Here is a 288,358-nt window from a genome sequence, read left to right on the forward strand (position 1 = left end):
CCACCATCCCTCTCTGTGCTGTTTATAACCTCAATAGTCCCACCATCCCTCTCTGCTGTTTATAACCTCAATGGTCCCACCATCCCTCTCTGTGCTGTTTATAACCTCAATTGTCCCAACATCCCTCTCTGTACTGTTTATAACCTCAATGGTCCTACCATCCCTCTGTGTGCTGTTCATAACCTCAATAGTCCCACCATCCCTCTCTGCTGTTTATAACCTCAATGGTCCCACCATCCCTCTCTGTGCTGTTTATAACCTCAATGGTCCCACCATCCCTCTCTGCTGTTTATAACCTCAATGGTCCCACCATCCCTCTCTGTGCTGTTCATAACCTCAATAGTCCCACCATCCCTCTCTGTGCTGTTTATAACCTCAATGGTCCCACCATCCCTCTCTGTGCTGTTTATAACCTCAATAGTCCCACCATCCCTCTCTGCTGTTTATAACCTCAATGGTCCCACCATCCCTCTCTGTGCTGTTTATAACCTCAATAGTCCCAACATCCCTCTCTGTACTGTTTATAACCTCAATGGTCCTACCATCCCTCTGTGTGCTGTTCATAACCTCAATAGTCCCACCATCCCTCTCTGCTGTTTATAACCTCAATGGTCCTACCATCCCTCTGTGTGCTGTTTATAACCTCAATGGTCCCACCATCCCTCTCTGTGCTGATTATAACCTCAATGGTCCTACCATCCCTCTGTGTGCTGTTTTAACCCCAGCCGTCCTACCATTGCTCTCTGTGCAGTTTATAAGCTCGACCATCCTGCCATCCCTCTTTCTTGGGTTTATAAGCCCACTGCTCTCGCCACTCGTACATGGACCTTGGTTTAAAACACGGCTGGTGTTAATTCAGGTATTTCAGTGAAGGGTTTTACACCAGTCTGAATCATAACAACACACATTGGAGTAAATTAATCTACATTGAATACTGCTCTCCATTTTGAATGCAAGCAATGGATAATCAAAAAATAAATCTAAATGCACAGGTGCAGTATGAATAAATCTTTGAAATAAATTCAGAAAGTCAGAATAAAAAGGAAAGTTCACTTGCTAGTCTACCCATGCCGTGCTTTTTAGCCACATTGCAGCAAATATAATTGGCAGGATTTGTGGTAGGTCCTGCTATTTTCTGTTTTGTTTATTGATGCTGTTGGCATCAGGGATATCACACACACTGAACTCCTGCAAACTATATGTGTTGGAACAGGTAGATCCTGAACAATGCAGCTCCAGTGCAATCAATCAAATCGAGCATGTTGTGGAACTTAACTGAAGTCTGCTATCACTGCAGTAACATATATCCTAGCACCAATAGCAACTATCTGCCACAGTATAACTCTTTGTTAGGTTCAGATTGGAAACATTATACACAGATTCAATGTACTATTAAAATTATATTCAATTTAAAAGACCTGCGTAATGATAGAATTCCAATAGAGAAAAATGTAGTTAATGTGTCATTCATTTACCTGTGAGAGAAACTGATTAGTTTGCTGCTAAAGCCATTGCAAGTCAACTCCCCACCTACATATCATTTTATTTTTTTATTCATTTATTTTTAAAAACATTTCAAGTATCCAAATTTTTTTTTTTCTAATTTAGGGGCAATTTAGCGAGGCCAATCCACCTACCCTGCACACCTTTTGGGTTGTCCGTGTGAGACCCACGCAGACACGGGGAGAATGTGCAAACTCCACATGGAGAGTGACCCGGGGCTGGGATTGAACGCTGGTCCTCGGTGCCATGAGGCAGCAGTGCTAACCAGTACGCCACCAATATTATTTTATTGATAATCATGTGAATCAAATCAAAAATTATATCCAGGAAGTCTCATGATATCAGGTTAAACATGGGCAAGGTAAGCGCCTGCTGATTTCCACAAACTGCACCCCCTCAGCTGATGAATTAGTCCTCCATGTTGAACATGACTTGGAGGAAGCACGAAGGGCAGCACAGCACAGAATGTACTCTGGGTGGGGGACTTCAATGTTTATCATGAAGAGTGGCTTGGTAGCCCCACCACAGACAGAGCTGGCCAAATCCTAAAGGATAAGGCTGCTAGACGGGCCTGCAGCAGGTGGTGAGGGAACCAACAAGAGGGAAAAACATACCTCACCCGTACCAACTTTCCTGCTTCAGATGCATCTGTCCGTGAGAGTATCAGTTGGAGTGATCACCACACAGACATTGTGGAAATAAAGTCCCATTTTCACATTGAGGATAAACTCCATTGTTTTGTATGGCGCTACCCCCATGCTAAATGGTATAGACTTCAGACAGATCTAGCAACTCAAGGCTGCGCATCCATGAGGTGCTGTGTGCCATCAGTAGCAGCAGAATTGTATTCAACCATAATCTGTAACCTCATGACCTGGCATATCCCCCACTCTACCAGAACTACCAAGGGGATCAACACTGGTTCAATAAGAGTGCAGGAGAGCATGCCAGGAACAACACCAGGCATACATAAAAATGAGGTGTCAACCTGGTGAAGCTACAACACAGGACTACTTGTGTACCAAACAGCATAAGCAGAAAACGATAGGCAGAGCTAAGCGATCCCACCACCAATGGATCAGATCTATGCTCTCCAAATCTGTCATATCCAGCTGTGAATGGTAGTGGATAATTAAACAACTCACTTGAAGAGGAGGCTCCACAAATATCCACATCCCCAATGATGGAGGAGCCCAGCACATCAATGCAAAAGATAAGGCTGAAGCTAAATCTAGAAGTGGCGAGTAAATGATCTCGGCCTCCTCCAGTGGACCCCATAATCACAGGTGTCAGTCTTCAGCCAATGTGATTCACTCTACGTGATATCAAGAAATAGCTGAAAGTACTGGAAAACGCAAAGGCTATGGGCCCTGACAATATTTTGGCATTAGTGTTGAAGACTTGTGCCCCTGAACTTGATGTGCCCTTAGCCAAGCTGTCCCAGTACAGCTACAACACTGACATCTATCCAGCAATGTGGAAAATTGCCCAGGTATGATTTACTCTCAATTATCATTAAAGTAATAGAAGGGGTTATCAACAGTGCAATCAAACAGCACTTGCTTAGCAATAACCCACTCACTAAAATTCAATTTGAGTTCCATAAGGGCTACTCAGCTCCTGACCTTATTACTGCCTTGGTTCAAACATGCACTAATGAGCTGAACTCCAGATGTGAGGTGAGAGTGATTGCCCTTGACATCAAGGCAGCATTTGATCGAGGGTGGCATCAAGTAACCCGAACAATACTGGAGTCAATGGGAATCAGAGGGAAAATTCTCTGCTGATTGGACTCATACCTAGCACAGAGGAAAATGGCTATGGCAGTTGGAGGTCAGTCATCTCAGCTCTAGGACGTCACTGTTGGAGAAATCCTCACAGGAGTGTCCTAGGCCCAACCATCTTCAGGTGCTTCATCGATGACCTTCTTTCCATCATAAGGTCAAAAATGGTATTTTTACAGACGATTGCACAATGTTCAGCACCATCTGTGACTCCTCTAATACTGAACCAGTCCATCTCCAAATGTAACAAGACCTGGACAATTCCAGGTTTGGACTGGCAAGTGACATGTAACATCCATGCCACACAAAGTGCCAAATAATGGCCCTCTCCATCAAGAGAGAATGTAACTATTGCTGCTTGACAATAAATGGCATTACCTTTGCTGAATTCTCAAAATCCTGGGGGGGTTACCATTGACCAGAAACTCAACTGGACTAGCCATATAATTGTGATGGCCACATAAGCAAGTCAAAGGTTAGGAATCCTGTGGTGAGGAACTCATATCCTGACCCCCTAAAGCCTGTCAATCGTCAACAAGGCACAAGTCAGGAGTGTGATGGAATACTCTCCCCTTATCTAGATGAACGTAGCTCCAACAACATTCAAGAAACTTGCCACCATCTATGACAAAGCAGGCTGCTTGATTGGCATCCCTTCCACCAACGTTCACACCCTCCACCATGATAACAGTGTGTAACATCTATAAAATGGACCATAAGAACTCATCAAGGCTCCTTAGGCAGCATCTTCCAAACCCATGGCACTACCATCTGAAAGGACAAGGGCAGCAGATACCTGGGAATACCATCATCTGGAAATTGCCCTCCAAGTCACTCACCATCCCGGTTTGGAAATATATCTCCGTTCCTTCACTGTAACTGGGTCAAAATCCTCGAGACCCCATCTAAAAGCACAGTGGTTCAGGAAGGCAGCTCACCACCACCTTCGCAAGGGCAATTAGGGATGGTCAATGGTTGCTGGCCTATCCAGTGAAGCCTACATCCCCTCAATGAAGAAAGAAAATGTAAATATCAAGATGTGATACTAAACATTATACACAGATAAAATTCAAACCATTGAACATCCAAAATAAACAATACATGTGTTTCTATTGAATGTAAATGTCAGTGTAGCAAAATATTGACTTGGAGATGCATTTGATAAGATGCATTTGTTGACATGTCAGCAAAATTGTACAGTAGCTAAGGTGCAGTGAAAATGCATGTGTGCTATTTAAACACACGCTTCATTCATTTTAATTGCCTGAGATGTGACACTTTTTGCAATTGTTCTTTTGATGATTTGATGATTTTTAACAGTTATTTTGTATTTCAGGATTCTGTTCTGCCATTGTTGACTGCAGCAGCATCTGGTATGAACATCAGCTGCTTCAGTGTTGCCAATGTGGGTGTCATTATATATATGACGGCTGTTGTAAACCTCTTGCAGACTCCCAACTTCGTTATATCCACCGCTCTCAATACTTCAAAACAATTCTACAGTTGTGTCACAAAAACAACACCACAAACAAGATGCATTGTGGTTGTATTGCCTGTGAATGGCATAGACCTGTTCAATATATGGTGAGACTGAGGAGGACATCGACCAGTGTTTACACCTTTTTGATTATATAAAACGCTTGGTGTTTGCCGCAAGTGCAATGGGTGGCAAGAGATAAGGAAAGAGATGGACAGAAAGAAAGGCAGCCAGTCAGGTCCTTTGTGTGTTTCATTCAAAGTTAAAAAGGTAATAAACAAAGTCAACAAGCTTGAGATAAAATGAAGCGATTGTATCTGAATGTGAAGGCTTGCAACTGAAAACCTGGGGAACGATTAATCGCTGTTGTGTTGGTTAGCTCAAATAACTAAAATAACAAGGGTGGGAAACCATCTGGAAACAAACAAGGTCCAGGGAAGGGAGGCTGCAGCCAGTAGTATAGGTACATCACTGTGCAAACTCCCATTGACAAAGGAGTGTGAAACAGAGAATAGACTTAACAATGATAAGAACACCTTCCAATGTACAGACACACTTCTATTGTTTCCAGTGGGAAGGGAAAGTACCACCACCAGCCACTTCTCTTCCCGATTGATGAAAAATATGAGCTCCAATCAAAATCCCCACTATATAGTTCACCCAGTTTAAAGTGGCACAGTGCTGCTTTAAAGTGATTGTGTGAAATTTACAATGATGATAGGTCACATCAATTCACCCAGTGTCTGCAAATACATATCACTTCCACTTTCAACTACAGTTAAAATAAGCAAGTATTCAGATAAAGCATTTTTATCAAACGTATTTGGGTAATTTTGAAGCCATTTATGTTACAGGCTCTATGATGTTGTGTCCTGTTTGCGTACAGGCGCACCCTTGGTAAGCACATGCAAAACACAAAAGTAAATTTTCTTCTACTGGTCTCGGATATGAGCCATTCATTCTGTTAAAGAAATTTCAACAAATGCTCCTAAGCACGATATCTAGGTGTGGCAATAGATTGTCTCCCAATTCAAATTGTCTGTCTTTTAATGTGCTCTCCTTACTTCAGTGATCAAATTGCAAAGACTGAAATTACCTCATGGTAACTGTTACGATTCTTAATTCTAAAACTGAAGTAGTTGCAAGAAGTCAATCACATTTCTGTGACTGAGGCATATAAAATGATATATTGGCACATTGACCATTTGTCACCAGTGCAACTAAATCTGGTGCAGTAGATTTTCTTTGTCTCAAATTGTCTTTGCATGTGAAAGGCATTTCATACAGTTCGGTCATCTGGTGGAGTTTATCTATTCGCAAAAGAGATTTTAACAATATGCTGCAAGAATGGTAATAATACAACAAAACAGACAATGTTTTGTGCTCCTTTCATATAGGTACCTCATTTTCTGTGCGTGTGGATGCGTTTTGATTAATGAAGGGTAATGCAGTAGGTTAAAACATTGTTGCACCTCTGGGCCAGAGTTCAAAAATATCTCAACCAGAGAGAATGAAAGTCTCCTGTCTGACAGCTGAGCGCTGAAATGAGCTTGGGAATCACTAATCCAGTTTGTAGTTGACATGAATCCATCTCTAACCAAAAACAAGTCTCCCAAAAGTACAGCATGTAGAGCAATCTCATTCATTGAGGTCAGGAAGACAGACAATGGAGAAGTCCCAGTACAGTATGGTTTAAAGTGCTGAAGTTTAGATAAAAACAGAATTCACTTCAGATCATGGAATATAATGTGTAATATACCTGGTGTGTTGGCAATGCCAATTTATTACTTGTATTCTTTGAGCACCATTTATGCATTAATTGATTCCGCAATAGATTTGTACTTACTAGTACAGAACTAATTCTCAATTTGAAAACAGTGGTTTTTTGCGTGTGCTGTTTTGATCATTGTGAAGCAGACATGTGTAGAGACCACAGCTGTTTGTAATGATGCACAGTGGTGGATACTGTATCATGAATTATTTAGTGAGGAAAAGCAATGGAAACATTAAAAAATTCAAGTAAATATTTCTTTGTGTGAATGGTTTTATCATTCTCGTGCTGCAACCCGACTGCGGCATTGACAATAGTTGAAGCAATATTAATGCATTATGAGCAGACGTGGTTCATTATTGAGCATAATTTGTGAAGAGAAAAGTAAAGCAACAATTTTTTTCTAAAGTGCATCATGCAAAAGCAAGTAAAAAAGAACAATTTCTTGTGCTTCTCAGTTGTGATTACACTTGCACTGAACCTATACACGGCAGCTATCTAATGCCAGCTTCATCAAAAGATTTGTGACTGAGTGTTGAATATGTATTAGGGGATAACCTGTCTAAAGGATCACCTGACGTCAATCCCAAAGGTGGTCATTATGGATAGTTTTCACTGCAGTCATTTTATAGAGTGTCTGATGTTGCCTCAGATCCAGATGTACTTTCAGTTATTATAACAAACGCTTTAATATATGTTGCTAACCATCCATTGGTTTGACTAAAATAGGAAGCTTTTTTCTAGTGAGGGCAAAGGTCTAACGTCTGTTGGGAAGTACTTTCAAATCAAAGTGACTTGTTTCAATGATCATCTGATTAGGCCCATGAAGCACATTACTGCAACAGGGAAAACAACTGAGAGCAAATGAGGTGACTACTTTGTCTCCTGTGCATCTTCCACCAGTCAGTCAGCTTTCCATTCTAATTTATACAAATTATTTCTGCTGTCTTTTACACATCATTTTCAGTAATTCCATCATGTCAAACTTGACATATTGTCTGAAGTTTTAGCATGCAATCACTATCTCTGACAGCTGTGAAATCTTTGTTTGCTTGTCGTATCACACAATATTCTCTCATGTTTGCGAATCCAAAATACAAAGTTGATTCAGAATTAAAGAGTTATTAAAACACGCTCAACGAAGGGCTTATTCATAATAAATTAGCATACATCTACATTTCTTCGTCTAGTTGAAGAAAGTAAGATCCTCATGTATTCTTTGACAACACTGAATAACATATTGGCCCTCCTGGCAAAATGTGTTGAAATTGGGGTTGGACAACCAACAGTTTTGACTTTTAGGGCAAAGCAAAATAAGTCAAATTAATCAAATCACCAAAAATAAAGTCTTTATTTCCTTATCTTTACTAATAGTCAACAGACTTCAATCCTGCCATTCAGAAACAGTCTTCCATTCTCTGGAACTCCCAGTAGAGTGCAATAGGCAGCACGGTAGCACAGTGGTTAGCACTCTGGGTTCAAAGCGCCAATGTCCCAGGTTTGATTCCCGGCTTGGGTCACTGTCTGTGCAGAGTCTGCGTGTTCTCCCCATGTCTGTGTGGGTTTCCTCTGGGTGCTCCGGTTTCCTCCCACACCCGAAAGACGTGCTATTAGGTAATTTTGACATTCTGAATTCTCCCTCTGTGTACTGTAGCTACCTGGGTTCGCCAACTCCCGACGTAAAATGGAGAACAGCAAAGGCTGCAGGGAAATTCAGCCAACAGAGGCAGAAACTAGCACGTGCAAGTTACTGTGTATTAAACTCTGCAAAAGCCCAGACAGCATCGATACAAGCAGCCATCTGCATAATAATGTAGCAGCCATCTACATACTAATGCGCGATCCCCAGGTACAATCGAAACATTTGGGAGAAACAAAGCCAAACCAGACTCCTTGGCGCCAGCAGGAGCCAACACAAAAGAGGTTAACGGACACCTCAAGACCGCCCATCGATCAGGAAACCGCTCCAGTATTGGAGAAATCGAACCAAGCGATTGGGACGAAGTCCAATCCCTTGGAACCAGGTACAGGGTTTGTCCCGAAAGGCGGGAAGCCCCTGGGGACTATAAAGTTAAACCCTCAAGTTCAAATCGTTCTTCTTGACAGGGTCACTCAACAACGCGAACCAACCCTCGAGAGTGAACTGTCCAATCTGCCGCATCACTGAAGTAAGTCTCAAGTCGATGCTCGCTACGAGATAGGCGCACCTAGCTACCAGTCCATACCGGCTTTGAATCCCGCAGTTTCAGAATCCGAACGAAAGGCCATTTGTTTCCCTGACCTGGTGGGCCAGTCTGAAGCTAAGTATAGGCCTGTTAGTTGTAGAAATAGCCTAGAAGTAGAATTTATGCATGAGTAGCGATTTACTGCGTATAATAAATGTGCTTTGATTTGAATCTTACTAACTGGTGTGTTGAGTTATTGACCATTACTTGAACTTGAACCTCGTGGCGGTATCATAAAGATACCTGGCGACTCGAGAGCAAAGGTTATAAAACAGAGCCAATTGAACCAACCAAAAGTTAGCAACAGTACTCGAACAGGTGCCTGAATGTGGTGACTAGAGGCTTTTCACAGTAACTTCATTGTAGTGTTAATGTAAGCCTACTTGTGACAATAAAGATGATTATTATCATTATTATTATTGATTTTTCTCTCAGCTTCTATTTGCTCTTTTATACTTTTGTAATCCACATATTTTCAACCAGTTTTTCAGCACCGAATTGTGTTTAAGTAAAATTGTTTCACGATCATATTTTGTTGGCATATAGTGTAACGTGGCTGCACTTGAATAACAAGTTTATTTATGGCCATAATTAACCCAAATTTATCACAGACTGTGTGTTACAACGGTTCTCTTTTTCTTTCTCGAAGTAACTCTCATATATATCATAAACCTACATACCCTTGTGATTAATATGCTTCAAGTGTCAGCTTGGCTCAACTGGTAAGATTCTTCTACCCGAGTGAGGTATTGTGGTCTTCAGCTCATTATTTAGGTTAAGCTCTTGGTGCAGTTCTGAGAGAGTGTTGTATTGCCGGAAGCACTGTCCTTCACATGAGATTTTAAACCAGTGCCACTATTCAGAGAAGGGAAATGAGTTTCTTGACCAACATTTATCCTTCAACCACCACCACATTTGGCTGTCACATTTGGCTAAGTGACAGCATCGAATGGGCCTTGTGGTCAGGTTGTCGTCCAATTCAGTGACCACATGCTTCAGACATCCTGAGGATGTGAAAGGTGCTTTAACCAAAACAGCACCACAATTTCTCTCTAATTGTATGTTTTTTTTTCTCTGTCATATATTCATGGTTCTGTTTTCCCCCATGTATCTCTTTGCCACTTTCTCTCAGTTCCTCAGTATTTGTGCTTCTCTTTTGTGATGTCCCCCTGCTGTACTTCATCCTGTCTATGTGAATGAACTTCTCATTCTCCTCCAGTCTGAGTTACTTTCTATCTCGCTTCCTCCTTGTCTACATTGTTTGACCATCTCTATTTCTGGTTCTATCCCTCTCCGTGTGTTGAAACATTCTCCTCTTCTTTCTCTCCATGTGTGTCTGAACTTGTATATGTGTCACTCTCCCTCTCTGTATCTCTCTCACACTTGTGGAATTCTGAGGGCAGGGCCAGTGGCTGAAATTCTCCTTTTTAAAAAGGATGACATTCTTCTGGAGGCACAGAAGACTCTGGCAGCTCACACAATAATGCTGATGAGGCCTGAGGTCCAATTTTGGGTCAGCCTAGTGACTTTCAGTTGAAGCTCAATGTATATCTCCCATTTCTGACTCAAACAATGGTCTGAATTCGTTTTCCAACAGTAGAATTTCCCCACAACTCATGTTACACCAGCTGGCTGGATTAACGCAATGATGCTATGGTCCATTCCTGTGGCCCTCCTTAAATAAAATGCTAAGCTTCCGAATCCTCCTCTGCTTTGCTTTTGCATATATTTTTATTCTCCCCGCCCAGTTCATTATGTAGCCAAGGAAGTTAAAGGAAGTGTAAAAACTGAAATGCTGTGTTGTTGATGATCAGTTATTTTTACTCCCTCTCTTCCAAGCCAGAAATGTCCAGATTTCCCTTTTAGACTTCACAACACATGAATTTTGTTTATAAATAGTTGTAAAGTTTTTATTTGTTAATAATAATAATAATAATAATAATCTTTTATTGTCACAAGTAGGCTGACATTAACACTGCAATGAAGTTACTGTGAAAAGCCCCGTGTCGCCATATTCTGGCACCTGTTCGGGAACACAGAGGGAGAATTCAGAAATCAGCACGTCATTCGGGACTTGTGGGAGGAAACCGGAGCACCCGAAGGAAACCCACACAGATACTGGGAGACCGTGCAGACTCTGCACAGACAGTGACCCAAGCCGGGAATCGAACCTGGGACCATGGCGCTGTGAAGCCACAGTGCTAATCACTGTGCTACTGTGCCGCCCTAGCATCAAACGGCTCATCTGGTAGCACTTGGGTTAACACATTGAGAAAAATCCTTTGTGTGCTGTACCCAGCACTCAGTAACCTGATCATTTTAAATTAGTTAAGAATTATGTTAATTTAACAAAGAAAGGAAGTTCATATGTACATACCAACCAAAAGAAATTAAACCACTGGCCTCACAGATTTTCTCTAATGTCATTCCAAGAGCCTCATCTGAGGATTATCTCCAATTCGGTCTCCAGTTGCATCTAATTGATCAAGAGCCCTATCCACGGTTTATCTCAAGTTAACTCTCCCGCTTTCATTAACAGTGAATTTTTGTCCCAAACCTGGGCAGCCAGTCACAGCTATCCAGGATCATAATAGTGGTGCAATATTCATGAAACCCTACCAGTATATTGTTTCTTATTTTATACACAAAAAAATGATATTGGCTGCATTTCCCATGGGCAGAGTAAATATTTTCAAAAAAATCTCAAATTATAAGAACTGGGGCTTTCAAAATATTGGAAGGATACAGCTTGCAATCTGGAGTGTTGCATAACCCAGTCCGAGGACGTTGTGGTCAAAATGGCTGCACACCTGTTATTTGAATCACAGACTGGTTTCAGCACAGAACGAGGCCATTGTATCCTTTGTGTCCATGCTGGCTCGCTGCATGACCAACTTTGCTCTACTCCCTTGTCCTTTATCCAGAGTGAATTTATGGGCGACACGGTAGGACAGTTGTTAGCATTGTTGCTTCACAGCTCCAGGGTCCCAGGTTCAATTCCCGCTTGGGTGACTGTCTGTGTGGAGTCTGCACGTTCTCCCTGTGTCTGCGTGGGTTTCCTCCGGGTGCTCCGGTTTCCTCCCACAAGTTCTGAAAGATGTGCTTGTTAGGTAAATTGGACATTCTAAATTCTCCCTCTGTGTATGCGAACAGGCGCCGGAGTGTGGCAACTCGGGATTTTCACAGTAACTTCATTGCAGTGTTGATGTAAGCCTACTTGTGACAATAATAAAGATGATTATTATTATTAGATTGTTTCACTTCAGGTAAATAACTATTTCCCCTTCGAAAGCCATGATTGAATCTGCCCCTTCCACACTCTTACACAGTGCATTCCACATATCTTAATCACTCGCTGCATGAAAAGCTTTCCTTCATCTCACCATTAGTTCTTGTGCCATTCACTTTATACTGATGTTTACTCGTTCTCGACTGTTCCCCAAACAGCTTTTGCCTAGCTTCTCTGTCCAGAACTCTGAACACCTCCATAAAATCTCCTCGCAACCTTCTCTAAGAAGATCAACCCCAACTTTTCCAAGCCATCTACATAACTGAAGGCCCTTATCCCTGGAACCATTCTCTTAAACCTTTTCTTCACTCTCTCTGAAGAGCCCACGTCCTTCCTTAGTGTCGTGCCACAGGATTGCTTATAATCCCTCATTTGAGGTGGAACCAGTTTTTTTTATATGAACGTTCAACATAATTCCTTTCTTTTGTATTTCACACCTCTATTTAATAAATCCCAGAAACCCATGTGACTTTTTTTTACCCGTTTCTCAGCTTACCCTGCCACATTCAATAATTTGTAGGCAATTGTCTGTCATTATCCTGCTCACAGTTAAAATGAAATGAAAATCGCTTATTGTCACAAGTAGGCTTCAAATGAAGTTACTGTGAAAAGCCCCTAGTCGCCACATTCCGGCGCCTGTTCGGGGAGGTTGTTACGGGAATTGGACGCTGCCTTGGTCTGCTTTCAAAGCCAGCGATTTAGCCCTGTGCTACACAATACTTCCAGGTTTTGTGTCATCTACAAATTTTGAAATTGTGTCCTGTCCACCTAGCCCTAGATCATTAATATATATCAGGAAAAACAGTGGTTCTAATACTGACCCCCGGGTGTCCCCCAGACTGAAAACCAACCATTCACCACAACTCTCTGTTTCCTGTCACTCAGCCAACTTTGAATCCATGATGCCACTGAGAATATGTGATTTGCATTGGACAATTGCTTTGATACTATACACAATAAAGAAAATAGAGGTATATAAAACTAGAAAAAAGACAAGATCTCCTAAGAAATATTAAATTTGCAGTTCCTTGGAACACTGGAATCAATACTGTTTTCTATCGTTGATGTATGAGGAGGGATTCTAGCTCAGTCCCCAGTGGTAATTGCATTGGAGAGGAGTTAAAATTCGAGCAGTGGATTTATCGATCTTTTTCGACCCACATCTGTTTTGTTGCTGCTCTTTTCTTGGTTGATTGAGGCATCTGCCTGGCTTCGCTGGGAGATTTAGGAATAAATTTAAATTGGGGTCTGAAGATGTCAATCGGACTGCAATGCAATTTTATCTGCCTATGGGGCACGGTATCAGCAGCGGATGCTGCTCTCATTAAATCTGGTGGAAGCTCTGTGGAGGCCCTTACAGCTAAGTTTAAGACTTACCTTTGTGGGGCCAGGGGCACAAGAGATCTAAATCTACCCACTACCCTCCACCCACCTCACCCTCTCCAAGGTCAGACATAAAAATCCTCCTAAGAACACTTGCCGTGACATGACTGACTAGCTGATCTTTGCAGGCCGAAACCAGCAGGTTGCCTCTTGATGCCCTTGGGCAGTCAGCAATGTTAATGAGCTTGAGCCATTAAAATGGCTTCCACTTCAGCTCCCAGCCCGGGCGCCCCCCCATCTCCCATTGGTTTTCCAGCTTTGAGAAACATTTTGTACCAAATGCCCTTATTTAAGTTGAATTATGATCTGAATTCCTCATTAAAAGAAAATTATGTCAAAAGTTAATAGTCAATAAGATGCAGTTAGGTTAGCAATAAGGCCATCAATGATAGCCAATGTTAACCAATGGTGACATTATAATGATTCGATTTAATTTGCAAATTAATATCCTACATTAGTGTTTTACTGCATTTCAGGCAAGATTAAGGTTTAACTCAACACTCAAGAAAATTATTGCATCAGATACTTTAAAAGCCTATTCTGCCCACATGTAGAAAGGCTGTAAATGAAAAAGAAAGGACAGATATATCGGGGTAATTTGCCCTTTCACTACTTTGGTGGAGATCCAAGAGAACAGATTGCCCATCCATTGCAGAATCTACTAAGTTTCAACCTACTGAAATCAATAGGATCAAAGTCCAAGAATATGCACAATGGGTTGGTGATGCATTGCACTGCATTACTATCCAGAGGGTGAATATTGCCATTCGTAGGAGCTTGCTGTCAAATTGGCTGCTCCGTTTCCTACATTACCACAGCGACTATATTCCAAAAGTACTTAATTTGCTGTAAAGTGCTTTGGGAAGTCCTGTGGTCATGAAAGGCTCTATATAAACACAAGTCTTTCTTTCATTAAAAAGTCAACGTGGACAAGTTAGGATACGAAGACAGTGTGCTTCGATAGGTCATACAAACCTACAAATTAGGAGTAGCAGTAAGTCACTCGGCCCTTCAAGCCTGCTATGCCATTCATTAAGATCATGGCTGATCTAATTTTAACATCAACTTCACATTCCTATCTACCACCAACAACCCCTTGTTATCAGAATCTATCTACTGCTGCCTTAAAGATTCAAAGACTCTGGCTCAATCACCTTTGAATGAAGAGAATGCCAAAGTCTCACAACCCGCTGCAGAAAGATATCTACTCATCCCTGTCTTAAAATTGATGACCCCTTTTTTTTTCATTCAGGGGATCTGTATGTCACTGGTTGGGCCAGCATTTATTGCTCATCCCTAATTGCCCTTGAACGGGGTGGTTTATTTGGCCATTTCAGTGGACATTGAAGAGTCACCCACAGTGCTGTGGATCTGGATCCACATATAGGCCAGACCAAGTAAGGATGGCAAATTTCCCTCAACTGGCAGATGTCCTGAAAGGACATTAGTGAACCAGATGGATTTTTACAACCATCGACAATGGTTTCATGGTCATCATTAAACTTTTAATTTCAGATTTGTTATTGAATTCAAATTCCACCATCTGCCGTGTTGGGATTTGAACCTGGGTCCCCAGAGCATTGCCCTGGGTCTCTGGATTGTAGTCCAGTGATATGCATTTACATCTTTCCTTAAATAAGGAGACCAATACTCTACACAGTAATCCAGAGTTGACTGTTTCTCATCCATGATTGTTCTCCCGACTTGTTAGTTAGGTTAACCATAGTGTCTTTTTTGTTCTCAGGATGCCCAAAAACACTTCACACCTAACTAATTATTTTTAAAGTGTAAAGGTAGTTGTTCTGTTGTTAAATTCATCAATCAATTTTGCAGAGCAAGATTCTACAGACAGGAAATGAAAGAAATGACCAGTTGGCTGAGGAATGAAAGTTGTCCAGAGCATCAACTGATGTCATTTGTCCAGATTGAATCCATCTACCATTTCTCTGCCCAACTCTCAAAATCTATCTGTATTCTGCTATATTCTTTGACAGTCCACTTCACTATTTGCAACTTCACGTATCTTAGTGTCATCTGCAAACTTGCTAATCAGACCATCTACGTTTTCCTCCAGATCATTTATATATATTACCAACAACAGTAGTCCCAGCACTGATCCCTGTGGGAAACCACTAGTTACAGATCTCCATTCTGAAAAACTCTCTTCCACTGTTACTCTCTGTCTTTTGTTGCCAAGTCAGTTCTTTATCCACCTAGCTAGCACACTCTGAATCTCATGTGACTTTACCTTTTGTACCAGTCTGCAATGAGGGACCTTGGCAAATACCTTACTAAAGCCCATGCAGACAACATCCACAGCCTTCCCTCATCAATTAGTTTTGGCACCTCCTCAAAAAACTCTATCAAGTTGATAAGACATGACCTTCCCTGCACAAAACCATGTTGCCTATCACAAACAAGTCCAATCGCTTCTAAATATGAATAAATCCTGTCCTTCAGCGCCTTCTCCAACAGCTTCCCTACCACTGACGTCAGGTTCACTGGTTTATAATTACCTGGATTATCCATGCTTCCCTTCTTAAACAAAGATACATGGGCTATTCTCCAGTCCTCTGGGACCTCGCCTGTAGTCAAAGATGATGCAAAGTTTTGTTAAGGCCCTAGCTATTTCCTCTCTTAGTAACCTGCGATATATCCCATCTGGCCTAGGGGACTTGTCTACCTTGATGCATTTTAAGTTATCAACACTTCCTCCTTCATTATGTTGGCATGTCCTAGCGTATTCACACACCTATCCCTAACCTCAACATCTGTCATGTCCCTCCCCTTGGTGAATACCGATGCAAAGTACTCATTAAGGATCTCACCCACTTGCTCTGACTCCACGCATAACTGCCCTCCTTTGTTCTTGAGTGGGCCTACTCTTTATCTAGCTACCCTCGTGCTCCTTATATATGGATAAAGGCCTTGGGATTTTCCTTGGCTCTGCTTGCCAATGACATTTCATGGCCTCTTTTAGCCCTCCTAACTACCTGTTTGAGTTTGTTCCTACTTTCCTTATATTCTTCAAAAGCTTTGCCTGTTTTTAGTTGCTTGTATGTATGCTTCGTTTTTCTTTTTGACTTGTCTCACAATTTTCCCTGTAATCCATGGTTCCCTAATCCTGCCCCCCACCCCAAGGTGATCCCCAGGGCCCTATGGGCACCAAGCGGGAAGAGGGAGCACCGGAGTCCTCCATACAGGGAGACAACGGCGGTTTCCAGCTCTTCCCAGTTCTCTTCACAACCTGACAATAGCGCATCTTGGGATCAGCGGACAGAGGAGGGTTGCATGTTGAGGCATGTGCCATCAGCAAGGTGGCCTGGGCTATCTGAGCCCAGTTTCCCAGACGACGTCTGCACAGAGCAGCACCAAAGGACACAGGGCGCGGAAAGCAGCAGGCTGCCTCCGTCTCCGCTGTGCATCCTGGGGACACACTGTAATAAGTTCACAGAGGCAGAAGTCCCTTCACTAGAATTTCTTTTATTTACAAAACCAACAGCCGAAGAACCAGGTGCATTCAGCTTGCTGTCTACACTGGGAGGTGCAGAGGATATGACACTCCCTGTTATATACAGAGAAAGGGGTTCACTGATTGGGCCACTAATCAGGGAACTTGTATTCTAATTGGCCTAAGTCATTATACCCTCCCCCTCCCCCCCCCAAGTCCGAGGACCTCCCGTGGTCCTCGTGACTCACGGGTCTCCTGCTTCGTTTCTGCGCTGGGTCCGGATCCTCCACTTCGGCCTCTGACGTAAGGGGGGTATAACGGCTAGGCACCCATCTTTCCGATGAGAGCGCCTGAGGGGCGGTTCACCCCTTTCCTCTGGCGGCAGGGGACAGCCGCGGCGTCATCCATGGTGTCCATATCCGAGTCCGGAGGAGGAAACAAATCTGAGGCCGGCACCTGGTCCAGGTACTTTTTTACTACGTGTTCTCCCACACGTATCTCAGACAACACAGGTCCTGTCCTGGCCTTGACCATTCCTGCTACTAATGTGGGGCCATTGGCATAATTTCTGACCCATACCTTTTCACCCACGTTGAACTGCGTTTCTCGGCGAGTGTTGTCATGGCTCCTGCATTGGGCCTCTTGGTGTTGTTCTACTCTTCCATCTAAATTTGGGAATAGTAGACTCAGCCTGGTTCGGAGTCGTCTGCCCATGAGTAGCTCTGCCGGTGCTATTCCCGTTGTGGCGTGTGGGTTGTCCTATAGTCGAACAGCCAGTGCGACAGTTTAGTCTCTACTGATGCTGTTGTTTTTTCAAACCAACTTTTAGGGTCTGGACGGCTCTCTCCGCCAACCCATTTGTTGCCGGGTAGTATGGTGCTGGCCTTATGTGCCGAATACCATTCGACTTCATGAATTTTGGAACTCCTGTCTGGTGAAAAACGATCCATTATCTGAAACTAACACCTCCGGGATACCGTGTGTTGTAAATGAGGTGCGATGATTTTCGATGGTTGCTGTTGTGTTTGCAGAGTTCATTTTGTAGACGTCCAGCCATTTGGAATGGGCATCTACTATTACAAAAAACATTTAACCCATAAACGGGCCTGCAAAATTGACATGAAGTCACGACCATGGTCTACCCGGCCATTCCCATGGATGCAGCGGGGCTGCCGGTGACACCTTCTGCCCTTGTTGACATTCTTGGCACCGACCTACCAATGCCGTTATGTCTGTGTCCAGACCCGGCCACCAGACATAGTACCTGCATTTTTGAGACTCCAGGGTGCCCATCATGTAGTTCAGCAAGAATGGCTCGACGGCCTTGACTTGGAACTATTACTCGATCTCCCCATTGCAGTATCCCGTCTTCGATAGTGGTCTGCCCTCTTCTACTCCAGTAGGGGTGGAATTCCGTCTGTATCGGTCTTTCCATCTCCCCCGTTAGCACCATGTGTTTTATTTTTGCTGAAAACAGGTCCCTTTGTATCCACAAACATGTTTTGTGCGGCCACTGGAAGGGTGTCCAGGAAATGTAGTGTCAAGTGCTGGTGACATTTCTTCACCGCGAAGGTCACAGCTAGTCCTTCTTTTTCAATTTTGGCGTCCTTTCGCTCTGCTGCTGATAACGTCCCGGAGGAAAACGCTATAGGCCGTTCCTGTCCGTTTTGGCCTCTGTGTGCCACAATTGCCATGACGCCATATGGAGACGTGTCGCAAGTGAGCACCAACTTTTTCCTGGTGTCGTAGAGTGCCAAGACATTTTCTGAGGAGAGCAGTTTTATCTTCTTGAAAGCCCGGTCTTGGTGGGAGGACCACTCCCAGGTTTGCCCCTTTTTTAGCAATTGGTGTCGGAGGTCCAGGATGGAAGCCCTGTTCTGTATGAACTTTCTGTAGTATGTCACCAGTCCTAAAAAAGATCTTAACTCCTGGATTGTGGTGGGGGCCGGGCCATCTTTAATCGCCCTCTCCCGATCCTCCAAAGGGTGTAGCCCTGATTTGTCAACCTTGTACCCCAGATAAGTTACTTGAGGTAACTCAAGAAACTAGAAAAACATATTTCTCCCTCTTTAGGTGCACGCCTGCTGCTGAAAACCTCTTATGAACTTCCTCCAGGTTTTGCAGGTGTTCTGCCCTTGTTTTTCCCATAATGAGGATGTCGTCTAGGTAAATGGCGACCTGTGGTAACCCTTGTAATATATTCTCCATTGTCCTCTGGAATATCGCACAAGCTGACGATACCCTGAAGGGTAATTTTGTCTACTGAAAAAGGCCATTCAGGGTGTTTATCATGGAGACTTTTTGCGACTCTTCGTCCAGCTTCAACTGTAGATGTGCATGGCTCATACCCAGCTTTGAGAATAGGAGTCCTCCAGCCAGCTTTGCATACAAATCCTCAATCCGGAGAATTGGGTATTTGTCCAGTTGTCTGTAGCAATTAATCGTTTGCTTGAAATCACCACAAAGGAGGACCGAGCCATCCGGCTTAAGGATAGGCACCATGGTTGCTGCCCATTCTGCAAACTGGACCGGTTTTATTATTCCTTCCTGCTCCAATCTTGTGATTTCCATATCAACTTTCTGCTTTAACGCGGAGGGTACTGGTCGGGCTTTGTAGAATTTTGGGACTGCCCTGGATCTATGTGTAATGTCGCCTTTTCTCCCTTTATGTTGATCCCTTCTCCGAAAACCTCAGGATATCTGCACAGGAGTTCATCAGGCATCCATTTTTCCGCTGGAAAATGTTTACCCAATCCAGCTGATTCTCTTTTAGCCAGTTTTCGTCCCCATAAGCTTGGTCCCGCACGTTTCACTACCATTAAAGGCAGCCTAACCAGTTGCTCTCCATAAGCCACAGGTACATGTGTTGTGCCCAACTCTCAGTGGTTCCCCTGTGTATGTTCTCAGTTTTGCCGAGGTCCTGGTTAGGGATAAGGGTTGGAGTCCAGTGTGAATTTTATTGAATACTGTTTCCCCTATCACTGATACGGCTGCTCCCATGTCGACTTCCATTAATGTGGGACGTCCATTCAACCTTATGATTGATTTAATGGGTTGCCACACAATTTAGTTGTTCCTAGTCGGAGATAGGTGGCGCTTCTAGGGTGCGCATTCCCCTGTATCCCGGCTTACGTGTCCTTCTCCAAGATGGTGGGCTTCTATTTCTCCTCTCTGGCTCCGATCTCTGGCAACAACTACAATATTTTGCCGGGCGAAAAGCTGCAGGGGCTGCTCTCTGTCTGGTTCTAATTTTCCCTTGCTTGGGAATGGTTCTGCCAATGGGCCTGGGTTCCTTCGTATCCGAGTTGTTCCTGAGGGTGGCTATGCAGTAGCCCCTTAACTCAGTTTCACTGGTGTGGGCGTCTACCTCCATCGGAGTACCCTGTAACTCATGTGCTCTGGTTGCCGCTTTTTCTAAGAACAAAGCCAGCTGCAATGTTTGTTGCAATCCAGCTTGGACTCAGCTCGAAGATGTTTGTGTATTGCTAACTTATTTATTCCACACACCAACTGGTCTCGGAGCATCTCATTTAGCATCAGGCCAAATTCGCAAGCCTCGGCTAATTACCTTAATCTTGTTAAAAAGTTAGTGACTGACTCTGCACCTCGGAATGCTGAGTAAAACCAGTACCTTCGCAAGATCAGAGGTGGCTTAGCGTCATAGTATTTTTTTACTCAGTCAATCAATTCCTGGAAAATTTTCATGTCCGGTGCCTCCGGAAAAGTGAGACTGCGCATAATGGATTGCCAGATCTTTGTCCATTCACTTAACCTATCTATGTATTATTGTAGCCTCCTTATGTCCACTTCACAACTTACTTTCCTACCTCGCATTGTTTCATCACAATTTTTAAACCATCCATTCAATCCCTTCATCCAAGTTATTATATAAATTGCAAATAGTTGAGGACCCAGCACTGTTCCCTATGGCTTCCATAATGTCTTGCGAACCTGAAAAAGTCCCATTTATGTCTACTCACTGCTTCCTGTTAGCCAGTCAATCTTCTTTCTATGCCAATATGTCGTCCCCAAAACCATAAGCTTTTATTTTCCAGAATAACCTTTGATGTGGGACTTTATCAAATGCCTTATGGAAGTCTAAGTACAGTACATTCATCAGTTCCCTTTTATTCACAGCATATGTTACTTCCTCAAAAAGCTTCAAAAAGTTAGATAAACGCGATTTCCATTGGGGTTATAGATGGTTTCTCATGCCCTCCCTTTGTCAGATTTCCTCTTTCAAACAAATGATCCACGTGACACTGATGGAATCGCTCTCCACTCTTCACTAGCATTGTGAATGCACCTAGTCTCTTTACAACAATTCCAATCGCATGTTTCTCCTTATCAGCTTGGTGGGTTTTTAACATGACCTTCTGACCAGCAATGAACTCTTTATTTTCGTGCTTTGTATATCCTGACACATCTCTTGCTTTTCTCTTACTTTGCTATTGATGTCAAGATCAAGCAAACTAAACAATGTCTTAGGAGTGTGTTTAACATGAACATACGAGGTGAGCAACCTGTTCTAGATCACAGGGTTATTCTCCCAGAGAACAGAAAATTGTGTTGAAGAGTAACATGGAAATTACCGGCCAGTTTGTCACCTAGAGAAATATTTCTACAAGCACCTGTTCACAATCAGTATACTTATATTCTGCACACGTTAGAGTGTGTTTAACTCCTTTCTTACTCAGCAGTATTTCAAACTCTTCTGACGTAAAATGTGAACCATAATCTGACACCAACACCTCTGAAACCAATTTCTCAAAACCTCGCTAGTTTTGGAACTTGTGGTATTGGACATAAATTCAACATTTATCCACTTGCTATGGCTATCGACCAAAACAAAGTTCTCTTTCCCCAACATGTACTCATTTTAATAGTCGACTAATTTTATCATTTGTTCCTTCTTGTTCTCTCTTCGCACTTCCTGATGTCAGATGTACTCTTATTGACCACTACTGTAAATAACTTGGCCCAATTTAACTGTGTTTTCTTAAACCAATTCCTTCCCATCTGGGAGACTTTATTCCTTCATTTTACTTCTAATGGCACGCACCATATTTCATTTGACAGTAACTTAACCGAACACTGGAATACAGTTATTGGAATAACAAGTTAGTGTCAAACTAGTTTTGCATAAGGGAATGTAACTTGGGGATTTCTAGCACTCTCCTTCTGAGATTACGGACTGCTCAAGCAGTATCAATGATAAAAGTAAGTTGTGAATCTCCGACTTTCATTTGTACTCTGGGAACTGGAATTTTACCTTTAGCCTTGTTCCTCTCATCTTCCAGATACTGTATTCTTTGCTCTCTGACTGAGTCCAACTCTTGACTGTGCTGCTCAATAACATCAGTTTCTGTTTCCACATTTATCATATGCGCGTTTGAGAATTTTCAGACAACAGAAATAGCTTTCGATCTACCAGGACCCCAACCTATAAATGGCTGTGACCTGTAGCTTGGCCATGACCTGCAATATTGCTGTTTTTTCTATCCCTGCATGATGTCTGGATACCACGTTGACTGGAAATGGGGGGGTATTTAAATGATTAGTGGTTACCATGGCAACAGTAGCATTTATATTTCTGACTCTGTGACTGTGAATTTGGCTGCTCAGGTCTGGATCTCACGGAAATCCAATGGACCTCTCCTGCCAGTTCAGGAAAAGAACACTCTTGCAATTTGCAACCACCCTTTGCTTCCAATTGTCTGGCTGTGACCTCATGACCTCATCAGGGGCCTCTTTCCACATCAGCCTCTTGCCTTTGCTCAATATTTTGGCCTGGATTTTATCATGTATCATGTCCTTTTTGAATCGGGGTGTCATATTAGCATGTTTCCAATCCATCGCAACCCTTCCAGAATCCAGGGAATTTTGACATATCATAACCAATGCATCCACTGCCTCTGCTGCCACCTCCTTTAATACCCTAGGGTGCAGGCCATTAGGTCTCAGCGACTTATCTGTTTTTAATCCCATTTGTTTATTCAATACCTTCTCCTAGTGATGGTTATTGCACCAAGTTCCTCTGCATTAACTGCAGTTTTTGGAAATTTTTTATTCTCCTCCACCGTGAAGACAGAGCCAAAATATTGGCTCAGTGCCTTCGCCATCTCTGCATTCCCCATTATTACCTCACCAGCATCATCCTCTGTGGGCCAACATTTACTTTGGCTATTCTCTTCCTCTTTATATACTGACAGAAGCTTTTAGTATTAGTGTTTATGTTTTCTGCTAGTTTCCTTTCGTAGTTCATCTTAGCTCCTTTGATGTTATTTTTAGTCGCCTTTTGCTGAACCTTAATGTTCTCCCAATCCTCCAGCTTAACATTAGCTTTTGCAGTATGGTATGCCCTAGCTTTTGCCTTCATGTCCTCTTTGACTGCCTTGCTTGCATTGGAATGTTTTTCTCTCTTGTACAATTCCTCTTCCTGTCAGGAATATACTTTCATTGAGTTGGACCCCAGCTCAAAACCCCATTTTACTTTATCCTCACCTGTTTTATTCATTTTCAGCCAAACGTGTAACCTCATTGTTCGTAATGACGCCAGTCTTCTTCGTAAGGACAACAATTCCCCCATTGTCCCCAAATATACCTTCAGTGTCATTTTTTTCAATTACATTCCATGTTAACTTATCATGTACCCTTGAATTGTGATGTGTACACACGGGGTAATTGTTCAAAAGACTCAAATTTCCTTAAAATCAACTTCATGAGTTCCAGAAAGTGGAATATTGTTCTTCAGTCCTTAATTTCTCAAATGAAGTGCAAAAAGGAATACCATTTCATCCTCATCTTTCTGTTGGGTGGAATTTTACGCCAACGGCATGTTTCCCCCACCTCCCACCCCGCCATGACAGGGCTGTGTATTGCTGAACTAACCTTATTCCCACCTCCCCAGCAGAGACGGTAGCAGAGAGGCAGCTGAAATATATCGCATTGGCAACTTGCTTTCAGTGAGAATCTTTGATTGCAGTTAAAATTTCATTAATTTGTTTCACCTCGAATACAGCACAACTGCAATGCGGTCTCTTTCAGACGAGTTGGAGTGGACCCACCTTCCTGTGCATATGGAGAGAAGGGGCAACCGGGAGAGCTATCCTTTGCATCCAATTAGTGATTTTTATAAATGTTATTTTTATAGAGAATATTTGTGTTCTCCAGAGTGAGGGATGGCAGCACTGAAGGTCTGCTGTACACTTTTCTATTTTGGCAGCTCAGTATTGGCATCGAGCACTCAAGGGTCAGGTATAGCACAGCTGGTGAGGTTGAAACCGATTTGAATCTGCTCCAAAAGTATAGCCCTGATTTTCTGAGTTCAGCAACTACCCTGGAAGGCTATCTAGGCTTAATTTCTTTGACAAGCTTCTCCCCACTTTCAGATTGGACTGCCAATGCTGGGGAAAGGTGGGCAGGAGTTGTGCCTGCAATCAAGTTGGTGCTTAGTCATAAACTGGGCTTAAAGGGAAGCAGGCTTCAACTGTTGTGCTGAAAGAGAGGGTAATAGAATGATCACATGTGTAGTGAAGGTGGTGCCAAGGCTGCACCCCGCAGCCTAAAGGCTAAGGCATGAAAATGTTGCAAAGGAGCTGTCATGATATTCAAACACACACATCATGATAGACACACCAACAGACAAATCAGAACTCACAACACCACAACCAATCACAGACAAGGACAGGGACAGTATAAAAGGACAAACACGACACCTGGTGGCCAGTATTAGCTGGAGACCAGGACAAGGACAGACCTGTTACACTACACACTCAGGGAGACACAACGTGCAGAGTATCCAGAACAAACTGTATATAGAAGTTAAAATAAAATAGAGTTGTACCAAATACAACTGTGTTGCTTCATCTGTGCATCAGAGCACCCAACACCACAGGAGCATGGCCCTTTTTGACGCTTTCTGTCAGATCTCAGTGTGAAATTTCCTATTTTGTGCACCACCGTCCTTGTAATTTGTGATCAATTTTCTGCTGTAGACTCATGACAAAGAGTGACAGCTCAGATGTATTTCACAAGGGACCATTGCACTGACTGAAAAGAAGAAGCTTTTATTTTATTCGTCTAGTTTGAATTCAAACTCAACTCTAAAAGATACTAGGATGTCATGCGTCATCCGGCTTTATTTATACTTAAGGATACAGCTCAAAACTTACACATGGAGCCCTATCTAAGGTGTCGATGTATTTTTGAAAAGTATCATAAAATGTTCAAACATTAAATGAGAATTTATCGGGGAGGCACGGTGGCGCAGTGGTTAGCACTGCTGCCTCACGGCTACGAGGACCTGGGTTCGATTCTGGCCCCAGGTCACTGTCCGTGTGGAGTTTACACATTATCCCCATGTCTGCTTGGGTCTCACCCCATCCACAACCCAAAGATGTGCAGAGTAGGTGGATTGGCCACGCTTAATTGGAAACATAACAATTGGGTGCTCTAAATTTATTTTCAAAATAGAATTTATCAAATATCTATTCGGCCTGCATGCTTTATGAATTCTGTTTGTTCTAAAATCTTGGACTGAATATTGCAGGTGGGAAGGAAGACAGCGGATTGCTGTTCTATCTTTGGGGGTGGGGGGGGGGGGGGAGGGGTCTTCCCCCAATCGGCAAAGGGCAATTCCCACCTCCGCACCATCCCTTCCTGCCCTTTGCAGAGATTACTTTAAAAATCGGGCTAGTCATGCCAAACATTTTATAGTGTGCGCAGCATGTTATCAGGCCCAATTGGCTAGCTAACAATGGCTAACAGGTGAGCTGGCGATCTTGGTATTCTGGGAGTGAGCTCGGGGTGGGATGGGCACCTGCCCAATTTTACATGACAACACTGCTAAAAACATGGCTGATGGGGCATGTAAAATGAAACCTCATATAGAATATTAAGTTTGTCTTTATATGAACTATGGACATATCCTGCCATCCACCATTAATCACTGGTGAAGGATTGAACCAATGTACAATTAAATTACACAACATGCTCTTGAAGTCAATTTTATTGATTTGTTTGAAAGCATTGGAACAGCGATATAGAAGTAATACCAGGGTCAGTGGTAAAAACCTCCAGAGTACTAACCACGTGACTGCATTTCTTAAAAATTGACAAATTTGATATAAATTCAATTTTTGTTAGTAGTGAAGGACAACAAAAGTCAAGCCAGGAGCTACTCACACAGAGAATAGGAACTTGTGCGAATGTGACATTTAGGACTGACCTCCGTCAGTGCATTCACATGAAGCACTCGAAAAAAAGTATTCACAGACTATTCTTTCATGTAATTTGACTGAATTTATTCATGAAACTAACTTAAGAGAAAGGAATTGACTGAAGATGTGAATTTGCGGCAGATGTGGAATACACAGGAATGCAGAGGTTGGAGGTTCTCTTGCGTCTAGTTGAAACAATTCTCCTCTCCCCACAAAAAAAACAATAAAACAATCCTTTAAAATTACACTTCAATTAATTTTCAGGCTGAGCAACTATAGTTTTATATTAATAAATGTAAAGCCCAACTGTGAAATACAACGGGTGTGATCGAACGGTCGCGTTGCGCCTGGCAATGATCTGAGTGAGCCGGTTAGATCGCGGGAGACACCGAAATCGGGATCCACACCGGGCGCCAATCGCTTTCCTACCTAACCGTCCCGCTCACGTTAGACGTGGGGTTAAACCAGTAATCACAAATTAAGGCCAATCTCCATATTGCTAACAGAACAGATCCCCTATCTAAAAGCCTCCCCTCACCTAACCGGCTTCTCAGCAAGCAGTCACAGGCGCCCTTTAGCACACCTATTTAAATACGCGAAGCTAGCACAATGGCTGCTGTGGGGATCGGAGAAGGTGAGTCGCCATTTTCAAAACCGGGCAATCAGCCGGGAATACTGGGGCTGCTGTACCAGTGCTTGAGGAGGTGGGATGGGGAGGGGGAAGCCACCGAGGGGGACAGGCTCGGTCAGGAGTTCAGCTCCCATCAGTGGAGGGTCGCCCCCTGGGCAGGCAGTTGTGAGGAGCTTGGCGCTGACAACCCACCCCCACACCTCGGATAGTGTATATCTGTACCAGGGGCAACTTCAGCTTCTGCCTGTCCTTGCCACTGAACACCCCCTGGACAGAGCCCTGTCCGTGATAATATGGTGTTGGTCACTTTAACTCCCTCTGATCGTGGTGGCTTCTGGCTGCACAACCGAACGGTGCTGCGAATAGGGAATTGGCACTGTTTGTTACACAAGCACTTCAGAGCTCTCCAGTGGATTTGCATGGGTAGACGTGCCATAAGAACATAAGAACTAAGGGCAAGAGTAGGCCATCTGGCCCCTCGAGCCTGCTCCGCCATTCAATGAGATCATGGCTGATCTTTTGTGGACTCAGCTCCACTTTCCGGCCCGAACACCATACCCCTTAATCCCTTTATTCTTCAAAAAACTATCTATCTTTATCTTAAAAACATTTAATGAAGGAGCCTCTACTGCTTCACTGGGCAAGGAATTCCATAGATTCACAACCCTTTGGGCGAAGAAGTTCCTCCTAAACTCAATCCTTAATCTACTTCCCCTTATTTTGAGGCTATGCCCCCTAGTTCTGCTTTCACCCACCAGTGGAAACAACCTGCCCGCATCTATCCTATCTATTCCCTTCATAATTTTATGTTTCTATAAGATCCCCCCGCATCCTTCTAAACTCCAACGAGTACACTCAACCACTCCTTGTAATCCAACCCTTTCAGCTCTGGGATTAACCTTGTGAATCTCCTCTGCACACCCTCCAGTGCCATATGTCCTTTCTCATGTAAGGAGGCCAAAACTGAACACAATACTCCAGGTGTGGCCTCACTAACACCTTATACAATTGCAGCATAACCTCCTTAGTCTTAAACTCCATCCCTCTAGCAATGAAGGACAAAACTCCATTTGCCTTCTTAATCACCTGTTGCACCTGTAAACCAGCTTTTTGCGACTCATGTACTAGCACACCCAGGTCTCTCTGCACAGCAGCATGTTTTAATATTTTATTATTTAAATAATAATCCCTTTTGCTGTTATTCCTACCAAAATGGATAACCTCACATTTGTCAACATTGTATTCCATCTGCCAGACTCAAGCCCATTCACTTAACCTATCCAAATCCCTCTGCAGACTTCCGGTATCCTCTGCACTTTTTGCTTTACCATTCATCTTAGTGTCGTCTGCAAACTTGGACACATTGCACTTGGTCCCCAACTCCAAATCATCTATGTAAATTGTGAACAATTGTGGGCCCAACACTGATCCGTGAGGGACACCACTAGCTACTGATTGCCAACCAGGGAAACACCCATTAATCCCCACTCTTTGCTTTCTATTAATTAACCAATCCTCTATCCATGCTACTAGTTTCCCCTTAATGCCATGCATCTTTATCTCATGCAGCAACCTTTTGTGTGGCACCTTGTCAAAAGCTTTCTGGAAATCCAGATATAACACATCCATTGGCTCCCCGTTATCTACTGCACTGGTAATGTCCTCAAGAAATTCCACTAAATTAGTTAGGCACGACCTGCCCTTTATGAACCCATGCTGCGTCTGTCCAATGGGACAATTTCCATCCAGATGTCTCACTATTTCTTCCTTGATGATAGATTCCAGCATCTTCCCGACTACTGAAGTTAAGCCAACTGGCCTATAATTACCCGCTTTCTGCCTACCTCCTTTTTTAAACAGTGGTGTCACGTTTTTGAATTTCCAATCCGCCGGGACCACCCCAGAGTCTAGTGAATTTTGGTCATGTCCGCCAAATGTCCTCCGCCATGTCACAGGCAACGTTACTGCCTGGAATCCCGATCAGACTCTGAGGCCTGGACACTTTACCTAAACACTGGAGGTGTCAACACCACAGAGGCAGCAGCCAACAATCAAAGACCCAAGAGCTGGGCTTCAGCACTGGGGACATCCCCACAACCAGAGGGTGCATGTGGGGACTGGGGAAGGAACCTGCGTCCGGTCCAAGTAATGTGCCCGGTGGTGGTCTGTGGTCCGGGGTCCACTGCGCAGGGGTCCCTTCTGTGGCCGGGGGTGCATGTGCAGGGCGGAGTCCCCCAGCACAACCTGCTCTTGGATAGTGTGCTGAGAGAAGGCGGGGAACATAAGAGTGGGGGAGGTTTGGGGGATTTGAGGGTGCTGAGGTGGCAGACATAATTGATTGTCAGCCTCTCACCCTCTCCAATTCCTCACAATTATCACATTCCAGCTGATATTGTGGACCCTGCAGCAGCTGCCCTTGTGGTGCTGCTGGCAGGCCAGGTGGACAGACATCAGAGAAGGCAACGACAGCAGTGTTGACAGAAGCTCGAGGCGGTGGCCCATGTGCAGAGCCCGCCCCACACCCCGAATACCCGGCTGCCCATCAAGCTTGGCAGGGACACAGAGGGGGAGGCCGGCGATGGCCAAGGTGCACAGGCATCGTTGGTCCTTTGACGAGATGCTGGACAGCATGTGCCACAGGAGACTCCACCACAACAAAGAAACGGTGCGGCACCTGTGCCATTTCCTTGCGGACTAGGCAACACGTGGAAGAGGATACCCCCTCCCGATGATAATCAATGTCACCGCAACCCTGAACTTTTGCGCCTCGGGTTCATTCCAGGGCTCGAGCGGAGACTTGCGTTGGCATATCCCAATGTGTGACAGGTTGTGAAGGACACAAGTGCATCCTTGAAGTCACGGACACCCGGTTTTCCCGGGTAGCTAACTATATAAATTTTGATCTGGACAAAGCCCATCAAGGTGCCCGGGTAGCAGGATTCTCCACCATCGCCAGGATGCCGCAGGTCCAAAGGGTAATAGATGGCACGCATGTCACCTTGGGCATAGCGGGAGGTCCAGGTGCTCCCTTCATTTACAGGAAGGGATTTCTCTCCCTGAATGTTCAACATGTGCGGCGATCACCACCTCAAGACCATGCTCGTGTGTGCTTCCCAAGGAATGCACAACAGATACATCCTGGGACACTCGGAGATCCCGCGTATCTTCGAGGGTCACCACAGGATGATGTGTGGACTCTTGGGGATACCTGCTGAGGTCCTGGCTAATAATGCCAGTACAGAGGCTGAAGACCGATGCAGAGATCTGAAATAACAGGGCCCATGTGGCCACCCGGGCTGTCATTCAGCAGTGCATCGAGCTGCCCAAAATGTGGTTCTTATGCCTCGACTGCTCTGGTGGTGCACTACAGTACACCCCCCTGGAGGATCGCCCGCTTTGTGATGGTCAGCTGTGCCCTTCAAAATCTGACACAGCAGTGGGGCGACGTGTTGTAGGTGGGGGAGGTGGCCTTGTCTGAGGATGAGGATGAGGAGCAATGAATGAGGAGGGGCTGTAGGACGAGCCCGGGGAGGAACCGCAGAGCTTCCAGAGGATGAAGGACAAGCGGCGGCGAGGGTCCAACATGCCTTCAAACTCACCCGTTTCTCATAGCACCTGGCTTAATCAGTCACCTCACCCCCTCCCAACTTACCGGCCCCCCCACCCATCCCCACTTACCGATCTGCCTCTCCTTAACCACCCTCAAACATTGCCCCACTCACCCACCCCCCTCCCTCCCAATCGTGCTGTTCCATCCTCCTGGGCCAGAGCCAGATCTAGGACCACCGTGCCCAGGGGCACGTGTTTTAAGGGTGTACAATCATAACCTTAACTGTCCCAAGCGACCGATGGTGCCATCCTCCCCTCCCCGCAGCCACCCCCATTGACAGTACCCAGTCAGTGATCCTCAAAGTGCTTAGCCCTCCATGCTCTGTGTTATGTCTAGGTGTGTGTAATGACTTAGGCCAGGCCTTTGAGATTGGCCAATTAGAATATGAGTTCCCTGATTAGTGGCCCAATCAAGGAACCCCTTTCTCAGTATATAACAGGGAGTGTCAGAGCCTCTGCACTCCCTGTGTAGACAGCAAGCTAAATGCACCTGGTTGTTCGGCTGTTGGTTTTGTAAATAAAAGGAATTCTGGTGAAGGGACTTCTGCCTCCGTGAACTTATTACAGTGGTGACGAAGAAAACGGAATGACCAGAAAGAACCTGCTCATTCGCAGCCACCAGATATTGAGGGCAAGCCACTGACAGTCTTTACTTGGGAAATGGGATTCTTTTGACCCTGCAGTGGAAGACTGGGCCCAATATGTAGAGCGGAACTGGGCCCAATATGTAGAGCGGATCAAGTACTTCTTTAGAGCAAATGATATAATTCCGGATTTTGCGAGGGGAATTGAGTACAAAAGTAGGGAGGGTATGCTTCAGTTGTACAGGGCACTAGCGAGACCACAGTATTAGTCACCTTATTAAAGGAAAGAAGTAAATGCATTGGAAGCAGTTGGATTGGATTGGATTTGTTTATTGTCACGTGTACCGAGGTACAGTGAAAAGGTTGACAGACTAATACCTGGAATGGACAGGTTGTCTTACGAGGAAAGGATGGACAGACTAGGCTTGTATCCGCTGAAATTTAGAAGAGTAAGAGACTTGACTGAAACATATAAGATCTTGAGGGATCTTGACAGGGTGGACGTGGAGTGGATGCTTCCTCCTGTCACGGAATCTAGATAGGGGGCGAAATTCTCCGTTATCGGCGGAAACTCCGCCGATCGGCGCAAAAAACGGCGCAAATCCCACTTGCGTCACGTCATAAAAATGGGCCGATAGTCTGCGGCCCGAAATGGGCTAGCAGCGACGTAACGGGATCCGCGCTTGCGCAGTGGTTCACGCCGTGCAGCGTCATACGCGCTGCACGGCGTGACGGCTCATAAGGCCGCGCAGCTCCCCCCCCCACCCGACCGGAACAGCCGACCGCAACACCCGACTTGATGGCTGGCCGTCGCTCAGCCCCGAGGTTCGAGTCACGCGATGTGGAGGCGCTCCTGGATGCGGTGGAGCAGAGGAGGGACGCCCTGTATCCCGGGCACGGCCGCAGAGTTACCCCACGCCACAGCCGGCGTCTGTGGAGGGAGGTGGCAGAGGCCGTCACCGCTGTGGCCCTAACACCACGGACAGGCACCCAGTGCCACAAGAAGGTGAACGACCTCGTCAGAGCAGGCAGGGTGAGCCTCCCCCATATCCCCCATATCCCCTCTCCCCCAAATCCCCCCTCCCCCATATCCCCCCCTCCCCCATATCCCCCATATCCCCCATATCCCCCCTCCCCCATATCCCCCATATCCCCCATATCCCCCCTCCCCCATATCCCCCATACTCCCCCCTCCCCCATATCCCCCCACCCCCATATCCCCCATATCCCCCCTCCCCCATATCCCCCATATTCCCCCCTCCCCCATATCCCCCCCTCCCCCATATCCCCCCTCCCCCATATCCCCCATATCCCCCCTCCTCCATATCCCCCCTACCCCATATCCCCCCTCCCCCATATCCCCCATATCCCCCCCTCCCCCATATCCCCCCTCCCCCATATCCCCCATATCCCCAAGTGAATCCAGCCCTAACCTTAACCTCTGCAATGCACGCGCAACCGATGGCGTGCATTCATATACCTGCCTAACACTGTTGCCTTTTACCCCTGCCACCCCCCCCCCCCACAGGAGAAGCGCGCACACAACACCAGGCAGCATGTGAGGACTGGAGGAGGGCCCGCTGATGAGAGGCCACTGACCGTACACGAGGAAAGGGCCCTGGAACTGGCTGGCGGACCTGAGGACCGGGAGGTTGCTGATGCAGAGGTCGGGGCCCCACGAGCAAGTGAGCCACCAACAGCCCGTCCCCATATCCCCCCTCCCCTATATCCCCCTCTCCCGTATCACCTGAACACTGCCTGATGTCTAACCATGCATGCTTCATTGTGTATCGCAGGACCAAACGTCCAGGCACCCATCCCCGCAGATGCAGACCGCCCGCAGGATGCCCCTCGGAGACCACGGGAGACGGAGAGACCCGCACCCTCCAGCATGCGACGCCCGCAGGATGCCCCTCGGAGACCACGGGAGACGGAGAGACCCGCACCCTCCAGCATGCGACGCCCGCAGGATGCCCCTCGGAGACCACGGGAGACGGAGAGACCCGCACCCTCCAGCATGCGACGCCTGCAGGATGCCCCTCGGAGACCACGGGAGACGGAGAGACCCGGACCCTCCAGCATGCGACGCCCGCAGGATGCCTCTCGCACACCACGGGAGACGGAGAGACCCGGACCCTCCAGCATGCGACGCCCGCAGGATGCCTCTCGCACACCACGGGAGACGGAGAGACCTGGAGCAACAGGGAGACGACACCCCCGTCACGTGCGGGAGCGACCACCCAGCGATGAGGGGGGCAGCCACAGGCCCCCGTCACATCCGAGCCAGGACACCACTACCCACGACACCACTATCCAGGACACCCCTACCCGGGACACCACTACCCAGGACACCCCTACCCGGGACACCACTACCCGGGACACCACTACCCGGGACAGCACTACCCGGGACAGCACTACCCGGGACAGCACTACCCGGGACAGCACTACCCGGGACAGCACTACCCAGGACACCCCTACCCGGGAAGACGAAATACCGGACAGTGACTCAGAGTGGATGGGTGGAGACGAACCCCCACCCCAAAGTGCCATGGACTCAGAGTGGGACGAAGAGCACGACACAACGCCACTGCTGTCACCAACACCCTCCACCATCGCAGAAACACTCACCACGGTTGGGCACTTTAGTGATGAGGCGTCTGGTACACTCACTGGTGCGCACAACACAGCCGTCCCGGTACAGCAGGTGGAGGTAGGAGCAGCAGAGGGACCGGGCGGTCGGAGGGCAGCCCAGGCCAAGCGAACATCTGCCGCCCAGATGGATCCCGGGTTCCTGCAGTTACCACACCCACACATAGATCCGATGCAACCACCGACACGGAGACGAGCGAATAGGGTGACGGGTGGCTTGCGGCGGCTGCGGTCGCAGGTGGAGGAGTCCACCCGCGTCCAGGAGCTGGGAGTGGTCCCGGTCATGCGTGCCACCCAGGCTGACACCGCACGGGTGGCGTCCGCGGTGGAGGCAATGGGTGCGACGGTGTCAGACATGGGGAACGGTTTGCGAGGCCTGGGGCCTTCCGTGCAGGCGGCGTCTGTGGCCCAGGAAATGGCTGCCCTCTCACAGGAGGCCATGAGCCAGTGCCAGCGCCAGATGGCAGAGGCGCTCAACGCCATAGCCCAGTCTCAGTAGGCCATGGCCCAGTCTCAGCAGGCCATGGCCCAGTCTCAGCAGGCCATAGCCCAGTCTCTGCAGGCCATGGCCCAGTCTCTGCAGGCCATGGCCCAGTCTCATCAGGCCATCGCTGAGGGCATCGGCGCCAGTGGCCATGTGCGAGCTGGCGTCGCACTGTCGCAGACAGGGTTCGACAACCCCCTGGGCTCCATGGCTGCAAACCTGCAGACCCCTGTCGATACCAGCACGGGCCTCCAGGACTGGCAGCGCCAGATGTCGGGGGCGCGTCGGATGGCCAGTCCGTTCGCATCCCCCACCCATGTAGAGGCCTGGGGGCCATCGGGCACCCCGAGGGAGGAGGAGGTGGTGTGGTCCGTCCCGGCTCCCTCTGTAGGGGAGGTCCCGGTACACCGCGACACCTCGGACTCCCCCCCTTCCGTCCCAGGTGCATCGGGTGGGCAACGGGCAGGACAGGCTGGCAGCTCGCCATCCCAGTCGCCCGGGCCGCAGCCTGGCCCATCTAGGCCAGGACGCCCCAGGAAACGGCCGCCAAAGGGATCCAGTGTCAGAGGGCAGGAATCACAGGAGTCCACCTCCAGTTCTGCTGTACCGTCTGGGGAACCACGTAGACGTAGTCAAAGGGCCCGTAAGGCCAAACAATTAGACACTGAGTAAGTTGGCACGGGTGCAGGGCACAGATGAGTTTTAGGCGCTAGGGCACGTGCATGAACTCCTTTGGTTATTAAAGTCAATGTTACACCTACCGAAGCTGCCTTTGTGCTCTGTCCAAAGTGTGCGGGCGTGTCATGTACGTTGAGCGCAAGTGTGTGTGTGACGGGTGGTCTTACCTCAGCCCCAGGTGAGTCTGCCCCCTTCCCCCTGGGCGCCATCAACATCCCCCGGGCAGAGGACGGGACCGTGCGCTGCAGTGTCACAGCCGCATGCAGGGATGGTCCGGGTGGATGGTGGTACTGTGGCCATGGGTCAGACATAGTCCAACGATGTAGAGCCAGGAGCTCATCCGAGGCGGGTTGTCATCATTCTCCATGGCCTGCGATAGACACGCGTCCACCCGCAACTGGGTGAGCCCGGCCCGTTGTGCCGCCGGTGGATCGGCAATTGGGGGTGGGGGGGTGGTGTGCATGCGGGTGGGGTGTGTGGGGTTGGGGAGGGGGGTGAGGGTGCTGGGTGGGTGGATGGGTGGGGGGTGTGGGTGGTCGGCTGTTGTCATGGTGTGCGGTCTGTGGCCATACTACCCGATTCCCACGCCCATCTAGTCAGTGAAGCGGGCGTCTATCAGTCTGTCCCGTGCCCGCTGGGCCAGCCGGTAACGGTGGACAGCCACCCGTCTGTGTCTACCCCGTCTGCCCTGACCATTGCCCCCATCCCCCTCATCTGGGGAGGACTGGGCCTCTTCCTGCTGCTCCTCCACTCCGCCCTCCTCTGCCTGCGGCACATCGCCCCTCTGCTGGGCTATGTTGTGCAGGACGCAGCACACCACAATGATGCGGCCGACCCTATCTGACCGATACTGGAGGGCGCCCCCAGAGAGGTCCAGGCACCTGAAACGCATCTTCAGCACGCCAAAGCACCTTTCGATCACTCCCCTTGTCACTACATGGGCATCATTGTAGCGGTTCTCCGCCTCATTGCGTGGCCTCCGTATAGGCGTCATCAGCCACGATCGCAATGGATAGCCCCTGTCGCCCAGCAACCAGCCCCTCAGCCGGGGATGGCGTCCCTCGTACATGCCGGGGATGGATGACCGCGACAACACGAATGAGTCGTGTACACTGCCTGGGTGACGGGCGCAGACGTGCAGGATCATCATGCGGTGGTCGCAGACCACCTGTACGTTCATCGAATAGGTCCCCTTCCTATTAGTGAACACGGCCCTGTTATCTGCAGGTGGCCGCACGGCGACGTGCATCCCATCGATCGCGCCCTGGACCATGGGGAACCCGGCAATGGCAGAGAAGCCCACGGCCCGGGCATCTTGGCTGGCCCGGTCCACGGGGAAGCGGATGTAGCGGTGCGCCATGGCATAAAGGGCATCTGTCACTGCCCGGATGCACCGATGCACCGATGTCTGCGATATGCCGGACAGGTCCCCACTCGGTGCCTGGAATGACCCCGTTGCATAAAAGTTCAGGGCCACCGTAACCTTGACGGACACGGGGAGAGGGTGTCCCCCGCCAGTGCCACGCGGTGACAGGTGTGCCAGCAGGTGGCAGATGTGTGCCACGGTTTCCCGGCTCATCCGGAGTCTCCTCCTGCATTCCCGGTCCGTGAGGTCCTGGTATGACTGCCGGGGCCGGTACACACGGGGCGCCCTCGGGTGCCTCCGTTGCCGTGGGGCCGCGACGTCCTCCTCCCCCTCCTCGTCCTGTCGGTCAGGTGTCCCTCCAGCCTGGGCGGCTGCCGCCTGCCCCTCTGCGGCAGCCTGCGCCGCCTCTCTGGCACGCTCCTCCTCCTCCTCCTCCTCCTCCTCCTCATCCAGGGCAACATAGACATGAGCGGCTGCCACCACGGCGGCCAACATCGCTGGATGGTCTGAAAACATGACTGCCTGGTGGGGGGGAGGGGAACGACGACATGTCATCATTGCCCATATCCCCTCCTCCCCCCAGCCAGGTGGCATGGACCGCATGGGTCCAACTGTTGGAGGCTGGCACCTGGCCAGGTGGACCAACTCATTTGCCCTCCCATCACCCACCCCGGCACGGCCCCCTCCCCAACCTCCACCCCAGCACGGACCCCCCCCCCCCAACCTCCACCCCGACACGGACCCCCTCCCCAACCTCCACCCCGGCACGGACCCCCTCCCCAACCTCCACCCCGACACGGACCCCCTCCCCAACCTCCACCCCGGCACGGACCCCCTCCACAACCCCCAACCTCCACCCCAGCACGGACCCCCCCCCAACCTCCACCCCGGCACGGACCCCCTCCACAACCCCCAACCTCCACCCCAGCACGGACCCCCCCAACCTCCACCCCAGCACGACCCCCCCCCAACCTCCACCCCGGCACGGACCCCCTCCCCAACACCCAACCTCCACCCCATCACGGACCCCCCCCAACCTCCACCCCGGCACGGACCCCCCCCCAACCTCCACCCCGGCACGGACCCCCTCCCCAACCTCCACCCCGGCACGGACCCCCTCCCCAACCTCCACACCGGCACGGACCCCCCCCCCAACCTCCACCCCGGCACGGACCCCCTCCACAACCCCCAACCTCCACCCCGGCACGGACCCCCTCCCGGCACTCCCCCGGAGCCCAGCCTACTCTAACCACCCCCCCCCCCCCCCCCCCCGCCGCACACACACACAAGCCGAGACACACCTCTCCTCAGGCAATCAGTCTGCGGCCACGCCATTTCCTGCCCAGAGCCAACCCCCCAGGCCGTCACTCACCTCCTCGCTGGTCGGCGTGAGCCTGGAGCACCGGGTCACGCCGATGAAAAGGAGGTTTGATTCACGTCGACGTGAACGGTCATCACGTCGACGGGACTTCGGCCCATCCGGAAGGGAGAATATCGGCAGGCCGAAAATCGGCTGCCTTGCGCAGACCCGTGACATTCTCCGCGGCAGCGGCGCCATTAACGCCCCGCCGACTTTTCTCCCTTCGGAGACTTCGGCGGGGGCGGGGGCGGGATTCACGGCGGCCAACGGCCATTCTCCGACCCGGCGGGGGGTCGGAGAATGACGCCCAGGGTCACTGTTTAAAAATAAGGAGTCGCTGATTTAAAACAGAGGTTAGGTGAAATTTGGAAGGCTTTGAAACTCTTTCTGAAAAGGAATTAGAGTCTTTGAATATTTTTCAGGCACAGGTGGATAGATTCTTGGTACGCAAAGGGGGTGATAGGTTATCGGGGGTCGGCGGGATGCAGGTTTGAGGTTACTATCAGATCAGCCACGATCTAATTAAATGGCGGAGCAGGCTCCTTGTTGGTGTGCTTGTATAGTCCACATTCCTCCTACAACACAAAGGGGACGTCAGAATGAAGTGAAAGTCAAAAAGAAGCTGCCAGTACTACCGTAGAGCGAAGTGAGTCAGGGTCTTTGATTAAGGCAAAACAATCAACTTCATAATCCAAACCATCGAGTGGATTTGATAGCCAAAGTCAAGGTTCAGTTTGATGTAGTCAGGTGTTGAGTGAGCAGAGCCAAGCTAAGGAAATGGAGGGAAACACCCAGACAAAGAGAAAGAAGCCAGGCAGGTTAATTTAAAGTATGTGGGGAGAAGACTAAAAGCAGTGTTCTCTCATTGTTTCTTGTCAATTATGGTATTTTTGTTAAACACATACTTGTGTTAAGGAAAAACATTTTTTTTAAGCGTGTAAAGTACTCTGGCAGTATGCTGTGGTTGTGATTACAGAACATACAGTACAAACAAATATGCAACCTGTTAATATTCAGGTATTATTCATAGAATCTCTATCAGTGCAGAAGGAGGCCATTCGGCCCATCAAGCCTGCACTGACACCCCAGCCCCGTAACCCCACCTAACCTTTGGACATTAGGAGCAACTTAGCATGACCGATCCACCGAACCTGCACATCTTTGTACTGTAGGAAGAAACCGGGATACCCAGAGGAAACCCATGCAGACACAGCAGACACAAGGAAAACGTGCAAACTCCACACAGTCACCCAAGGTGGGAATTGAACCCTTGTCCCTGGCGGTGTGAGGCAGCAGTGCCGCCCTGCATTACTGATAATAACCAACATTATTGATGTTGGTTTGGTCAGATTGTATCCTAGGTAATTAATTAAATGTGCCATTTTACATTTTAATGTATAAGCTGTTTTTTGAAGTGTAAAGTGAGTGTGGTGTAGTACAGCTGTCCCTCTGCTGCCCTCTGTTTAGGGGCTGTTTAGCACAGGGCTAAATCGCTGGCTTTGACAGCAGACCAAGGCAGGCCAGCAGCATGGTTCAATTCCTGTACCAGCCTCCCCGAACAGGCGCCGGAATGTGGCGACTAGGGGCTTTTCACAGTAACTTCATTTGAAGCCTACTTATGACAATAAGCGATTTTCATTTTTCATTTCTCTGTGGCGGAGGTGTAAATAAAGTTTGTTCAACAATGGCTGCCTGCAGTTGAGTATATGTTGGTCTTCTGCAGTGCAATACACAACAGAGATACTGAAACCAATTTGTGCTCTCTATCCCCATGCCAGGTTACCTTCCAACAATTGTCATTTTCCAGGGTAATTTAAAACAAGCTTTAACTGAAACTCGACATGTTCTGCAACTACCCTGTATATAAGTCCTAATCTGATGAACCAAACACATTAATAAAATCCTGATTATAATTGAACTAATACCACCTGCTTGCACCAGGATCACTGCAGGCAAAATTTCCGAATTCGTCTCCCAATAATTATTATAACAACTCCCTCAAAGCCGTCTACGTTTCTGAGACTAAGTGTTGACACCAACGCAGAATTTGTGGACTTCCACGACAATAAAACTAGCGCCACACCTGGATTCCGCTACTACTAACGGGCTAGCACCAGTGTCACGTGGAACACAATCGATTCTAATGAGGCACCCTCATCGTGGTCGCCCCAGAAGATGCCTGCTAACAGGGACCCAGAGCGCAGGGCGGGAAACACATCAGGCCACCTCCTCCCCTGCTGTACTGTCTGGGGAACCACCTAGGCATAGTGTTAGAGCCCGTAAGGCCAGGAGGTTAGACACTAGTTAAGTTGGCATGGGTGCAGGGCACAGATCTGTATATATCCATTCAAATTAAACACTTGTTGGGATGCAGTGTCCGTGCCCCTGGCCACTCCACCCCCCACCTTGTCGGTAAACCTGGAGGCAATCAGAGCACCCATGTGTGTTGGTCCAGGCACACAGGTCGTGCGGCTTCCCGTGCCTGCCTGGGCCCCATGACCTGCCCATCCGCCCCCTGTCACTCAGCCTCCTCGTCAGACGAAGCCTGGCGTTCCTCCTCCTCCTCCAACACATCGTCCCTCTGCTATGCGATGTTGTGGAGGATGCAGTAGGCCGCCACAATACCAGCGACCCTCTCAGCATCATACGGGAGGGCTCCTCCAGAGCCGCCCAGGCACCTGAACCACATCTTCGGGAGGCCGACACATCGCTCGATCACGCTCCTTGTTGCTGTATGGGCGTCATTGTCGCGGGTCTCTGCGTCGGTCTGTGACATCATCAGCCACGACCGCAGTGGATAACCCCTGTCAACCAGGAGCCAAACCCCCCCCCAGCTGTGGGGCATCTCGATCATGATAAGAATCATCGAGAGTGCCAGAAGACGCCCACTAACGGGGACCCAGATCGCAGGGCGGGAATCACATCAGGCCGGCTATCCATCCTGGGCAGCTGCCTCCTGTCCTCTGGGGCGTGCTCCTCTGCTGCCCACTCCCCTGCTGCAGCTTCCTCCTCCTCGAGCAGCTCCAGCTCCTATAGCCGCAGGGCATCCCCCAGATCTGCGGTGACTGGCAGGAAGGCCACCATAGCTGGTTGAATTCCAATATCCATTGTGTGCAGGGGGTGAAAGGCCAACATGATAGCATGGTGCGTACCCCCAAGCTCAACCAGGTCTACTGGGCCTCTGGCCCTGGTGCCATTTCTTGATGCCAGGGCAACCATTGGCTGGCACTGCTCCCGCCAGGGGTAGGCACCGTGGCCCCCATAGGGGTTACTATGGTTGTTGCCCTGGATGGGCGCCTATACCATCGGTGTCATTCTACAGGCCAGGAGCTAGGGTGGGTGGTCAGTAAGATGGACACCGCCCCATGTCTGGGCACGGCCCTTGTCCCATGGGGGGGGTCACCCCGGCCACTCGGCCTGTTCCCCCCCATCCCCCCTCCGGCCAGGCAGGGCCCTCCCCCACCCCAACCAGCACGGCCAGTATCTGGACTGGCAGCCTGCAGTCGCTCCTCGCCAGGTCCGACCCCCTCTCTCTCCTTTATCAGCCATGACGCCGGTTTCACGATTTTTAAATCACAAGCGAACCGCCCCGTCTGCCCATCGGAGATGGAGAATCGCGGAGGCCCCGCAGAATACCGGGTCGGACCCACTAATTGAATGCAAACGGTGATTACTGTGCATGCATTCCGGAACGCATTGACGCTGCTGTTGAGGTGACGGAGAATTGCGATTTGGCGTCAAATTGGCGCCCGCCGCAATTTTTTGGCATCGGAACTGATTCTCTGCCCATTTGTGTTTTGCGATTTCAGCGACGGCGAACGGAGAATCCCGCCCTATGTATCAGTTGATCGTTGATGCATTGCTGACAGTGCCATTTACTCACGACAGTACTACTGCTTCCAGTTAAGACTATGAAGTACTCTGAGACATTCTGACTTTATTGCAAAAAAGTGGCCACTGAAGAAAGATTCACTCCACGTTTTTGTGAAACCAAATCACAGTGATGATTGTAAATACTGTTGGATGCCACATTGCATGCTATCAAATGTATGGGTAAGTGGTCCAGCAGCAAGAGCACAAGGCCTACACAAGACACTCAGTGGAATTCTACATAGGTAGAATTCTGATTTTCTTTATCCTCCCTATGAAGTAATTAATGTTTAAGTCAGTTCCAATTTTGTTGTGCCTAAGCTATGAAATCAGCCACATAGAATAAAAACCCTCGGAAATTTTGTAATAAGACATGTGACTATGATTTTGAATAGCAATGTTCAAAAATTATGAGTCAACTATACTTATTAAACAAGCATAATTTCTCACCAGTAGAAAGAGCAAATAGAAAGAGCATACATGAGAGAAAGAGAGAGGGATTGAGATTGAGATTGATCCCCTTTTCACCAGACCGTTGATCTATTGAATTAACATAATATGGTTGTGTCTAAAAAAAACCCAAATATGATATGTTGTTTCTGATAGTTTTGATTTGCATCCCAAAGTTGGGAAGCTGGTAAAAGGCGCTTTTGATGCATGCCTGCCTACGGGAAACTTATATTTCAAATCAATTCAATTATGCATCTGGATACTAGTGACAGGAACACTGTACAACACCTCTAGGCTACAACATGATGTTTTACATTGCAAATACTGAGTTAGAAGTTTAGAGAACAAGAATTCATATCTACAGAGAGTCTGCAATTGTAAGGGCAGAATGTACAAAGTTTGCGTGTAAATATCCTGCAGAATGCTTATGAATATAATGCACATCTACATTTAAAACCACATCAGCAGCAAAGTGTGAATATTTCAGGTGATTTAGGTCTTGTCAGCGATGGGGGTAAAGTAACAAAATTACAAAAAAAGATTTTTTTATTAGTCATAGAGTTTTATGGCACAGAAAGAGACCCTTCAGCCCATTGAGTATGTGCTGGCCATCATACACCTATCTATTCTAATTCCATTTTCCAGCGCTTGGTCTAGAGCTTTGCATGCTATGGCATTTCAACTACTCATCTAAATGCTTCTTCAATGTTGTGAGGGTTCCCGCCTCTCCCGACCTTTCAGGCAGTGAGTTCCAGATTCTCACCTCCCTCTGGGTGCACCACTGAACACAGGCTTCCAGTCACAAAAACAACTTTTGACCATTACCCTCCGCCTCCTGCCGCTAGGCCAATTTTGGATCCAATTTACCAAATTGACCTGGGCTTTTTTTATCTTCTTGATCAGTCTCCCATGTGGGACCAAGTCAAAAGACTTACTGAAGTCCCTGTGGACATCAACTACACAGTCCTCATCTACACACCTGGTCACCCCCTCGAAAAATTCAATCAAATTTGTTGGACTTGATCTCCCCCTAACAAAGCCATGTTGACTATCCTTGATTAATCCTTGCCTCTCCAAGTGCCGATTAATTCTGTCCCTCAGAATTCTTTACAATAATTTCCCTATAATTGATGTTATATTCACTGGCCTATAATTACCTGTTTTTTCCCTACTATCCCTCTTGAATAATGATATCATATTAGCTGTTCTCCAGTACTCTGGCATCTCTCCTGTAACCAGAGAGGATTTGAAAATTAGCGTCAGAGCCCCTGCAATCTCCTCCCCGCCTCACACAAAAACCTCGGCGACATCTCATCTGGGCCTGGGGATTTATCCACTTTTAAGCCCGCCAAAACAGCTATCCCCTCCTCTCTCTCAATGCTAATCTGTTCAGTTCTATCACAGTCCCCCTCCATGCATTCTACACCTACATCGTCCTTCTCCATAGTGGACACAGATACAAAATATTCATTTAATGCCTCACCTACATCTTTCGGCTCCACACAGATGTTACCAAAAGTATTGCCTTGCAATATATATGATAGGGTACAACATGGCTGATATCAGCAAAATAGAGTTGCAGGTCAAATGTTGGGAGGCGGTGGCATAGTGGTATCATTACAGGACTAGTAATCCAGAGGCCCTGAGTAATGCTCTGGGAACCTGATGTCAAATCCCACGATGGCAGTTGGTAAAATTCAATTCAATAGAAATCAGGGACGGGATTCTGCGGGAATCGGCGGGGGTGGGCAACTCCGGCGCCGAGAAGTGGTGTGAACCACTCCAGCATCGGGCTGCCCCAAAGGTGTGGAATCCTCCGCACCTTCAGGTGCTAGGCTGGCACCGGAGTGGTTTGCGCCGCACCGGCCGGCAGGGAAGGGGCTTGACGCCACGCCAACCGGCGCCAAAGGGCCTCCGTCGGCCGGCGTGAGTTAACATATGCGCGGGAGCGCCAGCGTGTGCTGGCGTCATCCCAGCGCATGCGCAGGGGGCATCATCTCCGCTTCGGCCATGGCGGAGGACCACAGCGGCCGACGCGGAAGAATAGAGTGCCCCCATGGCACAGGTCTGCCCATGGATTGGTGGGCCCCGATCGCAGGACAGGCCACTGTGGGGGCACCTCCCGGTGCCAGATCCCTCCGCGTCCCCGAGGACCCTGGAGGCTGCTGGCAAATACCTGTAGTAATTTACGCCGGTGGGACGGGCTGAAAACAGGCGCCCACTCGGCTCATTGCGGGCTGGAGAATCGCCGTGGGGACCGCTGACAGCGGCCGCCGACTCGGCGCGGCGCGATTCCCGCCCCCGCCAAATCCCCGGCGCCAGAGAATTTGTCAGCCGGCGGGGCGGGATTCACGCCGCCCCCCGGCGATTCTCTGACCTGGCGGGGGGGGGGGTGGTCGGAGAATCCCGCCCCAGGAATTAAAAGTCAAATGATGCCCATGAAACCATTGTTGATTGTTATAAAAACCCATCTGGTTCACTAATGTCCTTGAGGGGAGGAAATCTGTTGCCCTTACCTGGTCTCTCATGCATGCGATTCCAGATCAACTGCAATATGATTGACTCTTCTCTGCCCTCTGAAATGGTCTCGCTAGCCACTCAGTTGGGGGCAGTTAGAAATTGCCCAGCCAATAACGTCCAGATTCCATGAATGAATTATATAAATTTAAGTAGGATTAAGAGCCACTGTAAATAAATGCCAAGGGCAAGTCTTCAAATAATTAACGTTGCTTTTCGCCAAAGTTTTTCCAACGTACCTTTCCAGCAACAATTTGTTTGCAATAAAATTTGAGAACCCAGTGAAGGTTCAGTAATGCAGGATCCCTCCCAAAGATAGCAAAGAGCAGAGGACAACAAAAATTAGAATGAAGACAACTCAGGAGAAGAGCAAAATCAAGAGAAGTAAAGTAAGTAAATATCAAAATGGGACCAGTGTCCTTGCAGGGAGGTTTGCTCGTGCTGCTGGGGAGGGTTTTATTTTCTTGGCAGGGCCCTGGTATCCTGACAGAAGATTCAGCAGGGATGGATGCACAGCCAAAATTAGAGGAGAACAACAAGTGAATCGGAAGGCATATATGGCGGGATTCTCCGACCCCCTGCCGGGTCGGAGAATCCCTAGTGCAAGGCGCGAATCCCGCTCCGCTGCCCTGATGCTGGCTGCTGTATTCTCCAGCGCCGTTTTTCGGGCGGGATGGCGCCACGCCAGTGGGAGGCCGTTGACAGGGCCCCCCCCCCCAGCGATTCTCCGGGCTCCGATGGGCCGAGCGGCTGTCCATTTCTGGCCAGTCACGCACCAGTGGGACCTGGCAGGTGAGTAGGCATGGGCGGTCCTCGGGGGGGGGGGGTGCTGGGGGATCCGACCCCGGGGGGGCGGGGGGGGGCACATAGTCCTGGACCGCGATCGGGGCCCACCGATCTACAGGTGGGCTTGTTCTGTGGGGGCACTTCTTCCTTCCGCGCCAGGCCCCTGTAGGGTTCCGCCATATTACCCGGGGGTCGGCGCGGAGAAGAGAACCCCCCCGCGCATGTGCAGAATCACGCCAGTGTTCCGCGCATGCACAAACTCGCGCTGTCCCTTTAGCATCAACCTAGCCCCCTAGAAAGGTGAGAATTCCTCACCTTGGGGGGCCATTGATACCGGAGTCGTTGGCGCCGGATTTCCTGCCAGCGTGGGGACTTAGTCCCCAGAAGGGAGGATCCCGGCCATAATGTCTAGACTGGTTAAGTCACAAGGGAGTTTGACAAGATTGGATGGCATTTATTTTAACACGAGGAGTCTGACAAGCAAGGCAGATGAATTGAGGGCACAACTTAAAACATGGGGATATGATGTCATTGCTATCATTGATACACGGTTGAGAGAGAGGCAGGATTGGTAGCTCAATATTGCAGGATACAGAATCTTTATGCGAGATAGGGAAGGAGGTAACAGAGGAGAGGGTGTTGCAATTTTGATCAGGTAATCAATTACAGCAGTATGCAGGAACAACATCTTTTAAGGTCCTTCAACTGAAACCATATGGGTAGAACTTAAAAACCAAAAAGGAGCAATCAGATTGCTGCGGGTGTTCTATAAGCCCCCTAACAGTCCGAGAGAAATAGAAGAGCAGATATGTAGGCAAATGTCAGAGAAGTATAAAAGTAATAGGATAGTGATAGTGGGGGACTTCAACTTCCCCAATATTAATTGAGGTAGTCATAGTGTGAAAGGTATCGAGGATGTGGAGTTCTTAATATGCATCCAGGATAACTTTTTAAACCAGTATGTAGAGGGACCTACAAAACAGGGGGTGGTCCTGGGCTTAATTTTCATAACGAAGCTGGGCAAGTTGTTGAAGTATCAATGGGGGAGCATTTTGTAGACAGTGATCATAACTCCATTAGATTCAAGATTGTTCTGGAAAAGGACAACGGTGGGCCTGAAATCAAAGTTCTAAACTGGGGGAAGGCTGATTTGAAAAAAATCTTTTTTGATTTGGCCAGAGTGGTTGCGGAGCAAATACTTTTAGGTAAATCCGTGACAGAACAGTGGGACGCATTCAAGATGGAAATATGGAGAGAGCAGGGCCAACATGTCCCAATCAAGAAAAAGGGTGGGACCAACAAATCCAGTGAACCCTGGATATCAAGGGATATACAACATTGGGTCAGGAGAAAAAGGAAGGCTTACAGCAGATATCAAGGGCTCAAAACAGCAGAAGTCCTCGAGGCATATAAAATGTGCAAGAGAGAACTTAGAAAGGAAATTAGGAGGGGGAAAAGGGGACATGAAAGAATACTGGCAGGTAAAATAAAGGAAGATCCTAAATTGTTTCACAAGTACATCAAGGTTGAAAGGACAACTAGGGAAAGAGTCACACCGTAATTTGTGTGTGGAGCCGGAGGATGTAGGTAGGGTTATAAATGAATACTTTATGTCAGTATTCACTCGTGAGAGGGACAGTATGGGTGGAGAAATCAGGGAGAAGGACTGTAATAGAATTAATGAGATTAACATAGACAGAGAGGAGGTTCTGAGTAGTCTAGCAGGCTTAAAAGGAGACAAATATCCAGGGCCAGATTAAATGTATGTGTTGAGTGAGACAAGGGAGGAAGCAGCAGAGTATTGTGTGCAGTTCTGGAATCCACATTATAGAAGGGATGCGATAGCACTGGAAAGGGTGCAGAGGAGATTTACCAGGATGCTGTCTGGGCTGGAAAGTTTTAGTTATGAAGAGAGATTGGATAGACTTGGATTGTTATCCTTGCAGCAAAGGAAACTGAGGGGGTCATGACAGATGTATAAAATTATGAGGGGCATAGATAGATAGAAACAAACTTTTCCCCTTGATGGATGGGTCAATGACCAGGGGGCATAGATTTAAGGTAAGGGGTAGGAGGTGAAGAGAGGATGTGAGAAAAAACATTTTTTACCCAGAGGATGGTGGGCGTTTGGAAATCGCTGCCTGAAAGGGTGGTGGCGGTAGAGACACTCATAACATTTAATAAGTATTTAGATGTGCACTTGCGATCCCAGGGCTATTGGCCAAGTGGTGGGAAATGGGATTAGAATGGTTAGGTGGTTGTTTTTGACTGGCACACACACCATGGGCCAAAGGGCCTTCTCTGTGCTGTATGATTCTATGACTCTCTGACTCTATGTTGCATTTCTTTGACAGATGTGTTTTGATTTTCTTTGCTAATAAATTGCTTTCCTCGATTGTGAACATGACGTTCTTGTCTACTTCCCGTGATGAAAGGTTCTGTTACTATTTATTACCAGATCTTGCAGTGACCTTTGAACAACCCCAACTTCAGTAATGAGGGACGGAGCCCTTCCCCCTCCATCAGGCAGCCTTTGGACAGTTGTAAACGAGATGTAGAAAGGAAACCAACTTTGGCCTGTACATCATTACGCATAAGGGGAGTAGGTTAATTATGTATAAATAATTGGAGCATGAAGTCTATCCTGAGAAAATATTTGTGCAAGTGTATTATTCCACATTGGGTGTGAACCAATTAATATTTTGCCAAATATTATTCAGTATCGTGAACATTTAGATCACTCTCCCAGTCTCTGTGTCCCACACCCAGGATCGTTTTCGACTGTGTGGCATGGTAGGCACATACATTTGATGCCAAATGTTTCCATAGAACTATAACATCTTTTTATATGGCTCCTAGAGAGAATGTTATAGTGGGGTTACTGTGTATTGGATCACATTCGGAAAAATAATGTGAGCACTGTACAAATGATTTTTCTAGTTATTGGGTCAGCATGCCAACAGGTGACAGCTAGTTAAAGCTAAAGAATATTTAGATATGTAAATGATAAAGGGAGAGGTTAGGTGGGTGAGAACCCTTTCCTTGTCTTGGACCAGATACCAATGCATTGGGTTGAATATTACAGATTATTATTAATTCTCACAAAACCCAGGATTCTGATGAAGTTCTACCTTGTAATTGAGAACGTTACTGAGCATTGTTTTCGCAGAAATTACTGTAGTTGCTTCTGAATGTATGTTTTGCATTGCTCAACCTCTGAAGACCTCTCCTGGTGAAGGTTGCGAGGATACTGGGTGGGCTGGCATGGAAGGTGTAAGGGCCAAAGGTTGTGGGTGGGGTCATTGGTTGGTATGAGCTGGCACTAAGTTAAGGATGATACAGGGCCATGGCAGTTGGGTAGAGGGGCATAAGTTGGCATGGAGAGTGTGAGGGGCCATGGGGGTCGGTAGAGAGAATGCGTTGGCATGGATGAGCATGGGGAGTCTATGGAGAGGTGAAGTGGGTGAAGAGGGCTGTTTTTTGTTTTAATATGTTTTTACACAGCTGGGATCTGGCAGCCCTTGTGGCTGCCTTCATACCTTTCTGGAGGAGGTGGGTCCAACTCCAGTTAACAGCCACCACCCAGATTAAAAATTGTAACATCCAGAACACTTTCTGAAGAGTCCAAGAAAATTCCCAACTCTGAAACGCTAATCCGGGAACAAAACTCCTCCTGTCTAGTTTTCCCAATCATAGGTTGTGAGAAGGGTATGATATCAAACGGACAAGGTGACTTGACACAGGAAACTAAATGAGAGAGCTGGGACTTTGGAGCTATGATCTACAAGAGGGGGTGGGGGTGGGGGGGGGGGGGGTGGGGGGGGTGTAGCTCACTTATCAAGATCTTATCTGTTTGCTGTTTTTAGAAGAATTGCTAATTCAATTACAAAAAATGTTCTGATGATTTTGTTGTAATAAAGGAACAGAGGAAATCTCCCTCTTAAGTCTCAATCTTCAACCCGATAAAAAAGATGCAACTGAAGATGCAAAACTCCTGAATATAACACTATATGAGCTGTTGCATTTAGCTCATTTGATTTACGCTTTCTCACACACATATTATATTCTTTCGTTGATGTGAAAGAGATGGCATCATGGTACTGCCACTGAACTCATAATCCAGAATCCTAGGCTCTGGGAACATGGGTTTGAATCTCACGACGGGAGTGTGACATTTTGATAAATGTACAGAACTTGAAGGGTTAATGTTATGTCCAAATTAGCCACTAGAGGGAGCTAGATGCAGAACTATATAAAGCATCAATGCTAAGCCTTCTGGGAGAGAGAGTTGAGGAGAAGGCTAGAAGACAGACTGTAGGAAAGATAGTGTGAGTGAGAGCAGATCATAGTTATTGTATTTGTGTAGCGAGTAGGTGAGTGTAGATTGAATGTTTATCAACTGTCTATTGTATAGGAGTAAGTGTCGAATCCAGTTAAGTAGTGTAAATAAATCTTTAGCTTTGTTTAATTTAAAAGTTGTGGTCTTTGTGAACACTAGACCAACCATCCTCAGATTAGAACCACAAAGAACACCACAGGGAGCTGGTGGAATTCAAATTCAATTAATGAATCTGAATAATCTCGTTATTATATCTTTTAAATCATTAAAAGCCATCTAGTTCATGAATGTCCTTTCAGGAAAGAAATCTGACATCCAGGTGTGGCCTACATGTGACTCCAGACCCACAGCATGGTTGACTCTTAACTGCCCTCTGAAATGGCCATTCAGCAAGCCACTCAGTCCAAGAGCAATTAGGGGTGGGTAACAGATGCTGGCCTTGCCAGTGGCACTCACATGCCATGAAAGAATGAAGAAAACAAAAATGTCTTCCTGTGTATGAGAAACAATGGATAAATTAACATTCTGCTTTACCCTGATCTCCAATAATTTTGGGTTACCTGTTCAAGAAGGATTTGTAGAAATAAAACATCTATTTAGGATTGCCTGATTCATTTTATTTAATTACAACAGCTGATTTTTATTTGTGACATAAATTGAAGTAGTGTATTATATTCAAAACCTTTTCATATTCCGTCTATATATACTGTTCTCTCTCACCCTGGCTGTACCCCTGAGATGGCCCTCAGGGTGACTTCATTATTGCCAAAGAACGCAGACTTGAATGAAAAAGGTGGACAATTATTTTAACCATTCACTGCTGGATCTGGTTGGACCACATGGAGCACTGTTGGGTCCAATCTTCATCTGCTAAAACATCTCACTATTCCAGGATCATCCTGGAATGCAAAGATGACTCCCAGTTTCTTTTCTCTATTGCAAGTCATCTCTTTAAATGCCTCATACCCTGTCTCCTCCACCCATCATCCAACAACAGGTTTGAGGATCTCATGAACTTCTTTGTCATGAAGATCTTCTGACCAGCTTCTCCTGCCAACTTCACCCCCTCGGTGCAGTCCAAAATGCTTCATTCCATTAAATGTCATAAACGCCTGGAATTCTGCACAGGTGAACTCCATACTTTTGTCCGAGGCAAGTACTTCTGGAACGCCGTGGGTGACAAAATATTGGTGCAGATTTTTAGTTGTTGGTGTATGAAGTTGTGGGATTTGTTTCAAATACCTCCATCGATTTTGAATGGGCATCCACTAGCAAAAGGAACATCACACTCATGAATGAGTCAACATAATCTATGTGAACTCTCACTTATGGTTGACCCAGCCATTCCCAGGGGTGCAAGGGAGATGCAGCTGGCAACATCTGGTACAACTGGCATTAGTCACGTTGTTTCACAACGCTTTCTATATCAGCATCAATGCCAGCCCACCAAACGTCGCTTTTCATATTGGACACATCTAATGGACGCTATGCAATTCTGCAAGCAGTGATTTTCTTCCTGATATTGGGACGACCACTCTCGTTCCCAAAAGGAAGACACCTTCCTCACAACTAAGCTCATCTCTAAGTGTATTGAGGCCAGGGAGAAAGCAGTAAGGACAAGTCCAGGATTAGTGAATGGTAGGTGTGCACGCCATAAATAGGGCAGCTTGAAGCTTCTGAGGGTGAGTAGAGCCAGGAAGGGGAATAGGAGACCTAGTCAGACTGACTGGCAGCACCCCTGGATTTGAGAAGACTTTTGGAGAAGAACAGTGTAGGACTGCAGCCTCAGGCGCTGGAGCAGCAAATCAAGCTTATTTAACTTATTGTTAAATAAGTTAAGAGCCCATGGTGTTCAGGCTAAGATCCTGGCATGGATAGAGGATTGGCTGACTGGCAGAAGGCAGAGAGTGGGGATAAAGGGGTCTTTTTCAGCATGGCAGCCGGTGACTAGTGGTGTATCTCAGGATCAGTGCTGGGACCACAACTTTTCACAATATACATTAATGATCTGGAGGCAGGAACTGAAGGCACTGTTGCTAAGTTTGCAGCTGATACAAAGATCTGTAGAGGGGCAGGTAGTATTGAGGAAGCAAGGCGGGCTGCAGAAGGATTTAGACCGGCTAGGAGAGTGGGTGAAGAAGTGGCAAATGGAATACAATGTGGAAAGGTGTGAGGTTATGCACTTTGGAAGGAGAAATGGAGGCATTGACTATTTACGAAATGGGAAGACGCTTATGAAATCAGAAGCACAAAGGGACTTGGGAGTCCTTGTTCACAATTCTCTTAAGGTTAACGTGCAGGTTCAGTCGGCAGTTAGGAAGGCAAATGCAATTTTAGCATTCATGTCGAGAGGGCTAGAATACAAGATCAGGGATGTACTCTGAGGCTACATAATGCTCTGGTCAGAGCCCATTTGAAGTATTGTGAGCAGTTTTGGGCCCCTAATCTAAGGAAGGAAGTGCTGGCCTTGGAAAGGGTCCATGGGAGGTTCACAAGAATGATCCCTGGAATGAAGAGCTTGTTGTATGAGGAACGGTTGAGGACTCTGGTTCTGTACTCGTTGGAGTTTAGAAGGATGAGGGGGGCTCTTACAGGATTCTGCATGGCCTGGATAGAGTGGACATGGAGAGGATGTTTCCACTTGTAGGAATAACTACAAGCAGAAGACACAATCTCAGACTAAAGGGACGATCCTTTAAAACAGAGATGAGGAGGAATTTCTTCAGCCAGAGGGTGGTGAATCTGTGGAACTTTTTGCCGCAGAAGGCTTTGGAGGCCAAATCACTGAGTGTCTTTAAGACAGAGATAGATAGGTTTTTGATCAATGAGGGAATCAGGGTTTATGGGGAGAAGGCAGGAGAATGGGATTGAGAAAAATATCAGCCATGATTGAATGGCTGAGCAGACTCGATGGGCCGAGTGGCCTAATTCTGTGCCTATGTTTTATGGTCTTATGGTTAAGCCTGGTGAGGCATTGCATTGAAATGCCAAGGCCCTAAATTTGACAGAGATCTGGAGCATCAGGAGTGATATTCTTTGTAAATAGTTTGTCTCTTGAAGTTATTATTTCCCTTCAGGGATGGTACTGTTTTGATACCGGTGGACATGGCTCTGCCCCTCAGCTTGTCATTGACACTGCTCTCGACAGCGAGGGACCCACAGGGGTTGACCAATTACCCCGCTCAGTGCTTTCCTCCACCATCGCCTCCTGCTGTTGGAGGCCCCACTACAACTGGATGAGCAGAAATTTCCTCCAATTAAATAATGTGATGAGTAAAGCTATTGGGCTGGATTCTCCATCAGCGGGATCCTCTATTTCACCGGCAGCGCACTCACGCCTGTGGATTTTCTGATGGCGTGTCAGTGCCCTCAATGGGAAACCCCATTGACCAACTGCCAGGATGGAGAATCCCATTGCCGGTGGGGGCGCATCGCACCAGAAAATGGGTGAAGTGGGACAGAGAATCCCGCCTACTGTCTTCAGTCAGTGTTGCAAATTATGTCCCTAGGCACTAACTCCATTTCTCTCCCTGGCAACTGTCTGAGCTTGACATGTCTGTTCATAATGTTGGTATCAGATTTGATCCTAAGATGCACTCCTGACCATATATCATAACCATCAATGAAACCAGCTATTTCCATCTCTGTAGCATCACCTGACTCCATTCCTACCTCAGCTTATCTGTTGCTGAAATCCTTATTCATGCTCTCGATAATTCCGGAATTGGCTATTCCAATACAATCCTGGCTGGCCTCATACATTCTACCTTCTGTAAATGTCAGGTCATCTAAAATTCTGCTGCCTGTGTCCTTACCTGCACCAAGTCCTATTCACTTATTACCTCCAATGCCTACTCAGGTGCATTTTCTCCCAGTCCAATAACACCTCAACTTTAAAACTATCATCCTTATTTTCAAATCCCTCCATGGTCTCACACCTGTCTATTTCTATAAATTCCTCCAGCCCTACAATCTGCCAAGATCCCTGTACTCCTCAAGTCTGATTCGTTGAGCATTCCTGATTTCCATTGCTCCAATAGTGGCAGCCATGCCTACAGCAGTCGAGGACCTTGACTCTGGAATTACCTACCTGACCGAAACCTATCTGTTTTTCTACCTGATTTTCTTCCATTAAGAAGCTCCCTAGAACCTTTTTTTGACCATCTGACCTAATGGCTGGGATTCTCCGAGCCTCCGCGCTGCAATCGTGCCCGGCGCGGGGACGGAGAATGGGGTGTCGGACCCGCGACGCCTTTGCGCGATTCTCCAGTGACCAGAGAATCGCCCACGCACTGTCGATGTGGCGCCAGTTGGGGGCCGTTCAAAGAGGCCCCCACGGTGATTCTCCGCGGACGACCGGCCGAGTTCCCGCCCGCGTGGTTCACGTATGGTTCCACCCGGCGGGAACTCGGAGTCGCGGCAGTGGCCGTCCTGGTGGGGGGCGGGGGGTTCCATCACTGGGGGGGCGGGGGGTAGGGTGGCTTCCACGATGGCCAGGCCCGCGATCGGAGGCCACCGATCAGCGGGCATGCGCGATCTGGGGGGAGTGGGGCTAGTTCTTCGGCGCTGGCCCGCTGTGTGGGTCCGCCATGTTGCGCGAGGCCAGCTCCACAGGAGGCCGCCGCGCGCATGCATGGACCCACGGCCAGAAGTGCAGGGCCATGCATCGGCAGCCTGAGCTGCGTGGCGCACTCCGGGGTCCTGCTAGCTTCCTTAAAACGGAGAATCACCCCGGACTTTCTAGATAAAAGTCCGGAGTGATTCGCACCCGTTTTCTCGTGGGGGTGTGGACATAGCCCCATTATTGAAGAATCTCGGTCCATATCGTCGATGTAAAAGTTTGCTTTATGACACTCCAGTGAAGCACCTTGTGATGTTTTATTCTGCTCTGGTGTTAAAAGGAGATTAAGGATTAAGTTTCATAAATTATAAACATATCCTCGGGTTTTTTTTGTGTCCGAGCGGAAAACGAAAACATTTTAATTTACAGGAATTAGTAACAATTCAGAAAATACTCTCTTACTGTTAAACAGGCACAAAACAATTATCCTTTAACAATTCAAAATCCTTCCACAAGTTTAATATAAGCAAATCATGAATTATTTTAAAGTATTCATTGAGTTCACACCATTAGATGAATTGACATATCCTAAATCTTTTGTTCATGTACAATGAAGTTCTCGTAAAAAATCCTTGAAAATTGGTGCCATATAACAAGCAGAAGTGAATTCTTATCAGTTATTATATGTACTTTTTGCTTGTCTTTGAAAAATAGAGTAAATTGGCTAAAGGTAGGAAGGTGGCTGTTGTCTGCTGCTTCCCTACCTGAAGTCAGTGGCATCCACACTTTAGTGTACTGCACACTTGCTGTGTAGCCATTAGATGAAAGAATCCGTACCTGTCAAACAAACTGCTAGAACTGTGATAAATTAATGATCAAAATCCTACGTTCTGATGTACAGTAGCTGTGCTGTGGCTAGTTACAGCTAGACCTAGCGTTCCTGAAATGTAAAAAAAAAGAATTCACCATGAATACATTGGAAACAGTGGGATTTTTTTTAAACCAAGGAAGACAAAAAGGGCAAAGAAATACATATAGTTATTCCCTTGGCTTCTGTTTGCAGTGTGAATACTTTAGTAACCTCAGCGTATTTTTGGTTTTTTTTAGAAAGTAATTTATTATTAACCACTGCATATGGGTTTTATAGCTAAAATATGTTTATTCATACTCCTCATGGCAGGGATTAAACTTCAATAGGCGTATGGGAAAGAAATGTTACAAAATAGAAATCTATTTAAAAATTAGACGGTGCTGGTTTTGGTTAGGTGGTTGAAATTTTCGGTGCAGAAATCCTTTTTATCAACCCTTTATTATAACACATCAGGCTTCAATACAGGCGTCTCTTTTTTATCAACCCTAACTACAACATATCATCCAACCATTTATTTTTTATTAAGTTCATTAAAACCACATGCAAAATTTATCACAGAGAGTCGGGAATTATAAGACCATAAGACCATAAGACATAGGAGTGGAAGTAAGGCCATTCGGCCCATCGAGTCCACTCCACCATTCAATCATGGCTGATTTCAACTCCATTTACCCGCTCTCTCTCCATAGCCCTTAATTCCTCGAGAAATCAAGAATTTATCAACTTCTGTCTTAAAGACACTCAATGTCCCGGCCTCCACCGCCCTCTGTGGCAATGAATTCCACAGACCCACCACTCTCTGGCTGAAGAAATTTCTCCTCATCTCTGTTCTAAAGTGACTCCCTTTTATTCTAAGGCTGTGCCCCCGGGTCCTAGTCTCCCCTGCTAATGGAAACAACTTCCCTACATCCACCCCACCTAAGCCATTCATTATCTTGTAAGTTTCTATTAGATCTCCCCTCAACCTCCTAAACTCCAATGAATATAATCCCAGGATCCTCAGACGTTCATCGTATGTTAGTCCTACCATTCCTGGGATCATCCGTGTGAATCTCCGCTGTACCCGCTCCAGTGCCAGTATGTCCTTCCTCAGGTGTGGGGCCCAAAATTGCTCACAGTATTCTAAATGGGGCCTAACTAATGCTTTATAAAGCTTCAGAAGTACATCCCTGCTTTTATATTCCAAGCCTCTTGAGATGAATGACAACATTGCATTTGCTTTCTTAATTACGGACTCAACCTGCAAGTTTACCTTTAGAGAATGCTGGACTAGGACTCCCAAGTCCCTTTGCACTTCAGCATTATGAATTTTGTCACCGTTTAGAAAATAGTCCATGCCTCTATTCTTTTTTCCAAAGTGCAAGACCTCGCAAGACCCACGTTGAATTTCATCAGCCATTTCTTGGACCACTCTCCTAAACTGTCTAAATCTTTCTGCAGCCTCCCCACCTCCTCCATACTACCTGCCCCTCCACCTATCTTTGTATCATCGGCAAACTTAGCCAGAATGCCCCCAGTCCCGTCATCTAGATCGTTAATATATAAAGAGAACAGCTGTGGCCCCAACACTGAACCCTGCGGGACACCACTCGTCACCGGTTGCCATTCCGAAAAAGAACCTTTTATCCCAACTCTCTGCCTTCTGCCTGACAGCCAATCGTCAATCCATGTTAGTACCTTGCCTCGAATACCATGGGTCCTTATTTTACTCAGCAGTCTCCCGTGAGGCACCTTATCAAAGGCCTTTTGGAAGTCAAGATAGATAACATCCATTGGCTCTCCTTGGTCTAACCTATTTGTTATCTCTTCAAAGAACTCTAACAGGTTTGTCAGGCACGACCTCCCCTTACTAAATCCATGCTGACTTGTCCTAATCTGACCCTGCACTTCCAAGAATTTAGAAATCTCATCCTTAACAATGGATTCTAGAATCTTGCCAACAACCGAGGTTAGGCTAATTGGCCTATAATTTTCCATCTTTTTCCTTGTTCCCTTCTTGAACAGGGGGGTTACAACAGCGATTTTCCAATCCTCTGGGACTTTCCCTGACTCCAGTGACTTTTGAAAGATCATAACTAACGCCTCCACTATTTCTTCAGCTATCTCCTTTAGAACACTAGGATGTAGTCCATCTGGGCCCGGAGATTTATCAATTTTTAGACCTCTTAGTTTCTCTAGCACTTTCTCCTTTGTGATGGCTACCATATTCAACTCTGCCCCCTGACTCTCCGGAATTGTTGGGATATTACTCATGTCTTCTACTGTGAAGACTGACGCAAAGTACTTATTTAGTTCCTCAGCTATTTCCTTGTCTCCCATCACAAAATTACCAACGTCATTTTGGAGCGGCCCAATGTCAGCTTTTGCCTCCCGTTTGTTTTTAATGTATTTAAAGAAACTTTTACTATCATTCCTAATGTTACTGGCTAGCCTACCTTCATATTTGATCCTCTCTTTCCTTATTTCTCTCTTTGTTATCCTTTGTTTGTTTTTGTAGCCTTCCCAATCTTCTGACTTCCCACTACTCTTTGCCACATTATAGGCTTTCTCTTTTGATTTGATGCATTCCCTAACGTCCTTTGTCAGCCATGGCTGCCTAATCCCCCCTCTGATAACCTTTCTTTTCTTTGGGATGAACCTCTGTGCTGTGTCCTCAATTACTCCCAGAAACTCCTGCCATTGCTGTTCTACTGTCTTTCCCACTAGGCTCTGCTCCCAGTCGATTTTCGTCAGTTCCTCCCTCATGCCCCTGTAGTTACCTTTATTTAACTGTAACACCTTTACATCTGATTCTACCTTCTTTCTTTCAAATTGGAGATTGAATTCTACCATATTATGATCACTGCCTCCTAAGTGCTCCCTTACTTTAAGATCTTTAATCAAGTCTGGCTCATTACATAACATTAAGTCCAGAATGGCCTGTTCCCTTGTGGGCTCCATCACAAGCTGTTCCAAAAAGCCCTCCTGTAAACATTCAATGAATTCCCTTTCCTTGGGTCCACTGGCAGCATTATTTACCCAGTCCACCTGCATATTGAAGTCCCCCATGATCACTGTGACCTTGCCTTTCTGACATGCACTTTCTATTTTGTGGTGCATTTTGTGCCCCGGTCCTGACCACTGTTAGGAGGCCTGTACATAACTCCCATTATGGTTTTTTTGCCTTTGTGGTTCCTCAACTCTACCCACACACCATCTGACCCTATGTCATTTAGTGCTATTGATTTAATTTCATTCCTAATTAACAAGGCAACCCCGCCCCCTCTGCCCACCTCCCTGTCTTTTCGATAGGTTGTGAATCCGTGGATGTTTAAATGCCAGTCCTGAACCCCCTGCAACCATGTCTCTGTGATGCCTACCACATCATACCTGCCAGTCACAATCTGGGCCACAAGCTCATCTACCTTGTTCCGTACACTGCGCGCATTTAAATATAGCACCTTTAATTCTCTATTGACCGTCCCTTTTTGTTTTCTTAGTGTGGTGGACCTTGGTTTACTGAGCCTTTCCATACACTGTGTCATATTTTGTGAGATGGGGACTATCGTAACCTCTCCTGAGTTTTGTCTTTTCGTGCTTTTTTGTATTCCTAAGCAGCTACGCTTCCCACTGATTACTTCACCTCTTGGTTCCCTGACTTTCCCTTCCCCCCCAATCTTTAGTTTAAAGCCCTGTATTATTACCTGTTGTTTCCAATAATTCCATTTTCAAGAGTAGTGTTGAGTGTTTCTGAGTGTCACCTAAGACACTCAGAAGGTAAGAAGGTAAGTAAGTGATTTTTACTCATTTTTACTTTTATACCTTTTTCAAATTGTGTGTGTCGGGGGGAAACTGAAGTGACATCACAGAAAAGCTGTGACCTGAGTAGCTGGTTGGGAATCTACACTAAATTTAAAAAATTAAGCATTGGTAACTAATTAAACATAGTTACTTAATTATAATTTAGAGGGGTATCTAAGCCAGAGATCGGAGAGTACTATATTTAGCTTTCGCATTTATATTAGAAATCTAGTGCTAGGAAACAGATAGTTAACAGTAACTTTTTAAAAAAAAAATTTAAATAAAATTTTTTTTAAAAATAAGTTTTAATTTTAATTAATTGATGCAATGTCAGTTAGAGGGGTGCAGTGCTCTGACTGTGAGATGTGGCAGGTCCGGGAGACTTCCAGCATCCCGGGTGGCTTCATCTACAGAAAGTGCACCCAACTGGAGCTCCTCACAGACCGCATGGTTTGGTTGGAGCAGCAATTGGATGCACTTAGGAGAATGCAGGTGACGGAAAGCATCATAGATCGCAGTTATATAAATGTGGTCACACCCAAGGTGCAGGCAGAGAAATGGGTGACCACCAGAAAGGGCAGGCAGTTAGTGCAGGAATCCCCTGTGGTTGTCCCCCTCTCGAACAGGTATACCCCTTTGGATACAGTCGGGGGGGATAGACTATCAGGGGAAAACAGCAGCAGCCAGAGCAGTGGCACCATGGCTGGCTCTGATGTTCAGAAGGGAGGGTCAAAGTGCAGAAGAGCAATAGTAATAGGGGACTCTATAGTCAGGGGCACAGAAAGGCGCTTCTGTGGACGTGAAAGAGACTCCAGGATGGTATGTTGCCTCCCTGGTGCTAGGGTCCAGGATCTCTCCGAACGGGTAGAGGGCATCCTGAAGGGGGAGGGCAAACAGGCAGAGGTCGTTGTACATATTGGTACTAACGACATAGGCAGGAAGGGGCATGAGGTCCTGCAGCAGGAGTTCAGGGAGCTCGGCAGAAAGTTAAAAGACAGGACCTCGAGGGTTGTAATCTCGGGATTACTCCCTGTGCCATGTGCCAGTGAGGCTAGAAATAGGAAGATAGAGCAGCTAAACACGTGGCTAAAAAGCTGGTGTAGGAGGGAGGGTTTCCGTTATCTGGACCACTGGGAGCTCTTCCGGGGCAGGTGTGACCTATATAAGAAGGACGGGTTGCATCTAAACTGGAGAGGCATAAATATCCTGGTCGCAAGGTTTGCTAGTGTCACACGGGAGGGTTTAAACTAGTATGGCAGGGGGGTGGGCATGGGAGCAAAAGGTCAGAAGGTGAGAGCATTGAGGGAGAACTAGGGAATAGGGACAGTGGGGCTCTGAGGCAGAGCAGACAGGAAGAAGTTGCTGAACACAGCGGGTCTGGTGGCCTGAAGTGCATATGTTTTAATGCAAGAAGTATTACGGCTAAGGGAGATGAACTTAGAGCTTGGATTAGTACTTGGAACTATTATGTTGTTGCCATTACAGAGACCTGGTTGAGGGAAGGGCAGGATTGGCAGCTAAACATTCCAGGATTTAGATGTTTCAGGCGGGATAGAGGGGGATGTAAAAGGGGTGGCGGAGTTGCGCTACTGGTTCGGGAGAATATCACAGCTGTACTGCGGGAGGACACCTCAGAGGGCAGTGAGGCTATATGGGTAGAGATCAGGAATAAGAAGGGTGCAGTCACAATGTTGGGGGTTTACTACAGGCCTCCCAACAGCCAGCGGGAGATAGAGGAGCAGATAGGTAGACAGATTTTGGAAAAGAGTAAAAACAACAGGGTTGTGGTGATGGGAGACTTCAACTTCCCCAATATTGACTGGGACTCACTTAGTGCCAGGGGCTTAGACAGGGCGGACTTTGTAAGGAGCATCCAGGAGGGCAGTCCAACTAGGGAAGGGGCGGTACTGTACCTGGTATTGGGGAATGAACCCGGCCAGGTGGTAGATGTTTCAGTAGGGGAGCATTTCGGTAACAGTGACCACAATTCAGTAAGTTTTAAAGTGCTGGTGGACAAGGATAAGAGTGGTCCTAGGATGAATGTGCTAAATTGGGGGAAGGCTAATTATAACAATATTAGGCGGGAACTGAAGAACATAGATTGGGGGCGGATGTTTGAGGGCAAATCAACATCTGACATGTGGGAGGCTTTCAAGTGTCAGTTGAAAGGAATTCAGGACCGGCATGTTCCTGTGAGGAAGAAGGATAAATACAGCAATTTTCGGGGAACTTGGGTAACGAGAGATATTGTAGGCCTCGTCAAAAAGAAAAAGGAGGCATTTGTCAGGGCTAAAAGGCTGGGAACAGACAAAGCCTGTGTGGAATATAAGGAAAGTATGAAGAAACTTAAGCAAGGAGTCAGGAGGGCTAGAAGGGGTCACGAAAAGTCATTGGCAAATAGGGTTAAGGAAAATCCCAAGGCTTTTTACACGTACATAAAAAGCAAGAGGGTAGCCAGGGAAAGGGTTGGCCCACTGAAGGATAGGCAAGTGAATCTATGTGTGGAGCCAGAGGAAGTGGGCGAGGTACTAAATGAATACTTTGCATCAGTATTCACCAAAGAGAAGAAATTGGTAGATGTTGAGTCTGGAGAAGGGTGTGTAGATAGCCTGGGTCACATTGAGATCCAAAAAGACGAGGTGTTGGGTGTCTTAAAAAATATTCAGGTAGATAAGAGTCCAGGGCCTGATGGGATCTACCCCAGAATACTGAAGGAGGCTGGAGAAGAAATTGCTGAGGCCTTGACAGAAATCTTTGGATCCTCACTGTCTTCAGGTGATGTCCCGGAGGACTGGAGAATAGCCAATGTTGTTCCTCTGTTTAAGAAGGGTAGCAAGGATAATCCAGGGAACCACAGGACGGTGAGCCTTACTTCAGTGGTAGGGAAATTACTGGAGCGAATTCTTCGAGACAGGATCTACTCCCATTTGGAAGCAAATGGACGTATTAGTGAGAAGCAGCATGGTTTTGTGAAGGGGAGGTCGTGTCTCACTAACTTGATAGAGTTTTTCGAGGAGGTCACTAAGATGATTGATGCAGGTAGGGCAGTGGATGTTGTCTATATGGACTTCAATAAGGCCTTTGATAAGGTCCCTCATGGTAGACTAGTACAAAAGGTGAAGTCACACGGGATCAGGGGTGAGCTGGCAAGGTTGATACAGAACTGGCTAGGTCATAGAAGGCAGAGAGTAGCAATGGAAGGATGCTTTTCTAATTGGAGGGCTGTGACCAGTGGTGTTCCACAGGGATCAGTGCTGGGACCTTTGCTGTTTGTAGTATATATAAATGATTTGGAGGAAAATGTAACTGGTCTGATTAGTAAGTTTTCAGACGACACAAAGGTTGGTGGAATTGCAGATACCGATGAGGACTGTCAGAGGATACAGCAGGATTTAGATTGTTTGGAGACTTGGGCAGAGAGATGGCAGATGGAGTTTAATCCAGACAAATGTGAGGTAATGCATTTTGGAAGGTCTAATGCAGGTATGGAATATACAGTGAATGGTAGAACCCTCAAGAGTATTGAAAGTCAAAGTGATCTAGGAGTACAGGTCCACAGGTCTCTGAAAGGGGCAACACAGGTGGAGAAGGTAGTCAAGAAGGCATACGGCATGCTTGCCTTCATTGGCCGGGGCATTGAGTATAAGAATTGGCAAGTCATGTTGCAGCTGTCTTGAACCTTAGTTAGGCCACACTTGGGAGTATAGTGTTCAATTCTGGTCGCCACACTACCAGAAGGATGTGGAGGCTTTAGAGAGGGTGCAGAAGAGATTTACCAGAATGTTGCCTGGTATGGAGGGCATTAGCTATGAGGAGCGGTTGAATAAACTCGGTCTGTTCTCACTGGAACGAAGGAGGTTGAGGGGCGACCTGATAGAGGTCTACAAAATTATGAGGGGCATAGACAGAGTGGATAGTCAGAGGCTTTTCCCCGGGGTAGAGGGGGTCAATTACTAGGGGGCATAGGTTTACGGTGAGAGGGGCAAGGTTTAGAGTAGATGTACGAGGCAAGTTTTTTACGCAGAGGGTAGTGCGTGCCTGGAACTCGCTACCGGAGCAGGTGGTGGAAGCAGGGACGATAGTGACATTTAAGGGGCATCTTGACAAATACATGAATAGGATGGGAATAGAGGGATACGGACCCAGGAAGTGTAGAAGATTGTAGTTTAGTCGGGCAGCATGGTCGGCACGGGCTTGGAGGGCCGAAGGGCCTGTTCCTGTGCTGTACATTTCTTTGTTCTTTGTTCTTTGTTCTTGTTTATGCCAGGTTATTATAGCTTGGTAATTTCACGGCCTAGTTTATGTTACTGAAACGTTAATAATGCACCGTAATGTGCAGATATAGGTTTAACTAAGAGTACATCTGGTTTATTAATTAATACTGTAAAACATTAATGAGCAATTGCTGCAGTTTACAATTTCAGTGGTACGATTGATCTATTGCCAGATGTTTTTTGTTGTAAAATATAGTTCAAGCATTTCCTTTTTAATCTTTTTCCCCCTATTTGTTCCTCATATTCATATTTTATGAATATTGTTACTATTTATCTTTAGTCTGCCCTCTTCAGGTTCTTAGGCAATACAATGAGGTGAACCATTCTCTTTTTGTTCATGAAATGGGAAGCATTTCAGATACGGTTAATCAACGCACCAGTTGCAAAGTTCAGTCCATCATAATGTTGTTCTGCCAACCGGGCCCATCCGCAACTGGCCTCAAATTCATTGCGACTTCTTATAAAGTGGCCAATTTCTGCATTTACCAAGAAATCAAATCATCCTGACAAAATCTGAGTTCAACATCATTGAGATGTGTTGCTGAGTCAGGCCCAAGCCAAACACCTGAACCGAGAGTGGAGCTGCACAAAGTGACTCTTCTGCTTCTAGGTGCCGACAGTCGCTCAGTGTTTGAAGCTTTATGTGGTTTAGCATTTCAATTTGCATATCAATTTGATTGTGCTGCGCAGTTTAAAATTATATTGAATATAAACCTTTGATATATCAATAGAAGGTGACACAGGTTTTTTACAAGTGGATTCAATCATTTGGATCTTGGATCAATAATAGGCTAGTTTTGGTCATAAAATTTGTTTTACATAGATACATAGATACAGAGAAGATAGGAGCAGAAGGTAGCCTTTTGGCCCTTCGAGCCTGCTCCGCCATTCATCACGATCATGGCTGATCATCCAACCCAATAGCCTAATCCTGCTTTCTCCCCATAGCCTTTGATCCCAGCCCCCTCTTGAATATTTTTCAAAGTTTTAGCATCAACTACTTCCTGTGGTAATGAATTCCACAGGCTCACCACTCTTTGTGTGAAGAAATGTCTCCTTATCTCTGTCCGAAATGGTTTACTCTGAATCCTCAGAATGTGACCCCTGGTTCTGGACACACCCATCATTGGTAACATCTTCCCTGCATCTACCCTGTCTAGTCCTGTTAGAATTTTATAAGTCTCTATGAGATCCCCCCCTCATTCTTCTGAACTCCAGCGAGAACAGTCCCAACCAAGTCAATCTCTCCTCATATGACAGTCCCACCATCCCTGGAATCAGTCTGGTAAACCTTCGCTACACTCCCTCGAGAGCAAGAACGTCCTTCCTCAGAGATAGAGACCAAAACTTCACACCTCACCAAGGCCCTGTACAATTGCAGCAACACATCCCTGCTTCTATACTCGAAACCTCTCGCAATGAAGGCCAACATACCATTCGCCTTCTTTACCGCCTGCTGCACCTGCATGCTTATCTTCAGTGAATGGTGCACAAGGATACTCAGGTCCCGCTGCACACTCCCTTCTCCAAATTTACAATCATTCAGGCAGTAATCTGTCTTCCTGTTTTTGCTTCCAAAGTGAATAACCTCACACTTATCTAAATTATACTGCATCTGCCATTGATTTGTCCATTCGCCCAACCTGTCCAGATCTTGCTGCAGGATCCCTGCATTCTCGTCACAATTCACCCTCCCACCTAATTTGGTATCATCTGCAAACTTTGAGATGTTACATTTTGTTCCCTCATCCAAATCATTAATATATATTGTGAATAGCTGGGGTCCCAGCAGGGATCACTGTGGTACCCCACTAGTTACTGCCTGCCAATTTGAAAAGGACCCATTAATCCCTACTCTTTGTTTCCTCTCTGCCAATCAGTTTTCTATCCACCTCAATACATTTCCCCCAATCCCATGCGCTTTAATTTTGCACAATAATCTCTTATGTGGGACTTTGTCAAACGCCTTCTGAAAGTCCAAATATACCACATCGGCTGGCTCGCCTTTGTCAACTGTACTGGTTACCTCTTCAAAGAATTCCAACAGATTTGTCAAGCATGATTTTTCCTTCATAAATCCATGCTGACTCTGACTGATCCTGCCACTGCTTTCTAAATGTTCCGCTATAAAGTCCTTGATAATGGATTCAAGCATTTTCCCCACTACCGATGTTAGGCTTACTGGTCTACAATTCTCTGCTTTCTCTCTACCTCCCTTATTGAATATTGGAGTGATGTGAGCTACCCTCCAATCTGCAGGGACAGTTCCAGAGTCTATAGAATCCCGGAAGGTGACCACCAATGCATCCACTATTTCCAGAGCCACCTCCTTCAGCACTCTGGGATGCAGATTCTCAGGCCCTGGGGATTTATCCGCCTTCAATCCCATCAATTTTACCAGCACCACTTCTCTTCTAATGTTGATCTCCCTCAGTTCTTCCCTCTCACTAAACCTTTCGTTCTCCAACATTTCTGGGATCTGGGGCGAAATTCTCCGTAATCGGCGCGATGTCCGCTGACCGGCGCCAAAAACGGCGAAAATCAGTCTGGCGTCACGCCACCCCAAAGGTGCGGAATCCTCCGCATCTTGAGCGGCCGAGCCCTAACCTTGAGGGGCTAGGCCTGCGCCGGACTGATTTCCGCCCCGCCAGGTGGCGGGAAAGGCCTTTGGTGCCCCGCCAGCTGGCGCGGAAATGACATTGCCGGGCGGCGCATGCGTGGGAGCGTCAGCGGCTGCTCACGGCATCCCCGCGCATGTGCAGTGGAGGGGGTCTCTTCCGCCTCCGCCATGGTGGAGACCATGGCGAAGGCGGAAGGAAAAGAATGCCCCCATGGCACAGGCTCGCCCGCGGATCGGTGGGCCCCGATCACGGGCCAGATCACCCCGCGCCCCCCCCCCCAAGACCCCGGAGCCTGCCCGTGCCGCCTTGTCCCGCCGGTAAGAGATGTGGTTTAATCCACGCCGGTGGGACAGGCATTCCAGCAGTGGGCCGGAGAATCGCCGGGGGGGGGGGGGGGGGGGGGGGGGGGGGGGGGGGGGCAACCGGCGCGGCGCGATTCCCGCCCCGCTGAATCTCCGGTGCTGGAGAATTTGGCAACCGGCAGGGGCGGGATTCACGCCAGCCCCCGGCGATTCTTCGACTCGGCGGGGGGTCGGAGAATCCTGCCCCTGATTTGTGTCATTTATGAAGACAGAACCAAAGTATGTATTCAATTGCTCAGCCATTTCTTTGTCCCTTATTATTCTTTCCCCTGTTTCTGTCTGTAGGTGGCCTACATTTCTCTTTACCAGTCTCTTTGTCTTCACATATCTACAGAAACTCTTAGTATCAGTCTTTATGTTGCCTGCAAGCTTCCTTTCATACTGTAATTTCCCTTTCTTAATCAATCCCTTCACCCTACTTTGCTGAATTCTAAAACTGCTCCCAATCCTCAGACTTATTATTTTTCTCGGCCAATCGGTACGTTTCTTCCTTGTTTCGGATACTATTTCTAATTTCGTTTGTTAGCCATGGGTTGGCCCTCTTACCCCCTTTGCTTTTGTGCCAGACAGGAATGAACAGTTGCTGTAGTTCTGCCATGCGTTCCTTGAACGGGCAGCACAGTAACACAAGTGGATAGCACTGTGGCTTCACAGCGCCAGGGTCCCAGGTTCGATTCCCCACTGGGTCACTGTCTGTGCAGAGTCTGCATGTTCTCCCTGTGTCTGCGTGGCTTTCCTCCGGGTGCTCCGGTTTCCTCCCACAGTCCAAAGACGTGCAGGTTAGGTGGATTGGCCATGATAAATTGCCCTTAGTGACCAAAAAGGTTAGGAGGGGTTATTGGGTTCCGGGGATATGGTGGAAGTGAGGGCTTAAGTGGGTCGGTGCAGACTGGATGGGCCGAATGGCCTCCTTCTGCACTGTATGTTCTATGTTCGCCATTGTCTGTCCACTGTTATCCCTTTAAATAACTCTCCCCAATCTATCAAGGCCAACTCATGCCTCACAGCCTCATAGTTCCCTTTATTAAGATTCAGCACCCGAGTCTCCGAATCAACTACTTTACTCTCCATCTTGATAAAACATTTTATCATGTTAGGGTCACTCATCCCCAAGGGGTCTCGTACAGCCAGATAGGCAATGATTCCGTTCTCATTACACATTGTGTTGTAGAATTAGTTTCTTATCTCGGCTGGACTATTTATCGGCTGTAGTGTCCAGATGGCTAGTTTTGACCCTCAGGTGAAATTATCTAAAGTTGTAGTATCTCCAGTGGGTGAATATAGAGTCCTTTAATTACTTTCTTTCTTTTTTCATGGAATGTGTGCTTTGTTGGCAAGGCCAGGTTTGTTTTGCCTCCCCTATTGCCCTTGAGAAAGTGGTGGTGAGTTGATGTCTTGAACTGTCCAAACCTGCAACCTCTCCCACATGAAAGGACAAGGACGGTAGATGCATAGGAACACCAGCACATGTAGGCTCCCCCTTTTTGTGTGCAAAAATATACTTTGTTTATAAAATATCTGAAAGAACATTACAAACATTTCAAAATAACCATCACATAAAGTGCAATAATATTCTGGTTCTCGACATATATCATGTTGCACTCTGAGGTGAGTCGAAGAAATGTTACAGACATTTCAAAATGGTCATTCCAAATGGTGCAAAGTTACTAAAGTTGCCGACATAGATCAAGTTGCACCCTGAGGTGCTTCAATACAATTGGGATACATGTAATATTCAAGAAGGCCGCTCTCAGCCATCCTCTCGAGGACAATAATGGATGGGCAGCAAATGCTGGACTAGCTAGTGACATCCACATTCCATGAAAAGGTCATTAAAGGACTCTATATTTACCCACTGGAATTACTACAGTTTTAGTGAACTCTATTTGAGTATTACAGGTAGCCATTTGGATATTATATTCTTAATAAAAATAATGCAAATGGTTATGGGGATAGTGTGTGTAAAAGGCGTTGAAGACCCCATCAGCCATGAAAATGAAAATGAAATGAAAATCGCTTATTGTCACAAGTAGGCTTCAATGAAGTTACTGTGAAAAGCCCCTAGTCGCCACATTCCGGTGCCTGTTCGGGGAGGCTGGAACGGGAATTGAACCGTGCTGCTGGCCTGCTTTAAAAGCCAGCGATTTAGCCCAGTGTGCTAAACCAGCCCCTCATATGAAAATCGCTTATTGTCACAAGTAGGCTTCAAATGAAGTTACTGTGAAAAGCCCCTAGTCGCCACATTCCGGCGCCTGTTCGGGGAGGCTGGTACGGGAATTGAACCGTGCTGCTGGCCTGCCTTGGTCTGCTTTCAAAGCCAGCTATTTAGCCCTGTGCTAAACCAGCGTATTCATTGTATTGAATGTATTGATTGTATTGAATGAACAAGCTCGATGGGCTGAATGGGCCACTCCTGTTTCAATGTTCCTCCAGCCAATAAATAGTCCGGAAGAGATAAGAAACTGATTTTATAACACAAGCCAATTCTATTAGGCAGGTAAAAAAGTCCACTCCAAACTGGTTACTTAATTACCTACGTAATTAAATATTTACTTGTGAAACACTTTGTGCTTTGGCACCATTTAGGACGTTCTGGGCAATTTACTGAGAACTCACGTTAAATTTGGTGATGATCAACTCAGCAGTTCCATGTGAATAATAATGGAGCGTTTCCAACCTTGAAACTCATGATCATCAATATGGGAAGCCAGCACTGCACCACTAAGCTATAGTGGCGACTTTATTTGAGCCCCTTGTTGTGCTCATCAAATCATGAAACTGACATATGTTCATGTTGGGAAATGGAACTTTTCCAACTCAGGCACCCTGTGTCAGCAAAAAGCACAAGTCAAGTGTAGCAGTCAGGCGATAAGTAAAACTCTCCTTCCTCGTCTCTCACAATTCCTTTATATCTAACTTCAGATGAGCACATTTCACCGCGGCAGTATGACCTTGGTTTTTCATTGCAGCCTGTGGCCTCTCTTAAGTGAAATTGTCTTTTTTGTGCTGAATCAATGTTGTGCTGAGGGTCCACACATGCAGGAACTGATGTCAGACTGCCCAAAACTTATTTCAGATAAAACTCACACACCAACCGACAATTCTCATCCCATCAATCTAATCCCAGAAGTGAAAGGTGAAAGACCAGTGTGTTAATCACCACCTTTGCGTGCCTTCAAAGGTCTAACATCTTCCGCATTCCAATGCTCCTGATCTCGGAGATTAGTTCATCCTTTCAAAACATTACAGCAGTGGCAGTTGTGTGGCACTGAATTATTTTATCCGACATTGCAAAAACAGGCTTCTGCTGATTGGAAACAGTTGCAGCATTTGTAGGTATGTCAGCATCCAGTCAAAAGATTTTGGAGCTGGCAATGAATTCATTCCTATAATTATATGACTGACCCAAAAGGACAATGTTAGAATATGAAATCACTATTATTTAAGCAGCACATGCTCATTATATTTTTCCTGCTTACCATTCAAGAGATAATTGTGATTGTGCTGATTTGCAGGTTATCCTTTTAGCAATATCCTCCAAAATTCCCCCAGCTACAGTCTGGCAGAAGCAGCCAATCACCATTTATCCTGCTGTTCTACCCTCTCCCGTCCCCTCATCATTTCCCTATCTTCACAGTTAGAATTTTGCAACTTTGCTATATCTTCACTCTCTTAAATTATCAATTTGACTTGATGTATATTTTGTAATTTGATGCACATTGTGACTGGAAGGGTTGTATCGATGTGTCAACGTCAGTAAAAATGAGCGCACAGTCCAAATTACATTGTAGTTTTACATTCTTGGCATTCTTTTTATTAGTATTGGATCTCCTGAGTGTGTGGCTCTCGGTGAGTGAGAGGGTGTGTTTTTTGACAACAATAGGCGTGTTATTGGGAAAACTCAACAGGGAAAGTGTGACACTTAACAGAACATCACACTAAATACAGACTTTTAACACATTATTGAGTGGACTTCCAGGGGAATGGCCCGCAAGAAGAGATTCCTGAACTCTGGATGATGTATTCCCTGTTTTATGTACCAGTCCGTTACTGAACAATCAGATCCAATGAACCAAAATCATGGGAGTGAAATTGGTCTTCCCCAGCTTTATATTATGCCAGGTGTTCTTTTCCCATTGACTCCAGCTGAGTGCTGTGTAAAATGGGCTGCCGATTTTCTATGAGCGGGGCTGGTAAAAATTTCACCTCAAAGCAATTTGCTTCCCTTGTAACATGCAACTGGTAGTGGGAGTACCTCATGCCTACTGCACACATTCAGTATAAAAGCAGCTTGTAACTATAAAGTGAGCACACCTCACAAATGCAACGTAAAGCAGCACCCAGCAACATCACCATTAGGACCTGAAAGACAAGCCCTGAATTCATGAGGTTGATTGACAGGTGGGAGAATGCAGATAGTGAAATTCAATGTGCAGTCTATTGCACTCAATGAAATGTGGACTGCAAGTTATGAGGTGAGATTACACAAATTACACCTGGTTTCGCTCGAATTTTGAAAGTTAAGTGGTGATCTGATTGATCAAAGTATTTGAGATGTTAACAGGCAAAGACAGGGTAGATAAACATAAGTTATTTCCACTGGTTGGAGATTCTAAAACTAGCGGGCATAGTCTAAAGATTAGGGCAAGACCATTCAGGAGAGATGTTAGTGAAGTACTTCTTCACTCAAAGAGTGCTAGAGATTTGGAACTCACTCCCACAAACAGCAGTTGAAGCGAGAACAGTTGATAATTTTAAATCTGAGTTTGATAAATTTTTGTTAAGCAAAGATATTCAAGGATATGGGCCAAAGGAAGGTATATGTGACGCAATTCTCAGGCCTCGTTAAACGCTTTCGCTCAAGTGAAACAAGGCCGGTGAATAGCGGGAAGGCCAAAAACGAGATCCGCACCAGGTGCCAAACCGGCCCGCTCCCATAGGCAAAATCGGGATCTCGATGTAGCGTGGCAAGAAACCAATCATCACCGCTTAAGCCCTATTTCCACACAATAAATGAGAGCCACCCCTTATCCAATGGCCCCCTGGCATTCAGCGGCCTCCCCAGCACGTAGTCATGCTGGCGCCGATCAGTACGCCTTCTGAAAAATGTGAACCTGGCGGAAGGGCTTCTGTGGGGAGCTGAGGAGGTGAGTAGCCATCTTTGCTCACAGGTAAAGAGTCCGGGGGTGCTGGCTTGCCACCACAGTGGCGGGTGTGGGGGACATTCGGTTGAGGGTGGAGGACGCTCCACATGGGTGGGCCACTATGGGAGGGCTCACTGTGAGGGGTAATTGGGTGACAACCACTCGCGGCACCACCATCCCAACCCCTGTATACTCATTCTGGGGGCAGCTCTTGTCCCTGCCCGTCTGCCACACTGACCACCCGCTGTCTGCCAATGCCGCTGGCTGTGCAGCTGAAGGCTATCGCTGATAGGAAATTGGCAATTGTGGTTAAGTAAACTTTTTCCGAGGAGACACAGAGAGGGCATCATTAGCCATACATGTGGTTCATAGTTGTGGGAGGGGATGTGAAGGGAAGGTTTGGTTGGAAGATGGGTTGAAGGAGTGGGTGTGGGGAAGGTTGAAGGGTGAGGGGGTGGGGGGAGTGTTGGGGGTTGCCATGGTAATTGAGGGGGGTGGATGCTCCCTTGTGGGGGGCGTTGGTGTCTACTCACTCGTGCTGCCCAATTCCGGGATTCCCAATCCAATTCCCAGAGCTCATGATTTTTAGGAATGCCTTTTAAGAACGAGGGTTGGTTGAGTTGTGGGACCGCACCTGCACTCCTGACCTAGTTGGCTATATTGCGGGAACAGGCATGACCTAGTCTTTCAATTTCATGGAGTTGGGCCAGTTTTCAAAGAGTCATGGTTCACAGCATCAGAGGTGTTGTGATCTATAGTCTGCTTGAGGGAACCTTTTGAAAGGTAAGTTCAAAAGGCCCTCCTCATGTCTCCATGCCAACGTATCCCCGCTTCCCACCACCATGGACCATTATATTCCTGTGTGAAGATATACCCTACACACCACCCCCCCACCCTCCCCCTCCACCATGGTCCTCATGGCCCCTATGCCAAGGTATGTTCCCCATCCACCCCCAATGGTCCCTTATTCCCCCCATTCCAAACTATGGCACTTGCATGTCCATTTACCCATTACACACTGTACAGAATCAATGAACACTATAGCGACAATAGGATGTGTAAAAACAAGTTTTAAAAAATATCATTCATTCATGACTTTTCACTTCCTGAAAAAGCAGTCCTTTTTATTTCAGCCTGATAAAAGTGTGAATCAGCCAAACCAGTTCAAGTATCAAAAGCTGAAACTGCAAGCAGTTGCAATTTATTTATCGTTGTGCAGTTGACATAAGAAATTAAATCTAGACTACCAGTTAAACAATGCTTTCCCTGGGCTCAAGTGTTCAACAAGCCAATGGATTTCTGAGCTTTCAGCAAAGTGTCATTATATATTCTTAGCTGAGAGTTCAGCCATCCATTAGATCACCAAAACAGCTGAGTCACAAAGAAAACTTTGCTTGATTAACAGCTCTGGCTGTCTGATAGATGTGGGTTCTTTCTCCCAAGGTGAGAGGGCGGAGCTGGGAATTTTCCTGACTCCAACACTTCCCTTTCCCTCCTTGACTTTTCTGTTTCCATTTCTGGGGATAGGCTATCAACAAATATTAATTAGAAGCCCACAGCTAGCTAAACTATACTTCCACATACTTCTGTTTGTTCAGATTTGTTTTGATGATGCTACCTTCCTCACCAGTGCTTATGACATGTCTTATTTTCTCTTAAACCAAGGGCTTACCCACCCCCATCATGATTGATAAGGCCCTCAAACATGTCTCATCCATGTTGCGTACTTCTGCTTTCACTCTTTCCCCTCCCTCCCAAAATGTTTGATGATTATGTTCCCATCATCCTCACCTTCCATCCCATCAGCCTTCATATTCAATGGATCAGCATCTGCCATTCCCGCCACTTCTAATATGATGTCACCACCCAACCCATCTCCCCTTCCTCTTTCAGAATTCTGAAGGAACTGTGGAACCCTGGTCCACTCTTCTATCCACCCAAGATCCTGACCCTCCCCATGGCACCTTTCCATGCAAGTGCATGAAATTGTACACATTCCCCTTTACTCCTACTTTCCTCATCCTTTAAGGTCCAAACACTCCTTTATGGTGAAACAACAATTTAAATAGAATACATTCAACTTAATATACCGCTATGCCCAGTAAAAGGATATTTTCCTTTAATTCTTCAAATTTGTTCACAGGATGTTTGCATCATGGGCTATGCCAGCATTTCCCCCCAACCTAACTGCCCTTGAGAAGGTGGTAGTATCTTCCTTCTTGAACTGATATGGTCCATGACATGTAGGTGCATCCACAGTACTGTTACAATGGGAGTTTCAGGAGTTTGATCCAGTGATAGTGAAGGATGTTCCAAGTCAGGATAGTGCATAGCTTGGAGGGGAACCTGCAGGTAGTGGTTTCCATCCATCTGCTGCCCTTGTCCTTCGAGGTGGCAGAGGACATAGATTTGGAAGGTGTTTTCGAAAGTGCTGTGGTGAGTCCCTGCAGTGCATCTTTCTATGGTTGTCATTGCTGCCACTGTGCATCGGTGGTGGAGGGAGTGAATGTTTGTGGGTGGGGTGCCAATCAAGGGCGCTGTTTTGTCCTGGATGGTGTCCAGCTTCTTGGATGTTGTTGGAGCTGCACTCATCCAGACAAGTGCAGAGTAAACCTCTGGAATTGCATGTATTTATTTAAAAAGGGAAACTGACGTACTGCTAAGATGGTTGTCAAAGGGGTAAAGTGATCTTTGCAACTTTATTCCAGATTATCAAGATTAGGAGCGGCACTGTGGCATAGTGGTTGGCACTGCTGTCACACAGAGTCAGAGTCAGAGCGGGTTCGATTTCAGCTTTGGTGACTGCCTGTGTGGAGATTGCACATTCTCCCCCCATGTCTGCCAGGGTTTCTTCCAAGTGCTCCGGCTTCCTCCCACAGTCCAAAGATGTGCAGGTTAGGTGGGGGTACAGAGTTACAGGGATAGGGTACATAGGAAAGGTGCTCTTTCGGAGGGTTGGTGCAGACTCCATGGGCCTAATGGCATTTTTTTGCACTATAGGGATTCTATGGATTATATTATCAGGTGCCTGGAAAGTTGTGAATTGAATCATTTTAGATGGTGGACTCTCCTTGAATGGGCATACCATGAGAGCAGTATTTTGTGGAATTTACACTTGCCATTGTTCGAAACTTTCTCCAAAACACAAAGTCAATGAACTCCTAGACTTCATGTCCCCAGTTTTGCAATGCAACAAAGAAAAGCTGACAAGATCAGTCAACCAAAAGTTAAATGTGAAAGATGCCATCTACCTTCTATTGTATATCAATGGCCATTGACCATGTGAATGAAAATGTTCCTCTGATATTTGAATGTCTTTGTCCCAAAGCTCAGAGGAGAACTGGGCAGTCCGAAAAATAACACCAGCAAAGCAACAGCTGCACAGAAAAGCTGTGCCACCTTTGCATTTTAAAAACAGAGGGTTAAAAGTCTTTTAAAAAAAGGCCTCCCTGCCTGAATGAAAGCTGCGATTTTATCTGTAAAGAAATTGGATCTCCTGATAACATAGCCATCAGTACCTGACTTTACGATGTATCGACCATCATTCTCATTGCAGGAATCCTGCAGCAATCTTCATATTTGATCTCCAGCCACTCGAACCTCCCTGAACGTCAATTCAGGAGTGGGAAAGCCTCCTTCTTCTCTGGACCCACAAAGGCAAGTGAACAATAATGATTATTCTGGTTTATACTTGTAGGAGTGCATTATCTTATTCAATTGTATTGTTCTTGAGTCAGTGGTGCGTTATTAATGTGGTCAAGATTTTTGAGGTAAGTGTGTGGATAAATAATCCTTTTTATTTAAACTCACAAAAGTCTGCTGCTGGTACTTTTAAAATTGATGATACTCTAACGGGGTTTAGAAACACACACATCAACATTTTCAAAATAAAACTATACTGATTATGAGCAGAAGGGAATGGAATTGGGAGTTTCAATTTAATGCTCTTCCTCTGTCTGTAACAATGCTGTGTTCTCTGTTCACAATTTGATCTGCTCTACTTTGGAGAGATGCAGAATGGGTGATCTACTTTGTGGGACACCTTGGGCGGGGCTCTCCAGCTGTTCACGGCAGTGGGATTCTCCAGCCCCGCTGCAGTGAATGGGAGATTTGGATGAGTGCCAAATTCTCCGTCCTCGTTGGCAGTGGTAGCGGGGCAGACTCGCAGCGGACAATCCCAGCCCTTCATTCAGTCCGCAAGCATGAGTCCAAACTTCCCGTGGCCTAGCATTTTAATTCTCTACCTTTCTCTCACACTGACCTCTCTTGTCCTCGTCCTCCTGCAGTGTTCCAATGAAGCTTAACATGAGCTCGAGGGACATATTTCCATTTCCATTCGGTACTTTACTCAACATGGAGTTCAACAATTTCAATCCCTCACCTCTGCTTCCATTTAGGTTCCTTTACTTTGCACGTTTTGGTTTCATCGTTGTTTTTCTCTTGGTTTCGTTTTTGGATGGCAGTTGTTCATCAAACTGACATTTACACTACCGTTAGGCAAATCTATTGTTTCTTTACTTCGCAATCACCAACCCTTTTGGTTCTGCACCAGACACCCATGTCATTTAATATTTCCCATTTTCTGCCCTATCACAGACCCGCTTTTTTTCTACGTTCCGCTGTTTCGCTTTCTTAAAGCCTTTTATAGTTTTGGTGCACTGTTAGTGACCTGAAGCATTGGGCTGGATTTTGGCTGCTGAGACGAGTAGCTCGAGTTGGACCGACATGAACAGCCTCCATAAGAAGTGCTACAATATACACAATTTTTGTTCCAGGGATGGTGGGTACTGGATGGAGTTGGACCAGCAGACACCAAAAGCAGATAGTTGGTAGCCACAGAAGTGGGCAAGTGCCAAGGTGGGCTGGTTAGAAAGCCTGTCTTGGTTCTGTGAAACTTTAACCCAGTTGTGTTAGCCCATCTCGCACTTACCCATACATCCCTGTAATGATCTCTGTATTTAATAATACATGATCAGACTATGTTAAGCACGTACAGGCAAATGAACACTAAATAGCCACACTATCAGGACCTAAGTAAATGTTTTCCCGCTATTTCTTAGAGGAGTGTGTGTCAGGATTGCAGAGAGAACAGAAGTGAGAAAGCTCAAGAGACAAAGTTATTAGTTATCCGAGTTTAATGTAAACTTACTTAATAGTTAATATTCTACAGTTGTTTATTTGTTTTACTAGTTTAGTATTAAGTAAAAAGAACTCACAAGATTATTTTATATTACTCAATAAATTACTTAATCATTGCTGGAAGATTATGGCTATCATTTAACAACTTGGCTTGATTAAGAGAGTAATAAATATATTACATATCGTAACAACCTCGTCACCCGCATTCAACCTCCCTCTCCAGACCAACTCCCCATGGCCCGAACACCTTCCCTGCTAATTCATGACTACTCAGTGCCAATGCATGTCCCCCAACAAGGGCCCATGGCCCTATACTCCATGCCAACTCAATTCCAGCCTATCATAGAATCATAGAATTTACAGTGCAGAAGGAGGCCATTCGGCCCATCGAGTCTGCACCGGCCCTTAGAAAGAGCACCCCGCACTTCAAACCTATCCCCGTTACCTAGTACCCCACCTAACCTTTTTGGACACTAAGGGGCAATTTAGCATGGTCAATTCATCAAACCTGCACATCTTTGGACTGTGGGAGGAAACCGGAACACTGAGGAAACCCAAGCAGACACGGGGAGAATGTGCAGACTCCGCACAGACAGTGACCCAAGCTGGGAATCGAACCTGGGACCCTGGAGATGTGAAGCAACTGTGCTAACCACTATGCTACCATGCCCCGCCCCCCTCAAAATTGCCAGCAGTCACATTTTCATGTTTTATGTTCAATGCTTTCCGGACTTTAGTATAAAAGCCTTTCCAGTAAGCAGACCTTCCATGTGTTCAACTCTGTGGGCGAGTCAGTTGCACAGTGGTTAGCACTGCTGACTCACAGCACCAGGGGCACGGGTTCAATTCCGGCCTCAGGTGACTGTCTGTGTGGAGTTTGCACTTTCTTCCTGTGTCAGTGTGGGTTTCCTCCCGGTGCTCCGGTTTCCTCCCACAGTCCAAAGATGCGCAGGTTAGGCGGATTGGCCATCCTCAATTGCCCTTAGTATCCGAGAAAGGTTAGGTGGGGTTACTGGGTTACGGGAATAGGGTGGGGCTCGTTCAGAGGGTCGGTGAAGACTCGATGGGCTGAATGGCCTCCTTTCGCATTGTAGGGAGCCTATGAGTCTTTCTGTCCAATAGCAAATGCTCTCTATATTGACGTCTGAGATGAATCACCTGGCATCACATGATTCCTATCAGTTTGAAAGATTTGGGCAAAATGATGCCAAGGGTCTGACTTTAACTATTTACGTTTCTGTTGAAAGTCGGTGATAATCACCTCATGCACATTTTTAAAACTGCTAAGTCCCAGCAGAACAAGACATTTTGTTCGAGCAGTGTGACTGGGAGCCAATGTTACTCTGGCCAGAAACAAGTGTGCTGATTGCATGTAATTTTCTGTGGTCAGCTCAACGCCATAATTATTCTGCAGGTTTGTATAGGAGCCATCCTAATTGGAGGGTGGAGAGAAGAAATGCAGAAAATTGCTGTGTGGGTAAAAGTTAAAAAGATGTGTCCATTTAAAGAAAACCGGGGCAAGCGGAACAAAAAAATCTTCCAGCTTTTTTTTAATAGAAATACCAAAGATCACTTCAACCCGTTCTGCGGTTTTGTTGGGAAAGGCTGAAGGTGGAGAGTCAAAAAGTTCCACGTAAATATAAAGTGAAACGGAATTGAAAAAAAAGTCAAGGTCATGGGAGGATCCAAGTTCTGGACCAATGGGGTTGCCTAGCCTGGATACGCCATTCCAGTGTGGTAAAATAGGTGCTGCATGAAGTGGATGTCAGGAACATCTTTTCCTTGACACCGTAACATACTTCTTTGTAGGATGGTGGTGTAACTTGCCTGCACTGAACCTGACATTAAAGATAAATACTTAAAGGAGAGATGGTGGTGTAGTGGCTAACGCTCTTGGAACATGGCAGCACGGTAGCATTGTGGATAGCACAATTGCTTCACAGCTCCAGGGTCCCAGGTTCGATTCTGGCTTGGGTCACTGTCTGTGCGGAGTCTGCACATCCTCCCCGTGTGCGCGTGGGTTTCCTCCGGGTGCTCCGGTTTCCTCCCACAGTCCAAAGATGTGCAGGTTAGGTGGATTGGCCATGATAAATTGCCCTTAGTGTCCAAAATTGCCCTTAGTGTTGGGTGGGGTTACTGGGTTATGGGGATAGGGTGGAGGTGTTGACCTTGGGTAGGGTGCTCTTTCCAAGAGCCGGTGCAGACTCGATGGGCCGAATGGCCTCCTTCTGCACTGTAAATTCTATGGGTTCAAATCCCACCACGGCAGTTGGTGGAATTTAAATTCAATTAATAAATCTGCAACTAAGCACTAGTCTCGGTAACGGCGACCGTGACAACTATTGTTTATTGTTGTGAAAACCCACCTGGTTGATTAATGTTCTTTCAGGAAGGAAATCTGCCATGCTTATCTGGCCTGGCCTCCAGACCCACAATAGAGTGGTTGACTTTTAACTGCCCTCTGAAATGGCCACTCAGCTCAAGGGCAATCAGGGCTGGGCAGCAAATGCTGGTGGTGCGAGTGATGCCCACATCCCACAAAAGAATAAAATAGGAAGTCTTTTACGTACCTTGTCCATGGTGGAGTTTGGCTCTAGGTCCGATTGCAACATGTGCAGAGCTTTTCCACTGACTGCATGGTAATCTGTTAAGATGTTCCTCTGTTTTCTTGCGGGTGGGAGAGCAATTCTATTGGGAACAGTCCTCCTATTGTAGTCAATGAGGAGTTCTGAAAAGGTGAGTCAAAAGTAGTTATTTTCCTACTCACAGCTAGCAAATATAGCATCTAAACCCAAGTCCCAGCCAGGACCAGCCTGTTCCTTCCTGAGCCTGCTGTTATCTCGGGGAATTAATGATCCCCGCTATTGGGCTTCCACCTCAGTGGGGAGCTCATACTCTATGAGCCACACGGGGAGATCAATCAGGTCCTCCCCGTGGGTCTTGTGGGGTTTATAACACCTTCATAGGTGTAACTTCACTCACCTGGCATCCATCCATTTCTTTTCCTTGATTCCCATTTCCTAGTTTCCTGTCTGGCTTAACATATTATACTAAGATATAGTAAAGTACCATAGTATCAAAAAAATGTTACACAAGATCTTCTAAGTTACCAAACAGACACATAAAGGGGAAAAAGCACAATAATTCCTTTACACCATCTTTTCACAGCAGCGGTTTAATTTTTCCAGGCGATTTGTAACTTCACTTCTGTACAGCTGCTAACCAGTCACTCAGGTTTGTTGTACACTGATCTATGGAAGATTGGCGTAAATGATGAAAAAATAAGGGATATCACAGATGTTTGCTGTTGCCCATGTGAGGTATTTTGCAACACTTTGGGCTGGATTCTCCGGTCGCTGACGCCGAAATAGTGGTCAGCGATCGGCCAGAGAATCCAAGTTTCCGCCCAAATTGCGGCGGTGCTGCCTTCGCGATGCTCTGCCCCTCCAAAGCAGCGTACTCGAGGAGTACGCCATGCCATGCATCGACAGCCTCAGGACATTGCCTGAGGTCCTCCCCCCAATGTTCCACCCCTGACCGGCCTAGTTCCCGAAAGTGTGGGTCGCATGTGGTCCCATCCATCGGGAACTCGGCGTGGTGGCTGCGGACTCAGTCCAGCGCCACCACAGTCAGGGGAGGGCCGATCAGCGGGCAGGGGGGGGGGACTGTATAAGGAGCTGTGGGCACTGTGGGCCGGGGGTGGGGTGGGTGGTCCGGGACATGCAAGCTGGCCAAACGGGAGGCACTATTTCGTGGACCAGGTCCGCGAGCTGCCTCCGCCATGTAGCACGGCGCAACCGCTGCAGGCTGCCGCCATGCGCATACGTGGCCATGTACCCGGAAATTCGCCGGGGCGCATTGGCAGCTAGAGCCCGGTGCTCTATGCTGCCGTCCTGCTAGCCCCCAGCAAAACGGGGAATCAGTGGTCGTTTTGCGCTGTGCCACCGTTGCCACACCGGCGTGGGGACATAGCCCCAGAATTGCAGAATCCAGCCCTTTATATGAATTTATTACAGAAAAGTAAGTTGGTTCTGATCAATTAGTAGTCTGTGAGTGATCTGTTATCATGTTCGTCACCTTTACATATTTTGTTTATTGGGAGTAATCTGTCTTTGCAAGCCTTCTTCATTGCATGAGGATGTTCTTACTTATGATTTGGCCATTTTAGCAAATAATGAACTTTGTGCTTGGATTAATGAACTTTGAGATGTTTACCAGTTAACTGGCTTGTAGCTGTTTGAATAACATTCAAGGATTATTATCACAGCCGTGCCATGATTGGCTACTGTTATTTTGTTGCTGCTCGTGAAATTCACTTCACAGGAATGACATGTTTCAAAACCACACATTCCTATGATGTTGTGAGCAGCTGGCCATCACAAGAAGAATGGGCAGCTTGCCCATATTTCATTAAAAGAGGAATATCAATCATGAGGAGTTGATGTGCTGGGGCCAGGATCGGAGGCAAGCTGGCGCTTAAAATAGCGCCATGCCTTCGTGCCAGTTTCCATTCTCCCCTTTGAGCCATTTTCAAGAAGGTGGGATGGGGGCGTGGCTGGACTGCCCTCCTGAATATAGCACATAGCTTGTGAAGGGTCTATTAAGGCAGCCTGACTGGGACGGAGAGACAGTGGGGGCCAGTTTAATTGCCTGGAGGCAAACTCATGACTGCAGATTGGAGGCGAGTGGGAGGGTGCCCAGCACAGAGAGGTTTAGATGCTGCCCCTGCCTGGTGGGTACTATAGCAACCACATGCTGCTCTGTGGAGCTCCTGCCACAGAGTGATCTAACTGGAAAAAACATTTTTGAATTTAATTTTTTAAAAAAAAAGTTTCAGTGAGAGTGTCTCTATTTTGAAGTGTCCTCTCCCTTACTTACCTTCCTTTGCAGCCTGCTGCTGATTTCAAGGTGGGCTCTTTCTGATTGGCCCTCCAGCTTCAGGAGCTCACCCGTCATCCTTCGTTGATTGGTGAGCCCACCCTTTGACCATTAATTGACTTGGAGAAAATCTGAAAGGATTACTTTACCACACGGTGGTGGTTTCCGACCTATGTTACGGCCTGGACAGTGGGATTCAGAAGCCCATGAGGGCAAGTCCAGCCCTAGGATTTTGCCTGATATCCAAAAGCTTTGCCTGAGGCGTTAGTTGAAAGCAGAAATATAATTATTTCTGGGTGTGTTAGTGTGCAGGATGAAATCGTAATTTCTTCTGAGAAACACTCTTCTTAATTTTAAAGCTAACAGGCCCCATATCATAGAAGCCCTACAGTGCAGAAGGAGACCATTTGGCCCATCAAGTCTGCACCTATCCTCTGAAGGAGCACCCCACCAAGGCTCACGACCCGCCCTATCCCTGTAACCCCACCTAACCTTTTGGGGCACTAAGGGGCAGTTTAGCATGGCCAATCCACCTTACCTGCACATCTTGAAAAAATGAAATGAAAATTGCTTCTTGTCACAAGTAGGCTTCAAATGAAGTTACTTCAAATGAAGCCCCTAGTCGCCACATTCCGGCGCCTGTTCGGGGAGGCTGGTACGAGACTTTGGACTGTGGGAAGAAACCCACGCAGACAAGAGGAAAATGTGTAAACGCCACACAGACAGTGACCTGAGACTGTAATTGAACCTGGGTCCCTGGCGCTGTGAGGCAGTAGTGCTAACTACTGTGCCACCGTGCCCACTGAGATGGTAATATTCAAAGCTTAAACATCCATAATGAATCAGTGCTACTCCCATCGTCATGTGGACACCTGTAACCTGCGATGCCATGAACTGAACACATTATTGAAGGGAGAACAGCTGGCTGCTAATAACAATTGCGAGTAAGGGAAATAGAAAGGAGATTACAGTACAATGGAGATATCCTTGGACAAGCAACTCAAGTAAGTGACAAAACATATTGCAACCTTCAGGAATCGTGATTTTCTCTTTTAAAAGCCCAACTGTGACTGTTGCTGTTTATCATCAGATCAGCAGGGAAACCAAAAATGAGAATCCCACCATGGATACTGCAATGGTTTAGGGAGCTATTGTATCCAAAGCTTATCAACAAAATTATCTGCGTTAATGTGAACACCATGGAAACTCATGATGGTTTGGAGCCAACACTCGGGTGGAAAACACTGAGCATATGGTACATCCATCTGTGTTATGATGGAAATGGGTTGGCCTGAAGCTGGCAGCAAGTGTATGAATGAATGGCAAATTATATACTCAAGGGACATAAACTGTAAACAGAAATATAGGGTTGAATTATTTCTGTCAGCTGAAACTCAAACGCTCTAGAGACCTGGAAATCCATTAGTAATCAATATTTAATTGCCTATTTCACAACAAGATGTATAACCATTGTTGCTGTCTATGCTTGCATATATAACTGCAGTTTCCTGCCCTCTCACAGTTCATCCTGTTCATGAGGCTCAGCCCCTGCCCTTGTGATGTTGTTCCTCTTAAACTGCTGACTACCCATCTGCCCTCCCCATCCTACAAGCTGGCTGACAGTGTAATCGGTTTCCTCCTCCACAGTCAACACCGTTTCAATATTTCCATTATCCCGCCCACCCAGAAACCCACCCGCCATCTCTTCTTTCTGCTCATAAACAATGGCTTTAGATCCAACTTTCCTTTGTTCTCCAAAGTCTTCGTACAGTTTGTCATCTTCCAAATCTTTTCCACAACACAAAACACACCAGCGAAAGCTCTGAATTTGCCCTAATTATAAATCCCAAAAGAAATCTTCTGTGACTGAAACGCTCTACCTCTCCTCATCCTTCTGAATCTGCTAGCAACTTTTGACATTGAGTGAAGCATCCTCCTCCTCAGGTGTCCAGCTCAACAGGACAACCCTCACGTAGTTCCCTGTTTACGTATCCAGTTGGAGCTAGAGTATATCGAGCAATGACTTTTCTTCCTGCCCTTGCAGAATTAAATCTGGCGTCCCCCAAGGATTTATTATTGGTCCCTTCCGATTCCTTATCTTTATACTGCCCTACAGCCATAACACCTGAAGATATGGCATCAGGTTTTACGTGTTCACTAATATCATTCAGAACCGATGCTCCATCGTCTCTTTTGACCTGTCCACCATCGCTTTCCCAGCCCTTTTATTGGCACTGTCTCCAATTGCAGCCAACTATTTGCATCCTTGGCTTCATACTTGACCCGGTTAAGCTTTGGACCGTATATCCATCCAAAAATGTGGTTTGCTTTAGACTCCATAATAACTGCTGCATTGCTTCTGCCTAATCCCATCTGTTACCAAAAGAATTATCTGCACTTTTGATACTGTTATGTATCTGGGAATACATTCCGGCTGGTTCTGTATCACGTAATGTGCAGTGACATCAGCAGAGTGTTTACACAAGCTTTGGGCAGATCACCATCTTGATTCTGTGAACAACACCCTTAATAAACCTCTCATTGTGTTTTACAAGAATCTGGAGTGTGGGCACCTCCATACCTTTTCGCTTTGCGGCAACAAATAAATATGACAGTTACCCACAGTCTTGACGACATACTCTCCTGGCTGACTTCCTATAGCCTCAGCGAACTTCACCCTGTCCAAAATTCTACTACTGTTTCTTAACTTTTTTCAAGCCCTATTCGTTCACCGACCATGTTCTCACTGACCCATATTGCCGATGCCACCAATTTAAAATTCTTATCCTTGTGTGCAAAACGCTTTATGGCTTTCGTATTTGTGTTACCTCCTCCAGCATTATAACCTTCTGAGAACTCTGCACTCCTCCAAGTTTTAGTTATTCTAATTATTTCCTTTTTTGGTTTTGCAAAAGGTTTTGTCTGATAATGATTCTGTGAAGTGCCTTCGAATATTTTTCTTTGTTAAAGGCGCTCGCTCTATTGATGCAAGTCATGAGGTCACCCAAAAAATCCAGAAGGCATACAAAATTTGAGGAAAGAAGAGTCTTAAGGAAAGGGACAGATTGAGAAGAATGAATTCGGGAAGACACTTGACAATATTTAAATGTGCAAAGAAAAACAGGCACCAATGCAGGGGCAAAAGGGATGCAAAAGTGTGACAGACTGGAGTCTGCAGAACGGCAGGATGAGTTGAAGTGCTGGTGGCGTTTACAGAGATAGGGAGGGTGAGACCATGGAAAGATTTAAACACATTGATGGGAACTTTAAATTTGAGGTGTTAGGGGCTCAGGAGTCAATACAAGTCAACAAGACCAGGGTAGCAAGCAGGAAGTGGCGCAGTTTATGATACAGGTAGCAGCATTTTGGATGATCTGGAGAGGTGTATGGAGAATGGAGAGTTAGTGTGAAGTCCACAACTTCCATCTCAGTGACCCATGATCAACCAACCCCATCACACTCCTCTTTCATCACTGATTCCCTGCCAAGAACATCACTTGCCAGTGGGCTGAACGTTCACCACTAACTTCCTTGGGATCCTCCTGCAGTGCTGTTACTTTGTGAATGAGGCCTAGGGCCCCAAAACTGGAGTTGTTTGGACCGTAATTTAAGTATTCTGTGCAGCTCCTGAATTTCTAAGTCGCTGAATCTGGCGTAGATACAACTTTGGCTGAGGATTTTAGCAGAAAATAGGCCGATGTTTTGGGAGCAGGTAAAGGACGTTAGGGAGGGGGAAGGAAGTGGCTCTTGTCACACAGAGGATATAGCGTGAGAATTGCAATTTAAGATTAAATGAGGGTACTAACAGTCTGATTCAGCATGGGGGTGGGGGAATGTGCGGGGAGGAGCTGGTGAGATTATGGAACTTACTGTAGTGGCCAATGACTATGGCTTTGATTTTCCTAGTGTTTCGCTGGAGGAATTTGTAACTCATCCAAGACTGCATGTTGGACAAGCAGTCTGACAACACAAGAGGTACTGGAGGGATTCAGAGAGGTAGAGTAATTAATTAGTGGAGAGGAAAGCAGAAACACATGCAAGAATAATGGACAAGGGTATGACAAAGATAAAGGAAAATATAGCCAAAGAGAAAGATTTTAGAAATTACATTGAAAACAGATTACGGAAAATAAAACATAATTTAATTGAGAAACGGAACAATGAAGACCTCATTTACAAAGAAATAAAGAGAAATATTTAAGTGAAGGATAGTTGGATAAATCAGGGATTAAAGTATCCATGTCAAGATTTTTGTTGGGAAATAGTACAACATTTTGAGTCAATCAAGTGAAAACACTAGGGAACTGGATACTCGCACTGAGCTGCCTCTTCTGTATTTCTGAAGGTTTGCCAATTTTCAATGTTTGATGGACTGCCAGTAGCTGGAGAACTGTGAAAGCTGTCCTAAAAATCCTACTGTATCTTGTTTGTGTTTGCATCTGGGAATGAGCAGTAATTAACAACTGACTGATCTGAATTCCTCGGATTGGAAAATAACCTAGCTTTACGATGGACATGGTTCTCATGAATATTGCTTTGAAGCAACCAGGAAACTTTTCCAAAAACCTGAAAAGGGTGGACCATCTATATGGGGAGTAAAGGCATGCCTGACTAAAAGGCAACTTCAATGTGCTGATAGAAAAATCTTGCATTATGGCACAAACGCGCCATAAATTCCAGAAAGTGTCTTGGTTAATCACTCCAGAAATTGCTGATGCCAGTATTAATAAAAGAATGCCCAACTCATTGGCCTTTGTCCCGTATCACAGCCATTAACCCATTCAAAACAAATAAGTTGATGATTATGTTAAAATAGCTGACAAATAAATATGGTCAAAAACATTAAGGCTTCTTCTGAATACAATAATTTCAAGTTTAAATAACAATTAACAATTTTACCAACTTTTGGCAGCTATTTTTACTTTGTACTTAGGCCATAAATTGATCAAAATCAACCATTTATTTTTATTTTATGAAAGGAATTTCCTGAATACACCCCATGATCTTATTCTCCAGTGAGATCAAATGAACTATAAATGTTCCACGAATTGAGAGTGCCATCCATGCATAACTACATCGTCACACTGCCCTAAAAATGCCACATAGGTGGAACAAAATGATTCATTAGAGTTTGACTGCAAAGCATGGGTGTAAGTGTCAACTTGGCTCTGCTCATAATAAGTACTCCTGTCTTTAAATCTGGACCTTGTGGATATGAGCCTGACTCTCAGGACTGGAACACATAATCAACACTGACATTTCCTTTCAATGCGAAATGAATTGCTACGTTGTTGGAGATACCTTCCTTTAGGTAAAATGTTAAGTTGCCCGTCTCTTTTGAAGATTCAGATGGACTAAGATCCAGCTTTTGAGATATTTCTGAGACAATATAAATGTCAGGTTTTTTTACAATATTGTCTGAAAGACATTCGATCTCGATGGCAGTCAAAAGAGAATTTATAGTTGTGGAATTATCTTAATTTTGAATTTGGTGTTGCCTATATTGAGTTCTAAATTGTAAAACAATATCTGTAGCAATGTTTGATAGAGTAGATGGGGACAAACTATTTTAACAAACAAAAGTGCAGTAATGAGAAGATGCACATTTACGATAATTGGCAAATAAGCCAGAGGAGAATTTATGTCACACAACGAATTATGATCTGAAATTGCCTGAAAGGATGGCAGACGCAAATTCAATTATAACTTCCAATTATAACTTTCAACGGGAAGTGGATGTATGCATTTCAAAGGAAAGACTTGCTGTTCCATGGGAAAAGAGCAGGGAAGTGTAGTCCTTTCAAAGATAAAGGCATAGGCACGATGGACCAAATGGTCTTCTTCTGTACTATATGGTTCCATGATTCTATGAATGATGTTGGTCAGTAATTGCAAGGCACTTTACATTCTCTCACTCAACAACATTATGTCTCACATTATAAAACCCTTTGCCTTAAAGTTCAATAACTACCTCCTCTTCACCACCTGTGGGAACAGCCGTAAATCCCCTTTCCAATTCCTAAGGATTGTTGTAGACTTTCTTTATTTCAGTAATTATCTCCAAATTGTACAATATTTGAATATCAATGCTATTTGATTGTTTATAGATGCAAACATTTTGCAGAGGTCATAAAATGATGAACATGATGGTGTTACGATGGAGTGGATTTTTCAGTGTAGGAGTGAAAGGTTTTCACTGACTGGCCCATTGATCATACAGCGAGCCAAGGTCGACCACAGAGATCTGAGGCTTGAATCTGGTGTGAGTATATGACGGGGTGGTTGCAGAAATTCAAGAAGCATCGTGTTATCAAGTTTTTTTGTAAGTTTATGTTGATAATGCATTTGCAGGCCATGGCACACCTGAAAAATGTATTGATGATTTTCTATGCTAATTTCAGACGAAAATAGCTGAGGAGAGTGCACCAATGAATGTTAAGGATGGTCTGGCGATCGTTGGCTATGCCAATGCAGCTGGTATACACGAATGTAAATTGGCTGTAATTGGGAAGAGCAAATGTCACAGGTGATTCAATGGTCTTTGGGCATTACCTGTTCACTACCATGTCAATGTAAGTGTCTCCACAGTCCCAGAAGTCCATAGACATCTCTCCCCTTTGAGAACTTACTTGTGGGGCGCGATCGATCGAAAAAGAAACAGAGTCCCATCTGGGCAGGATTAGCGGAGTTGTACTCAATGATTGAACACCACTCTTATTTTTCGGACTTCAGCGGGGGACGCCCCGCTGAGGCGGCACTCAGTCACATTTCCTGCACTGAGGAACTCTGCTCGTCAGTGCAGGAAGGGATCCGAAACTATTTTTAGATGGTGCCTCTAGACCCCCCCGACGCAACCCTTGGACCCCCCAATGCCCCAATCCACTTGTTGGGGGGGGGGGGGGGTCTTTGTGCTCTCCTGCTCCCCACCTCATACGGGCAGAGCAACCCCGGGCCTGATCCCTGACGCGAGTAAAATGCACCTGGGCATCTTGGCACTGCCAGCCTGGCACCCTGCAGTTCCAGTGTGACACCAGGGTAGCACAGCCAGGTTGCCAGGATGGCAGTGCCACAGTATCTAGCTGGCATAAGCAGTGCCAAGGTACCACCCTGCCCAGAGGTCAACCACCCGAGGGCCTCCAATGATCTGGGAGACGCACCCACCCTCCCAAGTGCTATTCCGCCTGTTCTCCACTTGTGGTGACAAGTGCTAAATGGTGCCCGGCTGGGGTCTCCTCAGCCAGGCCGGTAGATCTCAGGGGCTGGTTAGATCTGGTGTCGGAATAGTTAAGCGAGCAGTTCAGCTCACTTAACTATGCATGTCTGGATCTTGCCCATTGTCTCGAGAGATCTCACTAGATCTCATGGTGCGCAATGACCATCGGGAATCCTGGAGTAAGCCTCTTGCGAGATCTACTGGCCGTGCCCCATCTTGATTCCAGCGGGACGCAGCCGGTAAATCGCTGCCGTAGTGATTTAACCTGAGGGTTACCACCTCTCAGGTGAGGGACCAGGTTGAGAAGGTGGAGCCTTCATGAATAACCTCAACCAGTACGGGAATTGAATTTGCACTGTTGGCATTGCTCTGCATCACAAACCAGCCGTCCTGCCAACTGAGCTAACAGATCCTCGGTCAGCTCTCAAAGGGGAGAGCAACCGCTGGGATTGTGGCGTCATTTACCTTTACCATGTCAGTAAGAGAGCATGGGTAATCAGGGACATGTTTTCTGATTAATTTCTCAACCACTTTGTACCAAAGGCATGAGCAGCTGGACTTGAAGAAAACTACAAAATCATGTTGCTCCCGGAAGATTGTTTCGTACATGCCGCTGCTGAACTTTCTCCTCAACGTAATGGCATTAATTTAGCTAATGGACCGAGACATTCTTCGGTCCATGAAATGTAATTATAAAGACTTCTTCTTGAATAATATGCTTGGTGCTGTGAACAGAGGCCTGGGGATGGAAGGCTTCCAAAAGGTGTTTAAAGTTAAGGACAACATCTATGCATCCGCTAATGCCTGGTCCCTTGTTGATAAAGACACCTTGACCAACGACTGGCACAACCTTTGGCCTTCAACAATTGAAGATAATAATATTGACAAAGACTTTGAAGGTTTTCGTGTGAACAGGAATAACAGTCTGGTAAGCTAGCTCCTTGAGTATGCAAAAGCTTTATGACTAGAATGTGTAAATACACTGGAGACTGAGGATATCGAGGAAGAGTTTAATATTGCTAACAACGCTCTTGTCATGCATTTTTTGACTGATAGGAAGAATACAGAAGTGGTGTTACATCAGGACCAACTAGCTAGGAATAGTGATGACAAGAGTCACAAAGTGAATCCAGTAGACAAAGTGGCCATTGACGATATTATTAAGATGTGTGGTGGGTTGATAGATGCACTCGCACAGTGTACATTTGTAAGTGAGCAAGAAATAATGCCAATCTATAAGACAAACTTATGAAACAAAAATGAATGTTGACAACACAGATGAAGCTGGAAGAACTATTCAAGAATGCTCCCAGCAGAGCACATTGGTACTCAAATCCTACAAGTAGGATCACAGATGGCGCTAGGGGTGGGAACGTTTGACAGGTATCCGGGGCTGGATTCTCCGCTGTCGGGATTCCCCGTTGTGCCAGCAGCGCACCCACACCCGGGGTTTCCCGACAGTGTAGGGTTGTCCACAATGGGAAATCTCACTGGCGGGCTGGCGGGACAGAGAATCCCACTGCTGCCGAGGACGCGCCGCACCAGGAAACCTGTACAGCGGGACGGAGAATCCCGCCCCCTGTATTTATTATTCAGTGATACATCTTACCTTTCTATCTATTTCATTTGCTTTAGACAATACCTAGCCTAGGCGTAGGCTATTGTAATGTAAGTAGGCCTCGTCCTATATGCGGTATCGGAAATCCAAAATGTGATTTGCCCTGAGGATTTTGGATAAAGCATATTGGATGTGCAAGTTAAAATAATGGGATGAATGACACTGAAACGGAACATGATAGGCTTTACCTGCTATAATCTGACATCATAAAATGAAAATTATTTTGGTTCTAAATTAAGTAGGGAAATACTCACTATGATGTATCTAGTCTGAGATAATTCAGCACCTTAATTTTAGCATAACTCAGAGGATTTAACTGGTGTATATTACTTAATGGTTTTTAGAAAGACCTACTTCTTTGAAATATTGTACATTAGCATCAGGGACACTCAAGAGTGTACTTAGGAATCTCAATTTAAAAAAGAATATATCTCCTGTTTATGATTAAAAGGGGAATTATTTGGATAAGAATGAAACTCAATTTCGCACTTCCATGCCAGAAAAGACATTTAAGATAATTTTTAAAAGTCGGACCCCATGTTTCAAAATGACAAATACCTATTTGTTTTCAGCAGGTTTGGGAACCAGGGTCCTATTCCTCTTACAGATGGACAGAAAAGATCCCATGGGACTATTTGAAAAAGAGCACAAGAGTTCTCCTGGTTGTTTTGACTGCCATTTATCTCACAGCCAACATCTAAAGCAGATGATCAGGTTGTTTATTTCATTACGGTTTGTGGTAGCTTGCTGTGCACAGATTCGCTGCTGTGTTCCCTACATTACAGCAATGACTAAACTACAAAAGTTGACATTAGTTGGCAAGTGCTTTGAAATCTGCTGAGGTCATCAAAGATGCTAAAAGAACGCAAGCTTATTTGTTTATATGGAAATGGGTGGTGGGGAAATTTTGCTTTGATTGTCAAAACTGGTTGTTCACATTCTTTTGGACCATTTTCAGGCCTTGAATCTCCTAGAGTACATGATTCTGGGATAATAGGAGTCATACTGTCTCAGTACTGGCCATTGCACACGTGCGAAACGTCCTTTGAACCCAATTTGATCTTTTTGGTGGTAAAGTTGCCTTGTTTTAAGGTACAGTCATTCTCAGAGTAAAGGAGCATAATTGGGATTTACTTTCATGAGAAACTATTTGGTTTGGGTGAATTGGGTTCGACTTTACCAACCCCAATAGAAATGGATTGGGAGGCAGGAAATATTGTAAATGGTGGTAGTTGGCATCGGGAGGGCACATCGACATCTTCCCATTGCCATCTGATATTACCAGTGACGAGAACCTCAATATCATGGCCGTCCTCCAACTGGAGGCAGGTATCCAAGAGAACCGATTATTGGCCACTGAGCTGCCCGCTCTGGGAGGCCAATTGAATACAGCGAGCTGCTGTATTCAATTGGTCATTGACAGTAAAATGCCACCCATGTGCGATTTGGGTCCCATCTTTGGTCCCAGTAGTGGCAACATCCTGCCTTGTGATAAGATTCCAGCTGCTGTTTTGCAAACCACTGTTGCACTAAAGATTGGCATAAAGCTGAATGTCAAGACTTCAGTTTGGTGTAAATAAAGCAGTAATGCCAGAAGAATAAGGTGAAATAAAACATGCCTATTTTTACTGCCCTGTGGCCATAGTAATCCCTCACCAAGCCCTAACACTGAGCTTCGAAAGTGCTCCTGTGTCAAGCAATTGTCCCATTTAAAATGAAATTGGACTCTTATGAGACACATATAAATAGAATTATGAGGGATTTTGACAGAGGAGATTAGGTGAAGCAGGGTGGTTGGTAACCAGAGTCCATTGTGTTAAGGGTAAGTTCCTGGCATGGATAGAGAATTGGCTGACTGGCAGAAGGCAGAGAGTGGGGATAAAGCGATCAGAATGACCAAGGAACTGATCAGCGACTTCAGGAAGCGTAGCACAACTCACTCCCGTCTGCATCAATGGCTCCGAAGTGGAGATGGTCGATAGCTTTAAGTTTCTGGAGGTCACCATCACCAACAGTCTGTCCTGGTGGACTCACGTTGATGCAACAGTCAAGAAAGCTCAACAACGTCTCTACTTCCTACGGAAGCTAAAGAAATTCGGCATGTCTGCATCAACTCTCCCAAACTTCTACAGATGTGCGATAGAGAGCATCCTATCCAGCTGCATCACAGCTTGGTATGGCAACTGCTCGGTCCAAGATCGCAGGAAACTGCAGAGTGTGGTGAACTCAGCCCAATGCATCACACAAGCTTGCCACCCTCACATTGATTTTTCATAGAATTTACAGTGCAGAAGGAGGCCATTCGGCCCATCGAGTCTGCACCGGCTCTTGGAAAGAGCACCCTACCCAAGCCCACACCACCCTATCCCCATAACCCAGTAACCCCACTCAACCAACACTAAGGGCAATTTTGGACACTAAGGGCAATTTAGCATGGCCAATCCACCTAACCTGCACATCTTTGGACTGTGGGAGGAAACCGGAGCACCCGGAGGAAACCCACGCACACACGGGGAGAACGTGCAGACTCCGCACAGACAGTGACCCAGCCGGGAATCGAACCTGGGACCCTGGAGCTGTGAAGCAGATTTTGTATACACCTCCCGCTGCCTCAGGAAGGCAGACAGCATTATCAGAGACCCCTCCCACCCAGCCATTGCCTTCTTCCAGACCCTTCCATCAGGCAGAAGGTACAGAAGTCTGAAGACCCGCATATCCATACATAGGAACAGGTTCTTCCCCACAGCTACAAGACTCCTCAGTAACTCCCCCCCCAGATTGATCCGTTACCTGCAAGAACACTATTCACCACACCCTCTGCTGCTCTTGCTCATGTATTTGCTTTGTTGGGCCTCTTGTTCCGCACTGTAACCAATCACTGTTTGTCGAAGTACCATTTGTCAATGTACTCTGCTGATTATTCTTTTTGTCTACTATGTACGTACTGTGACGGCAGAAAAATACTTTTCGCTGTACTTCGGTACATGTGACAATAAATCAAATCAAATCAAAATCAAATCAAATTAAATCAAATCTTTTTCAGAATGGCAGCCGATGACTAGTGGCATGATTCAGGGTTGGTGCTGGGACCACAACATTTCACAATATACATTAACGATTTGGAAGAAGGAACTGAAGGCACTGTTGCTAAGTTTGCAGATGATACAAAGATATGTAGAGGGACAAGTAGTATGGAGGAAGGAGGGAGGCTGCAGAAGGACTTGGACAGACGAGGAGAGTGGGCAAAGAAATGGCAGATGGAATACAATATGGAAAAATGTGAGGTTATGCACTTTGGAAGGAGGAATGGAGGCATAGACTATTTTCTAAATGGGGAAATGCTTAGGAATCAAAAGCACAAAGTGATTTGGGAGTCCTTGTTCACGATTCTCTGAAGGTTAACTTGCAGGTTCAGTTGGCAGTTAGGAAGGCAAATGCAATATTAGCATTCATGTCGAAAGGGCTAGAGTACAAGACCAGGGATGTACTTCTGAGGCTGTATAAGGCTCTGGTCAGACCCCATTTGGAGTATCGTGAGCAGTTTTGGGCCCCATATCTAAGGAAGGATGTGCTGGCCTCGGAAAGGGTCCAGAGGAGATTCACATGAATGATCCCTGGAATGAAGAGCTTGTCGTATGAGGAACGGTTGAGGACTCTGGGTTTGTACTTGTTGGAGTTTAGAAGGATGAGGGTGGATCTTATTGAATCTTGCAGGATACTGCGAGGCCTGGATAAAGTGGATGTGGAGAGAATATTTCCACTTGTAGGAAAAACTAGAAGCAGAGGACACAATCTCAGACTAAAGGGACAATCCTTTAAAACAGAGTTGAGGAGGAATTTCTTCAGCCAGAGGGTGGTGAATGTGTGGAACTCTTTGCCACAGAAGGTTGTGGAGGCCAATTCACGGAGTGTCTTTAAGACAGAGATAGATAGGTTCTGGATTAATACGGGGATCACGGGTTGTGGGGAGAAGGCAGGAGAATGGGGGTGAAAAAATATCAGCCACGATTGAATCACGATGGGCCGAGTGGCCTAATTCTGCTCCTATGTCTTATGGTCAGATTTAAGATAATGACCAAAAAAATCGAGGTAGGAAATCAGAACTTTTTTTTAATATCACGCGTTGTGATGATCTGGAAACCATTACATGCAAGAATAGGAGGAAGTAAATTCATAAGGGAGTTGGATATATTTTTATAATGGAAAATTTGCAGGGTTATGGAGAAAGAGCAGGGAATGAGAATAATTGGATAGCTCTTTGAAATACATGGGGTGGGATTCTCCGCAATCGGCGCGATTTCCGCCGACCGGCGGCAAAAATGGCGCAAATCAGCCCGGCATCGCGCCGCCCCAAAGGTGCGGAATTCTCCGCATCTTGGGGGGGCCGAGCCCTCACCTTGAGGGGCTAGGCCCGCGCCGGACTGATTTACGCCCCGCCAGCTGGCGGGAAAGGCCTTTGGTGCCCCGCCAGCTGACGTGGAAATGACTTTGCCGTGCAGCGCATGCGCGGGAGCGTCAGCGGCTGCTCACGGCATCCCCGCGCATGCGCAGTGGAGGGGGTCTCTTCCGCCTCTGCCATAGTGGAGACCATGGCGAAGGCGGAAGGAAAAGAGTGCCCCCACGGCACAGGCCCGCCCGTGGATTGGTGGGCCCCGATCGCGGGCCAGGCCACCGTGGGGGCACCCCCTAGGGCCAGATCGCCCCGCGCCCCCCCCAGGACCCCGGAGCCTGCCCACGCCGACTTGTCCCGCCGTTCGAAAGGTGGTTCACTCCATGCCGGCTGGCGTGGGTTGAAAGCGGCGGGACTTCGGCCCATCGTGGACCGGAGAATCGGCGGGGGATTTCCGCCGACCGGCGCGGTGCGATTCCCGCCCCCGCCGAATCTCTGGTGGCAGAGAATTCGGGACACGGCGGGGGCGGGATTCATGCCGGCCCCCGGTGATTCTCCGACCCGGTGGGGGGGTCGGAGAATCACGCCCATGGCATAGACACAATGGGTTGAATAGTCTCCTTCTGTGCTGTGCAATTCTGTGGTTTCCTACATTACAACAGTGACTAAACTACAAAACTTGAGCATTAGTTGTAAAGTGCTTTGAGATCTGCGGAGGTAATCAAAGATGCTATATGAATGCAAGTTTATTTATTTATTCCTCCCTGGGCCCCAAGAAAATAGTGAAGCTTACAACTGAGTAAGGCTCATCTCCCTTGGCCTTTCTCCCACACAGGATTGCTTGCAGCTTCCACAGTCAGAAAATATTCCTATGTCCTGACAACTAGTCTATTGCTGCCTCAGGAACCTCACCTGGCACCTGCATGTCACAGGTCAGATTCATGAGGCCAGGGACTCAAAATGGCAGCAGTCTGTACATTCGCTGGGAACCACCTCCTGAATGCACCGACGGATGTCCCAAAAGATGAATTCACCCCATCCTGTCTCAATGCATCGTCAATGCGACAGTGATCCAAAAAGTATATTTTCTTACGGGTTCTGAGTATAACATAATTTGACACAACTGAAACCATGTCAAAAGGTTATCAGATGAAGCATACACATTTTAAGGGGTTGACTGCAGAAGCTTACACACAAAATGAAAAGAACTTTCACCAAGTCCACAAATGCCACTACTTCTACCAAAGAAGTTGAAATGTAAAGGATCACCCTTCTACACTTTTCTAGATTTGATGGCATGCACGGAGGCCATTGCAAGCTTCATTCATTTAGCTACCTGCATCTTTGCAGTGCTGCGTCTGCAGGGCAGAAATCTAAAATTAAGTTTGTGTCTTAATTTGTACTTCCACTGATGTTGATCAGGCAAGTACATACACTCTCAAACTTAGCAACAAAGCATTTTTAAGCCCTCCCTAAATAAGGTACAATTTTTGTAAGGTGGAGAAGAAATCATTTTCACTCTTCTAGACAACAAAGTTTCTATCCAATCCCGCATAAAAGACAAAATTGTACATAAGAAAGAGAGATGTGTGTCATCGCACATGCAGGCACCTCTCATTGGCCCCTTATATTTACCAGTGACAATAAGCATCACTGTTATGACTGGCCGTGCCTCATTCCATTGTCAAGCAACAAAAAATAATTACCACAGAAGTCACCAGGGACTCAATTTGCAAACATTTTAACAACTGGCACTATTCTCCTGAGGTACTTGGGAAAGGATATTCTTGAAGTAAATATTATTGTGACTTCTCTAAATTATTAAAATAGCAGTGATGGCTCCGGTTGAAAATAGGAAGTAGCAACAATGCAAGATTTTATATTCATTCAAAAGGCCATAGATCATTGAGAAGATGTTCATCAAGCAGGCTTGCTGCGAAATATATCTAGACAGAACCTGGAGAGTAACTACAGCCCTGCTGGAACAAACAAAAAAGGAACAGAAGTAGGAAAATGTAAGGCATAATTATTGTTTGTGTGAATTTAGTCATTGCACATAAAATAGTGAAATGACACAAATTTAATTCCAAACTTTATTTGTTCATGGTATATTTATGATTTATTTCCCCATTTTAATTGTAATAGAGATCTCGGTACAATATACATACTTATGCTGTGCACTAAAGAAGCACCACCATTACAGGTTGTTATCCCTATAGGTTAGATGACAAATGCCTGAGGCAAAATTACCATCAAAGCATGCAACAGTGTCAGCATATCTCCTGAGAGCTTCCTCTGGATAATGGACATTGCTTTCGAAAGAGCATCGTCAATGAGAGAAAATTTAAGCAAATAATTTAACATAAGGACAATGCTCTTCCCATCATCGTGTCACCTGCATCCATGTTCTTCACTTGAGCTATTCATCTGCATGCAGCATCAGTGTTAATGCCATGTTTATGACTGCTGAAGGCTCCAAGTTGGTTCTTTGTGATAGATCAATAGTGCACAGCAGAACCAAAGCACAAGTAGTCGGGAGATGTCTCATTACATATGAGGTTCTGCTCCATGGGACATTGACTGTTCGCAAAATGTGGAAGATGTACACAGCGGCTTACAATAGAATCATATATACAAAATAAACTTTCCAGAACAACACAATGCATTTAAGATTTTGATTTGTTCTTTCATAGGATGTAGACATTGATGACAAGGCCAGCATTTGTTGCCCATCGCGAATCGCCTTTGAGCTGAGTGACTTGCCAGGCCATTTCAGAGGGCAGTTAAGAGTCAGCCACAATGTTGTGGGTCTGGAGTCACATATAGGTCAGACCAGGCAAGGATGGCTGATTTCTTTCCCGAAAATACACCAATGAACCAGATGAGTTTTTACAACAATCAATTGTAGTTCATGGTCACCATTATGAGACTAGCTTTCAGTTCCATATTTTATTAATTAAATTTTAAATTGCACCAGCTACTAGGGTGGGATTTGAACCCATGTCCCCAGAGCATTAATTTGGACCACTGGATTACTAGTCAATCATCTTTCCCCAGAAAGCAAATTGTCAATAAAGTAATAATCTGATATTATTAGACACAATAAAATACACCACACTATATCACAATAATAATTATACTACCTAGGAGGTTCACTAGGTGACGACATGCATATATTAATACAGTGCTTACTGCAGCTACTAAGATTGAATATAAATACATAACACTCTTTCCTCCTTTAAATAGAACCTCCCTAACAATTTCAAACTAGTGTAACATAAACAATAATCAAATAACAATAATTAATAAGTCAGGCAGTTTGGAGGTTGTCACTCTTGTAACGGTCGCGAGTGAATCTCAGTCATCTACTTCTTTACACAAGTTATAACGTTTTTGAAAATGATGTTTTCATCTTTGTACGAATGTCATCAGTGGTTGTTTCGATCAGTGTCGACTTTGTAACTGGAGGGTGACTGTGCTTGATCTGAAGATGAAGTGTTGTTTTCCTCAACAGTGTCTGTCGGTGTCAAAGTTGTATGGAGGTTCAGGTCAGGACTTTGTACAGTTGATTTCGAATTTTCAGCAGGTTCCATTTCAGGTGAATCGGTTCTCCCCACCAACAGCTGGTCCATATGTTTTGTCCAGATGACAACTTCTCTAGTCTGGATAGCACACGAGACTGGTCTAGTCTGTGCAAGGATCACGGCATGAACCCAGTTTTCATCTGTGGAGCAAATCCTAACCAACACACCTTGTTCTCGGCGGAAGTAATGGGGCGGATTTCCGTCCCGCTGAACCATATTTCTGGTGCGGTGCACCCCCGGGATTCTCCGTCTCGCCAAACAGCCAATGGGGTTTCCCATTGTTGGCAGCCCCACGCCGTCTGGAAATCACCCGGGCTGCCGGCAAAATGGAGAATCCTGACAGCGGAGAATCCAGCCCATAATGTTTTTCTTCACTTTCCCGCCTTTTGTTAAAATGGCAAGCAACAGGAAGGTCAGGGTCCTGAATGCGCACAGACCGAAGATGCTCAGCAAAGCGATCACCCAGTCTGCGTTTGGTCTCTCCGATATAGAGGAGACCACATTGGGAGCAGCGAATGTAGTAGACCAAATTGGAAGAGATGCAAGTGAAACGCTGCTCAGGTTAACAAAAGGCCCTGCTCCCATGCCCACATGTCTGTTCTTGGCCTGCTGCAACGTTCCAGTGAAGCGCAACGCAAACTGGAGGAACAACAACTCATTTTCCGGTTAGGCACGCTACAGCCTTCCGGCCTGAACATCGAATTCAACAACTTCAGATGATCAGCTCTACCCCACCTCGATCCATTTGTTTTCATTTCATTTTAACTGTCTTTTACCATTTCTTTCTTTCTTAATATACATTTAAATCCCCCCTCCAATCTTATCCACTTTTCCTTCACCTGTCTCCTCTTTGCTCCCCTTCCCCTCCCCCACATCTACAGTTCATCCTCTGATGTTAGTTTCCCTGCTGTTTGACCTTTCACATCTTTTGTCCTCTCTGGGGACTGCCATTAGCACTCTTTCCCCTTGGTTTCTGTAGCCATTAGCACCCGGTGTCCCTGGGTTTCTGTGGCTATGACTCATCTTTCATTCTCACTCCACAGTATAAATATTTCCCACTTTCTCTGTCTGGTAGCTTTGACAAAGAGTCATCGGACTCGAAACGTTAGCTCTTTCCTCTCCCTACAGATGCTGCCAGACTTGCTGAGACTTGCTGGCAGCACGGTAGCATTGTGGATAGCACAATTGCTTCACAGCTCCCCGGTCCCATGTTCGATTCCCGGCTTGGGTCACTGTCTGTGCGGAGTCTGCACGTTCTCCCTGTGTGTGCGTGGGTTTCCTCCGGGTGCTCCGGTTTCCTCCCACAGTCCAAAGATGTGCTGGGTAGGTGGATTGGCCATGCTAAATTGTCCTTAGTGTCCAAAATTGCCCTTAGTGTTGGGTGGGGTTACTGGGTAATGGGGATAGTGTGGAGGTGTGGGCTTGGGTGGGGTGCTCTTTCCAAGAGCCGGTGCAGACTCAATGGGCCGAATGGCCTCCTCTACACTGTAAATTCTATGATTTTCCAGGATTTTCTCTTTCGTTTCAGATTCCAGCATCCAATTTGCTTTTATCCAGCAGTGGACTGACCCAGTATCTATTCACAGCACCAGCAATGGCCAGCACATTGTGACTATTTGTCTGCAGACTGCAAGTCACCTTGTTTCTCTCTACCCTTTTGCACAGCATGAACACTTCTTGTTTTGCTCTGTTTACATGTTGTTTTGGTTTGCTCTTGCTTCTTCTTATTTTTTGCTTGTAGCTCACTTTCCTTCTTTCAGGCATGCTCCACATGATTTTTTTCCCCCACAGCTTCTGCATATTATATCCTTCCACCAGCAATCCACAGCTGAATGCCCTGGCTTCACGAATCACTGACACATATGTGTTTCAAAACTCTTAAGTGTCAATTCAGCCAACATTTTGTGTATCCGAGTATTCAACCTCGGTTGCTGAACTTCTGCAGCCTGGTCCATTGAAATAGCAATTTTCATGGCCTTTTTCAGAATAAGGTTGCGCTTGGTTAGCAACCGTTTCTGTATTGCCTCACTTCGCAGACCACAGACTAGTCTGTCCCGAGTTGTATCATTCAGCACATCACTGAACTCACAGTACTCTGCAAGTCTTGTTAATACAGCCACAAATTGTGCAATTGATTCTCTTTCTTCTTGATGTCTCCTGTGGAATCTGAAGCGCTCTGTAATCACCAAGGCTTCAGCGAATTGTTTGCTTGCACAATCTTTACTATTTGTTTATATGTTCTAGTGTCTGACATCTCTGGATGCATGAAATTTCTGATGAGATAGAATGATTTCCTCCCCCCCCCCCACCATTACATTCAGGAACCTGGGAACCCAAATATCTTCTGCTATTTTGTTTGCCTGCGCATAATAGGCAGAACACTCAGTATAGGAGCACCATTTCTTTACATTTTCATCGAAGGGCCCTATGGCGCTGAAAACTCCCAACAGTTTCTTCATAATGTCATAATGGAGGTCCCCTGTATGCACACTTTGCAACACATCTTCAGCAGCTATCTCGTTTAAACAAGGCAACAACCCGAGCTTCAGTCTCTTTTTAAAACACCCCCAGTTCTACAATTGCTCTGCAGAGGATCGCTGCGCAGGTGCATTTTGCCTGTTATGTCCAGAGCACATGCAAAAACTCTTCTTCTAAGTCTTCTTTCTCGACTTTCATCCATTTCTTTTCCCCTGGTTGTCTAGCAAACACCGTTCAAAGTCTTCATGGGTCGTTTTTGTGATGTGTATTGTGTAGAACTAATGCTAGGAAGCTCGGATGGTGGAGCTTTATTTACAGGGTTTGTGCACTGTAGGCTACTTCTTCACTTTGCAGTTTCCCACACCAGCGACCTGGGACGTCATTTCCAGCGACGACATTTTATATATTAATACACAGTGATTACTGCAGCTACTAAACCTCTATAAATGCATAACAAAGGGAAATTAGGGATGGGCAATAAAATTGCTGGCTGAGCCAGTGATGCCTACATCCCCTTAAAGAATTAAAAACTGCATTTGTTAGTGTGGCTTTCTCATTGACCATTTGCCATAAACTAGTGATACTTATGATGGACTATACCAACTAGTCCAGAACAACACAAACACAAAGTAGCATTTTGTACCTTTCTGGTACAAATTTTATGCATTAAAGGACAGATCACTCAAATAACATTGTGTAATATTTTAATCAGGTTGCACCAGGTGAAAATGGAAAAGAGCTGCAATTCAGAAAGAGGCTTTTACACAAGTCTTACAAATAATAACTATATGTAATAAATAATAACATACGCAATGAAGCATATGTAAAAAATTGCAGCCCATTTTATAATTATGGTAATAGACAAACTAGAGTAAGGTCCAGAGCAATTGTGCATCAAAGCTTCCAATGGGAAAGAAGCTCGAATGCAACATATCATCTTGATTTGAAATTGATGTCTTCTCAAGGATGTGAGGCTCTGCCATGCATGATGACCTTTTGCATCAACTATTTAAAGTTAAATTATCTTTCAATTTGAAGGATAATTTTCCTGTCAATTCATGTTCAATTTACATTTGTGCAGATTCATGTTTAAGTAAAAGTTACAAAAAGTGAAACCTTGTTAACTTTTTCATCTGCAGGGCATTTGGTAAATTTGATTATTTTGATTTTCGGTTTCCACATGGGTCAGGGAGAAAATTAAATTTGCCATATGGGGGTCGGAAGAAGGCTTGCACAAAACATGGGAGCCATTCACCTAGTTGTTCCAAGACCTGTTTGTAGCCAACAGCCAATAACCCAAAGGAAGGGAAAGTGTAGGTATGGTACAACAAGGAGAAGGGGGGGGGGGGGCAGGGGGGAGAAGAGAGGTGAAAAGGAGGCATGGGACCCAACAATGCCCAGCAAATTGCAAAATACATGGCACCACACCAACGCAACTGGATCAGGACATGAGCAGACGGGAGAAGGCGGCATGACCAATGGCTTGAGGGGAAGGAGGGGTCATGAAGAAAAGTGGGAGAGGGGAGTAGGGGACCCAGCCAGAAGCAAATGCCTACTGGAAAATGAATAACAGGGAGCTGTAACCATTGTAAATAATGTAAGACAATTGATGTAAATAACAGAAGCCGACCGATGTGTGTATATTTCTCTTTATTTTTCTTTTGTTTTCAAATGTATGTCCATGATTAACTTTGTTCTGTATAATTACAAAATCAGTCAGCTCTTCCAGGGAAGCCAGTCAGCCTAGTGTGAAAGCTGGAACAGAGAAATTAGCTGAGGTATTTAGCCATGTTGGAATATTCCAATGAATGACTTGCTGCCTGGGGGTGGGTTATTCACTTACACTTGTCATTCTGCCTCCATTAACACTATGTGAATAAGGTTGAAGTGGCATGGGTTCATGTTCGTGATGTTATATTTCCTTTCTGACTCAGTAAGGTTTGGGGTTAGAATTTCACCCCAAGGTGAGAGGTGGATGTACAGTTAGTGGGATCTTGCGCTCACCTTAATTTCTGTCCTCCCCCATCCACCCACCTTTGCCCCATAGAACAGAAAGGCGGAAGCCACAAAAATACACAAATTAATCACCGCTTATTCACTTACAAAAACACACCTGTATGAAAAATCACTGAAATCCAAGCTTACCTCTTGTCAGAATAATGGGAAAGATGGTCAATATTGCGATTTTGAGGCGAGCAAACATGGAACTTGCTGGTGAGCAACGAGATGTAAAAACCAACCAATGGTGTCACTGCAGCGCGGGACAGAATGAGCCAGTCCAGTGCAGGAGGTAATGCTGCAATCAACAATTTGTACACGCTGCCATTCTGTGTATTTCAGAGTCTCATTCAGTCTTGGAAATAAAAGTTAACTTCCTCTCACCAAATCATGCAAGTTATTCACATGAACGGAGTCCAGTGAGTCCAAGTCCAATATCCATAGAATCCCTACAATGCAGGTGGAGGCCATTCGGCTTTTCATATCTGCACCTGAACTCCGAAAGAGCACCCTATCTAGGCCCACTCTCCACTCGATTCCTGTAACAGCATAACCCCACCTAACCTGCACATATTTGGACAGTGGGAGGAAACAGGAGCACACGGAGGAAACGCACACAGACCAATGTGAACGTGCAAACTCCACAGTCACCCAAAGTGGGAATTGAACCCGAGTCTTTGGCACTATGAGGCAGCAGTTTTCGCCACTGCGCTGCTGTGGTTTTTTTCTGGCAGGCTTCCATTCTTTGTCTGAGAGACTTTCTGAAGGCCAGTCTTGAGGGCAATGGTGGTTAGAACTACCAGCATGTGACCATTTGCAGTCATTATATCAGACCAGCAATGGTCCGCTTTGAAAAACAGAATTTAAACAAGAGAATATGGGAGAGGAACAGACTTTTAAGATTTTCTTGCTTCTTCCCTTGTTGGCATGGCAATTTATATAGCTTTTTTCTACACTTTTTCTTTACAAAATATCAACTGCATCATTGTAGGTAAAATCTTGGAAAGGCAAACTTTCAATCGACAATATTGCTGAACTTGTTAAATGTTCCACACTCATGTACTTCACAAATGAGTTTTAACTCTTTTCAATACGGAAAAAGAACGTTCACCGGAAGCATTTGTGACAGGTATTATTAAAAATATTTTCAGAATGGTTTTTCAAATTTGGAAAGGTTGGCTGCAAACTATCACGTACAATTCAGTTAGTGATCTTGAAGCACATAGCTCATCACTATCAATGAAATTAATGAATCGTATCATTTCACCTTCAGAAATATTTGTGTCTCATCCAATGGTAGAATTCACTTAATTTCTTACTGCAGTGGCGTTCAGCATTTTCATCCAATCATCTGTCAAAAAGAGCACAAAATAAATCAACAGTTTTCTGCAGAGATTCACTTCTACTCTGCAATTGTACCATTATTGTGTCACAAATAACATTGACAGTCTTAATGATGATCTTCTCTTTCCCTTTTAAACTGATTTCATTGTTCCAATTTCATCAAAAATAATTTCCTGCATCTTGTACGCTTCTCATCAGCTATATCAGAGGGACCAATATTTTTCCACTGAGCAACAGTCATTTTGAACTTCCATGACACAACTTTTAACTAAGGATAACAATTGTGCAGCAGTCAATAAATTTGGATCAATATTTTGCAGTGATTTGTTGATGGCATTAATTCTTTGAAATAAAAGAGTAAAGACAGCAATAATGTACTTTTCAATCTTTGTTAATGATTTTGCTTCGGTTTTCACATGGGATTTTTCTGAAGTTGATGTGCTGATATTGAATAAGGTTTCTTGGATATCAGCAAAGTTCAGTCTCAAAGCCAAAACAGCATTTGTACGAGCAGACCACCTGGTGTTACAATTTCTTTTAACTGTCAAATGTTCTTCATTTGTCTGCTCTAAGCATGATTGCAACATATTCCGACAATGGAAACTGAAAAAAAGGCAAATTCATTTTGAACAAAGTCAAAAAAATGTACAGCCCGCTCACAGGATTCAGCTGCAGCATTACAGATTAAATTCAAGCGTGACTGGAATGAATAATACACAGGAACTTTATTTTCCTGCCATATTTGTGGCATTATCGAAGATCTGTCCACAACAATTTTTCATGTCCAAACCAAAATTTGCAATAATTTGCAACAATTTCCAAAACAGGTGCTCCAGATATTCAGGGATGAGGGATTTTAGCTGAGCAAAACAACAAAATAGCTCTGCAACTTTACCATTACTGATCACATATTTAAAATCAATGTTAATTAGTCCACATGACTCGCATCTGGTGTTGAATCAACTATTATGGAATAGTATTTGACATCTTTAACTTCATTATTGAATTGGTTTCTGAGCCGCTCTGTCATTATAGTGATGAAGTCATCGTAGGTTTGGAGTGTTAAGATGTTGGTCTTCCCTGAGCCACAATATTGATAACTTTTCAAATGCTCTGAGATATTCAAGTCAGGCGAAACAATCACCTCTTTGATTTGGCAATGATGACTGATCATGTTCTCTTGGAGGTAGCCCCAAAGAAGACAGCAGTTTGACTGTGGCAGCAATACGTCCCAGCACTTTCCTCCAATAAGAACACTCCTTTTGAAACTGAACTGATAACGCAGATTCAATTATTCCGGATGATGTACATCTTTGAACGAACGCATACATAGCCTCAATATAAGCTTTGGAAGTTTCATGCTCAGCAATATCTCTTCCACCATTTCTCCAGTTAGAGGACCCGTTGACAAATGTTTGTTTCTCTTCACTAGGGTCAGGGAATAATTTGCACGCATAACAGTAAACTGCCTTAGAGGTTTCCAAAAAAAGTCAACCAATTTCTCCTTTCTGTCATGCCATTTCTGCTAGCCAGTGGAACGTATTTTGGCCACAAGGCAATGTCTTCCCTCACTTCAGAATCAGTAATACCTCTTAGTTCTTTTGTCATTCCAGAGTCCATACATAGAAACATACGTAGAAAATAGAAGCAGGCAAAGGCCATTTGTCCCTTCTAGTTGAATCACCCAGTTCAATACTCTGATCCTGCCACCCCCCCACCCCCAATATCCCTTGAGTCCTTTAGCCCCAAGAGCTATATCTAATTCCTTGTTGAAATTACACAATGTTTTGATCTCAACTACTTTCTGTGGTACTTAATTCCACAGATTCACCACTCTCTGGGTGAAGAGATTTCTCCTCACCTCAGGCCTAAAAGATTACCCTTTTCCTCTAACTATGATCCCTAGTTCTGGACTTCCCCAACATTCTTTTTGAATCTACCATGTTTAATCCTATTAGAATTTTATAAGTTTCTATGCGATCCACTCTCACAATTGACACCCATTCAAATAATCATATGCCTTCCTATTTTTGCTACCGAAGCAGATACCCTCACATTTATTCACATTTATTCACATTATACTACATCTACCATTCATGTGCCCACTCACTCAGCCTGTCCAAATCCCTCTGAAGTATCCCTGCATCCTCCTCACAACTCACCCTCCCACCTAACTTTGTATCATCTGCAAATTTGGAGATAATACATTTAGTTCCCTCGTCCAAATCATTCATATATAATGTGAACAGCTGGGTTCCTAGCACAGATCCCGGAGTTACACCACTAGTCACTGCCTGCCAATAAGAAAAATACCCATTTGTTCCAACTTTTTGCTTCCAGTCTGCTAACCAGCTTTCTATCCATCTCAAGACACTACCCACAATCCAATGCATTTTGATTTAGATGGTATCTTGATGAAAGCCTTCTGATCGTCTAAATAAACCACATCCACGGGTTCACCCTGTTCAACTCTACGAGTTACATCTTCAAAGAATTTTAGTAGATTTGCCAAGCATGATTTCCCTTTCGTAAATCCATGCTGACTTTGTCTGATTATACCTCTGCATTCCAAAGGCTGTGCTATGAAATCCTCGATAATTATCATAGAATTATCATAGAATTTACAGTGCAGGATGAGGCCATTCGGCCCATCGAGTCTGCACCGGCTCTTGGAAAGAGCACCCTACCCAAGGTCAACACCTCCACCCTATCCCCATAACCCAGTAACCCCACCCAACACCAAGGGCAATTTTGGACACTAAGGGCAATTTATCATGGCCAATCCACCTAACCTGCACATCTTTGGACTGTGGGAGGAAACCGGAGCACCCGGAGGAAACCCACGCACACATGGGGAGGATGTGCAGACTCCGCACAGACTGTGACCCAAGCCGGAATCGAACCTTGGACCCTGGAGCTGTGAAGCAATTGTGCTATCCACAAGGCTACCGTGCTGCCCCTTTTCCTCTGATAATGGACCCCAGGTACTTCCCGACTACGAATGTTAGGCTCACTGGTCTATACTTCCCTGTTTTCTCTCTACCTCCCTTTTTGAATATTAGCTACCTTCAATCTGTAGGAACCTTTCCAGAGTCCAAAGAATTTGGGAAAATGACCACCAATGGATCTATTATTTTGATGGCCACTTAAGTACTCTGGGATGAAGATTATCAGGTACTGGAGACTTATCCGCCTTCAATCCCATTAATTTCCCTCAAACCGTTTCTTTACTAATACTAATTTCCTCAGCGCCTTGCTGAAACTTGTATTTCTCAGAACATCCGATACATTATATAATGTCTTCCTTCGTGAAGACAGAAGCAAATAAGAATTTCGTTTCTCAGCCATTTCTTTTATTCCCCGTTATGAATTCAACCGTTTCTGACTGTAAGGGGCTACATTAGTTTTTATCAATCTTGTTCAACTTTTCAGATGATGTGGTTTCTCCCAATATAGGCAAGTATAAGTCATCAGCTAATTCACCCATACATTTGGATGAAGTTTAATACTTCAAACTTTTGGGCAGCATATTGGTGCAGTGGTTAGCACTGTTGCCTCACGGTGCCGAGGTCCCAGGTTCGATCACGGCTCTGGGCCACTGTCCATGTGGAGTTTGCACAGTCTCCCCGTGTTTGCGTGGGTTTTGCCCCCACAACCTAAAGATGTGCAGGGTAGGTGGATTTCTAAATTGCCCCTTCATTGGAAAAAAATGAATTGGGTACTCTAAATCTGTAAAAAAAAACTTCTAACTTTTCAAAGTAAAATGATAACTGGCTTTTTGCCTAGATTTGTCCTCTTGCCTCACCTTCAATTTTCTGTGTTTTTGACAGCCAGATTGACAGTGTCACTTCATTTGTTGAAGAAACGGATCTTGATTTTAGGCAGCTAATAAAGCATCTGAAGGAGCAGGCGCTTACACAATCAATCCCACGTTTTTATCAGGTTCAAGCTCTGCGAAAATGGGATTAATCTTTTAACTATGATTCTGATCATGGATTTCAAACAACACTCGCTCTACTCTCCCCCTGCCCATTCCCTCCCTCACAAACTCTCCCTCCCTTTGGGCCCCGCAACTCCATCATGAACTCTCCCTCCATGCAACCCAGCCCTCACACATTGCTTCCCTACAAGTCTGCAACCCAACCCGCTCACATACACTCTCCCATTCTCAATCACCTCACTCAACTGGGGTCTTCAAGAGAGCCTGCCTCACCCATGCTATGTCTTTGTTGTGGCTCTTGTGCCTCTCCCTGCCTTGGGGCATTGTTGCAAACCTGTTGCTGGTCTGGGGGGTCCCTCTACTGTTGGTGTAAACCAGTGCTTGGCTCCTTGTGGCCTTTTGGCGTGTCATTACGCACCTGTTGCTGGTTTGGTGGGGTCCGCTCTGCTGACAGTGCGAACCTGCTTGGCTCCTATGGCTTGTTTTTGGGGCGTTAACTTGTACCTGTTGCTAGCCTGGGGGAAGCGTTTCTGCTCTGCTTTGCCAATGCAAACCTGTGATCTTGTGCATGCACCTACTGCCAACAAACGTAACTTTTCCCGCTCTTGGAGACTCACCCAATCAGAGAGTCTGATTTTGCTCTGCATTTGGTACTGTTAGGCTTATATCAGCAACAAATGAAGAATAATCAGCCTCTGATTGGATGTCCTGCTAACTGTCAGCTCTGGCCATGTCGGGCTGATACTTACCAGGCACAGCACGGAGCCCACCACTTTAGTCGGGGCCCTGTGCCTAGGCACAGTGTGTCTCATTGTAAATCCGCCTCTGCCCAAGTGTCTAATATAAAAACGGGGAAACCTTAAATTATTCAAAAAAATTCTTCACCCCTTCAATTAAATTGTTCAGCTCCTATGAAAATATATTGTGTAAATTTTACTCTGGTTCCTAGATAGTTCACTTGTACTACTGACTTAAAGGGTTAACATTATGTTTCTACACCAGGAGAGCTCTCTTGAGCCTTATCCCTCTGCTGCTGCTCCAGGCAGACCTAGCCTGAGCCCAGTGGTCTCTTTTCTCATTCATACCACCTTTATATCTAGCTCTCGCACTTGATCCTTGGTTAACTCCCAATGTGGCTCAGTTGGTCACTCTTGGCTCCGTGTTGGAAGGTTGTGGGTTCATCTCTGTGTTAGAAGGTTGTGGGTTCATGTCCCAGTTCTGTTTTTGAAGAAACTAAGTCAAGCTGTCTTTTGGATGATGCATCCAACATCGCATCCACCCACTCAGGTGGATGGCAAAGATCCCATGACACTGTTTTCAATAAAAGCAGGGGAGTTTTCCCTGGTATCTTAGATAATATTTATCCCTCAATCAAAAAAGACTATCTGGTCATTATCACATTGCTATTTATGGGAGCTTATTGTATCACATTTAGCTGACACATTTTCTACATTATAACTGTGAATCCATTTCAAACGCACCTTATTAGCTATAAAGTGTTTTGAGATATCCTGAGGTCATGAACGGCGCTATACAAATGTAAGACTTTCTTTTTTTATTGGTGTAAGGAATAGAATAACGTATCAGTCTTCGACCTGCAGAAATGATTTTAAGGATTCCATGGAAAGGTAACAATTGTTTAAATCACGGAATGTAATCTTATTATTTGCAACACACAAATACCACGTAAAAGAACCTAACCACCTCCATACAACATTCAACGGCATTATCATTGCTACTACATCTCACACCAGGAACATTCTGGGGCCACCATTAACGGAATGTAACTGGACCAGATACATAAATACTGTGGGCTGGATTCTCCGGTCGCTGACGCCGAAATCGTGTTCGGCGAATGGCTGGAGAATCCAATTTCCTGACAAAATCGGGGGCGGCGCCGCTTTCGCGATGCTCTGCCCCCTCCAAAACGGCGTACTCTAGGAGAACACTGCACCATGTATCGACGGCCTCAGGCCATTTCCTGAGGCCCGTCCCCTGATTCTCCGGCCCGCAACCGGCCGAGTTCCCAACGGTTTGGGACACGTGTGGTCTCACCCATCGGGAACTCGGCGTGGCGGCTGCGGACTCAGTCCAGCGCCGCCACAGTCGGGGGAGTGCAGATCTGTGGGCAGGGGGGGCTTTAATAGGGGCTGGGGACACGACAGGGGGGTGGTCCGGGGATCGCGAGCCGGCCGAAGGGGCGGACTATTTCGCGGGCCGGGTCCGCGTGCGGCCTCCGCCATGAAGTACGGTGTGGCCGCTGCAGGCCACTGCCATGCGCATGTGCGGCCACGGACCAAGCAATCCTCTGGGGCATATCGGCAGCTAGAGCCGGGTGCTCTACGCTGCTATCCTGCTAGCCCCCAGCAAAAAGGGGAATCGGTCGCCATTTTGTGCCAGTTTTCCCATCGTTCCCATGCTGGCGTGGGGACATAGCCCCAGAATTGGAGAATCCAGCCCTGTTTGATCCCAGCTAATGTTACTACAGTACAAGAAGGTCCCAGAATGGGGGCGGCACTGTGGCGCAGTGGTTAACAGTGCTGCCACATGGGGCCGAGGACACAGGTTCGATCATGCCTCTGGGTCACTGTCTGTGTGGAGTTTGTGCATTCTGCCTGTGTCTGTGTGGGTCTCACCCCCACAACCCAAAAGATGTGCAGGGTAGGTGGATTGGCCACGCTAAATTGCTCCTTAATTTGGAAAGAAATAATTGGGTACTCCAGTTTTTAAAAAAAGAAGGTCCCAGAGTGGAACCCGGACTGTAACGGTTACATTTTGTTTGAGAAACATGGTGAATAGAGTCACAGGACTGCCAACTAGCTTTTTACAAAATAATAAAACATTTATCAAACATGAAAATATTGACTAAGGCACACTATTCCTCTATCCCAACTATATCTTCACAGATTTTAAAGGATAACACCAGTTACAAAATGAATCTGATACTGTAATGTTCTCAGCAACTACACAGTCTATGTAAACCAACAGGCCAACTGTGGTCAGGCACACTTCGCTGTGTCTGATCAATCAAACTTGTGTGCATTTCTCACCATAAATCTCCCCAGATAGAATCATAGAATCCCTACAGTGCAATGGAGTCTGCACCGACCCTTTGAATGAGCATTCCACCCATGTCCACTCCCCCGTACACCCTGTCCTATCCCTGTGCCTCATAACTTAATCTGCACATCACTGGTCACTAAGGCACGATTTATCATGGCCAGTCCACCTATTCTGTACATCTTTGGACGAAAGCACCCAAAGGAAACCCACGCAGACACGGAGAGTGTACAAACTCCACACAGTCACCCAAGGCCGGAATTAAACCGGGTCCCTGGCACTGTGAGGCAACTGTTCCACCGTGCCACCCCAACCTTATTATTACTCTGTGCATGACATGGTATCACTGGAACACTGATTTCCACACAAGTGTTTCCAAATTCCGCTCTTGACGAAACATGCCTTCCAACCTTCGCCCAAACAATGCTTTCTCTCATGGATCCACTTCCAGGATTTCAGTCTCAGCTTTCAGTATCCATAGAATCCTACAGTGCAAAAGGATGCCATTCTGCCCATCGAGTCCACACTGCCCCTCTGACTGAGGACCCTGCCTAGGCCCACTCCTCCACCCTATCCCCATAACCCAGGAACCCCACCTAACCTTTGGACACTAAGGAGCAATTGAGCGTGGCCAATCCACCTAACCTGCATATCTTTGGACTGTGGGAGGAAACTGGAACACCCAGAGAAACCTATGCATATACGGGGAGAACGTGCATCCTCCACACAGACAGTCACCCAAGGCCGGAATTGAACCTGGGTACCTGGCGCTGTGAGGCAGCAGTGCTAACCACTATGCCGTCCATCTGCCTCGAATTATCATGTTCATTCACACTTCCACACAATCCCTTAGGTACCCAGCAATTGAAACAGAACACCACTGTTTCAGAGGCTGCCCTTAGGTCACCAACCTTAGGATTACTTCAGATGTCTGGCTTCACACTCACCAACTTTAGCAGGTCAGCACTTTTCAACTGCATCTTTAACTGGGAGCCTCTCTCTCTGCTCCTTTCTTCAACTTCAATGAACAGTACTTTGCTCAAATTCCTGTTCTCTTTAATCCCTTTGATTGGAGTCTTCTTTTCATTCCCTGTTTTCTAGCACTACCTGTTCTTTAGCTTTGGGACTTACTTTCTTGCCCTTACTCCATTGTTCTGCCTCTCTTTTGGCAGTATCTGTGAGAGCTGCTTCCTTTCCAGTTACCTGGTTTCAACTGCTACTGGGTATGGCTTAAAACTAAACTCAAAAGGCCTTTCTAACTCAAAGTGGCCCCTGATTGCTGAGCAACACCCCAATATTTCTTTACACTTGTTTGTTTTCACGTCGTGAACTCCCTAATCACAATGCAGGCACAGTTTGAAATTAAACCCCAAAATCCGTACTGCAAGCACCTTTGTTTAACATTAATCTAACAAAAATTTTAACCCCTTGTTACACACTGATTAACCTTCGCAACACATGCCGACTGACGTTCGCGACGCACGCCACTGACATTCACGACACACGCTGACCGACCTTCGCGACACACGCCGACCGACCTTCGCGACACACGCCGACCGACCTTCGCGACACACGCCGACCGACCTTCGCGACACACGCCGACCGACCTTCGCGACACACGCCGACCGACCTTCGCGACATACCGACAACCATCGCGACACACGCCACCGACTTTCACGAAACCACATGTCGACCGACCTTCGAGACACACGCTGACTGACCTTCGGGTCACACGGACCAACCTTCGCGACACACGCCACCGACCTTCACGACACATGCAAACCGACCTTTGCGATACACGCTGACCGACCTTCGCGATACACGCCGACCGACCTTCGCGACACACGGTGACTGACCTTCGCGACACACGCCGACCGATCTTTCAGACACATGCCAACCGACTATGATGATACACACCTTGTTCGCTTACCTTTCAATGTAAAAGGGGAGCCACCTTTGTCCTCATGATCTCATTTGAATCAAGTTCAAAGTGGGAGTGGCCAATGTCCATATCAGGTGCAGACTTCAGCCAGTCCCTTTGTGCTGTCTTCATCTTTATGAAAACAGAAAATCCAACCTCGCACATGTAGGTTATCATGAAGGGCAATAGCAATGAAATGCATGTTTTACTCAGCACGGAGTCCTGCTGTGAGATGCGACATGAGAATGCTGACTGCTTAGTGGGCTTTTGGCATGTTTTTAATGTGGTGTTACAAGTAAGCTGTAGCAGCATAGTCTTTTCATTTGGGCTCAGCCCTAAGTTAATAGCTCAGTTAATAACTGACTCAGGGGTCTCAATTGGAAAGGAATTTTTCCCCCACTACTTCTCTTTCAAATTTTGAAACTTCTCTCTCATTTGCCAGTACTTCCCTGCATATAACACACATGGGCTTTGCCTCCTTATTTGCATTGTCACAATTGACAAAACCATACCTCAAGAAATCATCTTTATACTTCTTTGTTCCAAGTTTCTTTTTTCAGGGCTGTTAACCAGGGGCCCTGGAGCTCTTAACACTAGCCCTGCTCTGTTCTCCCCTGGACTCTCCTGTGCCGCTCTCTCCAGCAGATTCTATTGCGAGATACTGCCTATTTGAGTCTCTGACCATCTATTACTTTTTAAAAAATCATTGATCTTCACCGTTCACTTACCTTGCTTGCCAGGAGCTGCAAAATTGAACATAGAACATAGAACATACAGTGCAGAAGGAGGCCATTCAGCTCATCGAGTCTGCACTGACCCACTTAAGCCCTCACCTCCACCCTATCCCTGAACCCAATAGCCCCTCCTAACCTTTTTGGTCACTAAGGGCAATTTATCATGGCCAATACACCTAACCTGCACGTCTTTGGACTGTGGGAGGGAACCGGAGCACCCGGAGGAAACCCACGCAGACACGAGGAGAACGTGCAGACTCCACACAGACAGTGAGCCAGTGGGGAATCGAACCTGGGACTCTGGCGCTGTGAAGCCACAGTGCTATCCACTTGTGCTACCGTGCTGCCCATGAAGCAACACTGCTCCCTACTTTGGTGCCAAAAGCACATCCCTGGATGGCGCTTCATGTGAATTCAACATGCAGCGCACATGACCTACTCTATACTGCCATTTCTGCCACAGGACTCCACGCAGTTTAATCTCCACGATCCTCCAGACACCCACGTGTTACCGACCCGCGGGTCGTGACCCTGACATTGAAAAACCCTGATCTAGAAAAACAAGAGTAACAGGCACATGAGAATAGCACTGCCTGCAAGTTTTATTCCAAGTCATAGATCATCTTGACTTGGAAATATATTGCCGTTCCTCCATTATTTTGTAAATTATTGATTCATGGGATGTGACCATTGGATGGCGAGGCTGACATTTATGGCCCAACCCTAATTGCCCTTGACGCTGAGCCACCATTTTGAATCACTGCAGTCCATGTTGTGTAGGTACACCCACGGTGCTGCTAGGGTGGGAGTTCCAGGAGTTTGGCCCAGTTGCACTGAAGGAACGGTGATATAGTTCCAAGTCAGGATGGTGTGTGGCTTGGAGGGGAATTTGCAGGTGATGGTGTTCCCATGCATCTACTGCCCTTGTCCACCTAGGTGGTAGAGGTTGTAGGTTTGGAAGGTGTTTTCTAAGGAGCCTTGGTGAGTTGCTATAGTGCATCATGTAGATGGTACACACTGCTGCTACTGTGATCAGTGCTCTAGAGTCAGAGTCATAGATGTTAACAGCATGGAAACAGGCCCTTCGGCCCAGCTTGTCCATGCCGCCCGATTTATATCACTAAGCTAGACTACATTTTGGCCCATATCCCTTGATACCCATCCTGCCCATTTAACTGTCTAAAATCATACCCACCTTTACCACTGCCTTTGGCAGCCCATTCCAGATGCTCACCACCCTCTGTGTGAAGAAACTTCCCCTCTGGTCTCTTTTGTATCTCTCCCCTCTCACCTTAAACATATGCCCACTAGTTCTGGACTCCTTTACCTTTGGGAAAAGATGTCGACTATCTACCTTATCTATGCCCCTCATTATTTTATAGACCTCTATAAGATCACGCCAAAGACTCCTACGCTCGAGGGAAAAAAGTCCCAGCCTATCCAGCCTCTCCTTATAACTCAGATCACCAAGTCCTGGTAGCATCCTCGTAAATTTCTTTTGCACTCTTTCTAGTTTAATAATATCCTTCGATAATAGGGTGACCAGAACTGAACACAGTATTCCATGTGTGGTCTTACCAAAGTGTTGTACAACTTCAACAAGACGTCTCAACTCCTGTATTCAATATTCTGACCAATAAAACCTAGCATGCTGAATACCTTCTTCACCACCCTGTCCACCTGCGACTCCAGTTCAAGGAGCTATGACCATGTACTCCTAGATCTCTTTGTTCTGTAACTGTCCCCAACTCCCTACCATTAACTGAGTAGGTCCTGCCCTGATTTGATCGACCAAAATGCATCACCTCAAATTTATCCAAATTAAACTCCATCTGCCATTCATCGGCCCACTGGCCCAATTGGTCAAGATCCTGTTGCAATCTTATATAACCTTCTTCACTATACAATCTTGGTGTCATCTGCAAATATACTAACCATTGCTCCTACATTCTTATCCAAATCATTTTTATATATATAACAAATAACAGTGGACCCAGCACCGATCCCTGAAGCACACCGCTGGTCACAGGCCTCCGGTTTGAAAAACAACCCACCACAACCACCCTTTGGCTTCGGTTGCCAAGCCAATTTTGTATCCAATTGGATAACTCGCCCTGGATTCCATGAGATTTAACCTTTTGCAATAACCTACCATGCGGTACCTTGCTAAAGTCCATATAGACAAACGTCGACCGCTGTGCCCTCATTTACCTTCTTGGTTACCCTTTCAAAAAACTCAAAAAGATCACATTTATGAGACATGACTTCCCCCTTGCAGATTGTGTTGGAGGGGGTAAATGTTTTAGGTGGTGGCTGGGGTGCCTATCAAGTGGGCTGCTTTGTCCTAGATGGTGTTGAGTTTCTTGTGTTGTTGGAGCTGCATTCATCCAGGAAAGTAAAAAGTGCTCCTGACTTGTTCTTTGTAGATGCTGGACAGGCTTTGGGAATCAGGAGGTGAGTTAATCGCTGCAGTGTTTCCAGCCTCTGACCTGCTTTTGTGGCCACAGTATTTATCTAGCCAGCCTGTTCAGTTTGTGTTCAGGATGTTGATAGTGGTGTGGTTCACTCATAATGCCATTGAATGAGGTGGCACAGTGGTTAGCACTGCTGCCTCACAGCACCAGTGACCTAGGTTAAATTCCATCCTCAGGTGACTGTGTGGAGTGTGCACATTCTCCCCTTGCCTGCGTGGGTTTCCTCCGGGTGCTCTGGTTTCCTCCCACAGTCCAAAAATGTACAGGTTAGGTGGATTGGCCATGCTAAATTGCCCCTTAGTGTCCAGGAATGTGTAGGTTAGGTTAAGGGCTTATTGCGATAGTGTGGAAAAATGGGCTCGGGTGGAGTTCTCTGTCAAAGGGTCGGTGCAGACTCGATGGGCCTAGTAGCATCCTTCTGCGTTGTAGGGATTCTATGAATGTCAAGGGGAAATGGTTAGGTCCTCTTTTGTTGGAGATTGGCATTGACTGTCACTGGTGTAGTTCGAATGTTACTTTCTACTTATCAGTCCTCGCCTGAATGTTGTCTGGGCCTTTCTGCACATTGGAGCAGACTGCTTCATTATATAAGATGGCGTGAATGTGCTGAACATTGTGCAATCATCAGCGAACATCTTTCTGTTGGCCTTTATAATGGAGGGGGGATAATCGATAAAAAGCTGGAGATAGTTGAGCCAAGGACACTACCCTGAAAACTCTTGTAGTGATGTCCTAGGCAAGATCTGGGAGACTTAAACATTCTCAAAATATGGGCAGATTTGTGGACTGCAGTTATGCCATTTAATGAAACCATATTTTATCGACCATAAATTCTTATGATGCTGATGATCATCGTCTAATTTCAGGACCATATTTTCTATAAACTACTGACACAGTTAGTTTGGCTGTGTCTTTTAATTTAATCATCGTTGTGAATTTACCTACAACCTAAAGTTAAAATAGAAACGGATTGATTTGGGTGGGATTTAACAATGCCGATGGTTATGAAGCCACCGACCCTCCACACTGCTTTCCCTTAGATAGGGTGAAGGGGGATGGTTTGTTTATTTGGATGGGCATTAGTCAAACACTGTTGGCTGCAGTCCACGGTTATATTTTTTGCTACTGTTAGTTTTTGCAGGATCTGCATGTTTCCCCTTAGAATTTCTGTCAGGTTTTTCCATGCTTAGCACAGATTTCATTTGCTCTGCCTTGTTTTTGGAATAAATTACTTCTTTATAACAGTCCCGGTTGCATGGCCCATGGCTGTTTCTCTGTGGGTCAGGAGCTGCGGGCAAAGGCGTACTGAGCCAGACTGGTGTCACTTTCTTTCTCAGAGGCACCAGTGAAAAGGGTAATCGTTGCACACTCAACAAAAATCGGCTCACTTCTCTTGCCCAGGCAGGAGCCTGGTAAATAAGGGACATGGCAAAAATTAACCCTCTTTAACCTAGAACAGATTTAATATTTCACAGAGAAGTGAACAGATTATTAACTGGGGGAGAATTTGATTGAGTGTTTTGATTCCAAGGTCTGAAAAGAGCAACAGCAACTCGGCCACTTATTAAATGCGCACAGATTGTGAACTTGTATTTTCACTCAACGAGGTTGTAATATTGGGTTCTATTCCCAATGTCACTCGCTCAGTCACAAAGGGCCAAATTCCTCTGCATTGTAAACATCTGCGATTCCATAATTTCTTCCCTTGCATCAGTTGAAAACAAAATTTGTCCACTGGATATCAATCATTGCTGCATTGTCATTTGCTTGGCACCGAATTCATTTTCACTTAAGCCAAATGTTTGCAAAATTGAGTGTACATGCTGCACAATATTTCTAGCCATTAGTTGTCAGATTTGGCCTGTTTCACAACGTGCTGCACCCTCCTCCGAGAAAATCATTGCCTGCTCCACAATCATCTTGGAAGACGAGCACAACTTCTGGCTTCCTCTTTCCCCAGCCAATGACATCCTTGTGGGGAAGCTGCTGGAATCTGTCATTGGAGACACAGCAACCGACCGTTTGGATAAGTCTCACTTGATCAAAGGGAGTCAGTGTGATTTTGTGATGGGTACATCATGTCTGACGGATCCAGTTGAAATTTCTGAGGAGGTCACTAGCATAATTAATAAGGGGCGGGGGGGGGGGGGGGGGGGTGGTGTCATTGGATTTTGTGTCTCTGGATTTCCAGAAGACATTTGATGAAGTTCGGCACAAGGGATAATTAACAAAAAATGGAGGGTTGGATTCTCCGGTCCCCCAGCCGCGTGTTTCTTGGCAGTGTAACATTCGCTGGCAGAGGGATTCTCTACTCCCGTCGCTTGTCAATGGGATTTCCCATTGAAGCCACCCCACGCTGCCGGGAAACCCACGAGCGGGGGGTGCGCTGCTGACAGAACAGGGAATCCCAATGGCCGGAATTGGAGGTAACCTTGTGACGTGGATTGATAATTGGTGTGTTGGTGCTCGAGAGTAGGGTTAACCGGAATGTTAATAAAAGCAAAATACTGCGGAATACTGGAAGTGAAGCAAAAAACGAGAATGCTGGAAAAACAGAACACGTCCGGCAGCATCTGTGGAGAGGCAAAAAGAGGGTGGTATTCACCCCCCCCCCCCCCCCCCCCCCCCCCGGGCTGGGAGAATCGCTGGGGCACCGCTCGAATTGTGCCACGCTGCCCCACCCCCCCGAAACTAGCGCCACGCGAATCACGCCGGGCTGCTCGGAGAATCGCCACAAACGGCGAGCGGTGATTCTCCAGGCCGAGCGGCCGGCGAAGAAAGTGACAGTCCCGCCGCCGCCGTTCTAACCCGCTCTCGGGCCGGCGGGACCTGGGGCTTCAAGGGCCGGGAGCAGCCTCTGGGGGGGGGGTTCCAACCCTGGGGAGGCCCTCCGGAATGGCACCGAACGGCTGGCCTCCTTTCTTCCGCAGGCAAACCTGCATCGATGGGCCATTCTTGTGCGTGGTGACCTGGGGGAGGACGGCCACAAAGCATGCGATAGTTGGCGCCGGCCCAACTGCGCATGTGCGGGACCCAAGGTGCCGTGTCTTCTACGCGATGCTGGGTCTCTGATGCCGCTTCGAGGCCCCGCCCCCATAAATCATGCGACGTCCAAGCTAGCCCCACGGAGGGCGGAGAATAAGGGTCTGGGAACGGGCGCCGACGCCGGAGTGAAACTCTCCGATTTTTACTTCGGCATCGGCACTTAGACTCCCATTGGGAGAATCCCGCCCAGAGTACCTTTCGAGTCGGTGTGATTTCTTCAGAGCTGGAGTGTTTTCTATTTTGGAATGGAATGTTTTCAGTATGGCAGGCCTTGACAAGAGGCATTTCCTAAAGATCTGCGTTTGCTTTTCACTATATATTTAAACGACTTGGGTGAAGGAATAAAGAGCTGTATCTACAAGATTATACATGATACCAAGTTAAGAGGCAACATTAAGTTGTGTAGGTGGGGGCAAGAAGTTTCAAAGGGGCATAAACAGATAATGTAACTGGAAAGTTATGGCAGATAGTGTTCAACTTGGGAAATTGAGAAGCCGTTCACTTTTGACTGAAGAAAGCGGAATCAGAATATTATCTTAATGACAGTAACTAGGAGCTATGGAGGAACAAAGTGATTTGATTGTCCATGTGCAAGAGATAATTTAAAGCTGGTGCACACATTGAGAAAGTAATCAAAAAGCCTAGTGGATTGCTGCAGGGACTCAACTCTATGTAAGTGAAGGTGTTTTAAAAATTAGGCCCCTGACTTGTGTCTCAAGGAAGTTGGAATATAATTCTGGAGTACTGTGTTAATTTTGGAAAACAAATGTCAGAGAAAATATATTACCTTGGAGAGGGGACAACACAGAATGATACAGTGATTAAATGTTTAAATAGTGAGGCCAGGATGTATAAGGTTGCCTTCTTGGATTTCGAAGGTTGAGGAGTGCTTTAACTGGATTTGATAGGGTAAATGCAAAGAAATGATTTTCCCAGATGAAGGAGACAAGATCTTAAAATTAAACCCGACCATTTAAGAGTAAATTATAGGTGCATTTTTCACAACCAAAAGTTAGTGGAAAGCACAAAATGTCTCACCCCAAAAGCTGTGGATGCTGGATCAACTTCAAATCATTGAGAGCAATAGTTTTTGGTAGGTAAGGGTATCAAGAGATTTGGAGCAAAGTCAGATAAATGAAATTGTTGTAACCCACAAGTATCTTACAGGGTGGGAACAATTAACTTCTCCGTGAAGAACGGTAGCATTGTAGATAGCACAATTGCTTCACAGCTCCAGGATCCCAGTAGGATCCTTTTTCTAAGGGCTGGTTCAGACTCGATGGGCCGAATGGCCTCCTTCTGCGCTGTAAATTCTATGAATTCTATGAACTTTGCAAAATATGAGCTCCCCCTTTAAGGGGGTATGTAAAGCCGGCCAGTCAGGCACTGGCAAGGCAGACTCAATTGGGACCTACTGTGTGATCCACATAACAGTTGTTGGAAATAAACTAAGATTCTTTGAACTACTCAGTGTGGACTCCTTCATGGTGTTATAAAAGTAATTTATCCACAGAAAAGTTAATGACCCTCAATTTTTCCAATACTCTCTCCAAGCTCAAGTTGTCCATGGTACCATGTCCTGCTTGCTCAATCACCTTCCTATTCAATTCCTGGCCATTCAATTCATAGAATCATAGAAGTTACAGTACAGAAGGAGGCCATTCGGCCCATCGAGTCTGAACCAGCCCTTAGAAAGAGGATCCTACTTAAGCCCATGCCTCCACCCTATCCCCGTAACCCAGTGACATCACCTAACCTTTTTTGGACACGGAAGGGGCAATTTAGCATGGCCAATCCACCTAACCTGCACATCTTTCGACTGTGGGAGGAAACCGGAGCACCCGGAGGAAACCCACGCAGGCACGGGGAACATCCACACAGATGGTCACCCGAGCTGGAATTGAACCCAGGTCCCCGGAACTGTGAGGCAGCAGTGCTAACCACTGTGCCACCGTGCCGCCCATAATTGCTGGTTCCATGGTAGTGGAATTTTCAATCATTCACTATCCTCAGGCACCCTCTTGCTTTATTTCTAAACTATCATTTTCAAACATTTGCACAAACAACTCACCCTGGACCCATTTACTGTTTCAACTATCACCTATCTCCACCCTTTCCTTCCTTACAAATGTGCCATTGTTTTCAACTCTGCGTTTACCCATTTCAAAATGAATTGTTCAAATCCCTTCAACTAGCTTTGAGCCTTGCTAAAGTATCAAGACAGACCTAGCTGAGGTCAGGAAGTGCATTCTCTCTATGTGCATTGTCCTTTCTTGAGCTTTCTGCAGCATTGTGCCATCAACTCCATCACCATTCCTTCAACAACTAGGTCCATGGGGCGGTCTGCATAATGTTCTATTCCTCCCTAATCAATGCACCCAGTACATCTCCAGAAATAGAACGCATGGCAAAGCAAGGGGGAGGGGTGTCCAGCTAAGGAGGAGAAAAGGATGCTGGGTAATGGGGGGCCAGAGGAAGGGAGGGGAAGTGAGCCAATTAGTATGTATGGCCAGGTCAGGAGGGGTACAGGATGACCTATGGGAATCATGTATGTGAAACTTGATGCCATTTGAATGTATTTGCAGAAATCCCTTTATCTCCTTCTTCATTTGTTTTCCAGGGGTATAGGAGACTGGTTCTGTGTCTGTGAGAAACGAATCAGACTTGCAAGTCAAAATAAAATAACTAATGCTATACCTGCAAATCCATCTCGACTTTTATTGAGGCCAGACTGACGGGTAAAGAAATTTATATTTGTCATTTGGTGCAGAAACCCGGGATTTCTCAAGATGGTCATTGGCCAGCTGCAAACTCAGAATTAGACTGATTATGGACAAAAGGAGAGTGGAAAAAGGGGCCCACAATGTATTGCTGGAAAATGACCGCTCATTGATTTTTCCCCTCTTCTTATGGTCTGATTGGTCTGGTCACTCGCGGTTGGTACGGAAAGATCATCTCGACGAAATCAAAGGTCAGTCTGGGGATTAGAAAATTAAACTGATGGGATATCATAATTGATAGTTCAGTTTTGGGTTAATTGTGGAACTGATGGGACATCGGGAAGATGGTTTAGTTGCACGAGCGTTGTTGATGAACTGATGGGACATCGGAAGATGGTTCAGTTCCACGAGTGTTTTTAAAACTATAGTTAATTAAGCTAAAATTGTATCCTTGGACTGAAGTGGCGAGAAACGATAAATGTTAAAACAAACTGGATGCTGCATGTTAGTTAAAGCAGAAGTCTCTCAAAGGGTTAACAGCAGCTTGAGTTAGCAGGCAGCTTGTGGCGTAATTGGATACCTTTCCTTCGAGTCAGTGAACTCCAGTAAAGTTACGTTTTGAATTAATTAAAGGAAACCAGTGGGTTTCTCCACCTCTTTGATACAAGTTATTATTTTCGAAAGCAATTGTTTGAAATTTCCAGAATCTTAAGTTTACTTACTTGAAATAATGTTTATTTCATTTTATTTGTGAATTAATAGAAACTTTAAGAAACTCACTGACACCATTTTAAAAAGTGTAAATCTGGAGATGACAGTTGACTTTGCTCCGGTATACATCACCGCACTGCTCCCTCATTGATAGCAGCCAACATTTTTGTGAATGTAAGAAAAACTTGTTAAAAGAAAAATTGTTAAGATAAAGAATTAATTAAGTTGTAAAAGTTATACAAGTTTCTGTTAAGCAAATCGTAAATTTAGTTCGGAGTTGAGATCAGAGCTCAGCTTGCAGGTTGCAGTTATTCAATTTGAATTTTCAAACATTTTAAGTTTTAAAAGAACATGTTAGAACCTTTTCAATAATTTTGCCAAGGAGCAAAAATTGCCATTGGTTATAAATAGGCAAATTTTAAAAAAATATATACTAATAATAAAAAAGAAAGAGCCAAAGTATGAAAGCTAAAGAGTTAATTAGATTATGGAGACAATATTGTTAACATGAGAGGGATAAGATCATGTTATTAAGTTGGCAAGAAAATGCCCTTAAAATGGGGATTCCAATTAGTGAAGAGGAAAAAAATCCAATGGGCTACGTAGTTCAATGGCTGGCCTTGCATTGACAGAGACAGAAGATGACGAATTGGACAATTGACCAGGTCGGCTAGGATTCCGACTGCACCTGTAGCATTGTCTGCACTAATTCCAGAACCACCAGAGTATCATAATTTATATCCAGTCACTGCTCCCCAGATTCAAATCATGCCAGCCCCTCCAGCCCCTTCGGTACCATCTTCACTGTCTGAGAGAGAACTTCTCTGTTCCACAAGCCCAATTAGCTCTAGGACCTGATCTCAGACAGTGAGAGAAGGGCCTGATCCTATCCAAACAATCAAGCATACCACCTAAATCCCTTCAGACCAATAAGGAGGGTGTAGGCCAGGAAGGAGGCTCAGTTGTAAAGATTAAGACTGAGTATGTAATGAAAAAGGATGACCTGAGACCCCAACCAGCGGCAGAAACGGTGGCTTACCAGCTGGAACCCCAATATTGTGACTTTGAGTGGGTGGATCAGCGAGGGGGAGGATATCAAACCCACCCAAATGGACCCTCAGCTCCTCTTCATGGCCCACCGTACGTGCCAACAGCTTTACAACTGCCGCCCCCTCTAAGGGGCCATTGGTCTACTGGGAGAAAAGGACGGGGCAGATATAGAGGGAGCAATGCCTGTTTTAATTGCGGCCATGCAGATCACTGGCATCAGGAATGCCCCTTTAAAAGACAGGCAGCAGAAGGAGACTACCCGACCCAAAGGAGGAGGTACCCACCAAGGGGAGGACAGACGAGATACACGGACTTCTCCCAGGCAAACCCTTTCACACCACAGGATTGACTAGCTAATTTAGTCATAAGGACTCTCCAATCAGACAGGGAACCTATTATCTCTCTGCAGATAGGAGATCAACATCACCCATTTGTAATCAACACTGGAGCAGCCATGTCTGCAGTGCAATCAGAACTTCGACTACCACTATCTGACCACACGCAGCATTTGTCGGGGTTCCACGGACAGGTGTGTGAGTATCCTGTCTCTGAACCTGTGACAGTCACTTACGAGAATAAGTCTGCAGATCATCAGTTTGTAATGACTACTGGATTGGACTGTAACTTGTTGGCCCGAGATTTACTGTGTATCTTCCAGCTACAGCTAGAGTGCGGAGACCAAGGGGTAACGGTTCAATCATGGAGGATGAGACAACAGTGCTATATTTCTATCACTCCCCAGTGGTGGACGTTAGACATTGAACATTCACCTCATCACATTACCCTGGCCTATGACAGAACCGGACTAAACAGGGTGTTGGAGGACAAATACCGCCTGTTAATTGGGACCGAATGGCCAGTCAAAGTTACAGCCATAGTCACGGGAAAAGAAGGTATGGCCGATTTTGTTACAATACCATCACATTTATGGCTACAGTCAGCTTCGGTAAGCCCTCATATTACACGTCAGGTCCACGACCAGTACCATGCCAAGGATCTGGGGCCTATGGTAAGGAAGGCAGTGGATCTTTCAGATCCAACAGAGAACGCACTTCAAGTCATGCCAGACGACACTGCCATAAAATATTTTGAGGTCCCTGAAACGATTAACACTCAACTGCAGCATCACCGGGAACGTGATGTTTTGGAATATGTCAATCCACAGGTCTGGGCGGAATACCCATCACAAGTGGGAAAGACAAATGTTACACCTAGTAAGGTAACGATTAAGGACCGTGTAAAGCTGCCTTCCATTCGGCAATACCCCCCGAAACCCCAAGCTGCCCCGTCTATAGACAAATTAATCCGAGAGCTGTTGCAAAAGGGTATTTTGGTCCCTTGCCAATCAGAATGTAACACCCCCATACTTGCTGTGCCTAAACCAGCCCAGCATCGATTAGTACAGGATTTACATTCAATCAATGCCATCGCACAGCCGGTACATGCTCTCACTCTCCAACAGGATATTACGGTGTATAGCTCCCACTCGGTTATCGCACTACTGAGGCAACTGCAGACTCAGCATCTTACCGCAGCTCGTCAGAATAGGTATGAGATATACCTTTTGAACAATCCACATCTGACATTTAAACACTGTACCACTATCAATCCAGCCTGTTTTCTTAGCAGTCCCCCTGTCCATGAGGACGCACCGGGTCACGACTGTTTAGCCTTGATTCAGGAAACTACCACAATAAGGGACGATCTGAGTGATATTCCGTTAGAACAACCTGACATGATTATGTATGTTGATGGCAGTGCATTAGTAAGCCCCACTGGCCGGAGACTGTCCGGTTATGCAATCGTGGATCAGGATGGTCTGATTCTAGAAGCGACAGCTTTCCAGACCCCTTATTCAGCCCAACAAGCCGAACTTTTTGCCCTTACCCGTGCATGTATACATGGGGTAGATAGTCGGGTAAATATTTACACTGACTCCCGATACTCTTTCGAGGTAGTTCATGACTTCGGACAACTCTGGAAGAATAGGGGATTCCTTACCTCGGCAGGCACGGAAATATCCCACCGGGGTTTAGTTAATGACTTACTGCAGGCCCTCCTTATGCCCGCGCAGATTTCCGTTATTAAATGCGCTGCCCACACAAACGGTAAGACCCCAGTTGACGTTGGTAATGAACAAGCAGATTGTGCAGCGCGGACAGCCGCACAAATTCAGCAAGCGATGGTGCCTAAAATGTTAGGTCAGACTAAACGTTCTGCAATAAATAGGTCTGCCTCTGACAAGCCAATGCCAACCATCCAAGACGTCATAAGGTTACAGGAGGACCCTCCTGAGAGTGATAAACAAATGTGGAAACAGTTAGGTTGTACTTATGATTCTGTTTCCTCTTTATGGACCACGCCAGCACATCAGACTTGTATGTCACTGAATGTGTACACTTTGCAACTCATTGTGGGGCTCAGGGGACTAGTGATTTGTTGCTGGACACTTGGTGGCACCCTAAAATGCAGGGGTTGGCTCAGAGTATCAGCACTCGGTGTTTGATTTGTCAGCAATATAACACCGACAAAGGTATCCCTTGTGGTACGAGGCAAACCCCGTTGCCCACTGGTCCCTTTGAGGCGCTCCAGGTGGATTACATTGAGTTGGAAAGGTGTCAATGTTGTCAATATTATAAATATGTTTTGGTTATTGTGGATGTGTTCAGTAGATGGGTCAAGGTGTATCCGACTATCGATAATAAAGCTGCTACTGTGGTTAAAGTTCTGATGCGGGAAATCATTCCCCGGAACAGTATACCAGCTCAGTTGAGTTCTGATAACGGGTCTCATTTTCTTGGACAGATTAACCTGCCTCCCTACCTCAGTGCTATTTTACAGGTGTGGAGCATGTTGGGGTGGCCGCGCACCCACTGTGTGACCACGGCCTCACCTCGCTTGGAGTGACATCGGGGACGGACATGGAACCGCTGCGGGGTTCGGGTAGCAGACAACCTGTCCCTGGCCATGCAAGCGGTGGTAAATCTGGTAAAAGAGATTCATACTACCCGGGTTTTCCTCAGTTAATCAGTTAGCACAACGGTCAGTCTCAGCTGAATTCGGCGAGAACTGGAAAAAACCTCAGGTTCTCGCACCCAACCGGGGCCACTCAGCCGGGTGGGGAATTCTGCGCGTCTTGTAGCTGCGGTTGTTTGCAGTGCAAAACTGGTATGCTCTTGACTATCTTCTGGTCCGTGAGGGTGGGGTATGCGTCATAGTACAGGGCAAGTGTATCATGGGAGTTCAAGACTTAACCGCTAACATCACTAAATTTATGGATCGCATACGGGATCACGTGGACGGAATGCAGGATCCTGGCTCTTGGGGTAACTGGGGATTTGGAGGTTGGAAGGACTGGTTGATAAATATGGCCATGTATTTAGCAGTGGCTATTGCCTGCATCTTTGTGGGCCCAGCCATCCTTAAATGCGTGATGGGTAGAATGCGGGGTGCACTGGAACAGATAGACGCCCCAAGAATCGTGGCTGTTAGGATCCACGAGAGTGCAGCGGATGAAGGGGGCTACTACAGGAATTGGAAATGCAGCGACAAATCTTTTTAGATGAGGGACCGTAGCTATGGATTGAATAGCTCGGTTATCATGAAATGATAAAAGGAGGGAATGATGAATGTGATATAAAATAGTTACTTTAGAGATATTAGTTATTGTAATGTAAATATAGGCCGGTCTGATTCTGTTAGTTCACAGACAAAGGATTTCAGAACGCATGGCAAAGCAAGGGGGAGGGGTGTCCAACTAAGGAGGAGAAAAGGATGCTGGGTAATAGGGGGCCAGAGGAAGGGAGGGGAAGTGAGCCAATTAGGATGCATGGCCAGGTCAGGAGGGGTATAGGATGACCTATGGGAATCGTGTATGTGAAACTTGATGCCATTTGAATGTATTTGCAGAAATCCCTTTGTCTCCTTCATCATTCATTTTCCAGGGGTATAGGAGACTGGTTCTGTGTCCTGTGTCTGTGAGAAACGAATCAGACTTGCAAGTCAAAATAAAATAACTAATGCTATACCTGCAAATCCATCTCAACATTTATTGAGGCCAGGCTGATGGGTAAAGAAATTTATATTTGTCACCTACATTGCTTGAGGATCTGTCCTCCACTCCTCCTCTTAAATAATTGCTGCCTTTATGCCACATTAACATCCCACTCCAACACCATCTGAGCTTGAATGGGATCATGCACAGACATGGCATCCTGATCTAGCTCGAGTTGAGCTTTAAACTCTGCATCCCAAGATCACTTACTTCCACTCCTGCAGTATTGCGTCTGCAACACTGTTTCCTGTATCTCTCCTTCACCACTACTTTACAGGTAGAATCCTTATACATTGCTTGGCCACTTTCAGACTTGACGACTTTAATTTTTCCTTACTAATCTCCCATCCTCTCTGATGCACGATCAATTACTGCAAAGACGAGGTTAAAGCATAACTGAAGGCGTTAGACTAGAACGGTTCCCCAGCTGTTCAGGTACAGAATGAGGGCTGCTGGGACAGCACCGACTCTTATACCCTGCCTATCTGGGTGGAGCTACATACTATACAGCCAATGGTAAACCCCCAGGTTTGACCAATGGAACTTCAGCCTCTCGGGTGCTGCAATACCTGATAATACCACATTCACCCCCTGTTAAAAAAAAGAGTCCGGCGGGGGTGGTGGCCAGCGGCTACAGCTGTATTCAACATGGTATGATCAGATATGGAGGTACCGCGATACCTCCTTCCAGTGTTTAGAGGATATTTACAGACATGGCAGATATATACAGTCAGTGTTTATTATTTGCAGTTACAGATCGGTTAAGATGAAGCAATCAGTCGGTCGGGTGCCCTGGTCGTCCTCTGGGATCGCCTGGGCCTCGGTGGTGATTCCGGTGGGGGTCCAGGCGTCTGTGACTCCGGGAGCATGGCTTTGGCCTCCATGGCAGCTTTGTCACCCCTAGACAGCGCTGGTGGGGAGAGCGGTTGACCTGGGAGGGGGGCGGCATCGGTGGGTGGGAGGGCCCAGGCAGGAGCGGCGGGAGGACTGACCCTCCTGTGAGGTGCTGCGGAGGGGGGGGGGGGTGGTTGGGGTGCGCGTGGGGTTCCGGCGGGCGGCAGGTCCCGTAGGGAGACCGCATCTTGTCGGCTGTCAGGGAACGCCACATAGGCGTACTGGGGGTTAGCGTGCAGCAGATGGACCCTCTCGACCAACGGGTCTGACTTGTGCGCCCGCACGTGTTTTTGGAGCACGATGGGTCCGAGTGTTGCTAGCCAGTTCGGGAGCGCAGTCCCGGAGGAGGATTTCCTGGGGAAGACAAGGAGACGTTCATGAGGTGTCTGATTGGTGGTCATACAGAGCAATGACCGGATGGAGTGGAGGGCCTCCTGGAGGACTTCTTGCCAGCGGGAGACTCGGAGGTTCCTGGACCTTAGGGCCAGTAGGACGATCTTCCAAACCATTCCGTTCTCCCTCTCTACCTGCCCGATTCCCCTGGGGTTGTAACTGGTCGTCCTGCTTGAGGCGATGCCCTTGCGGAGCAGGAATTGACGCAGTTCGTCACTCATAAAGGAGGACCCCCTATCATTGTGTATGTAAGCGGGGAAACCGAACAGTGCAAAGATACCATGGAGGGCCTTGATGACGGTGGCTGCGGTCATGTCAGGGCAGGGGATGGCGAAGGGGAACCGGGAGTACTCGTCAATCACGTTCAGGAAATACGTGTTGCGGTCGGTGGAGAGGAGGGGGCCTTTTAAGTCCATGCTGAGGCGTTCAAAGGGACGGGAAGCCTTTATCAGGTGCGCCCTCTCTGGCCGGTAAAAGTGCGGTTTGCACTCCGCGCAGATTTGGTGGTCCCTGGTGGCTGTACTGACCTCCTCGATGGAGTAGGGAAGGTTGCGGGTCTTAACAAAGTGGAAAAAGCGAGTGACCCCGGGGTGGCAGAGGTCCTCGTGGAGGGCTCGGAGGCGGTCCGCTTGTGCGGTGGCACATGTGCCACGGGACAAGGCGTCAGGAGGCTCGTTTAGCTTCCCGGGACGATACAAGATCTCATAGTTGTAGGTGGAGAGTTCTATCCTCCACCGCAAGATCTTGTCGTTTTTTATCTTGCCCCGCTGTGCATTATCGAACATGAAGGCGACCGACCGTTGGTCAGTGACGAGAGTGAATCTCCTGCTGGCCAGGTAATGCCTCCAATGTCGCACAGCTTCCATTATGGCTTGGGCCTCCTTTTCGACTGAGGAGTGGCGGATTTCGGAAGCATGGAGGGTACGGGAGAAGAAGGCCACGAGTCTGCCCGCTTGGTTGAGGGTGGCCGCCAGAGCTACGTTGGACGCATCGCTCTCGACCTGGAAGGGGAGGGACTCGCCGATGGCATGCATCGTGGCCTTTGCAATGTCTGTTTTGATGCAGCTGAAGGCCTGGCGGGCCTCCATCGACAGGGGGAAGGTTGTGGACTGGATCAGGGGACGGGTTTTGTCTGCGTATTTAGGGACCCACTGGGCGTAGTAACTAAAAAACCTGAGGCAGCGCTTCAGGGCCTTGGGGCAGTGAGGGAGGGGCAACTCCATGAGGGTGCACATGCGTTCAGGGTCGGGGCCTATAACTCTGTTTCGCAGTACGTAGCCGAGAATGGCTACACGATCGGTGCTAAATACGCATTTATCCTTATTGTACGTTAAGTTAAGGATTTTAGCGGTCTGGAGGAATTTTCGGAGGTTGGTGTCGTGGTCCTGCTGGTCATGGCCGCAGATGGTGACGTTATCAAGATACGGAAACGTTGCATGCAAGCCGTACCGGTCAACCATTCGGTCCATTTCGCGTTGGAAGACCGAGACCCCATTCGTGACAGCGAAGGGAACCCTTAAAAAATGATAGAGCCGCCCATCTGCCTCGAAGGCAGTGTATTTGCGGTCGCTCGTGTGGAGGGGTAGCTGGTGGTAGGCAGACTTGAGATCCACCGTGGAGAAGACCTTATAATGCGCGATCCTGTTTACCAGGTCGGATATGCGGGGGAGAGGGTATGTGTCCAGCTGCGTAAACCTGTTGATGGTCTTATTGACAATGACCATCCTACGTTTCTCCCTGGTCTTTACCACCACTACTTGAGCTCTCCAGGGACTGTTGCTAGCTTCAATGACTCCTTCCCTCAGGAGCCTTTGGACCTCTGACCTGATGAAGGTCCGGTCCTGGGCACTGTACCGTCTGCTCCTGGTGGCGACGGGTTTGCAATCCGGGGTGAGGTTCGCAAACAGGGAAGGCGGGTCGACCTCAAGGGTTGCGAGGCCACAGACAATAAGGAGGGGTATAGGGCCACCGGGTTTGAAGGTCAGACTTTGCAGGTTACACTGGAAGTCCAACCCCAGGAGTGTAGTCGCGCAGAGGTGCGGAAGGACATAAAGGCGGAAATTGTTGAATTTCCTTCCTTGGACTGTGAGGTTTGCTAGGCAGAACCCCTTTATCTCCACTGAGTGGGAACCGGAGGCCAGGGAGATTCTTTGATTTACAGGGTGGGTAAAAAGTGAACAGCGCCTTACCGCGTTGGTTTGTATAAAGCTCTCGGTGCTCCCAGAGTCGATCAGGCAGGACGTCTCGTGGTCGTTGATGAAGATCGTCGTCGTTGCTGTTGAGACTGTTCGATGTCAAGTTTGGTCCAGAGTCACCAAGGCCAGACGCAATGGGCGAAATTCTCCCGAAACGGCGCGATGTCCGCCGACTGGGGCCCAAAGCGGTGCCAATCAGACGGGCATCGCGCCACCCCAAAGGGGGGGTCCGGCAACCGGCGCGGCCCGATTCCCGCCCCCGCTGAATATGCGGTGCTGGAGACTTTGGCAACCGGCGGGGGCGGGATTCACGGCAGCCCCCGGCGATTCTCCAACCCAGCGGGGGGTCGGAGAATGACGCCCAATAGCTGTGACTTTTGATTGGGCAGTGTATAGTCGGCCGGGCTGGGGTCCTGGAGCCCCATCCAAGATGGCGTCTCCCATGGGTCGCATATGGTGGTCGGAGATGGACAAAATGGCGGCGGTGTCCGGGGAACAAGATGGCGGCGCCCGTGGCCCTAGGATACGGGGGTGGCAGTGACTGCTGGTCCCCTGGGGCCCGAGGGGAAGTTCGCTGTGGCAGCCCGGAGTCGCCGCTGGAGACCGCAGCCACCGCTCGTGCCTGGCAGACCGCCACAAAATGGCCCTTCTTGCTACACCCTTTGCAGGTGGATGAGCGGGCCGGGCAGCGCTGGCGAGGTGCTTTTCTTGCCCGCAGAAGAAACAGCGGGGCCCATCAGAGTTGGCGGGCCGCCTTACAGCGCAGGCCTGCGGGGACCAGGGGAAGGTCTGTGGGGCTGCCGTTGCGGGATTCCACGCTGCCCAGGGGGCCGCCATGTGGTCGGGCACGTAGGACTGTGCGTTCCTGGAGGCAACATCCATGGACCGTGCCAGGGCCCGTGCCTCCCTAAGTCCCAGGGTGTCTTTCTCTAAAAGATGCTGGCGGATTTCTGAGGAGTTCATACCTGCTATGAAGGCATCCCGGATTAGGAATTCCGTGTGGTTGCTCGCCGAAACTTGCGGGCAGGCACAGCTTCTGCCCAGCACCAGTAGCGCGCGGTAGAACTCGTCCAACGATTCCCCAGGGCTTTGTCGTCTCGCTGCAAGCAGGTGGCGTGCGTAGACCTGGTTTACTGGGCGGATATAATGTCCTTTTAAAAGTTCGATTGCTGCATCAAAGTCTTCCGCCTCCTCGATGAGGGTGTAAATCTCAGGGCTTACCCTTGAGTGTAGGAAATGCAGTTTCTGCTCCCTCGTGGGTGTGCCTCCAGCCGTCTCAAGGTAGCGTTTGAAACACGCCAGCCAGTGTTTGAAAATCGCCGCTGAGTTCGCCGGGTGGGAACTGAGTTGCAGACACTCTGGCTTGATTCGGAGATCCACCTTCTCTGCTTAAGTGTAGTCTATTAAATTGATGCACGATCAATTACTGCAAAGACAAGGTTAAAGCATAACTGAAGGCTTTAATAGACTAGAACTGTTCCCCAGCAGCTCAGGTAAAGAATGAGGGCAGCTGGGACGGCACCGACTCCTATACACCGCCTATCTGGGCGGAGCTACATACTATACAGCCAATGGTAAACCCCCAGGTTTGACCAATGGAACTTCAGCCTCTCGGATGCTGCAATACCTGATAATACCACACTCTCCAACCTCCATCAACTCCTGCTTGTCAAAACTCTGTTATATTCTGCACCACCTGGTTTTGTTTATCATTTTCAATGACCTACATTGTCTCTCTGAATCACAATGTGGGAATTTTAAATTGATTTCTTTGACGTTAAGTTCCTCTGTGGCTTTTTTCCATCCTATCTCTGCCAACATCTCTAGCCTTATATTCATTGCCAAATCCTCTCTTTCTTGATCTATGGTTTACAGTGTACACCCCCTCAACTTTGCCCTGTGACATCATTTAAAAAACTTCGAAACTCACCTCTCCCGCTCAACTATCAGTCTTCCTTCTAAAGCAGAGTTTTCAAACTCAGGGTCGCGACCTGTGGTTGGGTCGCAGGTGGGTGTCGGGAGGGTCAACGAGTGATTTGTCGCGGCATTCCCGATCGCAGAAGGAGCACGCAATGGCCAAAATTGCCATGCGTGCCCCCTCAAGTGGATCCTGCAGTGCGCAGGCCTGGAGCCCAGCGGGGCAGACCGTCTCCTCCTGATGTCAGTACACTGTCCCAGGAGCAAATTTATTTTTTAAAAACCGATATCATCTTCCCACCAGAAGCGGTGGCAGAGAGCAGGTCACGTGCCTGGCACATACACTGATGTCATGCATTCTGTACGTCTGTGCTTAGGGCACTAAATAACGGAGGAGAGATTCCTCCATTTTGTAGCTGCTTGCAAACAAACTCCGTGAAGAACTGAAGGTGGGTCATTTAGTAATAAGGAAGAGAAGGCCAGAGACACAAACAGACCAGGATCTCACTACTGAATCTGCAGAAGAGAGCTTCTCAGGAGAGTCTGGGGCAAAGCAGTGCTGGTGTGAGATGCATGCAAAACTCCAGGGCCTCTGGAGAATAGCCAACAAGAAAAAACTGAAAACAGGAACAAAGAAGTACAAAAATGATTTATTGAATGTGGCTTTGCTAATTGTGTCAATGCAAATCAAAATGCAAAGCCCATGAGCGGGATTCTCCCAGCCCTCGGCCGGGCAGGAGAATCCCCGCGAATAGGCGGCGCTCCGACACCGGCATGTAATTCTCCGCAGAACGGAGAATCGGCGCCATTGGCGCCGGCGTGGTTGGAGCAGCGGCGGTCGCTGGCCGCTCTACCCGGCTGGCCGATTCTCCGAGCGGCCATAAAAAAAGAGCCGAGATCCGCCGGCGCCGTTCTAACCTGCTCTGGGCCGGCAGGAACTCGGCATGCAAGGGTTGCGTGCCGGCCTTTGGGGGGGGGGGGGGGCACCGATGTGGCCTGGCCCTCGATCGGGGCCCATTGATCGGCGGGCCTGCCTCTGTGGCTGGGGGCCTCCTTTCCTATGCGCCGGCCCCTGTAGTCCTGCGCCATGTTGCGTCGGGGCAGGCGTGTTGAAGGAGACCACTGCGCATGTCCTCGTTGGCACCGGCGCAACACATGCGCGAATCCCACGGTGCACAGTTCATGCCTGTAGGGGCCAGAATTAGTTTTGGGAGCGGCCTGTTCACGCCGTCGTAAAACGCGACGGTGTTTACGACGGCGTGGACACTCTGCCGCGGGATTGGAGAATCCCGCCCCATGTGTGTCATATGCAGTGAAGTACTGGTAAATGAAAGTTAAAACCCTCAAAATTAAAAAGCACTTGAAGACTAAGCCTGGTGAGTATTAAAGGTAAGAAATAATGGTGGGTCACAAAAGTCGGCCGGCATGTGTCTCGAAGGTTGGCCAGTTGGTAAAAGTAGGTCCCACGGGAAAACAGTTTGAAAAAACACTGTTCTAAAGTATTCCCTGGGTTCCTTAGCATCTATTTCCTTATGAAATATCCTGAGATATTCTTTCTGTTAAAGTCACTGTATCACTAATATGTTGTTTTTGTTGATAGATCCCTTCCCCATCTCATCTTTTTCTTCCTCTCACAAGCATAAAGCTTAAGTTTCGTATCATCCCATCCTATTTTCTGATTTCATGGGTGGGATTCTCCGATTTTGGGACTAAGTTCTGTAGTGATCTCTTACGTGTGCATGTACACAAGGGGTTAATGTGTAATCAGTAGCACCACGTGATCACTAGAGGGCCGGACCAACAGGGGTATAAAAGGCAGCCACATTGGGTCTCTCTCTCTCTTGGGTGCACTGTGATCAAAGCAACAGCAGACTAGTTTAGATGGCCAGTGGAGTTACGTATAGTTACCATAGTTAGATCTTGTTAATCTTATCACTAGTATCGAAGTTAAAGTAAAGAACTCATGTAAATATTGTTGCAGTTACTCAATAAACATTTTCTTACTACTGGACGAGTTTGAATCTTCTTCAACGAGATTCAGAATACTTCATCACTAACCAAGGTTTGAGTAGCACATGTTACCTACCACACAGGTAATAAAACAAGTGCTGATGCTGGCGTGTGAACAGTGACCCACGCCATCGGGAAATCGGCCCATCGGGGGAGGGCCTCAGGTGATGTGCTGAGGTCGTCCATACGGCGTACTCGGAGTTTGGAGGGGGCGGAGCATCGCAAAAGCAGCACTGCCCCCGATTTCGGCTCAAACGGGTATTCTCCGTGTGTTTCTCGGCGGCGTGCTGTACGCTGGCAGCGGGATTCTCTCTTCCTACTGCTTGTTAATGGATTTCCCAATGAAGCCACCCCATGCCACCTGGAAACCCATGTGCGGGTTATGGTGCCAGCAGAAAAGTGAATCCCAACCGCCGGAGAATTCTGGCCAATATTTTTTCCTGTACCCTTTAAAAATCCTGATGGTATCCTGCATTTTAGATCTTAACCTCTCAACATTCTATTTTTGTACAGAACATATTAATGACCTTCCATCTCATTTCTTCACTAATCTTGTCAATTCTTGTTGCAACATTGTTTGACAGTTTAAACTGAACTATTGTGGTTATTCTGGTCTTACATCTTAGTACTTCAGTTACACTAACATTCAAAGTCTTTAAGATTATTTTTTATTAAGGAGTGGGACAGATTACTTTTAACTGTAGCATTTTGTTCCAGGTCATTTTTCCTAAAGCTCTCCAGGTTAACCTCTTTCGCACACAGGAATATGAGTTACAGCTCTGGAGAATTTGCCCTAATCTCTTCAGCTGCTCTATAGATTCTGTTCAGCTACTTTGTTGAATATTACATAGTGTTAAAATGAGTCCTGCTGTTCACACTCAACCCTTATTGGAAAACTCTGATTGTGTATTAGTAGAGGATTTAAGTCTCCCTATACCTGAAGCTGTTGCATAAGTTTACTGAAGACTTGCAGAAAAGATGAGCTTTCTTTCCAAAATGGCAGCGAGGAGGATGCTGAAAGTGATAAAGTGAAAAAATAATATGTAGTATAGAAGAACAGCTTACTATGAATTTATAACTAAGTTCTGCAAGTAGTCTCAGACCCTTCCATGTTCCATAAAGATGCATTTTACTGAGGCTATAATTATGTTTGGTCTTTGTCATCACTAAGTCTGTTACTTGGAATTTTTTAACTAATAGTTCAACCCGAAGCTTCCAAGGCAGAAAATTTTACATCCTGAAATTCAAAGCACTGAATGCGTTACCTTTAGGAAAAATAAGATTGGTGTACAATGTGTTGACATGTATGAACATGAATATTTTTACGCTACAGCATATATCTGGGGCGATCACCTACAGTTTAAAATAATATTGCGGTTAAATGAGATTCTTTCGAGAAATTGGTTTAACTGAACAAGCTTTCATTGTAAACCTTTTAATTCAAATGCCTCCACAGATTTCAAATCAAGCAGAGGTGATATTTTGCATTGTTTGTGTTCTTGAACAAAAGGCTGATCCAAATGATTCAAACTCTATCAACATACTTGTGTACATTTGGTAAATAAAAACACTGCTGAATTGAGGGATTGATTTATCAATAGATATTAATGTTAATTTTAAAAAGCATGTTTCAAAGAATTCTACATTTGCTCAAGGTTGTATAATACAAACACATTGCGAGAATAATGAATGTATTTGTATTTTACACATTTTCATCATTTTTATCATGTTAATTGTTGTCTCTCAGGTTTTCTTTTGCGCCTGTCATTTTTTAAAAAATACACATGTTCTTTGGTTATAACCTTTGCCTTAATGAGGCACTGGGATGGTCTGAGAATATGTAAACAGGCCAAATAAAGAATGCATGCAAATTGTAGCCAGGTGCAGAAAAATGACGTGATGCCAATTAATCAAAGCAAGGAGGCAAGCTTGTCACATCCAATGTAGTTCACATCGTTTTCAGACGTATCTATGCTTATTAAAACCTGAGGCATTCCAAACAGCTCTGCCTTGAAAACATTTGCCAGAGGCATCGCTGCTCATGTCCTGTCGACAGGTTTTACAACTTTAGACCTGCCATCTCGAGTGTGACCCTTATCCACTCTGGCACTGTATTCAATCAATGAACAGCACAAGATCACAGCAAGGAAGAACACAAGATTTTAATAAGGTCGATGCTAGTGATGTGGTGCACAACATGGTTATCAGTGGATTGGAGGATATTTTGTGGTCTGCTACTTTCAAAGTGAGGTGCAAGGCCCAGCGAGAAAACAAAAGTTCAAAGTCTTAACTGACATTCAGATTCACGTTCTTTCATTGGTAAAATTGCACCAGTTGTTGTCCAAGCAAATTCATTCCAGTATACTTCTAAACAATAAAAGGACTTCACTCACGAACTCAGTTTTGTTCTGAGTACCAGGATTTACCCTATGGTCATTCGGAACATGGTTTTGGTTCATAAGCCTGACACACATACAAAGTCACAGTGCATTGCATGTGAAGTAAATCACTCTTGTTTGCTCACTCTGCTTTCTATTTTGTATGTTGGGCAGCAGAACAGAATGCCTCTGGAAATAACTGTAAACGGGGCAGATCACAAGGTGGATGGATGGTGAGAGCACAGAAACGTTCGCAAGAATTCTGCTGTCCACACACAACAAGCTTTTCACAAACCAATGTATGGTCCTGCAGTCCTGGAACGATTGTCATTTTATGTGCTGAGAATATTTTACATATAAAGGCTCGTGTTGCAGGCAGTGACCTCCTGGGAGATTACATACAGCCGCAAGGTTGTGTGAACTGCTGCAATTCTCTGGTTTCTTGGATTAATACCAAATACGAGGATGAAATTGCATGAACGTTGCCTGCTTCTGAGCTGGTTTAAGCACTGCTGACTCTTGCATCGTTCCTTTCATCACATTTTGATCACACCACTGAGGTTGGAAATGCTGAACTCTTGCATTGACAGAGCTGTAGTCATCATGTTCAATCGTCCCTCTGGCTTTAGATTAAACTTTGTGTGGGAGAGCCAGGGATTTTTTTTTCCCAGCCTGCCAAACCAGTTACAAATATTCTATCAGAGGGAAGATATATACAGTGAACACCATTGTTTCTGACAATGGCAAGACAAATTGATCTGCCTTGAGCATGTGATTCTTCTACCTGCATTTTTAGTCAATGAGTTCATATCTCAATAGAATTGGAGCTCGTACCGAATAGGAAAAGGTGACCTATATCATACCCCACATTTCAATCATGGGAAATCCTCATTTAATATGTCTAATTGGTGGGTAAAAATTGGGCACTTCTCATCAGAAAAAATGGTTAGAAATGTAGTAAATTAGATTTCCGCCATTTAGTTGCAAGTCGTTGGATAGCTTTTGCATTGCTTTTCAGTTTGTAGTTAAGTATATTAAACATAGAGCGACAATGCAATTTTCTAGTACCTATGCCCCTATAGCACCTACCCATCCAGGTAATAGAGATGCCCAGGGACACTCTTCCCAGACATGCTGCAAAGCTATCCAATAAAAGTGATACTCTGGAATGGCAAGCAAAGCCATCTTTCATCACCATCACATTCTGCAGGACCTTCGCTCCTCCACTTATCAAACAAGCGTCAGACTGCAGCTTCTTTTTTTTTTTTAAACTGTATTTTATTACAAACATGTCTCAAAACAGGTTACAGCAAATAAACACCCCGGGAAACATACTTCCCAGCAATCAACTAAACAGCCCCCCACCCCCCGCAACAAACAGCTCCTCAAACATGGTCACAAATATTCTCAACCTTTTCTCAAACACCCCTGCAGAGCCCCTTAACTCATACTTTATCTTCTCCAACCACAGGAAGTCGTACACGTCACCAAACCAAGCCGCTACCCCCGGTGGCGCTGCCAACCGCCACCCCAGTAAAATCCGCCGCCGTGCAATCAGAGAGGCGAAGGCCACGACATCAGCCTTCCTCTTCTCCATGAGCTCTGGCTTCTCTGAAACCCCAAATATCGCCACCAAAGGGTCCGGGTCCACCTCCTTCTCCACTATTCTGGCTAAGACCACAACTCCTGCCCAGAATCTTCCCAATTTTTCGCAACCCCAAAACATGTGCGCGTGATTCGCTGGCCCCTGCCCACACCTCTCACACTCATCTGCTATCCCCTGAAAGAACCCCCCTCATTCTCGCTCAAGTCATATGCACCCTGTGCACCACCTTAAACTGTATCAGGCTCATCCTTGCACAAGAGGAGGCCCCGTTTACCCTACGCAGTGCCTCACTCCGTACTCCCCAATTAATCTCCCCTCCCAGCTCTGCCTCCCATTTCTCCTTTATCTTCACCACCCGCTCACCTCCCTGCTCCCAGCCACTTGTATATTTCCCCAATTCTTCCCTCCCCTTCCACATCTGGATGCTGTTTAGCACAGGGCTAAATCGCTGGCTTTGAAAGCAGACCAACGCAGGCCAGCAGCACGGTTCAATTCCCGTACCAGCCTCCCTGAACAGGCGCCGGAATGTGGCGACTAGGGACTTTTCACAGTAACTTCATTTGTAGCCTACTTGTGACAATAAGCGATTTCCATTTTTCATTTCATTTCAGTGTCAGACTGCAGCTTCACTCACCATTTGGTTCTCTCTGATGTTGAATGCTGCACAAAGGGGATTTCGGCTTGAAGGTTGAATCTGGGATCCAACAGACCGCGACAAGTTGGGCCCAAAATTGGATTAGCGTCTGGAAGCAAAAGGTAGTGGCCAATGTTTGTTTGTGACTGGAAGGCTATTTCTGATGTTCCACAGGGCTCAGTACTATCACTTGCTGTTCACATGAATGGTTTAGATTTCTATGTGCAGGGCATAATTAAGAAGTTTCCTGATATCAGAATTGGCCCGGTGTATGATGGTGAGGAAGAAACCTGTAGACTGTATCAATTCATTGGTTAGGTGGCCAGAAACGTGACAAATAGAATCCAACCAGGAAAAATGTGAAGCAATGCATCTGGGGTATTGGAATGCACAATGAACAGGAGGACATGGGAGAAGCACAAGGAGCAGAGGAGCCCTGAAGATCCCCGAAGATAGCTTTGTCTTCTTCGGCGATCACTTGTTAATTAGTATGATTGTCCACCCAAGAAACTCCGTGTTACTGGTCATGGATTCTGTGGGTTCTTGCGTGGCTAATGAGCTGGATCATAGAGCCGCATCTCTGACCACATACTTGGCAGGTGTTTCTGGGAGATGGGATCGGTGCTTGGACGCTAGATCGCTGGTAATCCTTTCTCAAGCACCTTTTCCAGGCCTCCTCTTGCCGTCGGGTGTTCTCGAAGAATTGTGTCCCTCCAACCAGGAGGTTTCTCCAAGTAGGTCTCTTCTGATCAAGGGCTTCCCAGACATTGACATTTATGTTGAACTTCTTGAGGTAAGCCTTCTGGGTATCTTTGACGCACTTCCTTTGTCCTCCTCTTGTTTGGGAGCCTTTGTTGAACTGGGCGAGGAAGATTTGCTTTAGCAATTGGGATTCTGACACCCTAAGCACATGGCCGTCCAACAAAGTTGGTTTTGGATGATCATGACCTCAATGCTGGTTCTCTTGGCTCCTTCAAGGACACTGATGTTAGTACCACTGATGTTCGTACATCTGTCCTCCCAGCTGATGGAGAAAATCTGTCCTTAATGCTACCTCTCCAGGGCCTGGAGGTGGCCAAAGTTTCTGAGCCGTACAGAAGAGTTGGAAGGACGACTGCATTATACATGGTAATCTTGGTGTCAGCAAAGATGTTGAGGCCATCAAAGATGCTCGCCCTTCAGCGTCCGAAGGAGGCGCTCGTGGATTGAATAAGATGTTGGATCTCCGCATCAATGTCACTCTTATTTGCGGCACAGTAGCACAGTGGTTAGCACTGGTGCTTCACAGTGCTAGGCACCTGAGTTCGATTCCCAGTTTGATTCACTGTCTGTGCGGTGTCTGCATGTTCTCCCCGTGTCTGCTTGGGTTTCCTCCGGGTGCTCCGGTTTCCTCCCACAAGTTCCAAAAGACGAGCTGTTAGGTGAATTGGACACTCTAAATTCTCCCTCTGTGTACCCAAACAGGCGCCGGAGTGTGATGACTAGGGGATTTTCACAGTAACTTCATTGCAGTGTTAATGTAAGCCTACTTGTGACACAAATTATTAGAGGAGAGCTGGCTCCACGGGTATGAGTCAATAACTCTGGTCAGATTGGTGAAAGCCATGTAGAGTGGTTGATGTTGCTCCTGGCATTTCTCTTGAAGTTGCCGAGTGGTCCGGTTTGGTTGGAAATTGCACTGGTTTTCCGGAAGGAATTCTTCAGTGACTGGGAGAAAGTGGCTAGCGAGGATCAGGGAGACGATCTCCCCAGTGATGGAGAATAGTTCCTACTTTGGTCTCCTTTCTTGAAGAAGGTGGCAATGACGGTATCACTGAAGTCAGCAGGAATCTCTTCTCTGTCCCAGATTGTCAGCAATGGCTGATAGAGATGACGGGTGCTCTCTTCTCCTCCAAGTTTGAAAATTTCCACTGGGATCCCGTCCCACTCCTGTGGCTTTTCAATTCTTCATGCATTTAATGGCGGCTTCAACTTCGTACATGCTTGTTGGGAGTCCAAGATCAACTTTGATGGGGAGTTGGGGGTTTTCCTCAAACGCGTTTCATCTATGGTTGTATTACGGTTTAGGAATTTGAAGTGTTTTCTCGATCGAAGGCTGATATACCATCATTACTCCATGCCGGTTTGAGGCCTAGGGTATACGGTCCATAATTGCCTTGCTGTTACGCAGTGATGAAGGCCCACGTGTCATGTTTGTCAGCGAGGAGTTGCACCTCCTTAGCTTTTTCAGTCCACCATTGCTTCTTGATTTTCCTAGTTCTTCTTTGTACCTCTGCCTTTGCTGTTTAAGGAGTTCTCCTCTTTGTCCTGCTGGTTATGTTGGTTTGCCAGGCACGCAAAGCTTTCCTCTTCTTGTCAATGAGGTCCTGGATGGTGTGGCCATTCTCGCTGAACAGCTCGAGAATGATGGCTGTCTTCAGCTCTTCCAGTTTTCATCCACTCCATTAGAATCGACACTTCGGAAATTTTGGAAAAGACATTGTTAGAAGTTCAATAGCATGCTTGGCTCTTGAAGTCGCTCAACTTTGATGTTTTTTCTGAGCTGTTTCTTCAAGTTCCACTGCTTCTGGTGGAATTTGATGGACTCGGAGGAACAGATAAGCCAGTGGTCTGTCCAGCAGTCATCTGCACTGGTCATCGCTCTGGTGATGAGGGCATCATTTTGACTCTGATTCCAGGAGTGATTGCATAAGAAATAGAGCTTGGTTACTTTTACAAACCAAACTTTATTAAAACAAAAGAAAAACAATATTTCAACTTTTAAACTTCAAACTTAACAAGAACAGCTTACATGTATCTTTTAACCCTAACACACAATTTCTCATTAAACAGCACAAAAAATAAACATGCAGCTCTCAACTCTACTTGTGCAGGCAGGCAAAAATGATATTTGCATTTACAGAACATATTCCTCCTGTTAATGAACCTCCTTCAGACTCATTTTTGAAAGCCTGGGCGGGATTCTCCCCTTCCCGGCGGGGCGGGGGGTTCCGGCATAATGGAGTGGCGGGAACCACTCCGGCGTCGGGCCGCCCCAAAAGGTGCAGAATTCTCCGCATCTTTAGGGGCCAAGCCCTCACCTTGAGGGGCTAGGCCCGCGCCGGAGTGGTTTCCGCTCCGCCGGCTGGCGGGATAGGCCTTTGGCGCCACGCCAGCCGGCACCAAAAGGTCTTCGCCGGGCGACGCATGCGCAGGAGCGTCAGTGACCGCTGACGTCATCCCCGTGTATACGCAGGGGAGGGAGTCTCTTCCGCCTCCGCCATAGTGAAGACCATAGCGAAGGCAGAAGAAAAAGAGTGCCCCCACGGCACAGGCCCGCCCGCGGATCGGTGGGGCCCGATCACGAGCCAGGCCACAGTGAGGGCATCCCCCGGGGCCAGATTGCCCTGCGACCCCCCCCAGGACACCGGAGCCTGCCCGCGCCGCCTTGTCCCGCCGTTCAAAAGGAGGTTTAATCCATGCCGGCGGGCGAGGGTTGACAACGGTGGGACTATGGCCCATCGTGGGCCGGAGAATCGGTGGGGGTGGGCCCGCCAACCGGTGCGATTCCCACCGACTGGCGCGGCGCGATTTCCGCCCCTGCCGAATCTCTGGTGGCAGAGAATTTGGGACACGGCGGGGGCGGGATTCACGCCAGCCCCCGGCGATTCTTCGACCCACTGGGGGGGGTCGGAGAATCGCGCCACCTGTCTCTGTGGCAGCTATTAATGACCTCTACCGCTGGTTTTCCAAAACCTTTTGCCCCACCTGTTCGAACAGGATTCTTTTCTCTCTCTGAGCTCTACCCAGCCCCTCAAAGATGGTTCTGTCCAGGCATGTGCAGACTTGAAATCATTGGTATCTGAGCTTTTGATTGCCCACTCCCATTTACACAAAACAACAGGGCCATGCTAGGATATGCAATTAACCCCCCAATTTATGCACAAAAAAAGCCATCAGACTCTGTAATGGGCTAATAGCTGGTCAGATCAGAGTGTTCCGGAGGACAATAGATCTTGAGTGAATCACCCCAGGATCTAATTCCGATTAATGAGTTTAAGTCGGAATGGGACAATGTAACTCAGGTCAGGTGTGAGTATATATCTCTGTCTCAGTTCTAGGAGTTTCATCCTCAGTCTGTTAATCCCTAAATTGCCTACTACATCTTCAATCCCATTTCCAGATCCAATTTCCAAACATCGTAACACTTCCTTTCCAATGGTTCCTTTCCAATTTTGGGGGTCCTTTCCAACCCTGGCATTGAAGTCTCCAAGGAGGATGATCTCATCTTCCTTATGAATGTTGGGGAGTATGGTGTCCAGTGTGGATTAGAAGCTTTCTTTGGACTCATCATTGGCATCAAGGTTTGGGGTGTAGGCACTCACAACCGTTGCCTGCTGGTCCTTGGTGAGCTGTAGAGGGACGGTCTAGAAGTGCTCGTTGACGCCAACAGGGAGCTCTGAGAGTCGGTTGATGAGTTTGTTGTTGATGGCGAAACCAATTCCGTGCACCCTGGGCTGTTCCTCAGGTTTTCCTCTCCTTAAGAAGATGTAACCATCTTCCCTTAGCTGCCCTTCACCTGCTCTTCAGGTCTTTTGCAGGGCAGGGGCATTAATGTTGAAGTGCCTGAGTTTACAGGCAACAAGGACAGTTCTCCACTCCAGTCAACTGTTCTGCTCATTATCCAAGAGGGTCTGTACATTCCAGGTTCCGAAATTCAGCTGAATTTTAATTTTCTGACCACAGGAAGATGAGCCTGCTGGATGCGGGTTTCCAACCAGGTTGGAGCTGGATTATTTTTCGGGCACCCTTTCCCCATGCGGGGTGAGCATAGTGGATCCTGAAGAGAGCTGCTCAGTCATGAAGCAAGATGCTGAAACGCTCTCCTGTTCGTATTCCAAGAGCGTGACAACTGAATCAAACTGCACTGCCTACATGCCGGTCCAAAGCTTCCAGATCTCCCAGACCTGTCCCCGTCACCTCTCGCCAATTGATGCAGGGATTGTCTCTGTGGGGGGGTGGGGGGGAGGGGGGGAGGGAGGTTGTGCTGGTTTCCTCCAGGTAGATGCCTGGAGCGGGATATTTTTTAATGTGGGTATGCCACAGTCCTTGACGGAAGGTAGGTCTAGTTCCAGTGGCAATGGAATTTCAACGACTGGGGATCTCCCTACTGCTGCAGCCTTTGTCCGCCATTACAGCCGTTGATACCATACGGATATCCTCAAAGCGAAGAGGGCATAGCCCATGGCAAGAACATGCACGTAGAGCCTTTTATGTGGGGAGGCAGTTGTGCTGCAGGTACCACATAGTTCTGGCTGACCAGGAGATGTTCTGCTCCTACCACCTGCCATAGGTGTAATAGAAACATGTACATGTTTGGTCATGTCATAAAACACCTTCCATATCGTGTCTGGGAGTGAGAATTTAACCCGGGCCTTCAGGCTCTGAGGTAGCGACGCAATCCACTGTGCGACAAGACGGTGTCTTGTCACAGTGTTGTCTACTGTGTTGTCATTCATCTCAAGAGGCTTGGAATATAAAAGCAGGGATGTACTTCTGAAGCTTTATAAAGCATTAGTTAGGCCCCATTTAGAATACTGTGAGCAATTTTGGGCCCCACACCTCAGGAAGGACATACTGGCACTGGAGCGGGTCCAGCGGAGATTCACACGGATGATCCCAGGAATGGTAGGCCTAACATACGATGAACGTCTGAGGATCCTGGGATTATATTCATTGGAGTTTAGGAGGTTGAGGGGAGATCTAATAGAAACTTACAAGATAATGAATGGCTTAGATAGGGTGGATGTAGGGAAGTTGTTTCCATTAGCAGGGGAGACTAGGACCCGGGGACACAGCCTTAGAATAAAAGGGAGTCACTTTAGAACAGAGATGAGGAGAAATTTCTTCAGCCAGAGAGTGGTGGGTCTGTGGAATTCATTGCCACAGAGGGCGGTGGAGGCCGGGACGTTGAGTGTCTTTAAGACAGAAGTTGATAAATTCTTGATTTCTCGAGGAATTAAGGGCTATGGAGAGAGAGCGGGTAAATGGAGTTGAAATCAGCCATGATTGAATGGTGGAGTGGACTCGATGGGCCGAATGGCCTTACTTCCACTCCTATGTCTTATGGTCTTATGGTCTAAGACTGGGGAGATTTAATTGAGGTGTGGAATTGTAGGGGGCAGAGGTAAAATGGACAGAAAGGGCCTGTTTCTGTTAGCAGAGAGATCAATAACATGCAGGATGAGACTCAATATAATTGGCAGAATGATTAGAGGGGAGTTAAGGAGAATTGAGTAATCTATTTCATCCAAAGGTGGTGGGGGCATGGAACTCACTGCCTGAAAGGTTGGTCGAGGCAGAAATCCTCATTGCATTGAAAAGTATACTTGTCTATATGCTTGAAGTGCGATAAGCTACAGGCTACGGACCAGACCGGGAGAGTGAAATAAAGCTGGACAACACATTTTCAGCTGGTACAGGCAACGATGATCTGAATGGCTTCCTGCCATGCTGTATATATGGCTGCGATTTTCCGCCCTCTGCGGCAGCTTTTCCCGCAGTGGGGTGGAGCGAGCTTTGGCCGCTGGTGGGACCTTCCAGTCCCAGCGAAGTCAATGCCTGTCTGCATGGCTCATTGGCCCCGCAAAGGCCAGAAATGTCCTCTTCATGTTTAAAGGATTTTGTAATTGAAAAACTTTATTGATGGAGTGCGTTATCACGTAGATCCTAAATTGATTGATGCTGTGACTGGTCCATTTCTGACTTCCTTGATTTAGAAGATTAAAAATATTGAAAATAAACTTATTTGCAATGGAGATTGAGTAAATGTTACAATAATATGACAAACACAAATTTATTCTGTAACATAATACATGCGTTCCTCAAGGAACTACTGAAAATGCAATAAATACCAATGGCGCACCTAAAACATTGAAGAACATATAATTATTATAACGCCTAATTACTTCTTCAATGGGTTTCCTTGGTTCATTTAAACTCTCCTTTAATCAACATGGCTTAATTTTAATGTTGTGATGTGCCTTTACACACGACCATGATCTTACAATATTTTTGAAAGACACGTACAACCTTCACACCAAGTGCAAATACAGCATACATGGTCCGACCTCTAAAAAGATCCACGTGATAAACGTGGCATGGTTTCAACCCTGCAAATTAGGAATTTCTTACATAATTTGAAGCTGCTTTCATCTCCTCACCATTAAGGCAGCCGAAATATTATTACTCCATCAATTAACATAATGAGTAAATGCTCTAACAAGTTTACATTACAAAAATGAGACCTACTTAAATGTTCATAAAATGACAAAATATTTGCCATAGAGCAGCTGTTTCCAAAGGGCCTTTTAAAGAGAGAGGCAGAAATTATGATGCCGAGCCTTGTCAATGTAATATTCCTCTGATTAATTAACAATCTGAAACTGTGTAAAACTCCTGTTCATTATCTGTTAAAAGGATCTTTAACTGAGGAACAGCGGCATGGAGAAACATTGCTCCAACGTAACATGCAACACTTATTCATAATTTTCTGTTTCATACTTCTCAATTACACTCTCGAATGGCCCAGTGGCCTTTAAATGTTAAATATTTTTAGTGTTCAGGAAAATATTAAAAGCATTCAGTAAAATGTCCCTCACTGTGCCAGGGACCTGGGTTCATTCCGACCTCGGGGGAATGTCTGTGTGGAGTTTGCACTTTCTCCCCGTGTCTGCGTGGGTTTCCTCCGGGTGCTCCGGTTTCGACCCACAGTCCAAAGATGTGCGGGTTAGATGGATTGACCATGCTAAATTGCTCCTTAGTGGCCAAAAGGTTAGATGGGCTTAAGAGGACAGGGTGGGGAACTAGGTAGAGTACTCTTTCAAAGAGTCAGTGCAGACTCAATGGGCCGAATGGCCTCCTTCTGCACTGTAGGGATTCTGTGATTGGAACAAAACAGTGAGGAGAAAATGTCACTCTATTGACAGAATAAAATGGTATTAAAAATGTACTTTTATAAAGCGTTTACGGAAGAAAGCTTGATCTTCATAGAATGTTAGAAGCTGTAGCTATGAACAGAAAGAAAAACGCTTAAATTATCCTAAATTCTAGCCTGCGAATTGTCAGCTTGACTGATGTTTCTCAAGACTTAAAGAAATGTAAAAAAATTTAAAGGATTTTTAATGTGAAGTAAACATCTATCCAGCGAACATTTATAAAGCATCTCTGAAATAGCAAAACACTCTTTCGGATGAGCGAGATAAGAAGAGTGAGACTTAAGCAGAACAGAAAATTAAACAAGGCGGTTGATGTCAAAGTCAAATAAGGTAGGCTTTTAAGGTAGCTTTTAAAAGTGGGGCAGATGTTAGGGCAGCACAGTGGTACAGTGGTTAGCACTGCTGCCTCACGGCACGGAGGACACCGTTCGAGGGGAGTTTCCACATTCTCCCCGTGTTTGCATGGGTTTCGCCCCCACAACCCAACGATGTGCAGGGTAGGTGAATTGACCATGCTAAATTGCCCCTTAATTGGGAAAAGAAGAATTGGGTATTCTAAATTTATTTTTAAAAAGTGGGGCAGATATGATAAAAGCAGGGGTTAGGCAGGTGGTTCCAGAATATTAGTAAACGTTTTAGCTGGTTTGAAGGTCAATAAAAGTGTGAGTACTGCTCCTTTTATGGACGTGCCAGTCAGAACAATCAAAACTGAAATGATTTAATTAACGTCGCAGTTCTCCGTTTGCTACATTAATGCAGGAGTTAACCAATGCAGGAGTTAACCAATTCATTTTAAATAGGTTAAAACATTCATTAGGATATTGGTCAGAAGATTGGACCCAAACTTGTAAAGAATTCACGTGATAATATTGTCACGGTCAATATTTGTTGATGAACCAACACTAAGTATAAATTATCTGGTCATTATCCCACTGTCGTCAGTGGGGTCTTGCTGTATGTAAATTAGCTGCTACATTTTCTACATTACAAAAGCGACTACACTTTTAAAAAACACTTTGTTGCCTCTAAAGTACTTTGAGAGGTTCTGCTGTTGTGAAAGGCACTAGATAAGTCCTTCCTTTTCTTTCTATTGCACAGTGTCATTTCCAGATTCATCTTCCTCAGGGAAATAAAGAGTTTGCCATATAGCTGGTGGATCAAAACCGAACAATGCTCTGATGAGAGTGGTCTCTGGAGTGGTCCAAGCAGCGATGGTGTTATCTCAGATGACCAATGTTTTGCTCTTATCATATTTCAAGTTGCAGCAGGGTTTTCATTCTACACATGCTGCTCATATAAACGTAGGTTGCGCACCAAAGATATAAGCCATGCCATCAGTAGATAGCTCTCATTGCCCAGAATCTATCCAATGTTTTGTTATAGTTGCTCAAATGCAGGTGGCACAGTGGCCTGCAGCAGGACGAACCAATGTTAATGCTGCCAGGATACGGCGGTATTGAGAAGAAAAAAATGTTGTTAGATCTCATTGAGCAGAGAAGCTGATGAACTCCCTTAATCAACCGTGGACAGCAAACTACGAGATATTACTACATACCTCCAGCTCCAGGCTGGAAGGAGCTTCATACATAAAAATATCGTTGCTTTCACTGCCCCTGGCTATGCGGTCCTTGCTGTGTTCTGAGGTTGCAGTTGTAGCTGCAGGAGCGACCAGATTTCACTGCACAACTCTTTACTGACAGACACGTGTCAAATGCATTATTCCTCACGGAGGTTCAGCTGGGACATTCGCCTCTGAACAGGCTGGGCAGAGATGGCCTCCTGCTGAGAGCTCTTCTTCCCTTCCTCTTCTGCATGCATCCGTTCATTCTCCAGGTTATTCTGTATCCCGGGGGGAATGCCCACTGATGCATACATGATTTTATCAACTGGTTTACGCAGGTACCCGCCACACCATTCAAAATGTTAAACACCAATAGAAAGTTTAATAACGGAGGCCACACCAAGTAAAATAAAGAACTTTAATTTATTTATAATAACGATATGATATAGATGCTTTCCGGTAGATCCCTACCGGGTCTCTCTCTCTCTGGTCGATGCCTTACTGGCCGAGCTTTTGTACAATGTCTAATGGAGTTTCTCCATGCCTCAACAGGGGAGCTCGTACTCCGCGAGAATCACGGGGAAGACAATCATTCCAACCCGTAGGTCCCATGCAGAATATTACAGAAAGCAGCAAACACTCATAGAATTGAAGCAACAGTTTGAAGGGATCAGCCAATAACTAACCTTCAAATAGGATTGGGGGGCGGTGGGGTTTGGGTGTGGTGCTTCCAGCTGCTGAATACATGTTGACTGTGCAAGGCTCAGAGCGAGCCGGAGCCAAAATGACACCAATTTTATTAAATCAACATTGTACGCTGATTGACACCATCTGCCTGATCTGCATATTTCAGGTGGGCATTCACTCAGCATCGTTACCATCCTCACTAATATGTCTCTGGCGCGATTCACCCTGTACACCATTTTGGTGCTCTAATGGCATGCCTAGCTCCTAAAACAGGTGCAAAGGATTTCAATTTCTTGTCCATCTTTTATATTTTTAAGAACAGAATATGTGTGGTGGTTTGAGGCAATACCAGTTCGACACAGAATCTCTGCAGGTGTTAACACTCTGGCTCCTGGGTTCACTCTGACCAGAACCCTGGGCGAGATTCTCCGACCCCCCGCCGGGTCGGAGAATCGCCGGGGGCTGGCGTGAATCCCGCCCCCGCCGGTTGCCGAAGTCTCCGGCACCCGATATTCGGCGGGGGCGGGAATTGTGCCGCGCCGGTTGGCGGGCCCCCCCGCTCGATTCTCCGGCCCGGATGGGCTGAAGTCCAGCCGCTAAAATGCCTGTCCCGCCGGCGTAAATTAAACCACCTACCCTACCGGCAGGACAAGGCGGTGCGGGCGGGCTCCGGGGTCCTGGGGGGGGGGGGGGGGGGCGCGGGGCGATCTGGCCCTGGGGGGTGCCCCCACGGTGGCCTGGCCCGCGATTGGGGCCCACCGATCCGCGGGCGACCTTGTGCCGTGGGGGCATTCTTTCCCTTCCGCCTCCGCCACAGTCTCCATCATGGCAGAGGCGGAAGAGACTCCCTCCACTGCGCATGCGCGGGTATGCCGTCAGCGGCCGCTGACGCTCCTGCGCATGCGCCGCCCGGAGATGTCATTTCCGCGCCAGCTGGCGGGGCACCAAAGGCCTTTTTCTGCCAGCTGGCGGGGCGGATATTCGTCCGCCGCCGACCTAGCCCCTCAAGGTTGGGGCTCGGCCCCCAAACGTGCGGAGCATTCCGCACCTTTGGGGCGGCACAATGCCCATCTGATTTGCGCCGTTTTGGGCGCCAGTCGGCAGACATCGCGCCGTTTCCGGAGAATTTTGCCCCCTGTTCCTCGGGTCCTGTGCTTTTCCCTCATTGGTTGGGACTCCCGCTTGGTGGTCCCCGAGCCAGTCACATGGATCACGAGGGTAAGCCCCTTAAAGGGGCCACGCTACCACAATATGAATCCACCCAAAGATATATGAGGAAACTCCTTTATGTCTGGCACCTGCTGAGGATCCTAGGTGAGCTGAGCAGGTGATCAAAAAGGCTCGAATCCAAAGCTAAAAGTTGCCCTAAAACGGAGTAGGATGGCATGCATGCAACAATTGCGCCATTAAGGAAAGTCTGTGGAGACTTAAATGTTTTACTAATGCGAGGAGGCTTAATCTTCTGAAAATGGGTGGGGTTCTAATTACATTGTTAGGACAATTGGAGCAGTGACATTATTCATGTTTTATCAGTCCTGGCAGCAATTGGTATTCACATGTGTTGGTATAAAATAGGAACCAATCCCATTCTCCAACACCATCATTCTTTACTTTGAGATTTTCTTTTTGTCGCAAAGTGCCATCCAGATGAGATATCTAAAAAGAAATATCTGACCGTGAATAGATTTAACTGTTTGCCCACACCTGAAAGCCTTCCAATTCAAATCATTGGGTTTTGGTTAGAAGGCTGTCTTTTGGAAGAATGCCTAAAAACCAACTTCGGCAGACTTGACATGAGGAGTACATGGGGCGGGATTCTCCCAACCATGCAGCCCCGACGGCGGCACGCGATTCTCCGCAGAGCCGGCGCCGGCATGGTTGGTGTGGCGCCGGTCGCAGGACACTGTACACGGCTGGCCCGCCGATTCTCCAGCCCGGATGGGCCGAGCGGCCGTAAGAAAAGAGCAGAGTCCCGGCGCCACCGTTCTAACCTGCTTTGGGCCGGTGGGACCTCGGCATGGAAGGGTTGGGTGGCAGCCTGGGGGGGGGGGGGGGGGGGGGGGGGGGGGGGGGGGGGGGTCCAACCCCGGGGGGGGGGGGGGGGGGGGGGCCTCCGATGTGGCCTGGCCTGCGATCGGGGCCCACCGATCGAGGGTCGGCCTCTGTGGCTGGGGGCCTCCTTTCCTACGCGCCGGCCCCTGTAGTCCTGCGCCATGTTGAGTCGGGGCCGGCGCTTTGAAGGAGGCCACTGCGAATGTGCGAGTTGACAACAGCGCCACTGCACATGTCCTCGTTGGCGTCGGCGCCACTGCGCATGCGCGGATCCCGCGACGCACAGTTCGTGCCGGGATCGGCAGCAGGAGTGGCGTGAACCGCTCCAGCGCCATGCTGGCCCCCTGTAGGGGCATTGTAAAACGCGACGCTGTTTACGACGGTGTGGACACTCTGCCACGGGATTGGAGAATCCTGCCCATGGTTTCCTTACAATTGTGGATTCTCTGCTTACATGCTTTCTACCCTCTATTGGTTTTATGATCTGAAATATTTTGACAGCAACTCCAACTTTACTCCCAAATATCAATCTGAAATTTATGAAAAGAAATCTGCAAAATATGAAACATGTGTTCTTTTTTGCTTGTTCTGTCAAATATTAAAAAGCTGCAACAGGAAAATATAAGTCATTTCTAACCAGCTTTGCTGGAAAAGGAAAAATATCACTGAGAGAGTCATTCCTGATTTAGTTACAATGCCTCATCATGAGCATAGCATCTAAAAATCTGTTTTCCACTCACTTGGACCCAATAGCTATTGACAAAATGACTTAAAGTGGTTCAACATATATTTTTGCGGTACTTGTACATAGTAATGTCATGTGGCTGGCAATAAGTGTACATGTTACTGCTTAAAACAAACTTTACACTCAGTTGAACTCCGTGTCTTCACCAGATGCTCTTAGCTAAATAACAATCCTTTGGTTAAAATAGGCTTGTTCGAGGAACACAAGTAGCACTTTTCTCCAAACCAGTATAAACTGGAACTTTTAATGATTAAATTGCAGTGGCTAAACTCCACCCAGAGAGTTGACTGTCTGTAACTGTACATAATAACAGCTATGCAATGACCACACTGATCACATGCTCATGAATCAGTGATCCTAATTTTGGGCTGTTTTCTTTGCATAGCCACATTAACATCGAACTGTAATGTAATACCATCGTACTAATTGCAGTTAATTTAAGCTAGTTTACTCTTTTATCCTCTGCCACAGGTGAGGCCTATGGGCTGGATTCTCCACACCCTGACGGCAAAATTGCATCCGGCGCCGGGGTGGAGAATCCATTTCCAGGCATGGAATTGGGACCGGCGGCGGTTCCACGATTCTCCAGCCCCCGAAAAGTGGCTCACCACGTTTCCCCGACCTGCGACCATTGCCAGAGGCCTGCCCCGCTATTCTCCGTCCCTGAACGGCTGAAGTCCCGACGGCGTGGATCTAATGTGGTGCTGCCGTTTGGGATACTCATGTGGCGGCTGCGGACTCAATTCTTCGATCGCCATGGTCGGGGTGGACCGATTGGAGGGCGGGGGGGGGGGCCCTCATAATGGATCGGCCTATTTTTGGGCGGGTGGTCCGGGCGGCTGATCGGGGGCACTATTTAGGAGGTCCAGTTCCGCCATGGAGCACAGCGTGGCCACAGGAGGCGGAACCCGTGCGCATGCGCGGCCTCTGACCTGGAAGTGCAGGGGCCCGTATCTGCAGCTAAAGCTGCTAGATTCACGACGGGTCCCTGCTAACCCCCTGCAGGACTATGAATATGTAGCCTTTTCCCACCAGATTTTCTGGTGGGGAAGACCACAGTTGGTGGGGATATAGTCCCTTAAACGGAGAAACCAGCCCTATATCTTTTCAACAATCTCAACAGTGACAGATGACCACACTTCTCACTGCACCCCGGGGGCCTGATATTTAAGGGCAATTACTTCATTGCTTTTAAAAAAAAAAAATCATTTTAACATTTAAAGTACCCAATTCATATTTTTTCCCAATTAAGGGGCAATTTAGTGTGGCTAATCCACCTACCCTGCACATCTTTAAGTTGTAGAGGTGAGACCCACGCAGGCATGGGGAGAATGTGTAAACTCCAAACAGACAGTCACCCGGGGCGGGATGGATCCCAGGTCCTTGGTGCCGTTAGGTAGAAAGTGCTAACCAGTATGCCGCCATGCTGCCCAGTTACTCCATTGCTGTCCTTTGCATCTGACCAAAACTCACTTTCACCATTCATATTCCACAAGATGAATTCGTAGCTCAAAGGCTAAGATTTTACATATGTGGAGATCGGGATTGTTGTCTCCTGTGCATGTCTAAAGTCCAGCTTGATGATGTTGGGTCATGAACCAGATATGAACATGCCAATTTCCCATAATATAATGGCTGGCCGAAATCAGCAGCCTAGGCATCATGATCAACTCAGGAATGGGCAATTGAGCTTCTAAACGAGCCAATTGACCTGGATATTACCCTGCCTATGCCATATTGCAGGTGGCGGGGAAGATAAGAGTGGATAAGCTGGCTGGGGCTATCTCGTTTTGGGGGTGCTCCGTGCACATTGGAGACATCCCCCCACCACCCAAAAGATGGTACCTTCCCAATCCATCCCCTTCCTCAGGTATCCAGTCCCTCCCTGCCCCAAAGTCCAGGATCCATATTGTCCTTCTCATGGGACTGCTTGCAGCACCTATGACTGAGTTCTGCTGCTGCTGTGACTCTTAGAGCTCTTGGCCAATTTGATTGGCAGGCAGCTCTCAAGGAAGGGATTTCCATTCACTGAGGGCCAGACTTTGTTATCTGAAACCTAATTTCACTATGGGGCAACCTTTTAACCAAATACTCCCAATGCCCCCCCCCCCGAATAACCAGCCATGGGCTGGTTTAGCACACTGGGCTAAATAGCTGGCTTTTAAAGCAGACCAAGGCAGACCAGCAGCACGCTTCAATTCCCGTACAGGCCTCCCCGAACAGGCGCCGGAATGTGGTGACTAGGGGCTTTTCACAGTAACTTCATTTGAAGCTGACTTGTGACAATAAGCGATTTTCATTTCATTTCATAAGGTGAAAGACTCTCTATTTCAGCTCTGGTATAATGTCATACTCCTCCAAACCTACTGCAATTAGGCCCTCATCCTAATTTTCTTACATCTGCATAAATTAACCACTAACCACTAAGATACACAACCATGCATATAAAATTAAAGTTAGAAAGCAGCTTATAGTAGAAAGTTTATTGTTCTCAATGCTTTTGTTATGTCTCAGTCTTACGTTATTTTGTGAAAGTTGTGAATTTGTGAAAGTTGCAAATATCTTGACATATAATACAAAGCAGACACATTCTGTCAACTTCCGGTGACCTGCTTTATGGGCTGATGCTGTGCTAAATAATGGAGAATCATTTGAAGTATCCAAGATTGATGGCCATGCTGTAATCGGAGATGACACGTCTCTGTAACCCAAGTCAAGAAGGCTAAAGAAATCTAAACAGGCGAAATACAACAGCATTCATCATCAACCAAGAAATTAGCTCTTAACCATCATCTGACTGCCTTCAGATGAATAAAACCAGAGAAATAAAGTGCTTTCAATGACAACCTGTCAGTAAAATGCAGAGGAATCTGTACAAATAGGTGTTTATTTCATGGACACAGTAGACGTTGAATCTTTCAGCATAATTTCTACCTGGAAACATTTTGCGAAGCAGGTGATGCAGCCAATTATCTTTGCAAACTTGTGTTGATTTATTATTTGTTGCCAAGTTAGGATGAAGCTTCAGGTTACTGAAATCTGAACATGAGGGATCTGGAACAAGTATGGAAAACAGGCTTTTCATTTTATAACTTAACATTGAGCTAAATATGTGAACATTTGATTTAGTACACATGTCAGAAAATAGAGATTGAAGTGTAATTATAAAAAAATCTACCTTAAAAGTTCACTTTCAAAGCAACCAAAATAGAATGATATCTCAGCTAAATAGTGTCTATTCAAATAAACCAGCTTGTTTTTTTACAAGGCGCCATAATAATATGTTGAAAAATAACTTCCAAAGTTCAGCTAGTGTTTACATTTATTACAAATAAATTAAATTATGAACATCATTTTTATAAATAAATTGAACAATGTTTATTATCATAATATCAAAACAGTGACACTATTAGGAAATGAGGCAAGAGTGGGCCACTGCCAATATTAGAGAAACAAGTTAGTTATTCATAAAGTTAAGACTTGCATTTTGGGATAGATTTCTCACCCAGTTACATTCAACAAATGGGACCCCCACGCCCCCCCCCCCCCCCCCCAACTCCCAAGTTGTCAGTTTTTAGTTTTGTCCTGTTATCACTGAGGATTCCATACATATTTGTGCTCTAAACTGAACACTTGGAATGATTCAGGATGTACAATACCCAGCAACCGCCCACCACCCCCCACCCCCTGCCTCCGCTTGAAGTTTGTCAGTGTTTGCTGAGAAGTAGTTTGACTCACTGCACATCAGGTAGCTGAGTTCAAGTGTTTAAACATTACCGGGTCACAAACTCATAACCTCAAGAGAGCAGGGTAACTCTTTTATATCAGGCACCACGGCAACATCAAAATAATTTGTTTTAAAGACCATAGGCACTGAACACGAGCAATAAATTTGATAAATCAATTGAAGGAAAATTGATATGTGCTAAATATTTTTCCCCAGCTAATGATTATTTTCTCCCCTATATTTTCTCATCTGGACTGCTGTTTCCACTTTCTTGGTTAAAATGATGGACGCCACATACAGACAGTTTTAGAGCTGCTCATTAGTGCTTCTGTTAGCATATAATAACTATAATGAGCAGGTCATAAAGATCCTAAGTTAGCTGAAGGTCTTTCACCCCCTTAAATACAGATCAATTTCCTATCTCCATTTAAATTTAATGACTGTCACAAAGGAGAAAAGAGCTGCACAGACCTCACATTTGTATTACAACATGAATGCCAACTCTGCATTAGTTAAAACTTCTGGGCTATTGGCCAGTAGACAGGTAGAAAGAAAAACGTCCCCAATGATAGCTTCAAATGCCACTTCAAAGCCTCAGGCCTTGGAGTATAATTTACACTTAATGAAATCTAATGTCAGACAGAATCGTTTAGCCAAACATTATCAATTCAGTAGAGTAGAATACACTGTTGTAAGTGATAGCTGATAGCTGGGGAAAAAAAGGCAGTGTTAGATATGGTAGAGTTTGCTCTTGGTGCCTTAGAAACTTACATGCATTTATCAATGCCTGATTCTTCTTCTTTTCAATACTCAAATGTTAACGCTTTGTGAAAGAATAGCAAGGGCAAGGATTTAACAAGTCTTTCTTTCGCAAAGTAGTACTGCTGTGCCAAGGAAGCTCAAAAGGTGGCAAAACAATTTGGAATTTGACCAACTCCAACTGCAAGATGTAAAAGTTTGCTTAGACACAAATTCATTTGCGACTGTTAACTCTGACATGGCAGGTTTATTGATGATCATTGGCACTAACAGGGATAATTCATTGCCTTGCCAAATATTATGCTTTTCAATATTTACCTGTAATAAAACCCTGAGATGGCAATCTACCATTTTGAAACACTTACGGTTCCTTTTTAAGATGTGAATGATCGCTGCATTATTTCAAAGGCCTTATTCTATTTTTGGGCGAGGGGATACTCTGATCACTAAGCATGCCCACTTATTGTAGAGCAGTATGATTATGCTGTTAGGGTAGCAATGCAGAAGACCCAAGCTCAAATTGAACTCAAGAATTGGACGTGACTGGACATTCCTGCAACAAGTTAATGGATGCTTTACTGGCTCGCCAAATGTTTTGTCACAGGTGGGACCAGAAAATCCTGGCCTATGAAAGAGTGACCATGAAAGCTGCTGGATTGGTGTTGAAAATCTGATTAGATCATTAATGTCCTTCAGGGAAAGGAATCTGTCACCTTTACCTGCTCCAGGCTATGCAGGACCACAATTACAGACTATATAGTTGACGTTTAATGTAATTTGCTGTGTTCCAGACTCCCATTTAATTGCAAAAACAACCTTTCAAGAATATGTCCCATCATTGCCTTCTCAGGACAAGTGGGAGATAGGCAGTAAATATATCCACACCACAAAAACAAATAAAAACACTCAAAGTACATTAGATGCAGGTTGATTGCATCCACAACTGTACAGCAGTATTTTACTTTGTATCTCTGTACGAATTTTGTCTTTCTTTTCTCCTTGTTAATTATCTCTCTCCCTTTCCCAAGATATATTTTCATGGGTTTGAACCATCTGCAGTCAAGTACTCAAATAGCCAATGCACAATGCATGGGCGGCAACAGTGAGTGTTGACAGGTTATTTGATCCGCAGAAGGAATAGGAACTCGCTCAAATGGAAGTGGTTGGTGGGGGTCGTGGACAAATTACAACAGAAGCTGACCTGGTCTTCACCTGATACCCACGAGGGCACATTCAGCAGGGGTCCAGAACAGTGATCAGGAGCAGGAAGTCTGGCAATTTTCCCCTCTTCAACTGCATTTGAGGTCAATGATGGTGCCCCTGCCACTGCCCCAGCTGAGATTAGCTAACTCAGCACAGACTGTAGATCAAACCTTGGGACATTGCTGGCCTGCATGTCTCGGCTGCTCAGTGGCAAACATTGCAGAACCATTAGCAGAGCTGTGAATGAATGATTTCAATCAACTGTGAATTATCTTCACCCCAAGACTTAAAACAAAATGCGGGGAAAAAAAGCAAAGTATTCTAATATACCATCTGGAAACTGTGTCCAAGTGCAGGATAGACTTTAAAAGTAACAATCCCCGTTCAACAACAATATTAATACAAACAATAATAAACTAAATTACAAAGTGACTTTGTCATTCCCAGATTTCCTGGTTAATCTTAAATTAAAAGTGAAAGTTTTGAGCAATACATTGCTGCAAATGAGAGTAGTGAAGATGATTCCAAAAGGTTAGAATTTCACCGCTGAATTAACAAAGCCAGGACTTCTTTGAATCTATTTGAAGGCTGTTTAGAAATGAAATATAAAGGATATTTGACCTATACACTTGCAACCACATATATTTTATCATTGAGCTTTATTTTCAAATGGTAATGTCCTAGATGACTTGAGCGTTTCTGAATGCTAGTTCATTTTATCTTTAATTTGGGATTGTAAATGTTGGTGCACAACTGACATTAAAGGAAGTGTTCAATAGTTACATACTTTATAATTGTCTTCCTTCTTGAACAGATTCGTTTTGGCACTGTGGCAGCGTGGCCACTTTCAGGACGAGGCCCCTTTCAGGTTTTGCAGTCCACGTGAGTGGCTCAGGACGAATCATGTGGGAGCATGCTAACCCCAACCAATCGAGAGAAAGCGTGGGGCCCTGGAGCAGGGGCCTAGCAGTGTGGACCCTGGAGCTGGAGAATCAAGACCTAACTGGTGTTGCTCTGTGGGAATATATAGCTGCCTCTTCCTATTGTCAATATACTCCCATTGTTTTACTGGAAGCCTCCAGTGTGTCGTCTCGAGTCACCACATTGACGATGAGGTAAATGGTTTGATCGTTAGTCTGAAGCAGTTTGGGATTTGAGAGGGGAAGGAAGAAACCTCTAAAGACAGATGAGAATCGGGAATCATCAACGGTAGCACCCAAAAAGTGAATGAAAATTCCAATGATCGTAAAGTTAGAACTATTTGACCAAGATAGCCAAGGACCCGAGCCAGTTAATTGAATGGCTTTGCTATTTCTTTACAGCAAATTAAATAGTAAGGGAAGACAGACAGAAGATGATACCTTTAACATTTTGAGGGTCTCAAACCTACACCTACAAACCTTCGAGCAGTTAGTCAGGAAGATATAAACAAATTACTGCAGACTCTGGAATCTGAAACAAAAACAGAAAATATTGGACAATCTCAGCAGGTCTGACAGCATCTGCAGTGAGTGAAGGAAGCTAATGTTTCCATCCAGACTCGAAACTCCAGATGCTGAGATTGTCCAGTATTTTCTGTTTTTGGACCAGTTAGTCACATTGGTCAATGAACATTTTAACCTCAATAATCCCACAATAGTACAAATTCAGCTCTGCTGTTAGGGATCCAAAAGATCCCTAACAGCAGACTAACTGCCTTAGTAGCCAGGCTCCGCCAAATGGCCGAGCATGTGAGTCTGGTCCAGCGCTCAGTGATATGCTGCATGACTGTCTAGTGTGCGGAATTAACAACATCAGCATCCAGAAAAAAACTCCTGGCTGAAACTAAAATCACATTAGACAAAGCGATTGAGATATCTCAGGCAATGGAGTGCACCAATAATGGGGCACCTGAGGTCCAAAGCAAGCCGGAAGGCGAACTGAATCAGTCGTGGGGCGATTTGGCTACGAGGTGTGCGGTGAGATCAACTGGCATAGTGGAAACCAGACACGGTCCTCGGGACCGGATCAAAATCAGAGAAGCAGGAAAAGATTGGATCGTCAGCCCAAGACAGAGATTGCTTGCTACCAATGTGGGGGAGATCACCCGCAGGAATCTTGCCACTGTTGCGAGTTTGTCTAGTTTGATTGCAACCAAAGAGGCCATATCCAAGCACGTTGCCGCAAGAGGCAGAGTGCGCCAATGCAAAAGAAAAACCAGCAGCAGCAATCCACGATACCACTGAACAAAGTGGAGAAGAGCTCGGAGGAGGAACAAGAAATGTACCGTCTGCTGTTACATAGATTTACATAGAACATACAGTGCAGAAGGAGGCCATTCGGCCCATCGAGTCTGCACCGACCCACATTAATCCCTCACTTCCACCCCATCCCCGCAACCCAATAACCCCTCCCAACCCCCACGGACACTACGGGCAATTTTTAGCATGGCCAATCCACCTAACCTGCACGTCTTTGGACTGTGGGAGGAAACCGGAGCACCCGGAGGAAACCCACGCAGACACGGGGAGAACGTGCAGACTCCGCACAGACAGTGACCCAGCGGGGAATCGAACCTGGGACCCTGGCGCTGTGAAGCCACAGTGCTATCCACTTGTGCTACCGTGCTGCCCACGAAGTAAATAAATAATTGTCGAAGTAAATAAGACAGCTCATCAAAATAATTCTGCAAGTGACTGGAAAACCTTTGAAAATGGAGGTCAATACTGGGGCTTGGGTACGGTTGTGGGGAAGCAGCCATTTGATTGCATTGCAGAAGGAGTTCAGACCCTGAATTTAGATAGCACAATGGCCAAGCTGTCAACCTGTACGTCCTGCATCAAAAGGTCGAAGCTGAGCTAAAATGATTAGAGGAACTGGGAATTATTAAACCTGTACAATTTTCAGAGTGGGCAGCCCCCATTGTCCCTGTGCTGAAGCCATACCGATCAATAAGAAAATGTGAGGACGATAAAGCTCACAATCAACCAGGCTGCCCGATTGATTCCCCAAATCGAGGACCTCTATGCCAAGTTGGTGGGAGCTCTCACCTACTCCAAGCTGGACCTCAGCCACGTGTACCCTTTACAGTTAGGATTAGATGAAGAGTCCCAAACATTTGCCATTTTCAGTACACATAAAGGCCTTTTTCCATTCCGGAGGCTCTCTTTCGGCATTTCCTCGACCTGCGCTATTTTCCAGCCATTTCCATGGAAAACGTCTTTCAGGGTATCCCAAAAGTGGAGGTCTACCTAGACAATGTGTTAGTCACTGAAATCACAGGCGAAGAGCATGTTAAATTTGGAAGAGGTATTAAAAAGATTCAAAGATGCAGGGTCCACCTTAAACATGAGAAATGTATTTTTCTGCCGACAGAAGCCACATACTTGAGGTTCCAAGTGGATGTCACAGGCTTCCATCCACTCAGAGAAAACGTCAAAACCAGGAATGATGAACTGTTGCGGCAGGTTCATTCCAAACCTGGCACTATATTGGAGCTGCTGCACTAGTTGCTAAGGAAACAACAATGTTGGCAATGGAAGGAGAAGCAAAAGGAAGCTTTCCACTTGGTAAAACAAGCTCTGCAATCTTCTAACCTTTATGCGCTCACCGCCTTACAGGATAGGGGTAGTTGTGTCCCATAAGATGGAGGACAGATCAGAATGGCCAATTGCCTTTGCCTTAAGGGTTCTCTCAGAAGATGAGCAAAATTACACATAAATCGAAAAGGAGGAACTACCCATCATCTATGGTGTTAAAAAGTTCCACAAATACATTTACGGACAGCGATTCATATGGCCATGAGCTGCTGTATGGTCTTTAAGAGAGGACAAGCCAATACCCCCAATTGTCCCAGCCAGGATGCAATGTCAGGCCTTGCTGCTAGCGGCTGACAACTACAACTTCCAGGACAGGCCTGGCACCCAAATCTCCAATGCGCACACATTGTGTCCACTCTCCTTGCCCAAAGACCTTGACACCACCACCAGTAGCCCAAGAAATCATCTTGCCACTGAACTTTTTGGACACTTTGCCAGTGTTGTCTGAACACCCCCCCCCCCCATTAGTGGGCAGCAACCCCCCCCCCCCCCCCATTAGTGGGCAGCACGGTAGCACAGTGGATAGCATTGTGGCTTCACAGCGCCAGGGTCCCAGGTTCGATTCCCCGCTGGGTCACTGTCTGTGCGGAGTTTGCACGTTCTCCCAGTGTCTGCGTGGGTTTCCTCCGGGTGCTCCGGTTTCCTCCAACTGTCCAAAGACGTGCAGGTTAGGTGGATTGGCCATGCTAAATTGCCTTTAGTATCCAAAACGTTTAGGAGGGATTATTGGGTTATGGGGATAGGGTGGAAGTGAAGGCTGAAGTGGGTCGGTGCAGACTCGATGGGCCAAATGGCCTCCTTCTGCACTGTATGTTCTATGAATTCTATGAATTCTATGAACGGAATTGTACCCAGTGAGATCTGGTATTATCGAAGATGAAACGGTTGATACAAACAGATTGGCACCACAAGAATTCAAAACAATCGAGGCCCTACTTAACTTACAGGGATGAACCAACCAATGAGGATGGAGTCATCATTCCATACCCAACAAGGGGTCCCTGAGGGATGAGAATTACACAGAGCCCATCTGGGACAAACAAATATGAAGATGCTGACTTGCAGCTATACCTGGTGGCCTGGAATCGATAAAGCTATTGAGGAAGTGGTACGGCAATGAGTTTCCTGCCAGGCTCAACAATTGTTACTTTTTTGGTCAATCACCGCCCTGGGAATGACCAGATTGTCGATGGACCAGAGTGCATGTCAACTATGCAGGCCCTTTCTTGGGTAGAATTTTCCTTGCCTTGATGCAAGAGATGGGAGCTATAACCTCGGTGGTTATTGTGGACACCTTATGCCGGGTATTCATCGAATGGAATTCGACACACTAGGATGGGCACAATTCACCCTCCATCCAATGGGTTGGTGGAAAAGGCCGTACATAGTTTAGAAAATGCTGTCGCCTCAGAACCTGTTTGGACTAGATATTCCCAAATCTGGAGGGGAGGATGAAGGCACCTCTGGCCTCCCAGGATAACCTTGTTCTAATTTAAAGTACCCTCCGTCATGGGCCCACTCTTGTTAGCTGATTGGATCGTGTCCCAATCTGGACCCATATCATATGTGGTAAATGTCAATGGCAGGACTGTGCAGAAGCATGTTGACCATGTGAGGAGCTGGGGGATGCTAACTCCCATTCCGAAATAGATAGATCCAACTCATTCTGCTGGTGCCCCTGAGCCTGTTTCAGAGCGGAGGGAGCCGGGAATCTCAGAGTCAGCCTGCCAGCAGTCCAAGTGGGAGCTGGGGAGATGAGTAGTCCTACAGAATGGGTGGAGTCACCTGAACTGTCATGTTCTGCAGACCACCTTGGAGACGGTGGAGCCAGCTGATGGACTTGAATGTCCCCAGACAGACTGACTCGGGCATGAATCCTTAATCCTTATCTACATAGCACTTGTATTTAGCTTACTTTGCAAAATGTAGTGAGGAACTTAAGGGGGGGGTGGGGTGGTAGCATGGCCCCTTTAAAGAGGTGAATTTTGCAGTCCACATGACCAGCCCTGGTCCAATTGCGCAGGAACACAGTGAACGCCGACCAATAAAGAGAAAGCCTGGGCCCGGGGAGCGGGGGCCCGGGTAATGTGGACTCTGGAGCTGGAGAGTCCAGACCTAACCGGCATTGTTCTGTGCCTGTGTATAATTGCTTTTTACCTATTGTTAATGACTCCTTTGTTGTTGCTGGAAGCCTCCAAAGTGTTATCTCAAGCCACCACAGGCACCAAAAGAAAGGTTCAGCCACTGCCCGCCACCAGGTCACCACTACCTCCCCCAACTTTCAGCTTGCAAGAAAGCTTTCTGTCTGGTCTCTTTTGTATCTCTCTCCTCTCACCTTAAACCTATGCCCTCTAGTTCCACCTTTGGGAAAAGATGTTGACTATCTAGCTTTGCGATGTTCCTCATTTTATAGACCTCTATAAATTCACCCCTAAACGTCCTATGCTCCAGGGAAAAAAGTCCCAGCCTATCCAGCCTCTCCTTATAACTCAGACCATTAAGTCCTGGAAGCATCCTTGTAAATATCTTCTGTACTCTTTCTAGTTTAGCAATATCCTTGCTATAATAGGGTGACCAGAACTGAACACAGTATTCCATGTGTGGTCTTACCAAAGTGTTGTACAACTTCAACAAGACGTCTCAACTCCTGTATTCAATATTCTGACCAATAAAACCGGGCATGCTGAAAGCCTTCTTCACCACCCTGTCCACCTGACTCCACCTTCAAGGAGCTATGAACCTGTATTCCAAGATTTCTTTGTTCTGTAACTCTCCCCAACTCCCTGCCATTGACTGAATAGGTCCTGCCCTATTTGATCTACCAAAATGCATCACCTCACATTTATCCAAATTGAACTCCATCTGCCATTCATTGACCCACTGGCCCAATTGGTCAAGATCCTGTTGTAATCTTATATAGCTCACTATCCACTATTCCATCAATTTTGGTGTCATCTGCAAACTAACCATGCCTCCTACAAGCTCATCCAAATCATTTATATATATCACAAATAACAGTGGACCCAGCACCAATACCTGAGGCACAGGCCTCCAGTTTGAAAAATAACCCTTGGCTTTTGTCGCCAAGCCAATTTTGTATCAGGGCTACCTCGCCCTGGATTCCGTGAGATTTAACCTTTTGCAACAACCTACCATGCGGTACCTTGTCAATGGCCTTGCTAAAGTCCATGTAGACAACGTCTACCGCATTGCCCTCATCTACCTTCTTGGTTACCCCTTCAAAAAACTCAAATCAAATTCGAGAGACATGACTTTCCCCTTACAAAGCCATGCTGACTTTCCCTAATTAGCCCTTGCCAGTCTAAATGCCTCTAGATCCTGTCCCTCAGAATACCTTCCATCAATTTACCCACTACAGAAATATGGTGGTTCCCTACAGCCCTTCTTAAACAAAGGCACAATATTTGCTACCCTCCAATCTTCAGACACCTCTCCTGTGGCTGTTGATGATTTAAATATCTCAGCTAGGGGGCTGGATATTTCCTCCCTAGCCTCCCACAACGTCCTGGGACACATTTCATCAGGTCCCGGGGATTTGCCTATCTTGATGTGCTTTAATACCTCCAGCACCTCCTTCTCTGTAATATGTACACTCCTCAAGACATCACTTTTTATTTCCCTAATTTCCCTAACATTCGTGCCTTTCTCAACAGTAAATACTGACGATAAATATTTATTTAGGATCTCTCCCATCCCTTGTGGATTCGCATATGTTTTAGATCACTATAGGCTGCTGTGAAAAACAATTCTGCACCCCTCTATTCAAGCTCTGAGCTTTCAGTTCTGGTTAAATAGCTCTCTTTACATCCATCACTTATGACTTTAATAAATCTAAATGATTCAAATGTCAATCTACTGACTGTGCTGGCTGACATTCAATCATCCTCTTCCATACATTTAAGGCAGATGAATGGTCACAATTCAGGCCATTTTTCTTGCATAAACAGTTAGACATTCATTTCTGTAGAATATTGAAACAATATCCTTAGCTGTACGAGATCAATGTAACCAACTCAATTAAATCCAATCATGCTTAATGGAGAAATATGCAGGATTTTTAAATTAAAATTCAATCATAGGGTGTGGCATTTATTTCCCTCAAACTGATTTCAGAGGGTATTGAAGAGTCAACCACATTGCTGTGGATTTGGAGTCACACGTAGGATGGCAGATTTCCTTTCGTGAGCCAGATAAGGAACAGGCAAGGGAAACAAAATCAAAAGATGAGTGTAGCAATCACAATGGTGAGAGAGAAAATTTAAAACCCCAACATCATCCAGTGGCAAGGGAGTTTGTATAGCATAGCCAAGGGAGAGAAAGAGGGATAAATGTTGAATGGAAGCAAGAAAATACAGATAGCAGAAGGATCAAGATTAGGAAAAGAAACATCTATGAAGCCACTCAGAAGATAATAAGGATGAATCAGACACTGTTACCGAATGCAGAAGAAAGCCCAGTCATAGATGGAAATAGCCGGTCACCCAGAGATGATAGCTGTGTGCAAAAATGCAGACTTAAACGCATTAATGCTTTATATATTAACAGGCAACTCTTTGCTTCAGACAGTGGATATTTGTTGTAAGGAAATTATGGCCTGGGGTTTTGCTCCTGAAATGGGTAGTGGGTGTCAGGAAATCTTCATCTCAGGAGATAGGGCAACTCATGGCAGTTCATGTCAACTCACCCACCACTCTCTGCCCTACACCCTCCATGCCAACTCACTTAGCATCCACTATGGGCATACCTCAGGAGTCGGACTGAGATGAAACAAAATAAAGGCTGAAATATCTATTACAGCTTCAACTATGGTTTAAAAATAAACTCACATTCATGAAAGCCCATTCAAAACATATAAACTGCCTCCAGTACGTAATCCCTTATAAAAATAAAGACTTATATTCATAACCCCACAATAATGACAGCTAATCATTTCATAACCTCTTTCAGCTATCAAACTGTAACCTTAGGACACCTGACTGAGACAATTATAGGTTGAGGAAAGAAGCTTAGCATTAATAATGACATAATGAAAGTCCTTGAGGTAATATCAACAAACTATTGTAATGACTAGAAAAGTTTGTTTTTCCAACATCTTACTGACACCCGCGGCCTTTAATTTTAAAAGGCTTGGGATTTAAATAGATTGCACTTGAATGTTTTATTACCTCTCAACGTGATAGGCAGGCTGATTTTTTAATTTTTATAGGGCTGGAGATTTAAATAACTTCACATCACGATAATTCTACAGACCTTATTCAACCTTCAAGAGTGCTTACAACTACTCTTAAAAATTTGTAAGGTCCATGTTGCTGGTTGATGCCTTGCTACAGTGAAAATTGTATCTGTTTGAACTCAGCACTGAGTTCAAACAGCCCTACTGAGTTTGGGATTCCCTCATGTGGGAGTCATGCCCCGACCCCATTTCCCCACCTGTAAAAATGGGGCAAGACTTCAGGATTCGGGTGCCACCCACCATTTGGAAGCTCTGTGTAGTCTCCACAACTCTGCAAAAATATGGATCTACTTGTATGATATTGTTAAGTTGTTTAATTATGGCAGTAACACCATTTTCTCAACACCAATTTTCCAGTCACCTTAATTTTTTTGTGAATTTTCCTCCTTTAACAAACAAGAAAAATATCTGAGATAATGATATTTTCTCACCCTTGATTTCTGAGGTGATTATGTAATAGTTTGCTTTAGAAGCTCTGATAAGAATGTTCGTTGTGAACACAATTTAGAAAAATGCAAGAACTTTGGGCTGAATTCTCCGTTGCCCGACACCAATATTGGAATCGGCGATCGGGCGGAGAATGGGCTCTGACGCCCAAATCGTGGCCGGTGCAGTTTGACGCTGGTCAGCCATGCTCCGCCGCCTCCGAAATGGTGTCACCCCGTCGCGCGCCACATGTCGTTGCAACGCCATTGGTGCATCATCGGCAGGCCCTCCCGCAATGCTCCGCCCCCGATGGTCTGAGTTCCCGACTGTGCGGGACACGTGTGGTCTCAGAGGTCGGAAACCCGGCATGGCAGCTGCGGACTGTGTCCAGCGCCGCCACACTCAGCTGGGATCTGTGCCGGTGGTCGGAGATGCTTCCGTGAGGGTGGGGGGGACTGGTGAGGGTGTGGCCATGTGGTGGCCTGGGGTGTCGGGATGGTGGGTCGGGTCCACGCACGGCCGCACCATGTTGTACAGCACGACCGCTGCATGTCGTCACCGTGCGCATGCACGGCCAGGGACCCATCCATTCTCCAGCTGTTTTCAGCGCGGGCGCCGGGAATTTCACCCGGTGCCGTTGCTAGTTCCTCACCACTCACGGAATCTGAGTGTTCTGCGCCGATTTTCTGGTCATAAAACGCCCGCAAATTCTCCATTTGAGCCGACACTTAGCCGCTGAAATGGAGAATCCAGCCCCTTGTGTTTTTCCAGAAACAGGTGGACACCAGAGGCCAAAGGAAGAAGCAAATCTACAATGCAGTGTATATGCATGAGCACTAGTGGCATTAGGATTAAGAAGGTGGAGTGTCTAATGATCATAGCCAATGGGATGTGAGCAAAATGGACAATCAGTGTTGGAAAATCATTTTTGCTGGATGTTGGCCCACCATACAGTGTCAGTATGACTCAGTTGGTGGCGCTGTTATCTTTAACCCACAGGATTGTGGGATAAAGTCCCATGCCAGAACTTGAGTACAACAGTCAAAGCTGACACAACAGTGCTCAGGGGATGATACAGAGTTGGAAGTGTGGTTTGGATGAGACGTTAAACTGAGACTCTCTCAGGTGAATGTAAAATGTCCCCTGTCACTATATTGAAGCAAAGCAAAAGGAGTTATCCTGGCCAATTTCTATCGCTCAGTCAACTGAACAGAAGGAAATTATCTAGTTATTATCACATACTGTTTGGGGGAGTTTTCGGTGTACTAAATGGCTGCCGCATTTCCTACATTAGACTAGACATGCAGTTCACAGAATCAAAGAATTATTACAGCATAGGAGACCATCATGTCTGACCAAGTCTCTATATGAGCAAATTATGCCACTCCCCTGCCTTCTCCCTATAATCCTGCCTTTTTCGATAACAGTCCAATTATCTTTTGAATGCTTCGATTGAACCTGCCTTCACCACCCTCTCAGCCTGTGCATTTCAGACCTTAACCACTTGCTTTCTGAAAAACTTTTTCCTAATGTCGCTTTTGCTTCTCTTGTTAATTACTTAATGTCTGTGCCCTCTCGCGCTCAATCCTTGCATGCGGACGAACAATCTCCCCCTATGTACTCTGTCCAGACCCCTTGCTATTTTGAATATTGCTATCAAATCTCTTCTCCGCCTTCTTTCCTCCAAAGAAAACAGTCCCAACTTCGTCAATCTATCTCCCTACCCGAAATTCCTCAATTCTAGAAACATTCTCATGATTTTTTTCTGCACTCTCTGCAATGCATTCACATCCTTTTCAATGATGCAGTGTACAGAACTGGATATAACATCCAGCTGAGACTGAACTTGTGTCTTATGTAAATTCAACATTATCTCCTTGCTTTTGTCCTCCATGCCCTTATTAATAAAACCCAGAATGCTGTATGCTTTATTTATGGCTCTCTCAACTGGTCCTGCACGTTCTCCCGTATCGGCGTGGGTTTCCTCCGGGTGCTCTGGTTTCCTCCCATAAGTCCTGAAAGAAGTTCTTGTTAGGTGAATTGGACATTCTGAATTCTCCCTCCGGGAGTGTGGCGACTAGGGGATTTTCACAGTGTTAATGGAAGCCTACTTGTGACACTAATAAAGATTATTATTATTACAGCTTTCTGGGTCCTCTCCAAGGGCAATCCCTTCCATTTCAAATTCAGGAACTCTGAATCTTTAGATAAATAGTAAGTTTGATCAACATTGAGATTTTGCTGAGACAGCAAAGAGATAAAGACTTTGCCATTTCCCTTTTATCAATCCAGACCAATGTTCCCAGAAAACTGTGCAGTCATGTTCAACCACAGGCCTTGAGCAAGTCAGTTCCTTAGATTCACTGCACGTTCACACCTGTACAAAACAATTTTAAAGGGACCATGCACTTAAATAAATCACCCATGTACTCGAAAAAAAAGGAACATTTTTTTCTTCATTCATCAGATGCAGGCATTGCATTATTTATTGCCCATCCCTAATTGCCCCTGAACTGAGGACTTCAGAGAGCAGTTAAGAATCAAACATATTGCTGCAGATCTTGAGTCACATATAGGTCAGAGCAGGTAAAGATGGCAGATTTCCTTCCCGAAAGGACATTTGTTTTTAATGACAATGATTAACAGTTTCATGGTCACCATTGCTGAGACAAGCTATATATTCCAGTTTTATTAAATGAATTCAATATTCACCAACCTTCCTACTGGAATACAACCCATATCCCCAGACCCTTAGCGTAGATCACTCATCCAGCCACATTACCACAATGCTGCCAACTCCCCTTAAAGAGCAGCCTAAGCACAGATTAAAACTGGCCGCCCCTCATGTGAATCACCAATAACAGAGGCTCCAGAGTGTTAACTATTTCAAATGTTTGCTTAAGCATTACACCTTAAACACTCACTGCTCCCTCCACAGATACTGACTGACCCAATTTTCCAGCATTTGCCGTTACTTGCTTTTTCGCTTCCTTCAAATACACGTGTCTAAAATAGTCTCCATCACTCCTTTCTCCTTAAATGTGGAAAAGATGTGCAGTTTAGTTTAGTGAGATCCATTACCTAAATAATTGTCTTAATTGGTGTTTAGTTATCATTAGCCAATCCATTACAGCTGAGTTAAATTACAAGTAGAAAATGCAGATTTGTGGTAATTACCTTAAGTGTTGCATTACCTTCAGTGATAAAATGCCACTGTAGGTAGTACGTGTTCAGTAAATTTAATGCACTTTGGATGATTCTGCATTGAATGCTTAATGTAAGTCCCTGTTCTAATGAAAATGCCTATTTGAAACATTAACCTGCCTTCTCAGATAGTCAGTGGACCACTTGCACATTTCTTATGTTTTTCAAATTTGGCGTAAGCTTTCCAGTGCTGGCAATTTTCAAACTGTAATAAATATCTCAAAATGACTGTGTCATTCTTTGATCGTTATTGCTTTACTATTTGTAGAAATTAGCAGAGCTCCAGTGTCATTGCTTGCAGTAAAGCAGATGATACATTGTTTTATAGGGACAGGATCATTATGCAATGTAACGTCTGATGCATTAATGCACTGCAAAGATGAAGCTGTGACTAGGCTAATCTGTCCTTTTAAGGTCAAGAAGGCTAATTGCAGTAAATCCTAAGGTTAACTAGAGGTTAATCGCTGTTGATGGGGAAAGTTTGCAGACTGACAGGTGCTTGTAAATTTTCTACTCCAGCTCAGAGATTAATGTAACATCACTGCTGCTCTTTAAAATATACATACATGTATGTGTGTTATTTCAAGTGGGTCAATTTCAATGCATACGAGGGGGGAAATTGCACAAGGCGTGAAAACAGGGGCATGAATTTCAACAAGCAATCAACCCACATGCATTCCTGCCGACGCAAGCAACTCATACACTTCCTGCTGCATTTGGTTACCCAAAAGAAGCACACTTCCTGCTAGCTATGTTAAAACTGCTGTTGAATGGCTGCAAACTTCAGCAGGGAGCCCAAGTTAGTGTGAGGTTAGGACCACCTTATAGCTTGCATCTCTTAAAAGAAAGATTAATTCTTGCTGCAGCAGGGGCTGGAGGGAGTCAGGAAACCTATTGTGAGCAGGAAAAACCCTTCCAAATGGCACAACAGAGCAGATAGCAGCTCCAAGGTTTTCAAGTGCAGAACTTGCTATGGTGCTGGAGGCCTGAACAGGTCATTCAAAGCCTTGAGAGCAGAAAGCGTGGAGGCCAATGCCAACCAACGAGCTCCTTGCCAGTCACAGAGCCCCATGCCAGCTGTGGAGGCCAATGTCAACCATGCAGCCCTATGCCAGCTGCGGAAGCCAATTCCAGCAACTCTGACCCATGTCAGCCATGTCAGCCACGCAGTCCCAAGGAAGGGTATGCGGTGATGAAAGAAATCAGTTGGTTTCACATTATTGGTCCAGGCCAGTGAATGCATTTTCATATGCAATATCCTTGCAACTGAACCACAGGTCTCCCCCACTGCTTAATTCACTACACACGCTCCTTCACTCTTGTCTTGTGAGAAAGGTTATAGCTCATGAAATTCAAAGGACAGTAGCAACATGGATACAAAATTGGCTGAATAATAAGCAGAGAATAGTCATCAATGGATATTTCAGGCTGGAGGAAGGTTTGTAGTGGAGTTCCCCAGGGGTCGGTATTGGGACTCTTGCTTTTCATGATGTGTACTAATGATCTAGATACTGGTATGTACGGGACAATTTCAAAGTTTGCAGATGTCACAAAACATAGAAGTATTGTAAACTGTGAGGAGGACAATGTAGAACTTCAAAAGGGCATAGACAAGTTGGTGGAGTGGGTAGATAGGTGGCAGATGAAGTTCAATGTGGAGAAATGTGAGGTGATGAATTTTAGCAGGAAGAATGAGGAGAGACAATATAACAGAAGGGAGAAAATTCTTAAGTGGGCACAAGATCAGAGGGAGCTGGGTGTATATGTGCGAAGATCATTGAAGGTGGCAGGACAGATGGAGAGAGCTGTTAATAAAGCATATAGTATTTTGGGATTTATTTAAAGGGACATAGAGAACAAGAGCAATGAGGTTATGCTGAACTTACATAAGACACTAGTTAGACCTCAGCAGGAATATTGTGTACAGGTCTGGGTGCCACACTATAGGAAGGGTGGTACAGTGGTTAGCACTGCTGTCTCACAGCGCCAGGGACCCAGGTTCAATTCCGACCCTGGGTGATTGTGTGGAATTTGAACATTCTCCCCGTGTCTGCCTGGGTTTCCTCCGGGTGCCCCGACTTCTTCCCACAGTCCAAAGATGTACAGGTTATGTGGATTGGCCAGACAGTGGTGAATCTGTGGAACTCTTTGCCCGCAGAAGGCTGAGGAGGCCAAATCACTGAGTGTCTTAAAGACAGAGATAGATAGGTTCTTGATTAATAAGGGGATCAAGGGTTATGGGGGGGGGGAAAGGCAGGAGAAGGCAGTCACTTTATTGGGAGTTTTCTATAGACCCCCTAATAGCAGCAGAGAGATAGAGGAACAGATTGGGCGGCAGATCTTGGAAAAGTGCAGAAATAACAGAGTTGTCGTCATGGGTGACTTCAACTTCCCTAATATTGACTGGAACCTCCTTAGTGCAAATGGTTTGGATGGAGCAGGTTCTCTCAGGTGTGTACGGAAGGATTCTTGACTCAATATGTAGATAGGCTGACTAGGGGGGAGGCCATATTGGACTTGGTGCTCGGCAACGAACCAGGCCAGGTGTCAGATGTATTGGTGGGAGAGCATTTCGGTGACAATGATCACAACTCCTTGACCTTTACCATAGTTATGAAGAGGGATAGGAACACAGTATGGGAAGGTATTTAATTGGGGGAGGGGAAATTATACTGCTATTAGACAGGTAGACAGGAGCTGAGGCGCATAAAGTGGGAACAATTGTTCTTGGGGAAATGCACAACAGTAATGTGGGGATTGTTTAAGGAGCACTTGCTGTGAGTGCAGAATTGTTTTGTCCCACTGAGATGAGGAAGTAATGGTAAGGTGAAGGAGCCTTGGATGACAAGAGAAGTGGAGCTTCTATTCAAGAGGAAGAAGGAAGCTTACGTAAGGTTAAGGAAGCAAGAATCTGACTCGGCTCTAGAGGGTTACAAGGTAGCTAGGAAGGAACTCAAAAATGGACTGAGGAGAGCTAGAAGGGGACATGAAAAAGCCCTGCCGAGAAGGATTAGGGAAAACCCCAAGGCGTTCTACACTTATGTGAGAAATAAGAGGATGATCAGAATGAGAGTAGGGTCGATCAGGGATAGTGGAGGGAACATGTGCCTAGGGTCTGAAGAGATGGGTGAGGCCCTAAATGAATACTTTGCTTCAGTATTCACTGGAGAGAGGGATCTTGTTGCTCATGAGGACAGTGTGAACCAGGTTAATAGACTCGAACAGGTTGATATTAAGAAGAAGGAGATAAGTCCGCTGGGCCTGATGGGATATACCCAAGGTTACTACGGGAAGCGAGGGAGGAGATTGCTGCACCGTTGGTGATGATCTTTGCGTCTTCACTCTCCACTGGAGTAGTACTGGATGATTGGAGGGAGGCGAATGTTGTTCCCCTATTCAAGAAAGGAAATAGGGAAATCCCTGGGAATTACAGACCCATCAGTCTTACGTCTGTGGTGAGCAAAATATTGGAAAGCATTCTGAGAGATAGGATTTATGATTAGTTAGAAAAACATAGTTTGATTAAAGATAGTCAGCATGGCTTTGTGAGGGGCAGGTCATGCCTCACAAGTCTCATTGAATTCTTTGAGGATGTGATGAGACACATTGATGAAGGTCGGGCAGTGGATGTGGTGTATATGGATTTCAATAAGGCATTTGATAAGGTTCCCCATAGTAGGCTCATTCAGAAAGTTAGGGGGCATGGGATACAAGGAAATTTGGCTGTTTGGATACAGAATTAGCTGACCGAAAGAAGACAGCGAGTGGTAGTGGATGGAAAGTATTCCGCCTGGAGGTGGGTGACCAGTGGTGTCCCGCAAGGATCTGTTCTGGGACTTCTGGTCTTTGTGATTTTTATAAATGACTTGGATGAGGAAGTGGAAGGGTGGGTTAGTAAGTTTGCCGATGACATGATGGTTGGTGGAGTTGTAGATAGTGTTGAGGGTTGTTGCAGGTTACAACAGGACATTGACAGGATGCAGAGCTGGGCTGAGAAGTGGCAGATGGAGTTCAACCTTTATAAATGTGAAGTGATTCATTTTGGAAGGTCGAATTTGAATGCTGAATACGGGGTTAAAGGCAGGATTCTTGGAAGTGTGGAGGAACAGAGGGATCTTGGGGTCCACATACATAGATCCCTCAAGGTTGCCACCCAGGTTGGTAGCGTTGTTAAGAAGGCATATGGTATGTTGGCTTTCATGAACTGGGGGATTGAGTTTCAGAGCTGCGAGGTTTTGCTGCAGCTTTATAAAACTCTAGTTAGACCACACTTGGAATATTGTGTTATGTTCTAGGAAGGATGTGGATGCTTTGGAGAGGGTACAGAGGAGATTTACCAGGATGCTGCCTGGACTGGAGGGCATGTCTTATGAAGAACGGTTGAGGAAGCGACGGCTTTTCGCACTGCAGCGAAGAAAGCAGAGAGGTGACTTGATAGAGGTGTACAAGGTGATGAGAGGCATGGATAGAGTGGATAGCCAGAGACTTTTCCCCAGGGTGGAAATGGCTGTCACGAGGGGACATAATTTTGTGTAGTCATCTGGGATGGTCACTTCCAACTAAGTACAGAGCAACTCGCAAAGACTGATGGGCAAAATGGACAAGCCAAGAGTCAGGCAGGCTCAGAGCCTGAAATGCATATTTGTCAGCAAAGTCCAGACGGCATCAAAACTCCATCCCATTAGCATGTTCATCAGGCCGATTAGCAGGTGATGGCCCTTCTCCCCCAACACAAAGGACTGGTACTCCAGCAACCGGGACAGTCCCAGACATTTCGGCGCCACTCCCTGTCCAAGGGAAACGCAAACAATGGGGTCAATGACCGCTGGAGACACGCCCAGTCATCCAGATCCCCGCCTACTTATTGGCTAAGGAATCGAACGGAGTGATCAGGAATCACCCAATTAGTAAGGCCCAAATCGAAGGACCGCCCAAAAGAGCGCGAAAGCCCCCCGAGTATAAAGGAATAGTTTGCCATATGTTCACTCTCTTTTGGCCTTGGTAGCCCCGGTCACGGCCATCGACAACTGTAGCAACACCAGAAGCAAGTTCAAGTTCAACGCCCGCTACCAGACGGATGAGCCCAGCTGAGCAGCAGTTACCCCTTCGAACCCAAGAGATCTAGAATTGAACAGCGGACACTATTTCCTGACCTAAACCGGGTGCCCAAAGTTAAGTACAGGTTGTCTTAGTGATAGGTGTAGTTAACTAGTAGTGTTTATGTTGCATGACTAATTGGGTGTAAATAAAGTACCCTTGACCTTGAACTAACTAACTGGTGTTTGGCTCTTTGATCGATAGCCGGTTGAAACTTGTGGTGGTATCATTCGATACCTGGCGACTCTAAGCATTCGGACATAGACAATAGAAAGAAGGCAAATCCACTGAATGCCCTAATTGGAACAGAGCCACAGAAAAGACCAAGTAGTAGAGACAAATCGACAACATAAGGTGATTGGAGGAAGGTACAGGGGAGATGTCAGAGGTAGGTTCTTTACACAGAGAGTGGTGGGTGTGTGGAATGCACTGCCAGCAGAGGTGGTGGAGTCAGAGTCATTAGGGACATTTAAGCGACTCTTAGGCAGGCACATGGACAGCAATAAATTGAAGGGATGTAGGTTAGGTTGATCTTAGATTAGGATAAATGGTCAGCACAACATCATGGGCTGAAGGGCCTGTACTGTGCTGTACTGTTTTATGTTCTCTGTTCTAATGGAGATGAGAAAATATCAGCCATGACTGAATGGCGGAGCAGACTCGATGGGCTGAGTGACCTAATTCTGCTCCTTTGTCTTATGGTCTATGCTAAATTAGTATCCAAAGATGTGCAGATTAGGTGGGTATGGGGATAAAGCAGGGGGAGTGGTCAGTTAGGGTGCTCTTTCATGGGTCGGTGCAGACCCAATGGGCTGAATGGCCTCATTCTGCCCTGTAGGGATTCTATAGAGTCTTTGATTGTGAACACACTGGAGATAGTGCAGAAGAGGTTTCCAAGGATCGTTTCAGGGATGAGAAACTTCAGTTATGAGGATAGGTTGGGACTGTTCTCCTTGGAGAGAAGGTGGCTAAGAGGAGATTTGGCAGAGATGTTCAAAATCATGAGACGCTGGACAGAATAGATAGGGAGAAACAGTTCCCCCTCCTTAAAGGATCGCAAACGAGAGGGTACAGGTTTAAGGCGATTTGCAAAAGAAGCAAGTGAGAGAAAAAGCGTTTTCGCACAACGACTGGTTTCAGTCTGGAATGCATTGCCTGAAAGTGTGGCGGAGACAGGTTCAATTGAGACATTCAAAAGGTCATCAGATGCAGGTATAAAAGGCAGGGCAATAGGACTAAGTCATGATGCTTGTTTGGGGTGCTGGTGCAGACTTGAATTTAAGTTACTCTGTGATCTACACGTAATTTCTATCAACCACTACTCGGACATCCCACTCATAGCTTCATCTCACCCTCACACTCTAACGCTTCTGCAAGCCTCATGATAACAACTCACAGTTCACACACACTGCCAACTATTCAACCATGACAGGCACACCGTCTAAAGGGATGTCACCACACTCACTGACACATTTCCCTTTCCCTTGCAGGACAGCATGGTGTGGTCAGCAGTGGAGTTGAAACCATTGAAGGTGATGGCATGCTCAAGCCGAATCCAGCTTTTTACAGTTCATTGGCCTCTCATCCCACAATCCCTTCTGATTCATAAGTTATAAATGGTGTAAAATGGACCTCTTTGTTCTCCCTCTCCCCTCATGGCAACCCTATTCCTGTGTCATTCAACTTGCCAGACGTTGGGCAGGAGTATGAAGTGGAAGAGTCACAAGAGAATTATGATTTGAAAGAAGCATTTTATCTCACGCTCACAGCCACCAGTTCAGATACAGATGGTGTGAGTGCATTGAGGGTGGTAAAGAGATGGGATCTGCATGGGGTGAGTCACTGGGCACATGTGGCCTATAGCCAGGGCAATGGAAAAGGATAGTACAGGTGCCAGCTACCCTGGGGGTAAGGCCACTTATGAATTCTGTTGCAGAGGACTCAGGTGAGGAGTTTGATGTGATGTCATCCAGGAGGAGTCTAATGAGCATGTACATTGAAAGGCTTGGTGCATTATAGGAAGCCTGTGGTGAATATCAAAGAGCATGCAGGTGTCTGCATTGGCACGTGGCTTTGTGCAGAAATTTCCACCAGGAAAATAGTGGCTAAATCCACAAGAATTCTTACAAACTCAACTGTGATGCAGTGTCTTGTGGCCGACCCCCTAGTTCCATTGCAGGAGAAATAGAAGCCACACAAATGCGTGAGTGCTGCAGTGGAAGCTCAAAATGAAGGTGTGCAATCCCACAAGACGATAAGACGTAGAAACAGGAGTAGGCCATTCAATCCTTTGAACCTGCTCCGCCATTTAATAAGGTCACGGCTGATCTAACATTCTACTTTCTAAATGTCTACTTTCCTGCCAGATCTCCATACCCTTAACCTGCCCTACTGATTAAAAACTTACCAATCTCAGCCTGGAAGATGTTCGAGGACTCGGCCTCCCCAACTTCCTGGAGCAACGAATTCCAAAGATTCCACCACTCTTTGAGAGAAGAAAGTCTTCCTCAACTCAGCCTTAAATAAGCACCCTCTTATTCTCTGACTGTGCCCTCTGGTCCTACACTCTCCCATGAGTGGAAACATCCTCCCAACATTTATCCTCTCTAACCTCCTAAGAATCTTGTATGTTTCAATCATATCACCTCTCATTCTTCTGAACTCCAAGGAGTACACACCCAACCTGATTAATCTTTCCTCAGATGTCAGTTCCTCCATATCCAGGATCATCCTGGTAAGCTTCCTCTGTATTGCCTCTGATAATAACGTATATTTCGGTAAATAAAGGGACCAAAATTGTACACAGTATTCTAAATGTGGCCTCACTAGTACCTTGCACAGTTGCCGCAACACCTCTTTCCTTTATACACCAGGCCCCTTGAAATAAAGGACAGCGTTCCATTTGCCTTCCCTATTACTTTCCATACCTGTGTGCCAGCTTTCTGGATTTCATGAACAAAGACTCCCAAATTCTTTTGTGCAAAAGCTTTCTGCTGTCTCTCTCCATTTAAATAATAATCTGTCTTCACATTCTTTCTTCCAAAATGAACCAGCGCACATTTTCCCACATTGAGTTCCATTAGCCAATTTTCTGCCCACTTACTTAACCTGTCGATACCTCTCTGTAGACTATTTATATCCTCCTTCCAACCTGCCTTCCCTCCCACCTTTGTATCATCCACACATTTGGCCACAGTACACTCTGTTCCTTCCTCTAAATCATTAATATATATTGTGAAGAGCTGCAGACACAGCACTGATCCCTATGGCACTCTATTGGTTACTGTCCCCTAACCTGAGAAAGACTTCCTTACCGCTACTCGCTGCTTCCTGTTAGTTATCCAAACCTCCATTCATGCCAGAACATTCCCTCCAACACCATGAGCTCCTATCTTGTATAGTTGCCTTTTGTGTGCACCTTATCCCAATTTCTTGCCATGGAAGTGCAGATTGCTGCCATCATGGCTGCAGGTACTAATGTTGAAAGGGGTTAGTAAGGTCTCACGGTAAACTAGCAATCAGTTTCCCAGCAGAGATGACTAAGATTCCTGAACAGCCACCCTGTTCAGCAGAGCATGAACCTGCTGTCCTCTCAGAATGGCAGCATTTCCCCCACCACTGCCACTCCGCTGTCAGCTTGCGGGTCCAGACTGCTGCTGCTGATGTTGAGATGGTGCAGATCGAGGCTGGGCAGCCTATGGCCAGAAATACAGGAGTGTATCCTACAGGATCATTTGCAATCTCCCCCGCTGAATGTCAACAGCCTGCCACCAGCCATGTTGGAGCCGCTGCTGTAGCACTGTGGTGGAACGTTAGGCCAGGCAAAGGCACATGTAAGACGGGCACGAAGGGAATGCACAAGGTGCATGGAATATTGGATGTGTGAGATGTGGGTTTATTATTCAGTGGGAAACTGGCCTTGTGTTCCGTAGTACCGGATTCAGATGATCATGGACAATCTAGCCGGAAAAGGGATATGTAATTTGTCGTCGCCTCCTCCTTCTCCCCCTCCACCTCAGCTGCTCACTTATTACCTGCTCGTAAGGCCTGTGCCTTCATGCTGACCACGCTCTGCAGGATGAATCAAACCATGATGAATCATAACACATAATCTGACAAGTCCTGCAGTGCTCCTCTAGTGTGATCCAGGCAATAGAGACATTTATTGAGCACCCCCATTATCCTCCATATAGCAGCATGAGTCTCAATATCTGCGAGCTGCCTACATGTGGTCGGGCAATGGATAATTCTATTTTGCCTGCTAGTCGCTCTTTGAGGGAAAGCAGATTGGTGCAGATCCTGACTGCTGCCAAGTTAGTGGACATTCAGCTGCATGGTTCACTGAGCATTGTCACTCCCCTACTGCACATTCATGAAGTGGAACACTTTGTAGTTGTGATGCACCTCAAAATATATGTAGTCAATGGCACTGTACACCTTGGGGGAACCACTACCCTGACAAAAATGTACAAGATATGCTTTCCTCCCTGGCCATAGAGAACACAATCTTAATATGGAGGACATCAATCCACTTCCATATAGAGCAGTGGACTGCAAACTGGAAGATTTTAAAAGTACCACCTGTTCCACTCTGGAAGGACGCTGACATGAAGATATACATGGCAATGGTAAACTTAACAGCTACTGACAATGCTGTAAATGCTGTATGTGCCCTGCTCAGATGCTGCGGGTCTATCTGCTCAGGGGCGGGGTGGGGGGGGACGACAGATTTCAATGAGCACCTCCTTTGTAAAATAGAGCCAGTGCACACATTGTTCCTTGGTGGGTTTGAGAGAAGAGAAATGCTCCCTGGGTAGATGTGGCCTCCTGGGTGGATGTGGCCTCCTGCTGTGAGCCCTTCTCCCTCTCCTCCTCCCTCTTCCTCTTCAAGCAGCTTTTCCTCCTCTGGTGTTGTCTCTGCTTGTCGCAAGCCGAAGGGGTCTGTAAGTGCAACATCCATAACTGGAAACAAATGGCCTGACCATAAGCCTTGAAATCAGAACCGAGTCCTTCACCAAATGCAACACCCATTCCCAGTCAACCTCACCGACTTGGAATGTAGCAGTAGAACACTCATAGCACCAACAAACTCAGCCAGAGTCGGTATAAATCAATCAGCAGCTAACCTGAAAATAGTTGATGATCCCTTTAAGTGGCTCTAGTGGGGATCAGCTCTGCTGCTGAATGCATATTCAGTCGTGAAATTTTAAGAAGGGTGGTGAGGGCGAAATTGGTAGGCTGGCCGGTAACAAATCAGTGTTACACACTGACTGACATCATGCTCAATTTACCCTGCATTTTTCTGACATATTCAGCAAAGACCACACCATAAATGTACAGCCCAATGTTATTTTGCATCCAAAATGCCATCTATAGCATCTACAATACAGGAACTGTGCAGCTATAGTTTGTGGCCATGATATTTTATATGTACGATGTGTATATTTTTGCGACTGTTTTTAATAAGAAGATAGATGGACCCTATGTGCAACTTTATTCAAAGAATCCATTCAAGATACCAGCAATTTTATTTCTAACCACTCATCAAGTTTTACATTACTTGCAATACTTTGTTGTCTGCTATACCATTCTCAGTATATTATACTCTGTGTATAACTCTTGCTTTTCAGAGATTTGTGTCAACTGTTTCTGATATTATGATAATACTGCCAAAGAGTCAGGTTGCTGAGATGCGCACAAACCTCTTCAAAGGCTAAATTGTCATTGTTGTCTAATCCTATTACTGGGTAGGAGAAAATTAAATAATTTTTAAAATATTGATACACTTTAGTTAAGTGGGATCTCTATAAACTAAAATACCATGATAGAGTCACATGTCACAGCAAATGTCTATTTCTCTTTCGGCCGTGAATTTGGATTTTTTTTACACATTTGACAGCCTTCTCTCTGTCGGCTGCTTTGAGGCTTCTGAGCAAAATGAGTTTTCCAAATTAGCACATGACTTGAGCACAGGAGTTCTTACAACAGTGAATACACTTCAAAAAGTACTTTGTTGGGTGTAAATTGTTTTGAGATGCTCAAAGATCATGAAAAGCAAGTTTCTCTTTTTTATAAATAGCGATACTTGAACAAATGTGGTAAACTCACTCATTCCGTAAAGATATGTGAGAAATGAAAATGCCACATTAATGGGCAGCATTGAAGAAACTAGATCTGTGTTGTATGGAACTTGGTAGTGTTTGAACCTGACACTGGACACCAAAAATGGAACTGTGGCCCTTCCCAAGTGCAAATATGTACAATAACTGCTGAGGACATTAAGACCGTTTCTCCTTACATTATCAATGATTGGAACTTTGCTTTCTTCGCTGATTCCTATGAGGATGCATAAGCCACATGTCATTCACAAGAACATTTCCTATTTGCAACACCTTTGAGACCGCACAATCCCTTCCAAAGTTTTTCTTTATTCCTGATAGCCTGACATGTTTTTTAAACATTAACCTTTTTATTTGCTAAGGTGAGGTAGAGTACATCAGCATTTGAACGTATTGAATGCTAATAGAGACCAACAGCATGCCACCGATTACTTACAGGCCTTTTGACTGTCTTAAAATCAAACATATCCGTGGGCATGAAAGTCTGCAATACTCATTTAATGACAAACAGCGTTTAATTAATGAAGTGACAAGATGTACCAATGTTTTTGAAATTTAATCATGCCAGCTTTTTATTCCTCAGTCATCCGTTTGATGTATAAAATGTTCCCTTATGTCAATATTGCTTTGATACCTAAATACTTTTTTAATGCCAAGGATTCTTTATCAAAGACTAAACAAGGTCAGGTGTCCAAAAAGAAAACTCAGACTGATCTAAACATAAAGGATGTAATTTTATATAATTCCTCACTGAAGTGAACTTAAAATCAGTGGAAATACATTTGCAAGTAATGAAAGATCCAGCTTCAGATGATATTCCCAGTGAAGTTTTCCTCACATGGCAATTTGCTGATTTTGGTTAGGTTGATATGAATAGGACCTGTGCAGGCAACGTATCTGGCTGTTGGAAGGAAAGAAGAATCAGCATGGGTGGGTAATAGTGGGGGTGGGGGGTTCTATGTTGGGCTGTGCTTCAGTGCCATCTACTGACTGGCAACAGACGATCATTAAGAACATAAAAAGCACAATAAATTGTTGAAGCTTCTGCACACAGCGGTTATAAGCGGATCCAGATTTGATGAAGCATGCAATAGGTACAGCAGAGCTCCAAGCTTGCCAACTGGTACCCATTCTGTTAGCTTTTCAGACTCAATACCATAGGACATCTATCCGTATTACCGTTGCCTCTGGGCGCATCATGTTCTTGTGTCAACGCAGACAAAAAAAAAAAAAAAACAGGGAGACCTTGGAAGATGAAGGATCGTTGAGCTTACTCATTGCTATGGAAGTTTGAAACATTCTCTAATTTAATTTTCTGACTGAAGTGAATTGTTACTGATGAACATTTTTGAAGAGGAAACATAAGAATTCTTCTTGAATTCCCATGGACAGTTATGAAAGTTCCAGTTAACAATCCAATGAACCTGCCCACCCTTGCCCTCACCACAATCAATGGAAATTTTGGACCTGTTCCTGCCCTGCTGCAATTTTTCCCACAGCAGTGGAAGAGGGGGGACAGGCTTGAAGCGCGGCAAGTCTTACTCCTCGGGCTATTGACGAGAAAGGAAGGGGGAGGGTGACGGGCGGTGGTGGTTCCACCGTTACAGGCTTGCTAGGCCCATCGGAGAAGCTCCACTCGCCGCCGCCCCCCCCCCCCCCCCCCCACCCCCCCCCCCCCCCCCGCCCGCAAAAAAACAAAAAACAGTTTGGCCCTCACAAGTTTCCTCTCACCTAGTGGCTTGCACACAGCAACCACCACACCTCATCCCTCTTGCCAGGCCCTTAAAGCCTGACCCTGCTGAACAGGGAAAAGTAGGTTGAGATAAATTGGGAACAACATTAAAAATGATGGCAGACATGCAATGGCTAGCATTTAAAGAATTAATACATGGTTTGCAGCTGTTCATTTAAGTTACAACAAGCCAGCAGGAAAAGTGATCCAACCATGGCTCGCAAGAGAAGTTAAGGATTTTATCAGACCAAAGGAAGAGGCTTAGCAAGTTACCAAAAAATCTTGAGGGTAGGGACCATTTTACAATTCAGCAAAGGAGAGCCAAGAAATTGATAAAGAAAGAGAAAATGGAATATGAAATTAAATTAGAGAGAAACATAAAAATGCAGGTAAAAAGGAAATGATAAGCAAAGGCAAATGTGGGCCCATTATAGGCAAAGGAGAGTTTATAATGGGGAATAAGGAAATAGAGAAACTAAATGGGGCAGCACGGTAGCACAAGTGATTAGCACTGTGGCTTCACAGCGCCAGGGACCCAGATTCGATTCCCTGCTGGGTCACTGTGTGCGGAGTCTGCACCTTCTCCCCGTGTCTGCGTGAGTTTCCTCCGGATGCTCCGGTTTCCGCCCACAGTCCAAAGACGTGCAGGTTAGGTGGATTGTCCATGATAAATTGCCCTTAGTGACCAAAAAAAGTTAGGAAGGGTTATTGGGTTACGGAGATAGGGTGGAAGTGAGGGCTTAAATGGGCAGATTGGCTTCCTTCTGCACTATATATTGTATGTTAAATGAATAATTTGACCGGGATTTTCCCGGAACATGGCAGATGGAATATAATGTGGAAAAATGTGAAGTTCTCCACTCTGGTTCTGAGAAGCAGAAATGTAGAGTATTTCTTAAATGCAGAGACATTAGGAAGTGTTGATGTCCAAGGGGATCAGGGTGTTCTTGTTCATGAGTCACTGAAAGCTAACATGCAAGTGCAGCAAGCAATTGCGAAGGAAAATGGATTGTTAGCCTTTATTGCAAAAGGATTTGAGTACAGGAGTGAAGAGGTTTTTGCTGTAGTTATAGGGAACCTTGGTGATATCACACCTCGAGTATTGCATGTACTTCTGACCTCCTTACCATAGAGCGCGTGCAATGAAGGTTCACCAGACAGATTCCTGGATGGCATGATTATCTCATGAGAGATTGAGCAAACTGGGCCTGTAATCACTAAAGTTTAAAAGAATGAGGTGATCTCAGAACCTATAACATTCTCACAGGACTCGTCAAGGATGCAGGAAGGATGTTTCCCTTGGCTGGGGGAACCAGGGTACACAGTCTCAGAATAATCGATAGACTATTTAGGACTGAGATAAGGAGGAATGTCTTCAATGGTGAATCTTTGGAATTATCTACCTCAGAGGGCTATGGAGGCTCAATCATTGAGTATGTTCAAAGCAGAGGTTGATTTTTCGATACCAATTACGTCAAAGAATGTGGGGATAATGCGGAGAGATGATGGTGGGATAGAAGAGAAGCCATGATCTAGTTAAATGATGGAGCAGGCTCGAGTAGCTAAATGACCGACTCATGCTCCGGTGTTTCTACCTTGTACCACTTACCTCATCTGGCTCCAGTGCCAATCTTTGTGGGGGCCAGGGTGCAGGCCCAGAGTGCTGCTGGTCACTATTGGAAGTGTGACTTCCTCTCCAGATGGCAGCAGGTGTCTTGCCCTGAACTAGTGAATACCCCTCCATGCGTCAAATCGCTGGGTGCAACCTACTGGAGTTGGGGAATGGGGCAGGTTTTTCGCTGCAGGGGACTGGGGGTGTGGGGTGGGAGGGTGGAACCCAGCAAAACCTCACTAAAACTATATGTGGTTGAATTAAGAGGTTTCTGCTTGTAATGTTTCATTTGGGCACACCACCGATATGTCGGAAGGCGGCGTGATGACATCAGTAATGCCTCCCGAAGTCATCGTGCACTATTTCAAGGCAGGTCAGGAACGCCATCGGCCCACACCTATGCTGTAAAATTCAGGGGTGCACAAATACCTTCATCCTTATGCATTATCCTGTTACAATCAGTCAGGTAACGGGAAAGAAAGGCAGAGGCCTCAAAACTTCTTACCGGTCGTCACATTATGAAGCATTGAACTGATTTTTACATGAAATATATGAATTAATGTAATACGGTTTCCCAGTTCGGTACCTTTACATATTATCACTCCTGGTACCATTATCAATTAAACTGAGATCAAGAGCAGCCCCTGTCGCCAACCCGAACCCCAGCTCACCTTCACCCACAGTGAATGAAAGCTGAACCTAAAGCTCCAATCAGATTGTAAATACGCAATGGATTTCCATTATTTTACACCAGTGTATTTTACAAAAAAAAAAGTGTAATGACTATTGACTTGCCCTTGGGGTAGTGCATTAACTTTCCAAATCACCCATTGTCCAGCTCTGTCAAGCCAGAAAAGTATACTGAAATCAAAACATTTGTTAACTAGACCTGACTTTACATGGGTAACCTGTGGAAACTTAAACCAAAGATTCCTTGAAGGGCAAACCAATAAAAATATCAAAATGTTACATGATCCAAGACCTCAATTTGTTTTGCTGATAATTCCTCTCATCTCTGCAAGATGACGAGAATGCAGCCTCAGAATTTGGTGAGGTCGGATGAGATCATCTGTTTCTGACATTTAAAAAAATAAACATAACACATTGCTCCAGCCCACACCACACCTCACCTCCTTTGTCTTCACCTCCCCACACACTCCTCATGCCCCATCCATATCCACCCATGCCACCACATGCACTGTACTCACCCCCACGGCCCCTCATACCCTCCATGCATAGCCCTTTATAGCTCCCTAAGCCAACTTAGTGCCAACCCATGCCTGCTAACCACTACCCATTGTCCTTACACCTACCATGCGAACTCACCCACTATCTATCACGGGCAGATCTCAGGACCCATGCAGTGATGAGATAAAATCGAAGTGTCTTTTACAGACTTCACTCCTCCTCCTTCTGGTCACATGTCCTAACAATCATGAACTCCACTGGATTTGTCCATTATTTTTCTTGACAAAGTATTGCAGTGGTTTACCATTGTCTTCAGCAGGGTGGCTGACAAGTAATATCTCCTGTCGGCATTAAACATATTGGAAGGATTTATAGGCTGATAATCAACCTGTTTGGCCATGGTATGAATGCACCTTCCATGGTCCATCAGTCCTGAAGTAGGACTTGAACCCAGAGCTCCATGCCTAGAGGTAGGGAAGCTGCCATTGCACCACAATATGTCCGTCACTATATTAGGAAAAAAATTCTCTCACTCATGAAAACCCATTTACTGCATTTGCATTCCTTCAACTTCATAAAATGTTATAACAACAAACATTTTATTCAAGTGCACAATCTCTTACAGAACAAGCATTGGAATTCATAGCCCTACATTAAAGAGTCCATAACCACTTGTAGCTGTCAATTAAACTGTAGAATAGCAGGTACCCAACTGTGATAATGGATAATTGTGAAATCAGTTATAAAGCAGTAATCCAGTACCTCTGTAGTAGAAACGCCCAGGCTTATTTTAGCAGGTAGAATGAAATAGCAAGCAATTATTTTTTTAACACTTCAGACTTTTTGTCTCCAAAGACTTAAAGGGCAGGACTTTTAACTGTCTAAACAGCTTGATAGCTCCCTTTCACAGGGAATTCTGACAGGTCCTCTTCACTTTTGACAGTTTTTTTTTGACAGACTCTTAACAAATCCTCTTGACAGTTTTGACAGTTGATTTTGACACACTGATTGAGTTTATGTACTTGTTATGCACATTCATGTAATATTCCAAAGATACTTGACTTCCCCAAAATGACACCTGACCTCCCCCAAATGTGACCGGAGACCAGTTCCAAAGATTACCATGTACCGACCACCCTCAACTGATGAATCAGTACTCCTCCATGTTGAACACCACTTGGAGAAAGCTAATGGTGGCAAGGGCACAAAATGTACACTGTGTGGGGAACTTCAACATCCATCACCAAGCGTGGCTGGCCAAGTACTAAAGGATATAACTGCTAGACTGGGTCTGCAACAGGGGGTGAGGAGTACTAACAAGAGGGAATACATACTTGACCTCATCCTCACCAACCTGCCTGCTGCAGATGCATCTGTCCATGACAGTATCAGTAAGAGTGACCACCGAATAGTCCTTGTGGAGACAAAGTCCAGTCTTCACATCGATGATACCGTCCATTGTGTTGTGTGGCACTACCACCATGCTAAGTGGGATAGATTCAGAACAGATCCAGCAACTTAAGACTGGGCATTCTTGAGGCACCTTGGGCCATCAACAGTAGAAGAATTGTACTCAGCTACAATCTGTAACCTCATGGCTCAGTATATCCCCCACTCTACTATTACCAGCAAACCAGGAGATCAACCCTGGTTCAATGAAGTGTGCAGGAGGGCATGGCAGGATCAGCACTATCCATACCGAAAAATAGGTGTCAACCTGGTGAAGCTACACCATTTGCATGCCAAACGACATAAGCAGCAATTGATAGACAAAGCTAAGTGATCCCATAACCAACAGATCAGATCTAAGATCTGCAGCCATGCCAGTCGAGAATGGTGGTGGACAAATAAACAACACATCGAAGGTGGTGATTCCAACCTCAATGAGGGAAGAACCCAGCACATCAGTGCAAAAGACAAGGTTGAAGCATCCGCAATCATCTTCAGCCAGAAGTTCCGACTGGATGATCCGTCTCGGTCTCCTCCAGAGGTCCCCAGTATCACAGATGCCAGCCTTCAGCCAATTCGGTTCACCCCATGTGATATCAGGGGACAGCTGAAGGCACTGATACTGCAAAGGCTAAGGGCTGTGACAATATTCTGGCAATAGTACTGAATACTTGTGTTCCAGAACTTGCTGCATCCCTCGCCAAGCTGTTCCAGTACAGCTACAACACTGACATCTACCCGGCATTGTGGAAAATTGCCCAGGTATGTGCTGTACACAAAACAGGACAAATCCAATCCAGCCAATTATTGCCCTGTCAGTCTACTCTCCATCATTAGCAAAGTGATGGAAGGAGTCATCTACAGTGCTACCAAGCGGAACTTATTTATCAATTACCTGCTCACGGACACGCCAGGGTCACTCAGCTCCTAACTTCATTACAGCCTTGGTTCAAACATGGACAAAAGTGTTGAATGCCAGAGGTGAGGTGAGAGTGACTGCCCTTGACATCAAGGCAGCATTTGAGCAAGTATGGCATTAAGGAGCCCAAGGAAAACTGGAGTCAATGAGAATCAAGGGGGAAACTCTCCTCACTGGAGTCATATCTGGCACAAAGGAAGATGGTTGTGGTTTTGGAGGTCAGTCATCTCAGTCCTGGGCCATCACTACAGGACTTCCTCAGGGTAGTGTCTGAGGACCAACTATTTTCAGATGCTTCATCAATGACCTTTGCTGAAGATTGCATAATGTTCAGCACCATTCATGGCTTTAGACACTGAAGCAGTCTATGTGCAAATGCAGCAAGACCTCGACAATATCTAGTCTTGGGCTGACAAGTGGCAAGTAACATTTGCGCCACACAAATGCCAGGCAATGACCATCACTAATAAGAGAGAATCAAATTATTGCCCCTTGACATTCAGTAACATTACCATCACTGATTCCCCTACAATCAACATCCTGGGGATTACATTGTCCACAAACTGAACTGGACCAGCCATACAAGTACTGTGGCTGCAAGAGCAGGTCAGAGGCTAGGAATCCTACGGCAAGTAACTCATCTCTTGACTCCCCAAAGCCTGTCCGCTATCCACAAGGCACAAGTCAGGAATGTAATGGAATACTCTCCACTTGTCTGGATGAGTGCAGCTCTAACAACATTCAAGGAGCTCGACACGATCTAGGAGAAAGCAACCCGCTTGATTGGCACCCCGTCCACAAACATTCAACCCCTCCACCACCGCACAGTAACAGCATTGTTTACCATCTACAAGATGCACTGCAGGAACTCATCAAGACTCCTTAGGCAGTACCTTTCAAAGCCACAACCACTACCATATAGAAGGACAAGGGCAGCAGATACCTGGGAACACCACAACCTGAAGGTTCACTTCCAAGTCACTGACCATCCTACTTTGAAATATATCGCCGTTCCTAGGTCAAAATCCAGGAACTCCCTCCCTAACAGCATTGTGGGTGTACCTACACCTCAGGGATTGCAGCGGGTCAAGAACAAAGCTCATCACTACCTTCTGTTTTTTTAAATATAAATTTAAAGGACCCAATTATTTTTTTCCCAATTAAGGGCCAATTTAGTGTGGCCAATCCACCTAGTCTGCACACCTTTGGTTTGTGGGGGTGAAACCCACACAGACAAAGGGAGAATGTGCAAACTCCACACGGACAGTGACCCAGAGCTGGGCCCTCAGCACTGTAGGCAGCAGTGCTAACCATTGTGCCATGTGCCGCCCTCATCACCACCTTCTCAAGGGCAATTAGGGATGGGAAACAAATGCTGGCCTAGCCAGTGAACCCCACATGCCGTAATAAATAAATTAAAAAAAATAATTGCAGCAACGTGCTGAGGATCCAGACCTTGTGGCTAAGCATCTTGGTCAGTTTGCTGTTTGCAGTTGTTGGCTGCCTTTCCAATGCATGTGCTGAACTCTTTGTCTGTCACCATAGATCCAAGGGAGCAGCATTTGCTGACTGCTTCCAATGGTGTGTTGAGTCCTATCGCAGACGGAGCCACAATACCCTGTGCCATCACTACCATTTTGTTGACAGTAACAGCGAGGGCGAACATGACACAAACATGGCGTGGATGATCCAGGGGCTTTTGGAACTGGTCTCTTGTTTGGGAAACAAGTGGCGCATCAACAGCATACAGTTGTCTGATCAATTTTTGTTTTGATATTTAGTTTTGATAAGGTTGAGAAGTTTCCCATCTGCGTGTGGAGGTAAACTCTTTCCATATCAACAGGGAAAGCATAGGTCAGTAGAAAATGATACCAAATGGGCTAGGGGCTCAGACATGGTCCTGTTTTACCCCATTCTTGATCTCAACACTGTAATGGAATGTGGACCAAATCTAATTTCTTCTCTTTTCGTTGGCATGAACCTACTTAATACTTATTTCACAGTTTCTGTATTTAGTGCACCACAGCAAGTTCACATTGAACATAAACTTGTCAATCTCCAGCTTCCAATTATTGCGGATAAATTCTTCTGAACATTATGCACCCATGCAGAGATTATCTGGACGTATAGCTTGGGGTTTTGTTACAAAATTTCTATTACAAATAAAAATCCTTTGCAGCGTCATTTATGAACCATGCAAACAGCAGAGAACCTAAAAAAATACTTACAAGTTACTGTTCTTAAAGCACAGCAATGTGCATTTATCATTCACTTCAATTGGCAAGCTTATTATCACTCTCTTCAGTTAATGTAACACTTCTTCCACGCATCATTATCTTTTTCAGAGACTTCTGATGCAGAACCTTGTCAAATGCCTGTGGAAAATCTGAGTATATTACATCCACCGGATATCCTTTGTTCACCAATTGAGCCGCTTCCTTAAAGAATTCCTACGGATTTTGAGGCATGACGGATTGCTTTTAAAACCATGCTATTTGCCTGCTATGGTATCTCTATAGTTGAATGTTGATAGCATCCTGGAAAATGCCTTTAAGCATTTTCTCATTAAAAATGAGAAACAAACTGATCTTTGATTCTCTGATTCTAGCCTTTTTAATAAAAAGAAAACGACTTGGATGACCACGGACTACTCTAAAATCCACAGATGAGGGGCGGGATTCTCTCAGCCCGGGGCCAGGCCGGAGAATCCCCGTGACTGGCACGAATCACGCCACGCCGCCGGCGTGGTTGGCGCGGTGCCGGTAGAGAGGCCCCCCCACCGATTCTCGGCCCAGGTTGGGCCGAGCGGCCGTCGCAAAAAAAGCCGAGTCCTGCCGGCGCCGTTCACACCTGCTCTGTCAGCGGGATCTCAGCGTAGAAGGGTCTGGGGCAGCCTGTGGGGGGGGGGGGGTCCCACCCCGGGGGGGCTTACGATGTGGTCTGGCCCGCGATCGGGGCCCACCAATCGGCGGGCCGGCCTCTCTGGCTGGGGCCTCCTTTCTTCCGCACCAGCCCCTGTAGCCCTGCGCCATGTTGCGTCGGGGCTGGTGCGGAGAAGGGAGCCACTGCACATGTGCACGTTGGCGCCAGTGCCACTGCGCATGCGTGTGTTGGCATCGGCGCCACTGTACATGCGCAGACCCCGCGGACCCCAGTTCACGCCAGGATCAGCAGCTGGAGCGGCGTGGATCGATCCAGTGCCGTGCTGGCCCCCTGTATGGGCCACAATTGCTGATCCGGAGGCAGCGTTGATGCCGTCGAGAAACGCGAAGGCGTCAACACTTAGCGTCAGGATCACAAAATCCCACCCGAGATTCCTGGACTGATAGGGACAGCATGTTTGTTAGAGGTCTAACTATTATTCTCACTGGCTCCAGATGAAACACTGACGATTTCACAGTGTTAAGTAAGCATCTTCTAATGTACTTCCCAACATTTGAGGGGAAATGTGATAATAAAATAGCAATATATGGGATTCGATAGAAGAAGGAACTTAAAAGATTTCACACTTTAGACAACAAAAACAATGTTTCCTATGGTTATAACCTGCCTGCTTACCATTGGCTGGGGACTAATGACAATCCCACAATCCGTGCTGGATTCTTTGTGGCCCTTGCAAAACATATCATATGAAATTACTGAACTAATTTATTGGTAAGAACTGGGAATCAAATGTCATACACTGTATATCTGCATATGATTATGTTTCAGATCATCACAGAAGGCCCAACCATTCAGGAGTCCAATTTCCTGACCTCAGAAGACATTTCAATATGCAGAGACACCCGGGGTGCACATTCTGAACCAGTGCTATATTGTTTCCATGGTAGACCTCATTAGTCAAGAGTTCAGCATTGTGTTTTGACGCTTAAGCAAATTCCAAATTACAACATTTTCCCGAGTGGGTCTGTGGACACAGGCGTCCAATCCCAGTGTACATTCTTCTCCTGCAAGCCTCAATGGAGTGCTCAACCTAGACCAAAGTGTATGGAATCAATAACTCAACCTAATCTCACTCTCACCAAATCTCCAAACAGGTAGACGTTCCTGCAGGGACCAATCAATGACTGTAAGGAGCAGAAACCTTGGACTGACTTTCTATCCATTTCTCAGTCTTCAGAGTACACAACAATGACATATATTTATATAGCACCTTTGTGTAATAACATATCCCAAGGCACTTCACAAGAACATTGTAAAACAAAGAACATCCCCAAGCCACAAAAGGAGATATCATAGCAGATAACCAAAAGCTTGTGGTCAAAGAGGTAGATTTTGAGGAGTGTCTTTGGAGGCAGAAAGTTGGAGAGGTGGATGGAGGGTATTCCGGAGCCTGGAGCCAAAACATCTGAATGCACAGCTACCAATGGTGGAGCAATTTAACTTGGGAATGCGCAAGAGGCCAGAATTGGAGGAGATGTATTTCAAAGGGTTGTGGGGGAGATTACAGAAATAGGGAAGGATAAGTTTTGGGGATTTGAAAACAATTAGACCAATTGTCATTCCCCAACTGCCATCCCCAGGAGATTAGCAAATTTAGGATGGAAAGAGGAGAGTCTATTGGACCATGTGGTAGAACCACTGAGCTATTTATTAACATTGCACCATGTCATGTGGAAGCACTTGCTACCCTACTGAGCATGAATCCTTTCAACTTCCTTCCACAGATCCAAACTAGTCTAAAAAAAACTAAAGTTCAGCATCAAAGTCATTCATTAGTAATTGTACTTCACAGTTTCTTGATTTTGAAAACATTTAAGCGTTTTACAGGTCATGACCTCAGAATAAAAGCAATTTTTATAAAGTACACAATGCTAAAGGAAGAACCAGTCCTCAATCGATCTGTGTAAGAAAAAAATAACAACACTATCTTTTGTAAGGGCCACAAAGAATCCAGCACGAGTTTTAAGGATACAAAATAATAACGTTTATTTACTATAACAATATATACATAACAGTAGCAGTAACTTCCCTTGCTACCTTCTCCTTCCTCCTGGTTCCTGAACTGGCCAGCTTATTTATACTAGGAGTTTCTCCGCCCCCCTCATTGGGGAAGTTCATACTCCCATAGGATTGTGGGATAGTCATTAGTCCCCAGCCAATCGTAAGTAGGCAGGTTATAACAGTAACAAATGTTTTAAAGATACAATATTCAATATCTGCCTGTGCTTAATGCAGAGCTTTTAAACAACATTCAACATTTGTTGTACATTGCAGCTTTCACCTAGATTAATAATGGAACTGAATTCAATTGATTCAAACTTAGTTTGGCCTTCTGTTTACAGAGTATGTCTGTTCAACTAATAGATGCAGTGGACAGAACTTATAAATTGTGCAATTATGGAAGCAAGCACGTCAATTGGCATGAATGTACAATTATATTATGTTGTGACAAACTTCATTTCAAATCCAACATCTTGGATTGGAGGTAGGACTGTGTGTTGTGTTTTAAGAAAATATTTTAAAATGTGCCCTTATATGTTAAAGGTTGTTCGACAGCAAGTTAAAGCAATCAGTTGTGATGGTGTCTTACAGTTTGCTGCCACCAAATATGTTGAGGGTCTTGATATAGACGTCAACGGATCTGTCTCCATGAAATCTATGCAAAGCAAGATATTGAGAATGACAAGAGGTCTGGTTGAGCACAATTACATGAAGGCATGGGGTGCAATTCAGCTGACCCAAGTTAAAGTCTGCTGAATGGTACATTTAGTGGAAGCTCGCAGCAGGAAAGGTTCCTCTCAGATCGGGAAGCCATGTTGACTGGCAGCCCCGATCTTCCCACCGCCACTTTCAAGCCCCTCCTGTTTTTGTGACCCCCAACTAACACCCTCAAATTTGGGAAGGCCCCCTGGGACTTCCTCAACCCCCCTACCTGGCAAGGCCCTGCTGGGCCCGACCCTTGGCAGTGCCTGCTTGGCACGCAGGCACCATGGCACTGCCAGTCTGGCACCTTGGCAGTGCCACCCATGCACCCTGGCAGTGCCACTGCCAGGGTGGCATTGCCAGGGTGCCAGGAGGAGAGCTCAGAGAATGCCATGATAATAGTCACGATACAGCTGTCAACTCCACCCTCCACCAGCGCAGATACACATGGCTCAGTGGCAAATGTTAGTGATCAGGCTCCGGGGGCACAATCTGGTGAGCACCACACTGCTGATGATGCACATCAGGTGGAGGCAGGAACTCCCAGGGGAGACAGTAGTCAGAGAGCTGCTGGATCCCAGGACCCAGCTGGGACCCAGCCTGATGCTGAGCCTGTGGAAGAGGTAATTTCTTGTTCATGGAGATGTTAGGGAGCAGCCGGGACATTCGGAGGCAGCTGTCAGCGTCACTCCAGTGGATCCATAGCCGCGTGGATGAGTCCCAGAGGCCACGGGCGCTGGAGCTGTCACCGGCAATGTGTGGCACCGGGTTCAACACTGCTGGGGTGGCGACCGCAATGGAGAGGCTGGTGCACGATGTCGGCACCATTCGTGAATGTGTCCAAGGCGCCGCACAGTCAGTGACGGCCATGGCTGAGGGTCTAGGTAGAATGTCCGACTCGCTGGGGGATGTGACCCAGTACCAAGCCGCTCTCGGATGGGCATGGCTGAGGCACTGCGGAGCTTGTCCCAGCCAAGTTGCTGAGGCAATGCGGAGCATGTCCCAGTCACTGAGGAGCATCGCCAAAGGGATTGACACAATGGTGCAGACCATGGAGAACCACCAGGGGCAGCCGGGGCTCGAACCAGCTGCCTCTCGAACCCCAGGGCCCAATGGACACCGAGCGTGAGGAGGGGTGCTGGTTGTCTACCCGGACCTGTCTGAAGAAGTGGCGATGGTGGCCACCAGCCCCTTTGAGTTCTATCCCTCTGATCAGGCCGTATCTCGTAGTCACATGGGACAGTGCGGCATGGCCGCGTATGTGCCATCATCAATTGAGCTGGGGCCCTCCGGCCTCAGATGCCCCAGAAGACGCCCGGCAGTGGCATCGAAGGACACGGGGTGTGTAAGCAGCTGGCCACCTCCACCTCCGATGTGCATCCTGGGGACACACCTAGACGAATCGGTACAGCTAGGAAGGCCAAGCACATCGAAGATCACTGAGGGCGCCGGGGGAGGGGGTTGGGGAGGGGGAGGTAGGTAGAGTGTGGGGAGGCTGGGGATGGGTGCAGCACCATCGGGAGGATGGGGAATTGGAAAATACCATAAACACCTCTGTGCACAACTAGTATGATGTCTCTGTCACTTTCTTCCGCAATGCCAGTAGACCTCCGAACCCTTGGCCCATTTGTCCAGACATCTCCCTCCTCCCCGTGGCACTCACCCACCCTCTGACCATGGATATGTCCCCGGAGGTGTGTCCTATCCCCTGGGTATTCAGATGTTGCCTGCTGCATGTGTGATGTTGCCTCCCGCAGATTTCACAGTGTCCATGCATCAAGGTGTGATTGGGATGCTAGGCAATGACTCCCACATGCTACATGGCCCACCCACCCAAGGGAATCTACTTGGGTTGTGTGAAGTAGTCACTTAACAACGATTGCCAATTCCTTATTGGCAATAGCCTTCAGCCGCACGGCCAGAGGGCTCGGCAGTCTTTGGGGGTTATGGGTGGTCGGTGGGGCAGATGGGCAGGGACAGGTGTTGCTGCCAGAGTGGGTACACACAATCCAGGGGTGGGTATGGTGGTGCCACCCGCGGTTGCCTCCCCAACACCCTCCCCTCCCAGCTCTCATAATGGCCCACCCCTGCGGAGGGTTCCCCCACTCCCAGGCGAGAGTCCCCTTTCCCACTCCCCGCTAAGCACTGGGGTGGCATGCCCAGCACCCCTGGGCTCTTTCCTGTGAGTAAAGATGGCTACTCACCTCCTCAGCTCCCCACAGAGCCCTTCCGCCATGTTCATGTTTTTCAAAAGAAGTACTAATCAGCGCCAGCGTTACCACGTGCTTGGGGGTGGTGCTGCTGATTCATAAGAGACCGTTGGATATGGAGTGGCTCTCATTCTTTGTATGGAAATAGGGCTTAAGTGGCGCTAATTGATTTCTCGCCATGCTACGGCGAGATCCCGATTTTGCCTTCAAGAACGGGCCGGTTGCATCGCAAATTGTTTGGCGCCTGCGCAATTCCCGTTTTCTGCCTATTCCGCTATTCACCAGCATCGTTTCCGTTTTCTGTCTCTATTCACCGGCCTCGTTTCGCTTGAGCGTGAGTGGGTTTCCTCCGGGTGCTCCGGTTTCCTCCCACAGTCCAAAGGTGTGCAGGTTAGGTGGATTGGCTACGCTAAATTGCCCTTAGTGTCCAAAATTGCCCTTAGTGTTGGGTGGTGTTACTGGGTTATGGGATAGGGTGGAGGTGTGGGCTTTTGCAGGGTGCTCTTTCCAAGGGCCGGTGTAGACTCGATGGGCCGAATGGCCTCCTTCTGCACTGTAAATTCTATGATTCTGTGTAACGGAGCCGGAGAAACGCGCCCAAGAAGAATCGTACCACAGTGCTTCCTAGTGCGAAATTGTTCAATTATCTGCAATGAAACTGGATCTCTACTTTCAAATCAAAAAGTCATAGAGACAGCATGCAAAGAACAGCAACTTATCAAATGAAGACATATGAATTGACAATGGTTTGTGCTTGGGAGGGCCATTACTGCTTCTGCTGGTGTGAGGGTTGGCATATATAAGAGTCGGGGTACCAAATGTTGCCTGGGGACCCAATGAATTGAAGTACAAGTGGTCTTGTCAAAAAGACTCCACTGAGTTTGCTATTAGGATAACCGTGTCTCACTTAAATTGTTTTAACACACCAGTTAAAGCGCATTTTGTGATCTACGCAGCAATGTAATTTAATAACCAGAAAGTTATTTTGCTTCTTTAGCTGGTTGCACAGTTGAAGTTCAGTATTTTTCCCCTACACAGTAAATGGGGAAGCAGCAGCAGTTTAAATTCACTCCTCCAGTGATACATAAGCTTTCACTTCACATGAAGGTTATTGTCACCTTGAAAGAGCTACCATTGGTGTTACATTTCCATTATCAGAAAATGTTTAATTCTTTTAAATTATGAACTTACACACCTCTGAGTCTCATGGGGCTGGGGTTTCCATGGGTTTAGTGCCATTTTGATTTTTCTTAGATTTTTCAGACCTAAAGTCTTCATGTGCAGTGTTGCTCAATGGCATTTGGTTCTAATTGCAGCACACCAATGTGACATTGCACTGAAAGTGGACTTAGATTAACGTATGTTGAAAAATTTGCATTTGCGAACCTACGCATCATGGTCAATGGATACAATTACTTGTTTGTGTCGGTGCGCAGGGGCCTTCTTGGAGGTGAGTAGTGAGTCTAAAAACCTTACCTTTACAGGAGCAGCCCTTTGGATTTCGGCGGCAGCGGTGCGCAGGGGCCTTCTGGGAGGTGAGTAGTTAGTTTAAAAGCTCTTACCTTTACAGGAGCAGCCCTTTGGATTTCGGCGGCAGCGGTGCGCAGGGGCCTTCTGGGAGGTGAGTAGTTAGTTTAAAAGCTCTTACCTTTACAGGAGCAGCCCATTGGATTTCGGCGGCAGCGGTGCGCAGGGGCCTTCTTGGAGGTGAGTAGTGAGTCTAAAAACCTTACCTTTACAGGAGCAGCCCATTGGATTTCGGCGGCAGCGGTGCGCAGGGGCCTTCTGGGAGGTGAGTAGTTAGTTTAAAAGCTCTTACCTTTACAGGAGCAGCCCATTGGATTTCGGCGGCAGCGGTGCGCAGGGGCCTTCTTGGAGGTGAGTAGTGAGTCTAAAAACCTTACCTTTACAGGAGCAGCCCTTTGGATTTCGGCGGCAGCGGTGCGCAGGGGCCTTCTTGGAGGTGAGTAGTGAGTCTAAAAACCTTACCTTTACAGGAGCAGCCCATTGGATTTCGGCGGCAGCGGTGCGCAGGGGCCTTCTGGGAGGTGAGTAGTTAGTTTAAAAGCTCTTACCTTTACAGGAGCAGCCCATTGGATTTCGGCGGCAGCGGTGCGCAGGGGCCTTCTTGGAGGTGAGTAGTGAGTCTAAAAACCTTACCTTTACAGGAGCAGCCCTTTGGATTTCGGCGGCAGCGGTGCGCAGGGGCCTTCTGGGAGGTGAGTAGTTAGTTTAAAAGCTCTTACCTTTACAGGAGCAGCCCATTGGATTTCGGCGGCAGCGGTGCGCAGGGGCCTTCTGGGAGGTGAGTAATTAGTTTAAAAGCTCTTACCTTTACAGGAGCAGCCCATTGGATTTCGGTGGCAGCGGTGCGCAGGGGCCTTCTGGGAGGTGAGTAGTTAGTTTAAAAGCTCTTACCTTTACAGGAGCAGCCCATTGGATTTCGGCGGCAGCGGTGCGCAGGGGCCTTCTTGGAGGTGAGTAGTGAGTCTAAAAACCTTACCTTTACAGGAGCAGTCCATTGGATTTCGGCGGCAGCGGTGCGCAGGGGCCTTCTGGGAGGTGAGTAGTTAGTTTAAAAGCTCTTACCTTTACAGGAGCAGCCCATTGGATTTCGGTGGCAGCGGTGCGCAGGGGCCTTCTTGGAGGTGAGTAGTGAGTCTAAAAATCTTACCTTTACAGGAGCAGCCCTTTGGATTTCGGCGGCAGCGGTGCGCAGGGGCCTTCTGGGAGGTGAGTAGTTAGTTTAAAAGCTCTTACCTTTACAGGAGCAGCCCATTGGATTTCGGCGGCAGCGGTGCGCAGGGGCCTTCTGGGAGGTGAGTAGTTAGTTTAAAAGCTCTTACCTTTACAGGAGCAGCCCATTGGATTTCGGCGGCAGCGGTGCGCAGGGGCCTTCTTGGAGGTGAGTAGTGAGTCTAAAAACCTTACCTTTACAGGAGCAGCCCTTTGGATTTCGGCGGCAGCGGTGCGCAGGGGCCTTCTGGGAGGTGAGTAGTTAGTTTAAAAGCTCTTACCTTTACAGGAGCAGCCCATTGGATTTCGGCGGGAACCGGAAGTTCGACCTCTGGCAAGTCCCCCCCCCCCCCCCAATAAATTCTGGTGGAGAGGAAACCCGAGACACTACACGTGTAGTGTCTCCCACCCACCCTCCTCCTCTAACCTAATAATAAGACCCATTGGTGTAGGGTAAGTGCCATATTATATTATATATTATTAGCATTGTGCAGGCCAAGGATTGGAGGTGGAGGAGCAGTCTCTGTCAGCGAGAGAACCTGAGAACATCTCAGAAGGTAAGCAAGTGATTTTTACTTTTATACCTTTTTTCAAATTGTGTGTGTCGGGGGGGACAGAAAAGCTGTGACCTGAGTGGCTGGTTGGGATTCTAACCTAAATTTTTTTGACTATTTGGGAACTAATTAAACATAATAACTTAATTATAATTTAGAGGATATCTAAGCCAGAGATCGGAGGATATTATAGTTAGCTATCGCATTTCTATTAGAAATCTAGTGCTAGGAAACAGATAGTTGACAGTAACTTTGTAATTTAAAAAAAAAAAAAGTATTTATAAAAAAAAAAGACAAATTTTAATTTTAATTAATTGACGCAATGTCAGTTAGAGGGGTGCTGTGCTCTGACTGTGAGATGTGGCAGGTCCAGGAGGCTTCCAGCGTCCTGGATGGCTTCATCTGCAGAAAGTGCACCCAACTGCAGCTCCTCACAGACCGCATGGTTCGGTTGGAGCAGCAATTGGATGCACTTAGGAGCATGCAGGTGGCGGAAAGCGTCATAGATCGCAGTTATGTAAGTGTGGTCACACCCAAGGTGCAGGCAGAGAAATGGGTGACCACCAGAAAGGGCAGGCAGTCAGTGCAGGAATCCCCTGTGGTTGTCCCCCTCTCGAACAGATATACCCCTTTGGATACTGTCGGGGGGGATAGCCTATCAGGGGAAAACAGCAGCAGCCAGAGCAGTGGCACCACGGCTGGCTCTGATGTTCAGAAGGGAGGGTCAAAGCGCAGAAGAGTAATAGTTATAGGGGACTCTATAGTCAGGGGAACAGATAGGCGCTTCTGTGGACGTGAAAGAGACTCCAGGATGGTATGTTGCCTCCCTGGTGCCAGGGTCCAGGATGTCTCCGAACGGGTAGAGGGAATCCTGAAGGGGGAGGGCAAACAGGTAGAGGTCGTTGTACATATTGGTACTAACGACATAGGCAGGAAGAGGCATGAGGTCCTGCAGCAGGAGTTCAGGGAGCTAGGCAGAAAGTTAAAAGACAGGACCTCGAGGGTTGTAATCTCGGGATTACTCCCTGTGCCACGTGCCAGTGAGGCTAGAAATAGGAAGATAGAGCAGACAAACACGTGGCTAAACAGCTGGTGTAGGAGGGAGGGTTTCGGTTATCTGGACCACTGGGAGCTCTTCCGGGGCAGGTGTGACCTGTATAAGATGGACGGGTTGCATCTAAACCGGAGAGGCATAAATATCCTGGCCGCGAGATTTGCTAGTGTCACACGGGAGGGTTTAAACTAGTATGGCAGGGGGGTGGGCACGGGAGCAATAGGTCAGAAGGTGAGAGCGTTGAGGGAGAACTAGGGAATATGGACAGTGTGGCTCTGAGGCAGAGCAGACGGGGAGAAGTTGCTGAACACAGCGGGTCTGGTGGCCTGAAGTGCATATGTTTTAATGCAAGGAGCATTACGGGTAAGGCAGATCAACTTAGAGCTTGGATTACTACTTGGAACTATGATGTTGTTGCCATTACAGAGACCTGGTTGAGGGAAGGGCAGGATTGGCAGCTAAACGTTCCAGGATTTAGATGTTTCAGGCGGGATAGAGGGGGATGTAAAAGGGGAGGCGGAGTTGCGCTACTTGTTCAGGAGAGTATCACAGCTATACAGCGAGAGGACACCTCAGAGGGCAGTGAGGCTATATGGGTAGAGATCAGGAATAAGAAGGGTGCAGTCACAATGTTGGGGGTATACTACAGGCCTCCCAACAGCCAGCGGGAGATAGAGGAGCAGATAGGTAGACATATTTTGGAAAAGAGTAAAAACAACAGGGTTGTGGTGATGGGAGACTTCAACTTCCCCAATATTGACTGGGACTCACTTAGTGCCAGGGGCTTAGACGGGGCAGAGTTTGTAAGGAGCATCCAGGAGGGCTTCTTAAAACAATATGTAAACAGCCCAACTAGGGAAGAGGCGGTACTGGACCTGGTATTGGGGAATGAGCCCGGCCAGGTGGTAGATGTTTCAGTAGGGGAGCATTTCGGTAACAGTGACCACAATTCAGTAAGTTTTAAAGTACTGGTGGACAAGGATAAGAGTGGTCCGAGGATGAATGTGCTAAATTGGGGGAAGGCTAATTATAACAATATTAGGCGGGAACTGAAGAGCATAGATTGGGGGCGGATGTTTGAGGGCAAATCAACATCTGACATGTGGGAGGCTTTCAAGTGTCAGTTGATAGGAATACAGGACAGGCATGTTCCTGTGAGGAAGAAAGACAAATACGGCAATTTTCGGGAACCTTGGATGACGAATGATATTGTAGGCCTCGTCAAAAAGAAAAAGGAGGCATTTGTCAGGGCTAAAAGGCTGGGAACAGACGAAGCCTGTGTGGCATATAAGGAAAGTAGGAAGGAACTTAAGCAGGGAGTCAGGAGGGCTAGAAGGGGTCATGAAAAGTAATTGGCAAATAGGGTTAAGGAAAATCCCAAGGCTTTTTACACGTACATAAAAAGCAAGAGGGTAGCCAGGGAAAGGGTTGGCCCACTGAAGGATAGGCAAGGGAATCTATGTGTGGAGCCAGAGGAAATGGGCGAGGTACTAAATGAATACTGTGCATCAGTATTCACCAAAGAGAAGGAATTGGTAGATGTTGAGTCTGGAGAAGGGGGTGTAGATAGCCTGGGTCACATTGTGATCCAAAAAGACGAGGTGTTGGGTGTCTTAAAAAATATTAAGGTAGATAAGTCCCCAGGGCCGGATGGGATCTACCCCAGAATACTGAAGGAGGCTGGAGAGGAAATTGCTGAGGCCTTGACAGAAATCTTTGGATCCTCGCTGTCTTCAGGGAATGTCCCGGAGGACTGGAGAATAGCCAATGTTGTTCCTCTGTTTAAGAAGGGTGGCAGGGATAATCCCGGGAACTACAGGCCGGTGAGCCTTACTTCAGTGGTAGGGAAATTACTGGAGAGAATTCTTCGAGACAGGATCTACTCCCATTTGGAAGCAAATGGACGTATTAGTGAGAGGCAGCACGGTTTTGTGAAGGGGAGGTCGTGTCTCACTAACTTGATAGAGTTTTTCGAGGAGGTCACTAAGATGATTGATGCAGGTAGGGCAGTAGATGTTGTCTATATGGACTTCAGTAAGGCCTTTGACAAGGTCCCTCATGGTAGACTAGTACAAAAGGTGAAGTCACACGGGATCAAGGGTGAACTGGCAAGGTGGATACAGAACTGGCTAGGCCATAGAAGGCAGAGGGTAGCAATGGAGGGATGCTTTTCTAATTGGAGGGCTGTGACCAGTGGTGTTCCACAGGGATCAGTGCTGGGACCTTTGCTCTTTGTAGTATATATAAATGATTTGGAGGAAAATGTAACTGGTCTGATTAGTAAGTTTGCAGACGACACAAAGGTTGGTGGAATTGCGGATAGCGATGAGGACTGTCTGAGGATACAGCAGGATTTAGATTGTCTGGAGACTTGGGCGGAGAGATGGCAGATGGAGTTTAACCTGGACAAATGTGAGGTAATGCATTTTGGAAGGGCTAATGCAGGTAGGGAATATACAGTGAATGGTAGAACCCTCAAGAGTATTGAAAGTCAAAGAGATCTAGGAGTACAGGTCCACAGATCACTGAAAGGGGCTACACAGGTGGAGAAGGTAGTCAAGAAGGCATATGGCATGCTTGCCTTCATTGGCCGGGGCATTGAGTATAAGAATTGGCAAGTCATGTTGCAGCTGTATAGAACCTTAGTTAGGCCACACTTGGAGTATAGTGTTCAATTCTGGTCGCCACACTACCAGAAGGATGTGGAGGCTTTAGAGAGGGTGCAGAAGAGATTTACCAGAATGTTGCCTGGTATGGAGGGCATAAGCTATGAGGAGCGATTGAATAAACTCGGTTTGTTCTCACTGGAACGAAGGAGGTTGAGGGGCGACCTGATAGAGGTATACAAAATTATGAGGGGCATAGACAGAGTGGATAGTCAGAGGCTTTTCCCCAGGGTAGAGGGGTCAATTACTAGGGGGCATAGGTTTAAGGTGAGAGGGGCAAAGTTTAGAGTAGATGTACGAGGCAAGTTTTTTACGCAGAGGGTAGTGGGTGCCTGGAACTCACTACCGGAGGAGGTAGTGGAGGCAGGGACGATAGGGACATTTAAGGGGCATCTTGACAAATATATGAATAGGATGGGAATAGAAGGATACGGACCCAGGAAGTGTAGAAGATTGTAGTTTAGTCGGGCAGTATGGTCGGCACGGGCTTGGAGGGCCGAAGGGCCTGTTCCTGTGCTGTACATTTCTTTGTTCTTTGACACATGAAACAGTGGTTACAATGTCAATGCAAGTACAAAAAGCTCAAGTAAAATTTAACCCTCAGTCTGTTGGGCTAGACCTTCTGTTTTTGAAGCAGCGATGGTGTAATGTTTATGTCATCAAATTGAAGGTTGTTTGTGGCAATGAAACATTTTTCATTTCCGGCAAACAGTGTCAGCGATAAAGGACTCTCAGGGCAAATATAGCACAATTAGCTGCAAATTGAAACATGCTCTTCTCTTTCCCAACAGCTTTACTTTGACCCCAACCCCTGGAGGGTACCCATTACTTCTGGGGAGTGATGTGACGGCAACTCAAAGATGCAGCCACCTGCCACTTGGTCTTCACACTGGCTGCAATAGAACAGGTGGGAAAGTGCATTTATTAAATAACATTAAACTATTCAAACACTCAGTGATCTGCCATTACATTTCTAATTTCACCAAAGTACTGACATCGCAGTCATTTAACAAGTATCCTATCAAAAGCCCCTTCGATGTCTCCAGGAATGCATGTATGTAATTCCCTAATTTCACACATTTTAGGCATATCTGGGTTCTGCTGGCTTGCACTGTTGGAAAGCAGTTATCCCATGTTAAACTTTAACTGCCTTAAAACGGGCCACATTTGTTCCACCAGGATGATCCTCTTTTGTGTGTGAGGAATCATGTTTTGCAGTGTTATACTGCGTGTCTCAAATGGCACAATGTGTTTTACAGTGAATCACTTCAAGGTGCAGTGGGTGTTGTTGCATAACAATCAATGTAAAAAGATGTAACAAAGTTAATAACCAGCTAATGATGACCGGCGATATCGTAGAAGAAATGTAGGCAAGCGCACTGATAGAACTCACTGCCTTTCTTTCAGTAATGCAATGGATCTTTAATGTCTACCTAAGTCAAAGAAGGTAACAGAACCTTTGTTTAATGTCTAATCTGAAAGGCAGACTATTCTAAGTTTCATCAGCAAAATGAGGAACACTGCCATATTGACTTCGTTATTATTGTTATTCACCGTTTAATTAATTATTTGTCTCACATTCCAACATATAGGGCGCGATCTACCGGCTGCGTTGCGCTCGAACTGGACTGCGACACTGCCGGCAGATGCCAGGAGACGCGTCCCGCCGGCTTCCCGACAGCCAGCATGCCTCCTGAGATCGACCCAAGTCTCGTGAGGCATCACGATCAGGAGAGAGAAATTCCCAGTCATGATCAAATCGAGATAACTGGAATATGCTAGTAATGACCATATTTGGGTCACTGGATATTGGTGAGAGAATGTCATGTGATAAGCCAACACTTTGTGTGATTAAGCACCTATTTTCTCTGCAGAACACCACACATAATGAGATGCTGTAGAACCAGGATGCTGAGTGGGTTCCTTCCCTCTGCAATTACATCCAACGTGTAAGTCAAACACAGTCTGCTAATTTTGATTATCCAGGTGTCACAGACAAATAAGTCAACCCAGAACTGTTGTCACCAGAAGAAAAGATAAATCTCCCAATCCACATGTGTGTGTATGTGTGTGTGTGTGCGTGAGTGTGTGTGTTTGTGCATGTGTGTGTGGTTAAGTATAATAAAACAACGCTGTTTTTTTAAACTCATGACAACCTGTCTTATCAGATCATTTAGTGCCAATGCAGATACAAAGTTAGACACTCATGGAATTGACAAGTATATCTGTTGTTTAAAAACCTATTCACTCAAACAAGGGGAAGGAAAAGAGGGGAGTCATTCCACCGCTCCTCCCCTGCACACTATTGCACCCAGAATGATTCATTCCATAAGAGTTCTTAGGACATTCACAGCATTCCATTTCTCACTAATGGCGGCACGGTAGCACAGTGGTTAGCACAATTGCTTCACAGCTCCAGGGTCCCAGGTTCAATTCCCAGCTTGGGTTACTGTCTGTGCGGTGTCTGCACGTTCTCCCCGTGTCTCCGTGGGTTTCCTCCGGGTGCTCTGGTTTCCTTCCACAGTCCAAAGATGTGCAGGTTAGGTGGAATGGCCATGCTAAATTGCCCTTAGTGTCCAAAAAGGTTAGGTTGGGTGACTGGGTTAAGGGGATAGGGTGGAGGTGTGGGCTTGGGAAGGGTGTTCTTTCTAAGGGCTGGTACAGGCCCAATGGGACGCATGGCCTCCTTCTGCACTGTAACTTCTATGATTCTATGACTTTAGTCTTCCTGCTTTTGAGATGCCACTTATCCAGGAATTGAACCTGGGCAAACAGTCTAATACTACAGAGGCAATTGAGGTGTCAAAGGAAGTGATGGTGTGCTGATGCGATGAATGCAGGATTTTAGATATATTGGATTCTAAACATTTGGCAATGTAAGGGTTAAAAGCCTGGGGTTAGAGTATATTTGACTGCAGTAGTCATGGTTTTAAAAATAATCTTGATTTGCAAGACCTGAAAGCTTTTAGGAGCCAGAGGTGAAATTGACCTGAGTAATGTGTTTTCAGTCCGGGCTAATGCAATGCTGTTTGACTAGGTGGGGGAGTCCCTAGGGAGTTAATGTGTTTTCAGCTTGGGGAGAAGATGTATTTTCTCGGTAGAACTAAGGTATCCAGACATTTTGAGAACGTTTTTTGAGTTGAGTTTTGATCTGACTAACTCTTTGGACCACAAGTAAGGTCCTTTGTTCACAGTTGGATAGTTTAAAAAGTCTAACAGTATTGAGAGGCCTTTCCACCCCCATGCGAGCAACAACACCCCCCCCCCACCCCCCCCCAAACCTCCCTTCACCCTCCTCCCTTCATCGCAACCCTCAACCATTCCGTCACCCCCCCCCCCCCCACTGTGAACCACGCATGTGGTTAACAATGCCCTCACTGTGCCTCCGCAGGAGCAGCTCTCCCACAATCACCGGAAGAGGGTCCAGACTGGCAGAGGGGTGCCAGACATAAGAATCCTCATGACTTTCGAGGAGGAGGCCCTGGTGATTGTGGCGGTGGCCAAGGACATAGTAGTCACCTAGGCGAGGTCAGTGCATGCCGCAGAGGTGAGGACCCACCAGACCTGGTGCATGACACCAGCTGCATTAGTGGAGGTGTCCAAGGCGTCACGCAGTCGGTGACAGCCATGGCTGAGGGGCTCGACAGAATGTCCGATTCACTATGTAGGAGGTGAGGGGCGGTGATGGGGTGGAGGGGAGAATGGGGCGGCACCATTTGGAGAATGGTGCCACCCCACAACAGGATGATGCCTCTGTCACGTTCTTCTGCAATGCGGGCTGACCTCCAAACCCTTGGCCCATCTCTCCAGACATCCCTACCCCCACCCACCCCCTGCCCCCCGGGCACACCGCTTGCAGGTGATGAGTTTGAACGAGCACTCAACAGATAGGCAAGGGTCAGACTAGGGCAAAGATTGAGGCGCACCAGCGCTCAGCTCTCTGCAAGTTAACATCACCCCCCTGCCCTCGACAGTGACCTGTTGGTGATGTCGACACAGTCCCAGCGCCATGTACTGATGTAACACATACCCTGAGAGGGTGGGAAATGGGGAGAGGGGGTGGGGAAGGAAGCGATGATGAACCAGGCCATGTCCTATGTGAAACAGGCAAGTATGATGGGCCTCTCTCGCCCTCCAGGCTTGCCAGACCCTAGCTGCTGCCGCCAGTCCTGCAGCCTCTGACTGGTTCCCCAGTTCATCCTGGAGATTGTCCTCCAGTCTCTGCTGGTCTGGAGCCACCTCACCATCATCGTCCTCCTCCTCCTCGGAGGTGGTGACAGGTACCTCATCCACCACCTCGAGCTCCTCACTCTGCTGCTGTGCCAGGTTGTGGAGGACGTAGCAGACCACCTCCTGGAGAGGTGCACTGCAGGGCACCACCGGAGCAGTCATGGCATTGGAAGAGCATTCTTCTTAATGGTAGCTCATGTGGACACGTGGGCCTCATTGTATTGGGTCTCCACTTCGGTCTCCGGCCTCCATACTGGAGTGATTAGTCGGGTCCTCAGTGGGTACCTCTTATTCCTCAAGATCCAGTCAGCCATCCTAGGGTAGTCTTCGAAGAGGCCGGGGGTACCTGACTGCTCCAGGATGTAACTGCCGTGCACAGTCCCTGGGAAACGTTCACGCACGTGTATGATCTGCATGTGGTGGTCATGCACGATCTGGAGTGGCACCCCTTCCTGTTCATGTGGGGCACTCGCACCTGGCCTCATGCGCGCAAGGTGACATGCGAGCCAGCCCTTGGACCTGGGGCAGCCCAGCGATGGTGGAGAATCCTGCTGCCCTGGCAGCTTTATTAGGCTTGGTCCATGTCAAAGTTGATGTAGTTTTCCGCCCGGGAAAACAGGGCATTCGTGATTTATTGGACGCACCTGTGGGCTGTGGCCTGCAGGATGCCACACGGATCCCCACTCGAGCCCTGGAAGGATCCCGAGGTGTAAAGGTTCAAGGCTGTGGACCTTGACAGCCACCAGGAGCAGGTGTCCTCACGTCCGCGAGGACATGGCACAGGTGTCGCACCATCTTCTTATTGAGGCGGAGCCTGTTGTGGCACTTGTTGTCCATGATCTGCTCGAATGACCAGCGAGTGCACCCTGGGCTGTTCCGGGCCTGCCCCACTGTGTCTCTCCCTGGCCTGATGAGCGGCCATGTGCACAGGATGTGTGGCATGGTCTGACACATGGGCCGCTGCCTGGAGCCTCTGCAGATGCTGCTGCTGCCGTCTCTGGTGTCTGGCCGATCGGCCTACCAGCAGCACCACTAGGGCCTGTTCTGCGGGGTACAAAATACCGTCTATACCGTTCGATATCTGCAAGGAATTGGGAGCGGATGTTAGACTGACAAACCTTGATGACTCCAACCCCGAGACCCTCCAGTCCCCCACTGATCTACCCACCTTCCCTCCTCTCGCCCCTCCCCCACACCCGACACGGCCTACCCAAGCACTCCCAGCTGCAGCTGGCCCCTCTCAACAGACCCCTGACACTCCACATAACGTTACCTGGACCAGCTATAGATTCCCTCCCCATTGCACTCACTGGACACGTCTCCAGTGCTCGCGCCCATCCCCTGGGTGCGCGGCTCTCGGCTACTGCGTGTGTGGTTTTGCCTCCCGCAGTGTTCAGCTACAGTGTCCGGCCATTGCGGTCTGAATCGGATGCAAGGCAATGACTTCCACATGCTACATGGCATGCCCAACCACAGGAATACACTTTGGATGTGTGAAGTGCTCATTTAACCACGATTGCCAATTTCCTATTGGTAATAGCCTTCAGGACAGGGGCATAGATTGCCCCTGGAACCAGTACACATGATTTGGGCAGCATGGTAACATAGTGGTTAGCACAGTTGCTTCACAGCTCCAGGGTCCCAGGTTTGATTCCCGGCTGGGTCACTGTCTGTGCGAAGTCTGCACGTTCTCCCTGTGTCTGCGTGGGTTTCCTCCGGGTGCTCCGGTTTCCTCCCACAGTCTAAAGATGTGTGGGTTAGGTGGATTGGCCATGATAAATTGCCCTTAGTGTCCAAAAAGGTTAAGTGGGGGTTACTGGGATAGAGTAGATAGGTGGGCCTGAGTAGGTTGCTCTTTGTAAGTGCTGGTGCAGACTCGATGGGCCGAATGGCCTCCTTCTGCACTGTAAATTCTATGATCTATGATTCAGGAGCTGGCATGGAGGAGCGGCGGGTAGTTGCCCCTCCCCCTCCCCCTCCCCCCCTCCCCAGCGGATGACCCCCTCCCTCCAACACTGACCCCCCCTCCCATGATGGCCCACCCCAGCCGGTCCCTCCCACCAGAGGATGCCCCCACCCCCAGCCGAGCATTGGGGCAGCAATCCCAGTAACCCAGGCTCTTTTCCTGTGAGCGAAGATGGCTGCTCATCACCTTGGCTCCCCAAAGCCCTTCCGCCAGTTTCACGTTTTTTTTAAAGTTAGGGTACCCAATTCATTTTTTTCCAATTAAGGGGCACTTTAGCGTGGCCAATCCACCTAGCCTGCACATCTTTGGGTTGTGTGGGCGAAACCCACGCAAACACGGGGAGAATGTGCAAACTCCACACAGACAGTGACCCAGAGCCGGGATCGAACCTGGGACCTCGGCGCCGTGAGGCATCAGGGCTAACCCACTGCACCACCATGCTGCCCCAGCTTCACGTTTTAAAAAAGGAGTACTAATTGCCGCCAGTGTGACCACTTGCTGGGGAGGCTGTCGGATATGGGGTGGCTCCTGTTAATTGTATGGAAATAGGGCTTAAGTAGTGATTATTGCTTTCTTGCCACGTTGCGGCGAGATCCTGATTTTGCCTATGGGGGCGGGCCGGTTGCATCGCAAACTGTTTGCCACCCGGTGCGATTCTCGATTTTGGCCTCTCCAGCTATTCATCGGACTCATCGCACTCTCATTTGAGCACAAGGAGGCCAGAGAATCGCGCCCTACGTCAAATAGATGCCATGTTACAAGTGTCAATAATTCTGGAGATAATGTGGGATCTTACTGAGAAATGCTGTCAATAGAACCGTTATTAATAGAATTCTGTACAAAGATCTATTAACTTAAGTCTGCCTCAAACTAACACACCGCATGAAACAGTTACTCAATAGAATTGCCCACTGGTGACTATGGCTATGGTTTTTCCATTGATTGTGTTGACACGTTTAAGATGGTCAATCCAAATATTTCTATTTCACATTTTTCTAAGATTAAACTCAAACAGTCAGGAAGGAGTAATCATTCAGGCTTTGTTCGCATGACAGTTTATCTGATCCAGGTTTCACACACTTTGGAAAGGATTCAAAAATGATAAACGGTGAAACTGATTTTATATTGGGATACTTCATACCAGTCACCTCTTCACATTAACGCTGATACATTTGTTAATAATAATTTCATACAATTGTTAAATATCTTTGGTAGCATAATATTATTATTCCGTCAAATTAGATGCAAGAACCCACCAAAGTGTAAAGAATTTACAACAACATCATGCCTAATGTTTAATTATTAATGAGTATATATATCAACAATATTAACAAAGATAACAATTTATGTACGTAATGATCAAATATTGACTTTTGTAACTGTCTTGTTGAATTTGGCCAGGTCAATACTTAACCACTCATAGCATTGTTATGATCCTCCAACAAGATATTATCTATACCATGCTTCCCCGGGGAACAAATGCAAGCAACTGAAGGCTGATATATCTATTTCCTTCCTATCCAAATACTTAGGAACCACCTCCAATTTGTGGAATGCATATTCTTAAAATGGCTGGGGAATAGTCTGCACAAATATTATTTGTCAAAAGCTATCCTGTCTGTCCTGGCATTTGTCTTTCTTTAGTTGAAAGCATGGCTGATAGCAGTGAAAAGACAAACATAAATGCTGAGAATTGGACTGTAGTTCTCCAGATCCTGAATATTGTGGGGGAGGCACACAAGCCATCCCAAGTAAGCATATATGTTGCAGCTTCTTACTGAACATCTATGGTTAGTTCTTGAGTAAGTCATCCAAACAATGTGATTGGCATGGATCCCATTTTCTAAGCTAAGTTAAGGGTTGGCATGTTATATTTGCCGGTGGCCAGGCTCAACTGGTTAAGCTTAATTATCACACTGTTCCAGCACAGGACTCAAATTAGTGGGACCAAGACTCAACTTGGCCAGACATGCAGTGCTTTAAAAGAGGCTTTCATGTAATATTTGCCATTGGAGGCAGAAAGGGGTCTGGCCTTGAGGTCATCGTAGTGTGTGTAAACAAGATAATTGTCAGTTAGCATTTCTTTGAGAACAATAAGAATCCAATTGTGAAGTTAGTAAAGCCTTGATCAATAGAATGTATTCAAATACAGCAACCCGAATGAACTACCTGGCATTCTTTGAGTGCCGGAGGTCATTTGGAGCCGGGAATGGGGTAGATTGCTCAAGCAATTAACGTATTTTGATAGACATGAAACATCATTTATTTATGCAATCTAATTAAGCTTTTAATTTTATGTACAACATGTTGTTGTATCGATAACTCTGAAGTAAAATGATTGTTTGATAGAGCAGTTAATTCAAGCAATGTATTTGGATTCTAGAAGCTATTTACATTAAAATACAGCCTTTAGAAATTGGTGACAAAAATATTTAAACAAATTTAGAATATTCATTGCAAAAACAGATTATTTCTGCTTTTAATTTGTCCTTGTGATTACGTTTAATTTCTAGCTTGATTTAATGTTGGTCAATTTCACATTTTAAGGTCACCTGTGTACATTTAAAGTAATGGGCCCAGTAAAAACACAGGCACTCCAACAAATTCCCAGCAAAGGCTGCAGCAGGAAAGCCCTGGAAATGTCTCAAATTAGACTAGTAATCAGATATGCTAAGTTCTCTCCTTACATCCCCTTACATGGGGTGGAATCTCCTTCTGCCCCATGAACATTGGTGTAAGAAGGTCAGGGGCCACCTACGTCAGGAGCTCCAAATTTCCTGGCTATCGGAGGTACCTGGCATGGAGTCCGTCGAGGCACATCTGGTGAGGTCAAACAGGGATCCCACCTTTACGTCAAGTGCTGGATAGTATCTTGTAAAAAAATGAATTTAATATATTATGTATCTTACTGCACTTCCCTTTTAAACAGGCCTGCTGAAGGCTCTTTCTTTGAGATGTTCTTCCAGTGGTGCAAGAGATAAGTCAATTTGCATAATAATAAAGAGTTCTCCCTTTGACTTGCAAACTTCGGTGCCATTAGCAGCAGATAACTCAATCATACCAGATGGTTTTCATCCCTTGGGTTACTTTTGTCAGAAAAAGAAGTTTGCATTTGCCAGCACTTTACTTCTGATTACTCCTTGCATTCAAACAGATTTTTTTTATTGAATTGAAATTCTACTTTATGCCGTGGTGGGATTGGAACCCAGGTCCCCAGTCGCTGGATTATTAGTCAAGCAACAATACCATCATGCCAATGCCACTTAGGGGTTTAATAAAGAGCTAGGAAGGATTTCTCCTCTGACACCGTTATCACCTGGTCACATGTCACATTGCAAAGTGTTATAAGACCACTGAACACTTTTTAAAAATTTGTTCATGGCAGGCCACCATTTATTGTCCATCGCTAATTGCCCTCGAGAAGAGTCAACCACATTGCTGTGGGTCTGGAATCACATGTAGGCCAGACCAGGTAAGGACACAGATGTCCTTACCGAAAGGACATTCGTGAACCAGATGGGTTGTTAATACAATTGGCAATGGTTTCGTGGTCATTATTAGACTTTTAATTCCAGATTTTTATTGAATTCAAATTTCACCATGTGCAGTGGCAGGATTTGAACCTGGGTCCCTAGAGCATTACTCAGGGTCTCTGGATTACTAGTTCAGTGACAATACCACTACACCACCGTCTCCCTATACACACTGTATATTTGAAGTTTTCTGCTGCCAACACCAAGAAACGCAGTTACAAATTTTTAATTCAAGAAAAGGTAACACTACTGATTTTTGAAAGAGTGTATGATCTTGACCTTTGACAGCAGATTCAACGTCATGTGACTTGTTGCTGGAATTTGAGCCAACGAAAAACATGGCCGTCAGCAAGCTGAGCCTATGATTGCTTAGTTTCCTCTGTCCAGGCCAGTAATCAGGTTTAATTATTGCTACCCTGTGTGGTCCTCCTGAACTCTTTAAAGTAAATAAATAGTTGCTGTTTGGAACTTTAAAGAACAGAGTGTGTCTTTATGGTGTCGCTTTAAAGTTGTTCCAGCCAATGTAGAAATCGGTCTGCAGCATTGGGTTTGACAATGCACATAGAAAATGGCATTAGATTACAAATCAGCATTGAATCAGTTGACTTGACAGTTACCTGTTCACTTGATACAGTTGGAAATATGACAGCTTTTTGAAAAAAGGCAGCCAACTTTCCTAAAAGTGCCAGCCAACATTCCTCCCTTAATAATCTTGCGGCGGTATGAGAGTAATCAGCACGGAATGGGTGCCATTATTATAAACTCGGTAATTATTGCTACACTTATAATTCAGTGCTTAAAGTGCTTGAGCTCCCATCCTGATTTTAGGATTCTGATCTGCGATGTCAAATCTCTGCATAGCCTCGCCCCTTCCCCACCTCTGTAATCTCCTTCAGGTCTACAACCCGCGGTGATCTCTGCACTGCTGAAATTCTGTCCTTTTGCGCATTCCCAATTTTCAATGAGGCCTCATTGGTGGTCATGCTTCCATCTACCTAAACTCTGGAGTGCCTCCTCTAAAACTCTCCGACTTTCTGCCTCTCTCGCCCTTTCCTTGAAACCTGCTTCTTCGACCAAGCTTTTGCACACCTGTCTTAATAGCTTCTGATACATCGCAGGGCCAAGCGTAATGCTCTTGTGAAGCGGTTTGGCACATTTTGAGACATTAGATTGGATTGGATTTAATTTATTGTCACATGTACCTGTCATGATATTCAGGTGAACATCACAGCACATACATACACACATAATGATGGACAGATCAACGGACCAATCAACACACAAAACACGACAGCCAATCACGGACAAGAGCATACATAGTACAAAGCAGGGAACACAACACTTCCTGGGCACTCGAGCAGGAGAGGGCTCAGGGCACAGACCTCATTGCCAGCCACTCAGAGGTTCACCACGTGCTGAATACCAGAGTTTGACATGTTAATAGTTCATTGAAATAAAACTGCGTTGTATATTGCACACATGCACATTTAGCTACACTCTCTATTTATAAACACGTAGGCACATAATCCTGGAAAAAAGGGGGATGTCATGATATTCAGGTGACCATCACAGCACATGCATACACACATAATGATGGACAGATCAACAGACCAATCAACACACAAAACACGACTGCCAATCACGGACAAGAGCATACACAGTACAAAGCAGGGAACACAACACTTCCTGGGCACGCGAGCAGGAGAGGGCTCAGGGCACAGACCTCATTGCCAGCCACTCAGAGGTTCACCATGTGCTGAATACCAGAGTTTAACATGTTAATAGTTCATTGAAATAAAACTGCGTTGTACCATTCGCAACCGTGTTGGTTCGTCTGTGTATCAGAGTACCCAACACTTCAGTACCCAGGTACAGTGAAAAGTATTGTCCTGCATACAGTCCAGGAGCTAAGTAGACGCAAGTTGTTGTGGTCTTGTATGATCATGTATAATCATGTATAAATTTCCTGCCTCTAAGATACCCTGGTCCGTAAATATTACCAGGGCTGATATTCTACCTTTCCTTCAGCAGAAAAATGATTCTGTTTGTATTTCTAATCAGAATTTATTCACTTAAGTATTTGTTTATTTTGAGGCTGCACTATGGAGAACAATATAATTTGGGCATAGAATAAAAGAAATACTGGCCAATTTTAAAAACTATGCTACTTTCCAGGAATTAGCTTCTCGTGAAGCCCAGATTGATTGATTGACAGCTGCCACTCTCTGACAATTGTAAAGGAAAGTAACTTCCGCAGTCTCAATTGAATTTCTAGTGGAAATTATTTCACAGGACACGGCATAATGTGGCCAACTGGATGCCAGTGGAGAAAAAGCAATGTTTCCTTATGGTCAATCTGTATCATAATTGAACTCTGAACACTTTTCACCATGGTATCTGCACTTCAGTATCTTTGCTTATTTATGAATATAGAGAAACGAGGCAGTACAAGGCTTACTAGACTGGCTGGTGATGTTGCTGTCCAGATCGGTAAATCCAACTTGTATGTGATGGGAATTGAATGCAGTTCAAAAAGATATGCACCAACGCATTGTTTAGGGAATCAATAAAAACTGACAGGGTTTGATGAATCACTGGCAAATTAGTAGTTTACCCAAAGTGACCTACTTCTTCAAAGCTTGGCTTGTTACTTTTGATTCCATTCACACCCTAATTTAACCAGCCTAGATCACATCTTCAAATATTCAACAGATGCCTCTGTTTTCATAGTAACTGATGTAAATAATTTTCATGTTTTTGCTGTTTGAGCAAATGTATGGCAGTGGACTTTTATCTGCTTCAGCACCAAAAACAGATTCTGTCCTAACCACACAAATTCTTTCACATTTAAGCATGAAAGTGAGCCAAATCAAGCCAAGATGAAGACAGTGAACCTAATTTCATCAAGCAGCCAGAGCCAACTTGGCAATCTTCCCCTTCGACCAGACAAATGTCTGGTCTATTTAACTTTAAGTCACAGTGGTAATTATCATAGTTGATACAGTATCAGTGGTAATGACAATGTGGTTACAAATATGAAGCAAGCTAGAATTCTCTTGTTCATAAACAAAGATTTTGTAATGCTGTGGGAACCAGCAGAGAACCACAGAGCTCAATGCTCCTATTGATAGAAATCATACCAGATTTTTCAAATGGCTTTAAAGATACAAGAGAGTTCTACCACGTCCAAGAAATCCAAAGCGTTGCCCAAATATTGCACTGGCGTTACCCACTTTAATTGTTTGTTCTTGATAAACAGAGAACACATGTGAGAGGTGTGAGAAACCTTTCTCAGTAAAGATACTAAATTTGAACGAGTACTGAATGCACAGGCTCAGACAAAAATTTCCATATCTTCTCTGACCACAGGAGAGGTACCAGAGGACTGGAGAACAGCTAATGTGGTGCCATTATTCAAGAAGGGAAGTGGGGACAAACCATTACAGGTCTACGTTAGTGAGCCGAACCCTTCCCTTCAGTGGGAGGGAAACAACTGGAATTTTTTTTTTAACAAATCTTTTTATTGGCCTTTTCAAAATGATATTCATGCCATTTGTTTTCATTTACTGCGCACAGAAAGGTTTGTCCTTTTCTTCCCTTAAATTTTTCTGCATACAGTCTGTTGACATTCGACTCAGTGTATAGTCCTCCTCGCGCTTCCCCCCTCACAGTCCGCCTCTCCCTACCCCCCTCCGGCCCAACCCCCTTGTGCCCTCCCTGGTCGGTCTGGGGGTGTGTCCCCCCCTTTTCCTCCCTTTCCACCCCCTTTCTTTTCTCCCCCTGTCGGCTTCGGCAATGTCTCTCCTGTGGAAGGGGGGTGGGGGTGGGGGTTGCCACCCCACACGTTGCCTCTTTTGTGCCAGTTTCCCTATCTACTCATGGTTGCTGGCCTCGAACAGGCCGACAAACTGTCCGCATGCATTGAGGAAGTCTTCCTCCTCCGACCCTTGGATGGCGTATTTAATTGCCACATTTGGGCATGGCTTCATCCTCACTCCAACAACCTTGGACATCGCCTCAGAGAAAGTTGTCCAGAACCCGGCAAGTTTGGGACATGCCCAGAACATGTGGGTGTGGTTGGCCGGGCCCCTCTGGCACCGCTCACATTTGTTCTCCACCTCCGGGAAGAACCTGCTCATTCCGGTTCTGTTCAGGTGTGCTCTGTGCACCACTTTGAACTGCATGAGGCTGAGCCTTGCGCAGCAGGAGATGGAGTGAGGGCGGCATGTGGCGCAGTGGTTAGCACTGGGACTGCGGCACTGACGACCCGGGTTCGAATCCCGGCCCTGGGTCACTCTCCGTGTGGAGTTTGCATATTCTCACCATGTCTGTGTGGGTTTCACCCCCACAACCCAAAGACGTGCAGGTTAGATGGATTTGCCAAGCTAAATTTCCCCTTAATTCGAAAAAAATACATAATAATTGGGTACTCTAAACTTATTTTAAAAAAAGGAGGAGATGGAGTTGGCCCTTTTCAGTGCTTCACTCCAAAGTCCCCAACCCACTTCTGTCCCCAATTCGTCCCCCCATTTCCGTCTGGCCTTGTCCAGTGGTGTTCAAGCTCTGTCCGGTAGCTGTCTGTATATTTTCCAGCAGAATCCCCCTTCCTTACTGTCTGTGTTCATCAGGTCCTCTAATAGTGTTGTCTCCGGGGCCCTCCTCTTTGAGGAAGAAGTGTTTTATCTGTAGGTGTCTCATTTCCTGTCCTGTTGACAGTTCCCTTTCCTCTATCAGTTTGCTTGGCATCACTAGTTTGTTTCCTATGTAAAAATCCCTAACTGTCAGCGTGCCCCCGTCCTGTCCCCATTTCTTAAAGGTGGTGGCTAGCATGGCTGGAGGGAATTTGTGGTTACCGCAGGTGGGAGCCATGGGGGGCGTCCCTGTCAGCCCGACGTGCTGTCTTAGTTGGCCCCACGTTTTCAGTGTAGCCGCTACCACTGCGCTTGATGTATATTTTGTCGAGGGTGATGGGAGTGCTACCGTAGCCAGGGCTCGGGAGGCTGTCCCCTTGTAGGAGGCCTCCTCCATCCATAGCCACTCTGAATTGGGTTTGTGTACCCATCCCCTCACTCTTTCTGCCGTTGCTGCCCAGTGGTAGTACTGCAGATTTGATGAAGCCAGGCCACCTTTGATTTTCCTCCTTTGCAGCATTGGTTTTGGAACTCTCTGATTCTTACCCCCCTCCCCTCCCCCCCCCCCCCCCCCCCCCCCCTCACACACACATACACACACACACACAAATGCCATGATTAAGCTGTCTACGTTTTGGAAGAAGGCCTTTGGGATGAAGATCGGTATGGATCTAAACAGGAAGAGGAACCTCGGCAGCACGTTCATTTTGATTCTCTGCACTCTCCCCGTCCGGGAGAGTGGGAGTGAGCTCCACCTCTGTCGTTTTTGACTTCCTCCACCAGGCTGGTCAGGTTCCACTTGTGGATCTGTGTCTAGTCTCTGGCTATTTGGATCCCCAGGTATCGGAATCTATTTTGAGATATTTTAAAAGGGAGCCCTTCCAGCTCTGTCCCTCCCCCATTTGGGTTCACTGGGTATGCCTCACTTTTGCCCAGGTTGAGTTTATAACCCAACAAGCTTCCGAACTCTGTCAGGATCTGCATGATTGCCTTCAGTCCTTCCTGTGGCTTTGAGACATACAGGAGCAGGTCATCCGCATAGAGTGAGACTCTGTGCCCTCTGTCTCCTCTCTGGATGTCCTTCCAGCCTTTCGCGTCCAGCAGGACTATCGCCAGGGGTTCATTTTACAAAGAGGCACAAGGCACGGGCTTCCTTGCCTTGTGCCTCTTTGTAGCTGGCAGTATTCAGAGCTGGTGGTGTTGGTTCGAACGCTCATGGGAATATAGTACAGGAGTCTCACCCAGGTGGTGAATCCCGCTCCTAGCCCAAACCGTTCCAGTACCTCGAGGAGGTACTTCCATTCGACTCTGTCAAAGGCCTTTCCTGCGCCCAGGGAGACAATCATCGCTGGTGTTCCCTCCCCAGGGGGAGTCATTATTACATTCAATAGCCAGATAATGTTCGCAGTGAGTTGCCTACCCTTGACAAAGCTCGTTTGGTCCTCTGAGACCATCTCTGCTACGCAACTCTACAGCCTTTTGGCCAAGACCTTTGCGTGTATTTTTGCATCCACAATTAGCAGCAAAATGGGTCTATATGATCCACATTCAATCCGGTCTTTGGGCGGGATTCTCCGACCCCCGCCGGGTCGGAGAATCGCCGGGGGCTGGCGTGAATCCCGCCCCCGCCGGTTGCCGAATTCTCCGGCACCGGATATTCGGCGGGGGTGGGAATCACGCCGCGCCAGTTGGCGGGCACCCCCCCGGCGATTCTCCGGCCGTGATGGGTCAAAGTCCCGCTGCTGGAATGCCTGTTCCGCCGGCGAGAATCAAACCACCTCTCTTACCGGCGGGACAAGGCGGCGTGGGCGGGCTCCGGGGTCCTGGGGGGGGCGCGGGGCGATCTGGCCCGGGGGTGCCCCCACGGTGGCCTGGCCCCCGATCGGGGCCCACCAATCCGCGGGCGGGCCTGTGCCGTGGGGGCACTCTTTTCCTTCCGCCTTCGCCATGGTCTCCACTATGGCGGAGGCGGAAGAGACCCCGTCCACTGCGCATGCGCCGGGATGCCGTGAGCGGTCGCTGACGTGGCGGAAATCAGTCCGGCGCGGGCCTAGCCCCTCAAGGTGAGGGCTCGGCCCCTCAAGATGCGGAGAATTCCGCACCTTTGGGGCGGCGTGATGCCGGACTGATTCGCGCCGTTTTTGGCGCCGGTCGCTGGACATCGCGCCGATTGCGGAGAATCCCACCCTTTGTCTTTTTTTGGGTAATAATGAAATTGTGGTCTGCACTAGTGTAGGTGGCAAGCTGCCCGTTGCCAGCGAGTCTGCGAACATGTCCTTTAGGTGTGGGGCCAGAGCCGGTGCAAATTTTTTATAGATGTCCGCCGGGAACCCGTCAGGTCCCGGCCCCTTCCCCATCTGTATGGAACTGATGCTCTCCGTGATTTCTGCCCGACCTATTGGTGCTTCCAGATCCCCCCGTCTGTCCTCCCCCACAACTGGCATTTCCAGTCCGTCAAGGAACCGTTTCATCCCCTCGTCGCCGTCGGGGGGGCTTGGTGGTGTACAGCCCTCAGTAGAAGGTCTCGAATGCTCGGTTAACCTCCTTTTATTCCGCTACCAGTCTGCCTCTGCTATAGAACATACAGTGCAGAAGGAGGCCATTCGGCCCATTGAGTCTGCACCGACCCACTTTAGCCCTCACTTCCACCCTATCCCCAGAACCCAATAACCCCTCCTAACCTTTTTAGTCACTAAGGGCAATTCATCATGGCCAGTCCACCTAACCTACACGTCTTTGGACTGCAGGAGGAAACCGGAGCACCCGGAGGAAACCCACGCAGACACGGGGAGAACGTGCGGACTCCGCACAGACAGTGACCCAGCGGGGAATCGAACCTGGAACCCTGGCGCTGTGAATCCACAGTGCTATCTACTTGTGCTACCGTGCTGCCCCTATCTTTTACCTGTGCTATTTCCCTCATGACTCCCTGCTTTTTCAGGTGAGCTTGTAGGTGGCGAGCCTTTTCCCCATGTTCGTAAAAGGTCCCCCGTGTCTGCCGGGGTTGGTACACTGCTTTCCTGGTGGATAGCAGGTTAAAGTCCATTTGTAGCTTTTTCCTCTCCACCAGCAGTTCTACAGTCGGGGCCTTGGAGTACTTTCTGTTGACCTTCAAGGTGGAGTCAACCAGCTGCTGCCTGGCTGTCCTCTCTTCCCTGTCTCTGCGTGCCTTGTAGTCTATAATCTCTCCTCTAATCACAGCCTTCAGTGCCTCCCAGAACGTGGCGGGTGAGACCTCCCTGTTCTGGTGTTACTTACGTAGTCGCCTATGGACCGCGATGTGTTTTGCAGAAGGCCTTGTCAGTCAGGAGGTCCGTGTCCAGCCTCCATACGGGGCGCTGGGCACGGCCCGTCTCCAGCCTCACATCCGCGTAGTGTGGAGCATGGCCAGAGATGACTATCGCGGAGTATTCCGCTCCTATGATTCCTGGAAGCACCGATTTCTCCACTGCAAAGAAGTCGACACGGGTGTGCACCCTGTGCACCTGCGAGAAGAACGAGAATTCTTTTTCTCCCGGGTGCAGGAACCATCACGGGTCCACCACTCCCATCTGCCCCATGAATACTCCCAGTTCCCTAGCCATGCCTGCCTTTTTCCCCTTTCTGGGGTTTGATCGGTCGGTCAGTGGGTCCTGTACGCAGTTAACGTCGCTCCACCCCCATAATCAGTCAGTGTGTGTCGATGTCGGGGATTTCCGGGCCTTTTGCATAAATTCTGTTTCGTCCCAGTTGGGCGCGTACACATTTACCAGCACCACTGGTGCCCGCTCCAGGACACCACTGACCATGAAATACCGTCCCCCAGAGTCCGCAACCTTCCTGGTCTCTGTAAATCTCGTCCTCTTGCTGATCAGTACGGCTACTCCCCTAGCCCTCGTCCCGCAACATAAATAGTACACCTGTCCCACCCATCCTTTCCTTACTAGCAGTCTGTCCTTTCCCCTCAGGTGTGCCTCCTGTAGGTAGACTATATCCGCCTTCAGGCTCCTCAGGTAGGGGAAGAATCTGGATCTTTACTCTAGGCCGTTAAGTCCCTTTACGTTCCAGGTGACTATCCTGGTGGGGGGTTTCTGACCCCCCCCCCCGGTTCTGTGGGATCAGCCATACCTACCTGGTGGATACGCCCCTGCACACCGGGGTTTCGCTTTGTTTGGGGGCCAACCAAAATGGCCATGGTCGCCGCTCTCACCATGAGGTCGGGCCCTGTGCTCCGGGGTTCCCTTTGTCCAGGGGGCACCTGACATGGCCACCACGTTGGTGCGCACCTGCACTCCGGGGTCTCCATTTGCTAAGGGACCCTCCCGAGTGACTGCTTGTGGCGCCATCTTTGTTCCTCGACCCGTTCCATGCCCACCGAGGCCTGTGTCTGTCTCACTGCCATCCCTTTCCTATTTTTCTGTCTCCTTTCTATTCTGTGTGTCTTCCCCACCCCCGTTCCTCCTTCCCTTCCCCCCTCCTCTCTGTCGCCCCCTCCCCCCCTCCGTGTTCTCCCGACCTTGTGCCCCGTTTCCCCCCCCTTTGGCCAGATGCTCTCTCTCCCCTGAGAGGTGCGCCACGGCCTCCCTTACTGCCTCTCTTCCTGTGCTAGTCCCCCTCGTTAATACGGTGGCTCCCCTCCTTGGGTTACTCTAGCCCTGTCCCTGTTCTGCCTTCCTGTCTCCATCCCCTTCCCCGCTCCCTTACCAGCTTCCCCTATTCTTGTTCCCTTCTCTCTGTTTCCTAGCTTCGAACCAAAAACGAGGCAGCATAGTCCCGCGCAAAGTCCACATTATAGTCCTTGTTCTCAGTTCGTCCTCCACTTTCATTCCTCTTTTCCTGCTGCCTTCACTGCTGCCGTGTTTGTTCTCTCTCCAGATTGTTCATTTTACGAACTCGTCGGCTTCCGCCGGGGTGCCGAAGTAATGCTCCTTTCCCTGGCACATTACCCAGAGTCTGGCCGGGAACAGCATGCCAAATCTCACCCTGTTTTTGTAGAGCGCCGATTTTGCTCTGTTAAATTCAGCCTTTTTTTGCCAGGTCCACCCCAATGTCCTGATACACCCTGGTCTGTGCCCTTCCCTCATGCATGACTTTGTTTGACGGGCCCACCTCAGGATTTTTTTCCTGGTCCTGGTACCGCAGCTTTGCGATTGTCTTTCTCGGCTGCTCTCCAGTTTTGGGTTTTGCCAGAGTGACCTGTGTGCCCTGTCGAGTTCTGAGGGGCTTGGGAAGCTTTCCCTCCTGACTACGTTGCCCAGTATTTGGGCGATGTAGTCCGGTAGGCCCCTTCCCTCAATGCCCTCTGGCAGATCCATGATGTGGACACTTTGCCGTCGGGACCTGTTCTCCTCGAACTACCCCTTTAAGTTCCCCTGGATCACCACCAAGCTCTTCACCTCGGCCTCCTGAGCCACGATCCTGTCGTTCTGGTCTGTTGACGCCTTCTCCAGGTCCAGGATCATCTTCTCCTGGGCCTCCATCTTCCGTCCCAGGCCGGCTATCGTGCGCTAAAGGGTGGTTATCGCTTCCGTCACCATCTCCTTCACTGCCACCTGGAACTCAATTTTGATTGCTTCCTTCACGGCGGTCAGTTCCTTTTTTAAGAGGGGCAGCACGGTAGCATCGTGGATAGCACAATTGCTTCACAGCTCCAGGGTCCCAGGTTCGATTCCGGCTTGGGTCACTGTCTGTGCGGAGTCTGCACATCCTCCCCGTGTGTGCGTGGGTTTCCTCCGGGTGCTCCGGTTTCCTCCCACAGTCCAAAGATGTGCAGGTTAGGTGGATTTGCCATGATAAATTGCCCTTAGTGTCCAAAATTGCCCTTGGTGTTGGGTGGGGTTACTGGGTTATGGGGATAGGGTGGAGGTGTTGACCTTGGGTAGGGTGCTCTTTCCAAGAGCCGGTGCGGACTCGATGGGCCCAATGGCCTCCTTCTGCACTGTAAATTCTATGATTCTATGATAATCTATGAAGAGGCTCTTCCATCTGTCCCCCTGTGTGGTGGTGGCGGGGGGGGCGGGGCGGGGGTGAGGGGGTGGGGGAGGGGGCGTCACTGTCCGCTCCTGCTCCATCGTTCGGGTCACCGACCTTCCCCTCTCCTGGTTCGCCTGGGCCTCCACCTCGCCTTGGGAGCTACTGGTCCATCCGCCTGTTGCTCATGCAATCATAGAATCTACAGTGCAGAAGGAGTCCATTTGGCCCACCGAGTCTGCACCAGCCCTTGGAAAGAGCACCCTCCACCCTTACCCCATAATCCAGTAACCCCACCTTGGACACTAAGGGCAATTTAACATGGCCAATCCACCTAACCCGCACATCTTTGGACTGTGGGAGGAAACCGGAGCACCCGGAGGAAACCCATGGAGACACTGGGAGAACGTGCAGACTCCGCACAGACAGTGACCCAGTGGGGAATCGAACCTTGGACCCTGGAGCTGTGAAGCAACAGTGATAACCACTGTGCTACTGTGCTGCCCTTAAGGGGCTCCTGCCTCTTTCCCCGGCTTCTGCCTTGTCGCCGGCTCTTTGAACTGCCATTTGCCGGCACCTTCCTTCCCCCTCATTGTTGTTCGTGCCTTTTAAGTTTGGGGGAGTTTTAGGTGGCTTTTTGGGCCAAGAACTCAAAAGAATTTGCTGTTTTGGGTCCAATTGGGAGGAGAGCCACCTGATGTGCATTGCTCAGCACATTGCCGCCACTGGAAGTCTCTACTGGAAACATTTCGACGGACAGAATTAATCTTTACTTGGAGAGGCAAGGATTAATCAATGATAGTCAGCATGGTTCTGTCAAAGGGAGATCATACCTTACAAATTTGATTGAATTTTTTGAAGGGGTGACTAGGTGATGGGTTGATGAGGGTAGTGTGGTTGATATTGTCTACATGGACTTTAGTAAGGCTTTTGACAATGTCCTGCATGGGAGCCTGATGAAGAAGCTAAGAGCCCATGGGAACCAGGGCAATTTGGCAAACTGGATCCAAAACTGGCTCAGTGGTAGGAGGCATAAAGTGATGGTTGTTTTAGTGACTGGAAGCCTGTGTCGAATGGCTGCAGGGATTGGTGCTGGAACCCTTGTCGTTTGTAGTACATTTAATGATCTGGATGTGAACGGAGCAGGTATGATAAGTAAGTTCACAGATGACACAAAAATTGGTAGTGGGGCAAATAGAGAGAAGCAAGGCTTTCGATGACAGGACAATATCGATGGGCTGGTTAGATGGGCAGAAGAGTGGCAAATGGAATCTAACAATAAAAAGTATGCGGTAATGCATTTTGGGCGGACTAACAAGACAAGGGAATATAATGATCGGACCCTAGGAATTACAGAGGATCAAAGGGACCTCGGTGTTCACTGATCTCTGAAGACAGCAGGACAGGTAGGTAAGGTGGTTAAGAAAGCATCTAATAATATAATAATCTTTATTGTGATAATTCATAGTGCTAACCACTATGCTACCGTGCTACCTGCATATGAAATTCTTGCCGAAACAACACATTGAATATAAATGCAGGGAGGTTATGCTGGAGCTGTATAAAACACTGGTTAGACCCAGCTGGAATACAGTGTGCAGATCTGCTCACCACACTATAGAAAGGAAGTGATTGCACTGGAGAGGGTGAAGAGGAGATTCAGCGGGATGTTGCCTGGCCTGGAGCATTTCAGCTTTCAAGAGAGACTGGATAGACTGGGATGGTTTCCCTGGATCAGAGAAAGGTGAGAGGGGACCTGATCGAGGGGTATAAGCTTATGAGCAACATAGATAGGGTGGATAGGAAGGTACTTTTCCCCTTAGTGGAGGGGTCAATAACAAGGGGGCATAGATTTAAGGTAATAGACAGGAGGTTTAGAGGAGATGTGAGGAAAAACATTTTCACCCAGAGGGTGAGTGGAACTCACTGCCTGAAAGGATGCTAGAGGTGGGAACCCTCGCAACAGTACTTAGATCAGCACTTGAAATCCATTGCATACAAGGCTATGGACCAAGTGAAGGAAAATGGAATTAGAGTAGGTGGGTGCTTGATGGTCAGCATGGACTCAATGGGGTGACGGGCCTCTTTCTGTGCTGTAAAACTCTATCACTCTATGAACATGGATCCATGAAGCTTATAATGAGGAATGAACAGGTCTGCTACTTTTTTCAGTGGTATTTTAGAAAGGGGCAAACATTATAATTTCCGCCAGAAGAGAAATAACATTTACCAACACGAGACTTGATTGTCAGTGACCATATTATCTCTTCACTGGTAATAATGGGTGACTTTAATCTGCGTATCGATTGAGTGATGCTAATTAGTCACAGTACAATAGAGGAGAAATTTCTGGACTGTATACGGGATGTTTTTCTGGAAAAATACATTGAGGAACCAACGGGGAGCAGGCTCTCTTGGACTGGGTGTTGTGCAATGAGAAAGGATTAGTTGGCAATCTACTTGCGAGAGAACCCTTGGGGATGAGTGACCACAATATTAGAGAATTCTTTATCAAAGTGAATAGTGAGGCAGTTGATTCTGAGACCAGGGGCCTGATTCTCAATAAAGGTAACTGTGATGGTATGAGACATGAGTTGGCTATGATGGACTGGGAAACATTACTGAAAGGAAGGATAGCGGACAGGCAATGGCAGGCATTCAAGAAACGAATAGGTGAACTCCAAAAGTTGTTTATTCTTATTTGGGACAGGAGTAGAAAGGGACATGTGGCTAAACCATGGTTTACAATTAGAGATAGTATTAGATTCAAAGAAGAGGCACACAAATTAGCAAGAAAAAGCAATAGACCTGAGGATTGGGAACAGTTTAAAATTCAGCAAAGGCAAACCAAGGGATTGATTAAGAAGGGGAAGATATAATATACAAGTAAGCTAATGGGGAACTGAGGCGGTATGTGGCGCAGTGATCAGCACTGGGACTGCGGCGCTGAGGACCCGGGTCCGAATCCCGACCCTGGGTCTGTCCGTGTGGAGTTTGCACATTCTCCCCATGCCTGCATGGGTTTCACCCCCACAACCCAAAGATGTGCAGGTTAGGTGGATTGGCCGTGCTAAATTGCCCCTTAATTGGAGAAAAAATAATTGGGTACTCTAAATTTATTTTTTAAAAAGCTAGTGGGGAACATAAAACTGACTGTAAAAGTTTCTAGAGGTATGGAAAGAGAAAAAGATTGATAAAAATGAATGGAGGCCCCTTACAGTCAGAAATGGGGGAATTCATAACGGGGAACAAAGAAATGGCTGAGGGCTAAATTCATTCATATTTTGCTTCTGTCTTCACAAAAGAAGACATGAATAACATGAACAATGTACCGGAAGTTCTGATTAACACATGTTTTAGTGAGTAGCTGAAGGAAATTAGTATTAGTAGAGAAATAGTTTTGGGGAAATTAATAGGATTAAAGAGTGATAAATCTCAAGACCTGATAATCTTCATCCCAAAGTACTAAAGGAGCATCATGGAAGCACAGTGGGTATCACTGTTGCTTCACAGCTCCAGGGTCCCAGGTTCGATTCCCGGCTTGGGTCACTGTCTGTGTGGAATCTGCACGTTCTCTCTGTTTCTGCGTGGGTTTCCTCCGGGTGCTCCGGTTTCCTCCCACAAGTCCCAAAAGACGTGCTGTTAGGTAATTTGGACATTCTGAATTCTCCATCTGCGTACCCGAACAGGCGGCGGAATGTGGTGACTAGGGGCTTTTCACAGTAACTTCATGGCAGCGTTAATGTATGCTTACTTGTGACAATAAAGATTATTATTATAAAGGAAGTGGCCTGAGAAATAGTAGATCCATTGGTGGCCATTTTCAAAAATACTTTGGACTCTGGAATGGTTCCTAGAGATTGGAGGGTAGCTAATATAACCCCGCTATTCAAAAAGAGAAGTAGAGATACAGGAGGGATCTATAGGGTGGCACGGTGGCACAGTGGTTAGCATCAAGGACCCGGGTTCAATTCCGGCCTCTGTCTCTATGGAGTTTGTATGTTCTCCCCGTGTCTGCAGGGTTTCCTCCGGGTGCTCTGGTTTCCTCCCACAGTCCAAAGATGTGTAGGTTAGGTGGATTGGCCATGATAAATTGCCCTTAGTGTCCAGGGATGTGCAGATTAGGTTCTGGGTTATTGGGATAGGGCGGGGTTGATGGGGGATTGTAAGTGGATAGAGTGCTCATTCAAAGGATCGGTGTAGATGTGATAGGCCGCATGGCCTCCTTCTGCACAGTTGGGATTCTATTCTATAGGCCAGTGAGCCTCACGTCGGTAGTAGGGAAGTTGCAAGAGTCCATTATCAAGGATTTCATAGTACAGCATTTGGAAAGTAGCGGCATAATCAGACAATGTCAACATGGATTTACGAAAGGGAAATCACGCTTGACAAATCTACTGGAATCTTTGAAGATATTAAGTAGAGTTGACCAGGGAACTAAATGTATTATCTCCAAATTTACAGATGATACAAAGTTGTGTGGGAGGGTGAGCTGTGATGTGGAGGCAGAGATGCTTCTGTGAGATATAGACAGGTTGAGTGAGTGGGCACATGCATGGCAGATGCAGTATAATGCGGATAAATGTGAAGTTACCCGCTTCGGTAGCAAAAATAGGAAGGCAGTTTATTATTTGAATGGGTGTAAATTGAGATTGGTGTCCTCGAGCATCAGTCGCTGAAAGCAAGCGCTCAGGTACAGCAGGCAGTAAAGAAGGCAAATAGTATGTTGGCCTTCAGAGCGAGAGAATTTGAATATAGGAATAGGGATGTTTAACTGCAATTGTATGGGGCATTGGTGAGGCCACACATGGTGTATTGTGTGCAGTTTTGGTCTCCTTATCTGAGGAGGGATGTTCTTGCTATGGAGGGAGTGCAGTGAAGGTTTACCAGGCTGACTCTTGAGATGGCGAGACTGTCAAATAAGGAGAAACTAAGGGCGGGATTCTCCAACCCCCCGCCGGGTCGGAGAATCGCCTGGGGCCGGCGTGAATCCTGCCCCCGCCACCCGCCGAATTCTCCGGCACCGGAGATTCGGCGGGGGCGGGAATCGCGCCGCGTCGGTCGGAGGCCCCCCCGGTGATTCTCTGGCCCGCGATGGGCCAAAGTCCTGCTGCTATGCCGGTCCAGCCGGCGTGAATTGAACCAGGTCCCTTACTGGCGGGACCTGGCAGCGCAGGTGGGCTCCGGGGTCCTGGGGGGGGGGGGGGCACGGGGCGGTCTGGCCCCGGGGGGTGGCCCCACGGTGGCCTGGCCCGCGATCGGGGCCCACTGATCCGCGGGCGGGCCTGTGCCGTGGGGGCACTCTTTTACTACGCGTAAGCCGTGTAGATCTCCGCGATGGCCGACGCATAGCTGACCTCTCCTGCGCATGCGCGAGGATGACGTCAGCAGCCGCTGACGCTCCCGCACATCCATGGACTCCTGCCGGCCGGCGGGTCCCTTCGGCCCCGGCCGGCGTGGCGCCAAAGGCCTTCCACGCCAGCTGGAGGGGCGCCAACCACTCCGGGGCGGGCCTAGCCCCAAAAAGGGGCGGGCTTAGCCTCTAAAGGTGCGGATCCTTCCTCCGCACCTTTGGGGCAGCCCGACGCCGGAGTGGTTCAAGCCACTCCATCCCACCGGGACCGCCCGCCCCGCCGGGTAGGGGAGAATCCCGCCCTAAGTCAGTTCGGATTATTTTCATGGGGGTTTAGAAGAGTGAGAGGCGATCTCATATAAACTTAAACAATTCCAACAGCATTAGACAGGGTAGATTCAGAAAGAATGTTCCCGATGGTGGGGGAGTCCAAAACTAGGGGTCATAGTTTGAGGATAAGGGGTAAACCTTTTAGGACTGAGGTGAGGAGAAATTTCTTCAACCAGAGAGTGGTAAATCTGTGGAATTCACGACCTCAAAAAGTAGTTGAGACCAAAACGTTGTATAAATTCAAGAAGGAGTTGGATATAGCTCTTGGCGCTAAAGAGATCATAGGACATAGTGATCAGGCGGTATCACGGTATTGGACTTGATGATCAGCCATGATCATAATGAATGGCGGAGCAGGTTCGAAGGACCGAATGGCCTCCTGCTTCTATTTTCCATCTATGTTTCTGTGTTATAAAACTCTCGAGAAATGTAATTATATTAAATAACCAAGCATTTACTCCGAATAAGGGAAGTTCCATAAACTAATAATTCCAAGCAGACTCTACATACGCAATGCATGAAACCAAATGTGTACGTCTGTTTTTTTACGTGTTCTTAACCCTTCATTTCAATTAAATTTTTAAGTTCCTGATTGATAGTCTGGCGCAAGTTCTGCTGTTGAGATTCTACCCCCCCCCCCCCCCCCCAGCCATGGCAGCGGGAAGTGGCACGCTGTTCGCTGGCTGCGGAATTCTCCACTCCCGCCGCTGTCAAAGGGAATTCCTATTGAAGCCAGCCTACACAGCTGGGAAACCCGCGGACATTGCCGGTGAGAACAGAGAATCTCACTGCCAAAAATCGGCCGGAGAATTGTAGCCTTAGTGCCTATTTTCTGCTCTTGTCTAACTGACGGATCTTCCGAATGTTTGCATGGCCCATTGATTTAATCATGGCAATGATCAAGCTCAGGATGTCCAATTTTGTTATGTACATTTTAAAATTTAAAAGCATATAGCTGAATTTGAAGTAGTGGGCAGGATATTCTTCTACTAAGCACATTCATTTACACACAAAGCAGTTCTGAGCTTACATCTGGGCAGAAGTTTGCACTTTGTGCACAGGGTGCTGGCTGAGGCAAGAAGACCGGCAGGTAGCTCTCCAGCTGCACAGCTGAGTTTTCCCTCCAGATTCTCTGGCACTCTGCACAGAAAATATGGCAGTGTGGTTTTCGGCATCACGCCAGTGTGGGGGGCCTGAAAGAGCCGGAAATGTCGGTTCCACAGAGACCGGGCATCCTTTCTAAAGGGTGCCCCGATCTGCACTGAAATAAATATCCACCCCCACAGATACGGGAACCCTCCCCACAAGTATTGGCGTAACCCTCCCTCCCACAAGCACTGGAGCAATGCCTCCCCGCCGTCCAGGTCGCCATTTGCGCTCATCGAAAACGCAAGTGCCAAAAATTGAACCCCCCCCCATCCCAATATCAAATTGTAATAATGTCAAACTCTGCAAGTGCTCTGTATGTTACTGATTTTCTTTAAACTTTCTCTATCCTGAGGATGATATTTTTCAAACTATGAAGTTCTAAAGTGGTTAAAATGGTGCATTCTCAACGAGCTGGCCAGTTTCTGCTGTCTCAGCTCAAGGTGCAATGATAAATGGGCTATCACATTTATCACAGCTGCCTTTGTATAATGTGCTGTTGTAAAAATGGGATCAGGCTACCAGGTTGGAGAATGAGAGACAGAAATAGATAGCGACAATCTCAAGCTTTGCAGTTCCAAGGTGGCAGACCGGTACAAATTTCAGTGACATCGTCACATAGACTTTTGTACGGTTCATCACTATTTTAACAGAAAATTTTACATAATGAAGATTGACACAACAACTCCTTATAGTACTCTTTTGGTGTCATTATTTCTGGAAAGACCCATCACATTTACAAACTAGAAGTCCATTCTCTCTGTCGTCAGGATAGGCAATTTCCATTTACGTAGAATAGAATCCTTACAATGCAGAAGGAGGCCATTTGGTCCATCAGGTCCGCAGAACACTCTGAAAGGGCACCCTACCCAGGCCCACTTCCCCTATCCTAACCTCATTACATCCTCTAACCTGCACACCTTTGGACACTAAGGGGCAATTTTAGCATGGCCAATCCACCTAACATGCACGTTTTTGGAATGTGGGAGGAAACTGGAGCACCCGGAGGGAACCCACGTAGACACGACTGAACGTGCAGACTCCGAACAGACTCCGCACTCCAAGGCCAGAATTAAACCTGGGTCCCAGGTGCTGCGCGGCAGCAATGCTAACCACTGTGCCACTCACAGTGCTCCCACTTGGCTCCACGTGTCAATATGCCTTTACTTTCTGCTCAATGCAAACATCAAAATGAAGACGTTCCGAAAGAGAAAGAAACCATTCTGTCAGTTAAACACCAAGCTCCTGTGACCAGTTAACTTAGCATAAATCATGGACCAAACTGCAAACATGTCTCTCTGTCCTCATTGATTGCCCCCTCATTCAAATCCTCTTACATACACTTTCTCACCAATATGGACACTCTCTTGGCATCACTATCATGCCAGGTCTCACTTCCTTTAAGGCCATGATCACTGACGGGGACGGCCTTGATCATTTCTTCACCGTAAGCTAAAATGGTACTTTTAATTTGTCTTTGACTGTGTATTCATTTACAAACTGATACTGTATTTTTCAAGTTACCAACGTAACATGTGAGGTAAATTTTTCTTAGTTTGGCTTGCATTTTTAATATTCTCTTCTCCTGGCTCAGCAGATAAAGTTTTTCATTCACTCCATTTAAAGCTCTAGGACCTAATACACAGTCAAAGACAAACCCTGTGAGAAACAAATTGGATTGTACTGTGCTTATTTTGTTTATTCACCTGAGGAAGGAGCAGTGCTCCGAAAGCTAGTGATTTGAAATAAACCTGTTGGACTTTAACCTGGTGTTGTAAGACTCCTTTCTGTGCCCACCCCGGTCCAACACCGGCATCTCCACATCATATTTTATTTCTGCACACATAAGGGTCCAATATGGTGGGCGGCATGTGTATGTTCATTTCAACAGCAAAGATACGTCACCCATTATGTTGGCAAAGGTACCTCTTGTTGCATAATTGAAATAGACATTTGATTCTTTGCAAAGCTGCTTAATGTACACTTCTGACCCCATCCATTGCAAAATCCATATGCTGCGCACTGGAAAGGTGTGTTGAATTATTTTACTTCCTCGATTATGGAGCTGCTCCTCCTGCCTCCACATTAAATAAACTGGCTGCTGATGATCGACACTTGTGCCCCACTCCAGATTGGCACTCCATTCTCAGACCCGACTAATAACCTAACATGGATGTAAAAACTGGCTGACCTAGATAACCCTTCCCCAGATTGATGAACCGGCTCTGGAGCTGTGACTGCCACCTGGACGAAGCAAGTGAGGTCCATTTGCTGGGATCTTGCTGCAGGCCTCAGTAAGCTGAGGCAACATGCGCAATGTTTGGATCACAACACAATTCACGACTTCTGAAAATTTGAATCATATCTCAACACACTTCCATATTCATTTCACAGCCAGGACAGAGGCTGTTCCATTAGTCTTCCTACATTTATTTTCAGATCCAGTACTATCCATGCGGTTCCTTTTTGAACATTGTGCAAGACTGTTTGGCATGGATTTTGCAATTAGTGTTAGCCAAACAGATTTCTCCATTCATCACACTTACTTCTTGAGTGGCTGCCTATGGTATCGGACATCTGAAACTGGGCAGAGTCCTCATGCATCACAGGGAATATGTGACATGTGTGAACAGGGCAACAGCATGTTTCTTTATCCAACCGGACTGATGATTTCTCACTGAGACATGCAGGGCAGGAGGTGGGACCGTGAGTCAGTGTCTCTTATCAATCGCTCCAGCATGGAGCCATGGGGATCAGAAGGGCGCGGCTGTGGATACGAGCAGGCCTGTGAAGAGGATTCCAACCACAATGATGGCTTGACAGCTGTTGGTCTGAATGGTTTTTGAGTTTTCAGAATGCTGCAGAGAGCACCTCCATTTTGAGACACCCTTGCTGTCCTCTACAAGCATCTGCAGCGTCTTCCTCTCTCTGTGGGATTGCCTGTCGTGCACAGCCCCTCTGATTGGACCTCCAACCTCCAAACTGTCCTCAACTGGATGGCAAACAGGGGGATTGCCTTTTCTGTTGGCCACCTTCTTCAACATGGCGACACCGTGCAGCTAGCCGACACCAGCGGGGTCCTGAAAGCAGACAGGTTACAGAGATGGCAAGATTCAACCACAGAGTCCAAATCAGGAAGTGCAAGGTAGAACATTGAATTTGAAGTTAAACTATGAATAGTGTGATGACCCTCATGAGGACCACTGCGAATCACTTAGCGATCTCCCCATGGGGCTTATGGAATATGAGTTCCCATGGTAATGGACGAGTCCCAGTTGGGACTCGTTACCAAGCCCTTTAGTTGCAGACCCAGACCCAGACAGGGTCCCAGGTTTGATTCCCCGCTGGGTCACTGTCTGTGCGGAGTCTGCACGTTCTCCCTGTATCTGCTTGGGTTTCCTCAGGGTGCTCCGGTTTCCTCCCACTGTCCAAAGTGCAGGTTAGGTGTATTGGCCATGATAAATTGCCCTTAGTGACCAAAAAGGTTAGGAGGGGTTATTGGGTTACAGAGATAGGGTGGAAATGAGGGCTTAAGTGGGTCGGTGCAGACTCAATGGGCTGAATGGCCCCCTTCTGCACTGTATGTTCTCTGTTCTATGTTCAGACTTATAGCCTCGTTAGTCCCGGGTTGGGATGCATGTGTTGTACGCCATGTGTGCGGCTTTACTTTTCAGAATAAATCTGTTTAACCCTTCCTCTTCGTGTCTGCTGGATTACTACACTGGCGATGAGGAGCAAAAATGATATTCTGGACAGCCCTGCTTAAAAAAGTAACAACTCTGGGAAGGAAAGGTAGAAAGAGATCCTGGGATTGCCACTATTTGGGAAACTCGAGTTGTATGATACAGGCATAGAGGTGCCCCAGTATGTCAAACGATTGCGCTATTTCTTTCATGTGAATGGTATAGAAGTTGGCAACTGATAAAAGGTAATCCTTCTGAATTCTTGTGGTGCACCAACACCATTAAGAGTTTGACTTACCCAGCAGCCCCAGACTCAAAAACTTTTAATGAACTGGTAGAATTTGCGGCAAACCACTATGACCCGAGATCATCAGTAATATGCCAGTGCTACAGGTTTAATATGGGCAGAAGAACCCCTGGAGAACCCATAACGGAATTCCTGACCAGGCTTAGGAAAGTGGTGGAACACTGTGGGTATGGGTCATCACTGCCGGAGATGCTATGGGACAGACTGGTATGCGGGTTAAACAATGTCACTTCGGACTCTGGACCTTAAAAGAGCCGTAGAACTGTCGCTTGGAAAATGCCAAGAAAGGGGCCCAGGAACTTCAAGGTTCAATGTACTACAGTGTGCCCAACGTTGGATGACCCCATATGGAAAAACGGGATCCCTGTGGAAAGCACCTCTGCGCCCCACCAACAACCTGTTCACCACTCAACCATGGCATGCAAGGATATGGGTTGAAAGAGAAAATGCTGGAAAATCTCAGCAGGTCAGGCAGCATCTGTAGGGAGAGAAAAGAGCTAAGGTTTTGAGTCCGATGACTCTTTGTCAAAGCGATGACCATGAAACCCCAGAAATGTTATGGAAGCTTCCCCGGGAGACTTCAGGGGACAGTCACAAGAGTATCGTATCTGCGGCTGAAGGATACATCCAAGGCAAGGCTACCAGAATCATCAGTACACTCATCGTCCAGCCTGGAAGCCAAAGCCACCTCAGGCATGGGCCTTGCAAATGAACCAGCACCAGCAGGACAAATTAATGCAGCTGAACTGCATCACAACCCCCTAAAGATGCCCCAATCAAAATTAAACTCCTGGTCAACGGTCCCTGGAAATGGAAGTGAAAACAGGAGCCGCTGTCTCCATAGATGGGGACAGACCTACAGGTGCCTCTGGGTGGGAATCATGCCCCTGGGCCTGCGAAACTCCAGTGTAAGGCTGGCCACGCACGCTATGGGAAGCCCCTCTGAATCGTAGGAACCACCGTTGCCCTCGTCACCCATGGGCAACAGATGGTCTGACTCCCCTAATAGTCCTGCAAGGACCAGGACCCAATCTCCTGAGCAGAGACTGGCTACAGAAAATCCGATTGGGCTTGCAGCAAATTTTCAAAATGCGAACCAGCAGCCAATACAAAGTCATTGGGAAATAACCCAAAGTATTTCAGGAAAGCCTCAACAAAATCAAAGGAGCAAGGAAAAAAGCTGCATAGGCCTGGAGGTCCTACCTAGTTTTTCAGAACGCAACTGGTCCCCTATACCTTGCTCACCAAGGGAGAGGCCGAACTTGGTTAGTTGGAGAGCTTTGGCATCATATGCCCAGTACAAATTACAGAATATGTTGTGCCAGTAGTCTCGGTACTAAAGCCCAACAAGGCAGTCTGTCTTTGTGGAGACTATAAATTAACAGTCATCAGATCCTCTCCCCTTGACCGGTACCCCATACCGCATACCGAAGACCTTTAGACCATAAGACCAGAAGACATAGGAGTGGAAGTAAGGCCATTCGGCCCATCGAGTCCACTCCACCATTCAATCATGGCTGATTTCAACTCCATTTACCCGCACTCTCTCCATAGCCCTTAATTCCTCGAGAAATCAAGAATTTATCAACTTCTGTCTTAAAGACACTCAACGTCCCGGCCTCCACCACCCTCTGTGGCAATGAATTCCACAGACCCACCACTCTCTGGCTGAAGAAATTTCTCCTCATCTCTGTTTTAAAGTGACTCCCTTTTATTCTAAGGCTGTGCCCCCGGGTCCTAGTCTCCCCTGCTAATACACAAAACTGGCTGGAGGTCACACCTACCACTGGTAACAATACTAAAACTTTAACTCCACTGGCAAAACTACGAACTTTGGATTTCTTGTCCGCTACCCGGTTCATCACATTTTGTGCAACTTTTAAATGTTGTCTAGCCAATTCACCTGCTCTATTTAATCATTCCCTAAAATTTGACACGTAATCCAATAATGTAATTTCTGATTTCTCACTCATCAATTTTTCCTTCATCAATTTAAGTGGTCCTCTTACCTCATGACCAAAAATTTGTTCAAAAGGACTAAATTTGGTTGATTCATTAGGTAATTGCAAACAGTACGAATGGAATTCCTTTATCCCAATCCTCTGGATAACCGTGATAATAAACCCTCAACATTGCCTTTAATGTCTGATGCCACCTTTCTAACGCTCCCTGCGATTCTGGATGGTACGCAGTTGATTTAAATTGTGTTATTCCTAAGCTATCCATAACTTCTTTGAATAACTTTGAGGTAAAATTTGATCCTTGATCCGATTGTATTTCTGTGGGTAGTCCATATCTAGTAAAGAATTGAAGTAATTCCTCCGCAATCTTTTTAGCTGTAATATTACGTCCTGCAATGCCCTCTGGAAACCTAGTAGACACATCCATTATCGTCAAAAGATATTGATTCCCACTTTTTGTTTTAGGAAGCGGTCCTCCGCAATCAATTAGGACCCTTGTAAAAGGTTCCTCAAATGCTGGAATGGGTATTAAGGGTGCTGATTTTATCACTGCTTGAGGTTTCCCTATCACTTGACATGTGTGACATGATTGACAAAATTTAACTACATCTTTATGTAGTCCAGGCCAATAAAAATATTTTTGGATTTTACCTTGATTTTCCTTATTCCCAAATGACCTCCCACTGGTACCTTATGTGCAACTCGCAACACCTCCTTTCTATACCCTACCGGCAATACTACTTGATGAACTTCTGCCCACTTTTCATCCACCTGCATATGTAAAGGTCTCCATTTTCTCAGCAAGGCATCACTTTTACAGTAATAACACTCTGATATACACTCAGATTCCTCTTCCGTGTATGCTTTCTGATACATCCATTTTATTTCTCTATCTTTTGTTGTAACTCCGCCAATTTTCCTGAACTAAAAATATCTGCCTCATCCTCCACCTGTTCTTGTTCTTTTTCAACCATCTGATCAAAAATAGTTTCTGACAATTGCACTTCAACGTCATCTTCACTCTTTGATTTCTTCTCTTGTCTTAACCTGCGACTTTGCGACCTTGTCACTACACAATCCGGAAAAATCCCAGGATATTCGTCCTTCAACACTTCAGTTGTCTGATTTTCCACTGGCTTATCAACCACAGTAAGCATCACTCCCACCTGCGATCCAGCTATATCATTACCCAAGATAAACTGTATTCCTGGACAAGACAGTTTCTCTATTATTTCTACAACCACTTCACCACTCTTCACTGGACTTTCCAACCTTACCTTATATAATGGAACTTTACTCCTCTCACCCTGAATTCCACATATTACCACCTTTTCTGGCAACATTCTTCCCAAACTACATAACTCCTCATCTCTTACCATTAAAGATTGACTAGCTCCCGTATCTCTTACAATTGTGACTTCTTTATCTGCTGCTCCTGATACACATGAGTAAACTTCACCCACACAAGTAAATTCTTTAAAGAGATCTGGCACCTTCTTATCAATCATCTCTTGATCAGGCTGTACAATATTTTGCACCTCCTTCGCTTCACTTGGGCTTTCCTTTACCACTTTAACACATCCCACTGTCTTATCCTGTTTTACCACATCAGCCTTCCCAGTGCTTTTCTTCAACCACCAACACTGTGACTTTACATGGCCTAGTTTATTACAGTGAAAACATTTGAAACTTTTTGTTTCTTTTCCACCCTCCTGGATTTCTTTTTTAATCTGAGGTACATTTTCCTTATTATCTCCCATCAGATTACCTTTACCCTTACCACTTGAGTATATCCCTCACAGGCTGAAACTGATGTTGGAAACCAAGCTTTGGTTAATGAACTAATTCATAATCATCTGCCATTTTTGCTGCTAATCTCCCAGTTTTAACCCTCTGCTCTTCCACATGAATTCTCACTACATCAGGAATTGAATTTTTAAACTCCTCCAAAAGTATAATTTCTCCAAGAGCTTCATACGTTAGGTCTATTTTCAAAGCCCTTATCAAAATTACTCTGTTTGATCCTTCCAAACTCCATGTATGTTTGACCAAATTATTTCCCTAAATTTCTAAACCTTTGTCTGTAGGCTTCAGGCACTAGTTCATAAGCACATAAGATGGATTTTCTCACCTCCTCATACGTCTCAGATACCTCCTCCGGTAGTGGTGCAAACACTTCACCTACCAGCTCTACCTACCAGCTTTGTTTGAATCAGTAATACCCACATGTCCTGTGGCCATTTCATTTGTTTAGCTACCGTCTCAAATAAAATGAAAAAGGCTTCTACCTCCTCTATTCTTTCAGTTTTCCTTTATTCTCTCTCTTTTCCCTCTCTCTCTCTTTCTCTTTCTTTTTCCTCTCTCTCTTTCTCTCTCTCTTTCTTTTTCCTCTCTCTCTCTTTTGTATTCTAGCTGCTTTAATTCTTTCTCATGTTCCATTTGTTTAATTTGCAACTGAATTTTTGCTATTTCCAATGAGTCAAACTGTATCTCAGACAACTTTAAATGCTTAGCCACCGCCATAATTACCTCATCTTTTCGCAATTTGTCAGGTAATGTTGACTGCAATGTTTTTGCCAAATCTAACAGTCTGCTTTTTGTCTCTATCTGTAAGGTACTGCGTGTGACCGTCTCCACCCCCAAAAACTTCAGAGCCTCTGAAAGAGTCATTGTCCACAACACACTCCCCACTTAAACGAGAATACCGCACCTGAAAAGCAACCATGCTATGCTCACCCCTCACTGTCTTTAAGTTCACTAAGCCAATCCAATAGGTAGACTTTTATCCCCCTCGAGCCCCCAATTTGTTATGGGCCAGGGTTTAGAGAACCCCAAAGTGTATCATGGAGTTCACCTGACCCACAACTTTTAATAGATTGCGGTATGAGGAGCACACGGCCCACTCTACAGGTGTGGTACAGCAGAAATGGAAAAGTATTTTTTGAAGCAAAACAATGTTTATTCTATGAACTCAAGTTAACCTTTTTAAAACATACATTGCACATCTCAGCAACCATTAATTCAAATACAACCCCCAAAGAATACAACACTAAGTAAACCTTTAAGCTTTCCTTTTTAACATCCATATGACTTAAAAACAAAACCTTTATCAGAAGCACATCAGGTTAAAGTCACTACTGAAATCATTTATAATTCTGAATTCACCAAATGATCAAGAGATAGTCTTTTGATGGCAGAGAGAACAGCAGTACACCTGCTTGGTCTGACTTCAGCTCCAACACTGAAAATGAAACTAAAACACACCCTGCAGCCTGCTCAAAAACAAAAGTTAAAAGCTGACAGACAGCCCAGCTCCACCCGCTCTCTGACACCACTGCAGTAGTAAACACCCATTTCCTAAAGGTACTCTCACTTCAGATAATGACAATGGGCACACACGGACTTCTTCGGGCCATTCACGGGGTCAATGTTTTTGATCTTGGTTGGATATACATTGGGTATCTGGATTTGGATTTTGTTTATTGTCACGTGTACCAAAGTACAGTGAAAAGTATTTTTGGAAGAGTGAGTAAGCTGGGTGGGAGGGGTCTTTGATTATGCTGCCCGCTTTCCCAAGGCAGCGGGAGGTGTAGACAGATGCTTTCTATGGTATCCTCAACGACATTCAGCGCCACCATAGAGAAACTTTGGCAGTCACTTTGTACCCATGAGATATCAGAGGTCCTCATGTCCAACAATGTGACCCCTTTCACCAGTGGAGCATTCAGGCATTTGTGAAGTCCAACAGAATCAAGCACATCTGAACGGTGCCATACCACCCATCTTACAACAGCCTGGCCAAATGGGCAGTCCATACGTTTAAAAGCAACATGAAGAAACTGATCGCTGGCTCTCTCAACACCAAAGTGGTTCGGTTCCTCTTCAATTACAGGACCATGCCGCACACCACAACGTGGGTTGCACCAGTAGAATTGCTGATGGCTCTACGTTTCCGGAACAGACTCGTTCTGTTGTTTCTCAACCTAGGTGGGAAAGTGGAGTCAAAACAAGAGGCCCAGAAAAAGAATTCTGATACTCGTGGACGTGACTGGACCTTCACGCCAGGAGACACGGTCTATGGTTGAAAGTTTGAAGACAGATTCCCTTGGATCCCTGGAGTTGTAGTGGAAAAGATGGGCCTCGTGCCGTACAAGGTCAAGACCAGGGAGAGGACTGCATAAAACACCTGGACCATCTCAAGAGCAGAGAACCCTCCACTGTAGAAAATACTCTGGATGGGGCGACACCCTCAACATCCTTGGAAGCTACATCCAGACAGAGGACTCAAACCACGTTAAACGCAAGAGTCATCCCCCAAGAGAACAAAGTAACGGGCTCAGAAATGGAGACTGAGGTGCCAGACCCACAGCTGATAGTCAACGTCGAGGAAACTCCCCCGTCAGTGGCACTTTGATGCTCGACTAGGAAGGAATGATCCCTAGCTAATGCCCCCATATCCGGCTCTGCTGACTGGCAGCTCAAGGTCATGCAAAAAGGGGCAAAGGAGGCCTCATCGTCATGGGAGTGAGGGGAAGGACCTGGAATTGGGGTGGCGGGGGAGGGGTGTGATAACCCTCACGAGGACCACGGGGAATCACTTAATGATCTTCCCATGGTGCTGGTGGAGTACAGGTTCCCATGATAACAAGCAGCGGCCCGCCCAGCTGTTGGTTACTGAGCCCTTTAAATGCCATCCCAGACCTTGACTGGGAGTTCCATTAGTCACGGGCTGGACACTTGTGTTGTATGCCAAGATGAGGCTTTACTTACCAGTTCAGAATAATCCATTTAAACATTCCTCTTCGTGTCATCTGGATTACTACATATAGAAAGCCAAATAACGAGAGGGAAAGAATGATGGGGTCAAGAGGGACAGTTGGGACTGAAAGAAACAGTCAAATAAAGTAACAATTTTAATATCTAATTGTAATCTGAAAAAATAAAAATTCAACACTTTTTTAAAAGAACATTTTCAGTGCCAGAGAGATAGTTTGGTAATAATGAAAATTATCGTGACATAAAAAAAAAAATCACCTTTATTTGAATGGACCTTACTTTTCCTGGTGTGTTTATTTGGTATTGATCATCTAAGTGTCACAGATTTACACTGTTCCAAATGGCTGATTGCTGAGTTTCTTGGCAAGGTACTGATGTAGTGAAACTCCAGGAGGAGTAGGCCCACTCGGAATGAAACCTTCTCATTTCCACAATTAAACTGTGCAGATACGGTGATCAGAAGTTGCTAATTTTACTTGCTGCATAACAATGGGATAATGGTGAGGACTGGGAGCTCTCTCTTGGATTGGATTGGATTTGGCTTATTGTCACGTGTATCGATGTACAGTGAAAAGTGTTGTTCTGCGTACAGTCCAGACAGATCGTTCCATACATGAACAAACATAGGACATACGATAAATACACAATGTAAATATATAGACACAGACATCGGGTGAATTTTTGTAAGCAGTGCATGCAAAACAAAATACAGTACTTCAAAAATGGCAGGGTGCAGTTATTGCTTTCTTGATATCATATCAGTGTACATCATTTGGCAAACACTGCTGTACAATGTGACAAGAATTGTTTACTTAAGTTTGAGGAAGGAAGGAGTTATTAGAAAGGCTTATTTTTATTTTGTCATTTTTTATAAATTTAGTGTCCAATCATTTTTTCCAATTAAGGGGCAATTTAGCATGGCCAATCCACTTACCCTGCACCTTTTTGGGTTGTGGGGGTGAAACACACGCAAACACGGGGAGAATGTGCAAACTCCACACGGACAATGACCCAGAGCCGGGATCGAACATGGGACCGCGGCGGCGTGAGGCAGCAGTGCTAACCACTGCGCCACCGTGCTGCCCTCGAAAGAAAGGCTTATTGAATCGTCATTCAACTAAAAATAGTTTAAATCCTATTCGGTTTGTCAAATGTTTCCCATTACTAATATGAGAAAATTATTTTTAAGAATCATCGTGTAGAAACTCTTGGGATAGAACTATGATCTTGCTGCGAAATGGCAGTCTCTAAATGTTTCTTCTATTTTTAAATTATTTATCATTCAAAGTGGGTCTCCTGTTGTGTTGCCCACAGGGTCATATCCAAATCAAGCATGCATGTAGGCCACAAGATACACTGAGGATCTCCCTGCATGTATAGAGGCCGGAGATTATCAGGCTAGATAACCCTAGGATAGGTTGGAAGCTAAAGGGCTCAAACTAAAGTTCCAGATACCTAACAGGTCGTAAGTATCTGGAGGCAAATCTTACTGCAACACTTTATAAGTTTTTACTTGTACATTATTTCATTTTTATATATTCTCCATGTTAAAAATCATAATTTCAGTTTTAAATGCCTTTGGTAAGAACATGGCCACTGACAGACATGACCAAAAACTGTTAAAATAGTTTGAACAATTTGATTGGTTCTTTTTAGCGTATTTTCAGCTTTATGAAGGCTATCATGCAAAATTAATTGGTGCTTTTTGCTGCTTATGACTTATTCATAAAGGAGGTGCATATCTGGGGCAGCGTGATTTCCAAGCAAGCAATACCCTATTTACAATGCTTGGTTGGAACTTCGATTCATTGGGCCAAAGAGAGTTCGGCACACATTCTAAGCTCTCAAAACACTTTGCATTTCATTGTTTAGGGACCATAGTTGGCATTGTCTAAACCAGGGAAGTTCCATACCACTTGGTATTTATACTCTCACGTATATGGCCTTGTGAGAATTGGAGGCTTCTCTCTGGTGCAGGGTTGCACCGACTGTTTGCTTATCACTTTGCTGATGCCGCATGTCAATTCTGCCCTATGCCAGAACTGAAAGGGATTCCATACTGGCCGTGACTCCTGCAGATCAATGCCTGGTATCCTGGTAGCAGCCATGATGACTTCAGACTGTTTTATCCCATTTGAGCCACCATAACAAACCAATGGGTGACTGTTGAGCAACAAGGTTTATCTTCCAATGACATAGTGCAGAGTGCAAACCAAGTGCAATGGGCCGCATGTATAGAATGAAAGCCATTCTGATAGAGAAGTCCACTGGGGTGCTGAAGCAATGTTTCTGCTGCCAGGACCATTCTGGAGAAGCCCTGCAGTATTCGGCAGAGCACATATGGTTGTGGTTTGTTGCATCCTATTCATGCCATCACCAGGGCACAACCCTTGCCACCTACTATGCGGCAACCATCTGGGAAAAGGGGGAAGGAAGAGAAGGAGGAGTTGGAGGAAGAGGAGGAGGAGGAATAGAGGAAGCAACCAGTACACTCCCTTCTGCCAGCATTGTCAGGGATTGACTTATTAAACTGCCATATCAGTGAACTCAACCCCAATTCCCGACTCATCAACAATCCCACATTTTGGGCAGAATTCTCTGAAGCCTCCGCCTGCAGGTTTGATGGCGGGGGTGGGGGGAGAAAATGGCGGAAGACGCAGAAATTGGTTTCACGCCAGCATGAAATTATAGCAAGATCATCCACTGGTGTCCGCCATGGTGGATCGGAAAACCCTCCAGAGGCTGGTGTGAATCTTATTTGCATCCTGTTAATGGGATTCATGTGAAGACCCAACCCCCACACATCCGATTCTCCACAATGCGGGTGGGAAAACACACCGGCATGTCACGTTCGGAACAACATGGCGTGCAGACGTCGGGACTCACCTGAACAATACCTGGGACTGCCTCCAGAGTTCAGGATGGAAGCCACCCACAACTGTGGACCGGGAACATCATAGAAGTGGGTGGGGGAAGCATCTGCAAGTTGACCTTCCGGACTAGGTATCCTGGAGGGGTCCATCTTCCAGCCTCAGAATTGCCCCAGAGATCTACCTTCATTTTTAGGAGGCCCACCTTCTTTCATCAATAGTGGGTCAGTGATGTTGGACATTTGTTCAATATGGCGCCTGGATACAACAGCAGACTACACGCCATCCAGGTCTGCCCGCCACTGAATACAGCGTAAAACACCCAGGTGTGTAAAGAGGCTAGGGCCAGAAGATTTGGCATGCTTTACCACCACCCTCCCCAGCGGGAAACATTCCACTTTCCTTTCACTGCCACAGAAATTAGTCTCAAAATGGGAGAATTCCCCCCTTTGTCTTCCCTCTTTTATTGACCATCACAGTATCTGCTTGGCAACAATGTAAAAATAAAAGCTACAATAAATAATCATTCCAAACCATATTCATGGATCAAATCATTTCGAATTGTATAAAATGTCAATTGAACACCTCCGCGCATTACCCCCAATCCCTGCCTTCCTTCTGCCCTATGCCTGTTCCACTTATCTCATGCAGTGTTACCCCAGTGGCTGCAGAAGAGCTGGTGGAAGGGAGCTCACCGTCAAGGAGACTGACTGCAGATGGCCTTGCAGGACACCCTCGAGCAACTTTGGCCCAAGAAGGCTTCAGATTGCACCATCTTGGCATGGAGAGATCGGCTGAGAAGCAATAGTAAGGAAACTGATGGACAGGCGTTGGTGGAAGGAAGCATGCTGTCAATCTAAGAGCAGACATCAGTATTGTGCTTCATGGAGCCACTGCCATTTCCCCAGGGCAGTGCCTCGGAAATCCTAGCAATCTGCTAGAAGACAGATTGCTGGACTGCTATGATACCCCGCAAACCCCTATGAGCACTGATATTCGCGACCATGACAGCAGCAACCTAAGCTTAAGTAGCAGTCTGAACTTGCATACCGACTCTATGTACTTCCAGTGGATACTTCCTGCACATATGCTAATTCCTTTACCAAAGTGGCCAAAGTGGCCTCCCTCATGACTAGCACCAGAAGTGCGCCCGCACACTGTAGCTGCCAATTTAGACATAGAACAACACTCATAGCACAAAAGCACCAGGGGCGGGATTCTCCATTAGCCGAAGCCAAAACCGGGAAAGGCGATTTGGCTGAGAATCGGTTTCAACGCCAAAATCATGACAGGCGCCGACTTGACGCCAAATCGCAATGCTCCAGCTCCTCGACAGTGGCGTCAGTGCGTTTCGAAATGCACATACATAGACACCGTTTGCACATCATCAGCGGGCCTGACCTGGTATTTTCCGGGGTCTCTGCGATTTTCCACCTCCGATGGGTCGAGATCCTGACAGAGTGGTTCACTTGTGCTTTCAAAAATCGTGAAGCCGGTGTGGTGGCCGTTGAGGGAGAGGGAGGGGTACGGATGGTGTCCAACATTGCCATAGTTTGCTGACAGTTGTGCTGCTACCCCAGGGGCTTCTGCCAGAGCCGAGGGCAGTAATGGGGGGTGGCCATGAGGTGGGCTATGGGGTCGGGGTGGATGGGCATGGAACACCTTTGCCGTAGCCGGCAAGGCAGCCGTGCAGCTGTGCACACCGCTAACAGCCCACTTTGAACCAAGTGCCACAGGTCGTATCGGTGTCCCCCCAGGACACCCCCCTGGATGCCCTCTAGTCCCAGTCGACCCATCAGCTGTATGGGTGTGCTCCAGCACAAGCAGTGGCATATTTTTGGCTGTGTTAAGTGTGTGTGGGGAATGTAATGTCTATGTGCGGCTGCAGCTTGTCAGCCTCCCGAGTGTCAATCACGGACCCGGCGAATCCCGCACCATTTTTCATTGATATCCATTGTGTTCCACGTGGTACCGGTGCTAGCCCCTCAACAGTAGCGGAATCGGTCCAGGTGCGGCGCCAGTTTTGCTGTCGTAAAAGTTCATGAATTCTGCATCAACGACAACACTTCGTTTCAGAAACGAAGAATCCTGCCCCAGAGCTGTGGAGTCAAATTTCATGGCCAAAATATAATGCAGGATGAAGCCCACATCCATCAGAGTAACAATGCTTGATCTAGCTAAAGATTTATATGAAGGTTTACAAGCCAGCATTCTTACAACTTGAAACAGGATGGAGCTCTGCGATATCATAGTAGGTGAATATTATCCCCAGTGCATTTTGTGCAACTGCCATATAGATTTATGCTAGTGAAAAGATTTGAAGACAAATATTGATGTGTCTATTTCTATTTAATCCAGCAAAAAGTACTTCTGATTTTGAAACTGAAGCAGATATATTACAATAATTGAAAACATGCAAAGCAACTCTAATGTGAGCCAATTATACACTATTCTGTAAGAATTCTATTTTGCATAGTCAGGAAAACTTTACAAACACCTTATCCAATAATAGAAATAAGAAATATAATAACAGATGGTCAGCAAGGATTTCAAAAAGTAAAATCTTGCTTGACCAACCTTATTGATCTTTTGGAGGAGGTAACAGGGAGTAGACAGTGGTAATGCAGTAGATGTAATTTATCTGGATTTTCAAAAGATCTTTGATGAGGTGCAATAAATAGACTAATGAATAAGGTCAGACAGTGTGGCAGAATGGTTTGCCAGCTGGCGTTAAGAGAGAAAGCAGATCGTGGGAATAAATCATGTTTTTTTGAGTGGCAGAAAGTGAGAAATGGTGCCTCGCAAGGATCTGTGTAGCCACCACTCTTGTTCATAATTTACGATTTGTGTGTTGGAATCAAAAATACAATTTCTACTTTTACAGAAGACACCAAACCGAAGGAGGATAGGTAATATTGAGGAGGACTGTAACAAGTTACAGTAAGACATCAAAACAACTTGCAGAATGGGCGGGTAAGAGGCAAATGAAGTTTAACGTGATAAATGTGAGGTAGTACATTGGTAGGAAGAATAGGAATGTCATATATTACTTGGAAGGTGCAAGTCTCATTGGGATAGAGGAACAAAGCGATCTTGGAGTACAAATACATAAATCACTAAAAGCAGAACCATAGAGTAGCAAGGTCATAAAATAAACAAGCCAAGAACTAGACTTTATTTCTAGAGGGATAGAATTGAAAAATAGTGAAGTTGTGTTAAATCTATAGTGAGCCTGGTTAGACCATACTTAAAGTACTGAGTGAAATTCTGGTTGCCATGTTATAATAAGAACATAGAGACACTGGGGAGGACACAGAGTAGATTTATAAAGATGAAACCAGAAATGCGTGGATTTACATGCCAGGAAAATATGACAATCTGGGTTTCTTTTCTCTTGAAAAAAGAACACTGAGGGGTGACCGATTCAAGGTCTTTAAAATTAGGAAATATTTTGATAGGGTGAATACACAGGGATTGTTTCCTCTTGTGGGGATGAGCACAATTAGAGGCTATCAGCATAAGATAGTCGCCAAGAAATTCAATAGGGAATGTGGAAAACAAATATTCACCCAAAGAATGATGAGAATGTGGAATTTGCAATCGCTGGGAATGGTTGAAACAAATAATAATAATAATAATAATCTTTATTGTCACAAGTAGGCTTACATTAACACTGCAATGAAGTTACTGTGAAAAGCCCCCAGTCGCCACATTCCTGTTTGGGTACACCGAGGGAGAATTCAGGATGTCCAAATTACCTAACAGAACGTCATTTGGGACTTGTGGGAGGAAACCAGAGCAACTGGAGGAAACCCACGCAGACACGGGGAGAATGTGCAGACTCCGCACAGAAGCCGGGAATCGCACCTGGGAACCTGGCGCTGAGATGCAACAGTGCTAACCAATGTGACGTCGTGCTGCCCAGTATAGAACCATTTAAGGCAAAGCGACACAAGCATATGAGGTAGAAGGAGATAGATGGTTACGATAGTAGATTTAGATGAGAAAAGATGAGAGGAGACACAAGTGAAGCATAAACATCGGCATGGAGTGGGTGGGCCGAATGGCCTCTTTCTCTTCCATTTTTCCTATGTAATCCTATATTATAATATGGGCTAGTACAGTTATGCATTTAGCAATGGTTGCCACCTTCCTCCAACATTCTGTGAATGGCTAATCCACCTGCATTTGGAAAGTTTGGAAGGAGTTTGGAACGATATCAGGGAGCAAGCCCAATACAAACCCATTTCATTTTACCAGCACTGATCTTACCTCCAGGACAGATGAAAGTAAGATCCTGCCCTAAATGTTGTGACCGTCCCAATTGCTTTTGCTGATGCACTCAGCTGATCCTCACGAAAACGGCGTTGGTGTCTTTGGTGTAGTTCTTGTTCTCAAAATTAAAATGCTCTTTGAAAGCAGCAACGCACTGAAGTAAACAAAAATTGTGTGTCAGAACATCACTGGACTATTTAGATTTACACCTGAAAGTGAATTATTGATGAGAGCAGGAATTTCTAAGACGCAGGGCTCAAAATGTTCTTAATGAGCAGCCAAGTGTTGGAAGAATGTGTCTTTCCATGTAACATATTTTGAGAAAATTTACAACAAATAATCTGGTAATAAGAAAAGAAAAACAAATAAATTAGGAACCAGAAGTTGGACCTTGTTTAGACTTCAGCTAAAAATACTGGAAGTCTTGCAATAACTTAACCATGAAAACCAAAAAGTGAGATTCGCAGAGCGTTTATGGTCTGTGCCAAAAGCCTTCCTTTCTTTTTATTTTAATTAATTGAGCATATTTTAAATGATGCATTATTGCTCATAATGTTTCTGGTTTTAAAGAAACCTTAATACCGTACGGCTTTTAAAAATCAAAATGGTTGTAAAAACAAAGGCCAGGAGTTTGCGTCCCCATTTGCCACGTGCATATATGACGATGGGGCAAAAATCTCGTGAGAGTCCTAAAATGACATTCACACCAGCGAGATCTTGCAATGCGATCATCCCCGCCCTCGCCAGTGACCTATTGGGGTAATGTGGTTCCTACCGTACAATGACACGAACCCCATTTAAATACCTATTAATGTCATTAGTGGCCTTCCTCGCTATATCGTCCTCCCACATTTGATCAACACCCCCTTCGCCAAAGTGACGTCACGTCGAGGGCACACAGGTAAGCACAGCCCCCGGGGAAGAGGTACAAGCCCAGGCAGTACTCTGGCACTGCCCCCTGGCACTTCCCCTTGAAACTGTCCCGACACTAGGGGGCAGTGCCAGGGGGAGTGCCAGGAATGGCTTCCGCTCGGGAGGTCCATGGAGGGGAAGGAAGGTTCCTTGTATTCATGGCAGAACGGGTTCATGTCATGCGGATTACCTGTGACTGAGGGGAATATTCCCGATGTATGTTGAGGGAGGCGATCTCCTGCATTGTGGGAGGGATCTTTGTTTTTATTTTTAATTTTGTTAGATTGGCCTGACCTATGGAAGGCCAAATGGGTTCTAAGTGTTGGAAAATATGACAGGAAAAGTCAGCAGGACAGTGACAGTTTAACACCAGTTGGGAGGAACCACAGTGAGTGGATTGTGAAAGTTGAAATTAGTATACACTGAGCTCGGTTCTCTGCCACATCAAAAACTCTGGGACCGGCGGCAGGCGATATTTGGCCAGAAAATCCAGCTGTGAAACTAACCACAATGTTTATAAACATTTAGCTATGATTGACATCTCGTGGGCCACATCAAAGACAGTTAAGTATTTCTGTCAGTTTCACAGTTGAGTACTTCAAAGCGATTCAAGGGTGAAAGGAGATGAATGAAACAATATAGACAGCTGAGTGTGTATGTAGAAGCTGTCAATTGCAGTCTAGCAAAAGCAATTTCACCAAGAAATCAATGAAGGGCTTGCAGATCAAAGATCTGAAGGGTTTTTAAACCAGCTGACTGGTTACTCTTTCTAGGAATTGACAGGTGCTGCTTCCTTTGCCTGATCCAGCAGTTGTATTGCACAGGTGAGTTTTAAAGCAGGAATTTGTTTTCACTGCCTTTGTCTGGGCTGCTCTCTAGCTTCTAGGCAGGGATCTCTCTTATGGAGAGCTTCTAATTGGGGCGTCCCAGGTGGGGGTCTCTCCAATTAGGGAGTCTCTGGTGGGGGTCTCTCCAGTTAGGGGGTCTCTGGTGGAGGTTTATCTAATTAAGGGGTCTATAGTGGGGGGTCTTGGGGGGGGGGGGGTCGGGTCACCCCGTACTGTGCGGTGGGGGGTACACAGAAATTTCCTGGGGAAGGGTCAGAATTGTGTTGCAGGTGAGCGGGGGGTGCGAATTGCAAAGCTGGTTGGAGGGGGGAAGGGGGTGTTGAATTGCAATTGCATGCGGGAAGGACACAGAGTTTCTGATGCTGCCCTGACACTGCCATAGTGCACTGGGTGGCACTGCCAGGCTGGCAGGTGTACTGCCAGGGTGCCAGGCTGGCAGGGCCAGGGTGCCCGGATACAAGGTTGACACTGTCAGGGGTTGGGCCCGGGGGCGCGGCTTTACCAGATGGGGGGGTGTTCCAAGGGGCACCCCCAAGGTTGGGTGTTAGCGGAAAGATCGAGGCAGATCCAAAATGACGCCTCTGCCAGCAGGAAATCCCTCAGTGCGGCCTTGGCAGAGAGAAACTCCCCGAGCCCAAAACAATTGGCAAAGTGCTGTTGAGTAGATGGAGGTCTCACTGCCGCCGCCGAAAAACACCCCGCGAAACACGGCCAAAACCAGACATAGAAATGTTTTGCGTGAATCATGCCCATAGTCTCCCAAACAGAAAATCCTATCCACTAATACGGAAATCTAAATGTTCGCCATGTAACTTGGCAACTCGTGTTAATTGTGTTACAGATGCACATGGAGGGCACGATTTAACGGAAAAACTTTGAAGTGTTATTTTTGGGGTGATTGACAGGGTGATTCCCGATGGCTGTGTTGATGAGATCCCGGCCTGTATTTAACAGCATCTAGTGCCGGAAATAAACCCCTACCATTACTGGCTGTCTGATTCGCCAGACACATGCCTCAGTGTCTCGCCGCTAATGAGGGGGAGCTGCTTTTAAATGCTCCCTCGCCACTCACTCCCAGTCAACACACAGGCATGGCAGTGCGCAGACCTGCTCCTCGCTTTGGAGATGTCAACCTGGTCAGGCTTCTCAATGCTGTGGATGTGAGACGGACATCCTGTTCCACCGACAGGGTCGGAGGACTGGCAGCAGGGTCACCAATACCACTTGGGATGAGGTGGCAGCAGCTGTCAGTTCGGGCAACATGACTAGCAGGACCGCTGTCCAATGTCAAAAGAAGACCAATGACCTCCACCGAGCTGCAAGAGTAAGTTACCACCTCTCCCCTGGCATCAGTTCCGCCTGCCACCCCTCAAATTCCCAACATTCCCCCTACAAATCATTCGCTGGCACCTCGCACCCTCCCCACATCCGAGATCTTCCTGCTTGCTCTTCAGCACCTCCTGGCACCCACCAGCACCCACCAGCACAACCCTTTCATTTTGAGGAGCGGTGCCCACACATGCTATCTGCAATCGACCCCCCCCCCCCCCCCCCGCCACCCCGCCAAACCCATTAAGCATGAGGTTCACAATGCCCTGTCCTTGTCCCTGCAGGAGAAGATAGCTCATAATAAGTGGGAAAGGGCAAAGGGTGTGTTTGTGGGGGGGGGGGGGGGGGTGTGGGGGTTAGAGTCCCAGAGATCCTAATCATTGACCCCCTATGAGGAATGGGCCCTGGAAATTGCGGGGTTGACCAAGGAGAGAGCAGTCACCGACAGTGAGGTTGGCCTGTCTCAAGTGAGTTGTTTATGTCAGACAAAATGATCCTTCCCTCTCAATGACCACATGTTCATTCTCTCGCAGGATCTCCATCTGTGCAGTCGGGCTATCTGGAGTCATTCCTCCCCCGTCACCCAAGAGACCACCTTGGAGGAGAGCTCCAAGGAGACCACCATCGAGACTTCACAGCTATCATCTGCACCCTCGACCAGTGCAGAGACTCAAACCTCGGTGGACGACATTAATGGACAGACTTCTGGGGCACAATCTGGTGAGCACCATGCGATTGCTGATACACATCCGGTGGAGGCGGGAACATCCAAGAGAGTCAGCAGTCGGCGGTCTGCTGAATCCCTCCCACAGCCGAATCCCAGTCAGTGGTCGAGCCTCTGGACAAGATTCTCCCAGAGCTGACGCAGATAATAGGACATAGAACATAGAACATAGAACATAGAACAATACAGCGCAGTACAGGCCCTTCAGCCCACAATGTTGCACCGAAACAAAAGCCATCTAACCTACACTATGCCATTATCATCCATATGTTTATCCAATAAACTTTTAAATGCCCTCAATGTTGGCGAGTTCACTACTGTAGCAGGTAGGGCATTCCACGGCCTCACTACTCTTTGCGTAAAGAACCTACCTCTGACCTCTGTCCTATATCTATTACCCCTCAGTTTAAAGCTATGTCCCCTCGTGCCAGCCATTTCCATCCGCGGGAGAAGGCTCTCACTGTCCACCCTATCCAACCCCCTGATCATTTTGTATGCCTCTATTAAGTCTCCTCTTAACCTTCTTCTCTCCAACGAAAACAACCTCAAGTCCATCGGCCTTTCCTCATAAGATTTTCCCTCCATACCAGGCAACATCCTGGTAAATCTCCTCTGCACCCGCTCCAAAGCCTCCACGTCCTTCCTATAATGCGGTGACCAGAACTGTACGCAATACTCCAAATGCGGCCGTACCAGAGTTCTGTACAGCTGCAACATGACCTCCCGACTCCGGAACTCAATCCCTCTACCAATAAAGGCCAACACTCCATAGGCCTTCTTCACAACCCTATCAACCTGGGTGGCAACTTTCAGGGATCTATGTACATGGACACCTAGATCCCTCTGCTCATCCACACTTTCAAGAACTTTTCCATTAGCCAAATATTCCGCATTCCTGTTATTCCTTCCAAAGTGAATCACCTCACACTTCTCTACATTAAACTCCATTTGCCACCTCTCAGCCCATAAGGTTCAGGAGGGGATGTCAGTGACATTCCAGTGAGTGCGTAGCCGGTTGGAGGAATCGGCATCATCACCGTGGTACAAACAATGGGGAACCACTAGGACTGGCAGTGCCAGATGATTCAGGGGCCTCGAGCTCACTCCAGCTTCCCCTCCATCCCACAGGCACCGACAGGGAGGAGGAAGCGCTGGAGGCCAAACCAGGGTCTGCCACCAAGGAGTCGACGGCGCTCTACAATTCTTCCAAATCCCTCCCCTCCTGACATCTCAAGGGCAGCGGGAAGTTCAGGGTGGCACAGCGATGCTTGTAACACTGGTAAGCCGGCCCCCAATCCTCCACAACATGCTCGCCTCGCGCATCAAAGACCACAGGACTCGGAAAACCGCAGACTGCTTCCACCTCTGAGGTGCATCCTGCGAACACACCTAGATATAGCTGTCGACCACGAAAGATCAAGAACAGGCAGGATCACTGAGTGGGCACTTGGGGTAGGTAGGGGGGGCGCGGGGTGGGAGCACTGCCTGAGGAATGGAAATGTTTAATGTTCATTGTTAAAACATGTTACACTTGTTACATGTGAAGTCGGTCACGTTAAACTTCACAGCGGGTCTGCCTGCTCCCCCCACCCCTTGCCCCCCCCCCCCCCCCCCCCCCCCCCCGGCAAAGTGGTCCATGATCTAACACCCCCGATGACGATCCCATTCTCCTGCCTGTATATTGATGCACTGACTGTGCTGACACAGACCCATCTCCCTGGGTGATATTACACAGACCCTTAGAGGGTGGAATAAGGTAGTCGGGGAGGGAGGCAATGTGGGAGGGCAAGGAATTGTGGGGAGAGGAAGGAGGGAAATGGGTGGGAAGCAGGGGAATGGGGAGAGAGAGGGTGATGGGGGAAGGAGGGATGAGGGGGTAGTTAGGGGATGAGCTGATAGACAAGCCTATGAGAATCGGGTGAGGATGAGGGCCTCCCTGGTCCTCAAGACATGCTGTATGCATGCCGCCTGCCGCCTGTCCTCCATCCTCCGACTCCTCCTGCGGGTTCTCCCCGGGCTCGTCCTCCATCCCCTCCTGGTCCGCCTCTTTCTCCTCAGACAAGGCCATTTATCCCTCCTCTTCCTCCTTTAACATGTTGCCCCGTTGCTGTGTCAGATTGTGGAGGGCTCAGTAGACCACCAGAAAGTGGGAAATGCTCTGAGCGGTGTACTGATGCAACAGCAGAGCAGTCCAGACATTGGAACCACATTTTGAGTAGTCTGATGCACCGCTCAGTGACTGCACAGGTGGCAACATGGGCATCGTTATATCAGGTTTCAGCCTCTGTCTCCAGTGTCTGCACAGGCATCTTCAGCCTGGACCTCAGCAGGTACCCCTTAACACCCAGTAGCCAATGCACCATCCTGGGGTGGTCCTTGAAGACGCCGGGGATCTCTGAGTGTCCCAGAATGGAGCTGTCATCCAGGGTCCCTGGGAAGTGAGCACACATGTGCATCATTCGAAGGTGGTGGTCGTGCATCAGTTGAACATTCAGGGAGTGGAACCCCTTCCTGTTAATGAAGCGCACTCCCTGGTGCCCCAGTGCGCGCAAGGCGACATGCGTGCCATCAATAACCTCCTGGACTTGGGACATTGTGGTGATGATGGAGAATCCTGCAGCCCGTCCATCTTGGTGGGCCTGGTCCAGTTCAAAGTTGATACAGTCTGAAGCCCAGGCGTACAGGATATCCGTGACCTCACGGTCGCAGAATGAAAATGAAATGAAATGAAACGACAGAATAACTTAAAGGGTCGACTTGTGCACAATCAGATAGCATGGCTACGCAGCTAACAACATTACTGATGGCCCTCTTCCCCCCCAAAAAAAAATTGGCAAAAACATTTTGTGAAGACTTTACTTCAGTCGATAACTTCTCCGGGCTATTTATTCCAGTAACGTCATCAGCAATGCCAACATTACAAAAGTTGCAACACATACAAAAATATGTTTCAAATTAATTTGGAGCACAAATAAATCATTTTTAAAAGGGTTCTGATAATTTATCTCTTTAAATATGCATTGGCTTTTCATTTGAATTGGTTTATAATATTGCAGGGACTGGCACAATTCAAGCCAAACGGAGCCAATTCAACTTTGATGTGATTTAAGTCTTTCCTTGTGAAGCATGAGTTGTACATTGCATAATCTTGAGTGGATATATAATGTTAGATGACTCACACTTATTTTTTTATATTGCCCTAATTTGGTTGCACTTCTCTTCATCATTAAATGCTCAAGTGTTGTGGATTGTAGAGAGGAAATGAGGAGGTTCAGCCTAATGCATTTTCTTCTCTCTTTGTGCTCATCAAAGTGGGCATGATCATTCTCAGGAAAGAAACAAATCTTGTTTCAGGAACTCTGCGTCAGAAGTTAGCACTCCTGAGTCAAGTAGGGCATACCCAGCTGCAAAGTAAAGTGCCTTCTATTCTCCTCCTGCAACATGCATCAGCCCCCCTTTCAGAAGGGTACCCTCGACTGTGCATTTTTATTCCAGTTGCTGCCCATGGCCATCCTATGACTTTAATGAGATTGCCAATTAGTGTGAAATTGGGACAATATGGTGCTAAATATCATGTCCATTAGAGTCAGTGGACAGAGCTGACCAGTGTCAACTTAATTTGAAGTCAGGTCCCAAAGTTGAAAGATTAGTGTCTACCTTATTTCATTTCCCAGTTCTTTGTGACACTTTCATTGGTTTGTTGTAACTCAATGAAGTACAACCCTGAATGAGGAAGATTAAACAGCATTTAGAATGTCAGGGCATTTGCCACACTTTCCCATCTGAAAACATATGTGAAGTTCAAAATCATAAAAGTCGAATTTTCCCAACTGTGGTTTCTGGGTGTGGTGAGACCGCTGACAAGAACTAAAGTTTAGGCTTGGTGGCAGCAATGAACTAGCTCTACTGGCAAGCACTCAACTATACTGTCTCTGTGTAGGGAGACATCACTGGCATTCTGGGAATGGGCTGGGCCTGTTGACAAAGAGGAAAGTCAGCAGATCTTCCAAAGTACAACTTAATCTTTCCAATGTGGTGGTGGAGATACTGCTGTTGCGAATCTTGCCATTTCCCCATCGTTTCAGAGAGACCCACTTCTCGGAACATCCCAGTGTTGTCTATTGAAGCAAGACAGTGTTTTTGGCTCGATTTGCTCGCGCAATACTTTCAGAATGACAAATTCATAGCACATGTTTCTGCTCAGAAAACCTATTAAAATACTGAAAAGCGAACCTATATTGTCAGGACGTTCTTGAGTTCATCATGACGAGGATTTCATTTAGGATAGTGAGCTCTCTTTGTGCCTTTTGCACCCAGAATCAGCATCAAGCAGGTATGGCCATGAGAAGAAAGTAAAACTCTGCTGCCTATTTGTGGCTAACATGGGGAAAGAATTCCTTTGGCTATAATGCACAACATCATAAATGCATTAAAAAAATTTAGGACAGCGCGGTGGAGGCGTGGTTAGTACTGATTAGTAAGTTTGCAGACGACACAAAGGTTGGTGGAATTGCGGATAGCGATGAGGACTGTCTGAGGATACAGCAGGATTTAGATTGTCTGGAGACTTGGGCGGAGAGATGGCAGATGGAGTTTAACCTGGACAAATGTGAGGTAATGCATTTTGGAAGGGCTAATGCAGGTAGGGAATATACAGTGAATGGTAGAACCCTCAAGAGTATTGAAAGTCAAAGAGATCTAGGAGTACAGGTCCACAGATCACTGAAAGGGGCTACACAGGTGGAGAAGGTAGTCAAGAAGGCATACGGCATGCTTGCCTTCATTGGCCGGGGCATTGAGTATAAGAATTGGCAAGTCATGTTGCAGCTGTACAGAACCTTAGTTAGGCCACACTTGGAGTATAGTGTTCAATTCTGGTCGCCACACTACCAGAAGGATGTGGAGGCTTTAGAGAGGGTGCAGAAGAGATTTACCAGAATGTTGCCTGGTATGGAGGGCATAAGCTATGAGGAGCGATTGAATAAACTCGGTTTGTTCTCACTGGAACGAAGGAGGTTGAGGGGCGACCTGATAGAGGTATACAAAATTATGAGGGGCATAGACAGAGTGGATAGTCAGAGGCTTTTCCCCAGGGTAGAGGGGTCAATTACTAGGGGGCATAGGTTTAAGGTGAGAGGGGCAAAGTTTAGAGTAGATGTATGAGGCAAGTTTTTTACGCAGAGGGTAGTGGGTGCCTGGAACTCACTACCGGAGGAGGTAGTGGAGGCAGGGACGATAGGGACATTTAAGGGGCATCTTGACAAATATATGAATAGGATGGGAATAGAAGGATACGGACCCAGGAAGTGTAGAAGATTGTAGTTTAGTCGGGCAGTATGGTCGGCACGGGCTTGGAGGGCCGAAGGGCCTGTTCCTGTGCTGTACATTTCTTTGTTCTTTGTTTGTTCTTTGCTGCCTCACGGCGCCGAGGACCCAGGTTCAATCCCGGCCTTGGGTCACCGTCCGTGTGGGATTTGCACATTCTCTCCGTGTCTGTGTGGGTCTCACCCCCGCAACCCAAAGACGTGCAGGTTAGGTGGATTGGCCACGCTAAATTGCCCCTTAATTGGAAAATATGTGTTTTGATTTCGCTACAACAAGCAGTCAGAGGAATTCTTTGCCATTGTGCCTTAATTAAAGCTTCAGAATGCACTCATTCTACAATAGCAGGAGCACTCACTACTTTTATAAACTCTAAACTCAGACTATTGATTTGGTGTCAAGTCATGGATAGTCTGTGAACAGTTTTGTGGTGTCGTGCTGTACCCATGAGAAAATGTTGGGTCTGTTCACATTTCTAGTCTTCATTTGTGCATACATGTAAGTAAACACATGCAGCACATATGAACAATATTTAAAGTGCTATTTGTCTTGTGCGGAATACATTTCCTGCAAATTAAACTCTTGCTTTAAATACCTGCATTGATACAAGAGTGTTAATCAGTATTCCCTTTGATGTTTCTTTGCTTCACTGTGGGGCGTCTTTAAGAAGGCTGCTCAGCTGTGCATGCATGCATATTAAAGGGGACCATTGCTAACGTATGACCCATTACACCATCGGAAAGTACATTCCCACATCTGTCAAACTTTATTTGCAGAATCAAAACATTTCAAAGAACCAGTGCTATCGGGTAGCACAATAGAATGTAATTGTTTCTTTCCTTTCCTTCAGAAGGCAACACTGATATATTTAAGAGTTTAAACCAAGTGCAAACTTGTTCGTACAACTGAAAGTGCATTTAGCAGTAAAAATAAGCATTATTAATACGGGTGTTCAGCAATGTTCCTGTCAAGTGTGTTTCTTTGTGGTTGGAATGTTCATTTCAATGTGCAGTATCTTTAAATTTGCTTGCATGTTATCTTAAAGGGGACAGCTCGGGTGGAAAATTCCCTGCCCCGCGTAAGCGTGTTCAAAAGCATGTGGGCTGGGGAAATACAGATAATTGCACATTGGGCAGCTCACTGACGCTGTTCCCACCCCCTCGCAGGCAAGTTTCCCAGAGAACTGTCGGTCAGCCCCATGGAGGTTGTGGTGTGATCCTTGACATGGCCCCCAGGTTTTTGGCCACTTTCCAGTTTAAAACAGACGAGGTTTGAGGTTCAAGACGTTTATTAAGAGAATAAAGCCTCAGAGAATAAAGCCACAAGATTCCACGGGTTTTGAACAAACAAAAATAAACTATACTAAATAAGGTCAAAAGATAAAACAAACTGCAACATCCGTCTTATATATTAAGTATCAAGTACATGTGAATTAACAGGCAAACTGTGGTCAAACACTCCACACTCCACAAGAAATAGAAAAAGAAGCCAAGATTTCTCAGTAACCCACCCAGATGTTGTTAGACATGATGGGCTGAATTCTCCCATTTTGAGACTAAATTTGTTGTCCTGGATTTCTGAGTCTACACTCCAGCCTTTACTAACTGGCAACGTTTCAGCTCTTTAATAGCCAGCTAGCTTCACTGGGCTGGCACTGTCTCTGCATTTTACTAAGCTCCAATCTCCCCAGCTACACAAAGCTATAAATGGCTCCCAGGGCTTCTTCTGAGCCCTAACCTTTTCCAGCATTGAGCCAGTGACTCTGCTATCTTCTCAGCTTCCCAGCACTCTCCTGAACCTGAACTGTACAGGGCAATCATACGGCTCCTGGTACTTCTCTCGAGCCCCAACTACACAAAGCCAGCTGACAGCAACACTTTTGCTGCCTGGAGCCTTCTAACAGCAGCACCTTTTCAGTATGTCCTTTTCCCTGATGCAGAACACTCACTTCTGCAGCAAACACATAGATAAATTGAAAGCCTAGAACCTTCTTAAGCTCCATCCATCTCCATGATGATGTCGCCTTCCAGGGCTCGCTGAATGCTTTTAAACTAATCGCAGCTCTAACTCATAAAACAAAACAACACTCCTGGCTGCATTTTTTTTGTAAGGTGGTTTAGAGAGCTCTCCTTTAATTCTCCAGCTAAATAAATGCACCTATTATTTTATGATCTAACCCTTGCCCCAACCTTTTAAGTGCAATAGTCTTCAAGCTGCTTTGGACGCATTTATTCCATTTTGTACAGTTAAACTTTAATCTTCCCAGAACTAAAAAGTGCCTCTGAAATATGAATCATGACCTAGGTACATATAACAGTAGGAAGTAAATTAAATATTGCTTTTTCGAACTTGACAGTATTTTCCTAGGATTGGACCAGCCCCCACTTAGTCCAGAGGCTAGCAGAAACTTAGAGATTGCTTCCTGACAGGAAGGAAGGCACTAGACACCTTCTTTCAAAGCTCCAAAGAAGGAACCACAAAGAGGAAGAGACCATGGGCGCGATTTAATGGAACAGTTTTGAAGTGTCATTTTGGATGCGATTGGCTGGGTGTTTCTTGACAGCCGTGTTGGTGAGATCGCAGCCCGTATTTAACGGCACTTAGTTCCGAAAATGAGCCCCCACGAGCTTCTCGCTGTCTGATTCACCAGACCTGTGCCTCAGCTTCTCTCCACTAACAAGAGGGCGCTGATTTAAAACATGCCCTCGCCACTCATTCCCAGTCAACACACAAGCATGGCAGCGCGCAGACCTGCTCCTCTCTTTGGCAATGCCGACCTGGACCGGCTTCACAATGGTGGGAATGAGAGGCGGGACATCCTGTTTCCTCAAGGGGGTCAGAAGACCAGCAACAGGGTCACCAAACCGTCTGGAAGGCAGTGGCAGAGGTTGTCAGTTCGGGCAGCATGACGAGGGGGACTGCTGTCCAATGCCAAAAGAAGACTAATGACCCCCACCGAGCTGTAAGGGTAAGTTACCACCTCCCTCCTGGCATCAGTTCCGCCTATCACCCCTCAAATTCTCAGACCACCGCCACCTTCCACAAATCATTGGGCAGCACGGTAGCACAGTGGGTAGCACTGTGACTTCACAGCGCCAGGGTCCCAGGTTCAATCCGGCACAATCTGGTGATCACCACACAGTTGCCAATGCACATCTGGTGGAGTGAGGAATATCCAGGGGAGACAGCAGCCTAAGGTCTGCTGGGCCCCAGGGCTCAGCTGAATTCCAGTCAGATGCTGAGCCTCTGGACAAGGTTCTCCCAGAGCTGGTGCAGATGATGGGACACAGTGACATTCAGGAGGGGATGTCAGCGGCATTCCAATATTTACATAGCTGATTGGAGGGGTCCCAAAGGCTACGGGTGCAGGAGATGTTGCCGACAATGCGTGGCATCGAGGCCAACACTGCGAGGGTGGTGACCGCATAAAGCCTGGAAAACGACATCTGCGTCTTGAGTGGTGGTGCCCAAGGCATGGTTCAGTCTGTGACAACTGTGGCTGAGGGCCTCAACTTCATGTACTAGTCACTGAGGGGAGTGTCCCAAACACAGGTAGACATTGCTGAGGCACTGCAGAGCATGGCCCAGTCATTGAAGACCATCGCTGAGGATGTCTCCACCATGGTGCAGACGTGGGGAGCCTCCAGTACTGGCAGCACAGATGATTCAGTGGTCTCTTGAGCTTATTCCAGCTGCCCCACCATCCCATGGAGACCCCAAAGGCACTGCAGGCACTGTCAGGGAGGAGGAAGCATTGAAGGCTAACCTGGGGTCTGCCACCAAGGAGAATACGGTGGTCTCCAGGGGCGAAATTCTCCGTTATCAGCGCGAAGTCCGCCGATAGGCGGCAAAAACAGCGCAAATCCCACCTGCATCAAGCCGCCAAAAACGTCACAAAGTCTCCGGCCCGGAATGGGCTAGTGGCGAGGTGACGCTATCCGCGCTGGCTCACGTGGTTCACGCCGCACGGCATGATGGCTCATTAAGGACGCGCTGCTCCCCCCACCCGACCAGAACACCCAACCGGATGGCCGCCCGCCGCTCAGCCCCGGGGTTCCAGCCTCGTGACATTAAGGCGCTCCTGGACGCAGTGGAGCAGAGGAGGGAGGCCCTGTATCCTGGGCACGGCCGCAGAGTTGCCCCACGCCACAGCCGGCGTCAGTGGAGGGAGGTGGCAGAGGCCGTCACCGCTGTGGTCCTGACACCACGGACAGGCACCCAGTGCCACAAGAAGGTGAACAACCTCGTCAGAGCAGCCAGGGTGAGCCTCCCCCCCACCGCTGCCCGATATCCATATCCCCCATATCCCCCCTCCCCATATCCACCCTCCCCCATATCCCCCTCCCCCATATCCCCCCATCCCCATATCCCCAATATCCCCCCTCCCCATATCCCCCATATCCCCACTCCCACATATCCCCCATTTCCCCCCTCCCCCATATCCCCCCTCCCCATATCCCCAATATCCACCCTCCCCATATCCCCCATATCCCCCCTCCCCCATATCCCCCATATCCCCCCGCCCCTATATCCCCAATATCCCCCTCCCCATATCCCCATCCCCCATATCCCCACTCCCCCATATCCCCCATTTCCCCCCTCCTCATATCCCCATATCCCCCTCCCCATATCCCCCATATCCCCCCTCCCCATATCCCCCATATCCCCCTCCCCATATCCCCCATATCCCCCTCCCCCATATCCCCCTCCCCCATATCCCCCATATCCCCCACCCCCCCATATCCCCCCTCCCCATATCCCCCATATCCCCCGCCCCATAATCCCCATAACCCCCCTCCCCCATATCCCCCATATCCCCCCTCCCCCATGTCCCCCCTCCCCCATATCCCCCATATCCCCCTCCCCCATATCCCCCCTCCCCCATATCCCCCATATCCCCCCTCCCCATATCCCCCCTCCCCCATATCCCCCCTCCCCCATATCCCCCCTCCCCCATATCCCCCATATCCCCCTCCCCCATATCCCCCCGCCCCATATCCCCCTCCCCCATAATCCCCCCTCCCCATATCCCCCATATCCCCTCCCCCATATCCCCCTCCCCATGTCCCCCATATTCCCCCTCCCCCATATCCCCCCTCCCTATATCCCCCATATCCCCCTCCCCATATCCACGTATCCCCCTCCCCATATCCCCATATCCCCCTCCCCATATCCCCCATATACCCCCTCCCCCATATCCCCCATATCCCCCCTCCCCATATCCCCCCTCCCCCATATCCCCCATATCACCCCTCCCCATATCCCCCCTCCCCATATCCCCCATATCCCCCCTCCCCATATCCCCCATATCCGCCTTCCCCCATTTCCCCAAATGAATCCAGCCCTAACCTTAACCTCTGCAATACACGCGCAACCGATGGCGTGCATTCATATACCTGCCTAACACTGTTGCCTTTTACCCCTGCCACCACCCCCCCCGCCCCCACAGGAGAAATGCGCACACAACACCAGGTAGCATGTGAGGACTGGAGGAGGCCCCGCTGATGAGAGGCCACTGACCGAACATGAGGGAAGGACCCTGGAACTGGCTGGCGGACCTGAGGACCGGGAGGTTGCTGATGCAGAGGTCGGGGGCCCACCAGCAAGTGAGCCACCGACAGCCCGTCCCCATATCCCCCCTCCCCCATATTCCCCTCCCCCATATTCCCCCTCCCCTATATCCCCCTCCCCCATATCACCTGATCACTGCCTGTGTGTCTAACCATGCATGCTTCATTGTGTATCGCAGGAGCAAACGTCGAGGCACCCATCCCCGCAGATGCAGACCGCCCTCATGATGCCCCTCGGAGACCACGGGGGACGGAGAGACCCGGACCCTCTGGCATGCAACGCCCGCAGGATGCCCCTGGGAGACAACGGGGGACGGAGAGACCCGGACCCTCTGGCATGCGACGCCCGCAGGATGCCCCTTGGAGTCCACTGGAGATGGAGAGACCCGGACCCTCTGGCATGCGACGCCCGCCTGATATCCCTCGGAGACCACTGGAGATGGAGAGACCGGGAGCAACAGGGAGACGACGCCCCCGTCTCGTGCGGGTGCGACGACGCAGGCGTGTGTCACCCAGCGACGAGAGGGGCAGCCACAGGCCCCCGTCACAGCCGAGCCACAAAACCACTACCCAGGACACCACTACCCAGGACACCCCTACCCAGGAGACCACTACCCGGGAAACTGAAATACAGGACAGTGACACAGATTGGATGGGCGGAGACGAACTGCCACCCCAAAGTGCCATGGACTCAGAGTGGGACAATGCGCACGACACAACGCCACTGCTGTCACCAACACCCTCCACCATCGCAGAGATGCTCACCTCGGTTGGGCACTTTAGTGATGAGGCGTCTGGTACACTCACTGGTGCGCACAACACAGCCGTCCCGGTACAGCAGGTGGAGGTAGGAGCAGCAGAGGGGCCGGGCGGTCGGAGGGCAGCCCAGCCCAAGCGAACATCTGCCGCCCAGATGGATCCCGGGCTCCTGGAGTTACCACACCCACCCATAGGACCGATGCAACCACCGAACCAGAGACGAGCGAAGAGGGTGACGGCCGGCTTGCGGCGGCTGCAGTCGCAAGTGGAGGAGTCCACCCGCGTCCAGGAGCTGGGAGTGGTGCCGGTCATGCGTGCCACCCAGGCCGACACCGCACGGGTGGCGTCCGCGGTGGAGGTAATGGGTGCGACGGTGTCAGACATGGGGAACGGTTTGCAAGACCTGGGGCTTTCTGTGCAGGCGGCGTCTGTGGCCCAGGACATGGCTGCCCTCTCACAGGAGGCCATGAGCCAGCGCCAGCGGCAGATGGCAGAGGCGCTCAACGCCATGACCCAGTCTCAGCAGGCCATGGCCCAGTCTCTGCAGTCCATGGCCCAGTCTCTACAGGCCATCGCTGAGGGCATCGGTGCCATTGCCCATGTGCGAGCCGGCGTCGCACAGTCACAGACAGGGTTTGCCAATCCCCTGAGCTCCATGGCTGCAAACCTGCAGACTCCTATCGATACCAGCACGGGCATCCAGGACTGGCAGCGCCAGATGTCGGGTGGGCGTCGGATGGCCAGTCCATTCGCATCCCCCACCTATGTAGAGGCCTGGGGGCCATCGGGCACCCCGAGGGAGGAGGAGTTGCTGTGGTCCGTCCCGGGTCCCCCTGTAGGGGAGGTCCCGGAACACCGCGACACATCGGACTCCCCCCCTTTCGTCCCAGGTGCATCGGGTGGGCAACGGGCAGGACAGGCTGGCAGCTCGCCATCCCAGTCGCCCGGGCCGCAGCCTGGCCCATCTAGGCCAGGACGCCCCAGGAAACGGCCGCCAAAGGGATCCCGTGTCAGAGGGCAGGAATCACAGGAGTCCACCTCCAGTTCTGCTGTACCGTCTGGGGAACCACGTAAAGTTAGTCATAGGGTCTGTAAGGCCAAACAATTAGACACTGAGTAAGTTGGCACGGGTGCAGGGCACAGATGAGTTTTAGGCGCTAGGGCACGTGCATGAACTCCTTTGGTTATTAAAGTCAATGTTACACCTACAGAAGCTGCCTTTGTGCTCTGTCCAAAGTGTGCGGGCGTGTCATGTACGTTGAACACAAGTGTATGTGAGGGGTGGTCTTACCTCAGCCCCAGGTGAGTCTGCCCCCTTCCCCCTGGGCCGCCATCAACATCCCCCCGGGCAGAGGACGGGACCGTGCGCTGCAGTGTCACAGCCGCATGCAGGGATGGTCCGGGTGGATGGTGGTACTGTGGCCATGGGTCAGACATAGTCCAACGATGTGGAGCCAGGAGCTCATCGCAGGGCGGGTTGTCATCATCCTCCATGGCCTGCAATAGACACGCGTCCACCGGCAACTGTGTGAGCCCGGCCGTTGTGCCGCAGGTGGATCGGCAATGGGGGGGTGGTGTGCATGCGGGTGGGGTGGGTGGGGTTGGGGAGGGGGGTGAGGGTGCTGGGTGGGTGGATGGGTGGGGGGTGTGGGTGGTCGGCTGTTGCCATGGTGTGCGGTCTGTGGCCATACTACCCGATTCCCATGCCCATCTAGTCAGTGAAGCGGGCGTCTATCAGTCTGTCCCGTGCCCGCTGGGCCAGCCGGTAACGGTGGACAGCCACCCGCCTGTGTCTACCCCATCTGCCCTGACCATTGCCCCCATCCCCCTCATCTGGGGAGGACTCGCTTCTTCCTGCTGCTCCTCCACTCCGCCCTCCTCTGCTTGTGGCACATCGCCCCTCTGCTGGGCTATATTGTGCAGGACGCAGCAAACCACAATGATGCGGCCGACCCTATCTGACCGATACTGGAGGGCGCCCCCAGAGAGGTCCAGGCACCTGAAACGCATCTTCAGCACGCCAAAGCACCTCTCGATCACTCCCCTTGTCGCTACATGGGCATCATTGTAGCGGTTCTCCGCCTCATTGCGTGGCCTCCGTATAGGCGTCATCAGCCACGATCACAATGGGTAGCCCCTGCCGCCCAGCAACCAGCCCCTCAGCCGGGGATGGCGTCCCTCGTACATGCCGGTGATGTATGACCGCGACAACACGTATGAGTCGTGTACACTGCCCGGGTAACGGGCGCAGACGTGCAGGATCATCATGCGGTGGTCGCCGACCACCTGTATGTTCATCGAATAGGTCCCCTTCCCATAGGTGAACACGGCCCTGTTATCTGCAGGTGGCCGCACGGCGAAGTGCATCCCATCAATCGCGCCCTGGACCATGGGGAACCCGGCCATGGCAGAGAAGCCCACGGCCCGGGCATCTTGGCTGGCCCGGTCCACAGGGAAGCGGATGTAGCGGTGCGCCATGGCATATAGGGCATCTGTCACTGCCCGGATGCACCGGTGCACCGATGTCTGCGATATGCTGGACAGGTCCCCACTCGGTGCCTGGAATGAACCCTATGCATAAAAGTTCAGGGCCACCGTAACCTTGACGGACACGAGGAGAGGGTGTCCCCCGCCAGTGCCACGCGGTGACAGGTGCGCCAGCAGGTGGCAGATGTGTGCCACGGTTTCCCGGCTCACCCGGAGTCTCCTCCTGCATTCTCGGTCCGTGAGGTCCTGGTATGACTGCCGGGGCCGTTGCCGTGGGGCCGCGACGTCCTCCTCCCCCTCCTCGTCCTGTCGGTCAGGTGTCCCTCCAGCCTGGTCGGCTGCCGCCTGCCCCTCTGCGGCAGCCTGCGCCGCCTGTCTGGCACGCTCTTCCTCCTCATCCAGGGCAACATGGACATTAGCGGCTGCCGCCACGGCGGCCAACATCGCTGGCTGATCGGAAAACATGACGGCCTGGAGTGGGGGAACGACGGCACGTCATCATTGCCCATACCCCCTCCTCCCCCCAGCCAGGTGGCATGGACCGCATGGGTCCGACTGTTGGAGGCTGGCACCTGGCCAGGTGGACCAACTCACTTGCCCCCCCCCCCCTCCGCCCCACGTCCCTCCCCGGCACGGACCCCATCCTCCTCCCCGGCACGGACCCCATCCCCCTCCCCGGCACGGACCCCATCCCCCTCCCTGGCACGGACCCCATCCTCCTCCCCGGCACGGACCCCATCCCCCTCCCCGGCACGGACCCCATCCCCCTCCCTGGCACGGACCCCATCCTCCTCCCCGGCACGGACCCCATCCCCCTCCCCGGCATGGACCCCATCCCCCTCCCTGGCACGGACCCCATCCTCCTCCCCGGCACGGACCCCATCCCCCTCCCCGGCACGGACCCCATCCCCCTCCTCGGCACGGACCCCATCCCCCTCCCCGGCACGGACCCCATCCCCCTCCCCGGCACGGACCCCATCCCACTCCCCGGCACGGACCCCATCCCCCTCCCCGGCACGGACCCCATCCCCCTCCCCGGCACGGACCCCATCCCCCTCCCCGGCACGGACCACCCCCCCCCCCCATCCCCCTCCCCGGCATGGACCCCATCCTCCTCCCCGGCACGGACCCCATCCTCCTCCCCGGCACGGACCCCATCCCCCTCCCCGGCACGGACCCCATCCCCCTCCCCGGCACGGACCCCATCCCCCTCCTCGGCACGGACCCCATCCCCCTCCCCGGCACGGACCCCCCCCATCCCCCTCCCCGGCATGGACCCCATCCTCCTCCCCGGCACGGACCCCATCCCCCTCCCTGGCACGGACCCCATCCCACTCCCCGGCACGGACCCCATCCTCATCCCGGCACGGAACCCCTCCATCCCCCTCCCCGGCACGGACCCCCCCCCCATCCCCCTCCCCGGCACGGACCCCATCCTCCTCCCCGGCACGGACCACATTCCTCCTCCCCGGCACGGACCCCATCCTCCTCCCCGGCACTCACCCCCCCTCCCGACACTCCCCCGGAGCCCAGCCCACTCTAACCAACCCCACCGCCGCACACACACACACACACAAAACCCTACACACACCTCACCCCCACACATTCAGACTGCGGCCACGCCATCGCCTCTCCAGCGGCCAACCCCCCAGGCCGTCACCCACCTCCATGATGGTCGGCGTGAACCTTGAGCACTGGTTGACACCGAGTGAAAGTTGGTTTGATTTACGCCGACGTGACCCGTCATCACGTCGGCGGGACTTCGGCCCATCCGGACGGGAGAATATCGGCAGCCCCAAAATCCATTGCCTTGCGCCCACCCGTGCCATTCTCCGAGGTGTGCGGCGCCATTGACGCCCTGCCGACTTTTCTCCCTTCGGAGACTTCTTCGGGCGGCGGGGGCGGAATTCACGGCGGCCAACGGCCATTCTCCGACCCGCTGGGGGGTTGGAGAATCTCGCCCCAGTTCTTCCGAATCCCCCCACTCCTGACTCCATCGTATCTTAAGGGTAGCGGGCGCAGTGACGCCTATGACACCAATAAGTCAGCAAGGGCCCTGCGGTGGTGTGTCACTATTTTCGATAAGGGTATTAAAAGTGTCAAATGTTCACTATTAAAATATGTCACACCTTATACATGTGAAGCCTCTGTCAAGCTAATGCCTGCACTCTCACTACCTGTTGCCCTCCACTCCCCTCAACCTCTGCCCCTGGGTCCAGTGGTCCAACATCAAATGCCCCCAGTGCAGATCCAAATCAGCGGATGGGTGTGAGCGCGCTGTCAGCAGAAAGACAGGAGCCAAACTTTTGGCATAAACCAAGGAGCACCAGAGCTTTCCTCACAGTGAGTTACAATCACTCTCCTGCCTCGTATATCGACCCGCTGACAGTGCCGACACAGGCCCACCTGCCTGGGGTGATGTTACGTAGACCTTTGCATTGTGGAACAGGGTGGTTGGGGAGGAGCCGGTGTGTGGAGGATGGGGGGCAGCACCAGCGCAGTCCAGGTGTCGGATCTGCTTTTTGAGCGTCCGATGCAACCCTCATTGACAGCACGTGTGGCACCATGGACCTCATTATATCGGGTCCGCTACCTCAGTCTCAGGCCTCCGCACCAACATCAACAGCCAGGACCTCAGCGGGTGCCCCTTGTTCCCCAAGAGCCAACCCCATCATCATTTAGTGCTTCTCGAAGACACTGGGGATCTTTGAGTGTCCCAGGATGTAGCTATCATCCACGCTTCCTGGGAAGCGTCCATTCACGTGCATGATACTGAGGAGGTGGTCGCACACAATCTGAACATTCAGGGAGTGAAATGAAATGAAATGAAATGAAAATCGCTTATTGTCATAAGTAGGCTTCAAATGAAGTTACTGTGAAAAGCCCCTAGTCGCCACATTTCGGCGCCTGTTCGGGGAGGCTGGAACGTGGCACTCCTTCCTATTAATAAAGGGCATTCCCTGACGCCCTGGTGCATGCAAGGTGACATAGATGCGAACTATTGCCACGTGGACCGGGGGTGTCCTGGAGTTGGCGGAAAATCCTGCTGCCAAGGCGTCCTGTTGAGCCTGGTCCAGGTTGAAGGTGATATAGTTGAATGCCCAGTCATCCCGGATGCAACTGAGGAAGGAGCAGTGCTCCGAAAGCTAGTGATTCAAATCTGTTGGACTTTAACCTGGTGTTCATAGAATTTATTCATAGTGTTGTAAGACTTCTTATTAGCTTACAGGGGACATTGGTGTCCAATGCTTCAGGGGTGAATAACGTGATATAAAATTTCTAAAAAAAGTACCAAATTGTGTGCGAGTTTCTTTGGAGTGCACAGTTCAGCTTCTTAGATCTTTTTGTTCTGGAAATTGTTTTAACAAGAGTTTACTAATTCAGGTTGTGCCTGAGAAACTGAAGAACCTTTGCTAACCAGTGCCATTGGTGGAATCTCACAGATTTGAACTGGGCGTGTGACCAGTTTTGGGAATCAACTGAACTGAATCTTGAAGTAGTGTAAAAGCTCACAAGTACACAAGTGAAAGGTGTATTGGTGCAACCCAGTTATGGTGCAAATGCTGCAAATTTAGCGTTGGTTGGGTTGATCCCACTCGAATTGTAGTGTTATCCTGTGAAGGGAAACTCTATCCCTTTTTAATTAGGTGTGTAGCCCAACATATAGCCAGATAATATCTGTTACATTAAGTCCCTCCGGTGAACTGAACTGGATATTTTAGTCTTTTGTCTGTGCACATCCAATTTTTTTCAAGGTGACTGACAAAACACTTGGTGAGGTGAAGCCAGCTCATAAATTACGTTTTTTTTGAATATACTGAATATTAGTCAATATTAGATTGGTTTACTTCAGTTTGTATGACATCCTGTCCGCAACAATGCAAACATAATAACAATGCCACACTTCTTTACAATATACAACAACCTTTCTTTAAAAAAAAAACTTTTATTAGAATTTTCCAATTTTAACAATTTAACAATTAGACATCGAAAACACATATTATTTACAGAATGAGACATTTCTTATGTACAATGGGGTAGCCCGTCAGCACAGTGGTTAGCACAGTTGCTTCACAGCTCCAGGGTGCCAGGTTTGAGTCCCTGCTGGGTCATTGTCTATGCGGCGCCTGCACGTTCTCCCTGTGTCTGCTCCGGTTTCATCCCGCAGTGCAAAAATGTGCAGATTAGGTGGATTGGCCATGATAAATTGTCCTTAGTGTCCAAGAAAAAGGTTAGGTGGGGTTACGGGGATAGGGGTGGAGGTGTGGGCTTAAGTGGGGTGCTCTTTCCAAGGGCCGGTGCAGACTCGATGGACCGGACGGCCTCCTTCTGCACTGCAAATTCTATGATCTATGAATTTATATGTAACTCTTTCATCAGCCATCCCCCCTTTCTTGCTGCCCATTCTCCCCTTCCCTCTCCTCACCCTGTTGATAGTTGGACTCCATCTTAGCCCCTTCTTCTGCCATGGGTGTTATATTCTTTCTTTCATTTTGTGATTGTTACTGTTACCTCTGTGACTCTGCTGGAGGGGCTCTCCTCACCCCCACTCACTCGTTTCCCATGTCCTTTCCTGATACTTCCCTGGGTTCCTTCCTCGCTGCCCCCCCCCCGTCCCCCTTGTTCGTATCTGAAGATCAGTATTGATATAAACAGGAAGAGGAACCTTGGCAGTACATTCATCTTGATTGTCAGTACCCTCCCCACCAGGGGAGAGCGGGAGTGCATCCCATCTCTGTCTGCCCTTTTTGACTTCCTTCGCCAGACTGGTCAAATTCCACTTGTGGATCCGTATCCAGTCATGAGCTATCTGGATCCTCAGGTAGCGGAATTTGTTTTGGGGTGGTTTGAATGGTAGACCCTCCAGTTCTGTCCCTCCCCCGTTCGGGTTCAACAGGAATGCCTCGCTCTTGCCCAGGTTGAGTTTGTAACCAGAGAAGGCACCAAACTCTTTCAGGAACATCACGCCTACTTTCAAGCCATTTTGCGGGTCCGGGATGTGGAGGAGCAGGCCATCCACACAGAGTAAAATTCTGTGCCCTCTGCCTCCTCTTTGGATGCTCTTTCAGCCACTCGCGTCTCGCAGAGTGATTGCCAGTGGTTCGTTTGCCAAGGCGAACAAGAACAGGGACAGCGGGCATCCCTGCCTGGTGCCTCTGGAAGTATTCAGAGCTGTTGGTGTTGGTCTGAACCCTCGTCTTGGGGGCGTAGTACAGGTGTTTCACCTGTCCCTAGCCCAAACCGTAGTGTACTTGTACCTGTACTTCCATTCGACTCTGTCGAAGGCTTTTTCTGTGTCCAGGGAGACGATCACCTTTGGTGATCTCTCCCCAGATGGGATCAGTATCACATTCAGCAGCCGTCTGATGTTCACAGTTAGCTGTCTACCCTTGACAAAGCCCGTCTGGTCCTCTGCGACCACTTCTGGTGTACAGTTCGACAGTCTCTTGGCTAGGATTTTCACGAGTATTTTCGCATCTACGTTCAGCAGTGAAATGGGTCAATATGATTCACATACCATCGAGTCTTTGTTTTTCTTGGGTATCAGAGATAAAGTGGACTGTGTTTTTAAAAAAATTCAGAGTACCCAATTATTTTTTTCCAATTAAGGGGCAATTTAGCATGGCCAATCCACCTATCCTGCACATCTTTGGGTTGTGGGTGTGAAACCCATGCAGTCACGGAGAGAATGTGCATACTCCACAGGGACAGTGACCCAGGGTTGGGATTTGAACCCGGGTCCTCAGCGCCTCAGGCAGCAATGCTAACCACTGTGCCACCGTGCTGCCCTTAAAGTGGCCTGTGTTAACGTTGGAGGCAGGGTGCTCCTCGCTAGCAAATCTGCGCAAATCTTCCATAGGTGGGGGGCCAGGGCTGATGCAAATTATTTATCGAAGTCCACAGGGAACCCATCGAGTCCTGGCACCTTCCCTGCCTGCATGGAGTTGATGCTCTCCATGACCTCTCCCAGTCCTATTGGTGCTTCCAGGTCCCCCTGTCTATCGTCCCCCACGACTGGCATGTCCAGTCCGTCGAGGAACCGTTTCATCCCTGAGTACAGTCCGCAGTAAAAGGCCTCAATCACTTGGTTGATCTTTGGTTCGGCTACCAATCCGCCTTTGCTAGCTTTCACCTGTGCTACCTCCCTCGTGGTTACCTGCTTTCTCAGCTGGTGAGCCTACAGGCAGCTAGCCTTCTCTCCGTGATCATAAAGGTTCCCCGAGTCTGGCGGAGTTGGTACACTGGCTTTTGGTGGTAACAGGTTGAAGTCCATTTTCCACTCTGCCAGGAGCTCTACGGCTGGGGCCTCGGAGTACCTTCTGTCGCCCTCCAGAATGGAGTCGACCAGTTGTTGCCTGACCACCCTCTCTTTCCTGTTTCTCCAAGCCTTGTTGGCTATAATCTCTCCCTTAATCAATGCCTTCAGTGGCTCCCAGAATGTGGAAGATGAGAATTCCCGTTCTGGTTGTTAATGATGTACTCACCTATGGCCTGTGATATTTTCTGGCAGAAGACCTTGTCGGCCAAAAGGTCCGTGTCCAACCTCCATGCGGGGCGTTGGGCACGATCCGTCTCCAACCTCACATCCATGTAATGTGGAGCATGGGCAGAGATGATTATCGCGGAGTATTCCACTTTGATTATTTCTGGACGAGTCGATTTGTGTGTAGACCTTATATACTGGTGAGAAGAATGGGAATTCCTTCTCACCGGGTGTAGGAGTTGCCATGGGTCCACCGCCCCCATAAGCTCCATGAATGCTCCCAGTTCCGCAGCCATGCCTGTCTTTTCCCCTGTTCTGGTGTTTGATCGGTCTGGCAATGGGTCTTGTACACAGTTAAAGTCTCCTCCACGTCCATAATCAGTTGGTGTGTGTTGATGTCGGGAATTTCTGCCACGGTCTTCTATGATATCCGTGTGATCCCAGTTGGGCACGTACACATTGACCAGGACTACTGGTGCCCCGTCTAGGACACTGCTGACAACGACGTACCGTCCTCCTGGGTCTGTGACCGCCCTTGTCGCTGTAAACACCATTCTCTTGCCAATCAGGATAGCTACGCCCCTAGCCCTGGTCCCGTAACATGAATGGTACGTCTGTCCCACCCAGCCCCTCCTTACCCGCAGTCAGTCCTTCGCCCTCAGGTATGTCTCTTGAAGGGAGACTATGTCGTCTTTCAACCTTCTCAAATGGGTGAAGACTCTGGATCTTTTCACTGGGCCGTTAAGTCCCCTGACATTCCAGATGATAATCCTGGTGGGTTTTTTTTGTCCCCCCTCTTTCTGCAGGATCAGCCATACTTACCTGGTGGACACGCCCCTGCACTCCGGAGTTTCCCTTTGTTAGGGAGCCACCCAAAATGGCCACGGTCACCATTCTCATCATGAGGCCGGGCCCCTGAACTCCAGGGTTTCCCTTTGTCCAAGGAGCATCCAACATGGCCGCCATGTGTGTGTTCGCCATGTGCGTGTGCCCCTGCACTCTGGGGTCTCTCATAGTCCAGGGGCCCTCCTAAGTGGCTGCTTACGGTGCCAACTTGTTGCTTCCACCTACACCTCACCTGCTGAAGCCAATCTGGAAGCTAACCTTTTCTTATCCTTGTATTTCCCTTGTGATCCCCCTTACCCGCTCTGTCCCCTTTGCTGCCTCCTCCCCCCCCCCCCACCCCCGTGTCCCCCCTTCCCATTCTACTCCCTTGAATTCGCCATCCCTCCATCCCCGCCCCGCCCGACGCTCCCTCCCTGCCGGGAGATGTGCTGCGACCCCCCCTGGTTTTCATACTTCTTGCGCAAGCTTTCCCCGCTAGTATGGTGGCACCCCACAACCCCAAAGCTAATGTTACCTCTTTTCTATGACTGCTAGATCGCTGTTCCCTCTTCACTCTCCGCTGTGCCCTGCAGCTCTCGCCCAGTCTTATGCTTTCACATTTCTGTTCAGAGCGAGGCAGTACTGTCCTGCGCAAACATAGTGTAAGTCCATCACAGTTCTGTTTAGTTCTCCCCTTTTCCCTTCCTCCGTTTCACCCTCAGTGTAGTCTCTCCAAATTCCCTGGCAGACACGGATTCTGTCTCCTTCCCAATTGCTAGCCTGTGTCTGTCTTGCCCACTGCAGGATCCTCTCCTAGTCCTGATACCGCTGTAATTTGGCAATTATTGCCCTTGGCTGCTCCCCCGCTTTGGGCTATAGTCGGAGCGATCTGTGTGCTCTGTCGATCTCCGGTGGTTTGGGGAAGCTGTCTATCCAAACCAGGTTGCCCAGCATTTGGGACACAGAGTCCGTCGGGTCCCTGCCCTCGATCCTCTCTGACAGGCCGACGATCCGTATATTTTGGCGCCAGGACCGGTTATCTGGTCCTATACCTTCCCCTTTAGGCTCCCCTAGGTTGTCACCACCCTTTGCATTTCAGCCTCCAGAGCAACAATCCTGGTGCTCTGGTCCGTCAATGTCTTCTCAAGCTCCTGGATTGTTCTCCCCTGATCTTCCAGCTTCTTCCCCAGTCCGTCAATCGTTGTCTGCATGGCAACCAACGCCTCTGTCACTGCCAACTTGACTGCCACCTGGATTTCCACCCTTATTGCCTCCCTCATTGCCAGCAGTTCCTTGGCCAGGAACGTCTTCCATCTATCTCTAGGTAGAGTCCATTGTTCGAGTTGTCGGCCTCCCTCTCTCTGGGGTGTCGGGGGACCCCTCCCCTCGTGGGTCCACCGTCTCATCCAACTGCTACTTTTGGCCTTTCCCTCCACTCCTGTCATCTCTACTGCTTCTCGAGCTCCCGTTTGCCGCCATATTGTTGTTCCTCGACTCTCCCTTTCTTATTCATGGCTGAAATAAGTCTGATTTTTGGGGCTAAATTTGACTAAAAGTACCTGTTTGTTTGTATTCTGGAGGAGAGCCACCTGATGTGTGACTGCTCAGCATGTCATCGCCACTGGAAGGCCACCACAAAAACCTTTCTGACCGTGTAAAAATTGCACCAACAGCTTGCTGTTTAAAAACCTATGGCTTAAGTGTTTGATTTTGACATTTATCAGTGTCCAGAATCCATGAGAAAATTTTGTGCTATCAACTTTGCCAAAGGGGCTGGTTCAGCACAGTGGGCTAAACAGCTGGCTTGTAATGCCAGCAGCACGGGTTCAATTCCCATACCGGCTTCCCCGAACAGGCGCCGGAGTGTGGCGACTAAGGCCTTTTCACAGTAACTTCATTGAAGCCTACTTGTGACAATAAGCGATTATTATTTAGTCAAAGCACCAGAGATATCCCAACATAACGAGTATTCGTAGTTGATCATTTATTGGACAATTATAAGCTTCCAATTGTTTACTATCTTTAGGGAAACAATTTCAAAGTATAGTTCATTTACAACTCGCACTTCAGCTATTTTTAAAAATGTAACAATACACCATGAGCAGTATTTTCTGGATGATGGGGTTTCCCACCCAACCACCCAGAGAGTCAGATCACAACAGCCCCCACAGACTTTTAGCGCTCTCTGATGCGTTAGTTGGCTGGAGATGGGATTTCTTCCACACTTTCGGAATTCTCACCTCAGAGAGCTGCTGACCAATCATAACGGCTGGCAGCTTTGTCATACCAGCAATGCCAGTGGTCAGGACTGGGACTAAAAGGAGTCTCCAGATTCTAAGTCCCTGAGTCTAGGACCAAGTGTGTGATCTTGGTAATGGTGAAAATGCAGGATTGGACATTTGGCTCAGAGTAATATAGGACACTAAATATTGTCAAAACCTCCTCAGATAGTAGCCAGGCCGAGAGATTGAGTCAATGGCAAGAGAATGGAGTTTGAAACCGAAGACCATGCCTTTGGTCTAATCAATATCTAGCCAAAGGAAATCTCTGTTCATCCAATACTGGATGCCAGACAAGCAGCTTGACAAATTAGAATCAGAGAGAGGTTGGGAGAGATAGCAGTGTGATAAAGTTGGCTGTCTTCAGTGTACATGTGCAAGATTATGGGCGTGATTCTCCGATCGACAACGCGGATTTCGGCCGGAGAATCTCCCTTTCCGGCAAAATCGGGGCGGCACCACTTTTGCAATGCTCCGCTCCCCCTCGAAAGCGTACGCCGCAAGCCATCGGGGCGGTCTCAGGACATCACCTGAGGCGTGGAACACTTGTCCAAGATTCGCATCTTCCTCTAGTTTCCCTTTTATTTCTCCATAAACCTTTCCTGAGTTCATCTGGTCCATTAAACCCATCTTCTGCCCTCTCATCACTAATTTTATCAATCCATTGATATCCCTTATTTGCCCTCATGCGAGCTGATATTATCCATCATATTAGGTGCTGTCTTGCTTCATTAACAGCCTGCCACCAACATAGGAACAGGAGTAGGCCATTCAGCCCATCGAGCCTGCTCCACTGTTCAATACGATCATGGCTGATCTCTATAACATAACCCTTTATATTATTGTTAATCAGAAATCTATCAATCTCTACCTTAAGCATACACAATGACTGAGCTTCCACAGCCTTTTGGGGGAGAAAATTCTTAAGATTCACACCTCCTGTGTACAGACATTTCTCCTCCTCTCGGTCCTAAGTATCATTCCCCTTATTTAGAAATTATGTCCCTTGGTTCTAGACATCCCAACCAAGGGAAATATCTGACCTGACTCTACCCTGTTTATCCTTTTAAGTATTTTGTAGGTTTAAATGAGATTACATCTTGGGCGAAATTCTCCCCCAACGGCGCTGTCCATCCTGGGACAGCCCCCCAGGATGTCCGCCGACTGGCGCCAAATACGGCACCAATCAGACGGGCATCGCGCCGGCCCAAAGGTGCGGAATGCTCCGCATCTTTGGCGGCCTAGTCCCAACATTGAGGGGCTAGGCCGACGCCGGAGGGATTTCCGCCCCGCCAGCTGGCGGAAGTGGCGTTTGTTGCCCCGCCAGCTGGCGCGGAAATGCGGCGCATGCGCGGGAGCGCCAGCGGCCGCTGTCAGTTTCCCGCGCATGCGCAGTGGGGAGAGTCTCTTCCGCCTCCGCCATGGTGGAGGCCGTAGCGGAGGCAGAAGAGAAAGAGTGCCCCCACGGCACAGGCCCGCCCGCGGATCGGTGGGCCCCGATCGCGGGCCAGGCCACCGTGGGGGCACCCCCCGGGTCAGATCGCCCCGCGCCCCCCCCCAGGACCCCGGAGCCCGCCCGCGCCGCCTGGTCCCGCCGGTAAATACCAGGTTTGATTTACGCCGGCGGGACAGGCAATTTCTGGGCGGGACTTCGGCCCATCCGGGCCGGAGAATCCAGCGGGGGGTCCCGCCATCCGGCGCGGCCCGATTCCCGCCCCCGCCCAATCTCCGGTACCAGAGACTTCGGTGGGGGCGGGATTCGCGGCGGCCTACGGCCATTCTCCGACCCGGCGGGGGGTCGGAGAATGACGCCCCTTATTCTTCAAAACTCAAGGGAATACAGCCCCCGTTTGCCCAATCTCTCTTCACCCAGTTTTCCCAGTCTCTCTTCATTAGACAGTCCCACCATTCCTGGAACAAGTCTGGTAAACCTTTTATTGCACTCCCTCTATGGCAATAATATCCTTTCTGAGGTTTGGGTACCAAAACTGCACACACCAGTCCAGGTGTGGTCTAACCAAGCTCCGAGACAATTGAAGCAAAACCTTACTACTCCTGTACTCAAATCCTCTTGCGAAAAAGGCTAACATTTCATGAGCCTTCCTAACAGCTTGCTGCACCTGCATGTTAGCCTTCAGTGACTTCATAGAATTTTCATAGAATTTACAGTGCAGAAGGAGGCCATTCGGCCCATCGAGTCTGCACCGGCTCTTAGAAAGAGCACCCTACCCAAGCCGACACCTCCACCCTATCCCCATAACCCAGTAACACCACCCAACACTAAGGGCAATTTTGGACACTAAGGGCAATTTAGCATGGCCAATCCACCTAACCCACACATCTTTGGATTGTGGGGGGAAACCGGAGCACCCGGAGGAAACCCACGCACACACGGGGAGAACGTGCAGACTCCGCACAGACAGTGACCCAAGCAGGGAATCGGACCTGGGACCCTGGAGCTGTGAAGCAATTCCACAGCCCCGCAAGATCCGCCTGACATCTTCTTGCGGGGCGGACTCGGAGAGGATGGCAACCATGCATGCGCGGGTGACGCCAGCTATGCGGCGCCGGCCGCGTCATGTATGCGGCGCCGCCTTTACACGGCGCCAAGGCCTGGTGCGTGTAAATGACGCGGCGCTGCTCCTAGCCCATTATCGTCCCTGAATTGGTCGGGATAGGGGCCGTTTCGCACCGTCGTGAACCTCGACGGCGTTCACGACAGCGCGAACACTCTGCCTCCATTTCGGAGAATCCCGCCCACTATGTCTGTCCAAATCCTGCTGTAGCCGCTTTGCATCTTCCTCACAACATGCATTCCTGTCTAGCTTTGGATCATCCACAAACTTTAGATATTGCATTTGGTTCCAAATCTTTGATATATATGTGAACAGCTGGTGCGCAAGTAATTAGTTAATTGGATTAGGCCAGTTTTCAGAGGCTAGAGTCACAGTATAAAGGTGAGCCAGCTACACTTCAGACTTTGTTTGCACTGAGTGCTGAATTTGGGTGCATTTGAGTGCTATAGTGAGAGTTTGGTGACTGAGGGATATTAAGGGTTAATTTTTATCTAAAGTCTAGTCTTTCTTTTATTTAGTTAATTAACTTAAAAGTTGCATTTGGTTTTGAAGAATGTGAATTTTTAATCAGCTTTAAACAGAGGTTCTACTTGCAGCTGGAGCTTGTTAATCAGTTAATTGGATTAGGCCAGTTTTCAGAGGCTAGAGTCACAGTATAAAGTTGAGCCAGCTACAGTGCAGACTTTGTTTGCACTGAGTGCTGAATTTGGGTGCATTTATGTGCTATAGTGAGAGTTTGGTGATTGAGGGAGTTAGGTGAGGAGGGAGCAAGGTGCTCCTTTCATTTAATTTCCTCAAAGAGCGAGAAGGGTGCCGGGAATTTACAGAGAGTGCAGCTGACTGGGAGCAGAGTCGGAGGGCGGAGTTCCAGTTGGTCCATGGGGCAGCTACATTCTGTAAGATCAGAGGGGATGGAGGCTAGTGCAGTTGCATGCTCCTCCTGTAGGATGTGGGTGGTGAGGGATACCACCGGTGTCCCCGCTGACTACACCTTCGGGAAGTGCAACCAACTCCAGCTCCTCAGAGACCGTGCTAGGGAACTGGAGCTGGAGCTGGATGAATTTCGGATCATCCGGGAGGCAGAGGGGTTGATAGAGAAGAGTTACAGGGAGGTAGCCACACCCAAGGTACAGGAGAAGAGTAGCTGAGTTACAGTCAGGGGAAAGAAAACAAACAGGCAGACAGTGCAGGGATCCCTCGTGGCCGTTCCCCTTCAAAACAAGTAGACCGTTTTGGATGCTGTTGGGGGGGATGACCTAACGGGGGAAGGCCCTAGCAGCCAGGTCTCTGGCACTGAGTCTGGCTCTGTGGCTCAGAAGGGAAGGGAGGAGAATAGAAAAGCAATAGTGATAGGAGATTCAATGGTTAGGGGAATGGATAGATGATTCTGTGGTTGCGAGCGCGACACCCGGAAGGTATGTTGCCTCCTGGTTGTCAGGACCAGGGATGTCTTGGATCGAGTCTACAGGATTCTTAAGGGGGAGGGGGAGCAACCAGAAGTCATGGTGCACATAGGCACCAATGACATAGCTAAGAAAAGGGATGAGAATCTATAAAGTGATTTTAGGGAGTTAGGTTGGAAGCTAAAGAGCAGGGCAAGCAGAGTAGTGATCTCAGGATTGCTAGCGGTGCCACGTGCAAGTGAGGCAAGGAACAGAGAGTGAGTGCAGCTGAACACGTGGCTACAGGGTTGGTGCAGGAGTGAAGGCTTCAGATATGTGGATCATTGGGATATTCTCTGGGGAAGGTGGGACATGTACATGAAGGACGGATTGCACCTAAACTGGAGGAGCAACAATATCCTGGGTGGGAGGGTCTAAACTAGTTTGGCAGGGGGATGGGAACCAGAGCTATGGATCAGAGGGTAGGGTAACTATTGAACAGGCAGAAATAGTATCTAGCAAGACTGTGAGGAAGGATAGACAGTTGACAGGGCAAGGTTGCACTCAGTGGAATGGGTCAGAACAAAGAACAAAGAAAAGTACAGCACAGGAACAGGCCCTTCGGCCTTCCAGGCCTGGGCCGACCATGCTGCCCGTCTAAATTAAATCTTCTGCACTTCCGGGGTCCATATCCCTCTATTCCCATTCTATTCAAGAATTTGTCAAGATGCCCCTTAAACATCACTATCGTCCCTGCTTCCACCACCTCCTCCGGCAGCGAGTTCCAGGCACCCACTACCCTCTGTGTAAAAAACTTGCCTCGTACATCTCTTCTATACCTTGCCCCTCACACCTTAAACCTATGCCCCCTAGCAATTGACCCCTCTAGCCTGGGAAAAAGCCTCTGACAATCCACTCTGTCTATGCCCATCATAATTTTGTAGACCTCTATCAGGTCGCCACTCAACCTCCGTTGTTCCAGTGAGAACAAACCAAGTTTATTCAACCTCTCCTCATAGCTAATGCCCTCCATACCAGGCAACATCCTGGTAAATCTCTTCTGCACCCTCTCTAAAGCCTCCACATCCTTCTGGTAGTGTGGCGACCAGAATCGAACACTATACTCCAAGTGTGGCCTAACTAAGTGATGCACGATCAATTACAATCAAAGACGAGGTAGTATCATAACTGAAGGCTTTAATAGACTAGAACTGTTCCCCAGCAGCTCCGGTACAGAAATGAGGGCTGCTGGGACAGCACCGGTTCTTATACCCCGCCTGTCAGGGTGGAGCTACATACCAAACAGCCAATGGTAAACTCCTAGGTTTAACCAATGGTCTTCAGCCTCTCGGGTACTGCAATACCTGATAATACCACATTAAGGTTCTATACAGCTGAAACATGACTTGCCAATTTTTATACTCAATGCCCCGGCCAATGAAGGCAAGCATGCCGTATGCCTTCTTGACTATCTTCTCCACCTGTGTTGCCCACAGGTTAAAGTATGTCTGTTTCAATGCAATGAGTGTCAGGAATAAGTGAGATGAATTTAGAGCATGGATCAGTACTTGGAAATATGATGTTCTGGCCATTACGGAGACATGGATTTCACAGGAGCAGGAATGGTTGTTAGATGTTCTGGGGTTTAGATGTTTTCAGAAGAATAGGGAGGGAGGTAAAAGAGGAGGGGGAGTGGCACTGTTAATTGGGGAGTGCACCAGAGCTGCAGAAAAGGAGATAGTTGAGGAGGGTCTGTCTACTGAGTCAGTATGGGTGTAAGTCAGAAACAAGAAAGGAGCAGTCACTTTCATGGGAGTTTTCTATAGACCCCCCAATAACAGCAGAGAGATAGAGGAACAGATTGGGCAGCAGATCTAGGAAAAGTGCTAAAGTAACAGAGTTGTTGTCATGGATGACTTCAACTTCCCTAATATTGACTGGAACCTCCTTAGTGCAAATGGTTTGGATGGAGCAGATTTTGTCAGGTGTGTACAGGAAGGATTCCTGACTCAATGTGTAGATAGGCTGACAAGGAGGGAGGCCATATTGGACTTGGTGCTCGGCAACGAACCAGGCCAGGTGTCAAAAATTATACTGCTATGAGACAGGAGATGAGGAGCATAAAGTGGTAACAATTGTTCTTGGGGAAATGCACAACAGTAATGTGGGGATTGTTTAAGGAGCACTTGCTGCGAGTGCTGAATTGTTTTGTCCCACTGAGACGAGGAAGTAATGGTAAGGTGAAGGAGCCTTGGATGACAAGAGAAGTGGAGCATCTAGTCAAGAGGAAGAAGGAAGATTACGTAAGGTTGAGGAAGCAAGTATCTGACTCGGCTTTAGAGGGTTACAAGGTAGCTAGGAAGGAACTGAAAAATGGACAAAGAAGAGCTAGAAGGGGCATGAAAAAGCCCTGTCGGGAAGGATTAGGGAAAACCCCAAGGCGTTCAACACTTATGTGAGAAATAAGAGGATGATGAGAATGAGAGTAGGGCCGATCAGGGGTAGTGGACAAAACTTGTGCCTAGAGTCTGAGGAGATGGGGGAGGCCCTAAATGAATACTTTGCTTCAGTATTCACTAGAGAGAGGGACCTCATTGCCCATGAGAACAGTGTGAACCAGGTTAATAGACTCGAACAGGTTGATATTAAGGAGGATGTGCTGGAAATTTTGAAAAGCATCAGGATAGATAAGTCCCCTGGGCCTGACGGGATATACCCAAGGTTACTATGGGAAGCGAGGGAGGAGATTGCTGCGCGTTGGCAATGATCTTTGCGTCCTCACTCTCCACTGGAGTAGTACCGGATGATTGGAAGGAGGTGAATGTTGTTCCCTTGTTCAAGAAAGGGAATAGGGAAATCCCTGGGAATTACAGACCCATCAGTCTTACGTCTGTGGTGAGCAAAATATTGGAAAGGATTCTGACTGATAGGATTTATGATTATTTAGAAAAACATAGTTTGATTAAAGATAGTCAGCATGGCTTTGTGAGGGGCAGGTCATGCCTCACAAGTCTCACTGAATTCTTTGCGGACGTGACGAGACACATTGATGAAGGTCGGGCAGTGAATGTGGTGTACATGGATTTCTGTAAGACATTTGACAAGGTTCCCCATGGTAGGCTCATTCAGAAAGATAGAGGGCATGGGATACAGGGAAATTTGGCTGTCTGGATACAGAATTGGCTGGCCGAAAGAAGACAGCGAGTGGTAATGGATGGAAAGTATTCCGCCTGGAGGTGGGTGACCAGTGGCGTCCCGCAAGGATCTGTTCTGGGACCTCTGCTCTTTGTGGTTTTTATAAATGATTTGGATGAGTAAGTGGAAGGGTGGGTTAGTAGGTGTGCTGATGACACGAAGGTTGGGGGAGTTGTAGATAGTGCTGAGGGTTGTTGCAGGTTACAACAGGACATTGACAGGATGCAAAGCTGGGCTGAGAAGTGGCAGATGGAGTTCAACCTTGATAAATGTGAAGTGATTCATTTTGGAAGGTCGGATTTGAATGCTGAATACAGGATTAAAGGCAGGATTCTTGGAAGTGTGGAGGAACAGAGGGATCTTGGGGTCCACGTACATAGATCCCTCAAAGTTGCCTTCCAGGTTGCTAGGGTTGTTAAGAAAGCATATGGTGTGTTGGCTTTCTTTAACAGAGGGATTGAGTTTCAGAGCCGCGAGTATTTGCTGCAGCTTTATAAAACTCTAGTTAGACCACACTTGGAATATTGTGTCCAGTTCTGGTCGCCTCATTATGGGAAGGATGTGGATGCTTTGGAGAGGGTACAGAGGAAATTTACCAGGATACTGCCTGGACTGGAGGGCATGTCTTTGTTGTGTTATTCACCCTGGTGTAACCCGGACTGCAACAGGATGCAGGTGAACTGTAAAGCATACACCAAACGTAGGCGTTGGTTCAATACGATGTATTGAACTTCTGTAACAATGCACATAGCTGGCTGTGGGTTGACACTCTATTACTCTAAGTGTACTAACTCTAACTTACGAGACCAGGCTAGCTCTGATCCACGTGTAGAAGGTGCTGACTGATATATACACCCTGACTGTCACTTCAGTTGTCACCAGTGGAAAGAGGCGGAGTGCTGATGCCTCATGTGCTTTATAGTTGGAAACCCCCCCCTCTGGTGTTCTGTCTGGTGATTGGTTGTGTCCTGTCCTGCATGTTGATTGGCTAACCTGGGTGTCTGTCACTGCCTGTTTTTACCTCATGATGTGCATGGGTGCACATTATGACATCCCCCTTTTAAAAAAAAACATTTGTCAGTTGCTTAGAGCATATACGACATATTTACATATAACTATTTACAGCAAATGGCGAGTGAATGTGTATGTATATGCAAGGTGTCTAGCATGCAGATACAGAACAATATGTACAAAGGAAATATTTATAAGTCCAATCTCTGGGGCTGGCGTTGGATCCTTGTCGACCGCCTGAGAGGTGGAGGTGGGGACGACGGCGCCTTGACAGGCGGGATTGCTGCCAGATTGGTGGCCTCGTGGAATGAGGTGTCCGGTAAAGGCATAACGACAGCTGGGAAGGTGAGATCCGGTGGTGGGCAGGCAAGTTTGCGCAGTGCCCTTCTGTTGCGCCTGACAATGGATCCATCAGCCATGTGAACCACGAACGACCTGGGAGCAGCCTGTTGAACAACAACAGCTGGAGCTGACCAGCCTCCACCAGGCAACTTGATGCGAACAGCATCTTCCGGAGAGAGCACAGGCAAATCAGTAGCATGAGCATCGTATGTCAACTTTTGGCGGTTTCTGAGTAGCTGCACCTTTTGCAGCACTGGGAGGTGATCCAGGTCAGGCAAATGAATGGCCTGAACAGTCGTCCGTTGGTCACGATTCATAAGGAGTTGTGCCGGAGACATACCGGTGAACAGAGGGGTTGCTCTGTACGCCAGGAGCGCAAGATTAAAGTCAGAAGCTGAGTCCGCAGCTTTGCAGAGCAGTTGCTTCACGATATGGACACCTTTATCGACCTTCCTGTTAGATTGTGGGTAATGTGGGTTTGAGGTAATGTGCTTGAACTGGTATAGCTTCGTGAAGTTGGACCACTCTTGGCTGTAGAAGCAGGGACCGTTGTCGCTCATGACCGTGAGCGGAATACCATGCCTGGCAAATGTGTCCTTGCAGGCCTTGATGACAGGCCTTGATGTGAGGTCGGACAGTTTCACCACTTCGGGGTAACTCAAGAAGTAGTCAATTATAAGCACGTAGTCACACCCATTGGCGTGAAAAAGGTTGATTCCCACCTTAGACCACTGAGAGGTCACGATTTTGTGTTGCTGGAGTGTTTCTTTGGGCTGAGCAGGCTGGAAACGCTGGCAAGTCGCACAATTGAGGACCATGTTGGATATGCCCTCGTTGATTCCAGGCCAATGGACAGCCTGCTGGGCCCTGCGCCTGCATTTCTCGATACCAAGGCGTCCCTCGTGGATCTGTTTGAGCACTAAGCTCTGGAGGCTGCGAGGAATAATGATAGGATCCAGCTTGAGGAGGATCCCCTCGACAACTGACATTTAAGAACTGGGAGCATTGCCCTTTCTGCCAACCATTTGCAAGGTGATGTATGACCCGCTGCAGAAGAGGGTCCTTGGCAGTCCCTTCGTGAATGTTGACGACTCGTTCGTCTGAGGCCGGGAGGTTGCTGGCACACAGCTGCACCTGTGCCTCAATTTGGCGGATGAAGTCGACCTGTTCACAGGGCGAGGTGATGGTGTGAGACAGGGCATCCGCAATGATTAGCTCCTTGCCCGGTGTGTAAACCAATTTGAACTCATACGTGCGGAGTCGAAGGAGAATGCGCTGAAGCCTGAGCGTCATGTCATTCAAGTCCTTGTGAATGATATGGACGAGGGGTCTGTGGTCAGTCTCTACTGTGAAGGCTGGTAGACCGTAGACGTAATCATGGAACTTTACAATACCGGTGAGGAGGCCCAGGCACTCTTTCTCTATCTGAGCATACCTCTGCTCAGTGGGAGTCATGGCCCTTGACGCTTAGGCCACTGGAGCCCAGGATGAGGAGTCATCCTTCTGGAAGAGCACCGCACCAATGCCGTCCTGGCTGGCGTCGGTGGAGATTTTTGTCTCCCGCTCTGGTCAAAAAGCGCGAGTACCGGAACAGTGGTGAGCTTTGCCTTTAACTCAAGCCACTCTGCTTGATGTGTGGGTAGCCACTGGAAGGCAGTGGACTTCTTCACCAGATGCCTGAGAGCCGTGGTGTGTGATGCAAGGTTGGGAATGAACTTTCCAAGAAGTTAACCATACCCAGGAAGCGGACTACCTCCTTCTTGTCTTCCGGGGTCTTCATGGTGTTGATGGCCTGACTTTGTCCGAGTCCGGTTGCACGCCCTGCTGGGATATTTGATCACCCAAAAACTTGATTGATGACATGCCAAAGGAGCATTTGGCCTTGTTCAACTTGAGGCCGTTGGCACGTATGCGTCTAAAGACTTGTTGGAGACGAGATATGTGTTCCTCTGGGGTCGTGGAACATATAATGACATCATCAACATAAACCTGCACACTCTCAATGCTCTCCAGCATCTGTTCCATGATCATGTGAAAGATTACAGAGGCTGAAACAATACCAAATGGCATGCGGTTGTAACAGTACCTTCCGAAAGGTGTATTAAACGTGCAGAGCTTCCTGCTGGACTCATCCAGTTGTATTTGCCAGAAGCCACGTGATGCATCTAGCTTTGTGAAGAATTTGGCATGTGCCATCTCACTGGTTAGCTCCTCCCACTTCGGGATCGGGTAGTATTCCCACATTATGTTTCGGTTAAGATCCTTGGGATCTATACATATGCGCAGTTCTCCAGAGGGCTTCTTCACACAGACCATCGAGCTGACTCAGTCAGTCGGTTCTGTCACTTTAGAGATTATACCCTGGTCTTGGAGCTCCTGTAGCTGCGCCTTTAAATGGTCCTTCAGAGGAGCCGGCGCCCGGCGTGGTGCATGGATCACAGGCGTGGCATCAGGCCTGAGTAAGATTTTGTAGCGGTACGGCAACGTGCCCATCCCACTTAACACATCCGGGTATTGTGACAGGATTTTGTCAGCCTGAACATTCATATAGGCAGAGGACATGGCATGTACGCGCTGGACGAGATTGAGTAACTTGCATGCATGGGCACCAAGCAGGGAAGCCTTGTCAGGCTTGATGATTTCGAATCGCAGTGTGGCTTTGATGGCCTTGTTGGAGACATGCAGATGACAAGATCCTAACGCAATAATGGCATTGCCATTATAATCAAGCAGCTGGCAGGCCGGCGGAAGAAGTTTTGGCTGCCTTTGGATGCTAGTAAGATCTGTTTGAGAAATGAGATTGGCTGAAGCACCGGTGTCCAGCTTGAACCGGATGCTGCATTGGTTGACTTGTACGACAGCACGCCATTCGTCCGCAGAATCCATGTTGAGGATGGGTAGGCATGTTGCTGAATTTGAGGAGACCTTGTCGTATGTGGTAAACGTACACGATATGGAGACTCCAGGTAGGCGTCCTCTTGATCCGTGGTGTTACCAGGTTCCGAATCCAGCAGCCCTTGCTGCACACTTCGAACGCGTTTGCGTTGGAACTCGGATCGCTGGCCCACGATCGGAGGTGCAGACTTGCACAAGACTGCATAATGGCCAGGCTTCCCACAATTTAAACATCGCCTGCCTCTTGCAGGGCATTGCCGCTTAAAGTGGGCGGTGCCGCAGTTCGGGCACGTCATGACATTGATGTCGTAACGCTCCGTGCGTCGTCGTGCATACGCAGTGTGGTCAGCCGCCGCTCGCACCGGCGCAGTGTGGTCTTCGGCCGCTTCGTTCTCCCGTCTGTGGTGCGCATGCGTGGGACCCCGGGAAAAGCGCGCAAAATGGCCACCTTCATCGACACTAAGGCACCACATTCGGGCGATGGCCTGTACACTCTCTGCCTCGTGGGAGGCAAGTTGGTCTGTTCTGCCGATTTAAGGTGGGAGTAGTGACTTTTTGCCTGTTCATGCTCTTTACACGTCTCGATGGCTATTGGCAGTGTCGTGTTTTTTATTTTTAGGAGCTGTTCCTACAGGGCGTCGGAGTGGACCCCAAACACGATCTGATCCCTGATGAAGGAATCAGCGGTGTCACCGTAGTTGCAGGATTGCGCTAATTTGCGGAGATGAGTTAGAAAGGATTGGAAAGGCTCATCCTTACCCTGAAGGCATTGCTGGAAGACATAGCGCTCAAAGCTCTCATTCGTTTTGACTTCACAGTGACTGTCCAACACGGTC

This window comes from Scyliorhinus torazame, chromosome 10 (genome assembly GCF_047496885.1).
Source record: "Scyliorhinus torazame isolate Kashiwa2021f chromosome 10, sScyTor2.1, whole genome shotgun sequence".
NCBI classification, from domain to species: Eukaryota; Metazoa; Chordata; class Chondrichthyes; order Carcharhiniformes; family Scyliorhinidae; genus Scyliorhinus; species Scyliorhinus torazame.